This window comes from Stenella coeruleoalba, assembly GCF_951394435.1.
Source record: "Stenella coeruleoalba genome assembly, chromosome: 1".
Classification (NCBI taxonomy): domain Eukaryota; kingdom Metazoa; phylum Chordata; class Mammalia; order Artiodactyla; family Delphinidae; genus Stenella; species Stenella coeruleoalba.
Window position 1 is genome coordinate 86,486,006 of NC_137169.1, and position 288,358 is coordinate 86,774,363.

The window sequence follows — 288,358 nt, forward strand, 5'->3', positions numbered from 1 at the left end:
TTACTTGATAATTTATGCCTGTACTAGATTCAGACACTCTAAGCACTTTTACTATATAAAAAAGTTTATCTATTTTGTTTAAATAACCACAATAATATCAGATTCTTTAAAGAAAATCCTTCTCAAAAATTCATTAATTTAATTTTGTTAATTTAATTTAACCAACTGTAGAACAGAGCTTGAGCAATAGATAAACTGCACAATATGGCATTTTGGCCTTCTCTATTAAAAAAAAAAATTAGTTCAAAATCCAACAATGCCTCCAGCCTATTTGAATTCTATGTTGTGTCAATGAGTATATAATCCATTACACGTAGAAAATATATTTCTAGAGAAAACAGTAACTTTTATTTACCTGACATGGCAACAGTCTGAATTGTCTGAGACATGGTGATAGGCCAAATGACTTGACATGTTTTAGAAGACACCAAGAGATAGTTGATTAACTGTAAATAAATGTTTAGAAATATGTTAATGTATTTTATATTTTAATGGTAGCTCCCACTCTTTCCCCCCCTTCTTTTGGCCACCGAGGGAAATGTAATAACTCTGTGATAATGAAAGTCTTAGCCATGGTGAGAAGTCCAATCTTTACTATACATCAGGGACTAGTTTTTATATGCTTCGATTACTCTAAACCTTTAAACTGCTTTTTCTAGGGCAAATTCTGCCCTCCAAAACTTAATTGGGCAGAATCCTATGTTGACTCAGAGGGAATAAAATGCTCTCAGAGTAAACCACTCACCCATTAATTTTTCCAAGGCATCAAGGTATCATTTAGTACATGGACGGAGGTAATTTACCACATGGTACTTCATAGGAGCTACTGACTGAGCAGTTTATTCCTAAGGAGAATGCAACTCATCCTGGGTCACTATAGAAACAGTATAATAATCAGGATTATTATACTCCGTTTACTCCCTTTTTCTGCCTGAGTCTCTCAGTAACAGCTTGGGGGCCTCATTTATAAACAGCCTGTGCTCTAAGATACCCATGATGCTCACAGTATGAAAACATAGACACACGGTCTATCCTTGGGCATAGTATTATTTTATTATTATTTTATACATATTTGGTACATTTCCTCCAGGGAGCAGAAGGCATTTTATGAACTTTAAATAACCAGTGGGTATAAATCTATGCCACTGTATGTAAGTTATAGATACTTTAATAATAATAAAAACAATATAAGGGTGAAGAATTGGTATTGTTTATTTATAGTTAACACATAAGGAGGAAAAGACATTTCAATAATCATAGAAAATGCAAATGTGAACCTCTTTCCTTGTTTTATTTTTCACTATGGAATTAACTAAGTTTGTGAGTTCGAGACTTTGAGTACAACAGTGTGTTTGGAGTGGCTAGTTAATAAATGTTATTGACCAATCACTGAAATTATATTTTAATTGTATAAAATTGTGTAAAGTGTGTTTAACCTAGATTTCTACAGCCTAGTTATTTCCAGGTTTCCAGGCTTAGGAGAACAATCTTTTCTTGAATATGATGGTAGATTTGCTGGAACCCTTATCTTCCTCGTAGAAACCCATACCCACCCACTGCACCCACAGATAGCTTCTCAGTTCATAAGGGGCTTACATTCTTCAGGTGGCATCTTTCTCTACCGTCTTGCTCCTGGTGAATTTTCCATTTCCACTAGTTTCAGTTCTTAGGCTTCATGAATTATTTTCATACAGCTTTGGCTTCACCTGGCACTGCAGACAGCTCCATGTTTTCATTCCCTCCCTCCCATCCCTCAACACTGTAACCAAAGGACACTCCCGATTTTACAAAGGTTTGGATCCGCTGGGTATAAATACAGCTGGCAGCACAGCAAAGTTCTGTTTAAAATCTAAATCATCTAATTATCCCTCCACTGTAAATTTCTGGCCAACCATGCCACTCTCCCCCCAACCCTAGTTTTTAACGTGCTAAAGTATTGTTAGTTTCTTGCATAACTTTCCATCAAAGGATTCTTCTTACATCCATTTAAAAAAAAATAAATTTATTTATTTATTTTTGGCTGTGTTGGGTCTTCGCTGCTGCATGCGGGCTTTCTTTAGTTGCGGCAAGCGGGGGCTACTCTTTGCTGCAGTGTGCAGGCTTCTCATTGCGGTGGCTTCTCTTGTTGCGGAGCACAGGCTCTAGGCACGCAGGCTTCAGTAGTTGTGGCACATGGGCTCAGTAGTTGTGGCGCATGGGCTTAGTTGCTCCGTGGCATGTGGGATCTTCCCAGACCAGGGTTTGAACCCGTTTCCCCTGCATTGGCAGGAGGATTCTTAACCACTGCGCCACCAGGGAAGTCCTTTATATCCATTTTTTTAGCCAACTTGCATCCACCGAATTTCTGTTTATTTCTTAAATAGTACAATTTAATTCTTATTTGCATAAACTCTCTTAGCCCCAAGGTAATCTCCATTTTTAAACAAATATATACATTAAGGTAAAAGTTTTCTCCCTCATCTCTCCCCATCTCAATCAAAGAAAACTTCTTTTCTTGAACAGAATTCAGCTTCTTCTGTAGAATGTGTCCCAGGTGACATGGGATGGTCCAGGTTTATGCCTTTTTGTGCTGGAGTAATTAATAGTACCCTTTTCACTCTCAAAAGTCCTCCAGTTTTGATGATGGTATTTTACCCACCCACTTGGCAAATATTTTCTTATAGCCTTTTAAGAGTAAAGTCTTAAAACACATGTAACCATGTATAGTCTTAAAACATGTATAGTCTTAAAACATGTATAGTCTTAAAACACATGTAACCATGTATATTAACACACACATGTGTAATGGGATAACAAATTTAAGTGATTCTACAATGCAGAAGGTATGTAGCACCTTAAAATTAGCCTAGTCTTATAATGTAAAATGTTCCTTTGATTACACATTACTTGGTATTAGTTAGCTCTGAAACACTTTACCCCCAACCCAAGAGTTCTTCTTCAAAGTGATATTTGAGTGTTTGCAACATCATGGGAGAGGTGAAGAGATTCTTGCGTAGGATGTTTGCAGGTTTCTTTAGTCCCACACGGGTGTCCCTCTGCGTCTGTGCACTGCCCACCAGCCAGCAGTTGTGTCTGTCATTGTTGCCTGGAGTCATCAAAAGTAGTAGCCTCCCTCAGCTGGGTTGGACCCAGTGATCCTCGCTGGCTGACTTGGCTTGATCTTAGCTCATCTCAGGTACTCTGTGGTCTGGCTGTGCACAGTTCAGCCCCTGCCTAAATTGACTGCCCGGTAGCCTCTCTGAAAAGCCACTTCAGCTCTCTTAGATGTCCCCTCTGGCAAGTACTCCAGCTAGGCTCTCAAACTTCGGAGTTCCTTCGATACACAGAGGAAACAAAGGCATCTCAGATTCCTAAATGGGGAGGCAAGTCAAAATTCCCATTTTCCTCCCCTACTGAGTTATCATCATCTTTTTGTCCCCTTTTGCTCTCCTCCTCCCAACTCCACACACACACACACACACACACACACACACACACACACACACACATATACACACAGGAGTTACTCTGAGCTGAAGTCCTTGCAGGGCATTAGCAGACACACAACTGACCACTCCCTTCTCCTATCCCCATATACTTTTGCCATAAAATAGAAAGTCGCTGGCCTTGCTGTCCTAGGAAGTATTGGTATCTTCCCTACACATTGAGAGAAACCCTCCAGGCTTAAACTGTGATTAAAGATTTAAAGAAATTTAGAAAATATTCCCTCACGGCAGGAGCCCTGCTTGTAAGAAAATGGACTTCTTGTATAATCTCTTTTGAATGTTAGAGGGTGAATTCATTCCTTCTCTTTGCATTCCTTAAATAGCATTTCTAGTTTCCCTACCCTCTACCACACCCCACCTCACCTCCATTTTCACCATAGGCAGACGAGCCTTTGGAAAACAATAGCCTATGTATGGAAACTGAGTGATTAATCAGATAATCCTAATCTTAAATTCTTGAAGGGGAGCAGAATTTGCCATGCTAAAATGTCTCTGGCATATTATTTTAAGCCGGCTATTTTCTAGGAAACAGCATACATGGGGAAAACTCTGAAAACAAAAAGGGAGTTGCCCTTTTGTGAGAAACATTTACATTTGCAAGGGAAATTTCCATTTGTAAGGGCGTCTTCCACCACGTACCTGGAAGAGAAGGATGGCCGAATCTCTAGACACTTATCAATGGAGGAGGCTAGGACTTAAATCTGTATCACAGCCTTACCCTTCTTTACTGTGCTTTTCCTGGTAACCCCATGAATGAGTCTCCCTACCCTCAACATCGTCTTTTGTCTTTGGCTGAGGATAGTATTTAAGGTGAGGGCTTCTGCCATTTGGGTGAGTTACTCGTTTTTCTGGATCTCTCCTATGTATATATGTTATTAAATTTAAAAAAAAAATTTCTTCCTCCCTGACATCCTTATCCATTTTTTCCCTCTAGATTTAAGGAAACGAAAGGCCACAAGATCCTGGCTTGAACTGCCATCAAAGTTTCTTGTGCGTTGCTTCCAAAATTTTAGAAACACTTATGAGCAGACTGCTGAAAATATGTGGCCACTTTGTAGACCCAGCTGCCAATCACAAAATTTTCCATCATTAAGAACAGTATCAGCTCCTAAAACCGTAGCAGTGATGTCTAATTGCCCAGAGAAAGAGTAGAAAAGTGGATAATTTTTTCTTTTTGGCTGGGGCAACAACTATCCATGATATGAAAATGTCATGATTATATTCACGGTACTCATTCTTCTTTAACTGTAGAATTATTATTCTATTACTATTATAGAAATTTCCTATGGACTTTTATATCAAACCTTTGTATATCTACCATTTTTGTTTTTTGCTCTAAAACTGTATTCAAAAAGCATTCTTCGGTTGATCAGAACAAATTCTCATACATCTTCTGATTCTACTTATGACTTTCCCATATGAAAAGGCCAAAAAAGAGGATGTCTGTTCTACTCAGAATTCTCTGGCACATCCTTGCAGTTCACTGAGGAAGAAGGATGGGATTCTTCTGCAGCAGATGATGAACAATAATTATAATCAAATGGTAGTGTATTTCAGAGGACACACATTCAGAAAATAGTTGAAAGAAGCAGTAGAGAAAGGTGGGACTGCTAAACAAATTTTTACAAAAAAGATCTAGAAGGCAAACCTGCAACATAGGATGGTAATTTTCATAAAGGAAAACTGTTATAAATTGGGCCTTCTGGTTTTTTAAAAATACAAGAATGATGCCAAAAACTTGGCCTCTGTGCACCGGTGCTGAATTGAATCATTGAATCTCAGAGACAGAATTTTGGTTGAAGTAAAAAAGAATAGCTTTATTGCTTTGCCAGGCACAGGGGGACACAGCAGGCTCACGCTGTTTGAAAACTGTGTATCGCAACCCCAGAGGCTCTGGTGAGGAGTTGTATAGCAATGGTTCAAGGGCAGGGGTGCTGATACGGATCAGGGTGTGTGCAGGGTCTATATGCCTTTAATCTGGCCTCAGGTGTCTCCTAGTACAGGAATGAACCTAAATTGAGTCCTTAAGCCATGCATACTTACTTAAAATAAGAGAATCTGAAATAAATTTTAAATTACAAATATGGAGGCTGCCTATTTATTTATTTGTTTTTGGACTACTGCTGCTCACTGCAATCAAATGTAAACTCCTTATTAATATGAATAAAACATTGAAGGTGGTTATGCCTTTCTTTTTTCATCCATCCATTCATTTCTTTATTCAAAACCATGTGCCTTTCTCATTTAGAGAAAACAGTAAATGATACTTTTTCACCTGTAATATTCCTGACAGCACCTAAATTCTGAGATTTAGGCATGCATGGGGAAAATTTTTTTCAAAATCCAAGATTAGTCTCTGAATTGAATGCATCTTCACTCATTCACCATATAAAGTACCCACCATAGGTCAGACCTCACACTAGGAAGGGAGATATAATGGCAAGCAGGGAGACGTCAGAGTGCTTGGTCTGAGGCAGGAGATAGATGGGCCCCAGGCTGAGCAGCTGGAACATGTTCCCTGTGGGCAGATACTCCAAGATAAGATAAAGGCAGGGCAGGGAGCAGCTGAGTCCTGCCCAGATAAGAGATAAACAGATCACTTATTTCTCATTCTCGAGTCAAGACATTCCTGACTACACATGCACAGAAAGGCTCCTTGGGGACCAAAAAGGGAGGGGGTACCACCCCATGGTAGGTGGTGTCAATCTTCCCATAGGCCTCTGCACTAGAATACATCTTGGCTAAGAGATGCATGTGCACATGGGGGTGCGGGGGTGCGGGGAAGGGGACCCTGAGTTATACCAAATATGGACTCAGAGCCAGGCAGTGCAAGATAACCAGCCAGAGGAAACCTGGAAGAAATGCCCCAAATAAGTGACTTAAACTACCACGAAGGCACAGCTCTTTCTCTGAGCTCACCCTTGTGTGTCTATTCACACATACTTTCCCCCCCTAATAAACACTTTACTTGTTTCACTACTTTCTGTCTCTTTGCTGAAGTTTATTTCTACAAAGTAGACAAGTCAGGGATCTTGTCACTGGCCTCTGGCCCTCGTGGTCTGGTGGCTAGGATTCATCCCTCTCACTGCCGCCGTCTGACTTCAATCTCTGGCTGGGGAACTGAGATCTTGCTTCAACCCACTGCAGGCCGAGGCCACCCGAGATCAGGTCCAGGAGAGTCAGGGATGATTTCTCAAATGTGGCGACAGCCAAGCTCGCCAATTACAGACAGCATATTATTAAATAGTCCATTTCAACGACATTATGTTTTAGTATTAGAAACATTTTGAAAGATGAAGCCAGGGCCGTGCCAGGGTGGAGTGTGATTTACATTCAGAGCTTAAAAACTCACCCTTCCTTCATCTCATTCTGAAAGGCTATTCAAAGTTTGGGGCAAGGAAGAAAAGTGATCAGAGATGCACTGCCTTTAGGAAAGCAGTTTAATCGAGTGGCGCAACAAAAGACATGACACAGGGGTGAGGAAGTCAAGCCAGTGTGCATAGAACAGTTTGGTAATTTTGGTGTAGGAAAAAATATGGATTTTTTTTTTTTTTTTTTTTTTTTTTTTTGCGGTATGCGGGCCTCTCACTGTTGTGGCCTCTCCCGCCGCGGAGTAACAGGCTCCGGATGCACAGGCTCAGCGCACGGGCACAGCCGTTCCGCGGCATGTGGGATCCTCCCGGACCAGGGCACGAACCCACGTCTCCTGCATTGGCAGACGGACTCCCAACCACTGCGCCACCAGGGAAGTCCCTGGAGTTTTTTTGGACTTGATGGTATAGGGGAGCAGAAGTTGCCACCTCACATATGTCTTTGGCATGCTAATTATTTTAAGCTCATAAAATTCTTCACTGAATGCTCTCCCTGCTTCTGTTCTATGCAGATTTTTTTTCACTACTTAAGTGCACCCAAATACTTTTTACAGGCTAAAATTACAGCCATCATTTGTCTGCTCAACTATTCAAAAATATTTTAAAATTCTTACTATGTAATAGGCACTGTTTTAGTCTGTGGAATCACAAGAATTTATAGGATACACATAGATCTTGCCTTCATTAAGCTTACATTCTGCTGGGGAAGACACACTATAAACAAGAGAGAATGAATAAATAAAAATACTTTCAGTTTTAATAAGTGCTGTGAAGGAAACAAGCAAAGGGAAAAGATAGAAAATAAAAGGGGTCAGGGAGTGAGGAGGTTTCTACTATAGATGGGAAGGTCAGGATGAGGAAGATAGTACCCTTAAGCCAAACTCTAAATGAAGAGAAATAAGTACCATGTGAACAGTTTTGTGAGAAAGCACTGGGTAAACAGAAGGCACTCCAGGCAGCAAAAATAGCATGTGCAAATGTCTTGAAAAGAAACATAATTTGCTATGTGAAAGGAACTAATAGAGCTGATAAAACACCACAGTGGCTAGAGAAGTGCTATCTAATACAGTAGTAATTATATGTGTATTTAAGTTTAAATCTAAATTTAAATTAATATTAAATAAAATTTAAAATTCAGTTTTCAGTGTCACTATCCATGCTTCAAGTGCACTAGAGCTAGGTGAGGCTAGTGGCTACCGTATTGGATGGTGCAAAAACAAAATATTTTCTTCATCTCAGAAAGTTCTGCTGGAGAGTGCATGGATAATACATGGATGAGGGCACAGCAAGTAAAAAGGAGAAAAACAAGAGCAGTGGATGTAGAGAAAAAGACACCAGACAGAACTTGCAGGCCCTTGAACATGCAGTTATCACAGAACATGACCCTTCTCTGAGCCTCTTAATGGCAGGGATAAACCCTGTTGTTCTAGACGAAGGAACATCAAAACATTTTTGATAAATAAGCTAGTAAATGAATGAGTGAAAGCTGAGTTCATTATATCAAATTGATTTAATCTGTTCCAGTCATTTAAAGAGAATGGTTCAAACAAGACTGATGCTAGAATACTGAGGAAATCAAAAAAGAAAGCTATTTGCAAGAGCTCATTTGGATCTTAGCAAGTTAGAAGTTATCTGTTGAAAGTGAGAGTGGCAGGAATGGTTGCTAGGAACAAATGCTATAGGAAATGTAAGGGAGACTTAACAGGTGATTTAAAAAAGCAAACTGAGTTAGATTGCTTAAATTTATAGTACTCTCAATCATCAAGATTTCTCCACTTTCTCTGTGAAAGAAATCTGGAAAGAACATTCATTTGTTCATTCATTCAACAAGCATTTATTGACTACCTGCTTTACGCCAGGAAATATTCTAGATGCTGGCAATCCCATGTCAAAAATGTAAGCAGGGCTTCCCTGGTGGTGCAGTGATTGAGAGTCCGCCTGCCGATGCAGGGGACACGGGTTCGTGCCCCGGTCCGGGAAGATTCCACATGCCACGGAGCGGCTGGGCCCGTGAGCCATGGCCGCTGGTCCTGCGCGTCCGGAGCCTGTGGTCTGCAACGGGAGAGGCCACAACAGTGAGAGGCCCGCGTACCGAAAAAAAAAAAAAAAAAAAAAAGTAAGCAGATGCCCCCAAATAAATAAGTAAATAAATAAATGTAATTTTAGATTTTGACTTACTATAAAGAAATAAGCTGATATAATGAAAGAGTAATTGTGAGCAGGGTGGAAACATTAGATTGGTTATAAAACATGGAGATTGAAAGTAAAATCAACATGTTGGAATATTCTAGTGTGTAACATGACATTGTTGATAATAGAAGCCAATTTTGAGTAGGTAGGCAAGTGGAAGGTATACAAGGAAAAAGCAAAAATGTTTAAAAAGTCTGAAGTTTGAAATAAGAACAAAGATTTGGAAACATAATATACAGCACCATTAGAAGGTAATATGACTGTGGTCAAATAGAAACTCGGAATTGAGATAATGGAATTGGAGCAACTCTAAACAGTAGCAGACATAATTTTTTCTCACTTTTTCTTCAGAATTTAGCTTAATCATGCTTTCACAGGGAAAACCTCCCTTTACCTCTCCAATTAGGTCAACCCTTTAATATTCACAGTCATTGCAGAATACATTTAGCTTTCATAGCATAGTTGTAATTTTAAGTGGCTTTGTTGATGCTTTGACAGGAAGGCTGATGATATGGTCTTTGGAATTGAAGGAAGATGAAAGTAAATAAGTTAAATTGAAGATGATGGAGGTTTGCAAAGAACAGTGGAGTCACGGTATTAGAAGAAATGGTGAGAACATTGATGTGAAAAAAGATGATGCCAGGAGGTGAATTGGACTGGAAAACTGTATCAGGTGCTACAGTCAAGAAAGGTCTAAAGTACGTCAACTAGAACTATCATAATGAAGCCAAGATTACTGAGAAATTTACTCACAATAAAAGAAATCAGTTTTAGGGAATCCTTTCAGGCATAGTGGAATAACACTGAGCCTGGAAAGAGATAATTTGTGATGGGTAGTATTCGGGACATTGCCTGGAGATGTATGGGAAGAGGCATTCTAGTGGGCAGTGTTGTTTCTTTGAAAGGGTGCAGAATTGACTTACCCCAGAATTTCACGGGAGGCAACAGTTACACTGGGGAGGATAGGTCCCAAATTAGGCTGAGCCTCAAGGTTGAGGCATGACTCAGCCTCTCATGGATTGACCTACATTTGTATCATGCTTTAAAATGAGCAAAATAAATTTTAAATGGAGGTACATGGAAATCAAATGTTTTGCCCACTTTTACAGTTGGTAAATGGCCAAGTTTGTTCTCAGACACCAATTCCATTTATTTTATATTATATCGCAAGGTTACAAGTGGACAGATGGTCAGCAGAATGCAGGCCTAAAAGTAGACCATAGCAGATGCAATAACCATAATGATAACAGCTGCAATAGTTACTATTTGTTGAGCATCCATTTTATGATAAGAACTGTATTACGAACTTTTCATGAGGTGTTAGTCATTTGAGCTGGTCACAAATACTTATTTCTCTCTCTCCTTCTGAGTATGTGATAAGATTGTAGTTTCCCACCTTGCTGAACTCGATATGGCCATGTTGCTGTCATTAGCTAATGACTTGTGAAGGGAAATGACATGTGTCACTTTTGTGCTGAGCATTTACTTGTCTGTATGCAATCCTCTGGAGCACTCTTTTCCCTCTGCCACATACCTAGAAATGTTCCAGATGCTGGCTTTTCCAGATAGTGAGGACAATAATGGTGTAGGCAGAACCCCCAGCCACCTCTTGATTAGCCATGTACTGGAATAAAAGACACATCTTTGTTAATAAGCTTCTTGTGAAAATCAAATGAGATGAGATATGTGTAGCATTTAGGAGAGTTTAGACTGTGTTATAGCCAAAAATGACCCAAAATCTTATGGTAGGTGAAAACTACAAAAGCCTTAAAGAGATAGGGAACACTTGAAAGACAAAAAATTGTCATTGGAACCTAAAGAGAGGATCTTTTTTATTCAGTTATAAACATTTCAGAGCCTTGCAAACGCTAAACATATCTAAAAATTGGCGAATTTGGGTAAGGAGACTCTAGGGCATATGCTGAAAGCGCCAACTGGTTTCTTTTAGCTGTATATGATAAGGTATGGCTATAGAAGAGGTGAACTAAAAAGAGTCCTATTCAATTTCTAACAAACCTATAGGAAATATAAAGGACTTAGGAATCACTCAGTTAAAAAAAAAAACAAAAAAAAACACACAACTGTTTCTCATCCTGTCTCTTTGTAACCAGCAAAAGAGTCTCAAAGTAAGAAATGCCTTAAGGCATAAATCCAGGGCATTGCAGTAAACTGTAGCCCCAGAGTAAAGCTGAAATCAAGGGTGTGGCTGGAAGCTCCTTTAGAACACACCAGAAAGATTTACGGCATGCCTAAAAGAACCTGAAGGGCATTGTCCCTCATTACAATGATTCTCAACCAAAGGCAGAAAATAAACTATTTCAAAGAAATTTGTGGGTGAGGAATTTTTTCCTTCTCTTTTTGTCTAGACTGAACCTTAATAAGATTCATTAAAAACTCATGAAGTTTGGGCTTCCCTGGTGGCGCAGTGGTTGAGAGTCCGCCTGCCGATGCAGGGGACACGGGTTCGTGCCCCGGTCCGGAAAGATCCCACATGCCGTGGAGCGGCTGGGCCCGTGAGCCATGGCCGCTGAGCCTGCGCGTCCGGAGCCTGTGCTCTGCAACGGGAGAGGCCACAACAGTGAGAGGCCTGCGTACCACAAAAAAAAAAAAAAGAAAAAAAAAATCATGAAGTTTGAAGAAAATTGTGTTGGCAGAAGCACCACCAGCATGGACTGCTGTTCTAAGGACAGTTCAAAGTGAAAAGAGTCATTAAGGCTCCAGGTAGAGAAGGCTGAGAAAGTTACTCAATGGCAAACATAGGCCATTTACAGTAAAGAGTGAAGGGTAACTCACAGTAAAGAGTGGAGAATCACTCCCAGGGAGCACAACTGCTCTCTAGTCAAGGAATTGATAACTTGTGCTGGCCTGCATTTTGGAATTGCATGGATACTTCTGTCTCTGACCCTCTTTTTGAAGGTGTCTATTGTGGGTATCTCATACTTGTCACCATTTTATGTCAGATGTGTATACTGTACGTATCTTCCCCACACACAGCATACAAAATATGTTAGTACTGTGGGAGACAGATAACTTGTCATTATTTCATAGGCCTTAAGATCAAACAGAATGATGTAACTTGACCCAGTTTAAATAAGTTCCTCAACTTCAAGTTTGAGCCAGTGTGGTAATAGGATGAGATTTCACAGGTCTTGGGTGGGAGATGAGTAAATTTTGCATGTATTAGAGACGTGGCTTACTGGGGACCAAAGGGCAGAGAGTGGTAGTTTACGAAAATAGGCTGAAAATGAGCCACACCTCTCAATATTCATGACCCTATTCAGTCCCCTCCACTTAAATCTGTCTGACTCAGAACTGACCAATAGAATGTATAGGAAATGATTCTGTGTTATTTCCGAAACTATGTCTTAAGAAGTCTCGTAGCTATACCTGGGCTTCTTGGAACACTCACTCTTGGAATTCAGCTGCCATGCTATGAGAGGCTCAAGACACATGGTGAGGCCATGCGTAGGCATTCCTATGGATAGCCCCTGCTGAACTTCCTGCCAACAGCCAGAATCAATTGCTAGCCATGTGAATGATGCATCTTGGAAATTCAGTCCACTGGAACCTTCAGATATCTCCAGCTCAACTCTTAAGAGAGTGTGAACGACATCAGAGATCCCAAGTCAAAACCACCCAGCTGATCCCAGTTCATAAATGTCACTGTCAGAATAATACAATTTTGTTTTAAGTTACTAAAAATCTCTAAGTTGTGGTGTGGTTTGTTACTCATGGAGATACAGTCAGAACAGACACTTAACATTGTCCATATACGTGTTCTAATTTCCATTGTAGATCATAAGCACCTTGAGAATATGATCTGTATCTGATTCATTTTTGAATCAAATATAGTGCACAGTATGTTTTGCATATATATTCAGTAAATATTTATTAAATGAATGAACAGTTTCTTCCTACACTACTAGTATCCTACAGAAACTTTATCTTTAAACAAAGCACAGCAAAATAAATAAAAATAATTAGCAGAAAATATGCTTGTTGTGTTATAATGTCTTTGTTTCTCTGTTTTCTAATATGTGTGATAATAACATTTTTTTTCCCAATTTTAGATGTGGACCACTGCTTCTGAGAAAATAAGCATCATCAAACAGAGAATAAGATTTTTGAATCAGAAAGATTTTGGTTGTATTCTGCTGTGGACTTCTAATTGTTTACTCTTCAGTGAGTCATTTACTGAACTTTAGTAAGGCATTCAATTATTAATTTTCATCACTTGTGAAATAGAGAAGAATCTATCTAGTTCATAACATTGTTCTAAAGATTATACAAAATTATGTTTTAAAGGACAGTGCCTGGCATACAGCAAAGATTAAGTATATAGATATTATTTTTAATTTTGTTTTTTTAATTTGCATATAGTAAAACTGACCTTCTTTTGGTAAATAATTCTATGGATATTAACACATGTATAGTTTTATGTAACCACCACCACAATTTAGATATAGAACAGAGTCATCACTCCCAAAACTCTGTTGCTATTCCTTTATAGTCACACCCTCCCCCCATGCCTACCCCTTGCAACCACTGATCTGTTTTCCATCACTGTAGTTTTGTCTTTTCTAGAATGTCATATAAATGGAATTATACAGCATGTAACCTTTTGAAAATGGCTCCATTCACCCAGCAATCTGTCTTTTTAGTTGGTGTGTTTAAACCATTTACATATAATGTAATTATTGACATGTGCTTCGAATTGTTAGAATTTAGGTAAAGCATTTTAGTATTTGTTTTCTTCTTATTTTTTCTATTTTCCTTCCTCTGTCTCTCTCTCCTTTCCTGGTAGTTTTGGATTGTTTCATCTTTTAATTTCCATTTTTAAACTTATTGATTGAGTTTTCTATTATATCTATTTGTAGACATTTTTTTCCAGTGATTTCCTTAGAGATTACAATATAGATACTTAACTTTTTGCATTCTATTTATAATTAATATTTATCACTTCAAGTGGAATATAGAAACCTTACCACCATATAGGTAGGACCTTTTCACCTTCCTCTTTATGTTGCAGTTTTCATATATATATTACATTTACATATATAGAAAAGCTTATCTGACCATGTTAATTTTTGTTTTCAACCATTATACATATATATATATATATATATATTTTTTTTTTTTTTGCAGTACGCGGGCCTCTCACTGTTGTGACCTCTACAGTTGCGGAGCACAGGCTCCGGACACACAGGCTCAGCAGCCATGGTTCACGGGCCCAGCTGCTCCGTGGCATGTGGGATCTTCCCGGACCGGGACATGAACCCGTGTCCCCTGCATCGGCAGGCGGACTCCCAACCACTGCGCCACCAGGGAAGCCCCATTATACATATTTTAAAGAATTTAAGAAAAAATAGTTTAATATATTTATCCAGATATTTACCATGTCTGTTTCCTTTGTTCCTGGTGTTTCAAGTTTCTCTCTAGTATCATTTTTCTTCTGGCCGGTCTACTGGAAGTAAATTCTTTTTGTTTTCCTTAATCTGAGAACATCTTTATTTCACCTTTACTCTTAAAATATATTTTCAGTGGACACAGAATTCTAGGATGACAGTTCTTTACTTTCAGCACTTTAAAAATGTTCCATTTCCTTCCCATCAACATGGATGCTGATGAGAAATCCATAGTTATTAGAATCATCAGACACCTATATGTTATGCATCATTTCTCTCTGGCTGTTTTTAGCTATGTTTGTTTGGTCTTTAGTTTCATTATCATGTGTCTGGGCATGGATTCTTTTGAGCTTATCCTCTTTAGAACTTGCTGAGTTATTCAAGTTTGTATATTTAGACCTTTCAACAAATGTTGGGAATTTTCAGCCATTCGAATATTTGTTTTCTGCATCACATTCTTTCTCCTCTCCTTCTTTGACTCCATTGACAAATGCTAGATGTTCTGATATTGTCCCACCAGTCCCTGAGGCTCTGTTTATTTATTTTTATCTTTTTACTTTCTGTCATTCAGATTGGATAATTTTTAATGATTTATCTTCAAGGTCACTGACTCTTTCCTGTGTCACTTTTATTTTGGTTATTGTATTTTTCAGTTCTAAAATTTTCTATTAGTCTTTTTTACATCTTATCTTTCTTTGCTGAGAATTTCTATCTTCCCATTTGTTTTAAGTGTTCAGCCTTACTCCTTGGGGGCAGAGTTATAATAGCTGCTTTAAAGACTTTGTCTGATAATTCGAAGATATGTGTCCTCTCAGCATTGACATCTGTTGATTGTTTTTATTGCTTGTGAGCTGATATTTTCCTGGTTCTTCATATGCCTGATTCTTCATTTGGATTGTATCATGGACATTTTGAATATTAGGTTATGAGACTCTGGGTCTTATTTAAATCCTATGATAATAGTCAAATTTTTGTTTAGTTTTGTTTTACTAGGCAATTGACCTACTTAGGTTCAGGCTACAGTTTCCATCCCACCTTCTGTGGGCTGTGGTTCCAGTGAAAATCTCTTGCACAACTAACTCAGTGGCTAGTCTTGGACTTGAGAAGAGGTTTTGACCGTAGTTCTCAAAGCCTTTGGGATGCTGGTTGTGTACCAGATTCACACATGCATAGCATGAGGATGATGCTCATAGCATGAGGTGAGTAGTTCACACACCATTTTATGCAATATCTTGCTAGAGTTCCCTTCTCTCTGTGGTCTCTTCAATACTTTCTGGTCCTCTGGGTCCCCATTTCATGGTCTTCTAATCAGAAAACCAGGCCTTTAGTGCCCCTATTTTTCCACTTTCCACAATTGATACTGTAGCTGAGGCTTAGTAGGAAGAGGACAAAGAAGGAATAAAAAGCAAAGTATCTTCATCTCTAGTTCTTTGAATCACAGCTCCTTTGGTAATAAAGGAACGTCTCTTCCTTCAGTATTTTAGGTGCCTGCTCAGCTTCTGTGCCACTGAGGTCTTGCCTGGAGGCTGGGACAGGAGAGGAAAGAAAAGAAAACAAAGGATTTAATCCTATTCTTTCTGGACCTTAGGAGTCTTCTTTACAACCTCTTGGTACAGAAAATGAGGCTTTCTCTATCCCTGCTGGGTGGCACTGCTAGGTTTCAAGTTGCCTTTGAGTCCATGGCAGGTGATAACAGATGGGGGGAAAAGGGATATTTACCTCTGGTTTGGTGGTACATCAAATTCTGGAATCCTTCCCAAATCTTTCTGCTACCATTTATTTTAAGTGTCAGATAGCTATCTGTCTATCTATCTATCTATCTATCTATATCTCTCTATCTTCTGTTCAGAGTTTAATATTTGCATTCAGTTGGAGAGAGAGGGTAGAGTATGCTTACTTCATCCTCCTCAGAACTGGATTCACTATAGAAATTATTTGAGCAAATATCTACATAATATAGAAATAACTTTTTATGTGCTATAGCCAAGGTCTAAAAATAATTCTTAGTATTAAATGAACATGTGAAATATTTTGAATATATTTGATATAGAATCATTCATAAAAGTACTATGTAATAATGTAGTCATTTGAAATGATAAAAGCTTTATATATTTAAGTAATTATATTTTACATTAAACTAATCATGCTCCTGTGATAGAGTTCAATTTTATAAGTGTTAAGGGTATTTGTTTGTTATATGTCAAATTCATATTCCCCAGGTGACAAGAAAAATATTTGATAAAATTACAAAGAAAAAGAACTGAAAAAAGAAATTAAAAAAAAGAATCACAAGGAAAAAATAGGAAAATAATACTAGTGACTAAAATGTTAAGAAATTTAGCCATTCAACATATTTGGATATGGCATTCTATTAAACATATTGCCATTTGTTTTCCTCAATAACTGGGATTCATGATTGAAAGCTTCATTTTTCACTGTGTTGTGGGCATTGTTCCATTCCTTCAACTAGAAAAACGAACTCATAGATCAGAAAACAAATTAAGATTTAAGGAAAAATGGCCCCAACAGTACACTCTGTTGAAAGCCAAGAAAGAAAAAGAACTATAAGGCAATGTAAATCAGTCTGTCTTGTTAAGAAAATCTAAAGCACTACTTAAAGACATAAGGGAAATACAACTTTCATGCCAACTGTGGTTTCTACCTATTGTTGAGTCTAATGAATGGTTATTTCCCTTCTAATGTTTATTCTAGAATAACAATAAAGGTCATTGATCTCAAATTCTAGGTTGTTTTTGCCAACCATCCACCTACACTTTTATATTGTTTTTTATATAACGTTTTAAAATTTTCTCCAAATCTGCAAACAATTTTTCCTTTTTTAAAGAAAAATTTCTTAGGTTTTACAGTAATCATTTGTCACTCTATAATCAAAGCTAAAAATCCAGGACAGCACATATTCTTAGGTTTTCTTTTGACATTGTGTTAGAGAATTTTTTGTTGTTTTACTTTTAAGTCATGTGCTAACAATCTGTTTTTCTCTGCTAAGTTTCAGGCCATCTCTACAGAGAAATAAACCATGTCTTTGGAAATAACATATTTTGTTAAAAAAATGGAAGAAAGTGTTCTTTGTCAATGACAGGTTGAAACCTAGTTCAGAATGCCCGTAGTAAAGAGCTTATTTTTGTGGCTTTCTATTTTTCAGCTGAATGCAAATGTATGATGTTCCTCATAAGTGATAAAATGCTTTCATTGGATTTCAAGAAAAAAGGAGATGTTAATCTGGGCCCAACATTCTTATCACCATAAGCTTCAATAAAACAGAAGCTTCACATCAGTAATCTAAGGAAAATGTAAGAAGCTTTGGCAAAGGGTCACATTGCTCAACCTGGCTCTGAATAAGAAATTCATATCCACAAACCTATATTCTGTGCTCTGTCAGCAAATATTCCAAAATATCCCTATCTTAAACCTCCCTTTTCATCTTGTTCTTGGTGTTGCCTTATCCTTGGCTCTCCACATCAATAAGAGCATTCTAACATACTGGAACAGAACTTGTAAGACCTTTGAACATTTACATAAAAAATGTTATGTCATCAATGCAGAGATACATGAGTTTTAAAGCAAGCTAGTGAATCAAGGCAATTTGATCCCAATGTGGATGATATCAAACTTGTTTTAAAATTTTACCAATATTTGCTGCCTGAGAAATACATATAATATGCAGATGTAATCATTTTTTATTCATTCAATAAATATGTTTTGAGTACCTACTATACACAGTCAGTATTCTAGGCATTAAGAATGAATAAGTCAAATAAAAATCTCTGTCAGAAGAACTTACATTCTACTTGAAGAAGATAGTGGATTAGCATAATAAATAAATTATAAAGCAATTAAGTACTATAGAAAGAAAACAAATCAAGATAAGAGGACGGGAGAGAGCCAGGGCTGGGGTTGCAGTATCAAGTATTACAAATACGTCACATTTGGGCAAAGACTTGATAGAAGTAAGGAAATGATTCTTTTGGTTAGCTGACGGAAGAACATTCCAGACAGAGGGAACAGCCAAGGCAAAGCCCTGAGACCAGAATGTGCCCAGACTGTTGGAGAAACAGCCAGGATACTAATGTACACTGAGGAAGAAAGCAGCAAGAGATAAAATTAGAGAAGGAAGAAGGGCTTGAAAGCATGTGGCCCTTGTAGGCCATCGAACAGACATTGACTTTGTACTCTGACAGGGGAAGTCATTAGCAGGTTCTGGGAAGAGGAGAAACTTGAGTATGGTTGCTTTCCAAAATATTATGCCTAGCTGCCCTATTGAATATAAATAGAGAAAAGTGATGGAGGAAAGGAATGAAGCAGGGAGGCCAGAGAGAAGACTCTTGCAATAATCTAGGTAAAAGATGATGATGGCTTGGACCAGGATAGTAACAAAGGAAGAAGTGAAAACTGTAGGGTTTTAGATATATTTTAAAAATAGAATCTACAGAGTTTACTGACAAATTGAATGTTATATGTGTAGAGAGGAGTCATGGATGGCTCTAAGTTTTTTTTTCTTTTTTTTTTTTTTTTGCGGTACGCGGGCCTCTCACTGTTGTGGCCTCTCCCATTGCGGAGCACAGGCTCTGGACGTGCAGGCTCAGCGGCCATGGCTCACGGGCCCAGCCGCTCTGCGGCATGTGGGATCTTCCCGGACCGGGGCACGAACCCGTGTCCCCTGCATCGGCAGGCGGACTCTCAACCACTGCACCACCAGGGAAGCCCGGCTCTAAGATTTTTGGACATGAAATCTGAAGGAATGAAATGTCCATTCATTGAGATGTGGAAGACTAAAGGAGAATAAGGTTTTGGGGGAGAAGGTGAGGAGTTCAGAAGTCTGTTTTATATGTTAAATTTACATTATCTATTAGAAATCCAAGTTGAGATGTCAAGAAAGTATTTGGACATACAGTTTTATAGATAAGGTGAGAGGTCTGGGTTGAATATATGCATTTGGGCATTTTCAATATGTAGATGGTATTTAATGCATTTAGACTGGTTGTAGTCACGAAAGGAATGAATGCAGAGAAATTAGAGAGGAAAATGCTTTGGGAGAGTTAGTGAACCTACTTCCAATCTCCTCATTCTCTCCTGAACCCATTCCAGTTTGAATTTTGCCTCAGTACCCCAGGATATAAATTCTTTTCAAGAACACAGTGACCACCATGTTGACAAAGAAAATGATCCAAACTCAGTCTTCGTCTTAACCTCTCAGCAGCATTTGACTGCTCTCCTTCAAATACTTTCTTCTCTTGGATGTCAGGATACCACACATTCTCCTGGTTTTCCTCTTATCTTATCGACTACTTCCTCTTTGTCTCCTTTGCTGTATTTCCTCATCTTCTAAACTTTGAATAATGGAGTGTCCCAACTCTCAGTCTTCATGCAAATTCTTTATCTACATCCCTTCTCTAGGGGTTCTCATCCAGTCTCAGAGCTTTAAATTCCATTAATATGCCAACAACTCCATATTTTCTATTTCTAGACATCTTTTCTAAACTGAAGTCTTTATCCAGTTGCTGACTAGATTTTCCACATGGGTGTTGTCTTAGCTTTAGGCAAGGAGCTTGTGTTCCATTATTTTATTATGGAATACTACCTCAGGGATAAGCAAGAAATTAGGGAGCGTCAAAATAAGGATCCATCATGGAGCTTACTACTTCCAAGTCTGACTAATTATTCCATCCTTTGGGACATACCTATATTTCATGGAGAAAGAGAGAAGAATATATTCGCCAGTTCCTGCCTTTTATTGGTCAAGGATTCAAATCAAGAGCCATCACTCCCCACTCCCTGCTTACAGATATCACGTGTGGGAAATACATGAGATCTTCAGCATCCTACACCATATTGTCTATGGAGAAGTCCCAGGGAAGGAGGCAAAATACTTGAGGCATGAGCAGTAAATGACACTCTGATAGGACATGTCATTCGATAAATTGACAGGCCCTGAATTGCCTGCTGCTAGGATGCTGTGGTCTGCAATGGTGTCAATGGTAATGGTGACCTGTCTCCAAGATTACAGGAATAGTTCAGGTCATTTCTTGGTGTTCTACCATCAGAAAATAGATATGCTGGGCTGTGTTGATCCAAAGGGTGCAGAAGTCAATTAAACAGATATCTTTAAGATATTAAATGTAACATACTCCAAATGAACTTCAAATGGTCTACTTCCAAACCTGCTTTTTTTTCCCGCAGTTAATTTCTGTTCCCTCCCTGTAGATGCTTGAAGTCCAAAACTCGGACCCATCCTTGACTCTTTCTCTCACATCCGCATGTAGTCTGTCAGGAAATCAGTTATAGGCAACTCACTTCTTTCCCTACATCTTCTTTCTTTTAGGTTACTGAAAAGTTCCCCAGGAAGTCTTCCTGCTTTTATCTTTGTCTCCCTATAGTAACTCAGGTCATCTGACAGAGTAATCCTTTCAAGATGTAAGTCAGCTCATGCACCCTTTCTGATGAGCTTTACAATAGCATCCAAATGCACTCACAGTAAAGTCCCCAAAACTTTCATGGTGCTCTGTGATCCACTCCCACCCTGTCAATTTCTCTGACTACTCTCCTCCACATTTCTCTGCATCAGTCACACACCAGTCATACGGATTTCCTTTCTGTTCTTCAAGCAGGCTAAGCATAATTCCCATGGTCTTCGCACTTGCAGTTTCTTCAGTCTGGAATGTTACTGTTTAAGAAAATCTGCCTAAGTGCCCTCCCTCACTGCCTTTAGATCTTAGCTCAAATGCACTACTTGGGAGAGACCTTCTCTGAGGACCCTAGAAACACTCCTTTTCCTCCATTCCCTCTCATGTGCTCATTAACTATATTCTCCCCTGAGATATACATTTGTTTCTTTCCTTTTTGTCTGTATCTTTCACTAGAATGTACATTTCTCAAAAGCAGAGAATTTTCCTGTGCTATTAACTACTGAATCCCTAATATGTTTGCCACATAGAAGGTGCTTAGTGAATATACCTTGAATGAAAATGGCATGGATGGCATTTTGCACTATGTGAATAATGTTTTTTTTCTTTTTTTCTCATTATTTCATTAGCAAAACAGAATATTAGCATCTCTAAGCAGGAAATAGAGCCTGACCACCCATAATCCTCCAAGAGCCCAAAAAAAAAAAAAGGAAATGGAAAAATAAGGCATCAAAATATATCTAATTTTCTGTTAACACCCACTGTCTCATTTACTTTAAATCCTCTGTGACTTCTTTTAAGCTCTTTAATGAGGTGGACAATAATATCAAGTTTTCATTAGTAAGCTGGTAGGTGAAATGTAAAGAAAAATTAAATATACTGAAATAATTTCTCCAACTAATCAGTATCTTGTTATTATGCAAAATGGAAGGCAGTAAGCTATTATTACTGCTTGTAAGACTTTGAATTAGTCTAAAGAGTTCTCTAAGGCAGGTGTCCCCAACCCCTGGTACCAGTCCCCGGCCTTAGGAATGGGGTCGCACAGTAGGAGAGCGAAGCTTCCTCTGCGGCTCCCCATCGCTCCCCATCACTCGCATCACGTCCTGAACCATCCCCAGTTTTTTGTGGAAAAATTGTCTTCCACGAAACGAGTCCCTGGTGCCAAAAAGGTTGGGGACTACTGCTCTAAGGGATACATAAAATAGATATTTTATATTATTCTGTAATTATCCAGAAACAAAACTGTGCTTTGCAGAGTTGTAAGACCAATTTTCACTTTTAGAGATTATTAATCCTTTGCATAGCATAGTCAGTACACAGATTCAGAACAATGAATTATGTCTGGATTTTTATTTTTCACCCATGTCAACTATCTGAACATATCGAATCATGAACATTTTTTTTTTTTTTTTTTTTTTGCGGTGCGCGGGCCTCTCACTGTTGTGGCCTCTCCCGTTGCGGAGCACAGGCTCCCGACGCGCAGGCTCAGTGGCCATGGCTCACGGGCCCAGCCGCTCCGTGGCATGTGGGATCTTCCCAGACCAGGGCACGAACCCGTGTCCCCTGCATCAGCAGGCGGACTCTCAACCACTGCACCACCAGGGAAGCCCCCGAATCATGAACATTCTGTACTCAATTTAATTAGTTAGATAAGTTGTTGAACTCAAAGGGATTTTTGAATAATCTGTATCAGTTATTATCATAATGATACAATAGCTATATTATATTGATCATGCAAAACATAAACCATATATTTCTCTCCTGCTCAAAAAATTCTAAAAGCTTTCCATAACATACATTTTTGGCACCTCCTACCAACACTCCATATGGTCAATCTTTCAAATGTTAACCTTTGTAATGGGTATATAGTAATATCACTTTGTGCTTTAGATTTCATCTCCCTCATGACTAATAATGTCAAGTATTTTTTCATGTGTTTAGTTGTTTTGTGTGAAGTGTCTATTCAAATTATTACCCTTAAATATGCCAATCTTAATAACTGGTGCTTGTGGTCTTAAAAAGAATGTGTATTCTGCTGTTGTAAGATAGATTGTACAATAAATGTCTATATCTAATTGATTTCATGTCTACTTATTCTATCAATTATTGAAATTTTCAGTATTTGTACTTTTACAATACTATATTTTGACAGTATTTGCACAATAGCAACTGTAAAATTTTCTATTTCTTCTTGTATTTTTTAATGTGTTTTGCTTTGTGTATTTTCCTTCACAGATTTTTAAATAAAGCATTTAAGATTTTTATGTCCTGTTGATAAATTGACCCATTTATCATTATGAAATGACCATCTTTATCAGGTAATATTCTTTTCCCTGAAATCAACTTTTTCTGATATTTATATAGCCACTCCAGATTTCTTTTGATTAATGTTAGCTGTCTCCATCCTTTTACTTTCAAAGTACTTCTGTATTTGTACTTAAAGTAGGTTTCTGTTTTGCTACATATAATTAGATTTCACTTTAAAAAAGTCTAATCCATCAGTCTCTGCATTCTAATTGGAATGTCTTCACCTTATCCATTAATGTGCTTTTGGATATGGTAGAGTTTGAGTCTACTATCTTGCTACTTGTTTTCTGGTTGATTAATCTGTTCTTTATTCCTTTTTGTCTCCTTTTCTGCCTTCTTTGGAGAGTTATGTATTTTTCCTGATTTATCTTATCTCATTTGTGTGTTATTAAGCCCTAATTACTTCTTCCAGTAGTTGTTAAAGGTATAAAGTATACATGTTTAACTTATTGCAGTCTTCCTTCAAGTAATATTCTATCATTTCACACATAAGAATATTATGATAGCATTTTCCGTTTCTCCTCCTATCTCAGACTTTGTGCTATTGTCTTTGTGTGTTCTACTTAAATATACATTATAAACCACATAATACATTGTGTTATTTTTGCTTTAAGCAGCCCCCTTTTAAAGATATCTTTAAAAGTAATAAAATACGTATTTTATATTTATCTGTACACTTTCCATTTCCAGTGCTTTTTATTTCTTTTTGTAGATCCCTGTTTCTCTCTGGTCTTATTTCTCTTCTTCCTGAAAGACTTCCTTTAATTTAACATTTCTTTAATTATAATTCATGGTAATGAATTCTCTCAACATTTTTTTTTTTTCTTTGCGGTACGCGGGCCTCTCACTGTTGTGGCCTCTCCGGTTGCTGAGCACAGGCTCTGGACGCGCAGGCCCAGAGGCCATGGCTCACTGGCCCAGCCACTCCGCGGCATGTGGGATCCTCCTAGACCGGGGCACAAACCCACATCCCCTGCATCGGCAGGCGGACTCCCAACCACTGCGCCACCAGGAAGCCCTCAACATTTTATGTCTGATAAGGTCTGTATTTCACCATCGTTGTGAAAGCAACTTTTTTTGCAGAGTGTAGAATTCTAGGTTGACAGTGTTTTCCTATCAGTTCTTTAAAGTTGCTCTATATCCTCTGGCTTGCATTATTTCTGACACAAAGTCTGTTGTCATTCAGCATCTCTGGCCTCTACTCACTCACTCCCTCAGTTTTGACAATGAAAAATGTATCTGGACATTGTTCAATGTCCCCTGGAGAGATTGAAGTAGTCCCCAGTTTAGAACTACTGATTTATATTTATCATATCTTTTGTTCTCTAGTTGTTTTGTGCTTTTTAACTGACTGAAAGTAATTTTATCATGAGGTACCTTGCAGTAGTTTCCTTCATGTTTCTTGTGGTTGGTATCTTTGAGGTTCTTGAAACCCTGGCCTTATAGTTTTCATCAATTCGGAACTTTTCAGTCGTAAGTTAAAAAAAATATTTTTCTATCTTCTTTCCTTTCTTTGCTTCATCAGCAGCTTCAATTACATGGACATAGCCTGCTTGAAGTTGTCCCGCATCTCACTCATGTTCTGTTAATTTTTTCAGTCTTTTTTCTCTCTGTGTTTTATTTTGGATATTTTCTAGTGCTATGTCTACAAGTTCACTAATCTTTCACTCCACAGTTTCTAATCTGCTGTTAATCCTGTGAAAGGGTTAGAGATATGATGAATAACTGCTTTGGTGGTAGGAGAGTGCTACTGATGCACTGAAATCATCCTAACCTCATAGAGTTTTTGGAAGGAAGGAATTCTGTGATCCAGACATGGGTACATAGGAGAGCACCACAGGCTATCATCTTGGTTTATGGTCTCTGCAGAATGAGGTGCTAAGTGGAGCTGTATCATTATTAGTGGATAGGAAAGGAGAACCAGCAACTACAAGGAAAGGATATGCATCTTCTTGGGTAAAGTGTATTCCAGAATGGAATGCAGGCAAAATATCTTTGAATAGCCTCTAAAACACTGTCAACTTTAATCTTCTAAACATCTACTCAAGTACACCAACTCTGCCAAGACCAGAGCATGAACCCAACCAGCCAGATAGGAATTCACCTATCCTCTGTACCTGTTCTCCCTCTCCCAGCTTCAATCAAAGTAGCAGGTAATGAGGAAGTGAGCAAAGAGAGAATAGATAGCAGAAGCACCATGCCTCCCATCTCCACCACTTCCAAGCAACTGCACAAAATAGGAAAGAGGAGATTTAATTGTAAATTAAGCAGAGTTTTTTTTTATTGGAGTATAGTTGCTTTACAATATTGTTTTAGTTTATACTGTACAGCAAAGTGAATCAGCTATACGCATATATATATATCCCCTCTTTTTTGGATTTCCTTCTCATTTAGGTCACCACAGAGCACTGAGTAGACTTCCCTGTGCTATACAGTAGGTTAAGCAAAGAGTTTTGATCATTACATAGCGCAACACATTCTAAGTATTGAATTGTGACTAGGTTGTAACTGAAATTAACCCCAAAGAGGTTAGCTGCCTCTTTAAGACGTACAGCTACTAACTGAAAAAGTTAGAATACATTTCAATTCTAATTCCCATATCATCTAATAACCAAATGATCCAAGTCTCTGTATTTCATATAAAGAGCCACAGCATAAAAAGATTTCTAGGGCAAGGGACATAACCCTCAGCTTTCCAACCTACAAATAGGATTAATAGTAACTGTTGGTTCAATTGTCTTATAATCTCATTCAGTCAAACAAAATTCAGTGCTATGTTTAGAGACCTTATATATTCTCAATATTTTAGGACAATTCTGTGTAACACGTTCTTTTAGTCATCAAATTATTGAATATGAACTAAATGTATATTTTTTTATAATATTTTATGTAAACAAACTTAGAATTATCCTTTCTCAGATGATGCATCACATTTTAAAATTCATTCATTGATACATATAACAAAGAGGTACCTGAGCCCTCCCATGAGCCTGGCAGAAGGCTAAGTGTTAGGAATATAGCAGTGATCAACACAGCCACAGTCCATGCATAATGAATTGTATAATCCTGCAAATAAAATGTACAGGAACAAGAAACTGCAATTGTAAATTTTATTACAAAACATAAGTGCAACATGTTTATAATAGGAAAGCCTAATCTGCTTACAAGTGTTAGGGATGGTTTTCCTAGGGAAGTGATATTTAGGTTGAGTCCAAAGAAGGTGAGTAGGAAAAAACTAAATGAAGATGGGATTGAAGATGGAGTAGGGGACTGCTTAGGTCACTAATATACATTTGTCACATATCAATCAATATAGCCTGGGGCAGGTTGTGTTGTTGGAATTTTAGTTTTTTATAATTATAAAATGATTTGGTTTTTGTTTAAAATGCAAATGGTATGAAAGAGAGATACGAAATATAAATTAAAATCTCCCTACAATTTCTATGACTGCAACTAACAGCTTGGGGTATGTCTTACAAGATTATTTTCAATTTATCAAATATTATGGACACATAAACATCTCAGATAGGATCATACTATAATAAGGTTCTACCTGTACCATAAAACTTCTAATGGACCTCTATTTATGTCAATAAATATAAATGTAAACAAACTTTTTCCTTGTTTATGGAGTGTCAAAATTGATTGTCAACATTGTTTCCATTAAAAAAATATTACCAACTGTGCTGGAATACTATTCTTTGTATACATTTTATGCATTTTCCTGATTATTTCCAGAATAAATTACAAGAGTTGGAATTCTGGGTCAAATTTAAAATTTGATGTTTAGAGAAGGCAGTTTATAAATCATATAAATTCTGTAGGTAATATGTTGACTTTTTAGATAATGGATTCTCATTCATTTCTTACCAAGAAATACATTATAATAAAATATATCTGAAGGCCCTTTGGTTGTACTCCATGTTTATTCAGAATATCAACCCACTAGGATACATAAATATGAGGCCAATTGGCCAAAATGAAACAAAAATGCCCAAATGTAATTAATCAACATTCACTAGCTTCATAGGAATGTTGCAGAGGGAAGTAATGACACTAGATGTGGGCTTTGTTTGAGTGATAATTACTAACCAAAAAATAAAATGTGAATTTACTGTTTCAATTTTAAGATTTGCTTTTCTTGCATTTAGCCTGGTGTCTTTGGCAGTTTGATTCCTGCAGTATAACTTTGGATAATATTGATAAATTTTAACACAATTTGGCATACTAAAATATACTTCTCTTGATTTGAGATAACCTGCCATATTGAAACAAAGATATGGACAATAAGTTTTAAAAATAATTAACTTGCAATTTAGAGAAATATCATCAGGTCACTCAAAAATATACTATTACCCAGCACTGAGCTATATTTTAGATTTGCTAATTGATGGGACTGTTTGTGGATAATGGCGGCAGTCCATTTACAAAAAGAAATGTAGTTCAATTTCCTTTATTATGTTACTATGGTCTGAATATTTGTATACCCCTCAAATTAATATGTTGAAATCCTAAACCCCCAAAGATGATGGTACTAGGAAATGGGGACTTTGGGGGGTATCTTATAAAAGAGGTTCCAGAGAGATCCCTAGCCTCTTCCACCATGTGAGGACACACTGAGAAGGTGCTGGTTATAAACTAGGAAGAGGACTCTCACCAAAGAATGCGACCATGTTGACGCCTTGATTTTGGACTTCTGACATCCAGAGCTGTGAGAAATAAATTTCTGTTGTTTATAAACTACCAGGTCTGTGGCATTTTGTATAGCAGCCCAACAGACTAAGATACATGTAAATCTCAACTTTAAAATCTGATGTTATAATGGAATTTCACTTGTTTTTATTTAAACAAGAAATTTCACCTTGAATCAGAAACTCTGGCCCATAAAATAAGTAGAATTTTTGAAATAAGTACCTGAAAACTATGCTCTCATTTCAATACTGGCCATCTTTTATTTATGAACTGTAATTCATCCTTTGTCTCTGACAACATAGGCAAAGCTAAAGTTATCCTATCAACAAGGATATCAAAATAAACATGATGATTCTGATTGATTCCAGACTCATTGCTCTAGTTATGAGGCAAAACTTGATGCCCAGAGAGCCTTTACTGAATTATGAAGGAAAATCTGCTAATCTACCCCTCACAACTGCCTTTGTAAAGTAGCCCCTGTCACATAGTGATATTCTTTCTTTGGATCCATTAATGGCTTCAGTTAGCTAAGGTGAAGTGATGAGAGTTGCTTATTTCCAATAGGTATTTATCTAATTGATGTAATTTTTTTAAATAAATGTATTTCTTTTATTATTTCTTTATAGTTTTGGCTGCATTGGGTCTTTGTTGCTGTGAGCGGGCTTTTGTGGTTACGGCGAGCGGGGGCTACTCTTCGCAACGGTGCGTGGACTTCTCATTATGGTGGCTTCTCTTGTTGGGAGCACGGGCTCTAGGCACGCAAGCTTCAGTAGTTGTGGCATGTGGGCTCAGTAGTTGTGGCTCACGGGCTCTAGAGCGCAGGCTCAGTAGTTGTGGCGCACGGGCTTAGTTACACCATGGCATGTGGGATCTTCCCGGGCCAGGGCTCAAACCCATGTCCCTTGCATTGGAATGCAGATTCTTAACCACTGCGCCACCAGGGAAGCCCCTAATTTAATTTTCAGAGTAAAATTTTCAGAGTTTATCCTAATATCCTAGTGCTGGACATCTCTTTATACAGCCCTACTCACAGTACTTGCTGTTTTTTTACCATGCATAAACTTTCACAAAATGTTGGGATATGTTCTTGGAAATATGTGATTTTGGCTGTGGCTGTTAGGCTCCCACAGGCTAGAGAGTGCAAAATGGTTTATCATCCTGTTTCAATAAAACATAATAGGTATAAATCAGAAGTACAAAGATTCCACATGGCATGGTGCATTTGATTTCAGAGCTATGTTTTTCTCGTTGGAAAAGTAATATTTAATCATTGTCAAAACTTTGGAATATAAAGAACTGTATAGAGAAATAAATGAAAATCACCCATGCATTTAACTCCTTAAAAAAAACACTCAACAACTTCGTATATTTCCTAATAGTCTTTTTCTGTACATATATTTTTCTAAAGCTGTGTTGATACTGTAATTGTTTTATGTCCTGCCTAAACATTTCCTCTTGTCACTAAAACTTTCTCATGACTATTTTTCTACAGCACTTATGTATTTATTGAGCATGCAGTGGGTGCTCAATGAATGTTCAAAAGATGTCTCCGCCCAGACCTCCTTTAATGGCTAATTATCTGCTGCATCTCTTCCTCTTTAATTGCAAATCCTCATTGCAGCCTTTACTATTGCTATCCACCTCCTTCCCCCCACCAACAGTTTATTTTGAAAAGATTTCAAACCTATTATTTAAAGCAATAATAGTACAGTCAACACCCTTGTACCCTTCACCTATGTTCACTTATTGTCACCTTCTGCCACATTTGCTCTTTCTTTATTTTTTTTGCATCAATATACACTTTTTATTGAGTCATTTGAAAGCAAGTTAGAGACTCCATGACATTTTGCCTTAAATACTTTAGTACATATCTGCTAAGAACAAGAGCATTCTCCTACATAACTACAAACCATTTTACACCTGAGAAATGTAATATGTATGAAAGAATGATATCAAACCTGGATATCCGATTTATATACACATTTTCCCCACTGTGCAAACTATGTCCTTGATAGCTATTTCTGTTATTTTTCTTTCTGTTGTTGCAATATTCAATCACATATCACTCAATGCATTTATTTTTTATTTATTTAATTTTTTTGGGTGTATGGCTTGCAGGATTTTAGCTCCCCGATGAGGGATCGACCCGTGACCCCTGCAGTGGAAGCGTGGAGTCCTAACCACTGGACTGCCAGGGAATTCCCTCAGTACATTTAGTTTCATGCCTTTTCCTGAACATTTTGGTTGCGGTGTAATATATCATGCAGTGTCACAATTTTACCATTTCCTCACTGTTGAATAATTGTACTGTCATAAGTAAAATTTTTAATTCATGAAATTAATATATGTTCATAATATAGAAATAAAAAATACAGATGAAAAACTAAAGAATAGCTTTGCTTAAATGTTGATATATATTCATTCTGCTATGCTATATGCATGGGTAGAGATTTATATAAAAATGTTTACAAGAACATGATCATAAAAATATATGTATTTTATATATGTATATTATACACATGTATGCATGCATATAAATTTTTGGGGGTAACAGTATGTAGGGAAGTATTTCTACATCAAGAAATAGTCCTCGATTATTTCATTCTAATGGCTGCTTAGTAGTTCTTTACTCATTTCATAATAATTTAATCAAGCTCCTATTTTTATACAATTAAGATTTCAGCATTTTTAGAAAGCAATAATTAGCATTATTTTAATTAAGTTATTTTAACATATTAGTCATTATCTCTTTAAGATATATTGCTAACTTTGAGACTGATGAATTAGTCATATTTTTAAGGCTTTTGTTCTGTATTGCCAGATTGCTTCAGAGATTGTTATCTATTTCTACTTCTATCACAAATTTGTAGAGTCTTTGGAAGACTATAATTTTTATTTTTCCAAAATGGTTGAACCATGCGTCCAGTACACTGTTCAATAAAATTTTCTCTGCCATATGATTTGAAATGCTTAATTTAGCACAGTAATTCTCAAACATTTTGGTTTCAGAACCCCTTTATGCTCTTAAGTATTATTGAGGACCTCATAGACCTGCTTATGGAATTTAAACAACAAAAACAGGTTATACCTCTCAATATTTACTATTTTGAAAATGAAAATTCAGAAATTTGTGTAATATTTATTTATTGAAAAATAATAATAGACCCCTTTTATATGTTAATATAAATAACATTTCATTAAAAATAATATTTCCAAAAGAAAAGCATTTTAGTGATCTGAGTGGCTTTGTCTTGTATTTTTGCAAATATCTTTAATGTCTAACTTCAGAGAAGACAGCAGGATTCTCTTATCTGGGTCTGTATTGAATCTGTTGCAATAGCACATGCTACACAGCCTCTGGAAAACTCTATTGTATGTTGTAAGAGAATGACAGTGAAAAGGGCAAATACTATTTTTAGTACATTTAAAAAATACCTTTGATCTTATGGACTTTGGAAGAGTCTCATGGACCTGAGGGGTCTCCAACACACACTTTAAGGACCACTTCTTTAGCTTACAATAAAAGTGGGTTAAAGCAGTGTCTAAGAATGTGGACTCTGGGAGCCAGACTGCCTAGATGCAAATTGAGCTTTCACAAATGAGTTGGGTGGCTTCAGGCAAGTTATTTATGCTCTACCAAGCTTTATCTGTAAAAAGGAGCTAATAACAGTGCCTACCCCACAGGGTAGTGGTGAGAAGGAAAGGAATTAATGTTGTCATAGGTTTAAAAACATACCTGGTACAGGGTTAATGCTGTATGTGTGTGCAAGCTGTATATTTGAGTATGATTCTGTATTTTCCTTTTTTTTCATGGATCTATCTATTTATGTAGCAGTCCCATGCTGTTTTAATAAATATAACATTAAGATATGTTTTTAATATCTGGTAGGGCACAGCCTTCTTCATTAATATTCATTTTCAGAATACCTTGGCTGTTTAGCCAAGCATGTTTACTCTTTCAGATCATTTTACCAAGTTCTCATAATATTGAGAATTGACCAGAATTACATAATAATTAAAATTAATTTGGCTGGGGTTCATATCACTATAATATTAAGCTTTTAAAATCCAAAATAGGGTATTTATTTCCATTTATTTATGTAGACATTTTGAAATCTCAGTAATTTGTAAATAACTCAAGCAGTAAAGTTGCTAGGTAATCATAGAAGAGTCTCTCTCATGAAAAGATTTCCATTTTTAAAACTGAGAAATGAAACTTCAACTTAGAAAAGATTTAATAAAGCCTTTAATAAGAATGGTTTTTATAAATGTTAAAATAAAAATGTTCAATGTCTTTGGTGGGGCTGGATGTTTAGCTGCGTGATCAGCAGTGTTTTAATTTGGGTAGATAACTCCTCTGTGAAATAATCCACATTTCTATGATCAAAATGTTCTTATTATAAGCAATAGGAATAGATTTTCTTTTACACTAATTTTTTAATGTCATCAGATAATCATAATTAACATTACATATCAATCCTGCATATTTATAGTCTTACCTGATTACAAGACCAGCAAAGAATGATATTGTTAATTGCATATGTGGTCAGCAGTAGTTGGAAAATTTTTCATCGATGTAGAAAACAGTCCAGAACCACCTGAATTAGAATAAAAACAAATCAGAATATGTAAGTGACAGTTCTACCATTAGATGTAGAAGTACTATTTTCAATGAATATTTATAAGTAAACAGTGCTTATTTTAAGTACACAATTTATTGAATACCTACTATGTTTCCGTTGAGTTCTGAATGGTTAAGTCATTTGCTGGAGATAAATCATACAGCTATGAAGTAACAGCCCAATTTTGAATCCAAATCTGTTTGACTTCAAAGGCTGTGCATATCATAATTATGTGCCTTCTTTCTCTAGGGGAATTGGAGGCTCTTTGACGCTGCCAAAATCTTCTGAGAATAAGGAGAGGCTGTTCACAAGTGGTTACTCCTGTGTGAGGCTTTAAAAACCCTTTCATTTTTCAGGGTTCCCCCAGTCCTGTAAAGGCCCCTTCATGCCTGCTTTAAAGTACTCCACTTATTGCCAGTAGAGTCACTGTGGCCAGAATGGCGGTCAAAGTTCCCTTCTTATTGCTTCTCTAAACACATTTTCCATCAGTCCTTATGGCTGCTCCCTATCCACACCCCTTCCCTTTTCCTTTTTTCTTCCCACTACTTACTCTTTTTTTTCGGTACGCGGGCCTCTCACTGTTGTGGCCTCTCCCGTTGCGGAGCACAGGCTCCGCACGTGCAAGCTCAGCGGCCATGGCTCACGGGCCCAGCCGCTCTGCAGCATGTGGGATCCTCCCGGACCGGGACACGAACCCGTGTCCCCTGCATCGGCAGGCGGACCCTCAACCACTGCGCCACCAGGGAAGCCCCCCACTACTTATTCTTTACTTCACGTATTTATTCACTCATACACAAGTATCCGTGGAGTGTCTACCATGTGCCTTAGTGCACAGTTAGAAATGCTGTTACCTTTCCACCTTCCCCTCTTCTACCCTTTCTCGGTCTCCTCTTACCAAAGTCACATTGTTTATGCTAAGGCTATGTGGTTTATGGGTGATCTGAATTAATCATCTGCAGGAAGCAAAGGTAAAAATTTTGCCTGACACAATGCCATGAGGACTTAAAATATAGGCTTGCTTCTAATTACTCTGTTTAGTGACCTTGGTAAAAACTTTTTTTACTCTGACTTCAGACCACTATTTTGAATTCCTGTGAATATATTTAACTGTTTGCTAAGGTTGGGTATTGATTAACTTCATCAATATTGGATCACCTCCCAGTCCTGCAGTCTCCACAGGCGCAGGCTCACTTGTATTGTGTTAAATTGCATGCTACCTCAGGGAAACTCCTCTTGTGACATAAATACTAACATTACACAGTTATCCAGAGTGTATCCTTTCACTCTTCTCTATCAGGAAAATTTGAATCATTTGTTCCACTATTAAATGGTACTCATTAAACAGTAACCTCCTTGTGGAAAAAAATAAAAATGTTCTTCACAGAACTTTTCCAGGAAAAAAAAAGGTAACCTTTCACAATTCAAAGCAATGCGGATTAAAAATCTAACCCTTTACATGGATTATAAAAATCCACTCTTTGACAATACCTGCTTCCAATTCACCTATTAATTTATGGATGCCATAAGGCATTAACTAGAAATTATGATATCACATTTACTGCCAAGTTAAAAAATGTCAAAACCATGGTCCTATAGCAGTAGCAATAAAATATTGCATTGAGAAAAATCAATTTTCTACTGAAGGATTGGGTGAATAGGTCAATGTTCCCAGACTGAAAATATACATTTGACTTATGAACACAGTGCATTTATATACACTCAAAACAAAAATGCTAGCATGAGAGGATAAAAGGATTTATTCCTAAGAGTCTGAATTAATCATACATCTAACTTTACTACTTCATTAAACTTGAATAAAGCTCATGGGTTTAATTTTTTAAGGAATATAAATTATTATCATTTTTTTCTGATCACCATGGTAAGGTGATAGTAGACTTGGTAAGAAAATAGTAGAGTTGATTTTTCATGTGTTAACAAAATCTTTTCAAAGGTGCAAAAATGAAGACAGCAAATGACAATATCAAACCAAGTGTTTGTTATGTTATAATATTTAATAGGAAGTTATCTTGGCACTCTGACAAATCCTAACATATTTTGCTGAACATCTAACTATTAAAGTGTAGACCTCTTTGAAGTATGCAACACCAGCTTTTTATCTGTGTTCCTACAAATAGAAATAATATCAAGGCCATAACGACCATATAAACTGAGAAAATTGTCCTCTGGTAGGAGAATTTAGAGACTACTGCACAAATACTGATGATAATAGAGCAATACACCATAAGTATGAGGAAAGCCATCCTACATGAAGCAAGGACTACTTGCTTCAGATGAGATCTCTCATCTGCCCTTTTTCATCCAGGTTAACTCTTCTACTTACTCTCACCACTGGGTTCTAGCCTGTCCAAAGCCTGGGACTGACTGATTTACTGACTAATATTTATTTAAATGTTTTGCTAGTAAGCAGTTTATATGAACTTCCTGTTTGGTGCAGAAAATGGCCTCATCTGCATTTTTTTCTCAACTTTATCTCAAAGCCCCTCATTCTTCTTATGGATATCCCTGCCTGCCAGCTTTGACCTCTGGTCAGTGTTGGTTCTTTCAGTCTTTGTCTTGTCTGCCTCAATTCCTGAACAATGCAAAATTCTAATTCTCAATGTCCATCCACTTGCCACTGATAAAAACTCTTGTTTTGTCCTTTACTACCATTTCAGGTGCTTCTAGATTTCCTCTAACTTTGGTCTCTGGGTCCTCTGAGATGTCTAGTAATATTCCCATCACTATTCTCAGTCTTGGTAGCTCACCTGTTTCTGGCCAAAGCTCACTGGTTCAGCAGGATGATTGGATCAGAGTTTGTTTTTATATTGTACTATCTTTCCCCTGACTACTTGTATTTAAAACTAAAAATTGCACTGGGAACTTAAAATGAATGAAGGAATGAACAGCATACATATAGGTAGAAGTTCCAGAAAGTGGTTGTTGGTTGATGATTTGTTTATAGCAAAAGCCTCCCCCTGACAACTCTCCCCTCCTAAGATTTAGCAATCTGACTTTGTTCTTGTTTTTGAGTAAAGTGCTAAGATCAAAATAAAATTCACTGTCCCCAGGACCAAAGCACTCAATAGTAAGTGTTCGATAAATATTTATTATTATTATTGATTGCCACTTTTGACATTTCTGGAATCAAATGGTCTCATTAAGAGCAAATTCAAGCATATTTAAAACATTAAGAAATACTTAGAAAAAAGAAGTCATCTGATGTTCTAAGTGACTTTGCTGTTTTTCTCATGGAGAAAGAAGAAAGAAATAACAGAATAGCCTTAAATCAATTTTAGGATTTTCATGAACTTTCAATGTAGCAACTCTTTAAAATGGTACCATTATGCTGTACCCTTGGATAAAGCACATGTTTCTAATGCTACCTCTTCATCTGTAAAATATGAGAGATGGACAGCAGAATTAAAAATGACCATTTCCGATCCCAAATCCCATAGATGTATGATTTTAAACACAAAGATATATTGGATATATTGAAAATGTGTTGCAGTGGCAATCATGCCTTATCACATATACTATTCAAAGATTCATTGTTTTTTATGCAACAGTAAGTTATTTTTCAAGAATTAATCAAACTGACATTTATAATTTAAAGAATCCTTAATATTGAATGAAAACAGTTTTTTAAAATAAATTTATTTACTTTTGGCTGCGTTGGGTCTTCATTGCTGCGCGTGGGCTTTCTCTAGTTGCGGTGAGCGGGGCTACTCTTCGTTGCGGTGCGCGGGCTTCTCATTGCGGTGTCTTCTCTTGCTGCGGAGCACGGTCTCTAGAGTGCAGGCTTCAGTAGTTGTGGCTCTCAGGCATAGTTGCTCCGCAGCATGTGGGATTTTCCCGGACCAGGGCTCAAACCCATATCCCCTGCATTGGCAGGCAGATTCTTACACTGCGCCACTAGGGAAGGGTCATGAATACAGTTTTAAAATTGACAGAAATCCAATTGATAAAGTGCCTTTGATGAGGTTTAAAAATTTAGGATGAATTTTGATATTGATAAGGAAGTTAAAATCAAGCATAAGTTACCTATGCTAGGAGAAAATAGTATATTGCCTGAGTTTTGTACAGGCCAAAGGTCATAAATAAATACTTGAACTTTTAAATGCACTCAGGCTGAAAGTTGAAAACCTAATTGATTTGTAAAGTTAAAAACTATTTTTATAAATTTGTAACTTGAATTGCCACTTATCTTTATAAGAATCACTTGAATTTTTTCTTTTAGTTTAGGTACTTGCCTTAATTATATTACTCTTCAAACGTGAAATAATGTTCTAAAAATGAATGTCCCTTGTTATTTTGGCAATTCTTGAATGACAGGAGAAAATTATCCCAGAAATTACCTTAATATATAGGTTCTTTCTGATTAAAGCCTTCCCTTAAAATTTAAACATAATTCAATAGTGCTTTACATCAAAGAGCACAGAACAAGGAGTTCCACTGCAATAACCAGCTCTTCCACTAACTTAATGTGTCTTTTGAATATCAATTCACTTCTGTGGACCTAAATTTTATCCTATTACAATAAAGGTGTTGCCTTAGATAAATATATCTGAAGCTGTGATTCTAGTGATTTCAATTAGTGTAAGATAATAAAAGTATCTATTTCAATTTTTATTTTTAAAAACATCAATACTATAACCATTCAAACTTTTCCTTTTAAAATGGAACTGTATTAGAGCCTGTGTGCTTGCACAATGGCAGAATGTCTCCACATCAATGTTTTGCCAGTAAAAATACTTCTTGATTTCAATACCCAAACTTCCCAGAATGTAAATATCCTTCACTACATTTTTCATCTAATGTTTATATGGAAATTTTATATCAATATCCCCAGAGCTCAATACAACATTAAAAAAAAAGTTTAATGGAAAAAGTCTAGAAATGTAATCTAATTATAATTAGTAGTAAATATCTACTTTCTTGAGGGGGGGAGTAGCTAATAAGCTATTTGGAATTCTTCTATGCAAAAGAGTTGTCTCTTCTCCCCATGTAAGAAAAATTTTAAGTCTTTGTATGTCTGAAAATACCTTTATTCTGCTCTCACGCAATTGATTGTTTTACCTGCTACAGATCCTAAGTTGAAATAACTGTCTCTCAGTTTTGAAAACATCACTTTCAGTAAGAAATCCAATGCCCTTTGTATTTCTATTCCTTGTGTATGTTCACTCTGGAAGCTATTGGGATCTTTTTAACGTTGGTGAGCTGAACTTTTATGATGCTGCACCTTTTTTGGAGGGTGAGGGTAACATTCAATGATATCTTTCAATCTGATGACATTTGATCTTCAACTCTTGATAATTCCCTCCATTATTTTGATAGTTCCCACTGCCACTCCCCATTTTCTCTTCTCTACATTTCAGGAACCCTTCTTGGTCAAGGGTTTAACAGGCTATTTTTTTCCTTCCTTGTTTCATTTCTTCGTCATTTTCTTTTACTTTCTGAGAAATTCATTTAGCTTTATCTTCCACCCTCCTTTTAAAATTTTGGTTTGACTATCACTCTCATGTTTTCAGATTATTTTTTCATGGCATCATGTTCTTTGATGGAAGCAATAATTTCTCTTATCTATCCAATATCATGGTGTACTGTAATGTTTCTTTAAAATTTTTAGCTTTTCCTGTCTCATCTCTATTTTCTCATAATTGCTTTTATTTGTATGTGTTTGTTTGTTTCTTAGGCTCCCTCATTCATTTGAAGGTTTGGAGGTTTTCCTCAAATGTCTCCTCATTCATATATTCAAGTGTAGTTCTTAAAAGCAGCAAATTTTAGTTGCAATCCCACTATCATAATTTGACAGACTTGGGTGATCCTTTCTCTTAGACCTTTTAGTTTCTCCAAAGAAGAGGGTTTTTTTTACTCAGTTCCGGTATACTGTCCCATCCCTCTGGTATGCTTAGATCCAAGCATCTTCTGTTTAAATTATGTTAAGGATATACCTCCAGACCACATCTGTGAGATTTGGAATTTGACTGGCTGCTGGAGGAGAAGAGGGCACCAGATTCTTAAACATCTCTCTATTTTTAGTGAGGTACCCCACTCACATATCTGTTGCAGCAGGTAACTCCAAGCCTCCATCATCTCAGGGGATCTTTGGGCAAGTCATCTTTTTTTTAAAAATTTTTATTTATTTTTGGCTGTGTTGTGTCTTCGTTGCTGCGTGCGGGCTTTCTCTAGTTGCAGAGAGTGGGGACTACTCTTCGTTGCGGTTCATGGGCTTCTCATTGCAGTAGCTTCTTGTTGTGGAGCAGGGCTCTAGGCACGCGGGCTTCAGTAGTTGCAGCATGTGGGCTCAGGAGTTGCAGCATGCGGGCTCAGTAATTGTAGCTCACGGGCTTAGTTGCTCCATGGCATGTGGGATCTTCCCGGACCAGGGCTCGAACCTGTGTCCCCTGCATTGGCAGGCAGATTCTTAACCACTGCGCCACCAGGGAAGTCCACATTCACATATTTCTTAAAGTGCATTCTGAATGTGAGATATTTTTAAATTATTGATTTACCAACGACTTGCTAAACAGTAATTATATGCCATGAACTCTTCTAGGTAATAGGGATATAACAGTGAAGAAAGCAGATAAGGTTTTCCACGAAGCTCACATTCTTGGAGTGGGAGGTGGAGATGACAGTAAATGAGCAAACATAAATAGACAGGGTCATTGTGATACGAACACATGAAGGAAATAAAGATATGATAGACAATATCTGGCTCATGGAGTGGGAAGCATTACTTTTCAGGTAGGTACATTTATCCAGTTGTTCAGGTTTTTTGGAAGGGTGTTGGACCCATTGCTGTTTCATACTTTCTTTCAAATTACTGAAATAACATAGAGAAGGCACAGTGGTTGGAGAGCTCAAGCACACTGGGGACAGTTAGGGTGGTCAGCCCTTGACGGAGCCTAAACACAGGGAGTAGACACCTTTTGGGATGTCTGCTCAGCTCACATAATCTCCCTTACTGCCATTTCTCCCATTCCCAGGATCTGGTACCCATAGTCATCTCTGTAAATCAAGACCTTACTGCTCTGGGCATATTTGATTAGACCAGGTCAGGACCAAGACCAGGTTATTGAGTTATTCCCTCAGTGTGGTTGGAAATGGAATAGGAGCTATGGGCAGCCGACTTTGACCTACCTTGTGGAAACCAATTTAATAAGACAGAAAAATGAAGCAAATGTGCTGAGAAAAGCATCAATACGGGAGAGAGTTCTCAGTTGGTTACTAGGTCCCAATTGCCTTCGGGGGCTCAAATTCAGGCCTTCTCAGGCACCGCTGCTACATTCCAACTCAAATCCTCATCAGAAAAGAACATCCTAAACAATTAAGTCTAGTTTCCACAGATTTCTATTATCAAAAGAGACTATGTTGGAAAAAATCTATCAATGACAATGCATACTTCATCTGAATATTGAATATTGATAAAACGACTAATTTTAATATGGGCATACAACAAGTCATAAATCAGTGACACTTAACTCAGTACCACTGAAGCCTAAAGAAATATTTATACTACTTACAAAATGGCTCTACTGCGTGTGATTAATTTAAACTTGCATTATTTGATTTTATTTGTAGCCCTATAAAAAAGTGCAGTGCATTTTTAGGTTTGACCTGACGCCTGGTGTAATGAACTCCTGGTGAATTCCTAAACTGATCTGTAGTTAGTCCGTCTTTAAAGGGAATGTGTACACAGGGACAATTGTGACCCAATATAATAACATTAAAATCTTAAATTTTTGTTTATCTTCTGTAAAGTGTTTTTTTAAAATTTTGGACAAGTTTACATAATGTAAAATTTACCATTGCACCATTTTTAAGTGTCTAGTTTGGTGCATTAAGTACATTCACATTGTTCTGCTAAAACACACTTACACATGCCACATGCATACAGACTAGAATCATTATTACTAGTTTCACTCATTGTTTAAAAAACTAACAATGTAAGTAACAACATTATTAATCTGCAAGAGATAAGCAAAATTTTAATTCATTCATTCATCAAACATTTGCTTATTTTGTATCTGTCCTTTTGCTAGAAACTAGAGATTTAAAGATGAATAACACCTTATCTCTGCCTACGAAGAGTTTGCAATCAATTGGGGAGTTTGATATTTGTACAAATACTTGTAGTACAGTTTAATGTGACAGTTTATACTGAGTAAACAGGAGAAGATAAGCAAAGGTTTCACACTGGAGGAGATGTAGAAACTAAGTTAGGTGGAAAAGGCTGGGGGAAATATCCAAGCTAAGGTACCTACACAGCAAATGCATAAAAGTCTGATATAGGAAAGTATATTTGCAGAAAGCCAAGTAGTTTGGCTTGGTGGGAATCACAGTTATGTTTCCCAGACTTAGTGATCTGCATCTGAGATTTCGGATTTTTGCTATATCCGTGATACAAATATAATACTCTCATAATTTTTCCGGTATTGGCACACCATCTATATTAATTCTTTAATACTGTCATTAATTTACTCAATTCACTTCTTAACTGAAATAAATGTATTTAAAAAGAAAGTTCTACTTCACTGCCCTAAATAATTTTTTAAAAACACACAACACTATCACTTTTTGAAAACAGAAGGGAATGCAATAAAAACAAAACAAAGAAATTATCTAATTTTAGCTACATAACATTGACTCTTAAAAGGCTCTAGGAGATTGATATTTCATTACAGTCAAAATTGAACCTTCCCTCTTGAATTAACCTGAATATATGAGAGAGAATTGAAAGAGGAATGTTTTCTCAGTATGTGATTCTATCGTGTTTAAGACCATCTTAGCATATCTTCCAAAATCATTTCAAGTACTACCATTGGGACATATCTCATACTTTAGAAAAGCTGGTCTACAGAATGGTGAGAGAGCAAATGGAGCAAAAGGTAGAGAGAGCAAATGGAGAGGAAAGAAGATTTCAAATATTTAAGGCCTATAGGGCCCAGCGGACACAACTGTTAAAATGTAGTATAGATTACTTACACTATATAAGAGTTAGAGAATGAGCTAGGCCTTAAAGGAGAAGTAGGGTTGTTAAGGCAGAGAGGAAAGCAGTTTATGCAAGGGAAACTTCTTTGGCAAAAATATATTGCAGATGCCCCCAAAATGGTTGCTTCCTGGCCCACTGAGACAGGAGTCAAGAAGACCATAGGTGTTGGATAGTAAAGAGAGTATTTGGAAGAAGTAAAATATCCATTTAATTAAAGCGGGTATGAATTAATACTGATTCAACTGAATTCAGCATTATTTCCCTCTAAAATCTGTTCCCCCCCATCCCCCGTTTTTTCTTTCAGGGAATGGTACTACTTCCTGGATGTGAATTTCTCTGCTTGCAGGACTGGAAATGATTATGAGTTTCTGCAGCAGTGAATTTGTTGCTACGTATATCTATATCCCCATATCTAATTAAACAATAAATGTTACCTATTCTATTCTCTCAACATCTTTCCAATCTGTCTTTGTACCCCAATCCATAGTTGCTGCTTTTGTTATGCATTTAGATTTCTTAAATAAGTTGATAAAGAGTTTCCTGGCTGGTCAGATGGACTCCAGTTTCTCCTGCTCTAAGCTTTTCTTCAAAGAGCTTCCAGAGTGAATTTTTGCAAAATAACAAAACAAACAGAAACAATTAATTAATATGTTACTCTCCTACTCACTGTCACTCAATGGCTCTCCTGCTTTCAGAATTCAGTACAAACTCTATACCACAGCATATAAGGCACCCAACAATTTGCCTTCCTCTTCCTTCAAACTTCTCCAGCCTCATCTCTCCTAATGAGCCTCTTGAATGCTATGTTTTAGACCCATTGAGCTATTTGTGCTTTTTCACCATACCATGAACTCTCACCTTTCTCTGGTTGGACTATCTTCCTAAGCTGTACAGAGAGCAAACTGTCCTTGAATTAACAAACTGTCAGATAACTTTTGTTTAATTAATGAATATTGGCTAGTAGCCCAAGTCTATGAGCAAGGCCATCTTAGGAGGCTGGTGTCAAAATGGATGGATGAGCTACACCTTGTCCAGGCAGCTAGAAAGAACCGAGAGAGACCAGACAAGTCTCAACTCCGCCTTGCCTAAGGCAAGAGAGTAACTGCAAATCCATAAAAGAATGCCTTCCTTATCATCATCTACCACCATATATCTTAGGTTATTGGCAGAGGGCCTAGTGGTTATGTGATCAACAATGTAAGTGACTGGAACTTCTGGGCGAGTGGATACCATGACTTCTTCGCTCTCAGGATGCTTTTCATATTTTTCATAAAGGTAGAATAAAAAAATCTTAATCTCTGACAGATTTCAATCCCTAACTTCTTGAGAAAATTTGTACAAAGTGAAAAAAAAAATAGTGGACCTACCTACTCCAATCTGGGAAGATATACCCACCTGATCTCAAAAGATATAAAAGATGTTTATTATGTAGAATAAAGCTCAAAATTCTGTTTTAAAATTCTATATTCTAAAATTCTGTGACATAATTTTTATAACAACTTATCAATTATTAACATTCACTTTCCTCCTTGTTTTCTGGCATGGAAGACCAACTTTAAATTTCCTTGAGAGAAAGAATATATAGATCCTTAAACATAGCATTATCAGTGGCAAAAATAGAGAACAGTAATTACTTGGAAACAAGAAACTGCTCCTTCAACAAGGAGTGGATGTTGGATTTAAGCGATGGACTCCATTTGAGAAAAGTGTACCCATTAAAAAAATCAATACTTCTAGCTCTAAGGGGTCACAGAAAATGTTTTTAGAACCTTAAAAAAAAAAAAAAGAAAAAAGCACTTGGGAGCATTTCACCTAGCAAACGTTTTAAGCTTAAGGTTTGTCAGACTTTCAAACTTAAGAAGATGCAAAAAACTGTCTAAGTATTGACTGACAAAGGAATAACGGAATCAAAATATCATAAAAATGGTAACTATAGAAACAAGCTGCACAATCATATCTATGGTAGGATTGCCTAAGTCAAAAAGGAGGATGCATATTGTTTACTAATGTATTTCTTCTTTATATACCAAAGACGAAGTGAGAAAATAAATGAACTTAGTTTTCTTAATAAAAGTTGAATGAGCTCTTAACACTGATTGGCACTGATATTTATGCTTTTTAGTTTTTCGAGGGGGTTTGGAGAAATTTTAAAGTCTTGCCATTTTTAAGGGTAATATAAACTGCCACAGGTTTATCTATCATCCCAGTGAATATTTGATAATTCAGTTCAAAATCAATGACAGTTCACCATTCCCCACAGGGCTTTAATGTTTCTATTTGAAATCTACAGAAGGCTGAGCCAAGTATAAACAATAAATTTTATTTTGGACCCCCAGCTGGGATAATTCTGTGGTAAACTACAGGAAGAAAAGTCCAATTCTTCTAAGGCTAAATCAAAATATCCCGACTTTATAACCAGAGAATCATCAATGAAAATAACATATTTGGAATCAGTTAAATGTGTTCATTTTTTTTCCTTCAGGTCACTGTATATCAACAGATCTATCCCTCACAATAAAATAGAAGGGAACCTTTCACACTCTCCCATCCCACTGTTATGAGTTGTAGGTATAAAAACCAAGCAGAACACAAATGTGAACTCTGCTTAGAAAGTTGAGTCACAGAGGCAAGATAGTGTGAGGGAATTACATGGAATTTACTCTAGGGTGAGGGATTATTTTATTCTGATTGGACACCTGCACAATTTATTTGTTCGTGAAATATGAAAGGGATGATTAGCAACATTAATGATATCTTTTGCTTGCAAGTTAAAAAAAAAAAACTGAAAGTAACCCTGATGTTTTTATTATATGAAACAATTAGACTGGCTAAGGGGAACAAAGGAGAGCACTGGGTAGGTGTAGCTGTTGCAGTTACATGCAAAAAGCCTCCTTCAAATCTGTGCATTTAATTTCTACTCTAAAATAACCTAAGACATTCAGGGCTTTCAATTTTCTTCTTTTTCTTTTTCCATATCCCTTTCCAAATGCTTATAGACCTCTCACAAATTTGTATCCTTTCAAACATTTTTTTTTTGTCTTGCAGGGGATTTTTTTTTTCTAAGCAGCTAGTAAATATTAGCTTGAATCCTAACATCAATTTGATTCTTGATGTGGGTCAATTTCATGAGTCACCTTTGTATTTCTCCTTGACTTTGCTTATCTTTCCTTGAGCTTTTCTCTCTAAATCACTCTTTCTTGGATTGCTTTCCAAGAAACAGAGCTCTGTATCATTCTGTTGATATAAAGGGCTGCATTCTGAAGACAGCAAAATGGCAGTTAGATATTGATTTGTTGTTGCACTGGAACTTTACTACCACATTTCCCACTAATCTCAGACTTTTGGACCATGATGGATTTCAAATTTGTTGATCCTGTTGTTTGGAGCTATTCAAAAAGTAGTACCAACAAGAGCCAAAGAATCATATAGGGTGAATGCACAGTGGGACCTCAGAAATTATCCACTCCAATCCCTCAGTTCTACAGATGAAGAAATGAAACAAGAGACAGTAAGTTATGTACCTAAGAATGCACATTTACTAAGTAGCAATGACATCACTTGAAACTGGGCCTTATGACTTCATCTGCAGGGAGGAATACCACAGATGGCTTTCCTTAAGCTAAATATGAGCATGTGTGAGTAATCTTGTATGCTTTCTTTATAAGAGTTAATAACTGATTTGTTTTTAATAGTTCACCCTTTATTAAAAGTAAAATCAATATAGGAGAATACATGGACAATTAAATATTTGTATTTCCATTACCATATGGAAACCCTATTGTATTGAAGTCTAAGAACATTTTCAACTTTAAAATAATTATAGTTTTATATTTTGCTCAGTGTTTTATATAGATGCTCTCACTTAGATCTTAAAACTACCCTATGAAGCAGGTTTAACTATTATCCTTATATTACATATGAGCAAACTGAAGTTTAGAAAGGTTAACTAACTTGCCTAAGACCACACAGCTACTAAAACTGTGGAGCCATTTAGAAGAGGGAGATATTACGTTGTCATGAATAATGGTTAGGGTTTTTCCATAGCCCTTAGTTTTGGGACCATTGCTCAGGGTGAAATTATTCAAAGGAATCACAGCAAATTTCTCTCTTAGAGAATGCTTTTCACTAAGCTGCACTCAGTGTTATAGCCTCAGTTTATATATTGCAGGAACTCTGTGTATAGATGGGCAGTGTAAATCCTGTGTAATGTCAGTGAGAGCCACTGGCACAGAAGACATTGCAAATGATGCCTTCTAGAGTCATGAACTACATAGAGGCATGGACATGGGCACTGCTGTGATACCATTACTATGTTTATTATTGAGAAGTTGTTGAGCAGCTCACTTACACAATGAAGTGTCCCTCTTATGAAAAACTTTTTTGAGACAAATGTGTCCTGAATACTAGGGAAAACTGTTTTCTAAAGAATAAGTTCACATTTTCTTTGTGGGAAATTTAAATTAGTGTTCACTATTTGTGTTTTGACTGCTGTGAAGTTCAGCTTCAGGACCACAGCTGAAACAACAGACCAAGTATTTTCTTAATCTTATATTTTATTCCATCTTTGTATTTCCTGGTTTCTCCTATATAAATTTTTATACACCTTCCCATTAACCTGAGTATTAATATTTGGTGTACCTATAGTAGAAGACCAGAAGTACAAGGCCAAGATTTGCTACAAATGGAATATAGTCGTCCCTCAGTATCCATGAGGGATGGGTTCCAGGACCGGCCATGGATATCAAAATTTTGCTGATGCTCGAGCCCCACAGTTGGCCCTCCATATCTGTGGTTCAGCATTTGAAGATTCAATGAACCACAGATCATGTATTACTGTCACATTGATTGAAAAAAATTTGTATATATGTGGACCTGTGTAGTTCAAATCCAAGTTGTTCAAGGGTGAACTATATATAAAACTGGTTATAATTTTCAGAATTGTGCTGTGTAAATCTCATGCCAATTGCTAATAAGGACCTCTTTTTTCCTCTAAGTCTCAATAACATAAAAAAATGATGACAAAAACCCATTTGAAAGTTACAATTATAATATGATAGCTTTAAAATAAAGAAATCATAATGGAAAGGAAGTTTTTAAAATTTATTTATTTATTTGATTTTTCCAGAGTTCAGTAATGGAAAGGAGTTTATAAAAGAAATTATAATGAAAATTAGAAAATATTTAAAATTGAACAATAATGAAAGCATTATATATCAAAACATGGGATGCAGCTAAGCATCACTTAGAAGAAATAGTATGAAATGAAAACATTACAAAAAACCATTTTTTCTTAAAAGAGCTGAGCATTCCATTCAGCAAACTAGGGTGAAAAAAGAGTAAAACTAAAAACAATAGAAATGATAAGATAGTTAATGCAAAATCTCAAAATAACAAAATAGAAACAAAAGAAAGCATTTCTATTTTGTTAAGTAAAAATAATCATGGAACAAAATAACTCAGAAATACCTTGATTAAAATGAAGAACAGAGAAGATCTGATTTTTTTTTAAAAAAAGAAAGTACCAATAAACTGGGGAGCAGAAAACTTTAGGAAAAGTTAGTAGAAATTAATCAACCTGAAAAGAAAAAGAACATGTATGAAAAACAAACAGAAAAAAGTATTCAAGAACTGTGGGATGATATCAAATCGTCCAATATACATGTAACTTGAACCCCAGAAGAAGAGGAAAAATAAGAAATTATTTTATGAAGAAATATGTAAAGAGTTAAAAGCAAAGAATTTTCCAGAAGTAATAAAACATGACAAAAAATATATCCAAGAATCTCAGAGAAACACAAGCAGTAAAAATAATATTTTAAAATCACAAACACAATACACAAATTGTTAAAAAACAAACAAAGATAATGAGAAAATTTGAAGGCTGACACGGAAAAAAAAAGACAAATTATGTATAGAGGAGCAAAAGTTAGAATTACAACAGACCTTATTAGAAACTATACAAGTCACAAGACAATATCATCTTTAAACTACTAAAAGAAAGAAAGAAATGAAGAAAAAAATCTGTCAACCCAGAATTGTATACCCAGTAAAAGTAAAGAACTCTTTATATAAACAAGAGATAATAGAATTCATTACCAGTAGTCACACACTTTAAGAAATGTTAAATGAAGACCTTCAGAGAGAAAATTAGAAATATATATAAAAAAATGAAGAGCCCTGGAAATAATAGAAATTAAGATAGCTATAAAAGAATATTTTTAAATGTTCTATCCCAAAATTATCTAAAGAAAAAAAAATACCAGTAACAATGTTTTTGAATTTATAACACAGGTAAAATAAAAAGTATTGTTTTTAAGCATTCCAATTAAAAGGCAGAGATGGTAAGATTGGATTAAAAAGAAAATCAATATCTAACTGCTGAGCTAACTATAAGAACCCAACTTTAAATATAAAAACATAGATTGGTAAGAATAAAAGTGGAAAAAGGAGACATACCATGTAAAATTTAATCAAAAGAAAAATTGGGAACTTCCCTGGCAGTCCAGTGGTTAAGACTCCCTGCTTCCAATGCAGGGGGCATGGGTTCAATCCCTGGTCAGGGAACTAAGATCCCACATGCTGCACAGAGCAGCCAAAAACTAAAATAAAATAAAATAAAATAATTTAAAAAAATTTGATCAGTTATATTAATGCCAGACAAAGTAGACTTCAAAATAAGGATTACTACCCCCCCAAAAAAGAGAGAGACATTACATAATGTTAATGATTATCATCACTAATATTAAAAGGGTTTATTTATTAAGAAGGTATAATAATACTAAATGTATATACATCTAACAATAGAACTTTAAAATACATGAAGCAAAACTGATAGAACTGACAGTAGAAATCAACAAATCCACAATTACAGCTGGAGACTTCACACATCTCTCTTAGTAACTGATAGAATATATGTACTGGAAATCAGTAAGGATATGGAAGAATTGAACAACACTATCAACCAGCTCGTCCTAATTGACATACATAGAACACTATACTGAATGTTAGCAGGGAAAAATAAGAAAACTTTAAGAAATCGTTATAATTAATACCACCAAAAAAGATTTATTTCATTTCTAACACAAAAGAGATGCTGTGATAAAGGGACAAAAAAGAGTAGGTGGAACTTAAAAATAAGATAACCCAAATTTTAAAATTCCATGGAATGGCAAAAGACACCTTCAAAAAGTGAGACTTAAAAAATATTCTTTTTCATGCACCACTTCTTTGTAGGCTAGTGAAGGATGTCATCTAGAAAACCAAGGCACTAAACCAAGAAAGAAGAAACCATTGGATTCAAGAAACAGGAATCCAATGTAGAAAAGTAGAAAGAGAAGTTCCCAAAAGGACACCTATGCATTAGAAGAAACCTGTCCAGAAAAGAGAGGATAAGTGGAAGGGTCTGGAGGACATTCTCCAGGAAGAAAGAAAAAATAATAAATACAGGTGAGTTGTGTAAGTATTTGGAAAACCATATGAACTTGTTGGTGCTACTGCGAAGAATTAGCAATACATACATAAAGTTCAGTAAATGAAAAAGCAAGCAAATTATTAATTCTGGGGATATGGAGGATAGAGAAGATTGTGCCAGAAGGTAAACAGTCATGATATGCTACTTGGCTCCACAATGAATAATATCCATAGTGACATGAGGTAGACACTGCCTATTGATTCAATCAAACATTGTGATAGAACTATTATTAGAAGGATGGAAAAGGGAGAATTGAGGGGGGTTAGGAGACCTAATATAAAATGAAGTTACTATATTAAAAAGATTAAGTCAAGTAATAGCAACATATATATTATGTTCAAATATCAGGAAAAAACATGAAAAAGTTGAAAAATAATTGTTCGGGGGGAGAAGGACTGAGAGATAAAGCAGAGAGAAGGTCACTGTGTCTCATTATGGCCCTTTTAATACTGACTTTAAAATGTTTTGCCTTAATAAAAATAAAAATTTTTGGACCTAGAGATTGTCATACTGAGTGAAGTAAGTCAGACAGGGAAAGACAAACATCATATGATATCAATTATACGTGGAATTTTAAAAAAGGGTACAAATGAACTTATTTACAAAACAGAAATAGAGTCACAGATGTAGAAAACAAACTTGTGGTTACCAGAGGGGAAAAGGGGAGGATCAATTGGGAGATTGGGAATGACATATACACACTACTATATATAAAATAGATAACTAATAACTAATATACAGATAACTAATATACAGTTTCCTGTATACCACAGGGAACTCTTCTCAATACTCTATAATGACCTATGTGGGAAAAGAATCTAAAAAAACAGTGGATATACATATATATAGATAATTGATTCATTTTTCTGTACAGCAGAAACTAACACATTTTAAATCAACTGGTCTCCAATAAATTTTTTTTTTTTTTTTTTTGCGTTACGCGGGCCTCTCACTGCTGTGGCCTCTCCCGCTGCGGAGCACAGGCTCCGGACGCGCAGGCTCAGAGGCCATGGCTCACGGGCCCAGCTGCTACGCGGCATGTGGGATCCTCCCAGACCGGGGCACGAACCCGTGTCCTCTGCACCGGCAGGCGGACTCCCAACCACTCCAATAAAATTTTTTAAAAACTAAAATAAAATATACATATAAACATTTTTATTGTAAGCCACCTCAAGTTCTTTTGGGAATCTAAGGAGCAGAAATTATAAATAAATAACTAAGGCTCTTTGTGCATTCATTTACCTACCATCAGTCATTGATTTACTAGATAATTGTCCTCAAGCTCAAATGTACAAAAATGCACTTCTATAATGCTTCTTCAGAGTAGTTATCAAAGCTTCTTGTTAATTTGACTCAGTATCAAGAATTTCAAGATGCTGTCTAAACTGTGAAAGTTTCAGACCTGTCTCTGCTCTAGCTTCCCTTTTTAAAAAAAATCAAAATGGTTTTAGTTATCCTTATGAGAGTTGGATATATGCTTTCTTTCCAACAAACAAAAGATAGGCATTGTCCTTTATACTGATGGCACGGACTATTTCTGTTAAATGAAACATTAGAAATTGCTGTAGGTGTTGACTAAGTGTACAGCCCATTCTCTTTTGTACTCACTTACTTCTTCGGCTTTGCAAGAAGTTCTGCTAATTGTGGCAACTGCCTCCCCTGGGGGGCGGTTCCGATTAGCTGGTGTACACTGAGTGTTAGTGCTGTTGAGGATTGTCTCCTCCTGACCAGCTCAGCCCCATTAAAAACAACTTTATACTCCGCGTTTGAGGAGAGCACTAGAAAATGCCTAATTTCTGGAAATATTATGGCACCATGCTGGCATGTAGAACCTTGCTGACCCTAATAAAGGACAAACCCACGGTTGAAAAGAGGTGTGTTTTAAAGGTACTAGGAAGCCAATAGGCCTCTGTTCCAATGCCTGATTACCCTCTGAGGCATTCTGATCTTGAATTCAGCTGTAACATAACTTATAGAACATATGTTTAATCTTCTTTCTATGAATGATTACTGACTTCCGTGTTTCTATTGGCTGTCTAGCCCTGCTCCTGAGCTCTGGAAACTCTATCCAGTGCTTGTCTCCATTTGAATGCACCTAAAATGACTCAACTGCACCTTCTTCAGTTTGAAATGTATCTTCTTCCCCTTCATTCATTCCTAATCTTAGTAAATGTGCCATAATTTACATGGTACTCATTCTATTTCCCAGGGATTCTTTATGCGGCTGACGGATTCATGCATGAAATCTTTACAAAGTGTAGATGCTTAGTTCCCACCCAGGCCTACTGAATCAGAATCTCCAGGAATGATATTTAGCATGTGGAATTTTTTAAAGCACCACAGTAATTATGCTAGGGAATTAAATTTGAGAACCACTGTATGTCTATTATCTCTTCTCCCATTCCCTCAACCACTGTCCGCATTTAGACCCTCATAACCTCTTCCCTAGATCACTGCTCTAGTTTCCAAATACATTTCATGTATCCTGTTTCAACCCCTTTAATACACTCATTGTTTTTAAAAATTTAACAAATATTGATTGCGGGCCTTGATTATCAATGAGTTTTCCTCCACCATGTGGCTAGAATCATTTTTCTAAAACACATGTGTGTTGCTTAAAATCCTGTAATTATTCTTCCTTCACCCTCAGGATAAATTCCAAAGTCACTAATACAGCATTGATCTTGCCCCATTTCTTCCATCAACTCAAATCATTCAATGCCTTGGCCATGGTATTTGCTGTTTTCTAAATAGCTAAACATCTGTTGGCATCGTATAATATAAGGTTTAAGAGCTCATGCATGCATGGAATCACTTAGATCTGGTTTCAAAACACCCCTTTGGTACTTATAATCTGTGTGACCATAGCAAGATGCCTAATTTTTTAAGTCTCAATTTTCTTCTCTGCAAAATAGACATAATAATGACTACTTCATATGGATATTGAGATGAATAAATTAAATAATTTATGTAAAGTGCAGAGTACAAAGTAAGTACTCAGTTTTGGAGGCTATTATTTGCACATGCTATTTTATGCTTTGCATATTATTCCTTCACTCATTTTCACCTGAATTATCTGTACTCTATATTTAAACCTGTTTGTCATACTTCCATCCAGAAAGACCACTCCTCCCAGGAACCCTGATCCTTCTATCTCAGGAGTCAACAAACTACAGACAAAAAAACTATGGCCTAGAGACAAATCTGGCCTCCTACCTATTTCTGTATAGTCTGAAACAAGTGCTTTAGTACTGTCGATTGAAAAAAATGCACAACATGAGAGTTGTGAGTTAAGTTTGCCTCATTTGGGGGCCAAAGGAAGACTATAGCCTGGGAGGCAGCATTTCAGATAGCTCTGAGAAACTGCTCTGAAGACGTAAGGGGGCAGGTCAGTAGATATGTGATTTTGGTGAAGGGGGAGTACATGCAATCAAGCACATATTTTTACACAAGCTTGCTGATAGTCTTGTGAAGGCTACTGCTAGTCCCAAAGAGCAGATGTCACCATTTATGATTTTAGTGCTTTTCTAGATATGAGGAGATCCAAGAGTTGGGCTTATAAAATGTTCTCCTGAAAATATCTGTCTACCTGAAGGCCTGTTCTGCCAGTTTTTCCCAGAGCACAGAGTGCCTCATTCCTGATCTCTACCCCGAACTCCTTTCAGGGGGTGTTGAAGGTCAGCAGTCGCAGCAGCTTGTGATTTAACCCTTGTAGAGGCAGATGGCAAACGCCAATTTTCAGCTGGCAGTACAACAGCAGAACTGAGTACTTGCAACAGAAACTGCATGACCCACAGAGCCAAAAATAATTAACTATCTGACCCTTTTCAGAAAAAGTTTGCTGATCCCTCTTCTATTATATCATAGCAGCCATCATCTTGTTTTGCTGTCTCCTCACTTGTCTCCCTACAACCGGTTACCTCCTTTATGTCAGAAACAGTTTTTATCCTTCCTTCAACACTTAGTACATTGCCTGACAGATTGTAAATTCTCAACATATCTTTACTGAGTGAATGAAAGAATTATCTTCCTAAAAGTTTTTCTTGTCAAAATGACAACTATGTATAACTAAACATTCTGTGTGAGTTCAGAGTAATAAGAAGTTCCTAATGTTAATTAGGTGCTATCTATGTGCCAATTTTATAATCCCTAACATATATTATCTTATAAAGCATAGTCTTATGAAATAAACCGTATCATTATTTCCTTTACATATATATAAGAAACTAGAGGTACAAAGAGCTCAAGTAATTTGACCAAGGTCCCAGAATTAGAAGTGATAAAGCCAGGTAGTCTGACTCAGAACCCTCTCAATTACTAAGTTATGAAGGCTTCTTACAGTAAAATGAAGAGCTCAATTACTTTTTACTAAGTCTCAATTACTCAATTACTAAGCTATGAAGGCTTCTTACAGTAAAATGAAGAGCGGGCTGAAATAAAATAAGGTTTTTGTTTTAATAAGCACTATTTTAAACAACAGTGTTTTAAAATAAGTTCAAAATAAAATGTAAAAATTTAGACTAGCTCCTTCTGGACAATCTTTTGCTGCAAAATGCAGGAGAGTACATGCTAGGTCATAGTGTATGATGTTTTAAGATATAACGTATCTCAAAAGCTAGACTATTGATTATGCTTACAATTAAAAGTGAATAGTAAGAATACAAGATAAATGCAACCCTTTAGAAATATGATTCTGTTAGCCCCCAGAATATATCTCACATCTTAGATGAAATATAAAGAAAGAAACATTACTAAATAGAAACCTTCAAGAGTGGTATAAATTATTAAATAATTGAAGTGCTATAGTAGAAAAAATTCAATTACATTCAAGTACCTTAAAAGCATTTGCTTAGACTGATAAAATATGACAAAAATAAATAAGATATTTAAACACAAACTGAGCTTACATGTTGATATAATCTCAGTTTTTGACAATATGTCTCAAGTTGCTTTAAGTTTATTAGATAATTCCACTGTTAATGTTTTAGTTGTTTAAGCTCATTTCTCATAGCAATCATCATCATCATTATAACTTTTGTGTAGCATAAGTCTATCTACACACAAAGAATGATTATACTATTTTCAACTCTTTACAACCAATGGTGAAGATAAAAAAACTGTAAGGATACATTGAATATCTATAGCAATAGAAAGTTTCCCAGGAGAAATAAGCCTTTCTGTATATTAAGTAGAAATTATTAAATAGAAATGGTAAGTTTAATTTTTCATTAGAAAATAATGGACAAAGATGGTAGATCTTTAGATATGCAGAAAATACAATCATTTCTAAATACTTCAAGAAATATTCAAGTGACTTGTCTCATGCAAGTGGGATGGGAAAATATCAAGGTTGGCCTTTTGGTTCTGTCTGATGGCCACCCTTGATTCTGTACAGATAAAATATCTCTGAATAAAGTTATGTGAATGTAGTAGAGAAATCTCATTCCCTCCTAGAAGAATAGGAGTCAAGAAACAAATGAAAAAAAACTTTTTTCTTTTCAAAGAAATGAAAAGGTAAGCTTTGTATTTATTTAGATGTTCTCTCTCTCTCTCTCTCTCTCTCTCTCTCTCTTTCAAGATCAGAGCTTACAGGTTTAACTATTCTTTTAAAATAGGAACTATTTAAAATAAACAATAAGTTTAACTTTCCATTAGAAAAGAACAGTCAGTTTTATGTACATTCTCATGTCATTAGTGACTGGATACATTTCTCCACATTCCTTTCCAATCTGTATTCCTCTTTTTTGTTTTCTTGTATGTGGCATTGAAGAGGTAAAGTAACAAAGTTATAGAATATTTTAATAACACCATCAACTTTCTGGACTATAAAAATGTAAAATTATATTATTACACAGTATTATAACATATAAATATATAAATTCATAAATATAATTATGTATATAAATATCCATCCCAAAACATTGGATATAAATTATTTTCATGTGTACATGGAATATTAATCAAGATAAGCAATATTCATGCTCATTCATAAGACAAGTCACAGCAATTTTAAAAAGAATGAAATCATAGAGTATTCTTTTACCACAATGAATTCAAATTAAAAATCAGTAACAGAAAGCTTTCTAGAAAACCTAAAATATTTGGAGATTAAACAATACATTTCTAAATAATTTGTTGCTCAAAGAAGAAATCAAAAAGGAAATTAGAATACATTAATAAATAAATAAATTAAATAAATAAATAAATTAACTAAATGAAAATGAAAATACAACATGAATATCTGTGAGATGCAGTTAAAAAAGTGATTAGAGAGCAATGTATAATTATAAATGTTGACATTATAAAAAAGAAAGATCCAAAATGAATTCTCTAAGCTTCTACCTTAAGAATCTAAAAAAAGAAATCTGAAAACAAAATAGAGAAGAGATAAAGAATTTAAAAAAATAGCAAAACCACATGTCAGTTCTTTGAAATTATAACTAAAATTGGTAAGACCTTATTAGACTGATGAAGGAAAAAAAAGAGAAAGCGAACACAAATTACCAGTTGAGGAACATAAGAGGAGTTATCACTACAGATCATACAGAAATCAGAAGGACAATAAGGAAAAATTATGAAAAACTTTATACCAATAAATTCAAGAACTTAGATGAATAAAAAATTTCTTTTGAAGATAAAATTACCAAAACTGTTTCAAAAAGAAATTGAAAATCTGAATAGGTCCATCTCTGTTAAAGAAATAGAGTTGTGATATAAAAGCTTCCTATAAAAAACTTTCAGCCAGATGGCTTCACTGGTGAATAATATCAAATCTTTAAGAAATAAAAATATTAATAGTAACTCTTTGAGAAAATAGAGGATGCATTGCACTGATACCAAAACTAAATAAAACAAGGCAGAGAGAAAGAGAAAAAGACTAGCAGACCAATATATCATATGAAAAACAATAAGAAAAAAGCTTAAAGAAAAATTAGCAATAACATTCAACAATATTTATAAGTATGAGAAATCTTGACCAAGTGGAATTTATCCCAGAAGTGGTGTTTATCCCAAGGTTAGTTTAGCATTTAAACATCAATCATAATCCACCATTTTAACAGAATAAGGAGAAAACACATAGAACTATTTCAATAGATGTAGAAAATCATTTAAAAATTTTGACTTCCATTGATGATGAGCTCTTGAAAAAAATAAAAAGGAACAACAGGGAGCATCTCAAGAGGGAGCATCTTAAGATTAGTTCACGATGGCAGAGTAGAAGGAAGTGTGCTCACTCCCTCTTGTGAGGGTACCAGAATCACAACTAACTGCTGAACAGTTATTGACAAGAAGACATTGCAATTCACCAAAAAAGATATCCCACATCCAAAGACAAAGGAGAAGCTGCACTGAGATGGCAGGAGGGGTGCAATCACAATCAAAATCAAATCCCATAACCCCTGGGTGGATGACTCACAAACCAGAGAACAAATATACCACAGAAGCCCACCCACTGGAGTGAAAGTTCTGAGCCCCACATCAGGCTTCCCAACCTGGGGGTCCAGCAATGGGAGGAGGAATTTCCAGAGAATCATATTTTGAAGGCTAGGGGGATTTGATTGCAGGACTTCGACAGGACGGGGGGAAACAGAGACTCCACTCTTGGAGGGCACACACAAAGTAGTGTGCTCATCAGGACCAGGGGAAGGAGCAGTGACTCCATAGGAGGCTGAACCAGACTTATCTGCTAGTGTTGGAGGGTCTCCTGCAGAGGTGGGCGGTGGCTGTGCCTCACTGAGGGGACAAGGACACCAGCAGCAGAAATTCTGGGAAGTACTGCTTGGCATGAGCCCTCCAGGAGTCTGCCATTAGCCCCACCAAAGAGCCTGTAGGTGCCAGTGTTGGGTCACCTAAGGCCAAACAACCAACAAGAAGGGAACTCAGCCCCACCCATCAGCAGACAAGTGGATTAAAGTATCGCTGAGCTCTGCCAACCAGACCAACACCCAGCTCTACCCACCACCAGTCCCTCTCATCAGGAAGCTTGCACAAACCTCTTAGATAGCCTCATCCACCAGAGGGCAGACAGCAGAAGCAAGAAAACTAGCCTGCAGCCTGTGGAATGAAAACCACATTCAAAGAAAGATAGACTAAATGAAAAGGCAGAGGACTATGTACCAGATGAAGGAACAAGATAAAACCCCAGAAAAACAATTAAATGAAGTGGAGATAGGCAGCCTTCCAGAAAAAGAATTCAGAAAAACGATAGTGAAGATGATCCAGGACCTCGGAAAAAGAATGGAGGCAAAGATCTAGAAGATGCAAGATATGTTTAACAAAGACCTAGAAGAATTAAAGAACAAACAAACAGAGATGAACAAAACAATAACTGAAATGAAAAATACACTAGAAGGAATCAACAGCAGAAGAACAGATAAGTGACCTGGAAGACAGAATGGTGGAATTCACTGCTGCAGAACGGAATAAAGAAAAAAGAATGAAAAGAAATGAAGACAGCCTTAGAGACTTCTGGGACAACAATAAATGCACCAATGTTCGTATTATAGGAGTCCCAGGAGGAGAAGAGAGAGAGAAAGGACCCAAGAAAATATTTGAAGAGATTATAGTCAAAAACTTCCTTAACATGGGAAAGGAAACAGCCACCCAAGTCCAGGAAACACAGAGAGTCCCAGGTGGGATAAACCCAAGGAGAAACATGCCATGACACATAGCAATCAAATGGACAAAAATTAAGGACAAAGAAAAATTATTAAAAGCAATAAGGGAAAAATGACAAATAACATAAAAAGGAATTCTCAAAAGGTTAATAGCTGATTTGTCAGCAGAAACTCTACAAGCCAGAAGGGAGTGGCTCATGATACTTAAAGTGGTGAAAGGGAAGACCTACAACCAAGATTACTCTACCCGGCAAGCATCTCATTCAGATGTTATGGAGAAATCAACAGCTTTACAGACAAGCAAAAGCTAAGAGAATTCAGCACCACCAAACCAGCTTTACAACAAATGCTAAAGGAAGTTCTCTAAGTGGGAAACACAAGAGAAGAAAAGGACCTACAAAAACAAACTCAAAACAATTAAGAAAATGGTAATAGGAACATACATATCAATAATTACCTTAAACATGAATCAATTAAATGCTCGAACCAAAAGACACAGGCTTGCTGAATGGATACAAAAACAAAACCCATATATATGCTGTCTATAAGAGACCCACTTCAGACCTAGGGACTCATACAGATTGAAAATGAGGGGATGGAAAAAGATATTCCATGTAAATGGAAATCAAAAGAAAGATGGAGTAGCAATTCTCATATCAGACAAAATAGACTTTAAAACAAAGACTATTACAAGAGACAAAGAAGCACACTACATAATGATCAAGGGATCAATCCAAGAAGAAGATATAACAATTGTAAATATTTATGCACCCAACATAGGAGCACCTTAATACATAAGGCAAATTCTAACAGCCATAAAAGGGGAAATTGACAGTAACACAATCATAGTAGGGGACTTTAACATTCCACTTTCACCAATGGACAGATCATCCAAAATGAAAATAAAGAAGGAAACACAAGCTTTAAATGATACATTAAACAAGATGGACTTAACTGATATTTATAGGACATTCCATCCAAAAACAAAAGAATACACTTTCTTTTCAAGTGCTCATGGAATATTCTCCAGGATAGATCATATCTTGGGTCACATATCAAGCCTTGGTAAATTTAAGAAAATTGAAATTGCATCAAGTATCTTTTCTGACCACAACGCTATGAGACGAGATATCAATTACAGGAAAAAGCTGTAAAAAATACAAACACATGGAGGCTAAACAATACTAATTAATAACCAGGAGATCACTGTATAAGTCAAAGAGGAAAGCGAAAAATACCTAGAAACAAATGACAATGAAAACACGATGACCCAAAACCTATGGGATGCAGCAAAAGCAGTCCTAACAGGAAAGTTTGGAGCAATACAATCCCACCTCAACAAAAAAGAAACATCTCAAATAAATAAGCTAACCTTATACTTAAAACAATTAGAGAAAGAAGAACAAAAAAAAATCCCCAATGTTAACAGAAGGAAAGAAATCATAAAGATTGGATCAGAAATAAATGAAAAAGAAATGAAGGAAATGAGAGCAAAATCAATAAAACTAAAAACTGATTCTTTGAGAAGATAAACAAAATTGACAAACCGTTAGTGAGACTTATCAAGAAAAAAAGGGAAAAGACTCAAATCAATAGAATTAGAAATGAAAGAGGAGATGTAACAACTGGCACTGCAGAAATACAAAGGATCGTGAGAGATTACTACAAGCAACTTTATGCCAATAAAATGGACAACCTGGAAGAAATGGACAAATTCTTAGAAAAGCACAACCTTCTGAGACTGAACAAGGAAGAAATAGAAAATATAGAGAAAACAATGACAAGCATTGAAATTAAGAATGTGATTAAAAATCTTCCAACAAATAAAAGCCCAGGACCAGATGGCTTCACAGGTGAATTCTATCAGACATTTAGAGAAGAGCTAACACCTATCCTTCTCAAACTCTTCCAAAATATAGCAGAGGGAGGAACACTCCCAAACTCATTCTACGAGGCCACCATTACCCTGATACCAAAACCAGACAAAGATGTTACAAAAAAGGAAAACTACAGGCTAATATCACTGATGAGCATAGATGCAAAAATTCTCAATAAAATACTAGCAAACAGAATCCAACAGCACATTAAAAAGGATCATACACCATGATCAAGTGGGGTTTATCCCAGGAATGCAAGGATTCTTCAATATAGGCAAATCAATCAATGTGATACACCATATTAACCAATTAAAGGAGAAAAACCATAGGATCATCTCAATAGATGCAGAAAAAGCTTTGGACAAAACTCAACACCCATTTATAATAAAAACCCTCCAGAAAGTAGGCATAGAGGGAACTTACCTCAACATAATAAAGACCATATATGCCAAACCCACAGCAAACATCATTCTCAATGGTGAAAAATTGAAACCATTTCCACTAAGATCAGGAACAAGACAAGGTTGCCCTCTCTCACCACTATTATTCAACATAGTTTTGGAAGTTTTAGTCACACCAATCAGAGAAGAAAAAGAAATAAAATGAATCCAAATCATTAAAGAAGAAGTAAAGCTGTCACTGGTTGCAGATGACATGATACTATACACAGAGAATCCTAAAGATGCTACCAAAAAACTAGAGTTAATCAATAAATTTGACAGAGTAGCAGGACACAAAATTAATGCACAGAAATCTCTTGCATTCCTATACACTAATGATGAAAAATCTGAAAGAGAAATTAAGGAAACACTCCCATTTACCACTGCAGCAAAAAGAATAAAATACCTAGGAATAAATCTACCTAAGGAGACAAAAGACCTATATGTAGAAAAGTATAAGACACTGATGAAAGAAATTAAAGATGATACAGACAGATGGAGAGATATACCATGTTCCTGGATTGGAAGAATCAACATTGTAAAAACGACTATATTACCCAAAGCAATCTACAGATTCAATGCAATTCGTATCAAACTACCGATGGCGTTTTTCAGAGAACTAGAACAAAAAGTTTCACAATATGTATGGAAATACAAAAGACCCCTAATAGCCAATGCAATCTTGAGAAAGAAAAACAGCGCTGGAGGAATCATACTCCCTGACTTCAGACTATACTACAAAGCTACAGTAAGTAAGACAATATGGTACTGGCACAAAAACAGAAATATAGAGCAATGGAACAGGATAGAAAGCCCAGAGATAAACCTATGCACATATGGTCACATTATCTTTGACAAAGGGAGCAAGAATATATGATGGAGAAAAGACAGGTTCTTCAATAAGTTGTGCTGGGAAAACTGGACAGCTACATGTAAAAGAATGAAATTAGAACACTCCCTAACACTGTACACAAAAATAAATTCAAAATGGATTAAAGACCTAAATGTAAGGCTAGACACTATAAAACTCTGAGAGGAAAACATAGGCAGAACACTTTATGACATAAATCACAGCAAGATCCTTTTTGACCCACCTCCTAGAGAAATGGAAATAAAAATAAACAAGTGGGACCTAATGAAACTTAAAAGCTTTTGTACAGCAAAGGAAATCATAAACAAGACGAAAAGACAACCCTCAGAATGAGAGTAAATGTTTTCAAATGAAGCAACTGACAAAGGATTAATCGCCAAAATTTATAAGCAGCTCATGCAGCTCAATATCAAAAAAACAAACAACCCAATCCAAAAATGGGCAGAAGACCTAAATAGACATTTCTCCAAGGAAGATATACAGATTGCCAACAAACACATGAAAGAATGCTTAACATCCCTAATCATTAGAGAAATGCAAATCACAACTACAATGAGGTATGACCTCACACCAGTCATAATGGCCTTCATCAAAAAATCTAGAAACAATAAATGGTGGAGAGGGTGTGGAGAAAACGGAACCCTGTTGCAGTTGGTGGGAATGTAAATTGATACAGCCACTATGGAAAACAGTACGGAGGTTCCTTATAAAACTAAAAATAGGGCTTCCCTGGTGGCACAGTGGTTAAGAATCTGCCTGCCAGTGCAGGGGACATGGGTTCGAGTCCTGGTCCAGAAAGATCCCACATGCCACGGACCAACTAAGCCCTTGCGCCACAACTACTGAGCCTGTGCTCTAGAGCCCATGAGCCACAACTACTGTGCTGGCATGCCACAACTACTGAAGCCTGCGCACCTAGTGTCTGTGGTTTGCAACAAGAGAAGCCACCGCAATGAGAAGCCAGTGCACTGCAGCGAAGAGTCGTCCCTCCTCGCCACAACTAGAGAAAGCCTGCACACAGCAACAAAGACACAACACAGCCAAAAATGAAAATAAATAAAATCAATAAATTTATTTAAAAAAAAACCCAAAAACTAAAAATAGAATTACCGTGTGACCTAGCAATCCCACTACTGGGCATATACCCAGAGCAAACCATATTCAGAAAGATACGTGCACCCCAATGTTCATTGCAGCACTATTTACAATAGCCAGGTCATGGAAGCAACCTAAATGCCCATTGACAGATGAATGGATAAAGAAGTTGTGGTACATATATACAATGGAATATTACTCAGCCATAAAAAGAAATGAAATTGGGTCATTTGTAGAGACATGGATGGACCTAGAGTCTGTCATACAGAGTGAAGTATGTCAGAAAGAGAAAAACAAATATCGTATATTAACACATATATGCGGAATCTAGTAAAATGGTACAGAAGAACCGTTTGCAATCCAGAAATAGAGACACACATGTAGAGAACAAACGTATGGACACCAAGGGGGGAGAGCAGGGGGGTGGTGGTGGTGGGATGAACTGGGAGATGGGGGTTGACATATATACATTAATATGTATAAAACAGATAACTAATAAAAACCGGCTGTAAAAAAAAAAAAAGAGGGAGCATCTTCAATTGGATATGAGGTTTTGTGTAAAATCTTTCTCTAACCTCATAATTAATAGTGAAACACTGGATGTTTTCCTCTTAATGTTAGGAACAAAGAAGTCTTATTTAGTGTAAACTGTAAGAATACGAAAAGATGCATACAAATTGGAAAGGAAGGTGTAGAAATCTCTTTATCCTTATAAGGTCACAGGATACTAGGCTTAAGACACAAAATGCATTGCATTTCTGTATTACTAATAAAAAAAGGAAATTGAAATTTAAAGAATACCATTTACAACATCATCAAAAACCATAAATATCTTCTGGGGAACAATATATACAAGATATACACAATAACAACTGTAAAACATGGCAAAGAAGAGGATGAAATAAGTGAAGAGTTATATCCTATTCATAGACTGGATGACTCAGCTTTTTAGTACTTTAAGTCTCCCCAAACTGATCAAGAGATTTAACACAATCTTGATAAAAAATCCCAGCAAGCTTTTTAATAGAAATTGACAAGATGAATTTAAAATCTGTATTGGAATCAAAAGAACCTATATAGGTAAAACAATTTTGAAAAAGCAGAAAATATTTGGAGGAGTCACACCACCTAATTTCAAGATTCACTGTACAACTACACAATCAAGACAGCATGATACTGTTGTGAAGACAGGTATATAATCCAATGGAACTGAATTGAGAGTTCATAAGTATGTCTACAAACGTATGGTCAATTATTTTTTTTAAAGATTAAAAGGTAATTTATGGGTAATAGAGAATGTTTTCAATAAATGGGCCTGGAAAAATTACACATCCACATGTAAGAAAATAAACTTGATTTAGATGAACCTTACCTCCCTCCACATGCAAAAAAATACAAAAAGATTCATAGACATGAACATAAAAGCCAGTAGTATAAGGAACCTAGGAGGAAACATAGGGTAAAACCTTCATTATTTGGGGACATGCAGAGATTTCTCAGCTAAAACAAATAAACACACTTTTACACAGTGATAAATTTGTATTAATCAAAATGAAAAACTTCTGCTCTTCAAAAGACATCGTTTAAAAAATGAAAGGTGATCCACAAACCGGCAAAAAGTTGTACATTATCTGACAAAAAGCTTGTATCCAAACTATATAGATGATTGATAATAGATGATGATAAATGATAGCTAGATAATAGATAAAGATATAGGTATAGTTATAAACTCCTACAACTCTGTAACAAACAAACAACTAAATTTGTTTAAGTGAGCAAAAGATTGAATAGACATTCAGAAAAGAAGATGTAAGAGTGGTTAATGAGTATATGTAAAGATGCTCAACATCCTTCATCATCAGAGAAATGCAAATTAAAACTGTAATAAGATAGCATTATAGACTCATTAAAATGGCAAAAATGTAAATGACTGATGATATCAAGTGTTAGAAAGAATGCAGAGCAAACAGAATTCTCTGTATTAGTGACAGGAATGCAAAATTTTACAACCAGTTTGTTCCAGTTGGCAATCTCTTACAAAGTTTGACCCAGAGATTCCACTTTTAAGTATCTACCCCAAATAATGGAAAACATATGTACACATAAAAATTTGTACATCAATGTTGATAGTAACTTTATTCAAATGTCCAAAACTAAAAATAACTCATATTCATTAATAGGTGTATTGATAAATGAATTGTATTTTTACAATGGAATACTACTCAACAATAAAAAAATAATAGACTACTGATACACACAAAAATGTGACAGAATCTGGGCACACAGGAGTACATACTGTACAATTCCACTCATGTGAAACTTGACAAACAGCATATATAATATATAGCAACACAAAACTGACCAATGACCTCCAGGTACAAAGGATGGGTATGGGAATCACTTGGGTGGGGCTCAAAGGAAAATTTAGGGTGATAGAAATTTTTCTCTTAATTGTGGAGGTAGTTATACAGGTGTATAAATTTGTCAAAGCATATTGAAGTGAACATTTAAAATGGGTGTGTTTTGTCATATGTAAATTATATCTCAATAAGGTTGATTTTAAAATAGCAGATATCACTTTTCATTCGCCATTATAAAATATTTTGATAATAGGCTGTGGAAAAATAGATATTTTCAAACATATTACCACCTGAAATGCGTAATTTTTAAGCCAAGGCAATTCACAATATTTTTCCAAAAATTAAAAATTTGTATATATATACACCTTCTGACTCAGTACTTTCACAACAAAGAATGTATACTAGAGTTACATACCCCCATATTCAACATGATATGTGCACAAGGTTTTCAATCCTTAACTATTTGTAATACTAAAAAAAAAAAAAATAGAAATGTCAATAGAAGATTGGTAAAACAAATGAGGCTATATTCATTCAACAGAATACTACCCAGCTATAAAAATAATGAAAATGTGCATTATATCCTGAAGTGGAATAATCTGTAAGATTCACTATTTTAAAGGTACAGATCAATTTTTATAGTACACTACTTTTTTGGCTTATAATATATTTGCTTGTGTATGCTTAAAGTTCTCAGGGACGATATACAGGAAATCTATCAAACTGGGCGATCTGAATGGGAAACACTGATTGAGAGTCAGGAGTCGGGAAATAAAGAGTCGGGAAATAAAGAAAGAAAGAAGATAAGCATTAGAAGGTAACACATAACATTGCCATAATTTGCAGGTGATGTGAATATCTACTTATGAGAGATTTGGTTCTCTACTACAATAGCCAAATAGAAATTAACTTTAAGAGGATAACTTTCACAATAGTAACAAAGACAGTAAAGTGCCTAGGAATTCCTTTAGAAGAATACAGAAGATCTCTATGGACAAAACTTAGAACTCAAAGTAACATAGAAAATGATCTGAATAAAGAAAGAGGCATTCCATGCTCTTGGATGATATGTCTCAATACTATAAAAAGTCACTACTCTCTAAATTAACATAAATATTCAAGGAAACCACAAACAAAAAGTTTTATATTTTTTTGAGGAATGATTTTGAAAAAAAGAAATGATCCACAAATAGTAAAGTCAACCTTTACAAACAAAAGAGGGGAACCTGTTCTACCAGATATATTAGGATAGTCTACAAAATATAGTACAAATGTAACATGCTATTGGCACAATAACAGATAAATGAGCTAATGACTATTCCAATGAGTCCAGATGGATCCATACATGATGATAACTTCACATACAATGAAGGCAGCACTACAAATCAGTGAAGAAATGTCAAGATCAAATGTTGCAGAGAATTTGGTTCAATGGGAATTCTTATGCCAGAGGGAATGTAAGTTGCTACAACCACTTTGGAATGCAATTTGGAATGAACATTCTCATAAACTATGATACAATAATTTTTGCACAGGTTCCCTGAGAGTCTTGCACTATTCATTATAGAAAGAATATGGAAGCAACCCAAACATCCATCAATGGGAGAATGAATTTTAAAAATTATGTTGATTCAAGTTGTAGTCACAAGACAGTATACATAGTCATAAAATGAATGAACTACAGGTATACACAAAACAGATGAATTTTGGAAACATGATGTTGAATGAGAAAAGCAAGTCTCAGAAAACTATATAATGTGTGATATCACATTTATGATAACACAAGACTGAACAATATATTGCTTAGAGGTGTGTGTGTGTGTGTGTGTGTGTGTGTGTGTGTGTGCATGTGTTAAAACATACTAAAAAAGAACAAAAAGCAAGTTCTCTGGAACTTCTAGCCTACCTTATCCACTCCAGAGAAATCCCCTAGGCAAGAGTTGCAGACACTGGCAGTAAGAATACATCTGCATTTACAAGAATGGTGAGTGCCAAGAGTATGAAGGTGGGGCACGGAGAGTATCTGCTACTTCTAGAGTGGAAACAGGTATACACGATAGGGAGAGCACTTAATAGGAAATATTTGTCACCTCTAGTTCTTAAGATGCAGCTTGGTTTGTGTTGTTACTTTTATTATTATGCTTCATATCCTACATATATTCTTTCAATATTTCATTAAAATGATGAAAGGAAAAATAAAACATTTTTCTTGACATGAAAAAGTAAATTAAAAAAAAAAAAGAGTTCCCAATTAGGAAAAAATTGTTCCCAGCTACAAAAACCTGTTAATTGCACAGTCTGTTTTCTGTAGAATACAAATATGAAAATGTTTTATTTTTTCTTCAAAACCTGCTCTGTTTACTTTTCCTTTGTGGTCTCTTAAGACATATTGGGCAGGATATATAGCTATGTATTCATTTTCAGATATTAAAAATCCAGTTGACTGTATCTCATAGATAATTCGGTGTTCATCTTCTCACTGCCAGTACCTGCAAGGTATCAAGTGAAAAGGAAGTGCCAGGTGGAGGACATTTTCAGTTCTCTTGCCCCACAATACCTCTCCTCCTTCCAGCATCTCCAGGGTCGGGAAAAGACAAGAAGCATAAGTCTTTCTAGCAAAAGTCTTCCTGGGTAGCCATATATTACAGAAAGGGTAAGTCTTACTAAGCTATTATAGTCCACTCTTATTTCATGATGCCCTGGGCACAAGTGGGTGCCCACTTGCTTCTCCCTGAGTCATCTGGGAAGCCCCATGAGAAGAGGCTAATTGCCACTGCTCAATTCCCTCATGTAAAAGATGCATTCATCTCTAGCCCCCTATGTTCCCATAGCCTTTGGTATACTCCATTGCCTCTGGCTGCTGGAGTCTCTCATCTGGCCATCTTCTTGAGAGAGATGCCAGTTTGGGATGCCAGTAAGAACAATGAAAACTCAGATATCTGCCATGTCCGTTTTACTTATGAGATGCCCACATTAGCATACTGAACTGTATTATCTTATTTAATTCTCGCATCAATCCTAGGAAGTAAGTACTATTCTTAGCTTCATTTTACAAATGAGGAAAATGGAGCTCAAAGATATTAAAAAGCCTGCACCTAACTATTGAATACTGGGGCTGAATAGAACCAAAGCACTCTGACTTTAGAACCTGAAACCAAATGATAATCAATAGGATGCTTGGAGGAAATGAAATCAGACAAATAGAGGTTAATTTCATCCAGGCCAAGTTCAGATAGGATGAATCATTCCTGTTTACACCAGAAACCTTATTCATTGTCCTTAAGATTCAGTGTCCATCTTCCCTGAAATGTGCTGATTGCTTAATTGCTAACCTATAAATGTCAAAACTCTGTCTGCTCTCTTGGCTTATTTGTTCTAAATGCCATATCTATTAACATTTTCTTTAGATATGTTTAAAAACATCAGTTAGGCTACAGTTTTATCATGATTAGAATTTTGTATATATTTTACTTTTTTTTTAATAGGGTAATCTCTCTCCAAAATCTAAATTATTTGGAAGACATAGTACTGTTTCTTACTTTTTAGCTACCCAAAGAATTACCATGTTTAAATATATGATTATATATGTAGAAAACCCAAAAGAGTCTATATAACATCTTCTGGAACTAATGAGCATTTTTAAGAATGGTCTTGGGATACAAGAAAAACATACAAAAGTCAATCATATTCTTAATTACCAGCAAAATTGGAATTTAGAATTTTAAAAATACCATTTATAGTAGCACTCTATAATATGAAATCACTGGAACAAAGCTAACAAAATTCATACTAAATCTATACGCTGAAAAGTAAAAAATCATTGATGAAAGAAATCGAAGAAGACCTAAATAAATGGAGAGGCACACTGTGATTATGGATTGAGGATACAGTATTGCTCTTATGTAAATCCTTCTCAATTTAATATATAGATTCAATGTAATTCTAATCAAAACCACAGGTGTGTGGGTTTTTTTTAATATTTACAAGTTGCATATAAAATTTAAACAGAAAGACAAAGGAACAGAATAGTCAAAACAATTCTGAAAAAGATCAAAATAGAAGACTCACACTACCTGATTTCAAGACTACATGTAATCTACAGTAATAAAGAAAAGAACATGCTACTGGTGAAAGAATAGACACACAGATCAATGGAACAGAATCGAAAGCCTAGAAATAGACCCACACAATACAGTCAACTGACTTTTGACATAGGTACAAAGGCAATTCAAAGGAGAAAGCAAAGTCTTTTCAACGAAAGGTTCTGGAGCAATCAGATGACCATATGCAAAAAAAATGAACCTGATCTAATTGTCACATCTAACACAAAAATTAACTAAAATGGAATTATAGATGTAACTGTGAAATGTAAAACTCTAAAATTTCTAGAAAAAGTCTACCTGATCTCGGGTTTTGTAAACAGTTCTTAGATCTGACACTAGAAACACAATCCACAAAACTAATATTTTGGATTTAATCAAAATTAAAAATGATTTGGCAGTTTCTTGTAAAGTTAAACATATACTTACCATACAAACCCACCAATCCTGTTGCTAGATATTTACCCAAGTGAGTTAAAATATTTTGTTCACACAAAATCTGTATGAGAATGTTTATAGCAACTTTATTCATAATCCCCAAAACCTGAAAACATGCAATTGCCCTTTAATGGGTGAGTGGTTCAACAGTTATACCCATATGATAGACTACTACTTAGCAACCAAAATTAATGAACTACTGCTTCAAGTAACAACATGGATAAATCTTAAGTGCATTTTGCTAAATGAAAGAAGCCAGCTAAATAGTCTACGTGTATATATGACATTCTGTGAAAAACAAAACTATAAAGACAGAAAACAGATGCAGGATAGAGGGAAGAGTTGATTATAAAGGAGCACACGAGAAAATTTTGATGGTGATAGAAATATTCCGTACGGTAAATACATGATTATACATTTGTCAAAACCCATAGAACTGTACACCAAAAAAGAGTGATGTTTACTGTATGCGATTGAAAAAATAATCAACCATGATGTTGAAAAGGATCCCAAATGGAATACAGTTGGCTATACATGAATCTAACTGTATTACAAATGTATGACACAACCACACTGAAGAGGATGTGAAAGAAAGGAACTGACCTTTGTAATGCTGTAAAACAGTATTTTAAGTAGATATTGTAATGCTAAAGACAAAAAGAACTACACAAACCCTCTAATTGGTAAAACTGTTTCTCACAGCATATGGGTTAGTAAATCTGAAACTATGCTACATGTATAACAAGGCTGAAGAAATAAGTAAATATATTGTAGATAATGACAGCCAGGTTTCTCACTGTTACAAGAAATAACAAATAATCAAGGTGGCAGGCTATAAGGAACCCCTTAATGTTCCTTATGTATACTAAATATATTACTCTAAGGTAATGTTGCATTAGAGTCTTTGGAGAAAGGAGCATATTAATTTTAAGATTTTGATTTCCAAGTACCATTTTTTAATAAAAAGTATTAGGGATTCTTGTGAAGTGGTTGAATATTGGCCTTGAGCTGGGAAAGAAAAAGGTGAGCCTGGAGCATTGTGTGGTGTCAAAAAGGAAAGAACTCCAAAAATGAAAAAAAATAAGTAAAAACGGAAGTAAGGAAAGAAAGAAGGAAAGAAGGGAGGGAGGGAGGGAGGAGGAAAAAGAAAGAGAAAGGAAAAGAAAGGATGAAGGAGGGAGGGAGGGAGGAATGGAGACACACCAACCAAGAAGAGCCCCTCAGTGTCCAAAGCTGGAACAATTTGAGCAACAACAACAAAAAATAACATAGTATTGGATTACAACCCAAATTATAAAATAAATATTCACGAGTTCATACTAAAATAAATAAACTATTGACTGAATAAATGAGTGAGAAGAGACAACTGTTCTTTTCAGAGAAATTCTAATTAATAAATGTAGAAGATATGAGGGAAATTGAAAATTACTATGGTACAACTAATTTTTATATATTGACCTGGTATCCTGCAATCTTGCTAAACTGATGTATTAGTTCTAGCTAATTTTTTTGTAGATTCCATAGAATCTTCTGCATACGCAATCATGTTGTCTGTGGATAAAGACTGATTTACTTCTTTTGTTACAATCTGGATGCCTTTTATTTCTTTTATTGCCTATTTCATAGGCTAGAACCTCCAGAACAATGCTTAGCAGGGATGATGAGAGCAGAAATTCTTGCTTCATTACATGTCTAAGGGGAAAATAACTCACTCTTTAACCATCAAGTATGATGTTATCTGTAGGTTTTTTGAAGATACCTATCTTAGTCTGCTCAGGCTGCCATAACAAAACACCATAGACTGGGTGGCTCTCCTTTTTCCTTCTTTTGGATTGAGTATTTTTTATTATTTCATCTTCTTTGTTACTTATTAGTTATAACATTGTGTTTTTTTAGTTTAGTGGTTGAGTCAGCATTTATGGAGTACATCTTTAACTGATCTGCTTCTAAGTAACATTCCATTTTACGTTGAGCATATATTCCTTACAATAATATCACTTCATTTTTCCCTTCCAGCCTTTGTGTTGTTGCTCAACATTTCCTTCCACATGTTATAAACTCCAACACACAAAGAAGATGTATTGCTCTCATATGCTGTTGTTTGTCCTGAAGCTGATTTTCATAGTAGAATACTTCACTTCTGGGAAAACTATTCTCTTTCCCTATAGATGAAAAAAGATGGTCTCTCTCTGCCTATAACTGGAGACAGCCAGGTAGAAGAGAACAAACTAAGGTCTCTTAATGCCTTTAGTAAGCTGTCTTCTATTTTGAAATAACTTTTTTCAAATTTAGGTCTGTTTTGCCAATCTTCAGCAGAGGTTTTGATGATGCTAAGCAATAATTGCACTAGCATCTAGTAATCTTGTGGGAAAAAATCACATATAGATGATTTATAGTATATAAATCATTTTATATGCTAATATTCATAACAGGTGATCACTGCTTATGAGCACATATAAATATGATCTTTATGATTCAGTATTCAAATTTCTACATTGTATAATACTTAACATGACAACTATTTTGTATCTTAATATACTGGATAAAATGTTTATAAAAGTTTCAGGCATGGGACTTCCCTGGTGGCACAGTGGTTAAGAATCCACCTGCCAATGCAGGGGACACGGGTTCGATATCTGGTCTGGGAAGATCCCACATGCCACGGAGCAACTAAGCCTGTGCACTACAACTACTGAGCCTGCGCTCTTGAGCCCGCGAGCCACAACTACTAAAGCCAGCGCGCCTATAGCCTGTGTTTTGCAACGAGAAAACACCACAATGAGAAGCTTACGCACCACAACGAGGAGTAGCCCCCACTTGCCTCAATGAGAGAAGGCCTGTGTGCAGCAATGAACACCCAACACAGCCAAAAATAAAAAAGATTAAAAAAAAAAGTTGCAGGCACATAAGAATCTCTTGGTTCAGATGCTTGATAAATTGGCTTATGGCTTCTGAAAAAAATGGATATATTCACAGACAAGTATAAGGCAACTTCTCAAGTAATGAATCATTGGATTCCTTAATTATTATATGAGAAGAGAATGAAATATACGGATAAGTAAATAAGTCATTTCAATATTTTAGTGATTAGTAAGATCTAATTGAATGGAATATGGTGTACCATACACAGGTATTTTAGCAATAAAAATACAAGTTATTGAAGAAAACTAAAATTTTATTGAAAGATATACAATATAATCTGAATAAATGCAGAAACATTCTATGTTCCAGTATTTGATCTAAGAGCCTTAAAATATCAATCCTTTCCAAACTTATGTGTATTTGTCTATATATGTATATTTAATGAAATTAAAGTATATTAGATGTAATGCTTGACAAACTGGAAAAAAATATTCTAAAGTTCATAGGAAAGCATAGATGTGAGAATTTTCAAGGAAATTGCCTTATCAGAGAATAAATCTTATTAAAAAGCAATGATCAAAAAAATATAGTAGTGAACAAATAGTACACAGAAATATCAGTGAAAGAGAAGTCCTGATAATGTTTACATGTTTAAAAAATTCAAGTACAAATTTTAAAAATTCATATGAGAAAGGGCAAAGAAAGTATTTTAAAATTATTTTTGTAGGACAACTGGCTCTCAAATTAGAAAATAAATGTATAATTCTATTTTATTATACACATAAAAATAAATTCCAAATTTAGTAAAGATAAAAAACAAAAAATAAAGTAACTAAGTATGAAAAATAATATAGGTAAGTATAGTTATAACGTGGAGTGAGGAAGATCTTTCTAAGCATTTAGAGGAAATCAGGAGCCATAGAGAAAAACAATACCTGATTTGAATACATAAAAATGAAAATTTCAGTGTGACAAGAAATCGTTACCAAAGTTTAAAAAAAAGCCAAGAAAAAGGAGTAGCACAAAAGGGATGAAACATTACTATTTCTAAAATTAATTTTACAGCACAATAGGATAAAAAATGGGCAATGATTATGAACAGGCATTTGGTGAACAAGTAAATATAAATGGCCAATCAACATGAAAAAGGCTCTATCAGTTCGTGTTCAGAGAAGGAAAACAGAAATCACTGTAAGTATTTCTAACAGGAAGAGATTTATTACAGGAAATTAAGTGCTTACATACTCACTGAAATAGCTGGAGGAAAAAGTCAGGAAAGGCTACTCTGGCTCTGAGGTTCATCACTAGGCTTCAGAAAACTAGGAAGCTGCTACTGTCACCAAGGCCAGGACCCACGGTAACCTATGTCCCTGGTAATCACAGCTGCCACAGGCAGAGGTGGGAGATTTGCACTTTGGTTAAAGCTCCTGCGTTTGCCTACCATTGACAGAAAAAAACTTCTGCATGACAGAATTTTAAATGGATGCCTCTGGCAAGGGATCGTGGAAAAGATAATTCTCAGAATTCCAGCCCAGTCTTATGGGGAGAAAACAGAGATGCTCAACTTTATGAATGCACGATGAATCTGCATGGCTAAATGGGTGAGGTATTTAAACTGTTACTTTGTAAATTCTTTTTAAAAGCTTATTGGGATTGTGGTGATTTGGTCGCACTTTGTGTGTAGTACGCTACTGTTCACATACTCCTGGCCCAGATTGATGGCATAATCAAAGAAACAGCAAGCAAAAAATACTTTCAAAATAACTCTTTACCTTATTTGCCTTTCTTGAAAACTGTGAAGGGTACACATAGATCAAAGTTACACTCCTTAAAATCCCTTATGCTCCATTTCCTCAAATGCAGGTGATTGCATGCTTCTGTCTTTTAAACTCTTCCAAAACAAGCCTATGTGTAAAAATCTTCATTTTTTACTCAAACAGCCACGCCACATCACAGTTCTATATGACCAAACCTCAAAGAACCAATCTTGCAAGTGGTGACTTTAATGAGTATAGTATATTTGATAATATTTCCAAAATATTCATTCTTTACCCCATTCATTACATGGCAAGTGTATATTTCCCCAACATGTTGAAGTTGTGCTTGGCCATGTGACTTGTTTCGGCAAATGGAATAGGTAATATATCTAGGGCTTAAGAGGCATAACCCTTGTGTCTGTGTATGCTGTGGAGTACTTCCATCCTTGACCATAATAAGAACATCACTGTGACCAACTGCTGTCCTCAATCTGGGTGCCAATTGACCCACAGTCCTGCTATGTTGCAGGTATTGTTCTAATTGCTTTACATGAGTTAAGCAAATTTTATCCTCATAACAACACTTTGAGTAGATAAGATTGTTGCCTCTATTTTACAGATTAGGAAGTTGAAGCAAAAAAAAAAAACCAAAAACTTAATTACCCAAGTTTATAGCAGTAGATGAGAATTAAATATAATCTAGCTTTAGAACTGTTCTTTGACTGTATGACATTTATTTTAATACTGCTTTCCTTCTCCAAAACGTTACAAAAAATCTTCTATATTTTATTCTAAAATGTTTTTAAAATTTCAGTTTTTAATTTTTCAGCTAAGAAAAATTTGCTTTTGTGTGGTATGATGTAGAATTCTCTTTTAACATGGAATGCTAAAACTCCCTCAGTACGTAGTATTTACTTTTTCTATAGAAGATAAATACATCTCTGTAGAATTAAAATAATGTTTCTTTTGATGTTTGCATTTTCTTTATTTTAAGGCCATCATTTATAATTTAAATTAAACATATTGGCAGCTGTCCACTCCTGATTGTCTAGGGCATCATTGTCTCAATGTATATTCACATAAGTAAATAAATGGATAATAATATTTATAATATAGAAACAGAAATATATCAATACCTGATGCAGAAAAAATTGTTTCAGTTTTACTGCCTAAAAGCCACACAGTAATCTCCACCCTCAAATTCATCATATAAACCAGACCACAGAAATTTTTTTCCACATGGCTAAAAGAATCCCAATGAGTAAATGCATCCATAAGTTATAATCGAAAATTGTGAAGAACTGGGAATGATGAAGAGGAGGTAAAAGAGAGTAACTGAAATTGCTGACATGACCAGTGTGCTTTATAAAACCCACTTACTAAAAGCTTATACTTGCCTATTTTACTTTTGGATGACAATATAAAAGTATGATATATAATAGATCAGGGTGAGTTCATCTGTCACTAAAATGCATTAAACTAAAACTAGATTATACTATGAGAAAAAATAATTGATCTTTTGCACTTACCATCGCTTTTTGAATAAGAAAAGATAAGCTTAGATATAATTTAGGTAATTAAAAAAAATCTTATTTTAAGAAGTGCTTTATGTGCAACATATCAGTGTTTTTCATTGTGTCTGCCATATATAAAAGATTAATGGAATTCTTCATGGAATATTCAAGCCTTGAGGGAACATAGCTTTATAATGAAAGTATAAAGTCAATACTCTTTATGGATTATTTATTGTTTTGAGCTTCTCATAGCATTTATATAATGTTATATATTTAAGGAACTATGCAATTATTTCTAAATTTTGGCTCATCACTTGCCAATAATCTAGCTCAATATTTTCATCTCCTTTTAATAGGAAGAAAATGTGAGGTTGGAGATTAAATGAAGTACTTCTTACACAAAATTAGAAGATGTGATAAGTTTATTATTTTTAGATTTCTTAGGCTAGGCTAAGAACTTCCTTCATTGAAGTATAACTTACTGAAGTATAATGTGCTCTTTCTACTAAAGTTTGAGTGGTTCCAACACTGGTACAGCATGGTCTCAAGAAAAAAAATGTATTTTAGGAGGAAATGTTAATAAGTGAAGGCCAACTTATGCCTTTAAAGTCTTATATTTGTGCATGTGTGTGTGTTTGTGTATGTGTGTGTTACATCAACCATCCATTCCCAAGGACTCTTCCTCTTATTGCCCCATCAAAGCACTATTCTAATATGACTGCATGTTCCAGAACACAATGCAGAATGTAATGTACAACCCCTCATCTACTATTTTCAGCATTTGCTTCCTGGAAATCATACTCTCCTAATATGTGAACAAATGTAGTGGATGCTAGTGCAGTAAGGGATTAAAGGGAAGATATTAGATGTTGATGTGGCAAAGGAGTAAAGGCTAGGGAAGGACACTGACATTTATGCATGAAGTGTCATCTGATGTTCTGATCAGAATGACCTCTGCAACCAAATGTTAAATGCTGTCTCTAGAAGTCATTCAAAGTCTTTATATCTTCTTTTGGCCACTAATACTTTTCTAGTTCAGAATATAGAGCATATATACTACTAGTTTATTCTTACAAAAACAAAATCCCCAATGAAAATGCTGCTAGTAAAAAAATTTCCCAGGAAGGCCTATTTTTACTCTTTCTTTTCAAGCACACAGGCAGGGTTTCTCTCTCTTTCTGTGTGTGTGTGTGTGTGTGTGTGTGTGTGTGTGTGTATCATTAAGAACATTCCTATGGAAAGTCAAGGAGAGTGTTACAGATCTCCCAGTTTGCTGCTTAAATAGTCCCTGTCCTACATTTTTGGCATTGGAAATTTAGCCAAGGACTGTATATGAATATCCACCTAATTTCTGGAACTAAATCTAAGGTGAAGTGTGAGAGTGAACAAGCAGAATGTAAGGAACTATAAGAAAACTGCATCTACCTTGTCTGACAGCAAATTAAAGACCTGCATAGATCTCTTCTATTTGAAAATGAGTAATGAGGAAACAACAGAAAAACAATAACAATATGGAGTCCTTGAAAAACATTTTGATGCCAAGAGAAAGGAAGAATCACTGAAAACACCCCAACTCTGAAAGTGATTAACATAGGAAACAGAAGAAAATTTTAGAAACATGCTTCATATCTTCTGTAAACTCAAATAGGCATCTCCACAATGTACCACAAGCGAGGGACAGTTGAAGATAATGGCAGAAATGAAAAGGAATATGACTGAATGAGAAAATAATGCAAGGAAATGAGAATGGGTTAATAGAACTAGGTCTGTACTTTAAAAAGGAAAAAAACAAACACACTATAAAAATAAATAATTGATATTGGGGGAGGTGAGAGAGACCCAGGTAATTGAGAAAATGCAAGGAAGTGCCATGTTCACCAGAAACAGGCTAGCAGAATGGGTAGGAGGAGGTGAAATCATGTGTAGCAAGATGGCTCTCAATGCCTACCCTCATCTTCTTAAAAGAAACAAAGGTTCAGGACCAAATTGCCTTACACAAAAACTGTTACACCAGATTTACCTGTGAGCTAGAGCTCCATCAAATAGGAAGGGAAAACACTTCCTTTTGTTACTGTCCAAACCCAGCTTAATACATTAAATTTAAGGACCAACAGTACTGTTGTATATCAATGCAAAAAATTCTAAATAGCATTCAAAGTATGCATTTTCTGTGATAAAAAGTTCTTGCTAGGAGTAGATGATTTAATATAAAGCAATCTATTATTATGATCTACCTTTTGGTATGTCCAAGGGGGAGAGAAATGATTATCTTCATAAGACTAAAAGGTATTAGATAAAATTCAAAACATTTATTTGAAAGATTCCCATAAAAATAGGAACAGAGAGATACCTCCTTATTATGGTGAATAAGTGTACGTAAGTATTTGTATACATAATATAAAGCATTAACATGAATGTGTGTGTATATGCATAAATCCAAAAGCTAACCTCAGACTGAATGTTTCAACAATAGAAACATTCACATTAAAACCAGAAAGAAGAAAAATGTTCATTATTGCTACTATCATTAATTAGTCTGGCAGATCTAGCCAATACAAATAGCAAGAAAAAGAAATATAAGGTATAAACATTAAAAGGAGAATGCAATATTTTCATTAAGGCAGATAACTATTATTATGCACCTAAAATATTCAAGGGAATAATTTGTCCAACTACTAGACACAGAGAGAGAATCCAGTAAGTATGCTGGATTTACATAGAAATTTATTATATCTATATATAAATAGCAGCCTGTTATGAAATACAATGGAAATAAAAGTCAAGTTAAAAAAAAACCTTCTATATGAGACACTAAAGGAAAAACAATGAGAAAAGCAGTACATTTATATAATGAAAAATTTTTAATGTTACTAACAGATACCAAAAGGATTTGAATAAATGCCAAGATTTGTTATATTCTTGGATAAGAGAAGTCAATATTGTAAATATGGCATTTTTTTTAAATTTCAAAATTATGCAAGCTAATTCTAAAGTATATATGGAAAAAACAAATTAGTGAGAATAGTCAGCCAACTTTGAAATATCAGTGTTTTCAAATAACATTGATTTAATAAATCATAAACCCAAAAAAGTTCTAAAACTAAATATAGGAATATTTTTCCTCCATAATCTTAGAATTAGGAATGCTTTAAAGACATAAAACTCAAAAACCATGAGAGAAATTAATAAATTTGACTATTTGAAAATTAAAATATCCACATAAAAGCATAAAGTCAAAAGACAATAAGTTGGAAACAGTGCAACATATTTGACAAATGGCTAATTTCTTTCATCTTTGTAGAGGTATTTCAAATTAATAAGAAAAACACTGGTAATTTTAAAAAAGGCAGATGACAGTTCTCAGCAAATGAAAAATATCTGGTGTTTAAATATTTTTTAAAAGTTGCTTTATCTTGATTATAAAGACATCCTAAATAAAAATGAGGATATCACTTAGCCTATTATTTTAAGAAATGAAAAAATATTTGAAAACTCACACTTTCAGAGAGGGTATGGAAGAAAAGGCATCCTCAGACACTACCAGTGGGAGCATAAATTACATAAACTTTGTAGAGACTGATTTGGCAATGTCTATCAAAATTACAAAGGCACACATTCCTTTATGAGGTAGTTCAACTGAGTGATACCTGCAGGTATACTGGCAAAATCGCCAAATGACATATGTATAAGTTTATTTATTGAAGCATTTTTGGGTTTTTTTTTATCTTTTTTTTTTTTTTTTTTTTTTTTTTTTTGCTTTATACGGGCCTCTCACTGTGTGGCCTCTCCCGTTGCAGAGCACAGGCTCCGGACGCACAGGCTCAGCGGCCGTGGCTCACGGGCCCAGCCGCTCCGCGGCATGTGGGATCTTCCCGGACCGGGGCGCAAACCCGTGTCCCTTGCATCGGCAGGCGGACTCTCAACCACTGTGCCACCAGGGAAGCCCCTGAAGCGTTGTTTTTAATAGCAAAACCGTTCATGATTTCTTAGTTCAGGCTTCTATAACTGGAATGGCATAGATTGGGTGGCTTAAACAACAAACATTTATTTCTCACTGTTCTGGAGGCTGGGAAGTCTGAGATCAGGGTGCCAGCATGGTCGGGTTCTGGGGCTCTCTTCCTGGTTTCCTTGCTTGGCAAAGAGAGCTCCAGAGCGCAGGTCTCTTCATCCCCTTACAAGAGCACCAGTCCCATCATGGGGGCTCTACCTCTACCTTCATGACCTCACCCAAATTTAATTACCTCCCAAAGGCTCTACCTCCAAACACCAGCACACTGGGGATTAAGGTTTCAATCTATGAATTGGTGGAGGGGGCACAAACATTCAATCCATAACAATGGTTAAATAAATTATGGTTCATCCATACGATGACATGGTTTGTAGTAATTCAAAATTTCTTTTGACATTTTTATTCAGCATTTTCCTTGACTTACAGAACTCACTTTAGTATCAGTTTTTAGTCAGTTTATGAGAAACAAATTCTCTCAGTTTTTGTTTGTTCAAAGATATCTTAGGGCTTCCCTGGAGGCACAGTGGTTGAGAGTCCGCCTGCTGATGCAGGGGACACGGGTTCATGCCCCGGTCTGGGAAGATCCCACATGCTGCGGAGCAGCTGGGCCCATGAGCCATGGCCACTGAGCCTGCGCGTTCAGAGCCTGTGCTCTGCAATGGGAGAGGCCACAGCAGTGAGAGGCCCATGTACCGCAAAAAAAAAAAAAAAAAAAAAAAAAATCTTAAATTCACATTCATTTTTTTCTTTTGTTATTGGTTTTTATTTATTAAAAAATTTTTTAACAACTTTATTGGAGTATAATTGCTTTACAATGGTGTGTTAGTTTCTGCTTTATAACAAAGTGAATCAGCTATATGTATACATATATCCCCATATCTCCCCCCTCTTGCGTTTCCCTCCCACCCTCCTTATCCGACCCCTCTAGGTGGTCACAGAGCACCGAGCTGATCTCCCTGTGCTATGTGGTTGCTTCCAACTAGCTATCTATTTTACATTTTCACCTTCATTTTTGAAAAATAATTTCATTGGTTAGCAGTGGGTTTATTTCAGCACTCTAGTACTCTGCTTCTGGTTTTGGCTTATAATGTTTGTTTTTAAAAGAAGCTGAAGCTCTTATTTTTCTATTTTAAAGTAATGTGTCTGTTTCCTTTAAACAGTTTGTGATATACTCTTTGTCTTACGAGCCTTGGTGTAGTTTCCTTTGTATTTGACATACTGGGGTTTGTAGCAATTTGAATCTATCAGTGAGGACTCCAGTTTTCAATTTCTAAAGTTCTTAGCCATAATCTCTTTCAATATTGCTCCTTTCTCATTCTTTCCTCTATCCTGATATTTTAAGTACAAATATTTTAGTTTTTTTTTTTAATCTTTTCCATGTCTTTTAGGCTCTTTTCTGAATTTACCATCTTGTTTGTCCTCTCCATGTTTCAGTCCAGATATTTTTTATTGACCTTTCTCCCAGTTCACTAATGTTATCTTCACCGGTCTTTAATCTACTGTTAAATCAATCTATTGATTTCTTAATTTAATTATTTTATTTGTGCATTCTAGGGTATCCATTTTGCTCTTTTTATGGATTTCAGTTCTACTAAAAGTATCTATTTTGTCATCTATTTAAAAATATATTAATCAAAGTTATTTTAAGTCTAAGTCAAATTACTTCAAACTATGTACCACCTGTGGTTCTTTTTATACTGCCTATTTTCTCTTGCTTTCAATTATTTAATACTGTATCCTATCTTACAGGAATTTTGTTTTGTTTTGTTTTTAATGCCAATGTGTACACACACATTGAAGCTTACATGAGGTTCTGGATGACATCTTCTTTCTTCAGAGAAGATTTACATTTGTTTCTGGCTGTCAGCCTGCTATGGGACTGGATCACCTTAATCCAGTGTGGACTGAACTGTTGAGAAATTGGGTTTCAACCTTTGTGAGGGATAATCAATTTCCTTTTATCCTTATTCCTTGGATGTGACCCTTCAGGAACACCAACTATAACTTCCACAGGCATCACCTTTGGCAGGTGTTGAACTGAATTTTGTCTTCCTCACACCATGAGAGTGTTTGTTGAAAATTCTTCTAGGCTTCTTAGCTTTTTAGTTGCTGCTTTCTGCTTGACTTCTCAGACTCTTAGCTACAATTTACATACAATGAAAACTTCAAGGGGAATAGTGACACCAAATGTTAGACCAAGCTCAATGCATTTTTCTTCTCTCAGGGATCCTGGTCTCTCAGGTTCTGAACTCCTTGGTCATTCTCTAATGTTTATGAACAGTTTAAATTTTTTATCTATAAAGCTTTTTCATTCACTGTGACAATATTAATCTGATACAAGTAGGCTTTTAAAAGCCAAAAGTAGAAGTCTGAATTAGGTATTTCTGAGGTATTAAAATTTTGAGCAACTTTTTATCTCTGTTATAATCACACACACACACACACACACAAACCAATAAATTCAGCTTATTTCATGTATGTCTATTATAGAAAATGCATTTAAAGTTAGATATGGGGGAGATACACTTGCAGGTGACTAAAAAGGAATAGATGGATGGACAGAAGTAAAACCAAGAGAATGTGGAATAATGAAAGTCGAGAAGATTATTCAAAACTGTAGAAAAGACTAACTCATTGGCTGATACTGTGAAGTTAAGATAAAGAAAAAGGGAAATGGATAAGGATAGCAATGTTTATTTCAGGTATTGATATTAACGATTAGGTCACAAATATTACAAGTGTGGTACAGGTGTCAGATATATCAGTTGGGTAAAATAAAAAGCTCATAGACAGATACAAGAACTACATTATCTATGAATGTAATTATTTTGTCATAAATGTAGTGTTTTGAGTCAGTGAAGAAAGGAAGATTGATTAAATAAATAACATTACAACCCCTAAGTACTCTTAGAAAAAAAAAGTTAGATCCTAATTCACACCATATATCAAAAAGAATTGCAGATAGATCAAAGACAGAAACCATATAAAATATCATATGGATACAGAGATAAATAGGCTTCAATTATTTTCTTATTTAACAAAGAAAAAATTCATAAATACATATTTAGGAAAACATTATTTAAAAATGTTTTAAACTTTAGGGAAAATAACTTAAAAAATAAATCATTTATAATATACACATTAGAACTAGAAATCAGGAAAATATTGGAATTACTAATTCTAGAAAACAAGTATATTGAAAAAGACTTAAATAGATGAATCTAATTACAAAAAGTGAGAAAAATTAAAAATAATATGAAAAAATCAAGTAAGTTAACAATAATTGGTTGTTTTAATTTAAAAGAATACTATATACAAATCTCAACTAATACATGTCAATGGAATAGATGTTTTTTGTAGAAATATTAAAAGTGCCATAATTGACACTGGAATATATCTACTAGTTAAACAGACTATTTATATAAGATAATTTTGGGGAAAATATCACATAATTATAATTATCACTGCTCGAAAGATTCTGGGCCACAAAGGTTTGTGGATGTGGGCTTTCAATACTTTAAAGAATAGCTATTTCTGATCCTGGCATAGTTTATTCCAGGCCAAGAAAAATGAAAAAGAGCTGTCCAATTAATTTGATGTGTCTAGGATAATTCTAAACTGAAATCAATAAAGGATGCAGAAAAGAATTATGTAGACAATTTTATTTGCATAAAGATTCAGACATCTTAAATAAATTGTTTTTAAAACAAATTCAGCAATTTATTTTTAAAATAATTTTCTATAATCAATAGCTTTTGCTTAAACAGGTATTCAATACCATTCAAAAGCCATTTCTTATTTTTAAAATGTTTTAAGAAGTACTAAACATTGGGCTTCCCTGGTGGCACAGTGGTTAAGAATCTGCCTGCCAATGCAGGGGAACATGGGTTCAAGCCCTGGTCTGGGAAGATCCCACGTGCCACGGAGCAACTAAGCCCGTGTGCCACAACTACTGAGCCTGTGCTCTAGAGCCTGTGAGCCACAACTACTGAGCCCACGTGCCACAGCTATTGAAGCCCATGCGCCTAGAGCACGTGCTCCGCAACGAGAGAAGCCACCACAATGAGAAGCCCGCGCACCACAATGAAGAGTAGCCCCTGCTCACCACAACTAGAGAAAGCCAGCGTGCAGCAATAGACCCAACACAGCCAAAAATAAATAAAATTTAAAAAAAAGGTACTAAACATAGTCTTAACATAAGGAAAATCTTGCACCAATGGTAAAACTATGTTTAAGAATAATTTTAATAGTTTCTGCCATTTATTGGGCATTTATTTAAATTAATTATTTCAACAATACTAGAAGGTAAGTTACTATCCTGATTTTAAAGAAACTTTTATTTTATACAGATAGTAAGTGGAGAAACTAGGATAGAAAGACTCAACTATTATAGTGAAATAGTAGAGGCATTCCCATTCATTGTGGGTATAAAAGAGATTTGCTTCATAAACAATAAAAATCTCATACCAGAGAATACCAAAAACAAAAGTGAAAGGTCAGTGCATTCTGGGAAAAATACTTGCAACTCATCTGATAGAAAATGGGTTAATATCATTAATATAAAGTCAGAAAGTATTTTTTTAATTTAATATATTTTTTAAAAGAGCCATCAACTCACAATTTTACTTTAGATGTTATAACCATTTTCTCCTTGATAACAATTATAGATTTCTCTCCTTTCTTAAGCTTATTGCCTTTTCTGGAAAGGCAGAAAGAATAAGCATTAGAGAAATTCTTCATAAAAATGACTCCATACATAACTTCTATGAAAATGCATTACCTTTGATAATTCAATCCACTTTGACTTACAACTACTTTAAAAATATTCATGGGATTATAGTAAGACACTATCACATTTGCATGTTTTTGACTCTTCAAAACAAGCAATTAAATTTTCTCACTTTCATATATTGATTTCATTCTTAGCCTGAATATATCCTAATTATGTATTTCAGGAGATTCTGACTTTAGTCACTGAAGAAATTTAATTCTCTTTGATCAGCTAACCAGGTTAAACAGTTTCATCAGGAGACAAAATTTTAATTAACAAGGAAATGCCTTGGAACTAAAAGTAAAAGTTGCTAAAACAAATTGAATTCAAAATGTTATCCATTTTTATTCATTCATGATAAAAATATCAGCTGACTACTTATGCGGTATGAGACATTTACTACCTTCTCATTTTTTTTCAGTCTTTGTCTGCTTCATTTATTTAACTATTACAAACGGTTTGCCAGAGAATTAAAATACACTTAATTTTTGAAAGACACATTCCTAAAATTATTTTCATTCTTATTTTCATGGAAGTTACATATGAAATGGCCAATACAGGTAGGTCTCTCTATCAGGGTTTCATGAGGCAGTAGGCCAACTTAACATCTCTGTTTTCTCATCTCTTTAGATATAACACCCTGTGGTGGGCTGTCAGTCCAAAATCATTGTCTCCTGCCTCTACCTGCAACCTCAAAGAAACTTGGAGCCAATACCAAAAGAACATTTTCTTACATTCTCTCACAGTTTGCTCTCATGTTTATTCTTCCTATCCTGGCACTTCAATTTAATTTCAAATCACCATCCAGAAATGTTAGTTGACTGTCTGTCTAGAAATTGGTCATAGCCATCTCTCATACAATTTCATTATGAGAAGAACACCTGTTATTTGAGATCATAAAGTTTATGTTTGGGGTTCCACTACTACATGTTTATCTGTCTGACATCCTAGGTGTTTAATGGTAAGCTATAATCCTGTAACCTCTCACAGCTTATCACCATCTATATATTATACTATGTCCTGAATTATACCTCATTGATTCCACTGTTCACCAAATATTTATTGTGTGTTCACTGTATGCCTGACATTACACAAATGATTGGAGTTATGTGTAGAAATAAGGCACAATCCCTTGCCTATATCTCTAGTCTCATCTCTTCTCATTCCTTAGGTCATGCTTTATGCTCTAAAAAAAACAAAAACAAAAAAGCAAAAAAATACATTGCCCAGGCTGTTCACCTCTGCACCTTTCCTCATCTTTCAAGGTTAAGCTCAAGTCCCAGTCAAACATCCTTTTCTCATGTCTTTATATTATTCCTTCCTGCCAGAGGCTTGACTAATTGCTCCTCTTCTGGGTCTCTTAGTAGCCAGGTTATCATTGTGTTTGCTTCATTGTATTGAAAATATCAGGTTATAAGCCAAGATTGTAAGAACAAAATTGCATCATTTTCATCTTTATATCATCGTCATCTAACTGGTTAGAAATAACAGCCACTCTATAAGTGTTCACTGAACTCGTCTCAGCTATACTTAACTGGGTCTAGTGGGTGAATGACATCTCCAAAGAGAGATATAATCTGGCAAAGCAGCAAATGTAAACGAGGTAAGAAAAAAGTATTGCAGAACTAGAATGGAAAGAGGAAAAAGTAACTAACTCTGTGTGCAAGTTTTTTAGCTATTATCTCTCAGTTCCAGATTCACTTTTTTTTTTTAACATCTTTATTGGAGTATAATTGCTTTACAATGGTGTGTTAGTTGCTGCTTTATAACAAAGGGAATCAGCTATGCATATACATACATCCCCATATCTCCTCCCTCTTGCATCTCCCTCCCACCCCTCTAGGTGGTCACAAGGAACTGAGCTGATCTCCCTGTGCTTTGAGGCTGCTTCCCACTAGCTATCTATTTTACATTTGGTAGTATATATAAGTCCATGTCACTCTCTCAATTCGTCCCAGCTTACCCTCCCCCTTCCCTGTGTCCTCAAGTCCATTCTCTACGTCTGCGTCTTTATTCCTGTCCTGTCCCTAGGTTCTTCAGAACTTTTTTTTTTTTTTAGATTCTATATGTATGTGTTAGCATACAGTATTTGTTTTTCTCTTTCTGACTTACTTCACTCTGTATGACAGACTCTAGGTCCATCCATGTCTCTACAAATGTCCCAATTTCATTTCTTTTTATGGCTGAGTAATATTCCATTGTATATATGTACCACAATTCTTTATCCATTCATCCGTCGATGGGCATTTAGGTTGCTTCCATGACCTGGCTATTGTAAATAGAGCTGCAATGAACGTTGTGGTACATGACTCTTTTTGAATTATGGTTTTCTCAGGGTATATGCCCAGTAGTGGGATTGCTGCGTCGTAGTTCCATTTATAGTTTTTTAAGGAACCTCTATACTGTTCTCCATAGTGGCTGTATCAATTTACATTCCCACCAACAGTACAAGAGGGTTCCCTTTTCTCCATACTCTCTCCAGCATTAATTGTTTGTAGATTTTTTGATTATGGCCATTCTGAAAGAATGAAATTAGAACACTCTCTAACACCATACACAAAAATAAACTCAAAATGGGTTAAAGACCTAAATGTAAGGCCAGACACTATCAAACTCGTAGAGGAAAACATAGGCAGAACACTCTATGTCATAAATCACAACAAGATCCTTTTTGGCCCATCTCTTAGGGAAATGGAAATAAAAACAAAAATAAACAAATGGAACCTAATGAAACTTAAAAGCTTTTGCACAGCAAAGGAAAACATAAACAAGATGAAAAGACAACCCTCAGAATAGGAGAAAATATTTACAAAGGAAGCAAATGACAAAGGATTAATCTCCAAAATTTACAAGCAGCTCATGCAGCTCAATATCAAAAAAACAAACGACCCAATCCAAAAATGAGCAGAAGACCTAAATAGACATGTCTCCAAAGAAGATATACAGATGGCCAACAAACACATGATAGGATGCTCAACATCACTAATCATTAGAGAAATGCAGATTCACTCTTTTATACTTTGTCTGTGACTCAGCCTGGGACTGTATTTTGTCCAAAGAAGAAAATAAAAGGAGATTGAGAGGCAAGAGGAGGAGACAAGGGGCTTCCTCCTTTTGTGTTCTCCTTGCTGATCTTGACAGTGTTTCTTAGCAATGGAGTGTGTTGAGACAGGGGCAGGAGTTGGTTTCAGCTTCAGCTACTTTCAAGACTCCCGAACCATCTTCATCTTGGTCCTTTATAAAAGCCATCAGCAGTCCAGCGTGGCTCCATCCAGAGGACTGAAACTCAGCTCCATAGGATTCTACCTCTGAGCTTTTAGGTTCTGATAACGCCAACCTTTTTTCTTTGTTTCCCCAGCCTTTGTGTGGTAGCTGCTTCCTGCAAGTATTATTTCTTGGTAACTCATGTTCTGTGTTTTCATTTGTTGGCTTTCTAACACCTATGTAACTAGTTCTTTCTGTTAAATTCCCTTTATGAAATATTTTGGTTGGGTGTCTTTTTGTTTTGTTTTTTGTTTTTATCCACTGGCCTCTGAGACTAATATATTTTGCCTAGATACATTCTTCTTACAGAAAATATGGTATTGGAGCTAAAATGTAAAGGATATGTAAGAAAGCTAGAGAAAACTCTGTGGACCTCAAAAAGCAAAAATGAGCTATATCAGCCCACTTTAATCAAATTACTAAAAACTTAGAGTGATCTAAGTCTAGCTGGAGTTTTATAAGATTTCATTTGAATAGGGAATTCCTCAGCTTAAAAAAAAAACAAAGTTTGAGAAATAATGCCCTAATCCAAAGATAAACCTGACTGCAAACAATTATATTCAAACCTATTGATGATTAAAATCCTATCTGGTTCATGTATATGATCCACTTTGATCTTTCCAATAATACTGTAAAGTAACCTGTTTAGCTATTTTAAATGGTTTTTCCAAAGTCGTATGGTTTGTAAGAGACAGATTCCAATGTAATATAAAATCCAATGTATTGTTCCCTCTACCACATGGTCTTTAATTACAGACAAAAGCTGTTTGGACGCAGAGAGGTTCTGTAGCCCTGTCAGATCATAGCGTGTTCCCAGCGGGGCCCTCTAAACATAGGCATGGCATTCTTTCCATTGTAATAACTAGTGCTCATTTGGTACTTACTATTTGCAAGGCATTTTGCTGAGTGTTTCCCATATTATTTCATTCAATTCTCACAACTATAATTATCTCTACTTTAGAGATGAGAAAACTAGGGCTTGGAGGTGCTAAGGAATTATCACATAGTTGGGAAGGGACAAAGTCAGAATTTTATAGCAGGCATTCTGAATCCAGAGCCCACATGCTTAAACACTACACTCTAATATCCCCTATAAGGAAGTATTTTTAAATATTGTGGGGAAGGGTATTTTCATCCTAAATGTCCAACTGAATAAAAATGTTTTTCATTATAGGTTAAAATGAATTAATATAGTCGTTTGTATGTCACTGTAAGTTTGAAACAAAACAAATTTATTATAATAGAACATTTTAAAGTTGGAAGAAACAATCGAATTCTTACACTAAACTGAAATTGCTTGCTTTTTACTGAAGTGTTACCAAAATTTACTAACGCTGGAAAACTGAAATTACCTATATATTAATTACTGAAGCGAATGCACAAATGTTCATAATTATTCTGAATGATTATTTTTCTTTTGTGAATTTAAAATGTGATACCATGTGAAAAAGTTAATTTTGTTGAAAAGACTGCTATTATTTTTCCAAAAGAATTTGATTTTATTATATATTTATATACTAGAGTTTGTATGACCTTCATATTCTGCTTTTTTCCATTTATAGATACTAATAAAAGGCAAATGCCACTCACTTTCTCTCACATGATCTGTCCATAATATTTCAATTCCTAAAGCAGTAACATCAATTACTTTTTTAAAATCTACTCAATTGTCAACTGAACTGACAAATAAAATCAAGGTAAAATATGAGTCACTGCTTTTGTAGTCTAAATTGATTTTTTAAAACACTAATAAAGAAAACCTTCATAGAAAATTTCTTTTTGAAATATAAATGAATGCCTAGTAATTGCATCCAATAACAATGTAAGTCATGGAAATGTGTTTTTTTTTTTTTTTTTTTTTTCTTTTTTGCGGTACGCGGGCCTCTCACTGTTTTGGCCTCTCCCGTTGCGGAGCACAGGCTCCGGACGCGCAGGCTCAGCGGCCATGGCTCACAGGCCCAGCTGCTCCGCGGCATGTGGGATCTTCCCGGACCCGGGCACGAACCCGTGTCCCCTGCATCGGCAGGCGAACTCTCAACCACTGCGCCACCAGGGAAGCCCCTGGAAATGTTTTTGATAAAAGTTTTTTAATAGTCACAATGGAAATTGTCATATTTGGCCTATGCTGATGTGAAAAACTCTAAAAATTGGTCTTACAGAGCATGAGAATAAAATGTGTTCATTTTATCTGTCCAGTATGCTGACTTTGAGACCAAACCATATTTAGTGCTATCAACTATCTTCTTCTTCTAAGCTCAGTGGCAGTGCAGCTGCTCAGCCTAGTAGGGTTAGCCCCACAAACCAGCAGGTTTTGGAAACTGTCATCACTGCTCCTGAGCTAGAGTCTAAAGCTCAAGCAGCTAAATCAGGCAGTTCCTTCCCAAATTCCTACAGGACAGCTGGGCTGCCGTGGATTCTTCTGCTCAGGGTTCTTAGATGTCTCATTTTGCCAACTTTCCCAGGACTACAGGAGAGGCCCTGCCTCCGCCTTCAGTTCTCTGGCTTCATTTTCTGCATGCTAAGTCTTGCTTCTTCTTTCCTTAGTCTTCTATCAGGACAGAATTTCTAGAATGACATCCCCAGTTCTGTATCTGACACAGTTACAGTCTGTATTCAGCAATTGCAAAGCTGTGTTTTCACCAACTCCCAATCAATTCTCTGCAGATCACTCTGGCCCTTTAGTTCCCCAAATTCAGTTTTTTGTTTTTGTTTTTTGTTTTTTGCTTTTTTTGCAGTACGCGGGCCTCTCACTGCTGTGGCCTCTCCCGCTGCAGAGCACAGGCCCCGGACGGCACAGGCTCAGTGACCATGGCTCACGGGCCCAGCCGCTCCGCGGCATGTGGGATCCTCCCAGACCAGGGCTTGAACCGGCATCCCCTTCATCGGCAGGCGGACTCTCAACCACCGCGCCACCAGGGAAGCCCCAGTTTTGTTTTTTTAAAAAATATTTGTATGTACTCTCTTTCATTGTTGTTGTTGTTATTTTTAATTTATTTAATTTATTTTATTTTTGGCCGCTTTGGGTCTTTGTTGCTGCGCACAGGCTTTCTCTAGTTGTGGTGAGCAGGGGCTACTTTTCATTGGGGTGCTTGGGCTTCTCATTGCGGTGGCTTCTCTTGTTGCAGAGTATGGGCTCTGGGCACGTGGGCTTCAGTAGTTGTGGCTCGTGGGCTCTAGAGTGCAGGCTCAGTAGTTGTGGCTCACGGGCTTAGTTGCTCTGCTGCATGTGGGACCTTCCCGGACCAGGGCTCGAACCCATGTCCCCTGCATTGGCAGGTGATTCTTAACCACTGCACCACCAGGGAAGCCCCCAAATTGAGTTTTAAACATGTCATGATCAGATGATTGTTTTCTAAACATTTACAATATTAAATATAAAGTATATATAAGTATAGGTTTTTATTAACATTGTTATATAAAGTAAATTATATTTTTGTCTATAGGCATATTTTTACCTATAGACATAGAAATACTTTGGAAAACTCAGTCAAGTGAACATGTATGGTTGGAATTCATTACTTGTGTTACCTGCATAATATTCTAGCGCATGAATATTTCATAATTTATTCACCCAATCAACTATAGATAGGCATTCAAAACCTTTCCAGTTTTAGCCACTGTATACTCTGCTATAATTAAAAATTGTTATAGACTGGTTCCCTTACTTTTAAGGAATAGAAGTCAGTTTATAAATTTTAATAAATATTTTAAGATATTCTTTATATTTTAGTATATATCATGTGATTGCTTTCCCAAAGTGGGGTAATAATTTATCTGTCCATTGGTATTTAGGAGAGTAGTTTCTACCTGCTTCTGCAACAGCGGTAGAACTGATTAATTTCCAGCCTTCTTCTGGGTAGAGGAGAGTAGTCCCCAGGTTCCATGGCAAGGAGAGTCATCTGCACATCTAACTATTCCTCAGCCCACACCTTTGTAGCCATTGGTACTTGAAGCCTCCAATTCCTGAATGTTTTTGAAGTGGAAATTAGGTAACTTTTCCCGCTTTCCCCCCAACTCCTGAAGACTTGCTTTCTTTGGTATGTTAAGTCAGGTGCTGCTGGTCCATTTTTTCAGTGCCATCTGGCTTCCTGTTCAATTTTTGATTGTCTGCTCGTCCATTCTCTGTCCTTGCAGGTTTATGCCTTCAAAAAAATTCTTTTATTCTAATTTTCTTGAGGTTTCAGGGATAAGCAGAGTTAAAGAGTGTGTTTTTCCTGTGGGCTTTTTCACTGGTAGCTATTTAGTCAACTTTCAGATTGTATTGACTACTCTAGTTTTTTTAGTCTTTTTGGTTTTCTTTGGCATTCTCTTATAAACATTGATCATTTATATTTTGCCAGGAACTATCTATTTTCTGCAGTTTTTTCAAATGTCTGGCCATAAGTTTATGCAACATTCTTTTATAATTATTTTAATCTCCTTTGTATTTCTGGCTATCACTCTCACTCTTAATCTTGTAGATTTGGTTCTCTCTTCTCTTTTACCATTGCGATGAGGAGTGCATCTACTTTCCTTGGTCTTTTATTACAAAAGTAGCCTTTGTATTTACTTTGACTTTATCCTATTGTTTTGCTTTTATCTACTTCAGATTTTATTATATAATTTCATAATATTATTATCTTTTTATTGTGTACCTAATTTCTTAATATTTGTGTTCAATTATTTTGTTTTGTTCTGTAGTTCATCTCTCTTCTTTAGTGATAAAGGTAAACAAAGCCAAACATTTCCTCATGAATACAGATTTCCCTGGGTCTGTAGACTTTGGTGTGATGTCTTCTTTCATTGTTGTTTTAGTCAGTTTGGGAGGTTATGACAAATATACCATAGAATGGGAGGCTTAAACCACAAACATTTATTCTCACAGCTCTGGATGCTGGGAAGTCGAAGATCAACGTATCTGGTGAGAGTCTTCTTCCTGATTTACAGAGGGCTGCCTATTCATTGTATTCTAACCTGGTGGAGAGCAGACAGAGAGCAAGCAAGCTCTTTCATGTCTCTTCTTATGAAGGCACAAATCGCATTTACGAAGGTTCCACCTCCACGACCTAATCACCTCCCAAAGGCCCCATCTCCTATTACCATCAAATTGAGGGTTAGAATTTCAACATATGAATTTTGGGAGTACACAAACATTCAATTCATAGCAATTGTTTTGTAGATAGTTTCCTGTTTTCTTTTGAATTTCTTTTATCAAAATGTTGTAGAGTGTATTTCTAATTTCTAAGCAATTATGGTTTTTGTATACTTCTTTTGTGTTTATATTTAGTTTTATTCATTCAAGCAAAAATACTTATTGTGTAGCTACTATATGCCCAGAATGAATTGTGACGCCCGAAATTCATCAGTGAACAGATTCACTATGCAATCCCACTATGGTTATATCTTACAATCATTTTGAAATCTCCCATGCTTTGTTTCTACATTGATTCCAAAATTTGAAGAACAATAAATAATATTCACTTACGAGGGCCATGTAACTGTGATTCACCTCAAGGCAAGCTAGCATGCTGAAACCATCAAAATTCCAATAAAAGAAGACACTCCAGACCAAAAGGATTTTCTTTCCTTATATATTGTTAATTTTCAAACAGTTCACCATATTTTACTTTTCTTCTTATCTGTAGCATAAATACCTTATACAATTTTACTTTGGAGATGAAACATATGCCTTACTACTTATAACACCTGTACCTAAAGTTTTACTTATGCTGTATGTTTCTTGTCATCTACTTCATTGTTCTTCCCGATCACACTTTTTTCTTAGAATCCAATGATTTTTTAATCTAATTAGGGTAGGTACTCTTGTAAAACTGCCATCCCTGGGATCCTTTTCACTGGATTCTTGGGTTAGTTTCATCATTTCTGTTGGTAAATATTTTCCTTTTCTTATTTTCTTCCTCCTTTTGTTCAGAGTAATCCCCAAGTAGGTAATTGATCTTGCATTTCAGGAGACACATAATCTGTCCACCTATTTTATTAACAGTTTGGGTATAGAATTCAAGGTTAAAAATAATTTTAATTAAAAGTTTAGAAGATTTGTTTTTTTGCCTTCTAGAATTTAATTTTGCTGATGATGTATCAGATACCAGTCTAAATCACATTCTTGTATAGCTGACTTTTTTTCCCTATCTATGTCAGGTTTTAACACTATTTCTTCATCGTTGACATTTTGAAATTTCATGATGATATGTCTATCTCTGGATCTTTCTTCATTTATTCTGCTCACAGTGAATATTTTAGTTTGAAGATCCATGTCTCTTTTCAACCCTGGCAACTTTACTTCCATTTTCTCTGAAAATTTATTCCTGTATATTTTTCCTCTCTCTCTCATTCTGGAACTTTCAGGATTTAGAACCACCCACATCTATTATCTATACCTGATTACTTCCTCGAACTTTCTTTGTTGTTTTTTCTATTTTAAAGAATAATGCCTTAAAAGCAATTTTAAATGATTCAATTACATGTATAATTTCCAAGAGCTTTTTTCTTTTTCTCTGATTTGCCTATTTTGAATTTTTTTTGATAAAATGTCTTCTCAACTATTTCACAAGTTAATTAATATAGTTGTTTTGTTTTTACTTTTATATTCTTATTTTTCTCTGGATTATCTGGATATTTTTCTTGAGCGATTTGCTTTGTTAGTATGTCTTCTACTTCTCTTTTAAGCTGTTGTATCAATATTACTTCATTCACTTCAAGTGAATGTATTTTTTAAAGTGGAGGACTTGGTTTTTTTTTTGAGGTATAATTGACATATAACATTATATTAGTTTCAGGTGTGTAACATAGTAATTTAGCATTTGTATATATGGCAAAACTCAGTTGGCTTTTCTGCATAGCTGATATGGATTATATTTGTAGGCTTGTTCTTTTCTCTTAGGTCCCTGTGTTGAGGGTCCCTAAAACTACACTCAGGTTTGGTGAGTCAATAGAGTTATTCACAGAATTCAGCATATAGCCATACACACAGGTACAGTTTACTACAGTAAAAGGATACAAAGCAAAATCAGAAAAGGGAAAAGGCACTGGGGAGAAGTCTAGAGGAAACCAGGCACAAACTTCCAAGAGGAGACTCACAGGACACCTTGAATTTTTCCAAAAATGAGTTGGGACAACATTTTCAAAGTCTCCCAGGGAAGCTCAATAGAAACTTAGCACCTAAGATTTTTATTGGAGTCTGGTCACATAGCATACTCTGCCTTGCTTGTGCCACAATTCCAAACTCTCAGAAAAAAATCAGACGTTTAGCATAAACGATATTGTTCATAAAGTCTAGGCACAATGAACCACCCTTATCAGGTAACTATTGACGGAGAACACTCTGAGAGCCAACTTCCCAGATGCCAGCCAAGGGCCACCCCTGCAAACAGGCCTTTCTAATGATAACAGTCCCAGGCCTTCTAAGTGAACTCTTTACTACACATTCTCTCTTGTGAATAGGTTTACTTCGGAGCTCTGTGTTTGTAAGCTGGGCTGTTAACATTCACATTATGATGAGTAGGTTGGGATCTGGCCTTCAGGTCAGGGAAAGTGGATAGACATGCTAGAAAAGGGGGCGGGGTGGTGCAATCCCCTAAAGCACCAGCATTCATCCTAGCCCCCCATTTCTCCCTAGCAGCTCTTTATATCTTTGGAGAAGAACCCTATGTCAGACCCACAGCTCTCAGGAGGGCTCTGCACTTTCAAACCTCTCTATGAACATGTTATCTCTGCTCAGATGCCATAGTCCCCACTTCTCCACTTAGAAAAGTCCTTTAAGTTTAAGAACTAGCTGATACCTCCACTAGAACTTTCTCCATTGCCACCAGGCAATACTTTCTTAAAGCATTCAACAAAAATGTGCTGATTGCCAGGTAGAGCGCGGGAGATGAGAATATCAGCAAAGTTGCTGCACCCATAGAAGTTACAAGTGCTATAATTTTATTACTAATATCACATGTTTACATCATGCTGTAAATCCATATGTCTTTCTCAATAATAGTGATTTCTTTGACATTCCACAATTTATTTATTTTTATGTCTACTCTATTACAGAATGCATTCACACAATAGATAATAAATGAAACACATTTCTGTCAAAGGCAAATACAGGTTTATACAGTTCAATAAGTATCTTGGGACATTTAGAATATTCCAATCTGGTATGTACATATTTGGTTATGTGTACTAACTCTGAAACTGAAAAAAAAAAAAAAAGAGAATGACACATTGAAAGAACATGAATAGAGTGGATGGCAGTGTATTCACATCCGGGTATATATTATATTAACTCTAAAACTTAAGAGAAGATGAGAATTCTGCCCAGCACTCAAAAAACTGTTTCTAGCTCTGACATCAAAACACCCCAATTCTACTTTCATTTTCTGGGATGAAATGTTTCTAATGTTTTATCTTTAAATAAAAGACATATTTGTAAGTGACAATCCAAACCAAATTGGTTTTGTACAAGATTGCAATTATGGTTTCTTTGCTGTGTCCACTATCATTCTGATAATACTTCTAGGTAAAATCAGAATTGAAAAACCTGAGAACCTGGAACTGGTCACATATGTTTCCTCAGTGAATATACTGAGCAGAAAAGTTAGAGAAACTCAAGTTTCCCTCAAGAGACGGAAATGTGGAAGCCCCTGTTAATCTTTATTTTAATACTAGGTTATCTGACTTTTACATTTATTTTATTTTAGACTTCATTTTAGACTTTGAGACTTTTATTTTAAGGTCAGTTTGAAAGACTTATTCAAATTTACCTTAAAACTACTTAGCATATTTAATTAACTTATCCAAAACAATCAGCTTGTTTTTTGCTTTTACAGAAGCAAAGTTACAGATATAGAATAGATTTTTCCTTTTATGAAACTAAAATATTTGTTATTCTACTGATTCTAATATTGAATATTGCATAATTTCAGCACAGAGATTAGTTATCCTTACAGTGCATATCTATGTTTGAAAAAATTGTAAACCTTTTAAAAACTACTATTTTTAGGGCTTCCCAGGTGGCACAGCGGTTGAGCGTCCACCTGTCGATGCAGGGGACGTGGGTTCGTGCCCCGGTCCGGGAAGATCCCACATGCCGCGGAGCAGCTGGGCCCGTGAGCCATGGCCTCTGAGCCTGTGCGTCCGGAGCCTGTGCTCCGCAACGGGAGAGGCCACAACAGTGAGAGGCCCACATACCGCAACAAAACAAAACAAAACAAAACAAAAACAAAAACAAAACCCTACTATTTCTTAAGTCACTGGTCGCTCTTTCTCTTTTTGCTGGTCCCCTTCATCTTCTCAAACTCTAAAGATGGGAGTACCACAGACTCAATCTTCAGATTTCTTCTGTTTTACAACCTTTGGTGCACTCATTAAATCTTAGAGTTTTAAATGCCATCTATATACTCATGACACATTTTTTATTTCCTGACTAGACTTTCCCCGAAACTCCAGTCATAATATCTAACTGCCTACTCAACATTCCCACTGGGATAGCTAATAGTCCTCTCAAATTTAACAAATCCAAATTTGAACTCATGATTTCCACCCTTCCTCGGACCTACTCATTACACAATTTTTCTCTTCTCAGTAAATAGAAATGTCATTCCTTGTATTGCTTATGCCAAAAAGCTTGGAGTCATCCTTGGCCCCTCATCTCCTGGAAACTAAATTAAAGGAGACTGGCTTTTCTTATGGCAATCCTGGTTTTTTTATAGCCACCTTTTTCTTAGGTATGAATTCCTGGCCCAATTGATTGTGGTCTGGGAAGCAGGACCACATGACCCAAGTCCTAACACCTAATTGGATGGGAAATCCAGTTGGTTCAATCTTCAGGATTTATCCAGCAGTCCACCACTTCCTTGTTGTTCTGAGCCAACATCATCTGTTTCCTGGATTGTTGTAGTAGTCTTCTTCCTGGTGTTTCAGCTTCCACCTTTGCCCTCCTAAAGTCTGCTCTTCATACAATAGTCAGAGTGATTCTTCAAAAATGTAAGAGAGATTCTTTCGCTCAAATGAGTTTCTCAATGTTTTCCCATCCTCCCCAGATTAAAAGCCAGAGGTCTAGCTGATCTGATCCCTGGCTACTTCCCTAATCTCATGTTTATCAGTCTTCCCCTTACTTACCTCCATGACCTCCCCTAGAATTAAATTGCCACAGGGTCTTTGTACTTACTGTTCCTTCCACCGGGAATGCTATTCTCCAAGTGTATCATTTCCTCCCTTCTTTTGGGTCTCTGCTAAAATATTACTTTATCAGAAAGGCCTTCCATGACCATCCTATAAAACAATAACTTCCCCCACACTAATTCCCTTACCCAGCTTCATTTTTCTTCTTGTGCATTTAACCATATAATATACTTTGTATTTATTCTTTTTAATTGTCTGATTTCATCTACTGAAATGGAAGTTGCAAAAAGGTAGGGATTTTATGTCTCTACCTTAGACATAAAATTAGTCTGTCAAGTTATAGATGCTCACCAAGTAATGATTTAAAAGTAAGTAATATTGATTTTATTTTTCATATATGTTAATATAACGAATGTTATCAGTGATTAAAACTTCAAAACATACATATGATAATTTTAGTACTAGCAAGAAGTTATTCTTAGGCTTAGTACTAAATATTTCATGAATCATAAGTGTCTGCCATGCCTAGAGTTTTCTTCTGAAGGAAACAACAACAAGCCACTCCTTCCAAACAAAAGTGTCAAGCCTTGGGTCACGTGATTTTCTCTCCCAGGCCACAACTGATTGGGCCAGGGATTCTGCTGAAGGTAAACGGTGAATAAAGGAAAAACAGAGTTGACATTAAGAAGGTCATCCTCCTATGGTTTACTTATCAAGAAACTATGTCTTGATACTAGAAACTGGCAAATCATCCCAAACAGATCTCTTTTGGAAATTCTGAAACTGAGATTCACTTTGAGTGAAAAATAGGTAACAAACATACAACTTCAAAGAGTGTTGAAGAGGTTAGTGGTCAGAGCTATTGAGCTAATAAAACTCCTGTTCTCTCCTGGATGGTTATGGACCCTTGATACAGCTTTCCCTGAGGCTGGCTCTCCTTTCCGTCCTGAAAGCACTGGGACCTGACTGCTGAGATACTTTCCTTTGCTTATTCACCTCTCCAAGTGCATTTATAACAGCAATATTTTCTAAAGTAAGTATGTTAACAAGCATTACAAATAAACTATTTAGTGACCAAATGTGTTGAGGAAAATTCTAGGTTTCATATAATAAAATACATTTCTTTACCATCAAATGAGAAGTATAGCATGTTTGTTAAAAGCAGGGGTTTTAGATACATACTGCCCTGGAATGAATCCTGACTCTGCTGCTTACTGGCTAGGTGATCTTAGGCAGTTATTTAATCTTTATGTTCCTCAACTTCCTCATCTGTAAAATGGAGGCAATAATATTACCTACCTCTTAGGGCTGTTGCTAGAATTAAACAAGTGAATGTGCATGAAGTTCTCAGAGAAGCACCTGGTACAGAGTCTGCATTCCATAAGTACTAGATACTGTGGTATACTATCTCATGTAATACTTATATCTCCACGACATTCATTCTACTTGTGTAGGAGGAAAATGAAGCTTAGAGACGGTGAGCAATATGTCTCTGACTGAGCCAGTGTTCCAAACGAAGCTTTCTGCCTCTGAAGCCCAGGTGGCTAACCACTCCATAATCCCAAGATGTATTTGACTGTGGATTTCTTTTCCTCAAGACCTTGCAAGAAACTAGTGCTCTATGGAACACAGCAGACAGTGCTAACTTAAGGTAAATAGCCATTGTGGCTGCAGATTTTGGGGGCCTTCCTCAGAAATATTTTAATATGATTCATATTTTAGAGTTAACAAATTGGCATATATTTGACTCACTGTATTTCATGGCCATCAAACTAATTAAGCAAGAATTGTTAACTTTCATCTACAGTAAGAACTACTACTCTTTTCAGTTAAGAGAGCTAATAAATCCCCTTTGTTGTTCATCAATATTTGTTGGGTTTTCTCTTATTTTCAACTGAAAACATACCAAGTGCTACCATGGAGATATTTTGAAATGTTCTTTTTCCTTGTTATCACCTTGAACAAAGCCTAAAATAATATTTCCATGTCTTAAATTTGCCTTCTTACCAAGGGAAAAAAATCAATGCTTGAATAACTCTCCAAATTTGAATTTGATAAAATTTTGATATTAGAACATTAGAATTCTATTCAGAATTGTTAATTATAAGTAATTAAATTAAGTAATTCTAAGACTTCTCATAAGTGCACATGAAAACAGATTAAGCACAGGTGAAAATCTGAAACACCTTGGTGATTCAACTCCAGATTTGGAATTCAGAACTTGAATAGAAATTGCTTTTGATTCAATACAATAAACAATATAATTATAGTAAGGAAATTCTTTTAACTATACTCAATCATGTGTTCTTTAGCTATTTTTCCATTTTTTATTCCCTCAACACACACAAGCAAAAATTTTATTGATTCCTGAGAGACAGCCTATCCCTGAGAGATCCCTACAGCCCTTCTTTTTATTTTGCCCTGTCATCCCACCAGACTGCCACTGGAGCCCACTACACACATAATCTCTTTCTCAGTCTGCACTCTTCTGCATGAGTGTTTGTAAAGAAGGAAACAAGGCCGAGAACCATGTCCTTGAGAACTGACACTAACATATTTCACGACCAACTTGAGGAGAAGACTGAGACCGAGAATGAGAAATGAAGAGAGAGATGGATGAGACGGCCAGGCAAGAATGGTGTTGATTCAGTCTGTTGATTCAGTTATGCTTTCAGTTAGAAAGGAAAACTTAGCTCAAACTAACCAACAACGAAGGATTTATTGACCCTCTTGAATTAAAAGTCCAGAAATACAGAAAGCCTCAGGTATGGTTCTATCAGGACTCTGGTTCTGTTTCTCAGAAATTCTCTCATCATTGCCTTCTTCCACGTGGTATTGTTTCCACAGGATTGTGTCACTTCTATGACAAAATGCAGTTAAGCAGAACACAGGCTACATGCTTCTCCATTTACTTCTGAGGGAAAGAGAAGACCACTTACAGGGATCATGGGGAAAAAACTCATCAGTGTGACCATGTGGATGTCATGATGGGCAAGACAAAGGGAGAAGATGACCATCTAAAAAAAAAAAGAGAGGTCTCGGTATGAAGTCAACCCTGCTCACATCCTATCTCAGACATTTAGCCTCCAGAATTGTGAGAAAATAAATTTCTATTCTTTAAGCCACCTAGTCTGTGGTATTTGTTATGGCAGCCCTTGCAAACTAATATAATGATAAATCAAAGCCAGTGAGACCATGAGAAGGCTTGGGGACAGGAGCATGTGAGAAGAACTGGCCTTTCATAAGAGGAAGGCCCCTTCTTCACAAGATATAACATCAACGCATCTGCTAGTGGAAGATGGTTAAGTTCCCATCAGATAGTTTCAATTTTTTTAATGAAATATGATACCAATTACTAGGTACATTTTTTGTTGTTGTTGTTGAGGGAAAGGATGGGCTGTCAGCATCAGAAATTTAAGAAGAAAAGGGAAGGCATGAAATAATTGCTTCGATGAATGGGAAAGCAAGAAGGGTCATTACCTGACACCTAATTTAGCTGAATACTTATTTTTGGAAAATAAAAATGTCTCACTTTAGTTCTTACATAATATATAACTTTTTGAATTTTTAATTTAAAAAATAGGAAAAATGAAAAAACCCAAATCTGTCACAAGTAACCACAGTTTATTAGGTGTTAGTATCTAATAACATAATGTCTGGATTAAAAAGGACCTTTTTAAAATAACTTTTAAAAATGAAAAAACTATAAAATTCTAATCTCTTGGAAATGAGGAAAACAGATTTTTCTTTAGGAATTGAACTGTTCGTTTTGCAATTCATGCTCAATTGAAATCATTATAAACATTCTCCTTGCCAGCAATGCTACATGTTGGTCAGAAGAGATGGGTCAACTATATTAAAAAAAAATCTGAGCGAGAGAATCAAGTATTAGCCATGACTACCCAAGTACTTTCTAGGTAATAGAGAGTCTCAGCCACTGAACTTCAAGTAGGTTAAATTTCAAAGGTGAGCTAACCTTGTTGAGATGAATGTCTGAAATTATAGTCAATGACTGCAAATCTTTCAGTTGCATGGGAAAGATCACCCTATCATTAGCTGGTTACGTGAGAGTGTCTTACTTAGCCTAATGCCATTAAACAAATTATCCCTAACTTCCTTTAATCCAATTTCAACTTCAAAACTCACTTTCTGATACCCGTATTGTTCTACCAACATAGACAGACTGCACACTGAATAGTCTTTCATTGCTGTGAGAGTGATATCTTATGGTAAGTCAAAACAGTTGCATCTTATTATAATTTGGAATCTTCTGTTGCTTCACTGCAGGGAGAGAATTGCTGACCATGCTAAAATGTGTATTTTGGGACAGACTCCAAATATATTTAAGGGTAGAATCAATCGAATCTTTTGATATATCAGATGGTGGGATGGGAGGAAAGAAAAGGCATTACATCTGGATTTCTGACTTGGGTAACTAGTTTGATGGTCATGCCGTTGGCTGTGATAAGGTAACTGGAGAAAAATAGAGCAGGGAAAAATAGTGAACTAAAATTTAAAGTTAACATAAAGCACAGGAAATTATTTTAGTAAGACACAATATTTCTGGGCAGATACTTAGAAGGTAAAGAAAAGACATTTATAACCTCTTATTAAGAGCAGAACAATCATCTAAGAAAATTTTGTCATTTTAACAGAGAGAAAACCAAATCTAGCTTTATATCAGTTTAATAACTGATACTAAAGTTTCTTTTGAAAATCTTATAAATAAGCCCATAAATTTTAGCCAGGTTTTTACCACAAGAAATAAAATTCCTTTCCCATAAACCTTCTACAACTTTCCATATTCATTCAGACTTTGTCCTACACTTTCTTATTTCTCATTCTGAAACAACCAATCATTTTACTTTAGGACAAAATTACTCTTCTTTTTCCTTAACAGAAACACAACCACAATATTTTGCATAATTAATTTAGCATAAATCTAGGGTTTTAAGTTATCAAAAGACGTTAGAAACTACCTTCAAGTTGACACACTACATATAAAAAATAATTACTGTTGAAATAAAGTTTTTTCAGAATAAGTTCAGTTTCATTAATTTCTGGGAAAATCAGGAATATTCAAAGTCTAAGGTGGTAAAAAGGAGGAATGAGGAACAGGGATGATGGCTTAGATAAGCCAGTTTGAGGAGTTGCCAAGTTCCCCCCAAAGGCAATTGAAGTTCTAAATTGCCTTTTGAGAAATGTGGCTACTTCTGAAGATATTAAACTGACTCCGTGCCAGAATGGAAAGCATGGAGTCTCATGTTGTCAACAGAGAATAAGAGGAAAGAATAAGCCTTACAGAATGAGAGTTACACATGGGATTAACAGACAGTTAAGCCAGGACCAGAGTTTGAGGGAACACCTCCCCCCCCAAACACACACACATACACACACACACACACAATCTCCATGGTTCTGAGAACTGAGGGAATTCCCACATCCAATCCCAGTTTAGAGAATCTAAGGGAAAATAGAAGACACCCCCTAAAAGGGGTGAAGAAAAATCTCTTTGCCAGAAAAAATACGTAAAACTAACTCTTTGCTACCATGCTACAGCAGACAAATGTCCTGACAACTGGATTAGATTAGGAGTTGTGATTCATCACCATGAATCCTGATTTTTCCAACTAGAAAAGGACACAGAGGGTCTGAGAAGCCACTATGAATACATCGGCGAAGACAGTGGGGCCCGAGGGGCAGTCAGCACTCCATCCGAAGCACAGCACCATTAATTGTCAAATGAGAAACAAGTCTGGATTTAGTAAAGAGAGATTTTATTCAAAAGGATTATTACAAGGTGGGGGAAATGACTATTACAGTAAAGGGAAGGGGGCTTTTGCAACAATGAGAATGCTTTGACCACAGATCGGCAAGTATCTCTGAATTCAACTTTAGAAATGTTAACTTTGAGGATTCTGAAACAGGACGTGTATTGGAGGAGGTCATCAAGAGGACGTGACTTCCCACTGACACCAGAACTGGACCTGGACAATCAGAGACTCCTCTCCCCTTATCCTGTCCTTGGAATGTACATTCTGCCCACCATTACCACAGTGGGAGCTGTTTGTAAGGATGTAGCCTTGAGAGAGCACCATGTTGTTGAGAACATCTGGACAGTACATGTGACTGAACCCAGTTAAGGCCTCTATATACACTTTTAAGATTGTGGTGGGTGGGTGCAGAGATCTACTCATCTTGCAGCCACCCAAGACAAACCTCCTATATAAGTTCCCTTGCTTATTAAACCTGCCACCTACCAAACTGGCGTGGTCTGCCTCTTTCTTGGGTCTCTCCTTACCCTCTGCATTTGGGGTCCATTTCAGATTTCACCCAGGAAGGTTTCAAGGTTTTAAACCAACAAGGTGTCCTACAGGCAATTAGATTTATTAATCTGAAGCTTAAAAGAAAGAAATCTGAAAGTATAAAGTTTAACAATTCCTGGCATATAGAAGAAGCAACTGAAGCACTTTGAATGCATAATGTGACCTAGGAAGAGTATGTAAAGAGAGAAGAGAGTAAAAGACAAAATTTTGAGGAGCACTGACACTTAAGAATGAGCTGAGGAAGAAGTGCCTTACAATCCAAGCAAAAAGGACCTTTCAAGAAAGAAACAGAGATGGGAACTTGTAGGATAAAAAAGTTGAATAAAATTGCAGTAGAGATCACAGATACTAACAAAATGAACCAAACATTATCTTTTAAAGCAAAACAAACAAAACACTGCAATGGTTAGGAGTACAACCAAAGGGAAGAATGACCATAGAGAATAGTCCATTCCTGCCCGCAGCCATGATCCTGCCTACCAGCCATGATCCCGTCATCCACTTAGTAAATATTTAATGAATTAATGAATGATCTGTCCCCATCCTTATTCCTCGTCACACTAGTATTATTACAGGTTCCCTATGCTACCTGTAAAATGTGGCACATGATGGACCAGACATGCTCTACCAGGAATCTGAAACTTGAGTCAACTAGAAAATCCATCTTTTGGGTTGAATTGCTTTTTATGGGTGATTATTTCTTACCATCCAGTAATACAAGTGATCTTGGGATTAGTTTGTTATGACACCTCATCCCCATAGTCTATGCCAAGGGAGCCCCCAAATACCCAACAGTAACCATGAGTAAGATCTACTCCATCCTTTCTCTGGATATCACATTTCCCATATTTTCCTAAAACTAACATTTTTACAGTGATCTCTGAAGAAATTTTCAATAATCGTTTACTCAAGAGTTCATATGGTGAGTATGGGGAACACCCCTAGTTGTTCATTCACTATCTTGCCAACCAATCCAGATTTTTCCTGATTAAAAACCTCAAATTTCTGGACTATTCTGCAGCTAGGGATGACCCTGTGACACAGATCTAGCCAATGAGATGTAAGTTGATGGCTGCTCATTGGGGCTTCCAAAACACTATGTCTTCTCCTGATTAAAATAAAAAAATATAAACTGACAATATTCACATTTTAACCTTTGTCTTTCCCACTTCTCCCTAACTGGAATGTAGACTCAATACATAGAAATAAAGTTGCCATTATGAAACCATGAAAGCAGAAGCTACATGCTAAGGACTGCCAAGCAGATAGCTAGAAGAATCATCTGACCTTGACCAGCGACCTAAAATTTGGAGTGTTTCTTTGGACTTATTGTCTAAAAATATTATTATTAATAACAGTAACTCCTTACTTGTTAAGGCTACTCTAGACACTATGCAACCACTATAGACAATATGCACCCAAACACAATTTAACAGACTCAGAATATCCAAAGACACACTCACGGAAGTGGCATCTGTTGTCATAATCCCAACTTGACTAACCTGCCTTTTTAGCTTTTTCTCTCATCATCTCTTCCCCCCAGATTCCTGGAGAATGCTGCTCTTTATTTCCATGCCCTTACAAATTCAATCTCCTCTTCCTAGAACTCACTCCTCACCTCTACACTTGACTTACCTCACCTAGATAACATGTCTTCTACATAAGTTTTAGCTTAGACATTACTTTCTCCAAGAAGCCTTCTCAGAACTACCATATGTGAGATGGGCGCCTCCTCTACGTGTTCCCCGAGTACCCTCTACCTATGCTCCGCAATCCTGATCACATTATATTGCCATTGTCTGCTTACTCTTCTGCAACCCTGTCTAGACTGTAAACTCCTCAAGGGCAGGCTTCCTGTCAGTTTTGTTCACCTTTGTATCCCGAAAATCAAGTATATTGTATGGCTCGTAGTATACACTGAACACATGCTTATGGAATGAATGAATGGAAATATATAAGCATACATACATATACACATACACACATGCAAACAAAAAATGGTGCCTTGGGCAGAGTTTCTATCTTTAAAGAACTTACTGTCTTTTTAATTTCAAATACACTGGAAGGTCACGTGAAATAATAAAGGGAAAACATTGTGTAATTATAGCTGGATTCATACTTCAGTTTTACCACTTATAATCCTAAGGCTTGGGGGAACCCCTCTATATTAATTAGTATACTGATTTAAAACTATCTAACTTATGGGTTATTTGTGAGTACAGAAAGGGATGATATATGCAGTGTCTACCATAGTAGACTTTCAATACTGTTAGTCCTCTTCCTCTCTTTACATGCAGCTTCTCTTCCAGTTAACACCCATTTGCTTGTGCATTCATTTAAAGGGCTTAACTTTATAGTGAATTCAAGGTGCTCCTCTGTACACAATCCCTTTTCATTCCCTCACTTAAACAATCACAAAATTACTACAACTTTGTAAAGTACACAGAAGAGGGAAAAAAGAAGTAATTGTTTAAAATTATTCACAAATATAATACATTTAAAGAATATGTAAATATGAAAAATGTATTAAGGTTTTAAGTCAAATTTTGTGAATCCAGGTTTTACATATGACAAATGGCTACCAATGAACTATTTTGACTGATAGAAATACTCTATATCAGAATTTTGGTTGTGGTTACACAATTGTATATACTGTCAAAACTCATCAAATTGTATATTCAAATTTGGTGAAATTTCTTGAATGTAAATTATACCTCAGAAAAGCTGATTCAAGTTTTAAAAGCTATGGTAGCATCTATATGCAGTAAGAGTATATTAGGTATTTAAGATTAACCTCTCTATCAGAAAAAAAATACCGAATTAAGTATTCAAAACATATGAAATGAACTTTTGTCCTGAAGGCATTTAGCAATCCAGAAAAATAGAATTTTAGTCTTTCCAGTCGTATAGGAGTAGATAAGAAATCCCATGCCCTACATAATATGGGGGTCTAACAGGAGCACCCATCCCACCTTCCACAATAAACTGGATTCCCAAAGGGCTGCATATCAGAGTGAAAGGATATACTGAGTAGAATCCCCATGTAGCCATTTTCAAGTCTTCCTGAACTAAGAATTTTTCAGAATATAGAGGGTTTTGAAATGTAAATAACAAGAAAAGAAAAGGATGAATCAAGTAACTTAAATGATGAAGATATTTATCATTTCAATCTGCATGTACAGCCATGGAATCTCTCATAAGGACACTTTGAAATTTGCTTGTAAAATACTTAATACTGTCAATGAGGATTTAAGTGTTTTCCCATTTCTGTTTGTTGACTTCAGAGTGTTGGTTTTGTTTTCAGGATTAATCCTCCTGCATTCCCAAAATAGGCCCAACATTTCCAGTGTTCATATTCAGAATTGACAACTTCCCTGTCTTCAGAAGTGGGATAAGTATTTCGTTACAAATGGAAAGAGAATTGCATGGAGACAGAAGTGTGGGTCTATATATCTGACACCTGGAAGCTTCCATTTGCTTTATAAAATAGGAGATTAAGTCACCTGCTGAACGTGAGGAGGGAGTTTATGCCAGCTAGGTTCAGAGTCTTCTCTGAACTTTTGAGTTACATCTGACTTTTGAAATAGCCATTGCAGTGAGTAGGAATAAAAGCTGAATAAAGAAACACAGTAAAACTGTTCGTGGGCCACTATGGAGAACAGTATGGAGGTTCCTTAAGAAACTAAAAATAGAACTACCATATGATCCAGTAATCCCACTCCCGGGCATATATCTGGATAAAAACGTGGTTCGAAAGGATACATGTACCCCAATGTTCACTGCAGCACTGTAGACTATAGCCTAGACATGAATGCAACCTAAATGTCCATTGACAGAAGAATGGATAAAAAAGATGTGGTACATATATGCAATGGAATATTACTCAGCCGTTAAAAAGAATGAAATACTGCCATTTGCAGCAACGTGGAGAGACCTGGAGATTATCATACTACGTGAAGTAAGTCAGACAGAGAAAGACAAACATCATATGATATAGCTTATATGTGGAATCTAAAAAACTGATACAAACAAACTTATTTACAAAACAGAAACAGACTTACAGACTTAGAGAACAAACTTATAGTTACCAGGAGGGAAGGGTGTGGGGGAGGAATAGATTGGGAGTTTGGGATTGACATGTACAAACTGCTATATCTAAAATACATAACTAACAAGGACCTACTGTATAGCACAGGGAACTCTGCTCAATACCCTGTAATAAAGTAAATGGGAAAAGAATTTGAAAAAGAATAGATACTTGTATATGTATAACTGAATCACTTTGCTGTACACCTGAAACTAACACAACAGTGTTAATCAACTATACTCCAATATAAAATAAAAATTTTAAAAATAAACTAAAAAAATAAAGAAACACAGTAGAATAACTGTGAGGTGAGGACCAAGTTGAGGTGAGTGATTATGAAGTTACTGGGAACAGTTTGTCATGTTCAGTAATTCTGTCTTCCAACAGCAATCAGTACTCAGGTGTGAATACTGAGAAAATAAACAGTTGTAACTGTCCACATTGAGGGCATTAGAGGCACATGCAAAAGAAGAAAAAAGGGGCGAGAGGACTGATTACTAGAATGACTGGAATGAAGGGCCAGGAAATCTAAGCTGAATGGTGCTGTATTAGAGAGAAGTAAAGAGAGCACTAACCTGATGGCTGAGTGAGACACAAGAATGGTCATGGGGCTTCCCTGGTGGCGCAGTGATTGAGAGTCCGCCTGCCGATGCAGGGGACGCAGGTTCGTGCCCCGGTCCTGGAAGATCCCACATGCCGCGGAGCGGCTGGGCCCGTGACCCATGGCCGCTGAGCCTGCATGTCCGGAGCCTGTGCTCCGCAACGGGAGAGGCCACAACAGTGAGAGGCCTGCGTACCGCAAAAACAAAAAAAAAAAAAAGAAAAGAAAAGAATGGCCATGGAAGAGTTGAAAGAATAAGCTAGAATAATAGAAGATTGTGCTCAGGAAGCACAATGTTTTAATTAGTGTTTTGGTGGCAGAGCAGCTTTTTAAAAAATTAATTCTTTAAGGGGAAAGTGGTGGAGTGATAAATTAGGAGTTTGGGATTAACAGATACACGCTACTATATACAAAATAGATAACCAACAAGGACCTACTGTATAGCACAGGGAGCTACAGTCAATATCTTGTAATAACCTATAATGGAAAAGAATCTGTAAAAGAATATGTGTGTGTGTGTATATATATATATAGATACATACACACATATATATGTATGACCAAATCACTTTGCTGTATACCTGAAACTAACACAACATTGTAAATCAAACATACTTCAATAAAATGTTTTGTTTTGAAAACAATTAATTCCTTATAAAGCATGAAAACATGAATGCATTCTCCTTTAAATTTTAGAGAAAAGCCAAAATTCCTAGATGCACTTGAGTAAAAGCTAAAGTTGCTTTGGGCCACCCATATTCTCTCCCTCTCTGCAAAGGTAAACCATGATAATAGTTTGATGTCTATTTCATGTACAAACATACACACCACAGAAAACATATTATTGGTTTGTGTAAGTGTATATAGATATAGGTATACATTTTTTGTTTATCCACAGTCTGCTACTTTCTTTTTTCATTTGTTACTTTATCTAACAATCATATTTGACTTTGTTGATACATGGAGCCGCTGTTCATTCCTTTAACTAGCACACATCATTTCATTTCATGAATATATCATACTTAATTTTGTCATTTCCTTATTCAATGTATGGATTTGGGGGGGGACACAATTCAGCCCATACTAAGTATGTAAAATTTTTATTTACTAATTACTTACGAATTGCTTTTTTCTAATTATTATCAAATTGAACTAAATATATCAAATTCTCTAAGAAACAAAATTTGAAAAATTTTAAAAACTTTGGGATCTTAGACAATTACATAGATAGAAATTAGAACTTAGAATTTTATCTGTATTTATTATTGTATTTGAGTGTTTTTTATATACTTAAAATCCATATATATATATTTTTTTTCTGACAGAAATGAGTGACTGAGTTGAAATGGTCAAGAAAACCTTGTGTTGAAGAAGATAAAGAACTTGGGAGTCATTATGAAGAACAGATTCAATCAGGATGATTATAGGATTTTGAATGTAAGGAAAGACTGTGAACCTAAAGCCAAAAAGGTTATGTATTTAGGGGAGTGATAGAGAAGTAAGCAGATGGCATTACCAAGAATGGGAGGAGTATGCTATTATCCCAGTGCCATATGCCTCAATGGCATTTGATATGCAAGTTCACACAGCTAACAAATACTCTCTAGATTCTTATGAAAGACAATATGCCAAGGTTTCTACCTTCAAAGAGTGCGTGGTCAGATCGTTCATCAGTATTGTCACTATTAAACCACTCTTTTGATCCAACCATTCAAAAGAGAGAGAAACATTTTTATCTGAGATATCTACATATTAACATCTTCTTATCTTTAAAAAAAAATTCTACTGTATAAGATCAAACATTTACATAACATGTTTGGAGCAATATTCAGTCTCATAATAATAACTGCAATTTTTCAAAAGGATAAGGTCAAGGTTAAAATTGCTGTTTAATACTTATAAATATTCAACACTGTTGCCTCTGTTCTCAAAGTATATTAATAATTCACTGCAATTTTTTTCTCTTTTTCCTAAAGATATTAAATGTGGGAGTTTTAATGCACTTATTTATTTATCCCTCTTCTATGTATTTATTTGGCATCATTGTTATTTATAGCCCGGGTATTTTAAAAAGTTAATTTTTTAAACAAGAACTGTTTAATTTCCATAAACTGTATCTAACATAGAAAATTTAAAATTTCTCCAGGCCAAAGTGTTGATACTAAGTTCCAATCCTAAGGAGATTGTGTGACAAGTTTCTTTTTGAAACAAAAATGCAATTTTAATTAAGAAAAATTAAAGAAATAAAAGTTTTCCCTGGGATCACACTGCATTACAAAAATTGTATCTTCCAAATTCTGCATCATAATGAAAAGGAGTAAAAACTACTTTAGCTCTGAGCAATTTTCTAGACGTTTTGTTATTTATAGAAAGTGAGCATTAGAGACAACTTCCAGAATGGTAGTATGAGGAGCTCCATAGAACTGCTTCCTCGTGAAACTATTGAGCCCATGTATTGATTCCATCTCTGCTACCATACCATAGTCACTTAGTTTATGGGCCCAGTAAGCAAGGAATGTGATGGCTAGGAAGAAAGGATGACTGACATCCCCAGAGTTGGTAGTTTTATTCACCTGATCATTAAGAACCTCCTCTGCAGTAATGGCCCTCTGGCAGACATTTAGCATTCACTAATATCTCCACAGTCTGTGCTCATTCTGAAAAGTCCATCCACATACTTCTTCCTTAAGCTCCCTTTTCATCAGTTTTTTTAATATGGTTCCTTTCAAATCCTTCACTATTCCAACCAAACCATTTGCAACTACCCATAAGTTAATATAGACCTATATTTCTGGACATTTCTCACTCCAGAGATAGTAGATGACTAAATGTCACACTTGAAGTTCTGATCACTAGGAGGATTTTCTTTTACCACTGTCCTCAGGTTTACCCTTGAGTGAGGGGGGGCTATAGAGCTGCAGCTGCTACTTTCAAGCAATACTAACATATCATGAAGACCACTCTGTAAACCAGGCTCAGGATTTTTCTTCCTCAGTCAACTGGTTCTAAGGAGAGTTCCAGAATGCCATTTTTGCAGGGTTTTTTCCTGGGACCATTCCTGGTACAAATTCTGTATTGTTTGGGGTCCAGTCAGGAGATAGGACCACATAGTCTTTTGAACAGGGAAAGTTTAATATAAAGCTTTATTAACAGGGGCTTGGAGTAAGGAGGAATTGGCTAGTGAGAGTTAAAAACAATTCTAAAGAATCCAGGAATAGCAGATATAAGATGTGGTCACTACCCCTAGGGCTGAGATAAGTACCCAAGGAAAAGCCTTCCTTCTATGACTGAGATGCAGATGTCATTGGAAAGAATACCACCTTGGCCTCCTGAATGTTAGAGAAGTCAACGAAGTAGCTCAATAGTGGGACCTGCTGGAAATCTACCCTCTGGGAGGTGCTGAGCCTCAGAACTTGTTAGGTACCAGGAGAAGCTACTGGACACTGTTGGAACCAGGAGCTGGAGAGGTCCCCCTCTCCAGGAGGTTAGTGCACTTCCATGAATAGCTCAGATTAGGTCAGCCCTGGGCTGGCTGTTCAGGACAAAGTTTAGGGGATGGCTGACCTCCAGTGCCCCTGGTGTGTGTCCATGTCCTGGACCGAGGAGAGGATATGGGGTGAAGCAACCTGGGCCAGGGACAGGCCCACAATATCTGGGTCTCTAGACTATGCCTCCGTAGCTGCATGAGTTTGCTCAAACATCATAAAAAGTTGTGCCCTGCGGGAACCTTACTCTAGAGAAATTATGCAGGAGCTGAACAAAGAAGACAAAAAGAGCTTTCTGCAGGACACTAGTAAGAGAGCACACTCGAAACAGGAAAACCCTTCCTCCTCCAGTGTTCTTCCAGGCCTTCTACTGACAAGCTTAACATCATGCTGGGTAGCAAAGGAGAAATATTTATAAGACCCAGCACAACTATTACAGAGCAGGCAACAAGATCCAATTTGAAGTGAAAAGGCAAAAAAAATCAACCACCAGCACAATGATTGTGCTTTTTCATTTTTGGATTTTTGGTTCTTTTTTTGGTAGCATCTTGTAGTTATGTTTATTCTTTTCATTTATTAAATAATTTATATTTTTGGCATATTGTTTAAAGTTCTTTGAGGCTCTAATCCTTTGAATAGTTTTGTATAGTAATTCTGGCACGTGGTAGATCATTTCCTTCAATGTTTTTCATTTGGATTGTGATCTAATCTGAAGTATAGCTCTATCCGTAGTGGCTCTGCCAGAAGTGGGTTGAAGAGATTTTGAATTTGCTTGTGCCAGATATCCCAGGGATATATCGTTCAACCAGGGTCACTTGTATATTTTTGAATTGTGACTTCCTGAACCATGGTTAGGATTTTGGGGGGAGAGATCTCTCCCACTTTGAGCCTAGGCTGATCCAGAAGAGTTTTATTATTGACTGAATATTTTACAAATTTCCATTTCCATTATTCTTTCATGATAATTCAAACTCACACTTTTAGATTATTTAGGCCAATCCTACCATCCTACCCTGGGGGCCGGCAGAGTATCAGCTCAAATGTTTAGTCTCATTCTCTCACTTAAGCTTACTTTGTTTCTTGCCCCTGGAAGTCAATTACTTCCTTGAACGCTCATCCATGCATTTAAAAGATTCTGTTATAGTTTGTCAGTATATTTAGTGGAAGGATTGTAGAATTATCTATTCTGCCAAAGTCTAAGAACGAAGAATCCCCAAATATCCTTATAAATCCTCTCTTCTATTTTTTTTTTTTTTTGCGGTACGCGGGCCTCTCACTGCTGTGGCCTCTCCCGTTGCGGAGCACAGGCTCAGCGGCCATGGCTCATGGGCCCAGCCGCTCCGCGGCATGTGGGATCTTCCCGGACCGGGGCACGAACCCGTGTCCCCTGCATCGGCAGGTGGACTCTCAACCACTGCACCACCAGGGAAACCCTCTCCTATTTTTTTAAGGCAACATCTATTAACACTTTCTTTCAGAGAGCCTTAAATTACTTACCCCTTATTACTTTCCTTGGGTAAGTTATTAAACCTCAACTTGCCACAACTACTCCCGGTCCTTCTGCAGCCACATAATCTGGAGGATGTCATGATTTGTCCTTAATGGAAAAGATACACTGGGTTTACTTTTCCTGCTCAACAAGTTTCTGCCAGCACGATCATCCATGAACTTACTGACTGGTTTATTTCCCATCAGATTTCGCACATAACTTTTTTTTTTTCTAATCAGTTAAATCACCTCCAGCAAAGGAAATAAAGCCATTGGGCAATGCCCATGGGGTGACTTGTCTTATCATGAGTCCCATTACCAGAAACAGCTGACTTTATGGATAGTTGACTGGCATATTAAACACCGTTATGGTCTCAGGAGATCCTACCTGGAAAGTGTGGGAGAGAGGGAGCTTTTTGACAAGATGTATATGCTCAGACCCAAAAATTAATATATGATATTAATCAGAATAAGAGTCCAAAAACCAAGGGACAGGACTGGGTAGGGCTTCTCTTAATATTATACCTGTACTTAAAGTTTTGGACTACGACGATTGAGAGAATATAGCACCCAAATAAGAATGCTTCCATTAAAGAAGCCAGTGATGATCCCATTTAATGGGAATCTGGGACTGTAAGAGAGCACTTACAGCATTAAGTGCAGCAGAACTACAGGAGGAATAGACATATTAGACTTGGAGCTGCACCAATAATGAGTATGTTTGGATTTTCTTCCTTTGGGGAGCTGAGGACTATATTCCCAGGTGTTTGAGGCATAGCTGAACTATATTTAGCAGGAATGGGAAAAAAAAAAAGCATGTGAACAAATGTGATTTTAATGTTGGGCGGCCAAAGGAATGAATAATAGTAAGGGTTTTTTTTTTTTCCTTTTTTTTTGGCTGACCGGTATCAATATGGCCTTTCTATGCTTAGAAATCTAATTTGCCTTCGAAATCTCTGTGGGATTTAGCCAGGTGGGTCAAGCAGATCTACCCTTCAGGGTTTTGAAACTAGAATAATTAAAACAGAGAAACAGGACTGTGGGTACGTTTGTGGTAGTAATAGCAAAGGCAGTTCTCAGAGGCAGCTGTGGTACTGATGTTGGTGTCAGCACCTGGAGTCCAGTGACATCACTGTCAATGGCAGTATGTGGAAGGGGTGTGGCATCTGGTGCTCAGTAATGGTGGCAGCAATGTCTGCGTTATTAGTTCTGTGGCGTGGGTGTGGCTGTGATACAAACTCTATAGTCTTGGTTTGTTCTGCCCATTTTCTGAGCCTGTCTCTATGCTTTCTGGCAATTCTGTGTGTCACAGTATCCTTCGGAATTTCCTGGTTCAGACGGCAATTCGAAAAACTTGAATCTTCCTGACTAGCCAGAATGAGCTTAGAGAGAAAAAATAGCCTTTTAATAACTTGTATTTTTTGTATACCCTAGCAGAGAGCCTTTTTAAGTGAGTACTTCTACTACTGTGGTTTATTAATAAATAATGTGATCCGTAAGCTTAAAATGTTATAATTTACTAAGGAATGTAAGGCATTTACATGAAATAAATACAACCTACAGCATGAAATAAAATTAAATGCTAAATTGGGAACAGACTGTGTCAATCAGAAAGTCTTCCTGAAAGACATGGGATTATAGTTAATTCCTGCAGGACAGGCAGGAGATGGCATTTTGGGTACAGGAACTATAAAGCATAGGAAGGAGCCTGGATATTCACCCCTTAGAGAGACCAGCTTGACTGAATAAGTGTGTTCATGAACTGAAACCAGTATGAACGGTTAAGAGGGAACATATTATTAAGGCCTTGTCCTCTAACTGGAAAGAGAAATTCTCTTACATACGTCTTTTTTTCCAAAGTTAATAGTTTTAAACATCAGGCTAAACACTTTGCCAGGAGAGGTTTTGGAAATCAAGTCTGAATTAGCCTCTTCTCTATGTGCAGAGTTCTTAGATGTTCTTTCCTGGCTGATGGGAGAAAAGAGATGGGGCTGAGGCGAGTAAGTAATAAAACCTGAAGATAGTTCCAAATATATCAATTTGCATTCAATTATCCATTATTTTTGGAAGTTAGTTGTTTTTTTTTTTTAATAATAAGCAGTGAACAACTAAATAATTACAGTTTTTCATTGGCAGCATAAAGACTGCTGATTATTTCTTGGTGTCAAGGTCCAGTCCTGCTCGCTGTCCTCGACTCTTAGTAACATTCTTGCTCATTAACTTCAGGATGACCTCCAGGAATAAAGATACATTTGAAAGGGGCTGAAAATCGTTTTTAAATCCAACTTCCCTGGCTTTACAGTGAAATGACCACACAGTCCGGTCACTGGGTCAAAAATCAATTACAAAACAGAGGAGGTTTTGCATTAGCCTTAGTAAAAGACGGACTCGAAATCCACAACCAAGAAAAAAAGGCAACCATTAAAATGCAGGAAATACAGTACTGGCTTTTTCTCTTGGCGAGATAGGTCGGCTGCTTTCCAGCCCCGCTGTGGATGCTCTGAAGTTCACGGTTCGCTCCGTCGCTTCTGCCCAGACCCCCGCCCCCGTGGAAGCTGTCGTAGGGTAGCCCCGCAGCATGGTCCGCACGAGGACGCCCCTTCCTACCTTCAGGGGACAGCGTCCCTGGCCCCACCCTAGCCAGAGTCCGAGAGTCCGAGAGTCCCACCCCTTCGCCTCCTGCAGGCCCCAAGCCAAGTGGGGATGAGCCTGGGCCCCGCGTTCGCCCTGGCAGTTCCGCGTCTGCGCAGCGGACGTGGGGCTGGAGCGGGGCTGGCCGGGGAGGCGCAGGATGCGCGGGAGCCAATGGGCACGCTCGGGGGAGCCTGGCTGGCTGCGGCGGCCGGCGGGGCGCGCACTCTCGGGATGGAGGGCGAGTGCCGGGCACCTCAGGCGCGCTCCTCGGGCCTCCCGGCTGGGGGCGGCGGCGGGGAGAGCCCGGGGGGCGACGCCCCCCTCCCCGGCAGCAGCGGCTCCTCCGCCCTCCTGCAGGCCGAGGTGCTGGATCTGGACGAAGACGAGGACGACCTGGAGGTGTTCAGTAAGGTGAGGGCGGCGCGGCGGCGCGTCCCGGGAAAGTTCCAAGTCAACTCACGGAGTTGGCCCCGCCGTGCGGCCGCCGCCCCAGCGCGCTCGCTCGGCCCCGCTGGAGACTCGGAGCCGGGACAGGGTGGGTCTCCCCCAGCTGCCCGACCCCGTCTGGCGGCTCGCAGGCTCCGGGGCTGCGTCCCGGCGGGTCCCGAATAGCAGCCGCTCCCTCGTTTGCACTTTGACCTTATGTTTGGCAGGGCCTTGGATTCGTGGAGTCTGCAAAGTTGTGCTGTTTCCCCCTTTTCTCCTCTTCCCTTCTTTGACGCGGACATTTCCAGTGACAGTGCCCGAACCCGGGAGGCGGTGGCCCAAAATTGCCCCCGCCCCTGGCAGCTTCTTTTCAGGCGCAGCCAGCCCTGAACTCTGGGAGCGAAATCACCCGAGTCTAGAGAAATTATTCTTGATTTAGTGTTGTTGCTGGTTGTGGATTGGAGACTTGGGTGGCGCCGGAGGTGAGTCTCAAGTCTAGTGGGAAGAGGCGTGAGGGAATCCCTCTTCAGGAGAAAACGGTTCTTGTGTCCAACGGGGAAGCTCCTGCGCTGCGGAGCTCAGGATTTTTCAGATAGTCAGCTCCTGCTACCGAACCCACAGACGGCGCTTTCGTTTTTAAAGGTTACCCGGGGAAATCTAGGACCAAAGGGCTCTCTGAACTTGTAAGATAGTTGGAGAGAAATTGACAAGGGTTACTGGCCGACTTGTGCGTGTAGGCTGGTGGTTGTAATTTTTTTTTTTTTTTGGGAAAAGAAAAATACCATTCTTGCGGGGCCGTTCAATGCCACTGCATCTTCTCTCGTTGCTGTTGGCAGAAGACTTGAGATGGGAACATTGTATTAATTACTAAGAAGCCTGTACAGTAGGTAAATGTTACCTTGAGCTGTTAAGAAAAGCCAACAAACTTCACCGCTGCTTTATTCTGGGAAAGAAGTTAGAAAGTGAACAAGCATACTCTGACCCCAAAGAGGAATATGTAAAACTCCCCTTTTTTTTCCTTCAGGATTAAATGAAATGGTAGGAACAGTTGTATTTGGGAGGTTCAGAGAGAGTATCAGTTTTGTACCCTTGATGAAGTCACTTGACCTTTCAATGTGTTTAAATTCTAAAATAATGGAATTGTGTACACTTTTATGTTCCACACATATTTTATGTTCAGATCAAGGACAATTGGCCAGTTCTTGTTCATATTGCCTTCTAAGATACCATTAGGCTATGGTATTAGTGTATGGGATTCTGCACTGTGAATCTTCGGGGGCAGGGGGTACGGGGAGAATGTAGGGAGTGGCAATTGCATATCAGAATCATCTGGGATGGTTTAAATTTGTCATGTGGTTTCTCTTTCCCCAGATTCTCAGTGTCCCAGCCTCAACTGAGAATCACTGTTTTAATGAGCCTCCGTAGTCAGAGGCGGATTTTAGGTGAAGTTAATGAAATTTAACTTTAATTTAAATTTAACTGTGTTGTTGGCTTAGGCCTCTGTAAAATGTAAGTTACTGGGAGTTGTACAGGTTCTAGGTGGAAAGGGAATGACAGGTTGTAGCCAGAAGCATTTCTAAGTTGGCGTTTCTGGTGAATTGCCTAAAGCTACGTCAGAAGAAAGGAATCTAGAACTCTATGGCTCCAACCAGTTGTTGAGATTTTTTTTCTCATTCTAAATAAAAAAATTGTTTTTCCACCTAATTCTGTGTTTGTAATTTTGTGTCCTGTTTTAAAAGGCTGTAAGCTGCAGCACCATACTAAACCTCTGCTTTATTAAGCAGGGCATATAATAATGTGTAATATTGTATCTTTACCTTAATCTGTATGGCTGCTTTCTATAGATGATCTTAACTTTTTCTAAGTGTCCAACACATGTAGTTATACAGCACTAGCAAGCAGGGTGGATCCAAGTGTATGGGCCTTGCCTGCTTCTGTTTTAGTAAGTTGAATTTTTCAACCATTAACCACAGATAGACAAGCAAATTTAAGAAAGTTGTCTTCATTTGGCCTACTCTCTCTATGACTCCCTTTTTAGCCTGCTCCTCTGTAGAACCCTGCCACTGTCCAGCCTACCCTAAGATGGTATCAACCATTACTACCAAAGTGTACTAACTTTACCCCTTAGTACTTTGAGATTGACCATTTTCATATTCAGTTTGTATTTACAATTGTAGTTTCTTATTTCCTTAGATTATTTATGAATATATATACCATGCCCCTGTCCAGAAGCTCTTTTTTTCTCTTTTTTAATGGAAATATAGTTGATATACTATATTATATTAGTTTCAGGTGTATGACATAGTGATTTGACATTTATATACATTATGAATTGATCACCATGATAAGTCTAGTAACCATCTGTCACCATTATAAAGTTACTGCAATATTATTGACTATATTCTCTACACTGTACATTACATACCTGTGACTTAGTTGTTTTATAACTGGAAGTTTGCACTTCTTAATCCCCCCAACCTATTTCCGCCTCCCTCCGCCAAACTACCAGTTTGTATCTATGAGTTTTGCTTCTGTTTTGTTTGTTCATTTGTTCTGTTTTTTTAGATCCTACAAATAAATGAAATCATAAAGTATTTGTCTTTTTCTGTCTGACTTATTTCACTTAGCATAATATCCTTTGGGTCCATCCATGTGGTTGCAGGTGGCAAGATGTTATTCTTTTTTACAGCTGAGTAATATTCAATTGTATACATATATACAACATCTCTTTGTCTATTCATCTATCAATGGACACTTAGGTTGCTTCCATATCTTGGCTGTTGTAAATAATGCTGCAGTGAACATAGGGTGCATACGTCTTTTCAAATTAGTGTTTTCACTTCTTCAGATAAATACTCAGAAGAGGGATTGCTGGATCATATGGCAGTTCTATTCTTAATTTTTTGAGAAACTTTCATACTGTTTTCCATAGTGACTGCACCAATTTACATTCCCATCAGCAGTGCACAAGGGTTCCCTTTTCTCCGCATTTTCATGAACACTTGTTTTTTGTTGTTCATTTGATAATAGCCATTTGGATAGGTTTGAGGTGATATCGTATTATGGTTTTGATTGCATTTCCATAGTGATTAGTGATGTTGAGCATTCTTTTCATTTGTCTTCTGGCCATCTGTATGTCTTCCTTGGAAAATTATCTATTCAGTTCTTCTACCCATTTTTTAATTGGATTGTTTGTTCTTTTTTGTTTATTTTCTTTTTCATGATTGTTATTTTATTGAGTTGTATGAGTTCTTTATATATTTTGGATATTAACACCCTTATCAGATGTATCACTTGCAAATAACTTGTCCCATTCAGTAGGTTGCCTTTTCATTTTGTTGATGCCTTTCAACTGTGCAGAAGCTTCTTAGTTTGATGTAGTCCCATTTGTTTAGTTTTGCTTTTGTTGCCCTTGCCTGAGGAGACAGATCCCCCAAAATATTGCTAAGACCGATATCAAAGAGCAACTGCTTTTGTTTTCTTTTAGGAGTTTATAGTTTCAGGTCTTACATTTAAGTCTTTAATCCATTTTGAGTTTACTTCTTTTTTTGGTATAACAAAGTTGTCCAGTTTCATTCTTTTGCATGTAGCTGTCCAGTTTTCCCATCACCATCTATTGAACAGACTCTCTTTTCCCCACTATATATTCTTGGCCCCCTTTTCATAAATTAATTGACCATATAAGCATGGGTTTATTCCTGGGCTTTCTGTTCTTTTCCATTGATATATATGTCTGTTTTTGTACCAGTACCATACTATTTTGATTACTGTAGCTTTGTATCATAGTTTGAAACCATGGAGCATGATACTTCCAGCTTTGTTCTTCTTTCTTAAGATTGAATTGCCTATTCAAGGTCTTTTGTGGTTCCATACAAATTTTAGGATTGTTTGTTCCAGTTCTGTGGAGAATGCCATTGGTATTTTGATAGGGCTTGCCCTGAACCTGTAGATTGCTTTGGATAGTATGGAAATTTTAACAATATTAATTCTTCCAACCCATGAGCATGGTATTGTCTTCAGTTTCTTTGATCAGTGTCTTATACTTTTCAAAGTATAGTTCTTTCATTTCTTTGTTTAAATTTATTCCTACGTATTTTTTTGTAGTAATTGTAAGTGAAATTATCTTCTTAATTTCTCTGATAGTTCATTATTAGTGTATAGAAACACAGCAGATTTCTGTATGTTGATTTTTGTATCCTGCAACTTTAATGAGTTCATTTATTAGTTCTAATAGTTTTTTTTTTTTTTGGCATCTTTAGGGTTCTCTATATATAGTATCCTGTCATCTGCAAACAGTGATAGTTTTACTTCTTCCTTTTCAATTTGGAAGACTTTTACCTCTTTTTGTCTGATTGCTATGGCTAAGACTCTCAATACTGTGTTGAATAAGGGCAACCTTGTGTTGTTCTTGATCTTAGAGGAAAAGCTTTCAGTTTTTCACCACTGTATATGTTAGCTATGGCTTTGTTACGGCCTTTATTATGTTGAGGTATGTTCCCTCTATACCCACTTTGTTGAATTTTTATCATAAATGGATGTTAAATTTTATCATGTGCTTTTTCTGTATCTTTTGAGATGATCGTATGATTTTTATCCTTCATTTTGTTAATGTGGTTTATCAGTATACATTTGCAGGTCAGAAGCTTTTTAAAGAGTAGGCTCTTTGGCTTATAATTATTCCTTTTTTTCTCACAGTACGTTACGAGTACCTGGTAAATACATGTTAAGTATTTTTGTGTAAGATTCTGTGCTAAGGATTCTTTGGAAAAAAGAAATGCAAGATTCAGTTCTTGTTATCACAGTCTTGGAGTCCGGTTGGAGGATGTGACAGAAACTCTAAATGACAGTATCAAGAGAGCTGGAAAGTAAAACAAAGTATTGTTCCGAGTTTTCAGATAATCCAGTTAAGAGAAAATGATGCCAACTCTCAATAGAGCACAGGGAATGCAGAGGATATTGACTTAAAAGAACAAGAATAGATGTGGAAGGTAGGAGAACATAACTGATAATTCGAAAAAAGGAAAAGAAAAAGGATAAAAAGTGTAACAATAGTGTAATAATTGTTTTAGAACTGGGCCAAAATGAGATGAGGCTTGCAAAAAATTTACCTAGAGAAAAGGAGCAAACTTGTCTACATTTAAAAGAAAAAGTTCTTCTTTTGGGGGAAAAATAATATATTAAAATAAATTGCCTTTTTTAAAATTAAATACTGTAATGTGTAGAAGAAACAGCAGTTGAAACAGAGCGTAGGTAAACAGGTCACAGTGAAACACTGAGATGCTTATTTGTTACTCAGTAAATTATAGCTCTTATTATTGGTTTTTTAAATGGTATTCAGGACCATAAAGTGAGATCTATATCATTTAGGATGATCAGGGAATTTACAGATGTAATTATCGTCATCACCACTAGTCGACTTCGAGAAGTCATGGTATGCAGGCTTGGTGCTCAAAAGCTAGAAATAGGTAAAAATTCTTTTCAAAAATAAGGGGGAAGAAAGGAAGTTCTGGAAGGTATAGACAAGTAGGCTTAATTTCAAGCTCTGGTAAAGCTATCAAAGCAACAGAACTACTTAGTATATTTAGTGTAAACACTTTGAAAAGAAGGAGGTGATCATTTTTAATAAGAATTGTGGAAAACTAAGATTGTTTTTAGGTAAATCAGAAATATAACAATGTATATGTTTATTTGAACAAGCTTTTGAAAGAATCATTCATATTTTTGTGGAAAAGGATATTTTTGAAAGAATAATGAGCTATGGTTGTGGAGAAAACCAGCTCATATATATATCAATATATGATCATATATATGATCTCTATCAATCTGGCAACTCAGTGTAGTGATGGAGGGACAATTATACTATCCAACAATTCTCTCAAATACTTAGAAGAAGATATTGGAAATCTGGTTATTAATTTTTCACATTTGTTGTCTGAACCATCTTTATTCAGTTCCTGTTGTTTGCATCTATTATTCATGGCCATGACAAGAATCAGAATTCTCTTCCATGATTTAAATGAAGAGAGTTTAATGCAAGGACTATTTATTTATAGCATTTTGGGCAAGTTTCAGGAACAAAGAAAGGATACTGAGGCACTTAGAGACTTGCAGTAGCAAAAAGCCTTTAGCACCCCTAGTTCTAAAGGGAAGAGAGATGGAAATAGTGTTGCTGGAACCCAATGAGAGTTGGAGCTGTGGAGAAGGGGCCATTTCCACATGAGCTGTGTTTACACAGAGATGTAGCTAGAAATATGCCACTGCCTGAAGTGTGGCACCAAAGCAGGGAGGAAATGGGGGTATATTCCCTGAGCTCCTCTTCTCCTGTTCTTGGATCTCTGCTTCTGGCCCCCACTAAGCAAGCTGCTCAGGTGATGGCATCCATAGGGGTCCGTCTCCAAAGGGACAGAGAATAGATGGATGAGAGCTGGAAGGGTGGGGCTGAAAAGAGAGAATAACCAGCATAACACATAATACTACAAAAGTGTGGAGAATAACTGGATGAAGACAGCCACATCACCACCTCCCATCTTGTATGCTCTTCTATAATGTGACCTGCCACCTTCCTATCAAGAGGTGGGATCTATGCCCCACTTATTGAATCTGGCTAGGATTGTGACTGCTTTGACCAGTAGGGTATGGTGGAAATGATGCTGTGCAACTTCCAGGGCCAGATCACAAAAGGAAATGAAGGCTCTGATTTTTTTCAGTGGGACAGTGTGCTTTTTGCCATGTAAGACATGCAACCTAAGGCCTCCATATTGTGAGGAAGCCCAGGCTACACTGAGAGACTACACGTAAATGTTCCAGTCAGCAGCCTCAGCTGAAGTCTCAGGCGCCATCCAGCATTAAATGACTAACTTGTGAGTGAAAATGTCTAACATGATGTCAGCCCCCAGCATTGAGGCCTCAGATCTCAGCTGAGGCCCCACATATAATGGAGGAGAAACAATCCATTTCTGCTGTATCCTGTCAGAATTCTTGACCCAGTAAACCAATGTGCATAATAAAATATAAAAACAAATTGTCTTGGGATGGTTTCTTATACAGCAGTGGAAACTACCAAAAGCTAATAGTCTGTATAACATAATCAGTCTTCCAGATTTTTGATAAATTGGAATACTGGGTTTAAAAGCAGATTATGAAATTTAATTGGGATAAATGTAAAGTCTTGAAGGAGGCTCTACTCATCATTGTAAATTAAAATATAGCAAGACGTAAACTTAGTATTTAGGAGCAGAGACTCTGTAGCTACACTGCCTGTGTGTGAAATCCTGTCTCCACTGCTTACTAGCTTTATTTCCTTTGGCAAGTTAGTTAACCTCTCAAAGCCTCAGACTTTTCATCCGTAAAATGAGGGCAAATAATAAATATGAGAATTAAATGACTTACTAAATGTAAAGAGCTTATAAATAGTACCTGGCCCTTAGTAAACCCTCTTGAATATTGATCAGTTATACACAGCCCGTGTAGGATCCTGCTGTCCAAAAAGAACGACAGTGATGGACATGTTCCAGCTCTGTCTGTTTAATGTGGCAGCCACTGGCCACATGTGCCGTTTGAGCACTTGAATTGTAAACTAGTACATCTGAGGAACTGAACATTTAATTGTGTTTAATTTGAATTAATTTACATTTAAATTTAAATAGCCACCTGTGGCTAGTGGCTACCAGTTTGAGGAGTACAGGTCTAACCAAATTAATATTTTATTACTAGCTTGGATTATGATTACTCAAGAAATATCCTTGAATCAATGAGTGGTTTTCTACCTTGGTAATCTGTACAGAAATATATAAAACACACACACACACACACACACACAGTGTTTACATATGTATGCATGTGTGTAGTGTGGGCATATATGAATGTGTATGTATATATATATATATACACATATATTATGTATGTGTGTGCATGTAGAGTATGTAAGCATAGTGAATGTTTCTATGTATGTATATATGTAGTGTATGTGTGTATGCATTCTCAATTGTCTCACTTAAAACCTAGAATACACGATTAAAGCAGGCAAGTCATGTGTTCCCACTTCTCTGACCTTCATACTGATCCTACGTCAGTGGGTTTTACCATTTCGATGGTTACTCAGCCATAAAAAGAAACGAAATTGAGCTATTTGTGATGAGGTGGATAGACCTAGAGTCTGTCATACAGAGTGAAGTAACTCAGAAAGAGAAAGACAAATACTGTATGCTAACACATATATATGGAATTTAAGAAAAAAAAATTGTCATGAAGAACCTAGGGGTAAGACAGGAATAAAGACACAGACCTACTAGAGAATGGACTTGAGGATATGGGGAGGGGGAAGGGTAAGCTGTGACAAAGCGAGAGAGAGGCATGGACATATATACACTACCAAACGTAAGGTAGATAGGTAGTGGGAAGCAGCCGCATAGCACAGGGAGATCAGCTCGGTGCTTTGTGACCGCCTGGAGGGGTGGGATAGGGAGGGTGGGAGGGAGGGAGACGCAAGAGGGAAGAGATATGGGAACATATGTATATGTATAACTGATTCACTTTGTTAAAAAGCAGAAACTAACACACCATTGTAAAGCAATTATACTCCAATAAAAAAATAAAATTAATAAATAAAAGAGGAGCCAATAAAATAAAGGAAAATAGGGCTGATCCAGGATTCCTCCCACTAGGAGCTCCACTGTCTACCATCACAGTCCTCTTAGATGTTATGTACTCTTATATTCCTCCCAGAGGAGGAAGAGTAGGTGAGTGAAGTAGAAAGAAGATGAAAAATCCTCAGTTCTCCTGATGAATGAGCATATATGGTCAACAATAGAATTAAAACCAACAAGGAACTTGCAGGGTAAGTTTGGAGAGACCTTGTATAAGACCATTTTATGTACAAACATTCCTAGTGATTTTCAGTGACTGAATGATCAATATACCCAAATGACAAGGTACCTATTGAATCTGAACAAACAACATATTTTCAAGGTCATATGGAGTATTAATTGTACTATAATTTGAACTGTTCGTGCAACTTAAGTTCCATTCCACCCTCTGTATTTTAAAGGGGGAGTTGATGTCAGAAAATGGCAAAGGTATATTATGTCATCTATGGATACCAGTGCCCTGATCCTTGGAATGCTGTTTTGAGATAGGATCTTAGATCTAGTCTGGGCTTAGCAGAAAGAGGGCTTGGATCCATCAGCACTGTCTTTCATTGGCACAAGGAGTGGGGAGGGTTGCAGCAGTAACAGTCTCGCCATGCCTTTGCTATCATGAAGGAGAATAAACTAAGGGTTTCACTGATGATATGTTCTGGCAACTGTGAAGAAAGGCTGGGAAGAACAAAATGTAGTTTAGCTTGGAAAAGACTTGGGCTGATTCTTTTAACAACCTTTATGAAGAGTTGTTATGATCTAGGTGGATTAAATGTTTATAGTTTTGAAGGGCAAAAGTAGAACCACTAGGTCAAGAGTATGTGGAGGTCAGCTTTAGGTCAGTTTATGGAATAGTTTTCTAATTGAAGGTTCCAAAATGAAAGGGATTACTCAGCTAGGCCATAAATTTTGTCACTAAAAATGCTCTGGCACAAGCTGGATGACTGTCCCAGAGGAGAAGAGGGTGTGACAGTTGCACTGTCCCTTCCCGCTATTAGGAGGGAAATGAGGGCTTCCTGGTGGCGCAGTGGTTGAGAGTCTGCCTGCCGATGCGGGGGACATGGGTTCATGCCCCAGTCTGGGAAGATCCCACATGCCGCGGAGCGGCTGGGCCCGTGAGCCATGGCCGCTGAGCCTGCACATCCGGAGCCTGTGCTCCACAACAGGAGACGCCGCAGCAGTGGGAGGCCTGCGTACTGCAAAAAAAAAAAAAAAAAAAAAAAAAAAGGGAAATGAAGTTTTAGCATGCTAAACTTAACCACAGGAGCAATGGAAAGCCTTAATTAGGTGGTCCTACTCATCCCCTCAACTCATCCCTACAGTTTCATTCCCAAACTGAACTATGTTTCTCCATTCCCTAATTCTTATATTTCTCTTCCCACACCTGTTATCTTTTCCATCTGATTCTCTGCTAATGATATGATGATTTCTTAGATATCTAGGATAAAATACTAGGTCTTACCTTCTGTTTATCCCTTTCACTCACTTTCCCTGTCCTCTACATATCTGAAATGTCCCAGTTGGTTTTATCTTCTTGGTATCTCTAGAATTAGTGCCTTCTTCTCGTTCCCACTGCTCCAACCCCAAGTAGTATTGTGTTTACATTTGAGAACCATTAAAATAGTTCACAAGAAGACACAAGGTCTTCTTTCTTCTCTGTTTTGCCTGTAGTCTGTCCTGTGTACTCACAGAAAACTGTTTCCAGAGCACCCAGCTCTGAACATAAAGAACATATTGTCACATTGTGTCATTCAAGGCTCTTGGTGATTAGGCTACACTGTGGCTCCCCTCACCTCTCTCTCTCTCTCTCTCTCGCTCTCTTTTGCATGTGCGCATGCGCACGCGCCTTAGTACTCAAAGTATGTTCCGTGAATCTATTGGATCACCTGGGAGCTTGTTAGAAATGCAGTTTCAGAATCCACTCCAGAACCAATGAATCAGAATCTGTATTTTAACAGGATTCCTCAATGATTTATTTGCACCTTACAATATACTGTTGGGTCAACAAAACAAAATCCTTTCTGTTATTTACGGCCCGTTGTAAAGCGACTTCTTCGTTAAGAGCTTCTTCATTCTCCAGCTAGAATTAATTTCTTCTCTGTGCTCCCCATAATAGTGTTTTGAATCTCATAATACTTAATACATTTTGCCTTATAAAGAGGTATTTGTTTCTCGTCTCTAAAATCTTAATTGCTTGTCTATCTCCAATAAATTAAATTCCTTGAAGGTAGAAGAGTAGGAACTCTAAATGTTAATGGAATAAATACATTAATGAATGATATGGCCTGTGCCTTTTTTCGTATATATGGACACAGTTATTGCAGTAATTTTCCAATCATCTGTTTTCAGTAAATTCAGTTTGTATTGTATTGGTCTTTCCAATCAGGTTACTAGACCAAATAGAATTTAAAACAAATTTGTCTTGACAAATGGTGAGTAAATATTATTGATGGATGACACAGAGCTATGTTAAGCGTCAATTCTGGACAAAAGCTCCTATTTAGATTTCATTAGAAGAAATAAACACAAAGCATAATAAAACCCAAGGGAATCATTTAGAAACCTTCTTACTTGGGAAAAATAAATCCTTTGAAGCCAATAGCACCTGTCTCAATCGGGGGCTTGGTTGCAAGCAATGGAAATCAACTCTGGCAGGAAAGGAATGAAACAGTAGCTCACAAAGTAGATTTGAAGGCTGGAAATGCAGATGCAGAAAGGGACAGGCACTAGCAGAAACTATACCCAGTGTTATGGTTGGAAACAAGATTGGATGTTGTATAGCCAAAAGAAGAAAAAATCCATGAGAACATATAGGAAGAAGAACTATAGAGCTCTTTTGTGCAGATAGCAGTATTTTATTTATTTATTGGTCAGTGGCAATGGGGAAAATCATTACAAGTATTTTGGGAAAATAATGTTAAAAGACTTCAGATTTGAACTTAATAAAATATATTCTATTGGGTTTTGAAGGTGGAGTTTTATTTTTGCATTTTGGGGGTTCTGATAGGATGCTCTAGTATAACTCTGAGAGCCTGCTAGTTTTGCAAGTGACTAGTGTGATCAAAAGGAAACACAGATTCAACAGTTATGCAGTTGTAGTGTTCAAATTTATTTTATTCATGTATTTTTTAATTGTATCCCACACTTTTCAAAGAGGATATTAGACTAAAAGTTAAACATTTTTAGTCACTTTAAGAATATACTTTAAAGTTGTCTCAGTAAACAAATAGAGAGTTATGTGCTTAAAAGTTTTGTCTATTTTAAACAGAATATTTGAATAACTCTGACACTTCATATATCCAATCACGCTGGATAATGCAGTGCTACTTATAGTATTAATAAAAAAGGGTGTAGTTAGACAATCAAAATTATTAGCAAATACTGATATAAAAATCAGTAAAACACATCTGTGATAAAACAGAAGGTTAAATCAGTAGTTTCTAAAATTGAAACAAATAATTTTTTTTGACCTTGAGAAATGCTTTGGTATAACATACCCCTTTTTAATTGTGTTTAACTAACTTTATTGAGGTGTAATTATATACCACAAAATTCACCCATTTTGGGTAGATGATTTTTTGTAAGTAAATTTACTTAGTTGTACAACCATCACTGTTAACCAGTTTTAGAACATTTTCATCTTCCACCTCAAATCCATCATGCCATTTCCAGTTAATATCCATTTTTACTCCCAGTCTTAGACAACTACTAATTGATTTTCTGTCTTTATAAATTTGCCTTTTTAGGACACTTCGTATAAATGGAATTGCACTTTTTGTGTGTCTAGCTTCTTTCATTTAGCATATTTTATTTTTTTAAATATTGTTTAAAAATTTTTGATATAAGAAATAAAAATTTCATTTTAAAATGAAAAACAGAGATTACTGATTTACAATGAAACATTAGGAAAAGAAATTCTGTTTACAGTTAAAATGGAAACCTTATTATATGTGACCAAAAACTAAAGGCAAACTCTTGGTATGTGAGTTTTCAGAACTGGGGGGAAAAAAATTCCTATTTTGTTCTTTTGTATTAACTCTGAGAAGGTTAAGTGTGTGTATCCGTGTGCATACATACATAATACATATGTACATATATATTTATGTATATTTAACCTGGTTGAAAGTTGAATGGTATTTTTTTGTTAGGTTTCACTAGATAATGCGGTAGTACAAACAGCCTCAAGATCTTAGTGGCTTACCTGCAATAAAGACTTCTTTCTCAGGTATGTACCTGTCAACTGTGACTGAACTGAGAGTCTGGTCCAGGCTTTGAGTCTGCTTCTTGTGTTTTCTTCATTTTGGGATCAAGATTAAAGGAGTGATGCTAATTGGGACATGTCATTCCTGCGGCAAGGGGAAAAGAATATGAGCACCGGTGGAAACAGGCAATGTCTTCCAAATCTTCTGCCCAGACACATGACACCATCCAAAGCAAGTCACTGGTCAAATTAACTGGGGTGGGAAACTTATTTTCCTTCCATAAGGAGGCACTGAAAGTTACCTGGTAACTGACCAGGAGGTGTATTCCTTTCATAGAAAGACAAGGGGTTATTGGGAACAATCATAGCGGCTCCCACAGTGGTTTTGTGGCAAAATCATATGCAAATGGCATGTTGAACCTTTCTGAGTAAGGAAAACTAATTTTTTTTCTATGGAGTGTTAAATACAAAAAAGAAAAATTTCCACTAGATAAGAAATTACCGAAGCATAATTGAGATAAATGGAAAGGCATTAGTCATGATTAATAACCTCTTACTGGTTAATGCTCATGAATAGTCTGATTAGGATCATACAGACACTTAAAAACCTCTAGCTGTGCAACAGATATCTTACTTTGGATTGCAGGTGCAATGTTCATTTATCGTGGAGCTCTCCCTTCCCTTTTTTCAAGACCTATAAGATAAAAATGTGAATACTTAAAATTCTGCCACCGTAAACGTCAAAATGAGTTTCATTGGTTATACCTTCATCAAAGCCTGTGTTCTTCCCATTTGCCTCCTTTCTGGTCTCCCAACATCCTAAGTCCTTTCCTGCCTTAGGCATTTTTGGTTCCCCTGACTGGAATGCTCTTCTGTCAGTGTTTTTCATGGCTGGCTTCTTCTCACATCACCTCCTTAAAGACACCTTCCCTGACAGCTCTCTCAAAAGCATTCCTCTCACTTCCTGCCTTAACCACCTACTCCAGCAATTCATTCCACTTTATCTGGAATTTACTGCCCTGTTTATCAACACTTATTTATATCTGGACTTATCTTGTTTCTCTATATTTTTATTTGGTTATCATCTGTTACCCTCTTCCCTAACTATCGTGTAAGCTTCATGAGAGAAGGCACCATGCCAGCCAGTCTTGGCCACTGTTGTATCCCAGCCTAGTGCTTGATACATAGTTGACATTCAATGAACTTTTGTCAAGTGAAATAAAGGTGCTATACTAGGTGCTTTTGGTGTGTGTGCATGGGTGGTGGTGATGGTAGTGGTGACTGAGTCTTGGCTCTTCCAATTAAGAAATAAGTGATTTGGGGAGAATTATTATTATCCCTATGGTACAAGCTTATTTATCTGTAAAATTCAGGTGATGATAATTGAGCTTTCTTTCATCAGATTGTTGAGAGGATTAAATGAAATAATGCAAGTGTATGGTGCTAAGATGCATCCCTGGCACTTAGAAATGTTGGTGGCTGCTAACTGATCAGGGAGTTGGTTGCCGAAGGTTGGAGCGGCTGTGGCAGTTTCTTAAAATAAGGCAACAAAATGAGATTTTCAGCATCAGTTGACTCTTCCTTTTACAGATGATTTCTCTGTAGCGTATAATGCTGTTTGATAGCATTTTACCAACAGTAGAACTTCTTTCAAAGTTGGAGTGAGTCCTCAAACCCTCCCTCTGGTTCATCAACTAAGTGTATCAGTTTATGTAATATTCTAAATCCTTTGTTGTCATTTCAACAATCTTCACAGCATTTTCACCAGGAGTAGATTCCATCTCAGGAAACCACTTGTTTGCTTCTCATCCATTCAAGTTTTATCATGAGATTGCAGCAGCTCACTTCATCTTCACACTTCTAATTCCAATTTTCTTGCTATTTCCACCACATTTGCATTTACTTCCTCCACTGAAGTCTTGAACCCCTCAAAGTCATCCATGAGGGTTGGAATCAGCTTCTTCCAAATTCCTGTGAATGTTGATATTTTCACCTCTTCCCATGAATCACAAATGTTCTTAGTGACATCTAGACTGGTGAAATCCTTCCAGAAGATTTTCAATTTCCTTTGCCCGGATCCATCAGAGAAATCACTGTCCATGGCAGTCATAGCCTTGTGAAATGTATTTCTTCAATAATAAGTCTTGAAAGTCTTGAAAGTCCTTAATCCATGGGCTGCAGAATGGATGTTGTATTAGTAAGCATGAAAACATCAATCTCACTGTATATCTCCATCAGAGCTCTTGGGTGACCAGGTGCATTGTCAAAGAGCAGTAGTATTTTGAAAGGAATTTTTTTTTTTTTTTTTTTTCTGAGCAGTAGGTCTCAACAGTGGGCTTAAAATATTCAGTAAACCATGTTGTAGACAGATGTGCTGTCATCCAGGCTTTGTGGTTCCATTTATAGAGCACAGGCAGAGTCAATTTAGCATAATTCTTAAGGGCCCTAAGATTTTCAGAATAGTAAATGAGCATTGACCTCAAAGTCACCAGCAGCATTAGCCACTAAGAAGAGCTTTGAAGCCAGATATTGACTTCTCCTCTCTAGCTATGAAAGTCTTAGATGGCATCTTCTTCCAATATAAGGCTATTTCATCTTCATTGAAAATCTGTTGTTTAGTGTAGCAGCCTTCATTAATGATCTTAGCTGGAGCTTCTGGATAGTTTGCTGCAGCTTCTACATTAGCAGTTGCTGCTTCACCTTGTACTTTATGTTATAGAGATGGCTTTTTTCCTTAAATCTCATAAACCAGCCTCTGCAAACTTCAGACTTTTCTTCTGCAGCTTCCTCACATCTCTCAGACTTCATAGAATTGAAGAGAGTTAGAGCCTTGCTCTGCATTAGTTTTTGGCTTAAGGGAATGTTGTGACTGGTTTGGTCTTCTATCCAGACCACTAACACTTTCTCCATATCAGCAATAAGGCTGTTTCACCTTCTTATCATTTGTGTGTTCACTGGAATAGCACTTTAAATTTCCTTCAAGAGCTTTTTGTTTGCATTCACAGCTTGGCTAACTGTTTGGCACAAAAGACCTAGCTTTCAGCCTATCTTGACTTTTAGCATGCCTTCCTCATTAAGCTTAATCATTCCTAGCTTTTGATTTAAAGTGAGAGTCTTGAGACTCTTCCTTTCACTTGAACACTTAGTGGCCATGGTAGGGTTATTACTTGGCCTAATTTCAGTATTGTTGTATCTCAGCGAATAGCAAGGCTCAAGAAGAGGGAGAGAGATGGGGGAACAACCAGTGGGTGGAGCAGTCAGAATACAAACATCAAGTTCACCATCTTATATGGGCGTGGTTCGTGATGTCCCAAAACAATCACAGTGTAACATCAAAGATCACTGATCACAGATCACCATAACTAATATAGTAATAATGAAAAAGTTTGAAGTCGTATTGCAAAAATTACCAGAATGTGACACAGAGACATGAAGTGAGCAAATGCTGTTGGAAAAATGGCACCTATAGACTTGTTCGATGCCGAGTTGCCACAAACCTTGTAAAAAACATGGTATCTGTGAAGTGCAATAAAGTGAGGTATGCCTGCATTCCCTGTGTGGCCCTCTCCAAGATTCTTTCTCTCTCTCATGCTTAAAAGAAAATAATAATTTGAATTTTGTTTTTATCATTCATTTGGTTTTCATAAAAGTGATGGTCCTGAACTTAAAATGGTTTGACTAATGATATTTAGACTTTATGGTGCAAAAGCGATACACATTCAGTAGAAACGATACTTTGAATTGTGAATTTTGATCTGTTCTTGAGCAGTGGTAGATAAGCTTTCCTGGTGCTGGGCAGCAGCAGTGAGCCACAGCTCCATGTCAGCCACACGATCACGAGGGGAAGCAACCGATACACTTGACGCCGTTCTGTACCCATAAAACCATTTGTTTCTCACTTTCAGACAACAGTCAATAAAGTACATGAGATATTCAACACTATATTGTAAAACTGGCTTTGTGTTAGATAATTTTGTCCAACTGTAGGCTAATGTAAGTGTTCTGATCACATTTAAGATAGTCTAGACTAAGCTATGATGTTTGGTAGGTTAGGTGTATTAAATAAATTTTTGATTTATGATATTTTCAATTAACAATGGGTTTATTGGGATGTAAACCCATTGTAAGTCAAGGGAGATCTGTATATGTATCTTGAAGCACTATTTGTTAAGGATTTATGTGAATTTGGACCTCGTATGTTTTAGGACTTTAAAAAATGATGTTGTCCTGTGTGAATTCTTCTCTGATTTGATCTTTTTTCTTCTAATATTTAGTTTGTGATATTTATCAATGGCCTTACATGAAGTTGTAATTGATTTTCATTGCTGTGTTTTATATATATATATATATATAAAGCCTTGTATGCGTATACCACAATTTATCTATCCATTCTTAACGGGCTGCCTTGAATGTTTTTGTACTTCCTTAGGTTTTGTCCACTACATGACTATATTTTAACCATAGAGATTGATTTATTCTTGCTTTAGATTTCTGTTTAATTTTATGGGAAACGGAAAATTGAATTCAGTGACAACTCCCAGTACGTTTGACTTACTGGCAGTTAAGTGGTGGTCACATGCTGGTTCCTCTACTTAATAGCAGTTAAGAGTTTGAACAAGTGATTTAACCTATTTCCTCATTGGAAAACAAGAGGTAAAAGAGTACCTACTCAATAGTATTGCTAGCTGGTTTAAAAAAGGGAAAGAAATAGAACATACTCTGTGGGGTCATGGTAAGGTTTATATAATTCACATGAAGGTTTCAAGGAGACAATGTATACCCCACATTTATTCATCTCTTTTTATCCTCTGTGATCCAAGGTGAGATATGACCTCTCTGATGTTACTGAATCTCAGAAAAGTAACGTGACTTGACCAGGTTCACACAGCTGTATATATATGTAAACTTGAATTAAGTTTAGTTCTGCCTAACTACAGAGACTTTTTCTTTTAATATACCAGTTTTTTTTTTTTTGCCAGAGTGGAAAATTATGTCAAACAAAATTATGTGAAACATTTCTGTGGTCAGTATATAACTTCATAGTGCACAAAACCTGAAAAAATCCAAGTATATTCAAAGCAACACTGTTAGAAAATAGAAACAGAAAAATGAATAAATAGATTATGATATATGCATACAAGGGTATATATACTACATAGCACTGGAAATTATGTCAAACAAGATTATTGAGTGTTGTATGCCCCTTTATAGAACACGACATAGGCTGGCTTTTCCCCCAATCACATTTCCAACAGTGTTCCACAGAAGGCCTTTCTAATTTTTTATTATTATTATAAGCAGGCAGATTGGAAAGAGTTGTAAACCAAAACACAGCTGGTAAGTCTAAATTTAGGCCCATCAAGATGAGTGTCCCTCATAACAACATGGTTTCTCAAACTCCTTCCACTTTAAGTTGCTTTTTACCAGATGTCTCTTGGTGTACGTGTTTCTTGTACATCAGCAATTTTATTTGCATGGCCTTTTCATGCCAGTATTCTGATTTATCACACTTCTCACATTGATTTTTTTCCCTCTACTTGTAAAAAGAAAATAGTTGTTTGTGCACAGATGGTGGTTGCAATTTAGTATTATCAGAGTAATTCATGTTATATTTATGAGATGTTCCCGAGTAGCATCTTAGTGAAGGATATTAAGGAAGGACACCTCTTAGAGAGATCATATCTCACCTTTTAACCTGTTTCTTTTGGAGTTTATTTCCTGAGCACTCAAATATTGGCAAGTCATTGTTTGTTTTAAATTTCAGCTCTGTATTTTATTTATTTCAATAGTAGAACGTTGGAACCATCTAATAGCATTAAAAGTGGGAGGCAAAAAACATTTCTCAGAAATTACTGAAGTTGATTGTTAACCTGTAAAAAAAATTAATGGAGCAAGGATGAAATATTTTAATTATAATTCCTTCCTTCCTTTCTATCCTTGTTTCCTTCCTTAAATATTTATTATGTACCACTCTATATACAGAAATGCTGTTCATTTGCTAGGGCTACCGTAACAAAGTACCACAGACTAGGTGTCTTAAACAGCCGGAAATTTATTTTCTCACAGTTCTGGAAGCTAGAATCTGAAATTAAGGTGTCAGCAGGATTGGTTCCTTCTGAGGGCAGTGAGGGAAGGATCTGTTCCCAGTCTCTCCACTTGGCTTGTAGATGGCTGTCTTCTCCCTATGTCTCATGTTTTCCCTCTATGAATGTCTATGTCCAAATTTCCCCTTTTTTATACAGATACCAGTCATATTGCATCAGGACCCACTCCAGTGACCTCATTTTAACTTGATTGCCTCTGTAAAGACCCTGTCACCAAATAAGGTCGCATTCTGAGGTACTGGGGGACCTCAACATATGAATTTTGGGAGGACATGGTTCAACCCACAACAAATGCTTATAATAAACCAAAAATAAGAACAAAGAGAACTTACCCTTAATTTGTAAGTGACTTTGTCAACAAATTTCAGTATTATGCTAGCACAGTGCTAATGTCCATTCATTTCAGCAAAGTCACTTAAATGGTTTCTCTTACAGTGAATGTGTTGATTTGCAGTAAGGATAAAAGACAATGACTTCCTGTGACAATTTGGCTTACTTCTCTATTATACATATTCAAATCTCAGCCTGAAACCATCCCAAGATTTTTTGGTGTGTGCCTGTGTGAGTGTGTTTTCACTATGCTAGCTATAAGAAAGGTATTCAATGTTATTTAAGAAGTAGAGATTTACCATGCAAATAATTTCCCTTGTGCTTTAATCTCTTGAAGAAAAAAAATGAAAAGATGTATTTTCATTGTGTGAAATATCATAGGATAATGGTTGTATATCCAAATGCTAAGAATGAACGAATGTATAAATGAGATTGAGGACGGGGAGAAAGACAGAGAGAACTAGCAGGAGAAAGAGGCATGCGTTATTGTGGAAGTAAGAACTTTGTTTGGAAAGAACAAATATTAACCATCCATTTCTCCTGAAAAGCATCAACCACAAAAAGTTAAATGAAGTTCTTTTTGGTCAGTTACTTCTTTGGATCTTCTCAAACACTTATTGTCTTTACTTATTCGTGTCCAAATGTAAATCTTTTAAGTATTGTCAGTACATTTTCTTTCCTTTTTTTGAAGCGAATATAAAACTCTTTGGATAGTCACTTTTATTGAGGTTTTAAGAATGTTTTTGAGTGATTCATAGTAATTTACATCCTTCTACTGAAATCTTGGATGTTGCTAAATTTCAGCCTGTAATTTTCTTCCTTTGCTAGATATTGAAGCATATTTTTATGACACCACACTACACTCATTGGAATTGTGAGCCTTTATAAATTCAGGCAGATCTTTTCCACTCTACGAAAGGATGCATTTTAAGCAGAAGAAATAGAATGCTAAATTATGTAGTAGGTAAAAGAAGTGGGTTGTGGTGAGTTAAGAGGGTGACTACAAAGAACGCCAAAGCACATGGTTGTATGCACTGTCAGTGAAATTTAAAGCACATTTGCCCATGAACTTAAAAAACTACTGTTTATATGAAATGATAATTGAGAGAGATTTTTGTACATGCTGATTGCACATTTATTTGAAACCTCTAAATTCTGGTTTTAATGGCTGCTTAGTATTCCATCGTGTTAGCATCCCATAATTTATTTTGACAATCCCATTTTCATGTGATTCCGGACATATTTTTAAATTTCATATTTAACTATACAACTTTGAATTAAGAAAAAATAACAGATAATCAAATATGTAATCCAAGGTCTTCTGCCAAAATGGCCCTAGACAGCTCTCTTAACTTACTGTTTTTTTTTCACAGTAGTTTTTTCAGTAGTTTTTACTGTTTTTTTTTTTTTACAGTAGTTCTTACTGTTTCTGAACACGTTAGATACAGTGTTGACTCTAAACAATTAAAAACCTTTTTTCAAAATGATGCACGTTTATTTTAGAATATTTGGAAATACAGCAACTCAGACAGGAAAATATTAAACTCAACAGCAATCCCAACACCTGGAATAACTTCTGTTAACTTTCTTGTATAGCTTCTAAGTTCATGAGTGCATGCATATCGTGAGTGCGCTATTTCTCACTTTTTCTCTCCTACCCTCTGATCCCCCTCTGTCATACACACACATAAATACACATACATGCATTAGAATCTAGTTGAATACAAATTTTATGAGCTAATATTTTCTCTTAATACCATACTGGGAATCTTTTTCCAAGTTACTATATATTCTTCTAATATATTAATCACTTTATTGTATTCTAATATATGGATAGACTTTATTGTATCCTATTGTAGGTATATACCATAATTTGTTTCACTAAACTTTTGTTGCAAGACATTTATTGTCTCCATGTTTTTGTGTGTCTGATCAACTCAACTGTAATTTGTCCTCTATTCCTTGGTCTAAATCATGCCTAATATACATATATTTTCTAGCATTTATATCTTGTTTTCTAAATACCAGTCTCCTCTAAAAGAAACCAGAGCTCCTTGGAGAAATGTCTGATTCCATGACTGGGGCAGGGAAAATATAACATAAATCTGAAACATCTTGCTATGCCAGAAAATAAAGTGCTCAAGGAATAATGAAGACATATCAAAAACACACAGATGCCAGCTTTAAGGAGCTCCTACTAGGCAAATTTTGGGCACTTAGAACATCAAAATAAATTATATTAATGGATTATAACCTATTGAGTAAAATAGGATTCTGAGTCTATACTCATATAATTAATTGGCTTAAATAAATACTCTTCATCCTCCTTAGTAGGAAACCTACTGATAATATGAAAATTGAAAAATTAAAAAAAAAAGAAAATATATGTTATTTTGAAATAAGGAAGGTAACAAGAACAAAAATAGCTAATAGAGTTCTGAATTTGCTTCTGAGGAGCATGAACTGGTAATAGCAATAGTGGAGCATGTGATGCTGCTTTTTTAATTTGTTTCATTTTATTTTAAGCCTTGTCAGATGATTTGACTTTTGAAAACTATAAATATACTTTTTATTTTGAAATAATTGCAAACTTGGAGAAGTGTTGCAAGAATACCACAAAGAATCTAGATTTCCCAGTTATTACCATTTCACAACATTTGTTTTCTCTGTGTGTGTGCAAGTTGAGTAAATTAGAGACATGTTTTATTACTCCTAATTAAATCTGTGTATATATTTTGAAAACAAGGACACTGTCCTGCGTAATCACAGTATAAGTATGCAAATCAGGAAATTAATATTGACATAATACTATATTCTAATCCACAGACCCTTTCAAAATTTTCAGTTGTCCCAATAATATCATTTAGAGAGAAAAAACAAAGGCTCTTCTCCTTTGGAACAGAATCCAATCCAAGATCATATGTTGCTTTGGCTCTTGTGTCTCTTTGGTCTGCATCAGTCTGGAACAGTTCCTCATCTTCCTTTTCCTTCATGGTATTGGCATGTTTGAAACTGTTTTATAGGCAATGTCTCCTTCCTTCTAACATATACATATGTTTTTCCCCCCATTATCTTAATATAACTGTATCACCATGTTTAGTTAAATTCAGTATTAAGAACAATTTATTTTTATTTACAGTTAAGCCATGTAATGAACTATGATTACATTTTTCATACTTGTACCTTTTGTTTTCTTTAGAGTTCATCATTCATTCATTCCTTTATTTTAGGCCCTCCCTTTCTCCCTCTCTTGTTTTCTCTGCCTCTTGGCTTTTTTGCACCAATTCATCTATAAAATCTAATATAGCATGCTTCCTTTCATTATGCTTAAATGTATCAGGTATTCTGTCAGCCTCCCTCCCTCCCCACTTCCCTCCTCCCTTCCTTCCTTTCTCCCTCCCTCCCTCCTTCCCTCCTTCTCTTTCCCTTTTTCCTTTGCTCTTTCTCTTTCCTTCCTCCCTCTCTTCCTTTATTCTTTCCCTCTTCATCTCCTTGCCCCCCGGAGTCTTTCTGCTGTAGTCTGTATAGGTTGTTCTCTAAGTCTGTTCTTTCACTGTCATCCAAGGAATTTCCTTTAGTTCTCTTCTATGTTGAATCTCTTACTTTCAGATATATTTCTTCTTTCTTGGTATATGCCCTTATTTTGGAAAAGTGAAGAGTTTTCCAAAGAATGTGTAAGAATGGGTACATGGAAAGTCAGTTTTTGAAATCTTTCCTATCTGAAATGGCTTCATTCTACCTGTATACTTGAATGACAGTTTGGCTATGTATATAATTCCAGGTAGGAAATATTTTCCTCTAAAAATTTTAAAGATACTATTTTATTATCATTTAGTTTCCAGTGTTACCACTGAGAAATCTGAAGCCATTCCTATTGTATTTTACCTGTTTATAGTCTCTCTGGAAGCTTTTAGGAATTGAAAATCCCCACTGTTATGAAATGGCATGGTGATAGATGCTTGTAGGGATACTACCCACCCCACTACTGTCCTCTTCATTTTGAGGAGGCCTGCTAGGCCCTGTCAACCTGGAAATACTTCAATTCAGAGGCCATTTTCCTTCTTCATTTTCTGGAATTCTGTTCATTCAGGTACTATCTACCTGGATCCTCTAATTTTTAAAAATACTTCTCTCTCCTTTTCCATCCCATGTTCTTTTGGTTCAGCTTAGTTCTCAAGTTAAATCTTTTGAACTTCCGCTTGAGTTTTTATCCTTCCATCATATTTCAACTTTCACGAGTCTCCTTTTTTATTGGTTTTCCTGTTGTTCTCTGAATTTTTTTGAAAAATAACACCTGTTTTATTCATGAATTTGATATCATTCTTATCGCTAATGAGTTCATCTATTTTTAAAGCATTATATTCTCTATTCTGTCTGCTTCCTGTATTCTCTTTGTTTCTTTATTTGTGAATCTTTCACATCAGAGGCTTTCCACATGTTGAGATGTTCGGTAGTTCCCGCACCAGGTACTGACAAGCTGAGTAGACATTCAACATCTTGCTGCCCACGTTCTTGGGGCCAAATGAGGGGAAAGGGCTGGATATCGTTTCCTCTAGTATGTAGGACTTTCCCGTGATATCTGTATTTTCATAGGGCCTCTCTCTCCCTCCATCCTGCCTGGTGCTCTTGAGTTCAGAGACACTCCAGAAAGCAAATTTCCAGGTTTTTTGCAAAACTGGGGAAGAAAAGTCACCTGATTGCATGGGGTAGGTGAGGGAATCTGAGGTACTAACTCCTTTTTTGTTTTATGAGCTTTTCAACCAATCCTCTGGTTTAACTCTTCCAGCATTCTATGTCCACAGGTTCCTGGCACCTCTAATTCTTGAGTGTCGCTGTGATCCTGTGTCATAAATGTGCCTTCTTTTTCCTGGTCTACCATTCTCTCCTACATTTACTCTAGCTGTTTCTGCACTGCTTTTCAATTACCACTCAACCATCAGTTTCCAAAACAGTAGTTAACTTTGTTTGCTTAGTCTCTTCTTTTTACCTTGAGGGTTTATGCCTTTTTATGACTTTTTGTCTTGTTCTGTCTTTGTTTCTTTACTGTCATTTTTAAAGTGGGATTTTGAGAAGAAGCAGAGATAAAAATACATATTCCATATACCTTATTTAAGCAGGAGTCCAGTTATCCTTTTTGTTCTTGACATATTTGATTAGTATTTGTCGTGCCTAAGAAAAAGAGGATTTTAACTTTTTATTCCTTATAGATATTAATTTTTGATTGTTTTATTCCTAGGATGCCTCATTGATGGACATGAATTCCTTCAGCCCTGTGATGCCAACATCCCCTTTATCAATGATAAACCAAGTCAAGTTTGAAGATGAGCCAGATTTGAAAGATCTTTTCATTACAGTTGATGAACCTGAAAGCCATGTTACTACAATTGAAACATTCATTACTTATAGGATTATTACTAAGGTAAGTATTTAATGAACATTTTCTTGAATATAGTTGCTTTTTTGAACTTTTGGAACTGCTTCTTGTTCACTTTGACACTCAACTTAGAGAATCTTAACTGAATTGACTTCTAGTTTTTCAGCCATTTTGAGTAAGACATTGCATCTTATCTGTCCTTCACTTGTTCTATATGAATTCAAATTAACCTGAGTACCAGTCACTTGTATTTTAGCAGTTGTGCTTATTAAAATAGGAACATTTTAGGTTTTTAGTTTAAAAATTATAAAGAAATATATTTGGAAAAGAAGAGCCTCAGTTTGCTAATAAAGAAAACAACTAGTTAAAAACATGATACAATATTGTGTGTTCACATTTCTTCTGAAGATTCCAAACAAATAATTTCATTTGTTTTCCAAATAAGAGCAAATGGCCACTTTATCTTATATCAATATATGAAACACTGTTAGTTGTTTAATGATGCAAGGACAGATCTAGAATCTGAGTCTCCTGACTCCTAGGACAAGGCTCTGCAAAAAGACAGTTTACTCTGAAAAAGTAAAGAAAAACAAATAGTATAATCTTTTTTTAAAGTCCTTTGTGTAATAGCAGCCTTCAAGAATTCTATTTATAAGTTATAATATTTTGCTGATGAAGCCTCACTCTACATCTCTTGTAGTGCATCCCTTTTGTAGCTGCAAAGCTTTTGGACCCTGTTCATATAATCACTTCTTCCAGTGCAGCCTCCACACTGCTGCTAATTATGTTGCATAAAGATGTATATATCTGATCTCTTTACTCAGATTCTTAAGATCCTTCCCTGGCTCCTCACTTCCTACAGAACAAAGTGCAGACTCCTTTGTATGATATATAGAGAACTTCTCAGTCTGGGGCCAGCGTACCATATATGACTCACCTCTTACTCCCGACTTGTAATACCCCTGCTCTCCACTTGCATAGAACTACCTCTTTTTTTTTTTTTTTTTTTTTTTTTTTTTTTTTTTTTGCGTTATGTGGGCCTCTCACTGTCGTGGCCTCTCTCGTTGCGGAGCACAGGCTCCGGACATGCTGGCTCAGCGGCCATGGCTTATGGGCCTAGCCGCTCTGCGGCATGTGGGATCTTCCTGGACCAGGGCACGAACCCGTGTCCCCTGCATCGGCAGGTGGACTCTCAACCACTGCGCCACCAGGGAAGCCCAGAACTACCTCTTTTATCTGAATATTCTAGGCTATTTCTTCCTCTCATGATTTTGCATATGCTTTTTCTTCTGTCTGGTATGCCCTTCCCACTTTCAGACAGAAGAGTTACTGTTTGTTTTTCAAGATATAATTCAAAATGATGCCCACCACCTCTGCCCCATGTGCTGAGTCCTCTTTCTTCTGTTTGCTCACAGTGTTCTAACTGAACTCTTAAAGAATGTAAGATACCACAGTCAGTGTAGCAAAGAAATCAAAAGCCTATATTTAGTCCTTCTAAGCCTCAGGGTTTTTTGTTTTTTAATTTATAAGACTGAAATGATAATAGAACCTGGTTCTGTAGAGTTGCTGTAAAAATTAAGTTAGGATAACTAATCAATGTAAAACACTTAGCAAAGTGCCTAACATATAATAAGTATTCAGTAATTGACACCTACCTGTGTGTAGGTCACTAACTGTGTGTTTATTTGTATTTATTCCCAATGAGTCTGTGAGCTTCTCAAGGAAGGTAATTGTATCTTAAGTTATCCATAATTCTAAACACAAGCCTTGGGATATAGCAAGTTAGCAATTTAACCTTTCGGTGAGTGAGTGAGTGAAGAAATTTATAGTATCATAGTCATATCAAGATGCTGTAGAGCAAGACAGCATGGAGTTGAATCTTGATCGCCCCCCTTCCTTGCTATTTAATTAACCTCTCTATGCTTAGTTTCCTCATTTGTAAATTAGATAACAGTACTAACCTCGTATGGTCTTTGTGAATATTTAGTGTGTTAATACAGACACACTGCTAAGAATAGAGCCAGATTTCTCCTGTTACTACTGTTATAATCATCCATTTTCATTACCCTTTCTAGCAAAGATTTTGTGAAACTGAATTATTTTCCCCTCATTTGTTTCTTTCAGAAAGACACTTTATAAAACACCCTATGGATTTCATTCTAATCATAGACATACAGTTCTTATGAGTTATCCATATTACATCATATTTTAAATGTACTGCTCTTGTAGTAGTAGTAGTAATAGTGATAGTGATAACATTATAGTGTGTTAAACTAACTTTTATTGTGGGACTAATTTGTGCCAGGCAATGTTCTAACCACTTTATATGTTTTAACTCATCTGAAGCTCACAACAATCTGGATCTTATGATTTACCCTCATTTTGTGAATGAGCCCACTGAAACTCAAAACTTGCCAAAGGTTATACAACACAGTCATTGGCACACAGTACCCGTGTGCCACGAGTACTGAAGCCCGTGTGCCTAGAGGCCATGCTCCACAAGAGAAGCCATTGCAATGAGAAGCCTGCACACCGCAGCAAAGAGTAGACCCCGCTCGCCGCAACTAGAGAAAGCACGCGCGCAGCAACGAAGACCCAATGCAGCCAAATATAAATAAATAAATAAATAAATATTAAAAAATTTTACATTCATGGACACCAAGATTATGAGGATAAATGCAGGAGGAGCTTCCAGATGGCAGAGGAGTAAGACGTGCAGATCACCTTCCTCCCCAGAAATACATCTACATGTGGAACAACTCCTACAGAACACCTACTGAATGCTGGCAGAAGACCTCAGAACTCCCAAAAGGCAAGAAACTCCCCACGTACCTGGGTAGGGCAAAATTAAAAAGAAAAAACAGAGACAAAAGAATAGGGATGGGACCTGCACCAGTGGGAGGGAGCTGTGAAGGAGGAAAAGTTTCCACTTTCCAAACTAGGGAGGCCCTTTGCGGGCGGAGACTGCCGGTGGCGGAGGGGGGAAGCTTTGGAGCCACGGAGGAGAGTGCAGCCACAGGGGTGCGGAGGGCAAAGCGGAGAGATTCCCACACAGAGGATCGGTGCTGACCAGCACTCACCAGCCCGAGAGGCTTGTCTGTTCACCCGCCGGGGTGGGCAGGCACTGGGAGCTGAGGCTCGGGCTTCGAAGGTCAGATCCCAGGGAGAGGACTGGGGTTGGCTGCGTGAACACAGCCTGAAGGGGGCCAGTGCACCCCAGCTAGCCCGGAGGGAGTCCGGGAAAAGGTCTGGAGCTGTCGAAGAGGCAGGAGACTTTTTCTTGCCTCTTTGTTTCCTGGTGCATGAGGAGAGGGGATTAAGAGCACTGCCTAAACGAGCTCCAGAGATGGGCGCAAGCCACAGCTAACAACGCGGACCCCAGAGACCGGCATGAATGCTAAGTCTGCTGCTGCAGCCACCAAGAAGCTTGTGTGAAAGCACAGGTCACTATCCACACCTCCCCTCCCGGGAGCCTGTGCAGCCCGCCACTGGCAGGGTCCCGTGACCCAGGGACAACTTCCCTGGGAGAACACACGGCACCTCAGGCTGTTGTAATGTTACACTGGCCTCTGCCGCCACAGGCTTACCCCACACTCTGTACCCCTCCCTCCCCCTGTCCTGAGTGAGCCAGAGTCCATGAATCAGCTGCTCCTTTAACTCTGTCCTGTCTGAGCGAAGAACAGACACCCTCAGGTGACCTACACGCAGAGACGGGGCCAAATCCAAAACTGAACCCCAGGAGCTGTGAGAACAAAGAAGAGAAAGGGAAATCTCTCCCAGCAGCCTCAGGAGCAGCAGACTAAATCTCCACAATCAACTGGATGTACCCTGCGTCTGTGGAATACCTGAGTAGACAACAAATTATCCCAAATTGAGGACGTGGACTTTGGGAGCAACGATATATATATATTTTTTTTTTTCCATTTTTCTCTTTTTGTGAGTGTGTATGTGTATGTTTCTGTATGTGATTTTGTCTGTATAGCTTTGCTTTTACCATTTGTCCTAGGATTCTGTCTGTCCGTTTTTTGTTTGTTTGGTTTTTTTAGTATCGTTTTTAGCTCCTGTTATCATTGGTAGATTTGTTTTTTGCTTTGGTTCCTCTCCTCTTTCTTCTTTTTTTATTACTTTAAAAAAATTTTTAATTATTTTTTATTTTAATAACTTTCTTATTTTATTTTATTTCATTTTATCTTCTTTCTTTCTTTCTTTCTTTTCTCCCTTTTATTCTGAGCCATGTGGATGACAGGCTTTTGATGCTCCAGCCAGGCATCAGGGCTCTGCCTCTGAGGTGGAAGAGACAAGTTCAGGACACTGGTCCACAAGAGACCTCCCAGCTCCACGTAATATCAAACGGTGAAAATCTCCCAGAGATCTCCATCTCAACACCAAGACCCAGCTCCACTCAACGACCAGCAAGCTACAGTGCTGGACACCCTATGCCAAACAACTAGCAAGACAGGAACACAACCCCACCCATTAGCAGAGAGGCTGCCTAAAATATTAAGGCCACAGACAGCCCAAAACACACCACCAGACGTGGACCTGTCCACCAGAACGACAAGATCCAGCCTCATCCACCAGAACACAGGCACTAGTCCCCTCGACCAGGAAGCCTACACAACCCACTGAACCAACCTTAGCCACTAGGGGTAAAACCCCAAAACAACAGGAACTACAAACCTACAGCCTGTGAAAAGGAGACCCCAAACATAGTAAGTTAAGCAAAATGAGAAGACAGAGAAACACACAGCAGATGAAGGAGCAAGGCAAAAACCCACCAGACCAAACAAATGAAGAGGAAATAGGCAGTCTACCTGAAAAAGAATTCAAAATAATGATCATAAAGATGAACCAAAATCTTGGAAATAGAATGGAGAAAATACAAGAAACGTTTAACAAAGACCTAGAAGAACTAAAGAACAAACAAACAGTATGAACAACACAATAAATGAAATTAAAAGTTCACTGAAGGGATCAATAGCAGAATAACTGAGGCAGAGGAACAGATAAATGACCTGGAAGATAAAATAGTGGAAATAACTACTGCAGAGCAGAATAAAGAAAAAAGAATGAAAAGAATTGAGGAAAGTCTCAGAGACCTCTGGGACAACATTAAGCACACCAACATTTGAATTATAGGGGTCCCAGAAGAAAAAGAGAAAAAGAAAGGGACTGAGAAAATATTTGAAGAGATTATAGTTGAAAACTTCCCTAATATGGTAAAGGAAATAGTTAATCAAGTCCAGGAAGCACAGAGAATCCCATACAGGATAAATCCAAGGAGAAACATGCCAAGACACATATTAAGCAAACTATCAAAAATTAAATACAGCAAGGGAAAACCAACAAATAACTCAGAAGGGAATCCCCATAAGGTTAACAGCTGATCTTTCAGCAGAAACTCTGCAAGCCAGAAGGGCGTGGAAGGACATATTTAAAGTGATGAAGGGGAAAAACCTACAACCAAGATTACTCTACCCAGCAAGGATCTCATTCAGATTTAATGGAGAAATTAAAACCTTTACAGAGAAGCAAAACTTAAGAGGGTTCAGCACCACCAAACCAGCTTTACAACAAATGCTAAAGGAACTTCTGTAGGCAGGAAACACGAGAGAAGGAAAAGACCTACCATAACAAACCCAAAACAATTAAGAAAATGGTAATAGGAACATACATATCGATAACCACCTTAAATGTAAATGGATTAAATGCTCCAACCAAAAGACATAGACTGGCTGAATGGATAAAAAAACAAGACACGTATATACGCTGTCCACAAGAGACCCACTTCAGACCTAGGGACACATACAGACTGAGGGTGAGGGGATGGAAAAAGATATTCCATGTAAATGGAAATCAAAAGAAAGCTGGAGTAGCAATTCTCATATCAGACAATATAGACTTTAAAAAAAAGACTATTACAATAGATAGGAAGCATACTACATAATGATCAAGCGATCAATCCAAGAAGAAGATAAAACAATTGTAAATATTTATGCACCCAACATAGGAGCACCTCAATACATAAGGAAAATACTAACAGCCATAAAAGGGGAAATTGACAGTAACACAATCATAGTAGGAGACGTTAACATCCCTGTTTCACCAATGGACAGATCATCCAAAATGAAAATAAATGAGGAAACACAAGCTTTAAATGATACATTAGACAAGATGGTCTTAATTGATATTTATAGGACATTCTATCCAAACACAGCAGAATATTTCTTCTCAAGTGCTCATGGAACATTCTCCAGGATAGATCATATCTTGGGTCACAAATCAAGCCTTGGTAAATTTAAGAAAATTTAAATTGTATCAAGTATCTTTTCCGACTGCAACACTATCAGACTAGATATCAGTTACAGGAAAAAATCTGTAAAAAAATACAAACACATTGAGGCTAAACAGTACACTACTTAATAACCATGAGATCACTGAAGAAATCAAAAAATACCTAGAAACAAATGACAATGAAAACACGACAACCCAAAACCTATGGGATGCAGCAAAAGCAGCTCTAAGAGGGAAGTTTATAGCAATACAATCCTACCTTAAGAAACAAGAAACGTCTCAAATAAAGAAGCTAATCTTACACCTAAAGCAATTAGAGAAAGAAGAACAAAAAATCCCTAAAGTTAGCAGAAGGAAAGAAATCATAAAGATCAGATGAGAAATAATTGAAAAAGAAATGAAGGAAATGATAGCAAAGATCAATAAAACTATAAGCTGGTTCTTTGAGAAGATAAACAAAATTGATAAATCATTAGCCAGACTCATTAAGAAAAAAAGGGAGAAGACTCAGATCAATAGAATTGGAAATGAAAATGGAGATGTAACAACTGACACTGCAGAAATACAAAGGATCATGAGAGATTACTACAAGCAACTATATGCCAATAAAATGGACAACCTGGAAGAAATGGAAATTTCTTAGAAACGCACAACCTTCTGAGACTGAACCAGGAAGAAATAGAAAATATGAACAGACCAATCACAAGCACTGAAGTTGAAACTGTGATTTAAAATCTTCCAACAAATAAAAGCCCAGGACCAAATGGCTTCACAGGTGAATTCTATCAAACATTTAGAGAAGAGTTAACACCTATCCTTCTCAAACTCTTCCAAAATATAGCAGAGGGAGGAACACTCCCAAACTCATTCTACGAGGCCACCATCACTCTGATACCAAAAACAGACAAAGATGTCACAAAGAAAGAAAACTGTAGGCTAATATCACTGATGAACATAGATGCAAAAATCCTCAACAGAATACTGGCAAACAGAATCCAAGAGCACATTAAAAGGATCATACACCATGATGAAGTGGGTTTTCTCCCAGCAATGCACGGATTCTTCAGTATACGTAAATCAATCAATGTGATACACCATATTAACAAATTGAAGGAGAAAAACCATATGATCATCTCAGTAAATGCAGAGAAAGCTTTTGACAAAATTCAATACCCATTTATGATAAAAATCCTCCAGAAAGTAGTCATAGAGGGAACTTACCTCACCATAATAAAGGCCATATATGACAAACCTACGGCCAGCATCATTCTCAATGGTGAAAAACTGAAACCATTTTCACTAAGATCAGGAGCAAGACAAGGTTGCCCACTCTCACCACTATTATTCAAAATAGTTTTGGAAGTCTTAGCCATAACAATCAGAGAAGAAAAAGAAATAAAAGGAATCCAAATTGGAAAAGAAGTAAAGCTGTCTCTGTTTTCAGATGACATGATAGTACACATAGAGACTCCTAAAGATGCTGCCAGAAAACTACTAGAGCTAGTCAATGAATTTGGTAAAGTAGCAGGATACAAAATTAACGCACAGAAATCTCTTCCATTCCTATACACTAATGATGAAAAATCTGAGGGTAAAATTAAGAAAACACTCCCGGGCTTCCCTGGTGGCGCTGTGGTTGAGAGTCCGCCTGCCGATGCAGGGGACACGGGTGTATGCCCCGGTCCGGAAGGATCCCACATGCCGTGGAGTGGCTAGGCCCGTAAGCTATGGCCGCTGAGCTTGTGGGTCTTGAGCCTGTGCTCCGCAATGGGAGAGGCCACAACAGTGAGAGGCCTGCGTACCGCAAAAAGAAGAAAAAAAAAAAAAGAAAACACTCCCATTTACCACTGCAGCAAAAAGAATAAAATACCTAGGAAGAAACGTACCTTAGGAGAGAAAAGACCTATATGTAGAAAAGTATAAGACACTGATGAAAGAAATTAAAGATGATACAAACAGATGGAGAGATATACCATCTGTTTGATATACCATGTTCTTGGATTGGAAGAATCAACATTGTGAAAATGACTCTACTACCCAAAGCAATGTAAAGATTCAATGCAATCCCTATCAAACTACCACTGGCATTTTTCACAGAACTAGAACAAAAAATTTCACAATTTGTATGGAAACACAAAAGACCCCAAATAGCCAAAGCAATCTTGAGAAAGAAAAATGAAGCTGCAGGAATCAGGCTCTCTGACTTCAGACTATACTACAAAGCTACAGTAATCTAGACAGTGTGGTACTGGCACAAAAACAGAAATATAGGTCAGTGGAACAGGATAGGAAGCCCAGAGATAAACCCACACACATGTGGTCACCTTATCTTTGATAAAGGAGGCAAGAATATGCAGTGGAGAAAAGACAGCCTCTTCAATAAGTGTTGCTGGGAAAACTGGACAGGTACATGTAAAAGAATGAAATTAGAACACGCCCTAACACCATACACAAAAATAAACTCAAAATGGATTAAAGACCTAAATGTAAGGCTAGACACTATAAAACTCGTAGAGGAAAACATAGGCAGAACACTCTATGACATAAATCACAGCAAGATCCTTTTTGACCCACCTCCTAGAGAAATGGAAATAAAAACAAAAATAAATAAATGGGACCTAATGAAACTTAAAAGCTTTTGCACAGCAAAGGAAACCATAAATAAGATGAAAAGACAACCCTCAGAATGGGAGAAAATATTTGCAAATGAAGCGACTGACAAAGGATCAATTTCCAAAATTTACAAGCAGCTCATGCAGCTCAATGTCAAAAAAACAAACAACCCAATCCAAAAATGGGCAGAAGACCTAAATAGATATTTCTCCAAAGAACGTATCCAGATTGCCAACAAACACGTGAAAGAATGCTCAACATCATTAATCAGTATAGAAATGCAAATCAAAACTACAATGAGATATCATCTCCCACCGGTCAGAATGGCCATCATCAAAAAATCTACAAACAATAAATGCTGGAGAGGGTGTGGAGAAAAGGAAACCCTCTTGAACTGTTGGTGGGAATGTAAATTGATACAGGCACTGTGGAGAACAGTATGGAGGTTCCTTAGAAAACTAAAAATAGAATTACTGTATGACCCAGAAATCCCACTATTGGGCATATACCCTGAGAAAACCATAATTCAAAGAGAGTCGTGTACCACAATGTTCATTGCAGCTCTATTTACAATAGCCAGGACATGGAAGCATCCATTGACAGATGAATGGATAAAGAAGATGTGGCACATATATACAATGGAATATTACTCAGCCATAAAAGGAACGAATTTGAGTTATTTGTAGTGAGGTGGATGGACATAGAGTCTGTCATACAGAGTGAAATACGTCAGAAAGAGAAAAACAAATAGCATATGCTAACACATATCTATGGAATCTAAAAAACAAACAAAAAACAATGGTCATGAAGAACCTAGGGGCAAGACTGGAATAAAGATGCAGACCTACTAGAGAGTGAACTTGAGGATATGGGGAGGGGGAAGGGTAAGCTGCCACAAAGTGAGAGAGTGGCGTGGACATATATACACTACCAAATGTAAAATAGATAGCTAGTGGGAAGCAGCCACATAGCACAGGGAGATCAGCTCAGTGCTTTGTGACCACCTAGAGGGGTGGGATAGGGAGGGTGGGAGGGAGGGAGATGCAAGAGGGAAGAGGTATGGGGATATATGTATATTTATAACTGATACACTTTGTTATAAAGTAGAAACTAACACACCATTGTAAAGCAATTATACTCCAATAAAGATGTTAAAAGTAATAATAAAATAAAAAATAAAGATACATATTCATAAAAAAGAAGGATAAATGCACATGCTCATATACCTACATGTACACTGGCAATCTCCTACTTAGAAATACTTAAGGGTGACCCGATTGTAAATAATTATATCAGGAAGCCCACATTCCTGGCATCTGTTCCCCTTATGGGAAATGATCCTTTATTCTCCAGGTTAGAATATCTGAGGTGAGTGCTCTAAAGAAGTACTTTCTGTTTCAGAGATTAGAGATTTGCCTTGACCTAGGACATGTAGGAGTAAGAACTCAGAGGTTTAATAAGGGTCTGTCCTCTCACATCCTCATCATGAAGACAAACTCATCAATGCCTGCCAGTATGTAATTGTGGGTTAAAGTGTATTCTTGATTCTGAGATTCATTTTCCCTCAAAAACAATTTTCTAAATCCTCCAATTTAGAGTAACTGTTTGCCCTTGACCAAAGGTCAGTATTTGTTAAATAAATGCATTTTGAGGTATAGATCACATGAGTCCATTAGTCCTAAACTTCAAGTATGCAAGCTCTTATGGTCAGACATGAAACACCATTTACAATTTACTTTCCATGGGAAACTGTATTCTAGATTAGAAGATAGAGATAAAACTTCCAAACAGTAGGAATAACAGCGTTTGATGATAAATTTCCAACTTAGAAAGAACTTGTGTTCTAAAAAGTTATTTTGGAGCAGAAATAATATATAACTTATAACTCTTTAGAAGCCCAATGAAGTCTTAGAGTAGGAAGAAAGAATGCACTGTCCTTAAGATTTGTACTTATCCTCTGTTTTCTTCTGTTATTGTAGTATGTTAGGGAACTCCTCTTTTAAGTCAGTGGCAGGGTGATGAGGACAGAATCAACCAATTATTTGACTTGATTTTATATCTTTCTGTTCCTGGAATTTATACAAGTTTCTTTTGTGTTTACTTGAAGTTTTGGGAATTCTTGAAGACATGTAAAGCTCTATCTTACTTTAACTTCCCAGTGTTTGAGTGTTTTTATTGTTAGTTATGCCATTTTATTTTCTTGGAAATGGGTAGTGAACCTATACGTATGTGCCAGGTATGAGGAGGTATCAGTAAGTGTTGTTTAATGAGTGACTCTAAACATGTTTTGTGTGCATATGTATGTATGCATGTTTATGTATTTGCATATATATATACACATACCAACTTGTATATATATTTGTTAAACTGTGTTTCTACTAGATTTAGTTTGCCTATTTTTACCATTTCCACAACTTGTACCATTTGGCATAATAGTTAGATTTTGTAGTGTTTTTTGAACATGTAGTTCCTTAGACTTCCGCATCTCATTTACCTCCACTTTTTCCCGCTAAAAAGGGAATGTTTTGCTAAGATATATTTTATGATATTCTAAACATTCATTTTAAAAGAATAAACTTTGTCAAGTATAGCTTTTGTGAGCCTTATTTTATAACAATTAAGATTGCATCTTATTTTGACTTGAACTGCTTAATTTTACAATTGTGTTCGTCTGTGTGGGTGATTGATATTTCTGGTGAATGTGAAATATGTAATGTGTTATTTATTCCATGTTTACTTCTCCAGGAAAATCTCAAACTTAATATTACTGTGTATAATTTTTTAAAAAATTATATAAATGACTTTTTTTCTTATGATAGGTGAGGGCGCATTATCTAAGCTATTTTTGTATCTGGCTTGGAATTCAGGTAATAGAAGTGAGGTTGGTATTTTACCCATGTTCTTCTTGTCATGTGTGTTGGAATAGATTTTTAGTTTGTTAAGAACAGATATTTTAATGTATTTGCTTAGTTTTTAGGAGTTTAGGCATATAGCTCAGAATTCCTTGAGAAATGATAGGAAGATTTTCTTTTCACGTTAAATTTCCATTAATGACATTTTTAAAAAGCAGTAAAATCACTCTGTATAATGTTAGAATTTTCAAATACTAAAAGCAAATTTTATCAAAGCAATTCATTTGAGCAAATTCCAGGAAAACATTTTTTTCTCAGTTATGTTCAGGTTATTTTCCAAGTTGCAAAAATAGGACTTTCCTCAAATTCTGAATTCTGATCATCTTGAAAAATGAAATATATTTGAAACCTAAATTCAGAACACACTTTCTTGTTAGCAAGAAAGTCATGCCAAAGATAATAGTAGTTAAAATCTTGTGGAAGACAGATGGTTGCTCTAAGACAGATTTTTTTCAGTTTGGATTTTAAATTTGAGCATGATGTTTGCTTTCTTTCTGGGAATACTGGAAAGTTTGCTTTGTTTCATCTGCTACATGAATTGATGTCTGCAAAAAAAAAAAAAAAAGACAGGCTGACAAACACTGAATAATTAGAATTTGTTAGTTTTTCTTAGAGACCCATTTATTTCAGAATGTCTAAAATAACATTAGGCAAATGTCTTCTGTCTTATATTGCATGTGCTGTTATTTTCTCCTACTTTCTTCAGACGTCTCGTGGGGAATTTGACTCCAGTGAATTTGAAGTTAGGAGACGTTATCAAGATTTCCTTTGGTTGAAAGAAAGACTTGAAGAAGCACACCCCACTCTGATTATTCCAGTAAGTTTACATTTTTTTTTTCACAGAATAACTGCCATTTTGTCTTGTGAATCGTTAGAATGCCTAACACCCAATTTCAGACCTTTTAATTCAGTATAATTCATTTATCTTAGGAACATTTGTTTTTAAACTTTTCAATCTATGTACAGATTTGTTTTTTTAAAGTATTGTAATGTGTTAAGATTTTAGTGTTTGGCTCTAGCGTTGTGAATTTTGAAAAATTATTTTTATAAGAAATGATCACACGTTCAAATAATCTTCCAAAAAGAAAAAGTGTAGAATTCCTTATAATCCTGTGCCACATAATGTTCAGATACCTTTTTAAATTTTTTTGCCCTAGCCATTGCCAGAAAAGTTTATAGTGAAAGGAATGGTGGAACGCTTTAACGATGACTTCATTGAGACACGCAGGAAGGCATTGCATAAATTTTTGAACCGAATTGCTGATCATCCAACTCTAACATTTAATGAAGACTTTAAAGTTTTTCTTACTGCACAAGCTTGGGTAAAGGATTTTAATTTATACTCATATAATCCTTTAGTATCTATACGTGTAGTAGGTTGTATGCTTTCTCTTATTTACCTTTATAAATCAGGTAAGAGTGGCCTCGAATTAAGATGTGTTTTTAAACATTGGAGAGAGATCCTTTAGATACAACCCTGTGTCAGGTCTACGTATAAACATTATGAAAATCTTGTACCTTTCTCACATATACATCCTCATATTTCTCTTGGTAGCTGAATTTTTTTTTTAATGCCTGGGTACTCCTTGCATATATTGCCAATACTGAAAATATATAAACATTTAAAAATTGACACTGTTTTGAGTAGTAATTGGTCAGGGCTTTTCAAGTTAGGATAAAAGATTTTATTAAATAGATGGATGGAGAGATAGGTAAATAATATAATTTCCTTACTTTCCCTTCAATTACCTAATTGAAGGGGGTCTAATTTCTAATACAGAAACCTTATATATTCCTTTTCTTTTATTCTATGAAGATGTAACTCACCAAGAAAGATGACAGGTAGAACAACGGTCAGTATTAAATACTTACTGACCAGTGTTGAGTTTTCTATCTCTCGGTTGTTGCCAAAGTGATCGAAGCTAAAAAGTGATTCATCTCAATCTTGACGGTACTTGCTGTCTGGAAGCCCTATGTGACTTATGTGAGATGAATTTGTGGCCTGACTCCAGACCCTTAGAAGCTGTTAGAAACATTATCTGCAGTCAGCAGTTGCAGTAACAGCTTGCCCGTTGTGACTTGTGCCGTTTCTGATAATGTTTACTCTATCGAATGATGTGGTAGCACTCCTCGATAGACGTGTTGCCTGGTCAAGAATAGCATCTGTTATTATTTGCACACAAAATCATATTGACATGGAAATAAACAAGTTTATATATTATTTTGTGTAAGACCTTTAGGAAAGAAGATCTGGAGAAAGATAATATGTTATTTAATATTTGGGTAAATAATACATAATATTTTTATCTGTGGATTTGGTAGTCAGCATTATTATAGATTTTTTGTGTGTGTGTATGTTACTCTTCATCTTTTATTTGATCTCAAACCTGTGTTTCAGTAAGTGCTACAACCATCCTCAGAATCCCTTGTCCTCCTTCTTGGTGTTCTTTTTTAGTATGCCATACTTCTGAAGGAATACTGTAGTGTATCCTTTTATAGCATTTCTACTTTGCAAGTCTGTAGCTGACCCTCCTAAGTTAACTAGAATTAGAAACAGCTAGTTATATATTTTATTAAAAATCTTTCTCCAAAGACAGTCAGCCAGTGGAGATAGTGTCACAGTTTATCCAGTTAAGTTAGTTGCAGAGCTATGGTCAGGGAGTATCTGTTTACCAACTATTCTAGTGACTTTAAGTAGACAAAGCAGGTTAGTGCTTAGCAGTGAAGCCCCTAGGGTCAGACTGCTAGGGCTCCAATCCTTATCGAGTAATTCATTGCTCTTGGAACTTGAGCAAACCTTCCTTTGCTTCTATTTTCTTCTGTACAATGAGGATAATAATAGAACCTACTTCATAGTGTTATTGTGAGTTATGTATATAAGAATGCAGGTATAGTGCCTGCAACATTAAGCTCTTAATAAATGCTAGCTATTATTATAACTAAAGAATTAATGAAGTTTTCCAATTTTTTTCCAGGGAGTAGTTATAGTTAGACCCTAAGAAATCTTTTTCTCAATCATTTTTCTATTAAATTCCTGTTATAAAATATGGATTTCATCTCATATCATCCTTCTTATCTTCTCCAGTAATCTCCTTAAGTGCGATTCCTTCTGTTAAACCTTGTTCTTTGAAAGATCCATGCTCTGAGGAAACATATTTTACATGAGCTCTTTGAAAAGGAATGTTATCAAGGAGACTGAGATTTAGAGAAAGAACTGTACCCTAAACTCATCTGCTTCAAATTAACGTGAAAAAAAAAAAAAAAGACGTATATGAAACATTTTTATTATCTTTATTTTATTCTTCTAATTAGATTTCTTTTTTGTTGTTGGGACTTGGAATATCATTGTCTGCTTCATCACGCATATTTTATTTTTTTGTCTAGGAACTCTCTTCTCACAAGAAGCAAGGGCCTGGATTACTCAGCAGGATGGGGCAGACGGTCAGAGCGGTTGCATTATCAATGAGAGGAGTTAAAAGCCGCCCCGAGGAGTTCATGGAAATGAATAACTTTATTGAAATATTTAGCCAGAAAATAAATTTGATAGATAAAATATCTCAGAGAATTTACAAGGAAGAAAGGGGTATGTAGAATCACTGAAATGTGATTTCAAAGTTGTTTGATTTCTGATGGATCTTTACATTTGCTGGTGTGGTAAGGCAACATCAACTTAGCATTTCTTTTTGGTCATTATTAGGATTTCTGTCTCTGCTGACAGTGCCTGTCTGTTATTGCATGCTGTTTACTTTATCTATTAGAGCCCTTAACATATTAATGAGTTGTTTTAAAATCCTGGTCTGATAATTCCAACATCTCTACCACATCTGGTTCTGATGCTTGCCCTCTCTTCAAATTGTGTTTTTTGCCTTTTAGTATGTCTTGTAATTTTTTTATTGGTAGCCGGACATGATGTACTCATAAAAGTAAACAGGCCTTTAGTAATGTGGTAGTGAGGTGTCGGGGAGAGGAAGTATTCTAGAGGCCTGTGATCAGGTCTCAGTCCTTTAGTGAGTCTGTGCCTCTGGACCGTGAGCTTCACAAAAGTTCAGGTTTTTTTCCTCCCCCCTCTTAGTTGGATCAGGATGACCAGAGTGGGCTCAAGTTGGGTATTTCCCTTCCAGGTCATTTAGGTTCTGATAATACCCCATCAGGTTATGCTCTGGTTAACTAGTTTCCCATGAGGGCAGGCCTTGTTAAGAAGGCTATTTCAAAATGGTTCATTTTGCCACCCCCTGCAGGAAGCAGAAGTAGTTTTTATCTGATATTTACTGTGTAAGCTTTTGGGGGTAAATCTCACAACATTGTGGGGTCCCCTTGTGACTGGGTTCCTCTGGAGTTTTTATTAACTCTTTGAATTGTCCACACTGAGCCTCCAGCAATTCATCATTGACAGTTTCAGTCTCCCTACCCCCCGGCACTGGTTGCAGAAGTGATTTCCCCTCTTGAGTCTCTGCTCCAGGAAGACAAGATTCCTTGTATCCATGTGTCTGTCTTTTCAGTCTTGCAGGCAGTGGTTTGTCCTGTGTCCTCCCCTCTCTCACAGATCCAAAAAAAAGTTGGCTTTTCAGTCTGCTCGGCAGTTTTCTTGTTAAGACCAGTGGCGACTTCCAAGCTCCTTACAGAGGAATCACACAACATTAAGTTAGAATTTCACCTTCAAAGTGTGGTTTATTCCCAGATCTATTGTGAAAATTTCTGATTCCTAAATGATTTTGAATGTAGTCCTGGCCGGTTTCCATTTGCTTTAATTAATCACTAGCTGTCTTGTTCTCATTTATAGATAATACTGATAAAGAGCTTAATATTTTGGATGTAGTTGGTCTCAAATGTTCAACATGGGCTATAGTTTTAATCAAAGAAGGGATGTGTCAGGAAATAGGGTTTTCACAGTTTCTAGTGATTTTTGTATGGGGGGACAAGTACTCATTAGGCCTGTCCAACCAATGGCAGAGATTTATATATGGGAAAATAGGTCCTGTTTCCTATTTTCAAGTTAGAATTTATTCCATGATGGAACTTCCCTGGTGGTCTAGTGGCTAACACTCCACGCTCCCAATGCAGGGGTCCTGGGTTCAATCCCTGGTCAGGGAATCAGATCCCACATGCCGCAACTCAAGATTCCGCAACTAAAGATCCTGCATGCCGCAACTAAGACCCAATGCAGCCAAACAAATAAATAAATACTAAAAAATAATAATTTATTCCATTATGATTTTTTCTAATTCTATGAGTTTTTGCTAATTTTCTGATTGTATTTACCTACATTAAAAATAGATGACTAATTCAGAAAATATATTTCCTAATATAAATGGGTTTTAGAGATGAACTACTTGAAGTCCCTGCATTGATGGTTTATTTCTTTTTTTTTTTTTTTGATGGTTTATTTCTTTATTGTCCATGTCCCACATTAAACTGTAAGTTCCATCAGGACAAAAAGGGAAAAGGATTGATTTATTTCTGGTATCTAGATAGCGCCTAACACATTGTAGATGCTCAATTAAAATCTATTCAGTGATTGAAAAAATAAATGAATAAACATAAGATTTGGTGGTATGAAAATCTGCTTTATCAAGAATTGATTGGTTATTAAAAGAGATATAGAAAAAATTGTTATATCTGAGTGTGTATTGCCTTTTCTCTAACTTCCTTTCCTATGTATTGACTTGGTGAGGTCATTGTGGTGACTAAATATAGTTTAATAATTTGTTTTATGCCTCTTGGTCTGCCTTTGTATTTACCATTTGTCATTTTTTTTTAATGTCAAGAAGCCAGTTGTTTTAACTAGGTTCTGTGATTCCAATTCTATTAAGTAGATTCTTGATGCATAGTTAAGTTGTATAGCAATTCAAAGAGGCCCTTGGAAACTCTTGACACTTAAGATTTCTGTAGAATATCAATATGCTTTATATTTGCCAGCACAAGGGACTAGTTTTAAAATCTTTGATATACTCTAATATTTGTGAAACGCTCAAAACGAAAAGTGGGTTTTGTGGTAGACTTTATAAATCTGAGCTCTCATTTTCAAGGAGTGAATGCACACTGGCCCAAACTTGAGGGATTTCTTGGTCTTTCGAATGTGAAGCCCACTTGTCAAGATTTCATTCAAAATGATAGATTTTTTTTTTTTTTGTAGTCCTGGGAGTCTAAGCTATATAGGGTGTTTCATTCATATTTAAATCATAAAGAATTTGATGATCACAACGAGTCATTTCTCTTATGATTTACTTTTATTCATTTTTTTTCTGTGATTTTGTTTTGTGTTCCCCAATTTATTAGGCAAATTTGTATTGACCACATGTTGTGCTGCTGCTTTGTGCTGAAGATTGAAGGAGGGTTAAGATAGTACCTGTCCTTGAGCTCACAGTTTAGTTGGGGAAACAGATATATTAATGGACAAATTACAGTGCAGCTCATTAAGTGTTTGCCTACAGATGCGATTTGAGTGCTGTATAAGCACAGTTTTAGAATTTCAGGGAAGCTCTCTATATAAAAATAAATACTACACAGGGTTAATGACACACTTTGATATATACACAAATTGAGAAAAGAAATAAAGTAGAATATTTTCTAGAAATATTAGTTTAGTTTGGTGATTATTTAAAATAAAAGATAGGCCTAGATCAAGAGGATGCAATTTGGAAGGGCTCTAGTGGTCATTTAAACCGAATATCTTCCTTAGGTGACAACTAATATTTCTGTTTTTTTTAATTTTTAAAGTCTTTTTTAGTTTACTTGATCATATAAACTTTTGAAATTTTAATAGTTTAGTAAAAAGTTTAATTTAGAGCAATATGACATATTTCAACTAACCCCAGTGACTAGTAAGATGATTAAATATAGAGAATTTAATTGTATTTATATGGATATTAAACCGAAAACACTCACTACTCATGCATTCTCTACCATAAAAAGCCGTCTGTCATAAAAAGTTGATAGTGTGAAAGCAAACATATAAAAGCATTCAGATTTTAAAATGAAATCCAAATTTTTGGATAAATTTTTGGCTTATCAAGCATTGAATAGGCTTTTGTTATTCATTCTTTCATTGATATGAAAATATATATTGAATATATTATGTATTAGGCTTTGAGATTAAAAAAATAATAAGACCCTGCCCAGTTGAGTCTTGGAGCATGTGGCCTAGGCGTGTGTGAGTTATGCAAGCAGTTATAATAAAGTGGGATAATAGAAGTATTAAATTATGATAGGCTTTAATAGAAGTATAAAATTATAATAGACTCATTGAGGACAAAGCATCTAAGAAGGCTTTGGAACAGAAACAGAAGAGATTTGTTTGTGTTAGGACTTAAAGGATTAGAAGTAGTTTGTTAGATGATAGAAATGGTAGAGGGCAAGACTAAAAGATACATGCATTGTTTAAGTTAGGAGAAGTCATGAGATATTCATGAATGAGCGGTTATTTTGGCTTGAATTAAAATATCTTTGGGGGAGAATCTGAGGAGTTAGACCTGGAGAGGCAAGGTAGGGACTGATCATAAAGGACTTTCTAATTCAGCTAAGAAACTTCACTGTTCATATACTGTGACAAAAATTGAAAGAGGGAGAATTGTTAGAAGTTCCTTGCAGTAGTGCAGGTTAGAGATGCTGATGACAGTGGAAGTGCGGAGAGGTGGGTGGGTGGGTAGGTAAGTGGGTGGGTAAATGGATGGATGGTTAGATAGATAGAGATTTAGAAATATTGGAATTGCTGACTGGCTCTGTGCAGGTGTGAGTCTAGGGTCTAGGATGACCCCACATTTTTTGCTTAGATCTCTGGAAGCAATTACCATTAAGAGGATATGTAAACAGGATAAGAGGAAAAAGAAGACATGTTTTGTTTAGGTCACGTTGCCTATGAGGTATTCAGGTATAGTTTGTTTGGTAGGCAGAAGTCTGTGATAGATACAGTGATCGTATAATTTATCTCCCAAGCCAGGACACTTTTGAGAATGAAAAAGCATGTTACTGATTACACTTGGAAAGTTTTCATTCAAGGACCAGTTGAGCAGATTGGGATGACAGGTCAATTTAATGAAAGATGATATCCATATTCTTATGTTCATGTACAAGAACATGTGCACGATGAGAAAATAAGGTCCTTTCTTATTGTCTGTAATACAGGGATTTTGAAAACTCCTGTAAATTGAAGAACTTATTATTTTTTTAGAATATTTTGATGAAATGAAAGAATATGGCCCAATTCATATTCTGTGGTCAGCATCAGAAGAAGATCTGGCTGATACTCTAAAAGGTGTTGCCAGCTGCATTGACAGATGCTGTAAGGCCACTGAAAAACGGATGTCTGGACTCTCAGAGGCCCTGCTTCCTGTCGTACATGAGTATGTGCTTTATAGTGAAATGTTAATGGTAAGAACACCTAATTCTACTTCTGCCTTGGTTCCTGACCTGATTATATGCTTTATAAAGGCAGTTTCTATTTCTTTTTGTTCACCACTATCTTCCCATCCTAGAAGGATGCTTTGCGTGTAGATACTCGTAAATATTTGTTCACTGCATGAATGAATTGATGAGTGGAAGAATGTGTTAATAAAAGACAGGAATTTTCAACAGTAGCAACAACAGTTTATAAGATAGATTTGAAGCATCCTCAGTCAAGATTTACATAGGGAGTATGATTAGTTTTTCCAGCCTTTTAAAATTTTACTTTAAAATTTTTCAGCACTTGAGAAATTTCTTTTCATGAAAGAGTTGCTTTCTTGCTTCTAGGTACATTTGATTTAGCAATATATTTAGTATCATTATGTAGAAAGTACTTGAGTAGGATCTTGATATTTGTTCTGTCTTCTGGGTGCCTCTGAAAAGAGATCCTTCAAATTAACATGTTTCTTTCACTATTTGAAAAGGCTTTTATTCCTCTTATATCAGAGTTTTGCATTTAACCTCCTCAGTTCAAGTTAAGGTTTCCAGATATTTTGGATTTAGCAATGCTGTCTGCAAAGCTAATGTTTTTCATCCAGTATTATTCTCTGCTCACAATACCTTGCACAGTTGAACTGATACCCTCAGCTTTCTGGTGTTGTAGGGTGACAGTGGGGGAAGGAGTCAGCTTGCATTCAGTTATAGTCCATTTTTTCTGCCATTTAGACTTGAATCCATGTCTGGTTTCTGTATTCATGTACTCTTGATTTGGGAGGATTAAAAAATTTTTCTTACTTTGTCTTGTTAAGAAAAGTTCTCTTAGCCTTTCAGCATGATATCTGCCTCTTTCGTATTTATCATGTTTAGGTTTTCCTTTCACAGAATCATTAAATATTTTGTAGGTATTTCGGATTTCTGCTGTTACTTGACTTTGTTGTGATCCTCCCATAAACACACCCTCCCTGCTTCCCAAAGTCCTCTAATGTTTCACTGCTGAGGTGCTTCCTCCTTGCCTCCATCAATTTCCTTGGCTACATTCCATTGGTTTACTTCATTATTGATCTCTCTTGTGTGGCTGTTCAAAGAGATCTGATTTTTATCATTAAAAATATTATATTCTTTTCCCTTAATTAGATGTTTTGCTCTTTATGTCAGGATGGAAATTATGCAATTTAAATCCTGTATTATTAAAGGTGTGGAAAAATTATAATAGCAACCAGAATTGAATTATTTTATAGGTCCTCATTTGATTGCATTATTTTGTAGGTTCCTAGGGTATAATCAATAGCACTTATATTGAAGTTGTGCTTCTGTTTTATATTGGAATATTTTCTTCAATGTGAGCTAAAATAATGAAAAATACATGCCTTGACTAAATTTGTGCAGTTTTTACTAGTTGTCTTCTGAAGTCACCTCTTACTTAAAATATTTCTATCTATATGAAGCACAATATTTCATATTTATGGAAACATACATAAAATTAATGGGACTAAATTATAGTATGTGTCATTTGGGTTAGAGAAAGGAAGGGGTTCCTGACATTAATGGCCATTAAACATTGAAGTAAATATAAAAGAATTTGTGATAATTAGTTGAATTTTCTATTCATTTCTTTGAAAACAAGACAAATGTTAATCTCTTTTGAACGTTTTAAGATTGATTCCACCAGGCTCAAAACCAGGGTGAGTCATTTTCAGGATGATTTTTATCCTTAATGCCTCTCAATATTCTCTCAAATACTATAGAGCCAGCTTATCTGGTTCCATTTAACTGATTTGTGGTTAAGGTTCTTCCCTTCCTCTGAAAATACCCAAAAGACCTGTACTTCACTAAGGCCCTTCTCTTGTATGTCCTGCAACTCTGCTCTCCCTGGCTGAACTGTTTGCTTACCCAGAGTTAGTTTTATTTTTGCCTTGAACTGTTTAGGACATTTGTGTTCATTTTTACAGTTTCATTATTTAATTAATACTATGGAAACCAGTGAAAGATGAGTACAAATAAAAAGAATCTGGGTGTCTACAAAGACTGTCTTGGAAGAAAAGTTAGTCACCAAGGGAAAGACATTGAAAAAGACTAGAAAACATTATAAAAGATGTAGATGAATTCTGCACTCAAATTCCTTCACCAGGGTGTATTGACTGAAACGTGAAATCATGGTTATTCAAGAAAACAAGATGGAACTCCTCTCAGTCAGAGCAGACGCCATGCTTTCTCCTCAGTCTTGGCTAATCGGTTAATACTTACATATTTTAAGCTAAAATAAAATCTTAAGATGTGAATGCACACTTCAATTTTGATTCCCCACTGTAATTGACTTTGATTAACTATGCCTTTAGAGTCCAATAAGAGGGCTGATTGTAGATACTTTCAGATGTGTAGCCCATGTGCCCTCCCAACTGCAACCAGTTTACACCATAGCACGTATTTTCAGTGCTCCTATTGACTTTTTTAGTTCTTTGCTCTTTTTGAAGAACTGTACCTGCCTAGAGTGCACCATCAAAACATGTCTTTTGTACATAAAGTACTTAAACCAGTAAGGTGTACATTGGGAAAACTAATAAAAGATTATGAAAAAGTTTCCTTTAAATACTTGCTATCAGTTTAGCTTTTAGAGATTAATTTTTTTTTTAAGTCATTACACCCCTAGATGACTGATGGCCTGGGGAAGAGATGGTATTTGTATTCTCAAATGTATATTTTTGTTATACAAAGATTATTAAAACTAAGTACAACCTGTTTCATTCCTGTGTTTTAATATGAAGGGTGTCATGAAAAGAAGAGATCAAATACAGGCAGAACTGGATTCCAAAGTTGAAGCTTTGACCTCTAAAAAGGCAGATACTGATCTGGTAAGTTTTTAAATTTCTTGTTATAATCACGTAGAATTGATTGTCTAAAATTTGTATTAGCTCCATTACATGCTTTTTTTTAAGCATTCAGTAAATGATACTAAAATTTCTTCCAAAAATCGATTATACATTGAGTACCAGGTGAGTCTGTAAGCTTACGATGCTTTTCTGCCTTTCTGTCTTATATTTTTTCTTACAATGAGTAAAGTATGAAGTTAATTTTTTTTAAATTAGAGTGCTTGAATTCAGAAAGTATGGAAAAAAGTACCTAACATTGTTCCAGAAGGTTAGTAAGTACTCAGTAAATAAATCTACTTTTTACTAGTTTTATAAGAAATTTGTACAAGGTAAGTTGGTGTTCCTATACATATTTTTCTGGTTATTGTAAAAATCTTTACAAAGGAGGTATCTTCGTTTTCAAGTTTAATCCTTTTCTTAAAATACTTTTTTCATGGAAATTTTCAAACATAAAAAGTGATCTAATAATATAATGAACTCATTTACCCACCACTGGGCTTCATTAATTCCCAACATTTTGCCCAGTTTTTTTCACCTGGCTATTTCTCACTTTTTTTTTTTTTCTGAAGTACTCTAAAGCAAATTTCAGACATTATATTTTCACGCACAATAGTTTAGCATTTATATTTTCTTGTCTTTGCATGTTGTCATGATACTATCAGATCAGAATTGTTATCATTTTAAAACAGAGGAAGAGACTTGAAACGTAGAGTAACTTGCCCAAATTTATATAGTTCTTGAAACAGAAGGAGGACTGGAGGTAAGAGTATCACTTGCCTCCCTCAGACCATGCTGCCTCTCAGAGAGCAAGTATAAAAGTTGGAGAAATCACTCATTACTTTGTTAACTTTTATTACATTTTCTATGAAAGAGACTTTCCTAATTTTATTTTTAATTTAAGGGTTTAGAGTACACTTACGTCAGGTGAATGGGGGAGTCCTTGAAACACCCCCCCAGCCCCCAACCCCCCCGCCCCCCATTAATCCATAGTATTATTGCTGCCCATCCCAACTTGGCTTGGGAGCTAACCTCCCTCCTCCCTTCTTTAATTTTCTCTCTAGCTTTAATAATTTTCTAACACAAAAGATGAAATTTTTACTGGTTTTCTTTGTATTATCTTTCTCTTTCTCTCCCTGTCCATAATCTAAATACCTTGAGGGTAGGAATTTTTTAATTGTTTCCTGAAGTATTCTCAGCCCAGAGAACAGTGCCTGGTACATGGTGGTCACTCAATAAATATTGTGAATGAATGAAACTTGCAGTGATTGCTTGGCTTCATAAAAACATATTGAACATTTGAAGCAATAAGTCTCTACAAAATCAGACTTTGTGTAAAATGTTGAGATTTCACTAAAACGTGATTATGAATTATCCTCACCTTTCTTAACTATGCTTATTTTTCAAACTCAAATTTATTCTCCTGCATGGAGTGTGAGCGGGGAGTGGTGGGCTGCTGTGGACAGAGTAGGAGAATGGAATCTGTGAGAGAGACTAACAGAAAATGTAGAACAAGTGGAACTAGTGGTCGAGGGGGAGCTCTTGCTTTTACCTCAAGATGAGGAGAAAAAAGAGGAAATCCAAGATTAACCTTCTCAATACAGTAAGGGATAAATATATATACACATTTATATATATTATATTTATATAATATATATACACACATATATGTACATATATATTTTTTAATTTAAAAAGTCAACTGGAATGAACAGAGATGGGTGAGCACATGTACAACAATTATAATTGTATCATTGTAACTGTAGAATGTTTTTATTTGTTAAATAATTTCTAAAGATATTTAAATTTGTGGGATATTGAAATTTGTGATTAGATAAAATATTGCCCTTGACTAAATACTAGGAAAAGTACAGTATTTTAAAGTTTCAGGAGAATAGTAAAATGGCTTGAAAACCAAGCATCTGTTCAGAATGGCTTATATTCATATTTTAAATTGAAAGGAAGAGTAGTTGGGATTGTTCCAACCACAAAAACACAGGAAAAAATAGTTTAGGCCCAAATATGGCTAGGCTTTCCCAACTCAACTAAAAAACACATTTTTTCTTTTCATTTGACTTGCAAATATTTTGTCTTTTGCTCTATAAAAATTTCCTTGATATCTCATTATAACCTGATGATCCATCTGTATTTTGGATTTCATTTTGTGTGTGTGTGTGTGTGTGTGTGTGTGTGTGTGTGTGAGTGTGAGACATGTCCACTATAAAGTATTTTTTACCTAGTTAGCTGCTATGTTGTAAGATTGGAGAAATTTGAAACTTTAATTATCTGCATTATATTCTGTAAGATAATTTTTATTAAGGTTTGAAACAGAGAAAGTATTTTTTTGTTACCCATCAAAAACAGATCCTAAAATGCATAGGAACTAATTTAATGATTTGTGAATGGTACCATTTACATTTTCAAGCAGTTTATTTGATTACAGACCTCACTTCCAAATACCTGTGTGTTACGATGATATCTTTGGGAGCAACCTTCCAGGGTTACTCTCAAAATGAACCTGCTCTGATTGGTTGCAGAACAACTGAAGGGAAGTTGCTTAGAAATATGCAGGATAGGGTCACCATGGAAACGTGCCCTTGTGAGGTCCTTAAAAGGAGCCCTCCTTTGCAGTCACCATGGAGACCCTGGCAGAGAACTGAATAGAGCAATCTAGCCTGGTTGTTTACCATGGCAACTCAAGCAGGGCACTTTGGAGACAACCCTGGGGCCATTTCTATGGAGACCTGCTGGGGCTACCTTCAGAAGCTCCATCAAAGTCACCTTTGGGTGGGAAGTTATATGCAAACTGGGCAAAGCAACTCATAATGCAAAGGTCAGTGAAATGAAGCCCTACCAAGAAGGGCAAACACTAGTGTAGTTATAATTATTGGGTAGAAGTAGAGCACTGATGTAACATTCCGGAGGTCATGTTAGACATATCAGGTGATCTTTATCAGGTGGGGTACGTGGCATGCAAATACAAGGCTCTTGTCTTTTACCGTGCCTGTAACTTTGTATATGCTGTAAATTGGCAATTATGACATTATTATTACTTTTTTCTTATCACACAAATATGCCCACAAAAATTATGTGTTTTCCTGCAAAGGAAAATAATGTTTTATAGCAAATTCCTTGATTTATTATCTGGGTAGCTGTAAAGTGGCTGCTTCTTAGAGTTTGTGGTTTGTACTTCTTATCTCACAACAATAAAATCAATTGTTTCGAAGTGACCTAAACTCAGTAAAGACTTGTAGAATACTCATTTGAAGGTCAGTTCAGCTGTTGATTTAGAGTTTTGTCATTTAGGCTTTGGAATTAGATAGACCTGGGATCAAATCTTAGCTTATCTGTTTATTAAGTCTTAAGGCACATTTCCTAACATTTTTTTTTTTTATTGCGGTACGCGGACCCCTTACTGTTGTGGCCTCTCCCATTGCGGAGCACAGGCTCCGGACGCGCAGGCTCAGTGGCCATGGCCCACGGGCCCAGCCTCTCCGCGGCATGTGGGATCCTCCCGGACCGGGGCACGAACCCGTGTCCCCTGCATCGGCAGGCGGACCCTCAACCACTGCGCCACCAGGGAAGCCCTTCCTAACATTTTTAAGCCTCATTTTATCATGTATAAAGGGGGACATTGTTAGTACCTTTCTAATAGGCTTGTTTAAGGATCAAATGATACAATGCAAGTCAATTATTTGTATCATAGAAAGCACTCAGTGGTTGTTAGCTGTTGTTATTTTGATGGCTTTACAGAAGTAATACTTGAGATGGGTCCTGTAGAATGAGTAAGTAATTGTTCCTTGAAGACTAGTGAGTGGATATTATGAAAAGTAGTAAAGGCTCAAAAAAGTGTGCTAAACTGAGAAACCCTGTTTGATGTGTAGAGAGCAGGGTACAGGAGAATTGAGGGATGTGGCTCTAAAGATGGGCCACAGTCAGATGGGAAAGGAGTCTTAATTGTCAGGATGAGGAATATGGGCTTTTTTCTTTGGACTGTGTGGATTCAGCGAGAGCCTGAACTGAAGAGGTGGTAGTGGAGTTGCAGAGAAGAGAAATTTGAGAGAGACGTAGGTGGAAGATAGAATCTGAAGCACTTAAAGAATGAGGGTGGCCCTTGTTTCAAGTTCTTAGTGACCCTTGACATTTCTAGATTGTAAGGAAAGCAGATTGTGGCTTTACAAATTGAACTATAGCATATAAGAGGAAGAAGAAAATTGGAGATGTGCAACTTTATGTCATGATGAGATGGCATTTAAGGTAGAAGTATTCAACGAAAACCTTTTAACAAATGTTTTTAGGTACCTAACATATAAAAGACGCTATTCTAAGCACTAAGGAGACAGTGGTCAAGAAAGGCCCTCATGAGTCTTATATTCTAGTGATAGAGACTGTAAGCAACAACTGAAATTTATAGTGTATTGTCATATAGTGATAAGTGTGGAGAAGAGGTAGTGTTGGGGAGCAATGCAATTTAAAATTAGGGGTTAGGAAAGGTCTTACCGAGAAGGTGATTATGTAAAACCCAAAAAAGGTGAGGTCTTGAACTACATGAATACCCGGCAGAAGAAATTTCAGGCAGTGGGGACAGTAAGTGCAAAGTGGAAGTATGCCTGCATGTTTCACGAAAAGCAAGGAGACCAGTGTTGCTGGAATGGAATGAGGAAGCAGAAGAGTTGTGGGAAATGAGGTCGGAGAGGTCGCCAGGGGTCAGATCACGTAGAGCCTTATAAGATTTGGTCTCAGCGAGATAGGAAGACGACAGTTGAACAGAGGAGTGACATGTTCAGAATTGTTCTAAATCAATTACTCTGCTTGGGAAGGACAAAATATAATGTCTATGTGGAGTGTGTATGGACTGGGAGAAGGCCAGAGCTGGAGACTAGCTCTTCCAACCCCAGTGAGACATCATAGTTTGGACCAGGGCAGAAGTGGTGTGGAGTGGTCAGATTCTGAGGATATTTTGAAGACAGAGAGCTGTTTGCTATTTGGTGGACTATGAATTGTGAGTGAACAAGGATTATACCAAGGTTTTTGAACTGAGCAACTGGAAGTTAAGTGTTGGCATTGAGATGGCAAAGACTTTGGGAAGAACAGGTTTGGGAAGAACATGGAGAAGGTGAAGAAATCAGATTTGAATGTATAATGTTGATGTGCCCATCAGATACCCAAGTGAGGTGTTGAGTAGGGAGTCACATATGAAAATGAACATAAAAATCCAGAGGTCAGGGAAGGGATCCAGCCGGAGATATATATGTGGGAGTTGTTAGCAGATAGGTTGTATTTAAAGCCATGACATTTGTTGAGGTCACTAAAGGATGAAAAAAAGAGGTCCCAGGACAATAGGACTGAGCCTTGGCATATTCCACCAATAAAAATCTAAGAAGGGATGGCTAGTGAGGAGAAGGAAAGAGTATTTATATAGCTTCGGCTGGTGGTAAATAATTGGACCAATAAGATGAACTAAACTGATTTATTTAGGGTCATTCAAATTTTTTAACCACCTCTCCATTTATGAGGTATTTATAAAAACAGCTTGATACAGAATAATTAAGGCAACTGTAGATAATAAAACATTTTAAGAGAGATTGAGCATTAGATGCTCTGATAAAGAAGAGATTCAATAAAGTAGATATTCAAAGTAAGGAATTTTCTGTCTGTGGAGATGAAGGTATAACAATAACAGATTTTGAGGAAAACTCAGATACTTGGAGGAACTTGTAGTTTTTGCAGTTTAGTTATAAGTTTTCAGAGTCAGAGCTTCTGTTTGAAAATGCTTATTCACTTCACTGTTTAACTGTAAGATAAATAAAGTTCATCTGTGGTGCTAAATAATGCTGCATATCCATTTTATTTGTATTTTTATTTTTGAATGGATGATTTATAGTTTGCCACTCAAAGCAGCATTCAAATATAAATGAATATGAATACATTTGACATTTAGCAATATGTGCATGGAATCTGAGAGCTGGATCTAGATATAATGCCATAGCTGTTCAACAGTATATTTATGGGAACAAAAATAAAAAATGCATTTTCATAAGATCATTATAGTCTGGATTTGCATATAGCCACATTCAGAAGATACAAACAGATACCAAATTTATTTAATCTGGTCCTTGCTCTGTGTGAGTTGCTATTTTTGAACCAGTTTTTTACTCCCATCCTCAAATTGTGGTTATTAATCTTCAAATGTTCTTGATAGTGTACTAAATGATGTATAGAGCAAGAGTGCCTTCTCTTTAAGCTTTAAAGAAATGATAATATTGACATAGCTTTTTTGTGTGTGGTGGCAGCAGAGGTTGGCTCTGCGTTTTCTCAGATATTTGTTGTCTCACCTCTCCCCTTTTAAACAAATTTATTCCTTTCTATGTGCCTCATTTTCTAGTATCTGTTTTTATTTCTCTGCTTCTTTTTTGCCTGTTTGCATCTATATGTATTTCTCACACACACAGATACACACATGTACATATACACACACTCACACAGCAGTGAAGGACATGCTGCTATCCAGTGGAAGGAGAAAGGACTTTCTTCTTGTATGTTTCCTTTTATCAGTTTATCTTAGAAGGTATCAGCAGACTTCTCCTCACATCTCATTGGCCAGAGTCCTGAAAAGTTCATGGATCAAGCCAGTTGCTTGGAGTGGGAATGGGACCATCAGAATGGACTTGGATCAGCTACAAACTGCCTTCTGATGCAAATACCTAAAAAAACTGGAGTTCTTTCATGTAGTAAGAAGGAGAGCGGGGAATGGATTTTGGGTAAACAGCTAATAAATATGTGCCTCACATACACAGTGTACCTGTGTATTGGAGCTGTAGACACAACACTGGGTGGGGATCTGGGTGAATGAGTGACGCTTAATCAACAAAGCCCTCAGCAGCCTCTCGTCCCAGAACAAAGATCCAGGCGGTGCCTAGCATTCCTCTCCCTCCGTACCGTCACAGTCAGACCTCTCATTCAGGGCATCATTCATTCAGGTGGTTGGAAAAAAGATCCATGTGCTGCTATTTATATAAACTTGTAAAGGATGATATTTGATTAAATAGCAAAAAATCGTGTCTACCTTATGAATAAGTCTGTTGAGCCTGGGGTGTTTATTTTTATTTTTTTTTGTGGGGAGAGGTCTTTATTTGGGATTTTACCAGGCTACTTTTTCCCTCTGTTATTTGTCTCATGGCATTGCAAGTAGAGCAGTATCTGAAAAGTATTTAATATAAGGTCTTAAACCCAATTGCAGAGTTGCATGTAATTTCAGCTACAGTATTGTGTGCCTTTGTAGTTTGGGACAAGTTACTTACATTCTCCTTGCTTTAGTTTCCTCAACTATAAAAGGTGTGGGTAATATCTTCCTTAGAGTGTTGTTAAATCAGCCTATGAAAACTCTTAGCGCAGTACCTAACCAGTGTTAGATTGTAAATATTTTGTATTTGAAGTATATGTTGGATGTCTCATTTTTCTAGATTAAGGTTTGGAAATGATAACTGTAATCCTGCTTGTTAGACTTTCACATTGTTAAAAAAAAAAAAAAGAGGCATCAATTATCTTGAGTTGACTAGTGACCACTCCCACTTGCCCCACCTGGTCACTTTAGGCAATTGAATAGATAATTTAAAATGTATATGAATTTATACTGACTCTTAAAAAGTTATGTTTTGGGGCTTCCCTGGTGGCGCAGTGGTTGAGAGTCCGCCTGCTGATGCAGGGGACACGGGTTCGTGCCCTGGGCTGGGAAGATCCCACATGCCGCGGAGCGGCTGGGCCCGTGAGCCATGGCCGCTGAGCCTGCGCTCCGCAACGGGAGAGGCCACAACAGTGAGAGGCCCACGTACCGAAAAAAAAAAAAAAAAAAAAAGTTATGTTTTGGACTCTAAACAATTATTTTAACTAAACAATGCTTGGTATTGTACCATTGATTTTGTTATAAGGGACATTTTAAGGAAGAGAACCATAAATCCCTTATGATAAGCATCAACAGCACAGACTACATTCTGGTTTTCCTTTATGAGGACCCCTGAGAAAAGTTTCATTTATGTCTCAGCACCAACAATGGGATTTAATTTCTCCTGAGCCGTTAGCTTGTTTCCAGCGTGTACACATCTTGGGTTTTATACCTGTTCCTATCCCACTCTTTATACCACTCTTTACATTAGTTTCTAGACTGTTGAGAACCCCAATTCTGATCCACTTCTATCTGGCAAATGTCTTTTATGTGTCAAACTCACCCCTGGCTTTACCTTGTTATTCCCCTATTCTTATTTTCCTTTGTGCTAATGTCTTTATCCACTTAATACCTTTAAACTAGTTGTAGAGTATAATTTTGGAAGCCATCTTAAATCTAATATGGAACAAGGAACAAATTAATAAATGACTAGAGGTAAAATATTCCAAAAATTTCAAAGTTCAACACATTTTTTTATAATGTATTTTTAACACAAAAAACGTGTTTTTTAGTTATTTCTTTCGGAATCCTCCAAGGCCAGCATATCTGATGTGAGCACAAACTTGAACACCAAATTACTCGTGTTAACTGTTACCCAGAAAATTAGTCAGGAGATGTTTGCGGGTGAGGTGAAAAAAATTGTACTACTTCCAAAATTTTTACCCGTGAAATTTGCTTGGGGAAGTTACTGCATATTAAGGCTTACTGATTTGAAAAAGGAACACATAAACTTACAGTCCTGATGAATAAGGGCTGTGTACGTTTGTGGTGGATGAGGGTGGACAGGGGCAGGGGGGAGACAATGAAATACTGAAGAAAAGAGGCAGTGTAACATCGGTGTAGGTGATTTTCTAAGGGAAGATTGTAAGCTCTGTGTCTTTCTCTAGGAACATTTTTTCCCCACTGTCTTGACTGCAACAGAAAAAGTAACAGATGGTTAAGTAAAAGGGGTAGTTTAAAATTCCAGTCATTTCTTCTCAGGATTTAAGAAATTCTACTTATAGTGTCCTCGTGGATTTGTGGTTTGGTTTGTGGAGCTCTGCCTACCATAGATATAATAGTTTAAACAGCTTTCCCGTATAGAAACTCAAAATAGATTCAATTTCCTTTTAATTTAGACTTTTCGTTAATAAGAAATGTGTCCTAAGGGTCTGTCTTACATATCTCTTTCACTCCTGGCCCTGCCTGGGCACTCAATAAATATATGATTATGCTTAGAGCAGGAACACGCTGGGAGTCTGAAGCCTGGAGAGGGCTTTGATTCACTTTTACTTAACTTGTGACCTTAATCAGACATATTAAGTATTCTTTATCCACGAACAGGCAGAAATAATGCTTACTCTGAAGAAACTTTTTTTGAAGATGAATTAATGTTTATAAATCTAGAGCTTGTGTCAGTAAAAATTTTGGTAAGTTAGAAGAAGAAAGTATAAAAGGCTAATATATTGGAAAACATGTAATGGTATCATAAAACATTATTTAAAGTATGAATCGTTTTTAAATAGTACTTCTAAAAATAAAAAAATTATATTTCTACAAAGAACAGAACCAGTAGTTTTTCTTCTAGTACAGTGCCATATCACCAAATTAATTGCATTTTGATTTATTATATTTCTGGGTTTTGGAGAGTAAACTTTTTCTCTCTACTAAAGCTTAGTCAATAGCGGAGCAGACTTAAGGGGAAATGCCCCAATCAAAGCTCCGTTCAACTTTCAAAGAGGTTCTAGACCCAAACTAGTGCTTTCCTTTCTGAAGCACAGTTGGCATCTGTATAGTACCTGTTGTATGCCAGGCACTGTTTTAATAATTTACGTTTACTATCCAATGAATAATACTACACGTTAGGCATACTTTATTCCCACTTTTGTAGATAAGAAAATTGAGGCCTAGCTTGTCAGTCAGCCAAGAGTTATGAGTTCCCTCCCCATCTAAGCACTTCATGGTGGGGACACTGCAGTGACCAAGACTGACATAGCCCCTGTCCCCAAGGAAATTATGGTCTAGTGTGTGTGTGTGGTGGGGGGGGGATACTGAAAATAAAGGAAAAAAATAATAAATGACTCTGATAATTTTAGATAGTGCTTAGTGCTATGAAGAAAATAAAACAGGGTGATGTGATGGAGAACACCGGGAGGGGAAGAGAAGGCCTTTCTGAGGAGGTGACATTGAGAGGAGAGCTGAGTGCTGATAGGCAGCAGTCATTCCCAAATCTGGCACAAGTGTTCTAAGAAGAATCCGTGCAAAACTCTGAAATGGGAATTAGCTTCCTGTGTTCCAGGAGCTTTAGTTATATCTGGTGTAGCTAGAGTATAGGGAATGAAGTACCCCTTTATTAGCAGCTGGGGCGTGAGGACTGAGCAAGCAGATGAGAACATGTAGGCCATGGGTTCCATCCTAGTTGCTGTGGGGAGCTACTGAAGAGTTCAAGCACGGAAGAATTCTGATTTGGTATATTATAGGCTTAAAAAATTTTTTTTTTAATCTTGAAGTGACAAATCTATAGAAAAGTTGCAAGTACAACTTAAAAATCTTTTTTTTTCCTTGAACCATTGGAAAGTAAACTGCAAACCTTATGCTCATGACCCCTTAAAGGTGTATGTTTCCTACAAACAAGGACATTCTCCTATATAACCATAATACAACTATCAGTATCAATCAGTTATCATTGAAACAATACTATTATCTAACACACAGACCCCTGAATGATTTTGCCAGTGTTCTGTAATGTTCTTGACAATGGTTAGATGTCTCCTTCAGTCTAGAATAGTTTTTCATCTTTCCTTGACTTTTATGACCATTACACTGAAGATTGCAGGCCAAATATTGTGTAGAATACCTCCAATATTAACTTGTTTGATACTTCCTTATGATTAGATTTAAACTGTCAATCTTTGACAGGAATATTACTCAAGTGATGCTGCAATCTACCTGTTAGATAGCACATGATTTTTATTTGTCCCATTAACAATATACCCTTTGATCTCACTCGATTAAGGTGATGTCTGCCAAGCTTCTCCACTGTAAAATCACTCCTTTCCCTTTGTAATTAAAAAACATTTTGTGGGGAGCTACTCTGAGACTATAATTATATCATTCCTTACCTTACTTTAAACTTTATTTATTTATTTATTTATTTGCGGTACGCGGGCCTCTCACTGTTGTAGCCTCCCCTGTTGCAGAGCACAGGCTCCGGACGCGCAGGCTCTGCGGCATGTGGGATCTTCCCGGACCGGGCCACAAACCCGTGTCCCCTGCATCGGCAGGCGGACTCTCAACCACTGCGCCACCAGGGAAGCCCTAAACTTTAAATTGATTTGTGTATGTGTGTGTGTGTGTGTGTGTGTGTGCGTGTGTGTGTGCGCGTGCGTGCGCGCGTGCGCTTTTCTATTTTAGTCAGTGTGTTTTAGTCCATTACTATCACTATGTATTTTGATACACAAATTGCCTCCAATTTGGCTAGTAGGACCATCTTCAAGCTGTCTTTTTTTCCCTCCTTTTAACATGTTCCCATCATTCTTTACTTCTTTCTGGTACAACAAGACTTTCTAGGCTCTTCTTGTACTTTTCTTGCTCCAGCCCCAGAATCAGCCATTTTCCTAACAAGCCCTGGTTAGTTTTAGTGGAAAAAATTATGTTTAGAATATAGTATCTTGGCATTAGATATGTTCATTGCTATTTAGGTAACATTATTCCAAGATCTGAGTGGACATAGATAGGAAACATATCTATGGATATATAGATAGGAATATAATGTATAATCACACATTTTTATATCTATATTGATTTGTCTGTTTATAAATATTAAAAATAACAATTTCATACCAATGCCTACAACTTAAATCCAATATCATGAGGGTTCATTCTAGTTTTCTTTCTTTCAATATTTGTGGTTCTCTTTCTGACAGTGAGAAACAGGCTCCCATTATCCCTTACATATCTATTTATTTGATTGATTCCCTGTTTGCAAACAATCTTGCATAGCTCAAGAGCTCATAGCTCTTTCCTAAGTGGAGGTACTCCTCACCCCACTCAAGTTTCCACACCCTGCACTGGACCACACCCATGCAAGAGTATCCTCTTTACCACTCTAGGAGTCAGTTTTCCGTGCTAGCCTCAGCTCCCCCATGCTGCCCACACGCAATACACACCCTTCTCACCCTGCTTGTGCTGTTACTTCCCATTCTGGACCACTCTTTGCAGGGAAGACCTCATCATCTTGCTAATGCCTTCATATCCTGCTCTGGGCCACCATGACTTTGCCTTCCTTCCTCCACCAGAATGGACACCAGCCTTGCTCTGCATTACCAAATAAGCTTTAGGACTGAATTGTTCAAGAAGAGAAAGGGAAAAGGAAGAATTGACAGTTGTTTTCATGTGCTCACTCTGTTTCCTGCATGAGAAACAAAAAGACTGTTGAGTCCAGTGCAGTAGGAAGGAGATGATGATGGCATAAACTAAGGTGGTAGTAGTGGAGATTTTGATAAGAAAGATTAAGTGATTTGTCCACAGTTATTATACAGTTAGTTAAATAGTAGAACCAGAACTATAACCTGGCACTATACTCCCTGGTCTCTTACCCTTTTTTTCTTTTCCTGATAGGTGGGTTTGAAGTCTAGAAGGGTGTGAGACTTCGAAGATAAATAACAATTATATTCTACTAAGATCAAAACAAAAAAGGAATTTTAAGAATTCAGTGTTTTTTTTTCAATCGCTTCCAAATATATATATATTTAGAACTCACAGTAAATTGGGAATTGCAACTTGGAAACACTTTAGAACATGTAGAGTTGTGATCTGGGAAAGTTGAAATTCTTTTTGCCTTCTTTCAAGGAATTCCTATATAGAATTTTATTTTAACCAGATCAGTATGTTATGCTAAAACTGATGATGATGATAATAATGACAGCTAACATTCTTTAAGCACTTACCATGTGCCAGGCAGAGTTCTAAATGCTCTACGTGTATTGTCTCATTTAAGTCCCACACAATACAGTGAGGTAGGTACTATAATTTTCTTCATTTTACGAATGTGAAAACTGAGGTACAGAGAAATAAAAGTTACTGGCTCAATATTGCACATGTAGAGGTTGTCGAAGCAGGACTCCAGAAATTGTGCCAGTAACTTAAAAACTGTATTCTAGGGTGACATCTGAAAAGATACATATCAACGTGCTTCATATGACTGATACCGATCAGTTAGAGTTGGCACGCATGATAAATTCTTTTTGCCATTCCTGCCACAGAACATTATTGGTGATTTGAAATATTCTGTGACAGTGAACTGGCAGTTTTAATAGTATGAATTTTAGAGTAAATTGACCTGCCTTGCTTATCTCTCAGTAAAAAAGAAAATGTGAAATGAATTAAGGAGGCATGATGTGTGTCAGTAGTTCTCAGTAGCTGTGTGGCTGGGGAAGAGGGGAAGAATTTTTTGAAAATGCACCTGGTGATCACCAGGTGCATTTTCAAAATAAGCTACAAACTTGCAGAGGTTCTGTGCTTCCCAGGAGGCAGGTTCTGTTGCTGCTGGCACCCTCTGATGTAGAAGCTTTTAATCTAAAATGAGTAAGAGAAAGGACAAAGAAATGCATTCAGAACAAATCTTTAATGCATTAAAAGATCTGTCACAGACCCTCACACCAGGAAAATGCTGGACACATCCTGCATATTCCATTAATGAGGATATGAAAGGCGCATGCACATATGCCAGGTGTGGTCATCACTGTCACATGTAGAAATGCAAATGTAAGGACACCCTGACACAAGTTTCCCAAAGAAGATTCCACACCAAAAAACAAGGTTTTTGTCCAGCGTCAAATTTTTAGTTATGATATTTAGATTAACTTACTCATGCACATTTAAGATCATACACATATATGAACATGTGGTTCTTTAATATACACATTAAATAATATATTAATGTAGAAATATCACCTTTTGCACTCGCACATGCATCTTCAACACTTCTTTTGAGTCATCTGACTCTCTTTTCATTGGAAGAGGTTATATACTCATACAGTTCAACAACCAGGAAAAAGGAGCTCAGAGTCTCTGTGTCTGTGCCTCATTTTTAGTCCCTATGTGATATGTCCCTTCAAATGTTATCTCCAGCCACCAGTGCTCATTTATAGAACATTAGGAATGTCAACATTTTATTTGTCCCCAAAAATATATTTCTTGATCTCTAATGTAAGCAATGAGCATGTTGCCTTAAAAAAAAAATCAAAATGATTTATTCAAATATGTAATGTATTCACATGATTCAAAATTCATAAATTTTAAAACACACATTTAATGAAAAGTCTCCTTCCCATCCCCATATCCTATCTTCCCAATTCCCACCACCCACTTTACAAGTACATACTGTTGTTAGTTACTTTTGTAGCCTTCCAGGTTTCTTTATGGATGTACCACAAATTCAGATATACATTCTGATTTTACTTTTTAGTGAATGTAGTAATATGCTGTAAAGTTTTCTATAGTTTGCTTTATTAATATAATAACATATCTTGGTGATCCTTCCAGTTGTTGGTCTTTTACAGCTACATGGTCTTCTGATGTATGGATGTACCAGAATTTATTTAATCTGACTCCAACTGTGAACATTTATTTCTAACCTTTTGCTACTATAAACAATGCTTCAGTGAATAACCTTGTATGTGTATTATTTTGTGAATGTACCAGTAGATCTGTAGAATAAATACCTAGAATTGAAATTGCTAAACCAGAGACTGTTCAGTTTTGATAGCTCATTATTAATTGTGCAACCTTGGTCAAGTTTCACAGTTTGTAGAATAGAAGAAATAATAGTACCTAGCTCATAGGGCTAAATGTGTAACACATAAGTGCTTAGAATAGTGCCTGGTACAAAGGAAAAGCTAAAAGAATTAGCTGATGTTATTGTTGATGTTATTAGAACTACCACCAAATTACTTTCCGCTGGGAGAGCTATTTACAGTCTCACCAACATGTTTGATTGCTTGTTTACTCCTGTACCCTCCACCCCAGCCTTGTCAGTGTTATCAAACTGTAGAATCGTTGCCATCCGTTAAGTGAAGATAGTATCCCTTCGTAGTTTTAATTTTTATTTTTCTTATGATGAACAAGGTTAAGCATTTTTTATGTTTAAGTAAAATTTGTCTTTCTTTTTTTGTAATTGTCTGGTTTTTGCTCATTAGATTTTACCTATTCTTGATCTTTCCTGATTTTTAAGAAATTCTTGTTTGAGAAATTAGTCCTTTTTGTCATTTGTACTGTATTTTAGTTTTCTTTATAGTGATCTTTCTGTACAGAAAAGTTTAGTTTTTATAAAGTCAGATTTATCTATCTTTTTCTAAAGGATTTTACTTTCAAGTACAAGTTAGGATGACAAAAGAATTGTATCACACTTCTTTTATTAACTTTTGGGGTTTTCTTTTTTACATTTGAATCTTTGAGCCATTTGGAATTAATTCTGTTTATAAATGTAAGGTGTGGGTTCAACTATATATTTTTTCAGATAACTATCCTGCTGTGCCCAAGCTATCTATTGAGTAGTCATGTTTTCCCCAATACTTTGCAACGCTACCTTTGAAGTATACTCAGTTTTTGTTGTCACATGCAACTGTTTTAAGGCTTTCTGTATGTTCCCTTGATTGGCCTGTTAATTAAGCAGCAGAACTGTACTGTTTCAGTAATGGATGTTTTAAAATATGTTTTATATGTGGTGGAACTTGTCTACCCCCACTTATCCTTCTTATTTGTTGATTTGCAGTGCTTTTAAAAGTAAATTTTAAAATACTTATTTGTAATGATAATAAACATTTGAATTATGAAGTTATTTCCTAAAAATAATTAGTGTGTTGTCTCCCTTAAAAAAATACTAAACTAAACGAATTCTATTAGTAAACTACTATATATATCCAAAAGTACCAAATATTGAATTTGTTTCAAGGTAATATTCTAAAATACCGTCATGTCTTTAGAATGAAGTAATTGAAAAAATATTCATTAATATTAGAGGATTTCTGGGAAACCATGTAAAAGCAGGTTTACTAAAGGATATTTTTTTGGGGGGGAAGCCCTAAAATTTATATACTTGAGTACATATGCTATTCCAGTTATATTGATCACAGCTCTCTAGAGCTTTGCTATTCAGTATTGTACCCACTAACCACATGTGGCTAGTTACATTTAAATATGAATTAATTTAAATTAAATACAAGGAAAACTTCAGTTCTTCAGTTGGTCCAGCACATTTCAAAGGCACATGCGGCTATTGCTACTATTTTGGGCACTCCAAAGTTGAACATTTCTCTCATTCCAGAAAGTTCTTTTGGCTAGCTCTGTTTTAGAATATGCTGCAACTTTAAGAGCTGTATTTTTTATGTATGGTAGTTTGGTTGATTGAGTCAAAGAGGAAAGACCATATCTATTGAAGGTTTTAGCTTTGGTAGGGATTCAGATAGAAAAGAGATGAATGTCTGAAAAAACATCAAGCAAAATCACTTGATTAAAAGTCTGATGTACACAGTACTTCAGCAAAGATAACATTTCAGTCACCAGACTTTTTGATAACGTACTCTATCACCTAAATATTTTTGAGCACACCTCCCAGTACGTGTACATTTTAAATTTACAAATTATCTACTTGCACTACTTTACTCATATATTTTATCTGTATTATAAACTATGCATATAAGTTAAAAACATTATATGAGAATTACATATAAGGTGATCAAAGGGTACAAACTCTCAGTTATAAAATAAGTGATGGGATTGTAATGTATAGGGTGGTGACTGTAGTTCATAACACTGTATTGTATATTTGAGAGTTGCTAAGAGAGTAGATCTGAAAAGTTCAATAGTTCTCATCACAAGAAAAAAAAATTTGTAACTGTGTGGTGATGGATGTTAACTAGACATATTGTGGTGATCATTTCTCCATATATACTATATCAAATAACTTTGTTGTAAACTTGAAACTAGTATAATGTTTTATGTCAATTAAAAAGAGTTAAATATAAATGGGAGTTCCTTCATGCAGCCTGTGAGCTGTCTTATATATGTCTTGAGGTTCATGGGCCGCATTATGGAATTGTGTAATATGGTGGGGTTGGATCACAAATTAGAGAATCTGGATTCTGGAAAAAAGTTACAAAAAAGTAACTTAAACCTCAGTAAGCATTCCTTTTTCTTGTTAGTAAAACAATATTTACGTTATAGGTGTATAGTGAGAATTAAATGAGATAATACTAAAGGTATTGTTTGGTTAAATAGTGAATAAAAATATTTAATGGCAGAAAATTGTATGGCCTGCGAAGGTCTATAAAATAAATGTTTAGATTTGGCTTTGAAATAATTTCTATAACTTTATTAAAACCTAATGATAGTATAGCATATAGCTTTTCTAGGCTTGGATTATGTTCTTCAGAAACAAATATAGGAAATTATATCGAAAGAGTTAAAAGACCTTGATTAAAAAATTTTTTTTCTTAGGAGCCACATCATTCCTTTTAAAAGGTTTATATTAATCGGACTCATGGAAGCACCTGGAAAAAATGAATCCTCTTCTATCCTATATATTTTTACTGTGCCTCTGTTGTACAAAGGATGCAAAAGGGATCACTACATTTCCTAAAATGGGGCTGTTTAAATAATTGGCTTTCTGTTGCTTCCAGTGTCAAAGAAAATTATGATTATTCCTTATTCGAAGGACGTTAATGGTGTTGGAGGTACTGACTTGAAAGGTGATGTATCAACTATATTTGTGGGTGTTTTATGACTTAATTTGTCATTTTTAGAAAATACATTGTGCTTTACTGAACAAGCTACATTTGGATAACAAAATTTGCAGTGAATTTCAGGAAGAGAGGTTTCTACTTTTTAAGAAAAGTATGTATTGTAAAGTATATAAAAAAGGCATTCACATGTAGTAATCACATGGATGCCTGAGCAGCATTGTATAATCAAGCAGCTAATTTTTCAGACACATCTTACCCCTCTCACAAATCAGAAAATAATGTAATTTTATTGTTAAGAGCCCTCTTCTCTCTCCCCTGCAATTTAATTAATACTTGTTAAGAAGAAGTAGCTGTCAGATTAGAATTGAATTTTTGAATTTTCTATTGTCTTATGATGGAGTGGCAATCTAAATCTTTTTATTTAGGTATATTATTTTCAAGAACTTTTAAAATGATAATTTCTCAGCTTTTCTGATTATGAAGAGAAAGTTTTAGCACTTGAATAAATAGATTGAATGGTTAATTATTTCCATAAAAGGCAATAATAGAGAAGCCATTTTAAAAAGAAAACAATGAAGATATTTTTAAGTAAGAATAGCTGTTATCCTCAAATTGTATTGTTTTGCTCAAAAATTTTGGTGATATATACCTTTAGGTTTAGGTACAGGCAGCTTGTAAGTTTCTGTGGTATTTCAAAGTGTGGTAAAACAATCCTTGGAAAGGCAGTAGTAAAACAAGCCTAGATTCATTACTAATATTTTACTTTTCTGAAATCATTCATTTATTCTACAAATATTTATCACATTTCAACATAGTAAGTACTGAGGATATAGTGGCCAAAAGGTAGACACATGGCCCATGTTAGAACTTATATTCTAACAGGAAAGTACATAAACATACAAAAAATAATTGTTCTAATGAATATTAAGGAGATGAACAGTGGACTGAGATGGAGAGAGTAGTGAAAAAGTACCTACTTTGAACATAAATGCTGTCTGAAAAGGACTATCTGAGGAACTGATACTTAAACTGAAATTAAAAGAAAGAGAACTAGCTACAAGATTTAAAACGGAATAATTTTTAGAAACCTCACCATTTATTTGTCTTCTTTGATATCTCTCAATAAGTTTTAAAATGTTATTTTCCAAAACGGTCTTCTATATCTTTCCATAAATTTATTCCTAAGTACCTTATGTTTTGTTTGTATTTATCATAAATTATATATTTAAAATGTTTTATTTTCTAACTTTTTTTGAGCCAGAGTATAGAAATATAATTCACTTTAGCATATGTATCTTATATCCAGCAATCTTCTAAATTATTTTTAGTTTTAATAATTTCTTTGTACATTCTTTGGGATTTTCTATGTAGAAAACCTTATGGGTATATATTGATAGTTTTGTCTCATTTATTCAATCTTTATACCTTGTATTTATTTTTTCATTTCTTATTGAGCTGGCTAAAAAATGCATTGTAAAGTTATCAGTGATGGGACATCCTTGTATTATCCCTGATGCTAAAGTAAATGCTTTCAGGATTTTTTCCATTAGTATTGATATTTGCTAAACGTTTTAAAGTATATATTTTTTAATCAGGTTAAGGCAGTTTTTATTTACTCCTATGTGATGAGAAGTTGATTCATAAGTGGGTGTTCAAATTTATTGTGTGGATTCCTGTACCGACTCATTGTAAGTGTATGATTTTTCTTCATCATTCACGTAATGTGGTGATTTACACTGAGAGATTTTCTCATTTTAGCCATCCTTGGATCCCTGGGATAAATTCAACTTGGCCCTTGCTGGATTTGGCTACCTCAACTTTTAGGACTTTTGTGTTTATATTTCTGAATAAGAATGATTTGTCATCATGTTGTATATTTCAAACATATACATTTTTTTTTCTTTGTCAATTATACCTCAATAAAGCTGGGGGCAGGGGGAGAGTGATTTGTAATTACCATTGCTTGTACCAGAAATGTCAGTTTTTGTATCCAGGTCATGCTATCCTTATAAATTCTACATACTAGACTAATTTGTGTGAGATTGCTATCATTCATTAGGAAGATAACTCTTCCAATAGTGCATTAGGAGCAGACCCTTGTAAGTTCTTCAGATGTTAGGAGCTCAGTCATGATATTGGAGAGACTCTAAATTTTAATCATGCTGCCCACATGAACTTACTGCTGTACTTGTAAATAGAGACAGTCATAGGGTGAGGAAAAGGGGTGCTTACTTGCCACTAGTTGTAGATTATAATGTCAGGGATAAGTGATGAAGGATGGGGATGATTAAATAGTCAGAGACGGTGGTTCTTTCTTAGAGAGGTAAGTGAAATTTTCCCTAGACTGCTGTTCAGCAGTGATAGATCAAAGTCGTTGAAAAAAGTTTGACTTTCCTTCTATCATCCTGGCAGCTGTTCCTGGAGAAATAGACTATGGGGAAGCTGCTTTCTCAGTCTGTAATTTTTATAAATGATACTTTGATAAAACTTGGTAATCATGGCAATTAACTCACCTAGAATTATCATGCCAAAGTGTATTAATCTTTATTAAATATGTAGTTCAGCAGTCAAGCAGATTTCCTTCTAACACATTGTAATGCAGTGTGTAGTTCAAACATTTTTATGAAAAGAGTTTCCTTTCTTTGGTATAGGAAAGTTGGAATGTATACCTCAGTAGTCAGAGACCCATTCGTGGCGAGTGCAAGATCAAAATTTCATTAAGGTGTCCTGTTTTAAAGTTTCATATGAATATCACTACTCCATAATATATTTATGTTTATGTTAATTTAAAAATATTTTTCTCTGATCTCCATAAAATATCTATGACAAGATTATGCCACATTTATTTATGTCATTGGCAATCCCTTATGTTATCACTGAGTATTGATGTGGATATAGAAATCCCAATTTAAGAAACACACATTAAGTCATTCTGTACTGGTCTCATCATGAAACTATCAGAATTAGGAGGACTTTCTGATTTAAGTAAAGATGTACCTCTATGACATCAGTGTGCCAAAAACTGAGTGAGAAAAGAAGGAAAATATTTCACATAGGGGCACTGTGTCTAGCGTGGTACTCTTGGCACATAGTACGTGCTCAACAAATAGTTCTTGAAGGAACTAATATGTTTTCTAAAAACTGATCTCTGGTAAATAAGAAAAACTAAAGGCATAAGAGAATGTTTGGAAGTATAGGGGGTCTTCTTAAGTTGCTGGACAGGTTTTTTTGGTTACTAGGAAGTATATTTTAAGGAACTTTCAGAATCAGTGTGGGAAGAGCCATCTGCATTGTTTGTCTTAGGGTTTTATCATTCCATAAATTAGCAAGATACTAATATTTCTTGTATTAGAGTGGAATAATTTATTGACGTAATGTGGTAACCTAGTTCCTCAAAATGGAGGTAATTTCTGGACTTCTTGGCCTTGCCCATCTGATTTGGAGGAGAGCCTGATTGGAATGGCCTTACATAGACTTTTTGGCATGGCCACATTGTCCATTCAGCCACCAATACTCTCAGGCATATTGGAGCATTTGGGGAGCTTTCTGAGCTATTAATGTCTCTTTGTTTCCCCTATGGCTGTTCCTTTTATATGCATGTCCTCAGTAAGTATTCCCTAACATAGTAGAAGTGAGTGAGCTGGCAGATTCAGTCAGGACATTTCCGAGACCCTAACAATTGTCCTTCCATAATCACTCTGGAGTGCCACTCTAACCCTAACATGTATTAAATGCTTAAGTCCCAGGCACTTTGCTAACATGTTGTTCAAAAACAATCCTGTGAAGTAGGTACTTTCTTTTTCCTCATTCTACAGATGAGGAAACGGCAGCCTATCACAGAACTGAATTTAGTTAGCTAAGGTCAACACGGTCAAGATTATCACCCATGGATTTCAGAGCGCAGGCTCTAGATCACTGTCCTATAAATGTGTGTGATTATGAAATTTTTAAAATTCATGGAAAAAAGAGAAGAGGAGGTAAATACAACTTATTAATACCATAAGGCAACTGAGAAAGATGCAGTAAGGATATTTATTAGATATAAAGATACATTTCCTTTTCTGGGGAAATTTTTGAATCTAGATGTTCTGGATTTCTTAAAATTTACATTGGGAGGTACTTCCTTTTTTTTATGCAAAAAGAACAAGCTCATTGATAGACTCTAAGGTAGTTGGTAAGGTGACAAAGAGGGAATGCCCAATGCAGTGTGGGTCTGAAACCCCTACTATGTTGTAAGCTCCCAGCAACAGGGACCTTCCCTCTCGTATTCACCCCTGTGGTCTTGGTCATGTTCCTGGGCTAATGCCTGGGACACAGTAAGCACTTAAAGATTTGTTGAATGAATGTTTACTTTTATTCTCAATTTATGTGTTCTTTCATCTTATTGAAGGTAATAAGAAACTGTATTTTGGAGGAGAATAGAGGTTTAAGGAGCACAAATAAATAAAATTAAAGTGGGGGGGCAGGAAATATTTTTTTTAAAAAATCAACTTAGATTGAGTTTGCCAAATAATTCAAGAGAGGAAAAGCATAATTGAGAGCTGGTGGAAGGATGTTGAAAGTGCACTGTTACATGGACCCACGTTCATCACGTGCAAAGTCTACTTTGTAAGACTTGGACCAGCTAGATGCGGGGGAAGAAATCTACCTCTAAGAGTTACGGAGAAAGTTAAATGAGATGCCATGTGTGACATGCAGCTCAGGACCTGATCATAGTAGGGACTCAGCATTGCTGGTGAGCAGGCAGATGTTAAGAATGTGCAACATACATGCACAAACACAGCTCCTTTTCCTAACTCTATCCCTCACCATAGCTTCGAGACACCTCTTGTAAATTCCTCTTTTTCTTACTATCAGACCATTCTTGATAACGTTAGAGACAAAGAAATCAAAGATAATCAGAAGGCTATCCAGCAAGAATGTAAAGGAAATCGGGCTGTTTGTCATCTCCTCCTTAGTAGTAAAGGTGATTTCACTCATCTGACTGGCTAGGTAGTTACCCATATCTTGTGCCATCCCTCCAAAAGTTAATTGCTGTCTTTCATAGTCCTTGCCAAATCTAAAGCTATTCTAAAGTAATTCCTAAATACCTGCACTTCTCTGCCAGAAAGTCCAGATAAGCGCTCAGAGTCCATTTGCAGGAGGACATAGTATAGCCAAGCAAATCCAGTGGAATAATTCTTGTCTCTATTAGTAAATGTAAAAGTTCTTGCCTCTGTATTGAAAATATATTGAGAGAAATAGCATCAAAAGATCAACCTTAAATCTTAAGAGCAAAAGGCCTACCTAATCATCTTTAAGCACACTTTAATCTCTAAGAAAAGCCCGATTATTTTTTAATGTTTAGTGTTAGATCAAATATACGTACTCTAGATACATTGTATTTACCTCTTAAATAGTTTATGAGTATACAGGTAATCCCATTTTTGTCTCCAAACTTTATTTATTATAAAATATTTTTGGAGATGTATATTTGTGGAGTATGTTCTTTTTAAAAATATTTTAAAATATTTTTCATATTTTATTCGCTACCCTATTTTATTTGCTACCCTAACTTTGTGATTATACAGTTCACATCTGTAATATTTTATTTATAAATAAATAGATGTTTCTGATATAATTTCCAAGACAACATTTTGTCACAAAGGAAAAACCTTGTCTTTATTATGGGATTCTAAAATGTTCTATCACTTATATCTTTTTTATTGTTAATAAAATATGAATTATCTGTGAAAAAAATTTTATATTTTAATCATTTGCTTAAAGAAAGGTAATAAATAAACTGTATTTGCATGGATTTATCTAACTTTTCTATAAAAATCCATCTATTTCTGATGGTTGTACTTATGGGAAAATATGTTCTTGCAAATTTAAATGTATAAAAGTCATAGAAAATTAAAATCTATAAAAGGCCTATTTTAATAAAAATTATTAAAATGTTATAGGGTTTCTGGATTGGTTTCGCTTTGTAAAGTCAGCTTTGAGGGAATAAGGAGGAAAACCTCCAAGGTGGTTAAATGGGTTTGAGCGATTCAGTGCACCTGTGGTTGTCTTAGCAGACATGTGCTTCAAAAATTGAGTAACTGTTAAAAATAGTGTAATGGTCTATAATCGTAGAAATGGTCCACAGGGCTATTTCATTAGAATGTAGGCTTTATTTCCTAGCAGTAATGAATGATCTGCGTGGATTCATCCAAATTATTTTACCCACTTTCCCACATGACCTGTGACAAACATTCATGACATGATATAACCAGGGTTCAGAGCTGTAACTGACGTGGACAGAACCAGTATGTCAGTTCTTGGCCCTTTAGCCGTCAGACCATTCTCTAGATAATCTTGAACTGAATCAAAGAAACAAAACAAGCTCAATCTAACAAGTAAAGGAAGGGGCACCCTTCAGCTGAATCTAGGATATATCCAAGTTGATGGGTTATGACATGAACCTCATGCATCTTTTATTCTTTGATCTGACACCCACCTCCTAGACTGTACTTTTCATGGATGAGAAATAATGAAGCATAGTAATTAAATATTACTTTAACATTTAATATGTTGATGTTAATGGTGGACTATTTTTAGCATGATCATATTTTTCTCTTTTTTTCATTGTTATTTCCTTTATTTTTTTTCTCCATGACCCTGTTCCTTCTCAGGGATGAGTACTTTTTTTTTCACTTTGTAAGAGTTATAGTAAGAATTTTTAGTGAAACATGTCACAAGGCTGACCTCCAAAAGTTGTTTGATGTATACCTCACCCTGCAAGACTATTACTGTTGGCTTTAGGCCTTCATTTCCTATCTCACCCTATCCCACCTGTTCTTCCAGTGAATGCTATCCAGTTAAAAATATCAGATAATCTTATCTTTTCTTCCAGTGCCCACCCATACTTAGTCAGTTGCCAGCCCCTACTGATTCTGTGTCTCAGGATCTCCTCCTCTCAGTATCCCCTGTATCAGGAATCTCATTGTTACTGCTGCTTTCCTGGTCCTGGTTTGAAAATCCAAACACCCCCCAGGGAAATCCCTTTAGTACCTGGCAGCTGCCTCTCTTTCCTCTTTTGCTATTCCCCTACTCACACTCTAGGTACCAACCTTGACAGACCACCTTCGATTTTTAGAAACTTCAAAGTAAACATGCTTCTAGGACTGTACACCCTATTTGCTTCACATGAACTGCATTTCACATTTTCTGTATCCAGTTGGTTTTTTTTTTATTTCTCCCCTTAGGCATGAGTCCTTGAGGGCAAGGTCTGTTTTTTCACCCTTCATCTTAGTTCCTAACAGAGACTAGATGGATGCTGAGTGAATGCTGCAGGATGAGTGAGTGGGAATGAACCAAATCCTCATCATTTTTATTGCTGTCTCCATAGTCCCAGTGCAGGTTAATTGGTTTCCTTTCTTCCCCTCCTCCTCCCTTTCTCTTTTAAGCATCCTTGCATATCTCTGACTCAGGAATCTATCTGAAGTATACTTCAGCCCTGGTCAAAAACTTTCGGTAGCTTACCTTTTCCTACAGAATCCATTTCATGCTCAATAGCATTTACACCCTCTAGTGGTCAATCTTCAATCAGCCTGTCCAGCTGCATTTCCCATGTTTCTTCTTGCCCACCTCCAGCCTCCAAACCTATCTCTTATCCATTGTTTTGTCACACTCTATAGCATAACATCCCTGTGGTTTTATTTATGCCATACCCTCATCCAGGTGTCTTCTTCCCCACTCACTGCCTAGCAAATTAACACTTGGAATGTCCCCTACCAAAGTTGGAATTAATCCTCCATGCTGTATCTTTCTATATACTACTTTAATTTTTTTCCTCCATTATGATATATATCACATTCTGCTTTGTATTATAGCCTTTGGTTTTTGTTTTATTTTTGCATATCTGCATTCTAAAAGATAACAAACTCCTTAAGGTAAGAGCTGAATCAGTTTAACCTTGAAAGCCACAGGCAAGCTAGCTTGGGGCTATTCACTCACTATGGAAAGAGCATGTATTTTCACTTGCATCTCCATGATGCCACAAAAAGCTGTGTGATCTCTTTTATTTCTTTCTCCCAGTTTCCCAGCTTGTAAAAGGAAGATAATATTACCAAATTTGCAATATTATTATGCAGATTAAATGAAATAATATATGTAAAGTATATAGCTTAATACAGTGGCCCATGGCAGAAATACAATAAGTGGTCATTATTATTGCTGCTTTTTCTGGTGCTATAGTAGGTACTCGCTATTGAAGAAGGATATTTTTTTGTTTGCCTGAGCTCTTAGTATTAATGGTTTTCACTTAATTGTATGGCTCATTTCTAGCTGAATATAACTGAAGCTAGAGATTACCCATTAGCCTTGCAGTTAAATCTAAATCTTTATTTTTCACTATATTATAATCTTTTATTACTTATTCTGATATTACAACATTTTCCTGGCAAAAAGGATTGCTTCCTTCTTCAGTTTTTCCACCAACAGAGGGCCAAGTCGTTTCCAGTATTTGTGAAATGAATGATTCAATCTTTAATCCTTTTAAACTCAGTCTTTTCTATGCTGCTTTCCGGTAGAAACTATAATTCCCTACTTTTAGAGTTATTGAAACCTGCTCTGTGGTTAGAGGGGTGCTGAAGCACTAGAGGGGCTTCTTTGGCCCGCCAGGTGCCTAACACGTTACTCTCCCACTTCAGTGAAATTTTGTTCATTGTTTATGTTGAGAGCCTGGATCGCACCATCTAAATGCACAGTTCCTTGTACCAAAGAACTTGCTAAAAGTGCAGTCAACTAAGGGAAGGGAAATCTAATAATATGCCTTTGTAAATTGGTAGGAAAGAGAATAGTCCAGATCATTCCTAATTTGAATTAAGTGTTTTGTGCTTATTATCAATTAGAGTTTCTTCAAGTCAAAATTAGGGGAAGATGACTCAGTGTGAGGAAATACCTAATGTCTCTTTTTTCCTTTTCTAACTAAAATAATGATGGAATCATCAAAGAAATAAAAAGTGGTCAGTATATATATATATAGCCTCCAAAAAGTGACAGGAATTGATCATGTATATTTAGAACATATGTATCTTCTTCTACACTGATGAGAATAAATCAAGAAATAGCACTAGAAATTAAGACCTAGACCCTGGCAAAGAAATGGTATATTTCCAGAGACCAAAATACTGGAAGAGGAGAGGGAATCCATTTCCATTTCACCAACTGATGATGATGGTGGTAATGGTGGTGGTACGGGTGGTAATGGTGGTAATGATGATAGTAATAGATACAGTTTAGTAGAAAAATTGTCAGGCACTGTGCACATCAATGAATGTGTTCATTATCTCAGGCAACTTTTAATAAAAATCCCTTCGAGATAGGTAGTGTCATTTTTATATTCATTTTACAGATGAAGAAACTAGGGCTTCAAAAAGTACTCTTACCCAGTGTCACACAGCTTGTGAAAGACAGACGTGAGGTCTGCGATCAGTCTAACCTATCATTAGTGATCTTAATCCCAGTGCCGTGCTGATCAGGCTACAAAGCTTCTTTCTGTAGGTGGGAGTGAAGTCAAAGAACAGGACAGGACTTCTTTAGGAATGCAGTAGCTCTGGGCCAGAGCAGAAGCACCAACCAGCCTGACTACCACTAACAAGGGCTTTTAGGAGAGGGAGTTGCAGATTGAAAAGGGGAGGACTTTGTTTAAATCCCTTACGGCAGTAACACCATTTTAAGCTCCATCAGGAGGGGAAGGAAGATAGAATATATGATTTAGATACTGTGTTTCCTGAAGCCACTTTCAGTAAAGAACTTTGCCAGTAATCCCACTCCACTCCAGTGCATGGCACTTTTAGACTGCAAAACCTAAGCAGAGGAGAAAAACAGTGCAGTTACAGTTGGTGTAGGTACCTCTTGATCCTAGCTATAAAAAAAGACACTTTTCTAATCATCTCCATCTGGCTGTGAAAATGGCAAGATTCCATCCAACAACCCAGAGGAGTGAGGTTTTGTAACCGGCCCCTGAGCTTTCTCCGGATCCTGTTTGAGTTTGGCCTGTCAGTAAAATTTTACCTTAGCTTATTCTCCAGCATCCGCAGTCCACCATGAGAAATCCCATTAACATCCTTTTAGACAAATTCTCTGTGATTAAGCAAAATAATTACCCCCAAAGAGTCATACATACCCATAAAGTAATAAATGGCCTCACTGAGATAGTTTACAAACAAAATAAGAAAGTGAAAAAAAACACATCTTCCCGCCACACACAAAACATGAAAACCAACCTTACTACTGAAATAGATCTCCCATAGGTAATAAAAGATTTATATAATACCAAATGTCTATTCTTAGGGAAACAAAAGCAAATATGGCTGCAATGAAATAAAGTCAGCAGTGAAATTGCACAGCAAAATAATAGACACAGACAAATGAATAAAAAGAATATTTCAAACAAGCATTGGAAGTAAAATAACATTTTTTTGATTCTAAGACATACATTTTCACATTTTAGCATGTCTGTAATGGGGACCTTCTTAAATGATAGCCTCTTTCAAATACTCGGAGCCAAGGAATAGTGGTAACGTATAATATGCCCCTTTTAAAACATGGGAGAGGTGGTGTCATTTCTGCTTGAATCTCTCTGGCTTTGGGTCTCACTCAATAAAACCTAAGATCCTTACCATGGACTGCATGGCTCAGTAAGATCTGGTCACCCACTGCTTCTCTGACCTCATCTCCTAAGAGCTTCCCTCTTTTTTAACTCTGCCACCTGCTACAGCCATGCTGGTCTCCTTATTCTTCTTGGACCATCCAGGCATGCTTCCACCTCTAGGCCATTGTCCTGTTTCTTCCTCAGCCAGGAATGCTTTTCTGATTAAGAACCCCATGGTTCACTCTCACATCAACTTCAGATATTTATTCAAATGACAGTTTCTTATTTAGGCTTTCCCCAGCCATCTTATCTAAAATTGCATCATTCTTATACTCCCTATCTACCTTTCTGCTTTGTTTTTCTTTTTGACACTTATTATCAAATGGTAGTTCATATTTCATTTATCTTGCTTATGGTTTGTCTCTCCCCAGTTGAATATCAGCTCCGGTAAAAACAAGGATTTTTGTCTATTGTCTTCACTGTTGAATCTCCAAGTCCTAGAATAATGCCTGGTATGGAGAAGGAACTTAATAAATAAATATATGCTGACTATATGAATAAATATATGTGTATAAAATATGCATAAATATATAAAAATTTATATAAATATAAATGTGCTAAATATAAAGCAATAAATTGATGGGTTCCATGCTCAAAGGTTGGTGGGTAAGTTGGGGAGGAGGTATGACTGTCACACTCAGCCTGTCTAATGGAGCGTGGACTAGGTGTCAGGTGTCTTGTGATATAAACCTGCCTCTGTTACCAGCTGAGTGGAATGTGACAAGTTAATCCCCTGGGCCTCCAGGTTGGACTACATAATCTATACGGATGTTATAACATGTCAGTTAACTGAGCATTCGGCTAAAAACAGCTGAAAAATGAGGAGTAGGAAGGGGAAGCTGAACATGTGAAACCATATCTTTTTTTTTATATAAGCAGATATTCATTTTTAATTATTATTTATTTATTTATTTTTGGCTGTATTGGGTCTTCGTTTCTGTGCGAGGGCTTTCTCCAGTTGTGGCAAGCGGGGGCCACTCTTCATCGCGGTGCGTGGGCTGCTCATTATCGTGGCCTCTCTTGTTGCGGAGCACAGGCTCCAGACGTGCAGGCTCAGTAGTTGTGGCTCATGGGCCTAGTTGCTCCGCGGCATGTGGGATCTTCCCAGACCAGGGCTCAAACCCGTGTCCCCTGCATCGGCAGGCAGACTCTCAACCACTGCGCCACCAGGGAAGCCCCCAACCATACCTTTTAACATAAATATTTCATCACAATCAGTGGTAATTAGAGAGTTATTGCAAAAAAATTTTGGAATAACTTGTAGTCCAATTTCCTTTGCTTTATAAATAGTGTAACTGAAGCCCAAGATTAGAGAGATTTAGGTAAAGTCAAGTGCTAATTGGTGGCAGACCTTAGAACTCTACTTGACATCTCTGAATCCAGTGTTCTCTTTACTTTAACTAGTTAGTATACAGGGTAAATACTGGTGACTTTTCAAAAAAAGTATTTTTCTTAAACTGTTTTTTATAATATTCAGCTTAGACTTTAAGAATTCACTTAGTGGCAGGAATACATAGATCAGTTGATCTCTTTGTGATCTAATTCAGCTTACGGAAGAGATTGGAAAACTGGAAGATAAAGTGGAGTGCGCTAATAATGCCTTGAAAGCAGATTGGGAAAGATGGAAACAAAACATGCAAAATGATATCAAGTCAGCATTTACAGATATGGCTGAGGAGAATATCCACTCTTATGAACAGGTAATTAGTGATATGTGGTATTGCTTCATTTTTAAAATGTTATCCTCTCTCTTACTTTCTATATGTCTTGTGTTGAAAGAGTCTGTTCAGGAACCAAGTGTCACATTCAGAAGCCTCTTCGGTGGCTCATTGCCAGTGGAGTTGCCAGTTAATATAGTAACGCTGAACCCACCCACTGACACAAATGTGTATATGTGGAGGGAGGGTGATAAGTTTTCCTTCCTACACAGCATGCCCAAGTACCTAATTTGAGCTCAGCTTGATGTGAGAAAGAATTATACTACCATTTTATTGTGTCTGTTTTCCCCTCAGTTTCTTGTTTTGGAAGGATTTGAATTCTTCAAAAGCACTTGCACATGCTTCCTAATGATTCTCCTATCTTATTTCCTTTTCCTCTCTTTTTCTTGTATTAAAAAGGGTTTGCAAAATGAGGAAAGGACCAAAGGTTTGAAAATTAGTTCAGGGCTTATACGTTATGTCCCTGCCATCCCTACCATGCCTTCTGTAGCTATCCAAAAAATCAAAAAAGGAGCATTAGTTCAGTTTAGTTTATAGTTCAGTTGTGTTTTTTTGTTTGTTTTTTAATTCAGGAAAGAGCCTAGTCAACATTTTTCTTTTCAAATGATTACCTTTTTTGAACAACTAACAATTCCGCAAAGTAGTTATTATTTTAAATGAATTTTATGCTATCACTTTCTTCATCTAGCATATTCTGAGAGTTTTATAGTTTTAATTCTTACATTGAGGTATTTGACCCATTTTGAGTTAATTTTTTTTTTAGGTAGTATGAGGTAGGGGTACAACTTCATTCTTTTTCTTTTCTTTTTTTTAATATTTACTTATTTATTTTGGCTGCGCTGGGTCTTGGTTGTGGCATGCGGACTCTCAGTTGCAGGATACACGCGGAATCTAGTTCCCCGACCAGGGGTCGATGACGGGGCCCCTGCACTGAGAGTGTGGAGTCTTACCCACTGGACCACCAGGGAAGTTCCCATTCATCTAGCGTATTCTGAACATACTTTTCCTGGAACGTATATTTAAACATACATCTTTAACCTTATCTCTGACTGAATTAATGACTATACAAAATTGATACATTAAGAGAATTATTTTATCCTTTGTAGTCTATAGTGCTTGCTAGTTTAAAGGTACTTTAAACTAAAATATTTTATATTTTGCAAGATTATCTAACTGATACTGATATTTTCATTCAACAAGAATTACTTGAGCCCCTACTACCACCAGACACTGTGCTGGGCCCTGGAGAGACCACAGTATGCAGGACAAACACGGTCCCTTTCTCATGTAGTTACAGTCAATAAGAGAAACAGTCAATTAAAATAAAACGTTATGATAATAAAGTATAATAAGTTCCAGGATAGAAAGACATTGCAGGGAAAGAGGAAGATTCCTCAGAGGATGTGTTTAAGCTGAGACCTTAATGAATGATGAATGAGAGGTAGTCAGATAAAGATGTGAGTAAGAGAGTTCCAGGCAGAGAAAAGACGAGAAGTGAGAGAGTACATGTTCAAATTACTGAGGTTCTCTTTGAAGGATGGTGGAGTGGAGGTAATGTTGAGTTGAAAAAGGAGGCTTGTAGAGGAGGAAAAATTTTCCTCAATCCTCTTAGGATTCCTGGCTGGGTCTGAAAATGAAACTGACAAAGATAAATTAACAGGAAAAATGTATATATGTTGATTTATTGTAAGTTCTTTGTGGTACAGGAGCCTTCATGAGCAAATCTAGACCAGAAGAAACAGATCTGAGTATTTCTACGCTAAGTTTGGTGAAGAGTGGGCTGTCATGTAGAAATAGGGTAGGTTAAGGAGTATGAGTTAAGTGAAATAAACTGGAGGGAATTTAGCAAGTCCTTTTTGTTAGGAGTCTTCTAAGTGTCCCTTTGTCTTTGGAGGTAAAGATGCTTCTTTTTCCCTCTGGGCATAAGGAGGCCACCTCTTGTATGAGGGTTTTATGACCTGCTTTGTGAGATAAGGGTTGGAAGAAGGTCAAAGTGACCTTTCTGCTTCTGCCATATTCTCAAACTCATTCATCTTAATATGCCAACATGTCATATTTTACATTAGTATGTCCTGAACGCTATTAGGCTGAAGAGGGCCTTATAAGCTTTGTCTTTTATTTTTCATTCTAAGGGAAATGGGGAATGCCATTGAAGACTTTTCAGCAGGGAAGAGACAATATCTATTGTGCTTGCCTTTTAGAAAGATCACACTGGCTATATGGGTCAGAGTGGAACAAAACTAAACATGTTGAGCCTAGTTAGAAAACATAGCAACAAAGACAGAGATGTGAACTGACATAGAGGTCTCATGGCAGTGGGCTAGAGATTAGTGGACAGATTCAAGTGATTTTCTTTATAGCAGGTGGGATTGGAAAGATCATTTTCTACCTCTCCTATTTTTTTATTCTACATTAACAACCTTAAGTAAATTCAAGTCTCTAAAAGGAATTTCTCATAAATCTCAGATTTTGAAATGATTTAAAATATTTCTGTTGGATAAAGCGCATTTATCAACATAGGCTTTTTTTACCACTTAACTCTTTAAATCCACAGAAATAACTTTATCTCTCCTTTACAATAGAACCTGTCCACACTGACCTTATAGTAGTGTTATGACAATTAATTGAAATAATTTTTAAGAAAATGCCTTGAAAATTAAGATATACAATATACTATAAGTGATTGTGATTATAAAACATAAGTATATTAGGTTATAAAAGTCATGTGACAAGTGCACCTACTATGTTTTCCTTTCAGTGATAAAGTCTGCAAAACTTTTCTAAGTTTGCTTTTTTATTTTTTTAAGAGAAAATGTTCATGGCAATTCCATTGAACTCCAAATGAAATGTTTGAGTTTTGACTATACCTGTCACATAAATACATATTTTTGTCACGCTCATAGGTTGCACTCAGTTTATACAAAATACGGTTTTATTAGAAATAGTTAAATTAGCATCACTGTGCCATATTGCCATATTGCAAACTTTGTTCTTCACAGCAGTTTATATCAGTATGTTTTTCACCCTTTCCTCCAAATGAATTATATTTCTACATGTTGCTAAAATTATATCAAGTGTACTGCATCTTAGATGTATATATTTGGATGAATCTCTGGTTTTCTTTATTATAACTTCACAAGATCCCTACAGCTCCAGTTATTTATTGTTTTTTTTCCTAAGTGAATAACTCTTAACTGATTTGACACATCAGTCCAAGCATAATCAGGAAATCGGGGCCCTTATATAATCACGGCTTCCTAACTAACACACAAACTGTGTGGCCTGAAACAGCAACAGTCTGCTGTTATCTGTTAACTTCAGAATATCTCAGATATACAAGGAAGTGAAATATTGCAGAATCTTTCCAGTCCCTTTTTAATTTAATCATATTATTATGGAAATACTTCTGTTTTCATCCACATTTGTAAAAATAAATCACCAAAGGGGCTTGTTCCTAGTGTGATAGAAGAAATGGGGTATAAACATTTGCCTTTGGACTTTTATGAAGTAAAATGGTCACAGTTTGTTTACAACAAAAATTTAAATATTAAAATGAAAGAGGAAAATCAGTTTGTAAATATGAGATATAGGTCTGTATCAGAAACCAATTATTGTCATATTGAAATATTATACTTAGATGTGTGAATTTACTTGAAGACAGTTGACACCGAATATAAGACAGGTATCTCCAAATAAACTCTGAGTAGGTGAAATGAAGCTATTCCCAATTTTGTTCTATATGACCAATAACTAAGAATAAATTTGAGTCTTTTTATAAAAACAAGAATAATGAAACAATAAAACAAAAATCCAGTTGAACATAGGTGAATAATTTCAAAGTATCTTGGTATCCAGGTAACCAAAGAAAATTATTTCTTGCTAAAATGTGAAGGGATGCTGAAACCATAAAATATGACATGCTGGATAAAGTACGTGGACATTTTCTAATTGTTCTTTAGTAGGTACAAAAGAGTGTAAGTTTCAATTGTTGATGATACTGATGCTGATGATTATGATGATGGTGAAGAGATTTGAAAGGAAGTAATCCTTGGTAGGTATTATAAACTGAAAGAATATACCCTTTGAAAGTTTAATTTTAATATCATAATCATGGAAAGATCGCATAATGTTAATTTTTGCCAAGTAAAACTGTTTGTAGTTAAGTGAATATAATACTTGAAGTAATAAAATTTGTTTCTTTGCACAGTTTATTTTAGAATTATTAGTTAATGTATGGAAGTCGTTTCAGAGCCTCATTTTCTGGTTTGAAAATTAATACATGCACATGAAAAACAAAAAAATGACAAGAGCTAAGTACACAAATGTATAAAGAGGAAATAAAGAATGCCCATAACCTTATCTCCTAGAGAAGGCTACACTTAAATGCAATTATAGAAAAATAATTTGCTATATGCAGATAAAAATATTTTAAAATTTCTGCAGGGTTCTTTTCAAATGTGTCAACATAAAAACATATGTTACTTATTTGTGTCATGATGATTATAGTGGATATGTATTATTTTGAGTTCTGTATTTTTTATTTGTTTAAACACTTCTCTGTATAACGACATAATCTTCTAGTACATCATGTTAACATACCTTTATTAGTGAAGAGAACTACTAATAATTAAGCACTTATGTAAATTTTTTGCTCTCATAAATAATACTATTAAAAATAATTATGAACACTAGACTTAAAATCTTTTTTGATAAGAATTTCAAGAAATAACCAGGTTAGAGGTCGCTTCATTTCAAATGCTATCAGTCTTATTTAAGAATGTCAATTGCCTCATGTAAAATCATTCATTTAAGATTCAATTAACATCAAAACCCTATGCTAAGCAACATTCAAATTCAAAATTAAATCTTGCCCTTAGGGAAGAATAATAAGTATATGTATTTTTCACTTGATTTATACAGCTTTACAATGTATTACTTTTTTTAATGGAAGAATATTTAAATTAGTTTTTTTTACTTGAATGGTAATGAGCTGGCTTAATAGAAGGGTTCTATCATTACTGAATAATAAAAATATATGTATCTACATGGACATCTAGGAAGCAGAAAAGCAATTATAGTATAGGACGTTTTCTCTAAGATAAATGAAGAAAAAATATCATTACAAGCGTTCACCATCAAGCCAAATCAATAGTACAACTAATGCTTTCCTAAATTCCAAGTCCAGCTATATATGGACCATTTAAAAAGTAGAGAAAATTTAAAAAATACGTATAGCAGTTCTTCTACAAAGTAAGTAGTAGATAAGCATTGAATGTCCTAGAAGTTCTTCAAGTATAGTTGTTCTTATTTAGAAATGTATTCCTTGTTACATTGGGGAATGGTAAAATAAACTCTAGCAAAAGAGTTGCTTGTTTTAAATTAAGTGGTGCACTACATGCTTTGGAACATTTTTAAAATTTTTGTGAATATTTAAAACACCCTGGTCCAAGTAAAGATAGCTCCCAAGCATTGTGACTTTAAGAGGTTAATCTATATTGGTAATGATTATAAAACTGCCAGCTAAGCAAGATTTTGATGAGTGGCATTTAGATTTCTGTCTGAAATTTCATTCTTTTTTAAAAAATTGGGACCCAGATAAATTATGGACTTTCTGTTCATCTACATGAATTAAAAGGAACAGTTAGAGGGAAGAGCTTCTCTAGATCTAATTCCATCCAACAAAGAGGAACGGTTATGTAACATGACAGAAACTTGGGGAGAAAGTACCATTTTCAAAATCTGGGAGGTCAAAGGAAAGCAAAGGAAGGAAACCCTGGCCATTTTCAGTCATATTGCGTAGAATTTAGTAAAGTGATTTGAAAAAATTACAGAAAAGTATAATTTCAACATCACAGACTCAAAAAGAGAATATGACATAAGAGGAATGGACAATTGTAAAAACTAATAAAAAGAGTGAAGCAGTTAAAGAATCAGATACGATTACATCTGTGGACCATGGACTATGAAAGACAAAGATGTAAAGAGAGAGATATAGTCAGAGATGAATACAGAGAAACAGTATCAGGAAGGGCACATTTCAGGAAGAAGTGAGGTTTTGGAAAAAAATGGAATGACTTCCAAATAGTACCAAAGTCAAATGGAAGTAGGTGTGAGGAGCCTCTTTTGGAAGCAAGAAAATTAGGAATTAATAAACTCTAATAAAATTAGTAAAGTGAATCTCTAATGGAAACCATGTTATGGAAACTGAGGAAACAGAACTACTTCATTTCTATTTCACTCCTGTTCTCTCCATCAAGGAGAATGAAAATGTAAGTTGCAAGATTTAGGCAAATACAAATAAAAGGTAACTAAAATTCAGTATATTTGAAGAGATAATAAAACATTAGCTATCCATTGCCACAAAGAGAGAAGGCTGACGTGTTCTTTTTACAATGACCCTTGCAAAGCCTCTCCTTTATCAGCCCAAAAGCAGTGCTTACAAAGCCCTATATGAAGCCTTTAATTCTAAACTGATTTACGTAGAGAAAGATCGACAGACTTCTGCTCACCCAGGAGAAATGCAGGCTACTTTTCTTTCCTAGGTGAATACTCAGATTAGCTCCAGAGAAGGTTTTGGGAGATACTGAAACAATGACACCTGTTTCCAAAATAGTTAACCTCTGTAATTTCTACGCACCATACACAATCACCTCATACTGCTCAACTCTTTGTAACAGCCTTTCTTGTAAAGAGAAGGATGGAAGTGATTAAGGATTTAACCAGTTGTAGTTGTTTAGTATCATTTTGGTCCTAAGGAATGACCTGTAGTTTTTGAGTTTTCCTTTTAAATATTGGGAGAGAGGCATAAAAGTTGGTCTATGTTGAACCATTTAAATTATATTTTTATATTGACAGTCTCTTAGGATGAAACAGAGTAAACAGATACTTTCTTTAAGGTTAATGTGTCTCAACTCCCTTTCCAAATCATAAGAATAAAGAATTTAGCTAGAGCTGGAATAATTCAAAGTTATCTAGGACAGGGATTTTTGAATCCATATCAGGGTACTTTTCTTTTTACAGTCATGCCTCATAACATTTACTAAAGCCGGTACCTGACCTAATCCCTAGGACCGAGGAAGACAGATCTGATGGTGCTAAAGGAGCCCTTCAGAAAATAGCAGTCTATCTTTGGAACTATTTGAAGACTGTTTCAGAACTACATTATATACCCTAGGGGATTCAGTAGATTTCCATTAATGGGTAGGATAGATTTCCTGGAAAGTAAACACACCACCAGCTTGAGAGGCTAAGATGCTTAGATATTTACTCAACCTGACCATTTTTATGCCAGCTAAATTTTCCAATTCATTACGTTCTTGTGTCCACATTATTTACTTTTTTACTCAATGGGAGGCACTCATTAGAAGCCTGAATGTCTGGATTAGCAAATTCAGGCAGCATTACACTACTCTTCTATGCAGCATCCAATTCATTTAGGGATGGTCATCTTCATCAAAAGAAAAACACCAAGTTTTCATCTTCTTAATGCTGTTAAATGACAATCCATTGAATACCTAGGAGTTTTTCCCTTTGTATTTTGAGTAAAGAGACCAACACTATTGATTGTTTAATGATTAATCTTGTCCTCTTTACCATTTATCCTATGGAGATCATTTTTGGGGGGAGCAATCAATTCCTATTTCAAATAGAATTTAAAGGTACACGGTAATAATGACTAGAACAATGGAAACAGATGGAATAACCTTGTGTCATCCTAAGGCTAAAACCTTTTATTCTCACTGTCTGATGAGAAGCTTCACCATCGATTATGGAAACAAACTCATCAATAAAACACTTGCTTGGATTGTTCATGGGAGGCTATTATGGTCCTCTATTATGGTCGATTGGTTGCGGAGGAGGCATCTATGGAGAATAGCTATCACAGAGGCTGCAGAGCTGCCTTCTCAGTTTGATAGATTGTACCAGGAATCCTGGATGAGTGAAGAGGTGAGAATTATAAATTGAGCTGAGGGAACTCTACATTAAAGACATTTTATAAATTTTTTAAATCAACTATTACAAATGGCAGAGGAAGTCCCAGGGCATAGTTCTTTGGGTCTCTAATTGTTGTATATTTAAGGACATACTTGATCACACAATCATTTGCTTCTATTGATTTTACTTTGACTGTCATTGGATATGACAACTTCATAGCCAAGTGTCTTCCTTTTAGGTTGTACTGTTTCACTTTGTGGAGAAGTTTGGCAATGCATCTTAGCACATTAAAGTTTCTAAGAAACTCCCTAGGAAAAACATCTGTTCACCTTTGTTTAAGATCTCAGATTTATTTGTTCACCGAAGTCATTTATGAAATTAATGTCTGAAATAGTCTCTAGAAAACACTTAGGAAACTGGTAAAAATGTTCATTAGAGCTTTTATTGTAAAACCATCTGAAGAAGTTTAGGTAAATATGAGCTCTTGACAGTACATTTCAGTTCCACTTGGCTTAAAATACTGTTCTGTTGTAGCCAACTGACCTTTTAACCTTACACCTCAATAATTTGATACAGCTTTTCAGTGATACAAATGAATTCTCCTCTGTCATAGCAGATAAGGTTCATTGTTATCCTCTACATTGATGACAAGGTCGTATTCCAAGTAGTAAATCTACTTCTAACTACTTCTACCACCACCCACCACAAGGAATCCTTATACTCAAGCCAAAATTACTTTGCAATAAGATTATCTTCAGCATGTAGAATGATAGTATACTTTGCAGACGTTAAGTCATTTAATTTACTGGGTCTTTATCTTGGTGACCACACTGAAATTTGCTTTTTTCAAAACTTAACTTTCATAAGAGGCATATTGAGGTCTTTTTATATTAGAAGACACTTTTGACTTAAAAAAAATTAGAACAAAATAATGATCTCCATTATTTAGTAGCTATTCAAAATGCTGAATTCAGACTTGATGATGCATTTTGATAGTAATATTAGCAAACTAAGATGTAGTCAGAATAAGGTTATCATGGTGATAGTGGTCTAAGAAATGCATCTTCATTCAAGGAATTGGAAAAGAAGAAAGGTATTTGGAGGGCAGTCATGGAAGGAGTACATGTTTTATTGTTGCTTCAGAAAACATATCTAGCACCAACTTTTGGAAATTGTATAATTTGAATTCACAGACGGAGTTATTTCCTATGTATTAAAATTCTCTAAATTACATTAAATTGCAATGCAAAGAAATAAGTTCTCTGCCACTGGGAGTTTTTAAGCAATTGTTGAATAATGTACATCAGAAATTCTGTCTGTACTAGAATTTCTCAATGCATTTTATAGGAAATTAGTTTTTGTAATGTTAATGGGTGTTAATCGTGAAAGAAAAGATAGGTTCTGTAGTCAAATAAGTTTGAGTTAAAGTTAAACAGGCGTTTTTACTAAAGTTCTCAGAGTCTTTTATGTGCTTATATGGTTTATGAATCTGAAGACATAATTTCTTTGACTAGGTCAGCATTTCTTCTTATAGGATTAGCCTGTCATGGAACACAATTTAGGAAACTTCAGGTAATTATGTTGATCTCTAAAGTGATGCTACTTAAACTGTGGACTAATGTCCAATTCATAAATTGTTAATTACAGATTTATAACATGATAGATTCAGAAACTAAATGTAATCAGTTGAAATCTTCTATAGCAATTAGACATTGTCATGACATCCAAGTGGGTGATTATTAGACTTTTGTTAAATAAGGTATAGGCCAATTCGAGTATTATCCAGCTTTTGTGGTGATTTCTTGTGGCATGAAGTGCAAACTGGTCAGCTCAGTAGGTTCACTTAATGGTCCTCAGCAGACTGAAAGAAAAAGACTTATTCATCATCGCAGATAGTTTGAGAAGCACTGCTCTAAAGTTCCTTCTGTTTTCTAAAAGTCTGTTCATCTCTTACACTTAACATAGGTAGTGTCTTTTCTCATTTAAACATTTATAATCTGATTAATATTCAAGTATTATAATGTATATAAAGCACAGTTAATTATAGAATTCAGTTTAAATGCACCAGGGTCTGACTTTTATTTACTTCTAAGGAAATCTTAAAAATCGAGTGTTTATCATTTTTAGAATTCTGAAGTATTATGTAATTAACTATTTTGTTGTTTTATTAAGTGATGATTTCTGTTCTGAATTGCATATTCCAAAGCCATAGCTATAGCTCATGTTTCCACATAACTGTGTACATCTTTTATTATAGTTCATGTAATTTTAAAGCTTTTGTTGTTTTGCAGGTTTCTGCTTTCTTAAAAACTTGTATTAAAAATATTTTCACCAGTCTCATTCTGTGAGATAGTTATTTCTCAATTATCTGTACAAGCGAATTTGAGCTTAGATGTAAAAGGGACATAGCATAGACAGTCTGTGCCTCTTGCCACCCTTTGGATTGGATAACTTTTTCTGTAGTTAAGTTTATCAAATACTTGAATAGGCGATTATATATGATAATTAAATAATTTCTAAAATTATCTAGATTCTGAATCAAGAATTTTCTTCTTATTGTTCTTCATAAATGGCAGACTATACACTATGGACCAATAAATAGTTCCTGCAAAGAAAAGGAAGAAATGATTTAAAACACACATGCACACACTGCATGATGTAACATCTTGAAAAAAGAAGGTGGGTTTACTAATGAAAAAAATTAAAATTGGATATCAGAGTGCCTGCCACTAATTGTAAAATCTTCATCATATTTTCTCTATACCCAGTTTTCTAATCTGTCAAAAAGTGGTACCGGGCTTCCCTGGTGGCGCAGTGGTTGAGAGTCCGCCTGCCGATGCAGGGGACACGGGTTCGTGCCCCGGTCTGGGAAGATCCCACATGCCGCAGAGCGGCTGGGCCCGTGAGCCTGCCCGTCCAGAGCCTGTGCTCCACAGTGGGAGAGGCCACAACAGTGAGAGGTCCGCGTACAGCAAAAAAAAAAAAAAGTGGTACTGATGGTCCTCCTCTTCCTCCACACCCTATCCACACACATCCCTCACAGGTCTTTAGGAGAATAAAATTAGAAGACATGTGTGAAATGCTTTAAAATAATGTAGTTAAGCATCATAGCTGTGCCTTGATAGTTTTCCAGTAATCCGAAAGTAAATGTGCTTTTTTTTAGTTTGTTGTATTTCCATGTTTGATAAGCAAACACAGATAAGCTTGGTGTTTGAAGTGTCTGGGGTACTAAACTGGACAAACTTCATGTAATTGGTTTGTTATTGCTAAAAAACAATGATGATATGGTATAGAAAAGTATGAGTTGAAAAGATATGAAAATTTGGCTCTCATATTCTTTCTATAAAGATTTCCAATGTATTAGATCTTTTGGAGCCCCAATTTTTCCACATGTAACAATGACAGAAGTGGAGTTATTCGTATCTAAGGCTTTTTCTATCTTTAGCAGATCTTGAGTTAGAGATCTACAGACTAATACTACAAAATTAGTTTTTAAATGGACCACAAGATGGCGTTTGTAGCTAATGAGTTTTTTGTGTTAACTCTGTTGCAGTCATTGAAGTATTTGCAGTATTTACAAATCCAAACTTATTACTTATGTTCTTGAGAGATATGTAAAAGTAATTTTAGAAAAAAGTATGCAAGTCTTGTTATTTTGAAGTTATTGACATTTCTCAAATTATAAGTTGGCAGGTTATTCTGAATTTAGACTTTTTCAAAAATGAAATTTAATGAATAATTTTGAGCCATTGCAAAATAATAGAAGTTGCTTTCCATTTGTAACATAATCTCTAATTTCTTTCTGGATTGATTACATTTCAGAAAAATGTTTAAATATGCAGCTCCTGAAAGTTTTCATTACTGTTTGGATCTTAGGTTTAGATGATAAAAAAAAAATTACTAAAATGTTACACACTCCATTGCCCTCATTTTAGGCATGGCCTACAATTTTTATAATGTAATTTATTTTGCAGTGATATTGGCCTAGTATGGAGATGTTTACATATTTGAGCTTCAGTGTTTCCTCAAATGTAGGTGATGTCGTCTGTGCCCAAGATCATTTGAGACAGCATTAAAGTACGTAAAGGACACTCAGTCATATTTCTCAGTTTTCATTTATTAAGAGAGATGCAATTATTATGGCACTGTCTAAAAGATACTTTTAGATTAGTAGGAAAACTAGAAGCACAACAACTTTGACTTAATATGGAAATTTCTGGTTTAAAAAGGGGTACATGGTAAGGTTTGGCTTTTATTACATTTTACAATAATAGATATCATTGTTATTGTTTTAGGCAAATATATGGTTATTTTACTTTATTAGCAGAGGTATATAGATAATATTTTATTAATTTGACTTATGTGATAATTTGGATGAGACTAGGTTTTCTATTAGCTGTTCCATGAACAGTGTGGTAGCATTACCTATGGAGATATCAAACTTTATGTTGGCATTATCATCTGGTGGCTAAGAGCATGGGCTTTGGACAGGCATAACTTGTGACTTTTAAGCTCAGAGACCTTGAAGACTTTTTTTTATTTCAGTGGACCTCAGCATCCTTATCTATAAAGTACTAAAAATAATAGTATATACATCAGCTTTATTTGGTATTAAAATATATATGTACACATATATGTGTACATGCAACCAGAAACACCATTTTTGTTATCATTCATTCTTTAGAACACTTGATCATATCTGCTTGTGTGATCACTACCTACTTATGAGAACTAAAGAGACATTTACCTTATCTAATGGCAAAATGTCATCACTACTTTACTGGGGTAGCAAGAGATTTACTTTCAAGAAGAGTTTTGGAATTAAAACTTATTTTCTATTCTGTCTGTGTATTTGAGAAGTATTTAAGAATGTGTTTTGGGACAAAAGGGCTTTTGTTTACCTGTCAGACCTGTTTACCCTAGTTCTGGCTCACTTTTCTAACGATACAGCCTCTTTCCCAGTCCTGCCCTTTATAGAGAAGCTACAGTTTTTGGTCTTTGTCTAAAAACTGGAGCCACCTGGAAAAAAGTGTGCACTGCATTCTCAGTTAACGAGGATTTGTGATCAACTTGCTTTCTGGTCACCCAACATCCTGCCAATAAATATGTTCAACATGTTTATGGACTTACTTTTACTGCAGTGGAAGCGTGGGGCACTAGAAAAGAGTGCTGGACTCAGTGGATCACAGTTCCCTTAACTATAAGATGCAATTACTTGAGTTTGTCAAAGTATTGTTGTATCAAATAAAATAATGTGTATGGAAAATCATAATACATTATTCAACTAGAAGGGGAATTGTTGATTCTCTTATGACAATATGAGAATCTAAAACTAGAATGAGCTGATGGGTATGATTGAAGGTCAGGCCACCCGTGACACTGTGTATTTTTGATTGTTACTCTAATTTTGATATTAGTTTGCTTTACTAATTATAATGATTTAAAAGTGGGGAAAAAATCAGTTTCTTGATAGAAAACAGTGAGAAGCCAAATAACAGAAATATATTTTTTTCAAATAATTGTTTTAACATCTTTTTCTTTTTTTTAAATAAATTTATTCATTTTATTTATTTATTTTTGGCTGCATTGGGTCGTCATTGCTGCACATGGGCTTTCTCTAGTTGCAGTGAGCCGGGGCTACTCTTTGTTGCAGTGTGTGGGCTTCTCATTGCGGTGGCTTCTCTTGTTGCAGAGCATGGGCTGTAGGCACACGGGCTTCAGTAGCTGTGGCAAGTGGGCTCAGTAGTTATGGCTCGCAGGCTCTAGAGCGCAGGCTCAGCAGTTGTGGCATACAGACTTAGTTGCTCCATGGCACGAGGGATCTTCCCAGACCAGGGATTGAACCCATGTCCCCTGCATTGGCAGGCAGATTCTTAACCACTGCACCACCAGGGAAATACATTTTTAAAAAATATAGTTTACGGGCTTCCCTGCTGGCACAGTGGTTGAGAGTCTGCCTGCCGATGCAGGGGACACAGGTTTGTGCCCCAGTCCGGGAAGATCCCACATGCCGCGGAGCGGCTGGGCCCGTGAGCCATGGTCGCTGAGCCTGTGCGTCTGGAGCCTGTGCTTCGCAACGGGAGAGGGCACAGCAGTGAGAGGCCCGCGTTCTGCAAAAAATTTAAAATATATATATATATAATTTACAATTATAAGGAAGTTTCACACTAGATTTTGAGATTTTTTGTTGTTGTCATTTTGATGATTCTTTATATCCTCCAATTATCACAGTCCTGGATGCAGTGAATACTGAACTAAACTATTTATGTGGTATAAATAATCCATTTCTTGAGTTTTTACTTAGTTTTTCATACTCAGAAATCCAAGAAAAACAAGAAAGACTAAAAAGATTTAAGGAGTTGTAGAGATTATCATTCATTATTTTAAAATAGATTTATGTACATTAACTGGGTAAATGAGCAACATATCAGGTAATAGGTTAATATTAAACATTGGCAGGAGGAGGCAGTTAACATATTTAGTTAGTAAAAAAAATCTGCTATCAAAATTCCAAAAGAAGATTGGTAGCTTCAGGAGCTACACAGTTCAGAGCATGTCCTCAGTTTTGTAGATCCAGAAATCTGATGGTCAGCAACATGAGTGGGGATCAGGCTTTTATAGCAAAACCTAACATTAACAAATTTAGGGATCAATAGAAGCCAGGATGTCAGTTGATGAATATTCAGATTGAAAAATGCAGTGTTTATGATGAGCAGCATATTTGCATCAGTAGTAAAGTACATTTCTTCTCTATGGTCTTTGCATTTACTGAGCACTTACTATATTCCTGGCATGTATTAACTCAGTCATCTTCAAAGGGTATACATACTCCTGGAAATACATAAAAATTTCCAAGAGGTATGTAAGGAATCAATTTCTACACACTCAACCTGCATATATACTCTTTCCTAAAAGTTGATCCCCTTGGGACTTCCCTGGTGGCACAGTGAATAAGAATCTGCCTGCCAGTGCAGGGGACACGGGTTCGATCCCTGATCTGGGAAGATCCCACATTCAGCGGAGCAACTAAGCCCGTGTGCTACAACCAGTGTGCTCGCACGCCACAACTACTGAAGCCCATGCACCTAGAGCCTGTGCCTTGCAACAAGAGAAGCCACCGCAATGAGAAGCCCGCACACCTCAACAAAGAGTAGCCCCTGCTCGCCACAACTAGAGAAAGCCCGCGCGCAGCACCAAAGACCCAATGCAACCAAAATAAACAAATAAATTTATTTTTAAAAAAAAGTTGATCCCCCTGCAATTATGCATTTTTTTTAACTCACCTGCCCTCCAAAATGGTCCTTCTTCCACTATGTAAAAGAAAGGTGTCTCAAAAAAAAAAAAAAAAAAGGTGTCTCATCTTGATGGGCCAGTGACTTATTAAATGTATCCATGTATCCTGGTGGTCATTCAAGAGATTGGTTATTTTCCATTTGCTAATGAATGGCTATACCTCTTACCAGGTTTGTAATATCACAGACATACTTAACCGTTTGATCCTCAGCTTTCTCATCTATAAAATAAGATTCATAGTAGTCACTGTGAGGTTTAAAGAAGGTAATATGTGATAAAACAACCATTACAACGCCTGACCAAGTATTCATATAGATATTCAGCCGTTGTCATGATACTTCTCTTGATTTTCTGTGCTAGTGTTCTATAATCTGTATTTCAAAATACGTAAATTGTTTTTCTGCCTTTCATATGGTGGATGGTAGGGAGATAGTTAAGTAGCTAACTTGTTTCTTTTACCATATCTCACTGTCATTTTTAGGATTTGCTTTAGAAATGAAAATGTTAATTCACAACACTAATCAGCATGGAGGGCTGATCTTCCTTAGACATTTACTAAACTAGGAGAGTTGAAGAATATGACAGTGATAGAAGTTTCATCACATTAGGATTAATACCATCTTTCGTGCAATTTGGATCCCTTATTTGACAGGAATTCTAAATAGAGCAGACTGCTCAGATTTTTATTTTGAATTTTACCTTGCATATGTTCAAAGATTTTTTAAATGATAGTTTGGCAGAGTTATCAAAAAGATATGATATCTCCTGAAAGCAGTAATTGCTTTGGCCTGCCCTGCAGTGTTACCACATAGTAGATAACATATGGATTTGCAGAAGAGGCCAGAAATCAGGTTCGCAAGGGAAACAGGACTCTTTCCAAAGGTGAACCATGGTTCTCTATGGGCCCTTCAATCCCAGTTCATAGTTTTCATTGTTTTGTAAATGTTGTGGATAGATTTTTAAACATTATCTGTATTTAGGTATTTTTGTGTTTCCTTCTTTTTTATACTCAAAATTTGGTGAAGGAGATTTTTGAGTATCTATAAAGCGGAATTAAAAATTGTTTTCCTGGCATTGAAAAGAAATAAAATACTAATAACTGCTAATATTTAATGCATTTCTCCATATGATGTTAATTGTAGGTATTTTGTAGATGTTCTTCCTCAAGTTGTAGAAATTCCCATCTGTTCCTAATTTGTTGAGAATTTTTTTTTTAAAGTAAGAAATGAACATTGTAATTTGACAAATGTCTTTCCATGTCTATTGAGATGATAATAAATTACATTTAATACAGTCAGTTACATTGATTGATAGTTGAACATTAATCCAATCTTACACTCCTGGGATAAACTCCATTTGGTCATGAAATATAATTCTTTCTATAGATTGCTGGATTTGATTTGCTAAAATTTTGTTTATAATTTTTGCATCTATGTTTATGAGGGATAGTGGTCTGTAGTTTTGTTCTTTTGTAATGTCTTTGGTAAGTTGGAAAGCATTCCCTTCTCTTCAGTTCTCTGGAAGAGTTTGTGTTAGAATTAATATGATTCTTCCTTAAGTTTTTGGTAGAATTCACTGGTGAAGCCATTTGGGCCTGAAGTGTTCTTTGTGGAAAGTTATTTAACAACAAATTCAAATTCATTTGAATTATCTGTTTTTTCTAGAGTGAGTTTTGGTAGTTTGTATCTTTTCATTGGTTTCATTTAAGTTCTCAATTGTATAGGTATAAAGTTTTCAATAATATTTTCTTTTTTTCCTTCAGTAGAATTTAAAGGGATGTCACCTCTCTCATTCCTAACAGTTGGTAATTTGTGTCATCTTTCTTCTTTTATGAACAGTCTGGCTAAAAGTTTATCAATTTTATTAATCTTCTCAAAGATTCAATGTTTGGTTTCATTGTTTTTCTCTTTCATTGAGTCAAACTTCTATCTTTTCTGGTTTTTTTCTTCTGCTGCTTACTTTGGTTATAATTTGTTGTTTTTTAGTTTTTAAGGTGGAAACTGAAGTCATTTAAGACCCTTTCTTCTTTTCTGATGAAGGTGTTTAGTGATATAAATTTCTCTTTATGTACTACTTCAGTGGCATTCCAAAATTTTTTATACATTGTATTTTCATTTTCATTCAGTTTAAAATAAAATACTTTCTAGATTACCTTTTGATTTCTTCTTTGACACAGGGCTTATTTATAAGTGTCCTGTTTAGATCTCAAATATTTGGGGATTTTTTAGATATCTTTCAATTGCTGATTTCTAAGTTAATTTCATTATGTTCAGAGAACAAACCTCATATAACTTGATTCTTTTTAAATTTATTGAGATGTCTTGTATAACCTGGAATATGGTGTGTTTTGGTAAATGTTTTATATGCACATGGAAAAAAATACATATTCTCTTTTGTTCTGTAGATATCAGTTAGGTCACCTTGATTCATTTCCTGGGCACATTAATGACTATCTCACCACCTAGTCCCAGCAGACCATCATAATATAATCATTGCTAATTTTTTGAATACTTACTTTGAGCGAGGCATTCTGCATAGAAATTTATACAGGTTATGTAAATTTAATTTTCACGATTGCTTTACTGGTAAGTATTGTCATTAACCTAATTTATAGCTGAAGAAACTATAATAGAGATTAATCAATTTGCACAAACTCACACTTGATATAGTAGGATTCAAATCTGATTAAGCCATGCTTGTATCACTACTCCTCTGTCTAGATACTTAATGCCTGCCCCCTCAGATCCAAATGGCCCATCTTTCCCTCTACAGTTTATTATAGATCTGTTTTCTATCCTGACAATGGGGGAATAGTGGATTATTTCAGCAAACTAATCCATGCTAATTTTTTAACGTCTTATGGTTTCCTCTTATTTAGCAACAGTTTCCCTCATTAAGAATTAAAATATGTAGAAAATGACAGGGATCCTGGCAAGCCTGTGGGAGAGAGGAGTAGGGCAGCTTGCTATAGGAACAGATACGTAAGGATTTATTAATCCTTCTAACAGTGAAAGTGAACTACTGTTGACCTCCTCATGGTGTGTTTCCATTATTTAGTGCCTTGCTACATGGGAATCCTTCCTTACATCACAGACAGATCTCCACTTGGAAGAAGCCTCTGAAGATAAATCGTAATCGCATTGAAGACTTCTCTGTGATCTTTGGGAGATATCCAAGGTTAACCAAAGTTATTCTTTCTGGATGGGCTGGGTCCTTTCTAAAGTGAACGAAAAGTGTTTCACACTATCTGGAAAACCAACAACTTAAAACTCAGGTGTTCCAGAGCATTCATATGAATTTGGATATATATATACATATAAATATTTAGCTTAGTTTTAACTATGTTCTTAAATTTGTATACTAATAATTATACATTAAAAAGTTTTTTTCTTAAATATTTGTCTGTGGAACATGTCATTTTAAATATATTGTAAAGACTCAGTTTTAATAAAAAGTTTAATATGAAATGACTTGTGTGTGTTCTTTTTCTACTAGTAGCTCAAGCCTCTGAAGCAGATTCTAATGTGAATCCAATGTATGTTAACAACTATCCTATGTATTCACCATTATTTCATCATAATTTTCTCTGAAATGCTATTTACTTTGATATTAGGAATTCAAAGTAAATATGCAAAAATGATTAAATATTATTAAACATTAATGATAACTTCAAAAGTTGGTTTATTAAAAGTTAAGTAACTGTTTAAAGATTACCAAGATAAATTTAAATTATTTTTTGAGTTACTATTTAGAATTCCTTATACAGTCATTTTCCCACTAGTAAATTTATTCTTTTTTTTGGTATTTTTTTTTTTACATACTCTTCACAATTCACATCTAGATTTATTTTTTAATGTACACAGTGTTTATCAAATTTGTTCTCCCGTTTATTTGTTAAGGGTCTACTCTTTGTAAGGCACAATTGCAGGTGCTTATGATGATAATGATAAAGACACATTACACTCACTTCATTCTCCAGGCTTACATTCTAGTAATATTTATCATCAGAGTAATTTTATATTCATTTTATGGCTGCATTTAAAAATTGAATGTATTGGTTATCCTAATATTTGGCAATTTTTGGAAATATATATTTCTCAAGACTTTGAGTAAAGTTTGAGGTATTTAGTCATGCCTGTTACATGTATGACTTTAAGTACCATTTGGTTACTAGCTCTTAAGTATCTCACACACACAAACTAGACATTTAGATTATCTTAACTAAAACAAGAGATACACAAACACCATATAAATATAAAACTAAACATTTTTCTTAAATAGTGGCATGTACAATTTTTAAACCATTTGTGATAAAGAATCTGGCTTTTCTGTGGTACGTGGGCCTCTCACTGCTGCGGCCTCTCCCGTTGCGGAGCACAGGCTCCGGACACGTAGGCTCAGCTGCCATGGCTCACACGCCCAGCAGCTCCGCGGCATGTGGGATCCTCCCGGACCAGGGCACGAACCCGTGCGACAGGGACTCGCAACCACTGCGCCACCAGGGAAGCCCTGGCTTCATTTTTTGATGTTTGACTGCTGAGAGCTTTTTTTTTGTTTTTTGTTTTCTTTTTTTGCGGTACGCGGGCCTCTCATTGCTGTGGCCTCTCTCGTTGCGGAGCACAGGCTCCGGACGCGCAGGCTCAGCGGCCATGGCTCACGGGCCCAGCTGCTCCGCGGCATGTGGGATCTTCCCGGACCGGGGCACGAACCCGTGTCCCCTGCATCGGCAGGCGGACTCTCAACCACTGCGCCACCACCCTGCTGACAGTTTTTAAGCCTCACCTCCCTTTTCCTCTCCTGCCCCGTGTCTGGACAAGCTGCTACGGCCAAAAGAGTGCTCCCTCTTTCGGCACTCACAGGAAGTTCAAACCATACAGCCTCCTCCCAGCATGCAGGGGCTCACCCTCTAACCATCATAAAAACCCCAAGCCAGTCTCCTTTCCCAGGTCTCAAGACATTTTCAAACAGCCTGAGAGGCCAGCCCTGCTCTCCCCAGGAAGCCTCATTATATGAGTGATAAACCTTTTCATACCCTGTTGGTGTGTTCATGGCGTCGCCGGTCTCGACATACAAAACAAATTTTGGGTGAGAGTCCTTCCTATCAGGATGGCCCCAACCGTATTGTTTTCCAAGCCATTTAACCACTCCAAATTCCATTTCCCCATCTGGAGATAATAATCTTGAACTCAAATGGAGATAATAAGTAGAGATAATAATTTCCAACTCACAGGGTGTTAAATGATACAGAAACTTAGAACACCTGCCAGAGGGAAGTGGTGGTGGGAGTAGAGGAATTAGGTGAAGGTGGTCAAAAGGTACAAACTTCCAGTTATAAGATAAATAAGGCCTGGGGATGTAATGTGCAACATGATGAAGACAGTTAATACTGTTGCGTGTTTGAAGTTGACAAGAGAATAGATCTTAAAAGTTCTTATCAAGGTTTTGGTTGTATCTGTGAGGTGATGAATGTTAACTAATCTTATTATGGTAATCATTTTGCGATATATAAACCAGATCGTTATGTTGTACACCTTAAACATTTAAATGTTATATATCAATTATATCTCAACAAAACTTTAGCTTTGTATGCCTTTCCTCGCTTCTCTCCCCCTTTCTATCCACGACTGCTATCCCACGTATACACCACACACACACACAGGCTACACACGTTAACTAATATGTATCCTTTCTTACATTGCTCTATGCTCATAGTATCCTATACAGACTTACACACACATACACACTCCCTCACACACAGTTTTTAGCTTTGTTTTATAAAAATGAAGTCATATTATACATACTATTTTGCCTTTTGTTTCCTCACTTCACAATATCTTGTGGAAATCCTTCAAAGTCAAGAATAGCTCTTATACATTTTTAAACGGCTGCACAGTACTTCCTAGTCTGAATCTGTAGTGATTTGTGCAGCCATTTTCTTGTTTATAGTTACTTACTTTGCTTCTGGTTTTTCATCATCTCACCTCATAAAGAAACCCCATACCTTTTGGTTAACACTCCATATCCATAACCCCTTCCCCCATGTCCCCAGGCCTGAGGAACCACTAATCAGCTTTCTGTCTCTATAGATTTGCCTATTCTAGATAGTAGTTCATGTTAATGGAATCATATATGTGATTTTTTGTGACTGTCTTCTATCACTTAACATAATGTTTTCAAGGTTCATTCCTGTTGTAGCATTTGTCAGTACTTTATTCTTTTTTATGGCCAAAAATATTCTGGGGTGTGTGTGTGTGTGTGTGTGTGTGTGTGTGTGTGTGTGTGTATGTGTCCATTTATCTGTTTATTCTTTCACTGATAGACATTTGGGTTTTTTCAGCTTTGGCTATTATAAATAATGCTGCTATAAAACTTGGTATGTAAATTTTTGTGTGAACATATGTTTTAATTTCTCTTGGGCCTATACCTAGGAGTGGAATTGTTGAGTCATATCACCACTGTATTTGACCATTTAAGGAGCTGCCAGACTGTTTTCCAAAGTGACTGCACCGTTTTACATTCCTACCAGCAGTGTATGAGAGTTCTAATTTCTTCACAGCCTCACCAGCACTTATTATTTTTTAAATTAAATTAAATTTTATTTTATTTTATTGTAGTCATCCTAATGGATGAAGAGGTGTCTTGTTTTGATTTGCATTTCCTGTTGCATCTTTTGTTTTGGGTGTGTTGGCCATTTATATATATCCTTTGGAGAAATGTCTGTTCAGATCCTTTGCCCATTTTTAATAATTGAGTTGTAAAAGTTATTTATGTGTTCTACATACAAATCCCTTATCAGATTATGATTTGCAAATATTTCTTTTTACTTTCTTGATAATGCACTTTGAAGCATAGAAGTTTTAAATTTTGGTGAAGTTTAGTGTATTTTTCTTTTGTTGCTTATCCTTTTGGTATCATATCCAAGAAGCCATTGCCAAATCAGAGGTTATGCAGATCTATGTTTTCTTCTAAAGAGAGTTTTAACTTTTAGATGTAGGTCTTTGATGCCAATTTCAGTCAATTACTGCATATGATGTGTGGAAAGGGCCCAATTTCATTCTTTTACATGAGGATATACGGTTGTCTTAGTACTATTTGCTGAAGAGACTATGTCTTATAATTTTCACTGCTTGGGAATGGGTCCTCGGAGCTCCTTGTATTGTCATCCTGGAAGTGGAACTCCTGGTGTAGCTTTCTTGAACTGGTTGTTGTGATGTGTGCTGAGGTGGTGGTTGGGTTGTTAGTGATATGAAAATATGATTACTGGATACCTTAGCATAAAAAAAGATTTAACAACAACAAAATAACACATTTGACTTTTACTTAAAGGAAAGATCTACCCTAAAGTTGATAGGTACTTTTCATTCCACACGTGCCTTCTTTCAATAACTGCTTCCCAAAAAACCAGATTTCCTGCTGTTCAGTTACCTTCCCCCCTGGTACATAGCCTTTACAAAAAGACAAGGATTTCAAGTGAGACAGGCCAGTAGCTGCTATATGGAATTGGTGATAGACTTGGCACATTTTGAAAATGGTTCAAGTCCATCTTGTACAATTGCTTCTAACCAGGTAATACTGTTTCTTTCTTTCTAAGGATTCCACTCCCTCCTTTCATTCCAGTTACCTGGAGGGGAATTTGAAATCTTTTTGCCTCAAGTGGCTATTCAAAGGGGAAACATTAATGATGAATTTCTCTGTTGTTTTGACCTAAAGTCCTAGGAAGAAAGAAACTTATTTCCTGTGTTGTACTTGGGTGAAAGTCATCATCATAGAGGTTGACTCATGTGAATTTTAGAGTCAGTGGGTTCAGGTTTAAGATATTTTGGGGGATGTTACTTAACGTGTCTGGTTCACAGTTTGTACTTTCCCTTCTCTGTTTTTATTATTGGCAGTTGATTGACTAGAAAACAGTATGTGCTCCTTTTTTAGAGAACCACACACAGACACACACTTTAAATAGGAAATTATCACTGGACATGTGTATAATCTGAAGAAGATGCAAATAAATGTGTTTTCCCCGTTTCTTATGCCTCATCCCAAGACTACTACCTTGAAGATAATTTTATATTACTCTGGAACTCTTAGGATTCTACTCGTGCTGTTGACCGTCTGTTTCATAATCAATTTCTTTGCTTTAAACAGGTTTATAAGTTCTTTTTTTTCAAAACTCACAGTTAAATCTATGCCTTGATCAAACCCTATTATTGATTGATTATTTTTATTGCCTTTGGCCCAGTTTTCCCGTCTCTTTTTCTGATATTGTTTCAGAATTCTTATTCCACCTGACAAAAGAAAGAAACTACTTTAGAAAAATGGGAAATGATGGACTTACATAACCAAAAAGGAAAAGGGTACACTTGGGCATACCTGGTTCTGAACAGGTTTATTTCTGCTTCTGTCTTTATCTCCTACTTTGCTCGAATAGGTTGACCTCACTTCCACCTAGTCCTGCTCATACATGAGACTCATTCTGTAGTTCTCAGATGGGGGCCATTTAATAGAGTCTGGAGATATTTTTTGAAACCACATTATGGGTAAAGGTACCACTGGCATCTAGTTGATAAAGGTCAGGGATGCTGCTAAATATCTTAAAATAAACAGGACAGCCCCCCACGACAAAGGACTGTCTGACCCAAAATGCAAGGTCGCTGAAGTTGGGGAATTATGGGCTAGATTAATGTCTCCTAGTAACTCCTGGCTCACGAGTCCCCAGCTCTGCTGCTAGGAAGGAAAAAGCTCTTCCCTTCCAGCTTCAATTCATTAGAAAAATCCCAGGAAAGTGGTTTGGGATACAGCCAACTCCCTCTTCCCCACATCCCTGCCCCAGGCCAATCTTTGCAGCTGGGAGCCAGGGTGCTATCATCAGTATATGGAGCCAGGGTGCTATTATCAGTATATTCTAGGTCAGGTTCTCACTTTTATACAAATTACAGCAGGCAGGGAGGTTACTGCCAAAGGAAGATGGCAGCTTTCATTCAGACCCCATGTTAGATGTTCATCCTCCAAACAAAGAGGGCTGCTTTATGGAAAAGAAAGAAGAGGTTGGGGGAAGACAGAGTAATTATGTCCACAGTATAATTTTAAAATGAGCTTACATTTTTATTCATTTAGATGGTATAAGTTCTATACACTTGTATAATTAACAGTATTCTGTTCTTATGCCTAGAATTCTTCAACAAGAAAGGACCAACGTAAAAATAGCTCTTGAAGGAACGTGGATTAGAGATTACAAGTATAAATAAACCATTAGTCCAGCACATATAATTACATAGGAAGTCAATCATAATTTTATTGGCTAAGAAATAGCACAAGACTGTGAAATTAGAGTTGACAGTGCACACATCTGTACTGAAAATACAACCTTTACATTAGATTTGACTGAGCCCAGTGTATAAAATATATTCCTGTATTGAAATACTACATTGAGATTCCATCAAAGCACACTGATGTGAAGGATATATTGAATGACAAAGCTGTGATCCTTTCTTTTACAAATATGTTTAACCAACTATATGAATACTGTAACGTGAATGGAGTAATGAGGGACTGCTGCACCCAGTTTCATTAAAGATCAAGTTCAGTATTCTCACTGTTTCATGAAGATTTGAAAGTTAAGAATAATGAACTTAATCTATGATGTGGAGATTTCCAGGTCTCTTAAGCCAGGTTAGCATGTGAAAAATGGCATTTAAACACCTTTAATTTAAATTGAAGTGCCCATGCCCGTAATTTTTTTTTGACATTTCAATAAAAATTTATTGAAATTTCAATGATATTTTAAAGAGAGAGGGCAAAAATACAGAAAACCAAAGAACTCATCAAAAATTATAACACAAAATATACCTTCATGAATTTTTGTCTTTAAACCAGCTGTCAGCACCTGACTTTTGAACTCTGAATATACATCTCTATAGGCACCAATTCAAAACACCATCAATACTGAAGACAGTAAGTAGTCAATCCCACTTGGTTTTGAAGAAATCAGAGACTAGCAAATACAAATACAAAAGAAAAATTAGAAAGTCCTACCACAGCCTCTGCACTCCCCACCCTCTGCCCCCAAGCAATCTCAGAACCACTCTTAGAAATTTGAACCTTCCCAAGTTTTGGTAAAATAGGCAATAGCACTTTTCCCCACTTTTGGACATTAAAAAAGAAAAAAAAATTTCTTTGCAGACAACTGTTTTGGAAAGTGTGTTGATGTCGGTACAGAAAGTGTGTTTTCTACTTTCAAAAGCGATCCTGTGACCCTGAAATAAAACTGACTATAGGAAAACAAACCCACAAAACCTGACAGCGGCAATCCTATTTACACAGAGTGATGTACAATGTCAATAAATTAAAGTTTAATATTCCGAGCATTCATATTCCACCTATTTACAAGAGTTATCAAATAATTACATAAATACTTTGTCTAAGAGTCTCGCTTCTTTATCATTTTTTTTTAAAACCTTGTTATTGCATATACAGGAAAGAGAAAGAACTGCCAGAGGGACAACATGAATCCTGCTACAGAGCTTAGATAAAATAAATTCATTTTTGGTGTTTCCCCACCCCTTCCCTTTAAATCATCCCCCTTGGGGTTGTCGAGAATCGAGGAAAAGGGTAAGGGGTAATGTCCTTTTCTCTCTAAAAGCAAGCATTCAAAAGTAAAACCCACAAACACATTACTGTGGAACATGCAAGAAGAGACCTATAGCTCTTAAAACCTCACAAGAATATTAAAAAGACACAGATTTCCTTAATAGAGACTAAACAAGGATGGCAGGGACTTCCCTCCCCAAACAATGCTACCCAGTAATTTATTTAGAACTGATACACAGGTCACTAGAAAGTTTTTAATCTTCACAAACAGAATCATATTAATGTATCCATTTGTCCCCGGTATTTTCTTTTCAATTTTATTTGTGTTTCCACCTGACACAGTGAAGGAAAAAAATATATATATAAATCTGCACTGGGGGAGAAGCTTTTCAACCCCTGCCTCCTGGGGCCTGGCTACCTTGATCTTCCCACAGCTCCCAGACCAGCCTTGAAGGAGGTGCTCTGGACGCCAACATGCCCTTAATTCATCTTGTAGTTGATCAGTCTGTTCCTGGACTCCTCTACCATGTTATATGCTGACTCACTTTAGCAGTGCACCTCTTAATTCTGACACCTGTGACAGAGAATGTTCATTTGAAAGGCAGCTACTTTTTTCATAACATCTCAAGTGAAACTTTCACATACAAACAGTACCGAAAAAGCATTCACAGTTAAAGCAGTAGAATTAGGCCCATTTGTTCCTTTCTCCACAGGTATTTTACAAAGGATTTAATTTGCTGTTTTATTTTATGTTACTTTGTTTTTAAATAGGATTAGTCCTTTTTTTCTTCTGGAAATGAAAGGAGCAAATCATGAAATTCATACAACTGTAGAATGACTAGAGCCACCTGGTAAGCACAGTATGACTTCCAAATTTTCTGTCCACAGCACCACATTGCATCAGATCTCTGAGGTTTAAGCTTTTGACAAATTGTTTTATTTCTGTCATTTCACAGATCTACTTAGGTTGAACATCTAGAATCAGGGCATTTGACAACCAGTTCTTAACAGTATCTCAGTCAGCCTTTGTCATGTGAGAAAAGAAAAGTTCAAAGGGGCCTAATGACTCTTAGCTGGTTGCCCTCTCCATTTCATCACTCCTTTTGTACTCTCAACTGCAGAAAAGCAGGTCTTTGTCACAGCAGCCCTGGATTTCAGTGGACATCCCCCTCAATATTTCACTCCCTTGCATACTCCCTGTAGCCTCCAAATCTCGATTTTCTGACTCATTTCATCTTGGCAGTTTTATTTGGTCCACATTAAAATGAGAAAATGAAAGATAATTACTGTAGTTTTTATATAGCCAAACTTAATTCTCTTCATGAATTGTTTTGAAATTGTGTCCTATTTAAAGTCATTTTTAAAGTCATGAATATGCTTCCTTTATGAGGTAATGATAATTGAAATGTCCGTACTTATTAAAATAAAATTTAATTGTATTTTATGTGTCAACTTGACTGGGCCACAGGGTGGCCAGATAGATATTTGGTCAAACATTATTCTGGGTGTTTTCATGAGGGTGTTTCAGATGAGATTAGCGTTTAAATCCATACACTGAGTAAAGCAGATTGCCCTTCCTAATGTGGGTGACCTCATGCAATCAGCTGAATGCCTGGATAGAACTAAAAAGTGGAAACTCCTGCTGCCTCATTGCCTTTGAACTAGGACACTGGCTATTTTTCTGGCTTTGGACTTGGACTGAAACACTAACTCTTCCTTGGTCTATAGCTTTCCCAGATTTGGGGACTGGTGAAGTTGAGCCCGCTGGCCTTCGAACTGGAACTACACCATCAGTTCTCCTGGGTCTCCAGGTTGCTGACTGAAGATATTGGGACTTGTCAGCCTCCATAATTGTGTGAGCCAATTCCTTATAATAATTGTATATTTATTATATATAATATTTATGATATAATATAAATTTTATGATACCTTTATTATATATAATAAATTATACACACACACATCCTATTGGTTATGTTTCTCTGGAGAGCCCTGACTAATACACCATCATTTCATCTCCCTGTAGTTCTTTTGAAATTGCACTGGTTGGTGAAAACCAGAAGTCCAGAATCTGTGCTCTGATCCACCCTGCTTTACCTGTTCTATAAAAAGACTAATAATAGTACTTTACTAACATAGTACTGCATAAAATAATTTATGTAAAGGTCTGTATATATTAAGTGCACACGTTAAACATAAAAGATAGAAACCGGATCTTAGGACTTTTCCCAGAGAGACCTACCTTACAGCATAGGCTTCTTTCCTAAACGGAAGAATCAATTTGATCGCTACATAATGTGAAATAGAAACATGCAACAATTAGGTACTGATCAACTCATAGATAATATAACGATCAAGAAAAGTTTCCTAATTTCTAGCTTTTACACATCAGATGTAGGGGTATAGCAACGTGAACCATGAACAGCCTAACTTCAGAGAGAAATAGAAGTTGTCTGGAAACAGATTTTTTTCTGGCAACCCAATTCTGACGTCTAGCTTACAAATGTAGAAATAATGTTCTTCTGTGTTAATAACGGCTTTGGATAAACTCTTAGAGTTGTTAGAGGTAGAATTAAGTACTGAGCATACTGTAAAAAAGAAAAAGAAGAAGAAGAAGCATTTTAGCATTTAAAATTCTGAACTTGTTAGTTAAGTATTCTAGGCCCCAGTTTCCCATCTGTGGAAAGGGGGAATTAACGTGCCAGATCTACATTGCTGGGAAGTACTAGAATAAATCATACACAGCTGACTTTGACTACTTACTTTAAAAAAATACTAAATTCTACATCAGCTTTCCTTTGTTACTTGCCCAAATACTTGAAACTTTCAGTCCATCCATGAACTCAGGATATCCTGAGATAAAGCATGCTAATGGTCATAGTTACTAAGGTGTATTAAGAAAGGTTCAGAATATGATGTATGCGTGTGAATATAGATAGATATGGATACACATTTAAGGTCGTACTTATGTACACGGATGTGTGTGTGTGTGGATGTGTGCGTACACATGTGTAGTGTGTGAATGTATATGGTAATTAGTGGAAAGACATATGAATTAAAAATCATTGGAGCAGAAGCCAACTGCATGCATACTATTGCTTATCTTCCTCCCTTCTTTTCGTGTATTACACTTTCCCCAGGTTTGAAAATGTATTTATGTTCATGTTCAAAAGGTTCTTGAGCGATGAGATCCTTTAAAATAGGACAGGTATTTGTGTGTGTTTACCACCACTTTGGCTAGTGCAGTTCTTTAAGGCTATAATTACATATGTTCAAAACAGAAAAATTGAATGTCCACAGTTCCTGTTTATATTTCTCTTAATGTAAGTCATGGAGATCGGAGACATTGTTTGTATTTTTTATTCTAAACGTGACAGTTAGGGTAATGTTTCGGTAAGATCAGAAGAACAATGCTTTCTCATTTTAAGGCAAATCATCCCAGAACATGCAATTAAAGAGCTAATCAGAGCTGGTTAAATTAGGCATTTGTTAATTATGCAAAAACAATTTTCTCTTCCTACTTGAAGTATTATGATTACTGATTTTAAGGTTAAATTATTATTGCTTCTAAGTGGTTTATTTAAGCAATCTGAAATTCTCAAATCTTTTGAAACACTTTGCATTCAAATATCCATCATCCGTGCATCCAGTCATAACAGTAATTCACTAATTCCACAAATATTCCACTGTTCATAGGTGCCAGATACCATCATCTGTGCTGTTGTAAATGGTAATGCTAAATAAAATAAACATAACCTGCCTTCAGTAAGCTAAAAGTCTAATGAGGAGGTAGACATCATACATAAATAAAAATTAAATCTCCATTTAATGCGTGTGTTAGGCTCTAGGGCTGCCATAATAAAGTATCAAAAACTAGGTGGCTTAAAACAATAGAAATTGTTAGTCTTTCAGTTCTGGAGGGTGGAGGTCTGCAATCAAGGTGTCACCAGGGCTGTCCTCTCCCTGATGGCTCTAGGGGAGAATCCTTCCTTGCCTCTTCTAGCTTCTGCTGTTTGCTGGGCATCCTTGGTGTTCCTTGGATTGTAGATGTGCCACTGCAGTCACTGGGCTATCTTCTTTCTGTGTGTCTTCATATAGTTTTCCCTCATTAGTGCCTCTGAGTCCAAATTTCCTCTTTTCACAAGTACACTAGTCATAATGGATTAGGGCCCACCCTAATGACTTCATTTTAATTTGATTACCTCTATAATGACCCTATTTTAAAATAAGAGCACAGTCTGAGGTAGTGGGTGTTAGGACTTCAACATACCTTCTTTGGTGGAGGACAAAATTCAACCCATAACAATGCACAATTACAAACAATGACAAGTGCTATGATGTAGCATAACCACCAATAGAGAGAATAACGTGGAGCCTCTATTTTAAGTTGAGTAAACAGGGAAGGACTACTGAGGACCCAGAAAATAAGAATTAGCCAAGCAGGCAAAGGGGAGTAGATGCAGCTGAGTGAAGCAGCACATGCAAAGGTCCTGAGGTGGGAAAAAGCTTGATGCACAAAAAGAAGTTAAAGACAGCCAGGGTGTCTGGAGTACAGTGAATGAGAGAAAAGATCTCAAGATAAGTAGTTTAACTTTATCCAAATTTTTGTTTTTTAGGAACTGTGAGCAATTACCAGAACAGACTGAGGTTAGATAGCATGAACTTATTAAGGATGTAATCAGTACGGTTTTATGACTTCCTTGATAGTAAGTGAAAAAGGTGAGGACACTGGAGGATATTTGCAAGCTAGGAACAGCAGAAGAACAGGGAGAAGGAAAAGGCTGGAGTATAAATAACAACATCAGTGGAATTGTTCACAACTTGAAGAAAAGCCTGCAAATTGTCATAACCAGAGTTGATATTCAGGATGATTTGAACTAATCCAGCCATACTGGCCATTATAATATTTGATTACTTTGATAACAATTGGTAATAGCCCCTGCCATAGGCCTCCAATCACCTTGCTGGCCTCTCTCCTGGAACCTTTCCTAGACTGCCCCCAAATTTCAGAAGTGAAAGTGTTAGCTCAAGAGATAGTTGGGGCCTGGAAGTTACCTGCATTCACTCTGTTGCTTACTGTTCTCCATTCTGATTGGTCTACCCATAATGTACTGGGCATATCCTAGTAAGAAAGGTTCACATATGATAAATATAGAGAGATACATATTTATGTGCATATAGAGAGAGGTTGCATAATATGTGTTTGTACACAACTATATATTTGTGAAAATTACCTAGGAGAATAAGCTTGAAAGTTACTTATTTTATATTCCTGTTGGAGCCATAATCTCTGAAATCTTAGCCATCCACTGAAACTCAAGTTGTTGGCTGATATGGAAGTTGTAGAGGCTAGAGACAGGTGTAGCTGGGGAAATGAACTCTGCAGCAGAAAATGCAGCAAACAGTCACGAAGTTGGCTTTGATTCAGGCTGGTATCCACATCCAAACTGGTCTCATTCTAGAAAAAGATTAGAAGTGGGAGGCTTCAGACAGAGGCAGTGCCCAAAGGCTAGAAAAATAACTGCATGCCATTTTCAGGAGAGCAGCCCAAGGAACTGGGGATGCAGAACAGGATCCACTCCACGTGGGAGGGGACTGGCCCACATTGGATTCAGGACAGGTTCCGATGTTAAGTAGAGGAATGGGAGGCTAACATTGACAAAGGAAGTAGGACACATTGATGATAATACATAGGAAAATTGACCCTAAGAGGTTTAATCAGAGAGGAAATATATCCTCCCTTAATTAGGAGGTCCAGAAGAAGGGGTGGGCTTTAGGATCAACTTACTTATTCAGATCACCCCACCTCTGCCCCCCTGCAGTTCCCTTGTTCGTTGAGCACTTCACTTGCTGGCCTTTCCTCTGCTTGCTTTCCTCACCGAGTGAAAATGATGATTTTTGGTTTCATATCCACATACAGAGCATCCGGAGGATACTAGGAACTGTCTTCCAGTAGTTACCTATTTTTAAGAACAGGAAAACTCTTTCCCAGACTACCCAACAAACTTCTCCTTGTGTATCATTTCTCCAGATTGGAATGTATGCCCATCTTGAACCAATCCCTGTGTCTATTTAATTATGCAACAATTGACCTTGGTCTGAATTCCTGAATTCATCCCAAACAGGGTATGAGATTACTCTTAACGCCGATTAGCCCAATCCCAGATTTATTAACAAAATTTATTTTTCACTTATTGGGGAGTGGACAATTTGATTAGGTTCTCTCTCAAATTTTTTTGAAAGCAAAGAATCTGAAAAGGATTTGATGCCCTAGCATTAGAGTTGGTCAGATAAGGACACAGACACCAAGACAACATTAGAAACGTCAAAGATTTATATAGGATATACCTACAAGAGATAGAGGAGCGAGGAACAGAGAAAGGCTTCAGACTACAATGCAAATCTAAACCTAAGAGGTGGGAGGAAAGGAAACTGGGTTTGAAGGACCTCAGGATACAGAACAGCCCTGAAAAAGTCTTAGGTCAGAAGGCAGCCCCAGAGCAAAGATGACTGTTGGGAGAGTCTGGTGTTGGCAGAAATGGCCCAGCTCTAGTCACTCTGCCAGGCTCAGTCACTGGCTGTGAGCAGCCTAGGGAAAGCATGACCTCTTGTGAACATCACAGTAGAAATGGAGATGTGGCAGCTGGAGGCATCTGCTAACTACACTGCTCACAGCAGGTCTGCTCTTGGAAGGAGATCTACACGGCACAACTAGCTGCTGTTTACATGGCTATCACACAGAGTCCTTCTTCACTTTTCAGTTTCTGGAACATATGAAAAATAGATTTTACCCAAACTTATTCAGTGACAATTACTAATTCTCTTACTCTTTCACTTAGAGGCACTTAGTTAAACAGAAAGGTTTGGGGAAATTTAGCTATCGCTAATTTTAATAAAACTTGGCCCTTACAATAAATTTTGATAAAGTAAAGTGCTTTAATCTGATGTATCTTAAATATGTCTTTGTCAGAACTTTGGAGTTACAGACTTAGCTCATTCAGTTTATGGTAAATGTCTACCATATGACCTAATTAGCAAAGCCAGCCCTCATTGTCAAATCAGACTTTCTGTAAGAAATCCTGCCTTTATTTTTCAATTCAAATAAACATATAAATTCGTATTTTTACCGTAATCATCTCCCTTCTGAATTCTAAGATAGTTGCATGAGAGATAAGTGATAAACGGAAGGATAAGTGGACAGATAGATAAATAGATCAGTCTTGCTACCAGTGTGTCATTTGGATAAAATAAAGCATCACAACCTTCAGCATTTCTTATAATAAAATCTTTGCTTTACTCTCATGAGACACAGTCTCTGGAGCCATGCTTTCTTTCATAATCATCCAGAGACGGATAAGATAAAGTCATTAAATAAAAATTAAGTAATGCTGCCTCACCCAAAACACTGAACATCTCAGTATTGACAAGAATACAGCATTTTTATTTACACACACACATCATATATATATATAGTCTCTTTGTTCAGTGACCAGTGGATTTGTACCCCTGGGAAGTTAGCCACAGTAAAATTCAGTTTACTGTGTAAACTGAAGTAAACTGTGTAAACTGTGTAAGAGATATGCCTCTCCTTTGTAAAGTGGGAGAAGGTCTATTGTAAAAGGAAGATGAGAAAGAAAATTAGGCATGACTTCTAAAAAACAGAGACATTCTGAAGGAGTTTTAGAAGAGTATGTTTAGGAGTTAAGTAAAGTATCTAGAAATTGGGACTTCCTTGGAGGTCCAATGGTTAAGACTCTGCATTCCCACTGCAGGGGGTGTGAGTTCGATCCCTGGTCGGGGAACTAGGATCCTATATGCCACGTCACTTGGCCAAAAAAGAAAAAAAAAATACTTAGACTAAAACGGCAAGTAATTAAAAACACGTTAGCAAAAAAGTATCTAAAAATTGATTACCAAAAAGGTCACCCATGCCAGTTCACCTTTGGGAAATTTTCTTCTGTAGCCACAGGCTAGTTTGAAGACTGTGGCCTATATGACCTTCCGTGCTTTTCTCCCTACCCACTGAAAATTCCAATCGCATGGACTTGTTTGGCATTCTCCAAATACTGGTACACGTTAATGCCTCTGCAATTTTGCTCGTTTTTCTTTCTACTGATGAGTTCTTCCCTTCTGCCTTTCAAACTCATACGCATCCTTTAAGACTGACCTTAACGTTATCCAATCTTTGATGAATTTTCCTATCATCTCCAAGAGTCACTCTTCCCTCTATCCTCCCATGGCACATTATAGCTAGGTTTATTTATTTATTCATTTAAATTTTTTCAGCTTTATTAAGATATAATTTACACATAATATTTGTAAGTTATTTAAAGTGTACATGATGATTTGACATATGTGTACCTTTGAAAGGATTCCCTCCGTCAAGTTAATTAACACATTCATCATCTCACATGTTTACCTTTTTTTTTTTTTTTGGTGAGAACATGTAAGTTCTACTCTCTTAACAAATTTCAGTTATACAATATAATGTTATCACTATAGTCACCACACTTTACATTATATCCTCAAACCTTATTCATCTTATAACTGAAAGTTTGTACCCTTTCATTAACCTCTCTCTATTTCCCCCACTCTTCAGGCTCAGCAACAACTTTCTACTCTCTGTTTCTATGAGCTCAGCTTTTTTAGATTCCACATATAAATGATACCATGCAGTATTTGTCTTTCTTTATCTGGCTTACTTCACTTAGCATACTGCCCTCAAGATTCATCCTTGTCTTCACAAATGGCAGGATTTCCTTTTTTGTTTTTAAGGCTGAGTAATATTCTATTGTATATCTATTCAGCTGTTGATGGATACTTAGTTTGTTTCCATATATTGGCTATTGTGAGTAATGCTGCAATGAACATAGGGGTACACATATCTCTTCCAGATAGTGATTTTGCTTTTTATGGATATATACCCAGAAGTGGAATTGCTGGATCATATGACAGTTATATTTTTAATTTTTTGAGGAACTTCCATACTGTTTTCCATAGCGGCTGTACCAGTTTATGTTCCCACCAACAGTACAGACATTTACTTTTCTCCTTGCCAGCAGTAGTTATTGCTTGTCTTTTTGATTTGACATCCTAACGGGTGTGAAGTGATATCTCATTGTGGTTTTTTTGTTGTTTGTTTTTGGGTTTTTTTTTTTGCGGTATGCGGGCCTCTCACTGCTGTGGCCTCTCCCGTTGCGGAGCACAGGCTCCGGACGCGCAGGCCCAGCGGCCATGGCTCACGGGCCCAGCTGCTCCGCGGCATGTGGGATCTTCCCAGACCGGGGCACGAACCCTTGTCCCCTGCATCGGCAGGCAGACTCTCAACCACTGCGCCACCAGGGAAGCCCCTCATAGTGGTTTTGATTTCCATTTCCCTGATGATTAGTGAGATTGAGCATCTTTTCATATACCTGTTGGCCATCTGTATATCTTCTTTAGAAAAATTTCTATTCAGGTCCTTTGCCCATTTTTTAATCAGATTGTTTGGATTTTGGCTATTGTGTTGTATGAGTTTCTATTTTGGGATATTAACAATTTATCAGATATGTGGCTTGCAAATATTTTCTCTTATTCTGTAGGTTGTCATTTTGTGTTTTCTTTTGCTGTGCAGAAGCTTTTTAGTTTGATGTAATCCCGTTTGATTATTTTTGCTTTTGTTGTCTTTGCTTTTGATGTCGGATCCAAAAAAATCATTGCCAAGACCAATGGCAAGGAACTTACGCCTCATATTTTCTTCTAGGAGTTTTACTGTCTCAGGTCTTATGTTCAATTCTTTAATCTATTTTCAGTTGATTTTTGTGTATGGTATAAGATAGGGGTCCAGTGTCATTCTTTTGCATGTGGCTCTCCAGTTTTCCCAACACAGTATATTGGAGAGACTATTTGACTTCAAATTAATTGACCACATATGCATGAGTTTAAATGTTTATTTCTTGTCATGTCCCACTGTTCCTGAAATCTACTTGTCTATGTCATCCTGAGAATACAGTCACAGTAATAATAATTATTCTCTAACTCTCTGCCTCATAGTATCAGCCTCAAACTGTACTAATTTAAAGTGATTAGAGAAAATAAGGTGATTCTGTGCATAACAAACCGAAGTTACATTTGAATTGGAGGCTGCAAGATTAATTAAGAATTTGTTGCTATAGCACAGATTAGCGATTACTCAGATCTTAACTAAAGTAGTGGCAGTAGAAGTTGAAAGGAGTTGCTGAAATGTTAGGGAAGAAAATACAGAATTTTGTTTTGAAAGCAAAGGAAGGACAGAGTTTCAGGATAAATAAAAAACAAAATAAGGTGAATCGCTTCAGAGCCAACATATAGGAAATGGACCTACTGAACTTGGCAGTTAGGAAATTAATGCTAACAAACAGGTCTGCTTATAACTCAATGGCCGGAATTTACCACAATTCAGTGGCTGGTCAAGTACCACACTTAGCTTCAAGGAAGATTGGAGAATTTACTATTTATTTGTATATGCAACTTCCATAGAATAAAATCAAAGTTTCATTACTAAGAAAAAGAGAAGGCTAGATACGGGGTGAATAACTAGCTGTATCTGAAGTAAGTCAGAACCCTGGGTGAACAGTATAGAAATTCCATTTCCCATCACCACAAGTCTGCTGCAATGGATAACAGATGGAAGACTGAGGGTTCTGAGATGTCTTCAAGCTTGATGCCAGACTTAGTAACCTTGCCCAGAGCCGCTCTTGAAGGCCATATCGTTTCTTTCCCCATTATTTGTTTCCTCTAAATTATCATTGCAGTCAATTTTGCTTTTGAAATTATTATAAAATATAAATATTTCTTAGAGTAACAGCATAGTAACTCACCTTTTCCCCTTTCCTTCTTCCTTTTTCCCTTAATTATCATCCTTTCTTACACTCATTATTTTTTTGAAGTTTCATGTTCATATATTTCTGTCATATTGGAATACATTCTGACCTAAGGAATTCAGATTCTAACATTTGAAGGAAGGGAGAATTATGCCACAATCAATATGTTTTTGGAGAGAAACGTTTTTTGTTTAATTATTTTATCACAAAGCCCTAAAGAGCACAAGATGGCTTGATGGCATAATTTGCATCCTCCAGTAAACTTTAAAGAGCTAAAATGGAAATGCAAGCCAAAGAACTATCATTACCCACTTCTAAACATTAAGGTTGAAAATATATAATAGCTGCATTTTCTTCTTTTTTTTTTTTTTTTTTTTTCTGAAGGTCTTATACTGATCCTTTCTCTGTAACAGGTTAGATTAGTTGAATGTTCCATTAATAATGTGATGAAAATCATTGAGAATCCCATTTAGGAAGTCAATATTTTTCTCCTCTTAAGGCTAGGCTGCAAATACTTGAAGATTTGGGGGTAATTCCTTTTAAAGAAAAAAGATCCCAAAATTCTTTTATAACAAGTAAACATTATAATCTTTTTAATCTAAGAAGCATGAAGTATAACACAGTCATGATATAGGACCCTAAAAGCTGTAAGTTACAATGGGGATAATTTAACTTAGTCTCTGAGTTTATGAAGAAATTGTGAAGCAGGGTCTCAGTCAGGACCAACCTTACAGGAGGCTGTATATGCACTGAATTAGTATCCAGTACAGGGTGCTATTTCACTCATAGCCAGGATTCACAGGTCCAAAAATCAAGTGACAGAAATGGGAATGGCACCACTCACTATTACTCCTAGTGAAACACAAGCAAAATTTTTGCTTTCTGGTCTCATGACTTTATGCTTTACTGGCTTAGAGGGATTAGTTCCTAAGGGAGGCATATTTCCATAAGGAGACACAACGATTCCATTGAACTGCAAGTTTAGACTGTTGCCTGACCACTTTGGGCTCCTCATACCTTTGAATCAATAGGCAAAGAAGGGAGTTACTGTGCTGGCTGATCCTGACTATGAAGGGGAAAGTGGACTGCTATTCCACAATGTAGGTAAGTAAGAGTACGTCTGGAATTAGGGCATCTTAATATTGCCATGCCCTGTGACTAAGGTCAATGGAAAACTATGACAACCCGATTCAGGGAGGGATTCCAATGGCCTTGACCCTTTAAGAATGAAGGTTTTGGTCACCCACCAGGTAAAGAACCACAAGCAGCTAAGGTGCTTGCTGAAGGCAAAGGGAATACAGAGTGGGTAATGGAAGAAGGTAGTTGTAAGTACCAGCTACAACCACAGCCATGTAACCAGTTACCAAAATGAGGACTGTCATTGTCATGAGTAATATTTCCTTATTTTGTTATCAATATTTTGTGTGTATAGGTTTAATGCAAATATTGTTGTTTTCTTCACTCTTTTAACCCTTATGTCACATCAGATGTATTGAATTTATATCATAGTATTTAAGTATTGTTAGCTTTACATTATGTTTGTTACAAGATATCAAGGAGAAGAGTAAACATTATCCAATGACTTTGCATCTTCTTCTGGGGAAAAGATAAATGCGCTTTTTGTTGTACATGGGATAGTTGTATCATGATAGGCAAAAGTAGGACCTAGTTATTGACTTTATTGGGAGATTAAATGTTGTTTAAGGAGATGCATGAGGGTGTCAAGATGATAAGGAGTGGACTTGTGATGGTTAATTTTGAGTCAACTTGGTTGGACCACAGAAACACAAAAGATTATAAGAGAATATTATGACCAGCTATACAACAAATTGGACAACCTAGAAGAAATAGACAAATCTTAGAATCATACAACTTTTCAAGACTGGAGAAATAGAAAATCTAAATTAAACACTAGTACAGTGGTTGAAACAGTAATCAAAAAGCTCCCCCAAACCAAAAATTCAGGACCAGATGGCTTTACCATTGAATTCTACCAAACATTCAAAGAAGACTTAATACCTATACTCCTCAAGCCATTCCAAAAAATTGAAGAGGAGGGAGTACTTCCTAACTCATTTTATGAGGGCAACATCACCCTCATGCCAAAACCAGATAAGGACAACACAAACACACACAAATTACAGGCCAATGTCTCTGATGAACACAGATACAAAAATCCTCAACAAAATATTAGCAAACCAAATTCAGCAATACACCAACAGGATCATACACCATGATCAAGGGGGATTTATTCCAGGGATGCAAAGATTGTTCAATGTCTACAATTCAATCAACATGAAACACTACATTAAAAAAATAAATGATAAAAAACATACCATAATCTCAAAAGATACAGAAAAAAACATTTGACAAGATTCATTATCCATTTATGATAAAAACTTTCAATAAAGAGAGAATAGAAGGAACATACCTCAACATAATAAAGGCCATGTGTGAAAACCAATAGCTAACATCACACTCAATGGTGAAAAATTGAAAGCTATTTCTTTAAGATCAGGAAAAAGACAAGGATGCCCACTCTTGCTGCTCCTATTCAACATAGTATTGGAAGTCCTAGTCAGAGCAATTAAGCAAGAAAAATAAATAAAAGTCATCCATACTGAAAAAGAAAATGTAAAACTGTCACTGTTTGCAGATAAGATTTTATAAATAGAAAATCCTAAAGTCTCCACCAAAAAAACTATTAGAAATAAAAAACAAATACAGTAAAGTTGTAGGATATAAAATCAATATACAAAAATCTGTAGCATTTTTATATGCTGACAATGAGCTATCAGAGAAATTAAGAAAACCATCCCATTTACAACTGCAACAAAGAGAATAAAATATCTAGAATTAAATATAACCAAGGAGGTGAAAGACCTGTACACTGAAAATTATGAGACATTGTTGAAAGAAATTGAAGAAGGCACAAATAAATGGAAAGATATTCTGTGCTCATGGATTGGAAGAATTAACATTGTCAAATGTCCATATTACCTAAAACAGTCTACTGATTCAATGAAATCCTTATCAAAATACCAAGGACATTTTTCACAGAAATAGAACCCAAAATCCTAAAATGTATATGGAACCACAGCAGATCCTGAATAGCCAAAGCAACTTTGAGAAAAAAGAACAAAGCTGCAGGTATCACACTTCCTGACTTCAAACTACATCACAAAGCCATAGTAATCAAAACAGCACAGTATTGACAGAAAAACAGATACATACATCAGTGGAACTGAATTGACAGCCCAGAAATAAACCCACACTTATATGGACAATTAATTTATAATAAAGGAGCAAAGGCCATACAATGGAGAAAGGATATTCTCTTCAATAAATGGCACTGGAAACACTGGACAACTGCATGCAAAAAAATGAAACTGGGCCACTATCTCACATCATACACAAAAATTCACTCCAAATGAGTTAAAGACTTGAATGTAAGACCAGAAACCATAAATTTCTTAGAAGAAAACATTGGCAGTACACTCTGACATTGGTCTTAGCAATAGCTTTCTAGAAATGTCTCCTCAGGCAAGGGAAACAAAAGCAAAAATAAACAAATGGGGGCTTCCCTGGTGGCACAGTGGTTGAGAATCTGCCTGCTAATGCAGGGGACACGGGTTCAAGCTCTGGTCTGGGAGGATCCCACATGCCACGGAACAACTAGGCCCATGAGCCACAACTACTGAGCCTGCGCGTCTGGAGCCTGCGCTCCACCACAAGAGAGGCCGCGATAGTGAGAGGCTCACGCACCACGATGAAGAGTGGCCCCCGCTTGCCACAACTAGAGAAAGCCCTCACACAGAAACAACGATGCAACACAGCAAAAATAAATAAATAAATTTAAGTCTTAAAAAAAATTTTTTTTAAATAAAAAATAAACAAATGGGATTACATCAAAATAAAATCTTCTTCCCAGCAAAGGAAATCACAAACAAAATGAAAAGACAACCTACTGAATGGCAGAAGATATTTTCAAATAATATATCTGATAAGGGGTTAATATCCAAAATATCTAAAGAACTCATATAACCCCATAATAAAACCACAAACAACCCAATTAGAAAATGGGCAGAGGAGCTGGATAGATATTTTTCCAAAGAAGACATACAGATGGCTAACAGGCACATGAAAAGATGTTCAATGTTACTAATTATTAGAGAGATAAAAATCAAAACTAAAATGAGATATCACCTCACACCTCTCAGAATGGCTATTATCAAAACTCTCATGCACTGTTGCTAGGGATGTAAATTTGTCCAGCCACTATGGAAGACAGTATGGAGATGACTCCCCAAATTAACAACAGAACTACCATATGACCCTGCTATCCCACTTCTGGGTACTTATCCAAAGAATATGAAAACACTAATCCAAAAAGATATCTGCACCCCCATGTTCATTGAGGCAGTACTTATAATAGCCAAGATATAAAAACAACCTAAGTGCCATTATGGGATGAAAGGATATATATATATATATCTCCATAAAAAAAGATGAAATCTTGCCATTTGTCACAACATGGATGGACCTTGAGGGTATTATACTATGTGAAATAAGTCAGATGGAGAAAGACAATTACTGTATGATTTCACTCATATGTGGAATACAAAAACTAATAAACAAAGAAACAAAACAAAATAAATGAACAAACCAAACCAAATAAAAACAAACAAGTAGATACAGAGAACAGAGTAGTGGCAGAGAGTAACCACTAGTAAATGAGTAAAGGAATTCAACTGTATGGTGACAGATAGAAACTAAATTTTGGGTGGTAAGCATGTTATAAGGTATACAGAAGTAGAAATATAATGTTGTATACATTATATATATAATATAGTTTATATAATGTTATAAGTCAATGTTACCTCAATAAAAATTAATTAATTAAAAAATAAAATATACATTATTATACATGTTCCACAGTTTTTGATATGTACTGTTTATTTAATAATAAATAGGTATCTTTTGAGTATCTTTGTGTCAGCCATTTTCCTCAGTGGTGAAGTTAATGGTGAAAAAGACAGACAACATCTCTACTCCCAAACATTCACCAGCCTATACATTTCTACAAAGTATGGACACAGAAGTGTTAACACTAAAATACCACTCAGAGGAAAACAGGCATCAGATTGTTAAAATCTGAGAATTTTAAAAAAACTTCTATACCTGGTTTTGCATTGTTGGTTTGTGTTTACATTGCATTCAAAAAGATTTACTCTAATAGTTATTTTACAGCTTGCTATTAGATACTACCACAATATTTAGTCTACAGCAAATATGACTATATAGCACCAAGAATCAAATGTATGTTATATAACTATCAGTGTCCGCCTTTTAAGATACTGTAAGTGGTCTTTTCCTTGATGGGTATTAACTGTACAGTCATGGAAATATTATTAACAATCAGAGCAAGAAACTTTATCACAGATTTGGCAGAGTTAATTTATTCCTTTTAGCTTTCAGAAATCTTTCATAAAAATAGATAGCACAGAGTCTAATGTATAATCTTGTTGTGAGTGGTTGGTTATACATTGAGATATCTGACACCCAGTTGTTAGAAGATCAGAAAAATGCAGAGCCCAACTGAAAGGCTAATTGTGTTTTGTGTCACATGTGGCATCACAGCAAAAGAGAGGCACACCGTGGGGGAAGAACACACTTTCTGAAGGCTGAGAGCCATTCATTTTGCAGCATGTCCAAACACATCTTATAGAGAAGAATAAATTTGTTCCATCTTCCTTACCTTCATTCAGGAATTTAATAATTCATTCATCAAAATATCTTTAAAACATATAGCTGATTCATTTTGTTATACAGTAGAAACTAACACAATATTGTAAAGCAATTATACTCCAATAAAGATGTTAAAAAGAGATCTTTAAAAATACATGAAGGAAAATAATTTATTTATATAATATTCCAACATAACATTTCTCTGGTTTCAGTACAGGAAGCAAAGATACTTGACATTGATTGATTCAGTGATTATCAGACTTTTCTCTCTTACCACATCACTTTTCCTGATTCAGCTGTTACATTGAGTCTTCAAGAGCCGTTATCAATGAGACATATGGCTCTCAGTCCTTTGAATCCAGCTTGCTTGAAAAAACAAACAAACAAGCCATCAAAACGGTGTACAGAAGGGGAAAGAGGTGGAAAAAGCCATCTCACTAACTCCAAATACTTATGGGTCACTGCCATCACCAGCATACAGGCTATGTAGCTCCATTGCTGTTATTTTTCAAGCCCATAATTCTTTGAAAAGCCTGTGGCCCCATATAAATATGACACAGAACTTGAATAACAATATGGTATTGATTCTGAAATGATGTTTTTTAAATACTTTATATTTGATACACGAAAACCTGGTTGCCTCAACAAATTTGTTAGCTGTACAAATATCCTTTTTTTTTTTTTTTTTCATTGTGAATCAGTAAAATGAAAGGCTATCAGATCACAGTTAGGTTTGGTAAAGAAAAGAAACATTGAGGTGGGGTAATCCTATTTGATTATATAGTAACAATGGATAATATTTTTTAACAGATACTACATCAAGTAATTTACACACAGAAAAGTCTTTACTTGATATTATGAGACCAAACCAATTATTACTTTAAAAATAGCTTGAACAATCTCACACAACAATCCATGTGATTCACACCAAAGTCTGTGCTCTTAACCCCTCCCTAAACTGCCTTCCCTATCTGAGAACTCCAGGTCTTTGTTTTTGATAAACACAAGTTACTCTGTGTTTCCCTGAAGCACTGGCTCTACACTGGTGGGGAGCCGTGGAATTCTCCCAGCAAAATCCCTTGGAAAAGGAAGACAGTGTCATGCAGAGGGACGAAGAGACACTGCTGCCAGCCACAGCCAGTATCTTTCCCCTTTAGAAAGCCTGCTGAGTGGCAGAGAGGAGGAAATATCAGTGTCAACCAGTCTGGTGATCTACCAGGTAAGACTGAGAAATAACTAACAGTAGACCTGTTGGATAGGCTTTTATCTTGTCTCTGTGCGGAGTGACTTCACTTCCTAGAATATCTGTAAAATTAGGAAATGTATTAGCTGACTGTTAAACTATTTTCTAACTCAAATTATGTGAGCCTAAGAAACATGGCATTAGATCGTAGTTTCCTCTTACTTTTATCCCAGCCCCTGTCTTAGAACATGTTACTTCCTTTCTAATGCTCACTTCAGCCAGTATTGTTTCTTTCTTAACAAGAACATGCAGAGTTAGGAGAGAAAGTGGAATAGTGAAGGTGCAATTGTCAATGCCACTTTAAACTACAAGATTTCAAAGAAATTGTGCTGTGCTTCCAAGTTAGTTTGTCAAAGCCTCAAACCACAAAATAACATTCTAAGCAAAAACCTCAATTCTAGCTATTGGGAAGAAGTTTGAAGCAGGCCTATTGGTACTGTAGTGCTTACTGACATTTCAATGACAAGGAGTGCCAAGATATACTTTGTAAATCCAGCACAAACATACTAATCCATTTATTGAATGTCATTCGGAATTTCTACTCCAGCTTTGCAGTGGTCTTTTGGTAAATATTAGCCCAGTTTCTTACTAGTGTGTTTAACTTAGTTAATATCAGTGCCCTGTTTATGATGCCAAGACAGGGTTATTCTAAGTTCTAGGTGTGATTTCCTCACTTGGTACCATGATGCAAAATGCATGTTGTATCATTCTCAATGGAGAAAAACTGAAAGCATTTCCTCTAAGATCAGGAACAAGACAAGGTTGCCCTCTCTCACCACTATTATTCAACATAGTTTTGGAAGTCCTAGCCATGGCAATCAGAGAAGAAAAAGAAATAAAAGGAATCCAAACTGGAAAACAATAAGTAAAACTGTCACTGTTTGCAGATGACATGATGCTATACATAGAAAATCCTAAAGATGCCACCAGAAAACTACTAGAGCTAATCAATGAATTTGGTAAAGTAGCATGATATAAAACTAACACACAGAAATCTCTTGCTTTCCTATATACTAACAACAAAAAATTTGAAAAAGAAATTAAGGAAACACTCCCATTTACCATTGCAATGAAAAGAATAAAATACCTAGGAATAAACCTACCTAAGGAGGCACAAGAACTGTATGCAGAAAATTATAAGACACTGATGAAAGAAATCAAAGATAATACAAACAGATGGAAAGATAAACCATGCTCTTAGATTGGAAAGATCAACATTGTGAAAATGATTATTGTAGACTCAGTGTAATCCCTATCAAGCTACCAATGGCATTTTTCACAGAACTAGAACAAAAAATTTTACAATTTGTATGGAAACACAAAAGACCCCAAATAGCCAAAGCAATCTTGAGAAAGAAAAATGGAGCTGGAAGAATCAAGCTCCCAGACTTCAGACTATACTACAAAGCTACAGTCATCAAGACTGTATGGTACTGGCACAAAAACAGAAATATAGATCAATGGAACAGGATTGAAAGCCCAGAGATAAACCCATGCACCCATGGTCACCTTATCTCTGATAAAGGAGGCAAGAATATACAACTGAGAAAAGACAGCCTCTTCAATAAGTGGTGCTGTGAAAACTGGACAGCCACATGTACAAGAATGAAATTAGAGCACTTCCTAACACCATACACAAAAATAAACCCAAAATGGATTAATGACCTAAGTGTAAGGCCAGACACTATCAAACTCTTAGAAGAAAACAAAGGCAGAACACTATGACATAAATCACAGCAAGATCTTTTTGGACCCACCTGCTAGAGAAATGGAAATAAAACCAAAAATAAACAAATGGGGCCTAATGAAACTTAAAAGCTTTGGCACAGCAAAGGAAACCATAAACAACATGAAAAGACACACTCAGAATGGTAGAAAATACTTGCAAATGAAGCAACTGACAAAGGATTCATCTCCAAAATATACAAGCAGCTCATGCAGCTCAATATCAAAAAAACAAACAGCCCAATCCAAAAATGGGCAGAAGACCTAAACAGACATTTCTCCAAAGAAGACATACAAATGGCAAGAGGCACATGAAAAGTTGCTCAACATCACTAATTATTAGAGAAATGCAGATCAAAACTACAAAATTACCTCACACCAGTCAGCATGGCCATCATCAAAAAATCTACAAACAACAAATGCTGGAGAAGGTGTAGAGAAAAGGGAACCCTCTTGCACTGTTGGTGAGAATGTAAATTGATACAGCCACTATGGAGAACAATACGGAGGCTCCTTAAAAAAGTAAAAATAGAACTACCATACGACCCAGCAATCCCACTACTCGGCATATACCCTGAGAAAACCATAATTCAAAAAGATATATGTGCCACAATGTTCACTGCAGCACTATTTACAAGAGCCAGGACATGGAAGCAACCAAAATGTCCATCAACAGATGAATGGATAAAGATGTGGCACATATATACAATGGAATATTAGTCAGCCATAAAAAGGAAAGAAATTGAGTTATTTGTAATGAGGTGGGTGGACCTAGAGTCTATCATACAGAGTGAAGTCAGTCAGAAAGAGAAAAACAAATACTGTATGCTAATGCACATATATGGAATCTAAAAAAAACAGTACTAATGAACCTAGTGTCAGGACAGGAATAAAGATGCAGGTATAGAGAATGGACTTGAAAACACAATGGGGGAAGGGCAAGTTGGGAAAAAGTTAGAGTGTAGCATTGACATATATACACTACCAAATGTAAAATGGATACCTAGTGGGAAGCTACTGTATAGCACAGGGAGATCAGCTCGATGCTTTGTGATGACCTAGAAGGGTAGGATAGGGAAGGTGGGAGGGGGGCTCAAGAGGGAGGGCATATGGGGATACATGTATACATATAGCTGATTCACTTTGTTGTACAACAGAAACTAACACAACATTATCTCCAATAAAGATATTTTTAAAATGCATGTTATAGACTATTTGCAATCATGACTATATTTCTTCAGATAACAAAGACACCTTAGCTCTAAGGAGCTTTAATACTGTTGTATCTCCAAATCCTTTGGTAAAAACATCACAGGAAAAGAAAGGATTCACAATTTTTTTTTTAGTGCTCTCCAAGCCCCACAGCACCCAATATGAGACTATTCCCAGATTGTCTTATGGCTCCATATGCAACAAGTTCAACTTTTGGTTGGCTCGGTGAGTCAGTTCAGTGAAGCAACTTGTCAGTTTCATATTATGTAATGGTCTAACCAATTTAACTGAATTGCCAGGGAGTTTGAAACAGCAAGCAATCAACTCAGGCAAAGCAGTTAAAGTGATTTTTACCTGTAGGTATAGTCTAACCGTCTGATATGAAGTTCTATAAGTTAGTATGTTTTATCTACACAAAATTATGTTTTCTTTATTATAAAATATTCCTATTGTTTTGGCCTGTTCCTTCTTCTTTTTCTATTATTTAAAAAAATTTACATGTATTTATTGAGTGTCTATAAAAAGTAAAATCTGTTCAGGGAAGAATAAAACCCAGAATGGTCTGAAATTCATAGAAAAGGTTAAAGGAAAAAATGCATTATCTCTATTAGCTATCTCTATTTCAGAGAACTAGACCCCAGAAAGGGTAATGCTGGGAAAATGTTGGAGTTATTGCGAGTGGGGCTGTGGGACTCCTTGACCCCCATGACATGATTGGAAAGAACAGAGAAACAATCACATGTGAAAATATAGTAGGATAAAATCTGAACGTTTATAATGAAGACCATTTGCCAGACCTGGGTGAACTCCATTCAAGAGAATGACAGAATCTGCTCCACGAAATCATGAAGATCAGAGTTGCCTCAAGCCTAGAATATAGCAGTTGTCAAATTTTCAAAATGGTAGAAATAATATATTTTAATATATATAGAAGAGTAAATTTTATTTTGATTTTTTCAAACTAAGAATGGACTGGTATTGATTAGATGACATGTAAGCACATAGAAAAGATGGGCACTGATAAGCGGAATGAGTTCACCAAGAGCAAGTTAAGCCATATTAATAACTTAGCAGATCAGCGGAATGCCCAGAGAGCTGAGTCAAGGATAAAATTTAGGTTCATGTGCTCTATGTTTGTCATGGCATAACTCTTTTTTTTTCTTAACATCTTTATTGGAGTATAATTGTATAATTGCTTTACAATGTTGTGTTAGTTTCTGCTGTATAACTAAGTGAATCAGCTATATGTATACATCTATCCCTATATCCTCTCCCTCTTTAGCCTCCCTCCCACCCTCCATATGCCACCCCTCTAGGTGGTCACAAAGCACAGAGATGACCTCCCTGTGCTATGCAACTGCCTCCCACTAGCTTTTTATTTTACATTTGGTAGTGTATATATGTCCATGCGATTTTCTCACTTCGTCCCAGCTTGCCGTTCCCCCTCCCCAGGTCTTCAAGTCCATCCTCTACATCTGAGTCTTTATTCCTGTCCTGCCCTTAGGTTCATCAGAACCTCCTTTTTTTTTTTAGATTCCATATATATGTGTTAGAATATGGTATTTGTTTTTCTCTTTCTGACTTACTTCACTTTGTATGACAGACTCTAGTTCCATCCATCTCTACAAATAACTCAATTTCATTTCTTTTTATGGCTGAGTAATATTTTATTGTATATATGTGCCACATCTTCTTTATCCATTCATCTGTCGATGGACACTTAGGTTGCTTCCATGTCCTGGCTCTTGTAAATAGTGCTGCAGTGAACATTGTGGTACATGTATCTTTTTGAATTATGGTTTTCTCAGGGTATATGCCCAGTAGTGGGCTGCTGGGTCATATGGCAGTTCTATTTTTACTTTTTAAGGAACCTCCATATTGTTCTCCATAGTGGCTGTATCAATTTACATTCCCACCAACAGTGCAAGAGGGTTCCCTTTTCTCCACACCCTCTCCAGAATTTATTGTTCCTAGATTTCTTAATGATGGCCATTCTGACCGGTGTGAGGTGATACCTCATTTTAGTTTTGATTTGCATTTCTCTAATGATTAGTGATGTTGAGCATCTTTTCATGTGTTTGTGAGAAATCTGTATGTCTACTTTGGAGAAATGTTTATTTAGGTCTTCTGCCATTTTTGGATTGGGTAGTTTGTATTTTTTGACATTGAGCTGCATGGGCTGCTTGTATATTTTGGAGATTAATCCTTTGTCAGTTGCTTCATTTGAAAATATTTCCTCCCATTCTGTGGGTTGTCTTTTCATCTTGTTTATGGTTTCCTTTACTGTGCTAAAGCTTTTAAGTTTCATTAGGCCCCATTTGTTTATTTTTGTTTTTATTTCCATTTCTCTAGCAGGTAGGTCAAAAAGGAACTTGCTGTGATTTATGTCATAGAGTGTTCTGCCTATGTGTTCCTCTAAGAGTTTTATAGTGTCTGGCCTTACATTTAGGTCTTTAATCCATTTTGAGTTTGTTTTTGTGTATGGTGTTAGGAAGTGTTCTAGTTTCATTCTTTTACATGTAGCTGTCCAGTTTTCCCAGCAACACTTTGAAGAGGCTGTCTTCTCTCTATTGTATATTCTTGCTTCCTTTGTCAAAGATAAGGTGACCAAGGTGCATGGGTTTATCTCTGGGCTTTCAATCCTGTTCCATTGATCTATATTTCTGGTTTTGTGCCAGTGCCATACTGTCTTGATTACAGTAGATTTGTAGTATGGTCTGAAGTCAGGGAGCCTGATTCCTCCAGCTCTATTTTTCTCTATCAAGATTGTGTTGGCTATTCAGGGTCTTTTTGTTTCCATACAAATTGTAAAATTTTTGTTCTAGTTCTGTGAAAAATGTCATTGGTAACTTGACAGGGATTGCATTGAATCTGTAGATTGCTTTCAGTATTATAGTCATTTTCACAGCAGTGTTTTTTCCAATCCAAGAACATGGTCTATCTTTCCACCTGTTTGTATCGTATTTAATTTCTTCCATCATTGTCTTATAGCTTTCTGCATAGAGGCCTTTTTTCTCCTTAGGAAGGTTTATTCCTAGGTATTTTATTCTTTTCATTGCAATGGTGAATGGGAGTGTTTCCTTAATTTCTCTTTCAGATTTTTCATTGTTAATGTATAGGAATGCAAGCGATTTCTGTGAATTAATTTCACATCCTGCTACTTTACCAAATTCATTGATTAGCTCTAGTAGTTTTCTGGTAGCATCTTTCGGATTCTCTATGTATAGTATCATGTTATCTGCAAACAGTGACACTTTTAATTCTTCTTTCCTGATCTGGATTCCTCTTATCTCTTTTTCTTCTCTGATTGCCATGGCTAAAACTTCCAAAATGATGTTGAATGATAGTGCTGAGAGTGGCTATCTTTGTCTTCTTCCTGATCTTAGAGGAAATGGTTTCAGTTTTTCACCATTGAGTATGATGTTGGCTGTGGGTTTGTCATAAATGTCCTTTATTATATTGAGGTAGGTTCCCTTTATGCCCACTTTCTGGAGAGTTTTTTCATAAATGGGTGTTAAATTTTGTCAAAATCTTTTTTCTGCATCTATTGAGATGATCAGATGGTTTTTCTCCTTCAATTTGTTAATATGGTGTATCACATTGATTGATTTGTGTATATTGAAGAAACCCTGCATTTACTGGGAAAAACCCCACTTGATCGTGGTGTATGATCCTTTAAATGTGCTGTTGGATTCTGTTTGCTAGTATTTTGTTGAGGATTTTTGCATCTATGTTCATCAGTGATATTGGCCTATAGTTTCCTTTTTTGTGACATCTTTGTCTGGTTTTGGTGTCAGGGTGAGGATGGCCTTGTAGAATGAGTTTGGGAGTGTTCCTCTCTCTGATATATTTTGGAAGACATTGAGGAGGATAGGTGTTAGCTCTTCTCTAACTGTTTGATAGAATTCACCTGTGAAGCCATCTGGTCCTGAGCTTTTCTTTGTTGGAAGATTTTTGATCACAGTTTCCATTTCAGTGCTTGTGATTGTTCTCTTCATATTTTTTATTTCTTCCTGGTTCAGTCTTGGAAGGTTGTACTTTTCTAAGAATTTGTCCATTTCTTCCAGGTTGTCCATTTTATTGGCATATAGTTGCTTGTAGTAGTCTCTCATGATCCTATGTATTTCTGCAGTGTCAGTTGTTTCTTCTTTTCCATTTCTATTAATTTGAGTCTTTTCCCTTTTTTTCTTGATGAGTCGGGCTAGTGGTTTAATCAATTTTGTTTATCTTCTCAAAGAAACAGCTTTTCATTTTACTGATATTTGTTACTATTTCCTTCATTTCTTTTTCCTTTATTTCAGATCTGATCTTTATGATTTCTTTCCTTCTGCTAAGTTTGGGGACTTTTTTGTTCTTCTTTCTCTAATTGCTTTAAGTGTAAGGTTACGTCGTTTATTTGAGCTGTTTCTTGTTTCTTGAGGTAGGATTGTATTGTTATAAACTTCCCTCTTAGAACTGCTTTTGCTTCCTCCCGTAGGTTTTGGGTCATCGTGTTTTCATTGTCATTTGTTTCTAGGTATTTTTTGACTTTCTCTTTGATTTCTTCAGTGTTCTCTTGGTTATTTAGTAACATATTGTTTAGCCTCCATGTGTTTGTATTTTTTACAATCTTTTTCCTGTAATTGATATCTAGTCTCATAACATTGCTGTCAGAAAAGATACTTGATATGATTTCAATGATCTTAAATTTACCAAGGCTTGATTTGTGACCCAAGATATGATCTATCCTGGAGAACGTTCCATGAGCACTTGAGAAGAAAGTGTATTCTGTTGTTTCTGGATGGAAACTCCTATAAATATCAATTAAGTCTATCTGGTCTAATGTGTCTATTAAAGCTTGTGTTTCCTTCTTTATTTTCATTTTGGATGAGCTGTCATTGGGGAAAGTGGGATATTAAAGTCCCATACTATTATTGTTACTGTTGATTCCCCCTTTATTGCTGTTAGCATTTGCCTTATGTATTGAGGTGCTCCTATGTTGAGTGTGTAAATATTTACAATTGTTATGTCTTCTTCTTGGATTGATCCCTTGATCATTATGTAGTATCTTTCTTTGTCTCTTGTAATAGCCTTTATTTTAAAGTCTATTTTGTCTGATATGAGTATTGTTACTCCAGCTTTCTTTTGATTTCCATTTGCATGGAATGTCTTTTTTTATCCCTTCACTTTCAGTCTGTATGTTTCCCTAGGTCTGAAGTGGGTCTCTTGTAGACAGCATATATACAGGTCTTGTTTTTGTATCCATTCAGCCAGTCTGTGTCTTTTGGTTGGAGCCTTTAATCCATTTACATTCGAAGTAATTATCGATATGTATGTTCCTATTAGCATTTTCTTAATTGTTTGGGGTTTGTTATTATAGGTCTTTTCCTTCTCTTGTGTTTGCTGCCAAGAGAAGTTCCTTTAGTATTTGTTGTAAAGCTGGTTTGATGGTGCTGAATTCTCTTAGCTTTTGCTTGTCTGTAAAGCTTTTAATTTCTCCATTGAATCTGAATGAGATCCTTGCTGGGTAGAGTAATCCTGGTTGTAGGTTTTTCCTTTTCATCACTTTAAATATGTCCTGCCACTCCCTTCTGGCTTGCAGAGTTTCTGCTGAAAGATCAGCTGTTAACCATATGGGGTTTCCCTTGTATGTTATTCGTTGCTTAGTGTTTAGACAAAGATGTCCAGAGAGCTTTCACTGATTGATATTACATGGGGCTGGAAGGTCTCTGGTTGTCCAGTGTCCTGTAGTTGGCCCTCCCTCCTCAGAGGCTCAGTCCCAACACCTGGCTGGATCAACAAGACCCTGCCACAGGGCTCAGAAGAAAAGGAAGAGAGAAAACAAACAAACAGACCCTAGGACAAATGGGAAAAGCAAACCTAAACAGACAAAATCACACAAAGAAGCATACACATAGACACTCACAAAAAGGGAAAAAGGAAAAAAAAAAAGGAAAGAGAGCAACCAAACCAATAAACAAATCCACCAATGATAATAAGCACTAAAAACTAAACTAAGATAAACATGAGACCAGAAACAAATTAGATGCAGAAAGCAAATTCGAAATCTACAGTTGGTTCCAAAGTCCACCCCCTCAATTTTGGGAACATTCATTGTCTATTCAGGTACTCATCTGATACGGGGTTTATCAAGTTGACTGTGGGGATTTAATCTGCTGCTCCTGAGGCTACACAGAGAAATTTCCCTGTCTCTTCATTTTCTCACAGCTCCTGGGGTTTAGCTTTGGTTTTGGTCCTGCCTCTGTGTGTAGGCTGCCCTCAGGGGTCTTTTCCCTGCCCAGACAGGAGTAGGTTAAAGAAGAAGCTGATTAGGGCTCACTTGCTCACTCAGGCCAGGGAGAGGGAGGGGTACTGTAGTCATAATTGGAATGTGGGGTGAGCTTGCGGCAGCAGAGACCTGTATGACATTGCAACAGCCTGAGGCACACCGTGTGTTCTCCCGGGGAAGTTGTCCCTGGATCACGGGACCCTGGCAGTGGTGTGCTGCACAGGCTCTTGGGGGGAGTCTGGGTAGTGACCTGTACTTGCACACAGGATTCTTGGTGGCTGCAGCAGCAGCTTTAGTGGTTCATGCCTGTCTCTGGTGTCAGAGCTGATAGCTTCAGCTTATGCCCTTCTCTGGATCTCATTTTGGTGGTGCTCTGCCTTCTGTGGGCAGACAGAGAAGGAATCCCCTCTCCTCGTGCACCCTGAAACAATGGTCTCTTGCCTCTTAGGCAGGTCCAGACTTTTTCCTGGACTCCCTCCCAGCTAGCTGTTGCGCAGTAGCCCCCTTCAGGCTGTCTTCACACAGCCAACCCCAGTCCTCTCCCTGGGGTCTGACCTCCGAAGCCCAACCTCAGCTCCCAGCCCCCACCCGCCTCAGCAGGTGAGCCGACAAGCATCTCAGGTTGGTGAGTGCTTATTGGCAATGATCCTCTGTGGAGGAATCTCTCTGCTTTGCCCTCTACATCCCTGTTGCTGTGCTCTCCTCCATGGCTCTGAAGCTCCCCCCACCCGCCCACTGCCCGTCCCCACAAGTGAAGGGGCTCCCTAGTGTGTGGAAACTTTTCCTCCTTCACAGCTCCCTCCCAAAGGTACAGGTCCCGTCCCTATTCTTTTGTCTCTGTTTTTTTTCTTTTGCCCTATCCAGGTACATGGGGATTTTCTTGCCTTTTGGGAAGTCTGAGGTCTTTTGCCAGCGTTCAGTAGGTGTTCTGTAGGATTTGCTCCACATGTAGAGGTATTTTTGATGTATTTGCGGAGAGGTAGGTGATCTCCACGTCTTACTCCTCCGCCATCTTTTTACATGGACACATCCTGAATTTTATTTATTTATTTATTGGTCAGCATAAATTTCCTTTAATAATTTCTCCATTTCCAGTAGGATTTCATTTTGAGGTTTAACATATGAATCCAGTGTAAAGTTCTACAGTTTTAGTAAATCTGGATTTCAAGTCATTTAAGATGAAAATGGAAATGAAAAGTTTACTTAAGAAGTTTAATTTTCTTCTTCTATAACGTCTAAGTCTTCATCTTCTTCATCGTCCTCTTCTGCTTGTTGATCCTTTCTTAATCAACAAATAGTTACCTGTCCTGCTCCAGATAAACACTTAGCTGACAGTGATCTCTGAAGAGGTGACTTTGAATTTGCTCTGACGATATCTAAATGACATAAATAATCTGGTGGATACAGAGAATTTTGGAAAACCTCTAAATCTTCTTCATCAATCTGTTGTATATTTTGGTAGGAAGCAGTGTAGAACTCTAAAGCTTTGCTGTGAAATAACATTTCGATAATGATAAATTCTGAAAATATAGTCTTTATATCCATTATTTTCTGCTTTTCAAAATTGTCAATGGTTTCCTCCAAATGACGAGTTATTCAGGTAGCATCCCTTGTAGCTCTTTGTAATTCAGTTTCTGCCTGTGAAATAACATATCAGTCAGACGGGTTTCTCTGACATATTCTTTCTGAGTTAACAGTTGAACAGCTTCTTGATTCCTTGCTGTTAATGTTACTTTGAGGTCATCTCGTTTCATTTCTACAATGGTTCCATAAGCTTTCAAATGTTCAACTACTTTGGCTTCAAGTCTTTCAACGTCTGCTTGTCAATAATCCTGAAGTTTGGCAAACTCGTCAGCAAAGTTTTTCAGGCCCTGATTTAAATTTGGGGTCTCTGTAGAGACATACACATTGATTTCATTCACCAGGAGTTCTGCTTTGTATCTCAGTCTGGCAGTTTTCTGCACATAAGCAGCAAAGATTTAGCACAGCTCTCCAAAATACTTCTCCACATTTGTGACAGCAGCTTACAATTGAGCATCCTGGTTCTGCAAGCTGCATTTCAACATCTTGCCTCACACACAGCCAGAGACTGCAGGCTGGGGCCCAAAGACAGGGGCTCCGAGGCACCCAGGCCCATCCTGGATTTAAAAAAGAAATAAATGTAAAATAAGTAATTTCTAGATTTATCTTTATAGTCTATTGAAAAGGGCTTTAACTTGGCAGTGCAAAACAAATTTAATGCACAGCACTTTAACGAATATCACTACTCAAGAACAGTATGAAAAATATTAATTTTAAAAAGCAAATTTTAAAAAGATAAAGTGTAAAATATTTACTGAAAGCAATACCCATTAAACAACAACAGTTAAGGTCAAAGACATCTTTTTTTTTCTTTATGTGTGGGTTATTTCACAGAGGAATAGTTGAGACTCCATGATTGTATGTGATTGTATGAACACTGTGGTTGCTTATTCAGTACTCAGAATGCTGAGACTTACTGGTTGTCGTTTAGGATCAGAATGAATACACTTAGGAATATCCATTTCCAACTAAGATGGAGTAGCTGGGAACAGAATTATCACTGAACCTGAAAAATAAAAAATGCAGATGGACAAAATATATGGAATAAAGCTTATCAAGGCACTAGCATCAGTGAATGTAGGACAGTGATGCCTGAAAGATGAGGAGAAATGTTGTGTGCCTTATGAATTTCCCTAGATATCTGTGTTGAGAGGATTTCCAGGCCGTAGAGTATGGAGGCAGAACTGAGGCAGAGTCTGGACAACACACTGAGTTGAAGAGACAAAGCTGAGAGTTTGAGGACAAAAAGCTGCCTGGAGTTTACCTCCCTAAAGTGCTGCAGAGGAGAGAGCTGCACAGAAAGAGAACACAAAGATCTGAGCCAGTCCCTTTATTTCTTTAGCAGAGTGCTAATGAGTGAACGGGAGTGAGGAAACTACCCAAGGCCAGGGAAAGAACCCCCTGAACAGGTTAAGGTGACAGTGCATGCCAGCCTCTCTTCTCTCCAGCCAGACTCAAAAACTTCATGATTCGTAGGGCATCAGGTGGAGCTCACTGAAGCGTCTTCATCAATCATAGGAAATAATTGGTCTAAAACACTTCTCCAGTCTTGCCTAATAAATCTTAAAAGCAAAAACAAACAGTATCCAAGTAAATTAACTGTGACCCAGAACAACGCTCAAGAATATTTATGACAATACAAAAATATCCAGCATCTAGCAAAGTGAAGTTCACAATGCTGAATTCAATAAAAAATGATTAAACAGACAAAGTAATAGAAAAATATGACTCATAATGAAGGAAAAAATCAATCAAAAGCCAAAGCTGAAATAGATGTTAGAATTAGCAAATAAAAACATTAAATAGTTATCATAACCCTATTCTTTATGTTCAAAATTTAAGTATAGACATGGAAGACATAAAAAGAGACAAAATTGCATTTCTATAAATGTAAACTAAAATGTTTGACTTGAGTAATACACTAGATGGGATTTGTGAAAATTTAACACTCCAGATGTAAAAATTAGCAAGCATGAAGACTTGGGAATAGACATTATTAAGATGATACACAGAAATACAGGAGAATTTTTTTTAAATGAATAGAGAATCAGTGAGATATGGAACAATTTCAAGTGTCTAATATGCTTGTAATCAGAGTGCTCAAAGACAGAGGATAGGGACTGGAAAAAATATTTGAAAAAGTAAAGACTGAAAAAATTCCAAGTTTGATGAAATCTATGAATCCACATATCAACAATATCAATGAATCCCAAGTACAAGAAACAAGAAGAAAACTACATTTCACATAATAATCTATTACCATAATTATGGTAATGGTAATGGTATTATGGTAAAGAGAAAAAATTTTAAATCATGTATATGATGAAGAACTTATATCCAGAATATATAAAAACCTCCCAAAACTCAATAAAAAGAGAACAACTCATTTTTTTAAAAAAGTGGGCAAAAGATTTGAATAGATCCAAACAGGTATGCTATTGTGGCAAATAAGCAAATGAAACAATACACAGCATGACTTTTCATTAAAGAAATGCAAATTAAAACTGTAATGAGGTACCACCACGCATCTATTAGGATGGCTAAATTTAAAAAGACAGAGCATCCCAAGTGCTGACAATTCCCGGGATGTAGAGTAACTGGAGCCCTCATATAATACTGAAGAGAATAGTACAGCTATCAACACTCTGGGAAAGAGTTTGGCAGTTTCTTAAAAAGTTACACACACCCATACCATGTGATCTAGACAGTCCACTCTAGGTGGAGGGAAATAAAAGTCTATGTCCATGCAAAGACTTGTAGAGGACTCTTCAAAAAAACTTCATGTTTAATTGCCAAAATCTCTAAACAAATAAAAAAAGTGAATTGATAAACTTGTATCTTATACATGTTTCTAATATAATTTTACATACATAGTATTTTTATATAATAAATATTTATACAATAAAATTAACATAATTTTATACATGTATGCAATATAATTATTCTATACAAAAATTTATATAATGGAATTCTGTTCGGCAACAAAAATGAATGAACTGTTGATATATTCTACATCATGAGTTAATCTCCAACTAATTATGCTGAGTGAATGAAGCAAGTAAAAATAGAGTACTCAATATAATTCTATTTATATCAAATTCTAGGAAGTGCAAACAAATCCAGAGTGACAGATTAGTCTATAATCTATAGTGACAAACTAATCTGGGGACAGGGTATGTGGGTGGAGTGAGGAGAGGTAGGAGAGTGGATTTATAAAAAGATAAGGAAATCTTTGGGAATGATGGACATGTTCATTACTTTGATTGTATTAATGGTTTCATGGGTGTATACATATGTCAAAACTCATCAAATTGTGTATTTAAATTAGGTGGTGTTTGTCGTTTACTAATATTACATCAATAAAGAAGTTAAAAAATAAGTACACTTAGGAATGCATAGCTTTTTCTATCCCTGTTAACACTCTTAACTTGGAGTGTGCTGTCTTGGAAGGTAAACTGTGCAGTATAACAGTGGCAAAATAAAAGATGTATTTTCTTTTGACATTACTATTATCTTATTCTATGATACAAATTATTGACCAAATATCTTTCTGTATACATTTTAGTCATTTTGGAAACCCTCTTCCGTGGAATGTTTCTATTGGGGCTGCTGTTTTGCCAATAACTAGATACATTACTGGCATAACATATCTGGCCCCTCCTGGTCTCAGCCCTGGAAGCCAAAGGAAGAAAACCTCCTCTGTGATGACTCACCAATCAGATTTCATTGTGCAACTAACTGTTCAGTACTGGAATCATTTATTTCATGCTACTCACCAGAGAAATTATTCTTTGGGAAGTTTAAAACTTTTTGTGGAAACATTTTCCTCATTAAAAAAGCAATTTATGGGCTTCCCTGGTGGTGCAGTGGTTGAGAGTCCGCTTGCCGATGCAGGGGACGCAGGTTCGTGTCCCGGTCCGAGAAGATCCCACATGCCACGGAGTGGCTGGGCCCGTGAGCCATGGCCGCCGGGCCTGCGCGTCTGGAGGAGCCTGTGCTCCGCAGTGGGAGAGGCTACAACAGTGAGAGGCCAGCGTACAGAAAAAAAAAAAAAAATTTGTATTTCTTATAGAAAATTTTACAAAATACCCCCCAAAATTTTAAGTATACTATATAGTTGCAACTGCTATTAATATTTGGCATAATTTACCTGTATATTTTATTAAAAATCATATTTATATGTTAACACTACATAAAGTCATGTATCTTGGTTTTTTCACTTGATATTAAATGACAGTTTTTATCCTAAACATTTTAACGGCTGTCATAAATTCAATCATTTAGACATCCCATGATTTATCACCCATCTCCTGTGTTTAGACTTTCATGTAGTCTTAAATCGTTTACTACTATAAATAACATTGCAGCATTCACATTTTGCATAAAACTGTTTTCTTGAAGAATCTTCTCTGAAATGGAATTCTCTTCTTAAGCATACCCATAACCTAAAAATTCCTCTTTCGGGTTCAAGAATCCATTATCATCTACTGAGCACTTACTATGCAAGAGACTGTGTAGTAGAGGATAAGAAACTGAATGCAGCCTTAAGTCCTACAGAAGCTAAAAGAAGAAGAAATGACCATAGGAGTTTCAGAGTCATAGGTTCAAATTTGAATTTGAAAGCTCTTAAACAGTATTTTAAAAATACCGAATATGGTATTGGGAGAAGAATGGGTGGAGTGGAGTGTGCTGTATGTATTCTTCTGCAGGAATTCTTCCGTCCTCTGGATTTGGGTGTTTCTCCAGCAGTCCTCCATAACATCAGTGTAACTTGAACCACATGTTCATATGCTAAATAAGAACCATCTCTTGGTATGGCTGAGGTAGAAATGGCTAAATGTCTTCCTTGTTGATTTTAATGTTCATAGAGATGAAACCAAGATGACAATTTGAGTTCCTTAATGTTAGTATGCAAAGAAAGTCTCCACATATATTTTTAAAAATTAGAGAATGTCATAAAATAAAAATGGTGTATTTTTCTTTCTACAATGTGTATAGAAATTTTCTTCCACAGAGTTCAGATTTTCTTATAAAAACATTTTATGGGAAAAACGTGCTGTTGGAAATATTTGTGAAATCATTAGTGGCATTGGGTAGGCAAGTATGAACCATATAGTAAGAGATAATAAAAGAGAGCAAAAGAGTGGTCAGAGACAAATTAAAACCCTGGTTGAACAAACACAGTATTGGTAAAAATGTTATATTGATATCAATGAAAAGACAAAATGTACATTGAGGGCAATTTGGTTCACTATGGTGAAACATTTGAAAATGCTTAAAAATGGATTATTTACTTTGTAAAACTCAGAGAATTTGGATAACAATGGCCTTTGTGAATAAAGTACGATTATTCCGAGAAGGGAATTATGGAGCTAAAAAGAAACACCGGAAGTCATTCCGGACTGGAGTGAAGGCCTGGAATTATCTGGATGGAGAGACATAAGACCACTTCGTCTTCAGTATTCAGAATGCAGCAGGAAACTGCTAAGGGGTCGTTGCTACCATTAGTCTTTTAAAAGCAGCTGTGAATAGGATAGAAAATGATTCATAAATACAGACACTGGTTATGCCACTCCCTCCCCTACAACTCTAACAGACATTCTCAATCAACTGCGGACTTTTTCACATTAGACTTAACAGGAGTTCGGAATCCTTCTTAGTGTAATACCATGGGTGTGCACTACCCACAGATGGACTTTAAAGATATTTAACATGACTTCCAAATCGGAGATTTATTGATGTTTCAGTTTTCTCATCACCTGCTTATTTGATAGAACTCTTGTGTAGGGTACATAAGATAGTTCATGTTAAAGTACATTGTTAATAAAATGCTGGAAATTGTTAATGCAGAGATGACAGATAGGATGATTATTTGTTTATGTTTATAAAAATGTGGCTAATGCACTAACAAGCTAAATTCCTTTACCTACAGCCTAGAAGTCCTTACTGTATGCAGACTTTTGTTAGAGTCATGTTAACGCTATCGCATGTGTGTTTTCCCTTAGACTGTGTGCTTCCCGAGGGCAGAGCATGTGTCTTTCATCTTTGTATTTCTGGGACTTGTAATATCAAGAACATAGAATATACTCAATACTTGTTGAACTGAAATTAGAATAAAAAGCTGGATAATTCAATATTTTTAAACTCACAATTCACTTTTATTACAATCCTAGATGAGGCCAGCAGTTCAGAATTTTACCTTCCATCTACATTAGGCATTTTCCAGCCCCTGCGAATTTGGATTTCATGTAGTTTAGTCTGGATGTTTCCGTCCAATTCTGTCGTGATATTTATAAACCAACACATATGATATTCTTCTACATTGTGTAATAATGTGCCTTCCTTTTGCTGGAAATGGTTCCCAAAAGGAAAGTATTAATCCAACCACAAATATGTTTACTTTTTGAGATTCAAGTACCTGAAATAGTGATAGAATCTTTGATTTTATCTCTGTTCGGTCTTGCTACCATCCGCCAACTGATTTTGAGATTCCAAAGGAAAATCTTTTCATATGTGCCCTCTTGAGCATCGTATACTTTAATCCCTAAGAATTTAGGATTCAACTTGCTCTGCTCCGAGGGTGGTGTGTTTTAGTTCATAGAAATATTGAGACAGGAATGCCTTGGCAAATTTGTTTTGGAAGGAGAGATGAATATTTCAAGCTCATATTCATACTGCCTGGGGAGAAATTTGTAATCTGGATCCCACAGCTGTTGCTGGGTGAACCTGTGGGGTCGTTTTCCTCTGGCTAAACCAGTAGGGGGTTCCCAATGCCTGTCTCTACAGCTAGATGCTCTCTGCATTTTTATTACTTGCTGTAACCTTAACAACTATGTTTGGAAATGCATGGTTTTTAAAAAAATCCCCTGATAACTTATGTATTTTGTATTGACTTGAAATCATGCTCATTCACGGGTTCTGCATTTGAGAGGAAACAAAAAAGATTTGGATAGATACTTAAAATATTTTTCAAGAGTGGGAGCTAAAAGGAGAAGCTTTTTTTTTTTTTTTACTGTCCTAAGAGATGACTTTTGGGTTGATGCCATAAAATCTAGTGTGTGTGTGTGTGTGTGTGTGTGTGTGTGTGTGTGTGTGTGTGTATGAGCACAAGCGACATGTCCCTGTGTGCTAGCATAAGATCCATCCATTTTACCTTCCTTTCCCTCATAGCATTGTGGTACTTCAACACTTGACTCTAAATCTCAAGGCTGTGAGGCCCTGTGATAGCGTAAAGCTATCAGCTAGGGGAAAGCAGAGACGTGACATTTTAAGGGAGAGAATTTTCTAAAAGTAGACAAACAGGGAGGGGCAGATGGTTGGTGGCAAATTTTCTGCACCCCTATGCACCTCAGAGCAAAACAGTGTTTTGCGGATAGTAGGTTCTAGCAAATATTTATCAGTCTGATATTATATTCTATATTCTTTGAGGAATTCTTTGGGTCTGTTTAATAATTATTTTGGGGAAAACATGAAACCATGTTAGCAATATGTGATTTGCATATTATAAATATACCAGCCTCTGAAAACACTTGCTGCTTTTGTTTTCATAAAACTTGCTTTAGGAAGAAAAAAAAAAAAACCTGTTTTCAAGGTTTGCCCCTAATACTGATATTCTCATTTTTAGAGTTTCTGACTTCAATCTGAGAAGAGGTGTTGAGACCTTTGGGCCACACTGTTCTTATCCTTGACTCACTTGATCCTCAAAGTTGATTTCTCATTTTTAAAATGCATATTACATCATCTGTCTGTGTGAATAATGGCACAAGAATGAACTCATGGTTAAAAATTACTTGCAATTTGGAAAGGTTGGTTTCTATAGCTTTTAAGTGCACAATATTGAGTTGATGTACATAATGAGTCTTTTTTTTTTTTTTTTTTTCATTCAACGGCAAGGTGTTTCCTTCACTGAGCTTTGAATGGGTCTTATGAAGAGGATTTTCAAGTGACACCTGGGAGAGCAAGGCAGTCATTACTGACTTTACAAGAGCTTCTTTGGATATATGTTACCCTATCACCAACTTTGCTGGTGATTTAAATTCAGCACTATATTGGCTCTGATAATGTTACCCAACAAATTGGATAGCACATATTCTGACATCTTATCTAGGGGATCTCAGCTGTTCCCTTGCAGAAATAAGTTTGGAGCAGGGCTGCAATGCAACCTTAATTACAGGGCAGATGGACCAGCTACAGATGGATGTTTTGCTGCTAGATGTTCTGTTCCAGAGAAGGATGCAATCAGTTCAAGCTGTTTTTAACTGATGTTTCAGATTGTGGTCTTGTAAACAGGTCTGAAAATAGCCACCTTTTAAAGACTGTAAATTCCTGTATTTAGGGTTATGCCTTAAAAATGAACCCTAAAAAGAATAAGGGTCAGAGGATGGAGTAGCTTTCAGTTTTGAATTGCTAGCTGGATGGCTGTAGCACTGTTCTTAAAAGAGGAGGAAGCAGGTCATTAGAGGGGATGCATCTAAATGCTGTGTGTCAGAAATGAAAGGAAAATGGAGTTTCCTTGATGCTGGGGAACTGTATAACTAGCTGGGATAACAAGCATTGATATTTATTGTAGTGGAATGCAAGGGAGAAGCTGAAAAACAAAACTCCTGATGTCTCTGCTCCACATCTGCTGAACTAATTTGGGGGTAATTTTATCATTTTAATGTGCGTGATGCTCTTCCCCAGTTGCTAAAGTACCCTGTTGTATACCAGATGTCAGACATTTAATGAGGCCTCTGAGGCTCAGGATGGGTTGCATTGCAGGTGTTTAATGCTTGCCAGGTCTTTAGATAAACCCACAAGCTGGTGTTTCCTGGTTAGCATTGATTCACAATACTTAGATCCTTTCGTAAATGTTAATGGCCATTCTAGCCACGAGGAGGGGCTTGAGGCTACTCCATCCACTCTTGTCAGTATCACCCAAGATGGGTGCAAATGTAAAAGGCTCCAGGTTCTAGGGCACTAAGGGGTTAGTATTATGAAAGATGGAATTAAAACTCCCAGCCTATAGAGGTATGGCTTGAAGTACAGTAAACTGACCAAGAGGGTACAGTTCCTAGAGCCTAGGATTTAAGTCCTGGCAAAACACTGAATTTCTCTGTCTCAACTTTCCTCAACTTTAGTATAAGGATAATATTAATATCTATCTCTTAGATTTGTTGTGAGCAAAAAATAAAATAATCCAGATAAAGCATTTAGCTTAATGTCTGGTACAGCCTTAATGCTGCTCTATAAATGTTATTTAGTTTTGATATTATTATCTGATCTCTTGGGTATTCACTTTATCTTGGGAATCCTCTTCTGTGGAGCTTGGCTTCCAGCTAAGGTAGATGATGACTTAGGTCACCTATGCTACAGTCATTAGTTCCCCTTTTAGAAGTGGTTTATCTGGATGTTTGGAGCACTAGGTCTAGAGTCATACAGACTTGGGTCAGAGTCCTGGTTCTGACACTTAAAACATCTGTGACAGTGGGAAGTTTATTTAACTTTGTTAAACCTCAGTGTAATAACCTTTATTTTTTCCAGCTTTAATGAGATACAGTTGACATATAAAACTGCGTAAATTTAAGGTGTACAACATGAAAATTCGATACACAAATATATTGTGACATGATGACTACAACAGGGTTAGTTAACCCTTTCATCACCTCAGATAATTACCTTTTTCCTTTTGTGGTGAGAACACAAGATTTACTGTCTTAGCAATTTTCAAGTATATAATACAGAGTTGTTAACTGTAGTTACCATGCTGTACATTAGTTCCCCAAAACTTATTCATCTTATACATGAAAGTTTGTACCCTTTGACCAACATCTCCCTCATTTCCCCCACTTGCCAGCCCCTGGCAACCACTATTCAGCATCTCACTGGTCATAGATTTTTTTTAACTGGACAAGTGAGTCTTCTCATTCCCACTGAACTCACATTGCACCTACTTTTGACTTTGATTCTGATGATAAGTTTACCTCAGTCATTTTAAGATTATAGACTTTGGGTTCAAAGTGTGTGGTCTTCAATCTCTTAGTCTTAGATGGCTCATTCTTTTAGGTAGATATTCCTGGATTTGAAGACCAGCTGGATGTGATATTTTGAGAAAGAATCTCTTTTAGCATTAGTTTCCTCAACCTTAAAATGGGAATAAAATTATCTAATTTTTGACATTACATTTTAAAATGAGCTTATGCAAATAAAGCACAGTGCCTTGCCTGGCCCATGTTATAGGCTGTCAGTAAACAAGTCAGACTGCTGCAGGAGGTGAGGGAGTGTTGAGGCAGAAGGAGTCATACAGTCCAACTGTAGCTTGGATCCATGACCTAGAGCTTACTTTATCAGAGGATAGGTTCCAAACTTTCACTCATATTTAACCCTTTCTCTTCCTTCTTTTGGCTTAGACTCTTTTTTCTTTGTCCACTCTTATTTCTCCCGTTCTATGCCCCTAGACCCAACGCCCAATCAACCAGGCATTAAGTATGCAAATATAAGTTGGTGCCTTTTGTATTGTCCACTGATGCTTTGGTATTTTTTACTGCTGATGGGGAAGAGTCAACAATGGCTAAATTCATTGCTCAGATTCTGGAGAAAGTCAAGCATGAGGGTACTGTCAGGCTAGGAAGGTAAGCTGTGGACCCAAGTTCTGATGGTCAAGGCCGAGCAGAAAGCAGAAAGATGTATAGGGACTCTAAAACAACTATAGTACATTGAAGATGCAGTGCCATTTAATTCAGTTTTCTGCACACAACCCCTTTCATAGCTGGCTTCTTTCATAGTTTGACTTCTGCCAAATTGCACCTTGGAGTAAAAATTAAAACAAAACAAAACTTTCCTTGCCACCACTGATGGATCTCTGTTGCAGATTTTTTCAACAGGTGACAGCCACTCTGAGAACAGAGAATTGACAGCTGCCTGAAGTCAGCAGTTAGAGCTGAAATTGAGAAATGCGTGTTATAGTGCTGCTTAGTGAGAATTTGAAAATTTCCCCCTGAACTTTAAACCCTTTAACATACCTGCCATAGTGTTTTCTGAATTAGAAAATTGCAAGAGAAACTAAACGTGAGAAAGAACTACTGAGAAGGTGAAAATATTTTTGCTGACATAAAAGACAGGAAAAAACCCCAGAACTTTCAATGATATTTGGAACAGGACTTTGTAACATATCCTTATAAGTTATTTTTATATTGGTGCATGTAAACTATGAGGGAGGAAAAACTACAGAAGAAAAGGCGATTCCAAATTAAGTTAGAATATTACATTACTTTGAGTACATGTGATTGAATTACCTTAAATATAATTAAAGAGGTATAAAAAGGTACTTTTCTCTTTCTTCAATAAGTAATTACTGGGCAGATATTTTTGAATTACTGGTTTAGATGTATATGAAACTGTTAGCTAGTCTAACTTATCCATACGTCTAGGTGTGGCCCTGGCAGAGAGTTCAAATTATTCTATTATGGAGTTGGATAAACTGCCTTTTCTTTTAATTTTAAGTTTGATATGAAATAAATTATTTAAGGTGTCTAGTAACATAGATGCTGATAGTCAATCCTGGATAAAAGGAAAGGGGAAACTAAATGAAAACATTAGCAACACTGTACTCCACAAAGTTTGTTTTGCTTACCTCATATTCCATAAGTGTTGACTCATCACCTCTAACATAGCCTCTAAATTTGGTGAAAATCCTTGTGACTGTTTTTGAAGGATGTGATCACAGACAGAAATTTTATTTTATTTACTTGGTTTAAAGAATCAAGCAAATGTGTTTGAGGACCTACACTGCATGCTTCTATGGATTCATAGAGTGACTGGAGTGGAGAACTCAATTCATTCAGAGTTGCCTCTCTGAGGAGGTGACATTTGAGCTAAGAAGTGAAGGATAAAAAAGACCAAACATAAACATCTAGAGCAGAGGAAATGACTGGTTCAAAGTCTTGAGGGCAGGAGTGAACGTGTTATCTGGGTGCACTGGAAAAGAAGTTTCCCTTAAGAATTCTGAACCACACACCTGGATTCAGTGTGTGGAACTCTCTTTTATGACTCCCAAATACTAAAGCCAAGAATTATTTTAAAGTAGTCATGGTTGGCATCGCCCCTAGAAGAGGTAAATGAATTTTCTCTGCACAGAAAGACTTCATGGTAAAGTTTCCCTAAACACACAAGAAATCAGGTCACCATAACTGGGAGACAGCAGAAACTATAGTCTACATAATCAAAAGCCCAAAGATGACAAATGCTAGAATGATCAGAACAGAATTTTAAATGAGCATGTTTAATACGTTGAGAAAAATGAAAGAATATTAAATATGTTTTGAAAAATGAAAGAGTATTTAAGGTCTCTCTTTACCAGAGGACATGTATTGAACACATTTTATGTGGCAGGCAGTGTCCTGAGTGCATATCTTATAAGGTCTCCATTCCAGTTTATTAATTATCCCAATTGTTCAACTCTGGCTCTAGAACACCTATGTATCTGCTTCTTCTCCTAGATACTCTTCTGGGTTCCATTCAAGGTCAATTTGCCTTATTTTTCAAAATGTATGCAATCTACCTCTTGGTCCAATGTTGTAGAATGTACGGTGGGCTACCTTTCAAGGGCACACCTGTTTTCCACTCTGCTTGTGACCTAAAATGAAAGAATGCTCTGTCCTTGAGCCTGACACAAGTGGGCAGATTTGGGAAATAATGATTGGTTCAATGGTACAATTCATAAAAATGGACATAGAATTGGCAAATGAGAATTATAAAGGATTTGAATTATTTGGACCATTGGAATGAAGGGTGAAGGGCTTTAACACACACACACACACACACACACACACACACACACAGAGATAAAAGAAAAAGAGCAGGAGAGAAAGAAAGAAGAACATTTTTACGTTGACATTTGAATTCAAATTTCATGGTTACCATAACTGATTTATGCTCAGTGTATTCTAGAAATGACAGAAAACGTAGGCATGAACTGATGGCATTGATTACAATAAAATAAGTGTTTTAAACATGGATGAGAGACAGTACAGTATAAGAACCTTAAAAATCTTAATTAAGAAATAATTATGGCCTCATCTTCTCTGGAGAGACTTAGAAATTATGGGATTCTTATATTCTTGAAACTGTAAAGCTTTCTTTTTTGGCTAAGTGAAGCTTTGTTTAAAAAAAGAGAGAAACATATGAATAACCTATTAAATGTGGTTTCAGTATTCTGGTTGTATGATATTGTCTCATTTAAGAGGCCCTTTCTTGGGTACTCCAGCCACGAACTGGATTAAACTAAAGAGTGTGTTTGTGTGTATATGTGTGTTTGTATTTATATATTGTCACACACATTTTTTTAAAGAGAGAGTGTCATTTAAAACATATGCACCCTCCTCTTTTTGATAGGACCAGCTAATTATATAGGAACAATAACAGTAGAAATCCACCATTTTACTTTTTAAAAAAGAGGTGACAGTGAGCATGAAACTCTACTATAATAATAGTAGTAATAAAAATGTTTAATAACATTTTCAGTAGTGCTTTAGCTTTTACCAAGCATTATTTCCTTTGAGTCTCATAACTGTGTGTTTAGCAGATACTTTTTATCCTGCTCTAATTAGGGACTCTTTGGTAGCAAGAGACCTGATGTACTCAAGGTAGATTAAGTAAAGGGAGATTTGTAACAAGGAGAAAGGAGTTATCTCAATGTATTGAAACACAGCAGGAAAGCCCTTGGTAACCCATGAACCTCTCCACTGCTCTCTTGGTCTGCATGTGTTTCGTAGCTTTTAGTGTCTGTCTGTCTGTCTCTCTCCCAACTCCCTCTTCTTTACTTGCTGAGAGGTGGGGGGCAGTTTAGAGGAGATGGAGTAGGCTAGACACACAACCTCAAGTGTGTCAAAATACATTCCCTTTACAGATGAGGAAACTAGGCTCTGTTTCCTTCGCTACCCAGGGCCCTACTGAGATCTCAAAGCCCTTAGCATGGTAATTCAAAGTAAAAACAACAACAATCATTAAAATATATGTGGCCGGACTTCCCTGGTGGTCCAGTGGTAAAGAATCCGCCTTCCAATGCAGAGGACGGGGGTTCAATCCCTGGTCGAGGAAATAAGATCCCACGTGCTGCGGGGCAACCAAGCCCGAGTGCCACAAACTACAGAACCCATAGGTTCCGGAGCCCGTGCGCCACAACTAGAGAGAAACCCACGGGCCGCACAGGCCTGCAACAAAGATCCTGCACGCCGCAACAAAGACCCCACGTGGCCAAATAAATAAATATTTAAATAAATAAATAAAATGCATGTGGCAAAGTCCATCAATGTGCTGATGACAACTTTGATGCTTTCAGAAACATTAAGTTCTTTCAAAAGTTTTTATTTTTTATTTCTTGTGTGTATCTGCTTTCTTGTTCTCTAAACACATAAACTAGGAAACAAGCAAGGCCTTTACCACTCAGAAGAAAATTCCATGCCAGACTGAAAGTTGAAAAATAAAGGGACGGACTTTTAAGTCCTTCGCAGTTTCATGAGCATAGACTTGGTCTTAGAAGAGCTTTTGTGAGTTAGGGGACATTCTTTCTTAGTGGCGTATGATAATCTGGGGTTTTTGCTCTCTTATGTAATGCCCAGAACTGTATTTGATGAGAAAATGCAGTGTGATTTGTAATCCATTCTAAGACATTCAAGCACAGATTTGGTTTTTGTTTTATTTGAAACAATGTTTATTTGTTTATTTGAAAGTTGTAGAGTTTTTGTTGTAGAGTTCTTTTTTGTTCTTTCGAATAAACTGCAATTTGACATCTTGAATGACAATAGCGTGAGTGTTACCTTTGTTTGATGACCCCAAGCCTTCTGGCAGGTTCCTGTCTAACAAACCCATAAGTCTTCAACAATGGGGCTCTTGGGGCTAAGTGGTCAGGGAGTATGAGATGTGGGCTCTTTGCACTTTCCTAATATGTTCATTAAGCAAACAATTCTAGGCCACACCTAAGAGTGAGAGGGGACTGGAACTCATTTTCTTTATCATATCCCAGTTTCTACTACAGTGCCTCCTACATAGTAGGTGTTTATTCTTTATTAAATAAATAATTTTTTTCACCTTAAGGTTTTACCTGAAACGAGACATTCAGTTGGAAATTCCCACCACTGGAAGGTGTTCAGATTAGGCGTCATCAGTAGTTCAGACTGAAAACAACTATAAACTAATCCAGAGTGAGCACAATTCCGAGTGACCCAGAAATCATCCGGTACTTACCATGGCTGTTTCTCTGGGATATTCTGGAAACTGACATAGTATTCCATATTCATGCAAAGCTGAAGTAATTTTAAGCCATCACTGCTTATTTTGGGCTAGAATATGGTGTATAGCCTATAGAAAAAGTAATTAGTTCCACTCTGTCTTTATGTTCTTATTTTCCCTTCTCTCATTTCCATATTCAACAATATCAAATATCTTGCAGGCCATGGAAAACAGAGATGAATAAGACAGGGCCCCTACCTTCAAGAACTTTTCAGTTTGCAAAAGACAAAGGGAATTAATAAACAGTATTGAAATATTATGGATGTTCTGATAAGAGATTAAGGGCATTATGATTATACATAAAAAAGGAATTATTTTTATCTTGAGATTTGGGGAGTGGCGTTGTGATGTTTTCATAAAGTTTAAATGTGAATGGCAATTCTTCAGATATTTCTTGAAGTGTATTGTTTCACTTTGGTAGATAAAGAAAAGAAAGTCAGGTATTAACCTGTAAATGGAACTTTCCACAAAATATTTTTAAGGTGATCTCCTTTTGGAGGAATAAGTATTAGGCAGACTATGAGGTACCAGGGTTTTCCCAGGCACAGAGAGGAAAGAGAGCTTGGCGGGCCTGGTGAATGCAGTTGGCCACTATGGGGCATGGGGTGGGGACACAGGTGATGCCAGAGATGTAGCCTTCCTTACCTGATATGCAAATTTGTGGCTTTCTTCTGTCAAGTATTCTTACTGCATATCTGGGGTTTGAATTGGAAATTTTTTGAAGACATTTAATGACCATTTACTAAGGTATGGCTATGTAAAATTCTAAGGAGGACAGATAAGGCAAAGAGGAAAGAGTTGGATCACAAAATGATAAAAGAAAAATTACAGGGATATATGTATTAGATTTAGGTACTATTTTTTGAATCCTAAAATTTTTCATGAGGTTTCAGACCATATGTGTTTAATTAACTTTTTTTCCTAGCAGATGTTCAAAGACAATTTTCACATGCCAAAGACTATAAGAAATGTCCAACCAAAAGGATACTGGAATGATAAATCTGACAGGTTTTTGGTGATGAATATAACAAATACAATTTACATACTTAGATGCTTATTTTTGTTGCAAAAACCTTTGGAGAAAATATTTAAACCACTATTGAAGGTCTCTAATACCATGAATGCCTATTAGTTGGCTTGTATCTACCACTGCCTGTCATCTCAACTCAGCCTGTTCTATTCTAAAACCATTTTATGAAGTCTAAACACTGAATAATGTTTAAATGAAAAGATGGAAAGGGAAGAAAGAAAGCTTTCATTTTGGGTTTCCCAAGACCTTTTTCCCCCGCATTCTAATATTTTCCTTACCTTTGTAGGTCTAGGAACTCAATGACATAATTATAGTTTCATTGGTCATAAAGACTAACTCACACTAACCAATAATTTAAGTAAACTGAATGGCTAATTCATTACTTGAGACTGAGGGAATTTTCATTTCCAGCAACCAAAATAACCTTCTTCTACCCAAGTCAATGCCTCTGCAGTAACAGAGTCCAGAGTTATTAAACTGGCAATTGGAATGTTCCTTGGCAGGCACAGGATCAGAGAAAAGAGAAGTAGAACATTTTGAAGACGGTTTTACTGATTCATGATGAGGTCCCACGAACCTTCCCTGCTTCACAACAGATTCCCCCTCTCCAATGAGTAAGAAATGTGTTTGTAAGATTTAATGTCACTTTTCTTTAGAAAGTGGTGGAGTAATACTACCAAACTCATTTCTGATTTGCATTTTTTTGTGACCCTTGAGGATATCTCCACTTCTTTTGACACATATTTTCTTTAGAATGATTTTTATCACCTAGACTTGGAAGTTACACAGTGTTACTCCCACAGTATTCCATGGGTTGAGACAATCACAAAGGTCTGCCCATGTTCACTGGGAGGAGACATAGATCTCACAACTCAATGAGAGGAGCATCAAGATGACATTGTAAGAAGACCATGTGGGACAAGAGATACTGACGATGGTCATCTTTGCAAAATACAATCTGCCACAGTCTATTCTCTGGCCACAAGAATTCACATTGCTTCTGCAGGCAAAATATGTCTACCCCTGCCTCAAGATTTCCAAAGTTTCATCTCATTATAGCATTTGCTCAAAGTTCAGTATTTTGTCATTTAAATTCGGTTTGGTCTCCTCATGAGCATTTTCTCAAATACATCAACTTTAGTACAGTTCCTCTCGATCTAAAGACATGTAAACTAAAAGAGATAAATTATCTGTCCTTTAGCTCTCTGACCCCCAAACATAAAAGTCTGGCATACTAATAAGATAACTGCTTGAAAATGGTGGGATATGAAAAATGCACATTCAGGGGCTCATAACAGTTCTGAAATCCAGTAGAACACATTTCACCAGTTCTTTGATTAGGACTCAATCTTACTCTATGGGAGTTCTCAGTATCGCTTGGTTCTGTCCTGTGAGTTCTTCCTTTTCCCCAAGAAAAAGCCTGTGGTTTCAGTTGAGAAGTCTTCCCAGTCTGCTTCCTGCCTGTAAATGTTGTAGGTGCAGTTTTCTTTTCATTTTGTACTGTCTCTGTCCCTTTCAGTCTATGATGGCAATGCTTGTGCCAAAACAGTTTTCTTAAAAATGTTGTGACTTTTCTATGAATCTTATTGGGGTTCACTCCCATAGACAAAAGCCACAAGTACAAGTATCTTTAAGACTGGTCCTTTTCTATCTTGGGCTTCCTGAAGGAAGCTAAATGACAAAATGCTTAATATTCATATAAACCCCAGTTTTTGGTGGAATCTGCAAGGCATTCTCTAAGATCTTTAAAGTGCTTTTATTTGTCTGGAAGTTTTTATAAGCCACTGTATTAGAACTTTATAAAGTCAAAAAAAGAGCTTATAACCCCATCCAGGATTTGATCTTTGGTATGACACTTAATTTGAGAATCATTTGCCATCTGGAGAGACTAGCAATGAGAAATAGTTTTATTTTTGAGCCCAGCAAGTTCCGACTCTTTGATATTTAACAGTTTTCTCTTTAGCTCAACTTGTTCCTTTCACATTTTATCAAAGTCTAGTAAAAGAAGCCAGGTGGCAATTTTAATATTTTGCCTGGAAATCTCCTTAGTTATATCATTATTTTCATGATATACATTTTCTGTTTTTTCACATTACAGCAGTCAATAGATTTGCCAAGCTTTCTGCCTTTACATAACGAGAAACCCATTTCTGTAGCTTCCAATAACATTTTTCTTATTTTTCTTTAAGCTGTCACTGATAGCCTTTGAGCTCTGCGATCTTTTACATATCTGTAACACTACCCGTAAGTCCCTTCCAGATTTCACTAACAGTCTTCTCAAGCTCCTTCCAGCTTCTACTCAGTACCATATCCCTAAACCAATACCTCATATTTAGGTTTTTGTTATGACATCACTCATTTTCGGGTATCAAATTATGTATCAGGTGTCTATCATTATATAACAAATCACTCCAAATCATAGTGGCTTAAAACAATAACAATCATTTATTTTGTTCACAACCCTGTTATTTGGGCAGGATTCTGTGGGGAGAGCTCATTTTGTCTCCATCCAGTGTCAAACAAGACAGCATGCTTGTGGCCTGGATGACCCATCTTCAGGATGGTTCACTCACTGGAATCTGTTGACTGGAGCTCAACCAAGACTTTTGGCCAGGGACCTTGATTCCTTTTCATGTGGTCTCTCCATGGGTTTCTTGGACTTCCTCACATCATGGTGGCTGAGTTCCAGGGTTGAGCATTCCAAGAAAACAAGATGGAAATGCATGACATTCTTATGACCTAGCCTCAAAAGTCACATAGTGTCACTTCAGCTGAAGTCTACTGGTTGAGGAGTCTCAAGGTCATATTGCTTGAAGAGCATATGAGAAGGGAAATCTTGTTACAGTTAATCTCGGAAAAAACAGCCGGCTACAACTAGTATTGTTGAAAGAAGTGTTCCTATTTATGGGCCATTTGTGAGTTATTTTTCGCCTAGTTTTCAATCTTTATATTTGACTTATTGATTTATATATGTTCATTGTACATTGAGAATATTAGTGTCTATAATATCCATTGCCAGTATTTTTTCTCCAGAACATTCCTTTTTACGTTCCAATGGCTTTTTTAAATGGACTACACATGTGTCGCCATCCCCAGCACCCATGCCAGAAGTGAGCTATGGCCGAGGTACATAGACATACCCAAGTCCTCTGGGCTCTCATTTGGTACACGTATGAAAATAAACAATAAAAGAAAGCAAAGAAGGCTTCCCTGGTGGTGCAGTGGTTGAGAATCCGCCTTCCGATGCAGGGGACACAGGTTCGTGCCCCGGTCTGGGAAGACCCCACATGCCGCGGAGCAGCTGGGCCAGTGAGCCATGGCCGCTGAGCCTGTGCGTCCGGAGCCTGTGCTCTGCAACAGGAGAGGCCACAACAGTGAGAGGCGTGCGTACCGCAAAAAGAAAAAAAAAAAGAAAGCAAAAAATTTATAAAGTAAAAATAAGAACATTAAATTTGCCCTAAGAGTGTGCGGAACAATCTTATGCTAGTGAGATATTTTAAGGGAAGAACTTCCAAGAGTAAGAAATTAAAATATATTTCTTATGTGCAAACATTGGACAGTGCCTGGCACATAGTAAGTGCTTGTTTAATGCTTGCTTAATGACTAGCTTGTTTTCATCAATGACAGACTTAGTTTGCATTCTCCCAAAAGCAATCCCTGAGAGAAGGATGTGGACATGTGTATTTTATTTGGGAAAAGATTTCAGCAACCAAAGAAAGGATGGTGCTATGATTAGTTTACCAGTGTGGACAAATGGAACTCAATCCATCTGGGACTCTTTAACAGGCTATAAGAAACACACCTCAGAATAATCCCACCAAGAGGCAAGGATGCTGCAGCATCAGGCTATCAACTGTAGCTCCTGCGGGTTGAGTGTTAATCCTCGGAGCATTTACCTGTGACAGTTCCAGCCTTCCCTGAATGCAGGTGCTTGAGATAAGAAGCCATTGACACATATGGTAACTTCATGTCAAGGCACAGGTACCCTCTGTGGTAGGTGCAGGTATCCAGGTGGGGCTCTGGCAACATTTACTACAGTGATATATTGGATAAAGGGAAAAAGAAAATAAAAACTATAAAGATGGACTAACAGAAATGGAGCAAGGAAGAAAGGAAATCCATTTGTGGAGGAAAAAATTAATCCTCCTACACCTCCTAAGAATGTTGTGAAACCAGTTACTAAAACCAGTTACTTTGGGGGTCAAATAATATAATTGAGAACTTTAAATCAGTTTCATAATTTGTTATCTGAGATGAATGTGTTGAAGTGATATATTTCTGAGTCAAAAGTAACAGACTTTGGCTGAGAGCTATTTGCTTAAAAGCTGCCTCTTTAAATGTATTAGAAAAGAGAATGCTGGTTTAATACAGAAAGAGAGGTATGAGAGTTCTAAAAAAAATGAAAACCCAAAATCTAGCAGAAATTTTCTCTCTCTCCCTCTTCTTCTCACTCCCCTTCCTTCCTTCCTTCCTTCTTTAGAATGTACAACTCAAAGAGAATATTGCTGAAAAATACGTATGACCAAACATAGACTTCTCTTCTATACCTTTGCCTTTACATCATCCTGGAACCTCCAAAGGTAATGACATACTTGTGATTAATTGTTGCTTATCATTTAGTATCTATTTGGCCCTTAGAAACTATTCTCTCTTTACATTAACTGCAAGCTGCCACAGTCTGATTACCATTCAGTACTGATCTCCCAGTGTATGATAATAGAATTAACTTAACAAACATAAAGAGTAAAAATGAAATGTCAACTTTTATTACATACTTTTCTCCCATCTGCCAGAGTGATTTAAATGCCAGTTTTAAAAAGTAAAGAGACAACCAGCCAGCCTTTCAGTGGGCCTTGCATATGGCTGCCCATGGCGTATAGCGCTTGGTGTTCTGCACGCCAGCCCAGGGCACTGCTGAGTCCGGCCTGGTGGTGACATTGGACGGCACATGGCAGTAATCCTTTGTCCATCTGTGTCCTTTCTCTGCCTGGGATAAGACATTATGGTTGAACAGCTCTGTTTTGTCCTTCCTTTTCTGAAAGCTTCTCGAATTTTGAATCTTGGCCGTTGCATTGGCAAAAGTTCTGCTTTCCTCTTTCAAGAGAGATGCTGCATCTTTTCTTGCATTCCAGACTGCTGTCCTTTTTGATTGTGAGCCAACAATATGCATGACAATGTTTGGGGTTTTGGTGGTAACTGATGAAATATGGTAGCTTGTGAGATAGATTCTGGATGATATGAAGAGTTTAATCTTTAATCTTTCTGGATAAATCAAACAGCCTAATCCAGGATATTAGTAAGTCACTCAGAATAAATTAGGTGCTTTATCTGTTCCACATTGCTTATCTATACTTACTTATTATATTTTCCCTACTGGCTTATTTTCTATAGTCCCATTAAAATGCAAGTTCTAAGAAAGAGAGAACTCTGTATTCTGTGCAGGCATACTTTCAGCCTACCTGGTACATAACAGTTGCTCAATAAATACATTTTGAATAGTTGAGTGAATGTCATCTTGCTGTCTATTGAGTCCATCCATTTTAAAGTGTATTGAGTTACAGATGTAGAAAATAAACGTATGGTTACCAGGGGGTAAGTGGGGGAGGCATAACTTGGAAGATTGGGATTGACATATACACACTACTATATATAAAATAGATAGCTAATAAGGACCTACTGTATAGCACAGGGAACTCTACTCAATACACTGTAATGGCCTATATGGGAAAAGAATCTAAAAAAGAGTGGATATATGTATATGTATAACAGATTTACTTTGTTGGACACCTGAAACTAACACAACATTGTAAATCAACTACACCCCCAATACAAATTTTAAAAAAAATCAAGTGTACTGAGTTAAGAATCAATAAAATTGGTGAGAACTGAGCCTGCCTTCTCAAGAGGATGTTACCTGGAACGGTAGCTACAAATTTACCTCAGAACAGTCCCTCCCTTGTCACTGTAGAACACAGTGAGTTAAAATAAACGTCAGAAGCACTAAATTATCTCATTTGCTGCTTCTGTCAGGTAGTGCCCAAGTTAACCTGAGTTTGAGGCTGTGAACTACAAGGTCACATTGCTTAAGGTCCAAAATAAAAAAGGGAAAGTGGTCCAGCAATGGCAGAAATGTAGAAAGAGAAAAGATGCTGATTAGAAGAGCCAAAGTCAGGAGCCACAGACACTGGTGTGCTTTGGATGATTGGAGGGGTATTTGGGACACTGAAGAAATTTACCAGTTCATCAAAGGAAGCGATGAGATGCGAGTTTAACTGCTTGGTTGCAGCAGCTTCCAAGAGAGGTGGCCAATATGTACCTCCTCACTGCCATTAGAAAGCAGTAACACAGGCCTTCCCAGGCAGCCTTGCTAGGGATCATTCCTCTTCTTAAAATTCCTGCTTCTTCCAGAGCTATGCAGCTCTCTGTTGGAGTCCTGGTCCAGTCATCTGTGAAATGCTCCAATCCCTTCTACAATGTTCCCAGTGTCCAAACACCAGCAGTGCTTCTTTAAGAAAGCCAAATTCATCTTTGTATAGTTCTGATTGTTAAAAAGTGTTCCTTTGTTTTAATATTTGTTTCTGTATGTTCTATATTTGGTTTTAATTCTATTCCTTAGGAACTTGTTACTGCTTTACATGACTGGGTTCTCAAAATATTTACAAGCAGTCATTATTTCCCGGACTAATCAGGGTAATTAGCGGTCATTTCAGATAAATGAAATCTCAGTGGCTTAACACTGAGGCTTATTTCTTTCTCATGTGGGTCAACATGCCTTTCTGAACCTAGTAATTATGCTTTCTGGAACATGGGGCCTTCTGCATCACTTTGCCAGAGGAAAAGAGATTTGGAAGCAGTAAAGAAACCAAAGTGACACACATCATCCAATCCACTGACCTGAATTAGTTGTGACCATAACCTAACTGCAAGGGATGCTGGGAAATTTAGGAGAGCACAAGGATATTTGGTCAACTCTGTGTTATCTGCTACATGCTACTCCTAGTTTTTTTAACTTTTCAACTAGCTAAATTTCCCAGAGCCTTTAATTCTTTTCTTTTCTTTTTTTTTTTTTTTTCCTTTCAATTATTTCTTATAGGACAGATTTCGAAGTAACCTAATCACCCACAACCTCTAAGGTCAACCATATCATTCACCAGCTGTGCTACACTCTGTGTGGTAATTTTTTTCTGTCCACCATTGTATCCAGACACCTTTCCCGCAGATATCTTCCACCTGCCCCATCTAGAACTCATCTCTACTAGGGTTTCTAACTCAGACAAAGGAATCACAACCAACTAGGTGATTTCAACCTACGAATGTTGCAAATAACTAAGCTTCCAATTTGGGTTTAAACAGGACACCTGGATAGATGTGTATTCATCTTTCTCTCAGCTAAAATGTGACCTTATTTTATACTTCATTTTATTTCTATCTGGAGTTCTAGGTATACAATAAACATTAATTTTTAAAAAGCAGGTACAGTGTAACATATAAATAAAACAAAATTTGAAATCATCAGAATTACCAAGCACATCTACTGTCTCTCAGATGATCTATCCAGTAATTCCCCAATCTTACAACACTGCTTTGGAATATATTTACAGTTGACTGTCTTTACTTACCAGCAAGAGAAAAATAACAATAATATGGATTAAGTGAATGAAGGGGCCCCCAACAGTGATTTTGCTTGGAGGAAAATTTTCATGTGATTGTCTCTTTAAGCTCTAATCTGGCAAGAAAAAATATTCAAAATAATGAATTATTTTCATCCTGGGAAGATAGACTAAAAGTGTACATATTTGAAAGTAAGTGAAGCACATTTGTTATAAGAAACACCGCAAATAACACAGGTGTCTTTTTGACATGAATAGGGAAAGAAAACAAAGGTTAATTCTGATCCCCAGAGCTCAAGGTGGAAAGTGTCAACAGCTAACGAGAAGATTGTTGACTCCACATTTACTACAAATATGGAGCTTTCCTGCTCATAGCTGGAGTGCCAATGTTGATATATTTGTAGGAGAATACCTGCTAAAATTGCAAAGCATAAATATGGCATGCAAACGAAGCAGCCTTTTTACACACATACCTGCAGATGAGGTACATTCACCATCTGCCCGAAGTGAAGCCACGTCCTGCTTGCATAGTTAGAGCTGATCTCTCTGGCACAGAAATGAATATCTCAGTGGGAGCCAAGTACCACCACAGAGTTGAAATTCTTGTTAAATTAAGATTATCCAACCCCACTGAGGAGGATAATCCATTTACATATTTACACTCCAAGCTCTTAATTTTCCAGACAGACCTTAGTAAGAAGGACAGAGTTTTGTACAAGAAAACAAGGAAATTAAACATTTACTGTATTCCTTTCTTTTTTCCACCTAAATTGTGTAATAAATAACAGAACGAAATGGTTACTAATAATCCTAACAGATTTCAATTTCCAAAGAATTTCAATTTGAAAATTTAAGCTTCATGAGGGCAAGCATCTGGACAGCTTTGGTCTTTGTTAGAGTCTTACCACATACAAAGAAAGTGTTCAGTAAATATTCACAGAGTGAATATATGAATGAATGGTTTATGTTGATTCCACTTTACTTTTTGTCTCCTACAGACCTCTAGCACTCAATCACTAATTTTATGATACTTATATTCTAGTTAAGACTAGGTTTATAAGGCCAACATTATGTTTCATAATCAGTAGAATACTAGAAATTATTTTAATTTTGAAATATCTATAAGGTCAGTTACAAAAGCCTACACATTTTTGTTTAGATAAATTTTTGATAATACTAAAACTTTTCAAAGTGCCTCTGCATTTGATGTCTTAAGAAAACATGTTCAAGGAAAATGTTACTATTCTTTTGTTACTGATTCATATTTTGGCCGTTGACAAAATAATAATACAACATCATAATTCAAAACATGTATTCAAAACATTTCCATAGATTTTTAAAGATTATAAAGAGAATTTAGCTAATAGGATCTCCTTTGATGTTCACAGGGCTCTGGCTTTCATTGCAATATTTACTTTTAGGGACTTGAGAAGACAGGAATGTGGCATCGGTAGTTATAGGTACTGACTGAAGAAAAGTTCCAATTCTGCACATACAACTTAGCATTTTGAATTCTGTCTGCCTAAATGTTTATCATACTGACAGGTCTGCATCAGTGATTTGGTAGCTAATTGACATGAACTTTGTACCTTTCTTTAAGTATTAGAAAAGGAGATACAAATCTCTTAGCTATGAAAATAAAGAGTAGTCTTCTTTGAAAAGTTATACTTAACTGAAAATGGTAATCTAGGAGATTATTCAAGAACATGTAGAAGTGTATAGGATATAATGTTAAGGGGAATATATGTTATATAACAATATAGATGCAAATAGATAAGGATTGGAAGCTAATGTGCAAGAATTAAAATAGCTAGTTAGGGCTCAGGGCTATAGGTAACTATTTTTCCTTTTACACAGTTATATTCAAAAGTGTTGCTGCATTATCATTTTTCCTTTTAAAAGGTAAGACAATACATTCTGGTATCATAATAGGACAAAAAGATTACTCTGGAAATGTGAACACACAGCCTGGGATTACTTTATAGGGATAGGTATGATGTCTTTGGAATTGCTACAGTATTCTGTGTTCTTAGTATAGGCCTTCAGTTCATACTACATTTATCTTCTTATTAAAAAACAAATATTCTTCATTCATGTTATGATAAACTATTAAATCCAGGAGTGTCTAATTTTTAACAGTTCTAAACAAAAATAAGCTATGGATTATAGATATTCAGACACACTACAAGCCTAGAAAGCAATAGAGAGAAATAATTATTAACAAAAAGGAAAAAGAAATAGTCACACTCATATTTATTAGCCCAAGTAAATACTAAACGATGTTTGAAATTATGTTAAGAATTCTTCCCTAAGTAATATTTTTCATTTTAAAACCTTACATTTTAAAATGTTTATACTCATGATATACTTATTAATTAGTTTCACAGACACAAATTATAATGTTTTGTGGTTATAAACCTTAAATTCATGTGATATAGTGTTCAATGCGTACCTACTGCTTATTTGCAAACAAGAAAAAAATTAATAATGGACACATGATTTATCCCATAAGTGGAATAAAACTGTTTTTCCTGAAATTGCATTCTTCTAAAACAGCATGAAATAGCTATAATGGGAAGTAAGTAAAAACTTTACATGTAAAGTGACATTGTTATTTTTTCTGCTTTCTTATCCAGATGCAGATTTTTACCTTTAGGCAATAGTGTAGTCCTGCCATCATCCAGACTATGAGATTGCCCTGAATCTTCATTCTCAAGAAAATTTGCAAATTACCTTTATACCAAAATGATAAATTGTTCCCTCCATCCCAAATCACCAAAGAACATCATACATTAAAATTTCTATGTCAATTATCAAATGAGGTGTATTATAACCTAATGGCTACACAAGGAATAGTGAGAAAGGACAATTGACTTTGATGTAAGACTGCTTAACCTGGAGAAACTAGGTCCTACAAAGGAGAGCTCTTTTGTGAGAAACACACACATACATACACAGCCAGTAAGAAGGAAATGTTATTATTAAATACACAAGGGTGCCAAATCTGCTCATGTATACTAAGCATCAAAATAACATTCTGAGCATAAAAGATTTAGAAAGAAAAAATATTGTGGCTCTAGAATGAGCAGTCAATAATATGACAACTGTAAAAGGCTTACTTTGGAATTCAGAGATCAAAAAGGAGCTGTAGTCTTTGCAGCTCCATTAGGAATTAGACCCAAACTACTTCCTTTTTTATGACAGTATTCAACTGTGCACTTTAGATCTTCCCAACAGAAAGCCTAATGAGCCCTGTGGAGGCCACACTACCTGCCAAGAAAATAATCCATCCTCCAAAAGCCCCGGCAACAATATTCTTCAATGTTCAGAAAAAGTGCTGAAATGTCATTCAAAAGGCTTTCTACAATCCTCCCTGGCAATCCTGGAGAATCTAATGAGTGAAAAGCCAAAGTACACCAAAGAATCATCATCTCCAAATTTAGAAGAAAAAAAACCAAGTTACGTAAGTCAGAAAATTAATGACTGACTGTCAAAAATGACCTTCTTGGAGTATCCAGTGATGACTGTCACGGCTTCTCAAATTACCCGGTAGAAAGGCCCAGGAACTGAGGAGAAACCACAGAGCAGAGATTCACTGCCCTGCTAATGTGCAACCTGTCCCTAACATTTTTATTTCCATTTCATTTTGTAGATATATTTTAAGACTAAATAATTCTTAGGCCAGTGAGTGAGAAAATCTGGTAATGAATGTTACAAAGGAAAGAATTGTCTTTCTTCTTTATTTTTCCTACCTTTCTCTTCCGTCTTTTTATATCTCTCATTGGTTGTTTTTTATTTTTCCCTCTCTCATAAAACATCAACATAACTTTTATTTTTATATTAAAAATAAATAGAATGCTCTCTGGGGCATTTATAAATCAATATTTCTGGAGCTTCCTCCTCTGTGTGGGACCTGCAAAGCATGGGATGGACCTAGAGTCACTTCAGTTTCTCCTCCAGTCTCTGCTCAACTTCCCCCCCTTTAAATTAAAGTCTGCTCTTTGCTTAAAAAAAAAAAAAAGGAAATCAATTATTTTTGAACCTGAGGTAGGTATTTTCCTGTAGATTGCTAGAAAAAAAATGGGCATGCCACCATGAGTAAGGCACCATATCTGCCCTCAAAGAGCATGTATTATAGTACAGTAATGTACTATACAGATGAATACAACTACAAATACATGCTAAGGATGCTAAATACAACAGCAAAGACCTAAATAACACCTAAAGTATATACCAAATTTAGTCTTGGAGAATTGAGGAATCTTTCTGGAGAAAATTAAACTGAGATCTGAAAGAGGAGCAGGAGTTGACCGCTGAATGTGCACTCTTTGATTCTACAGTGAAGAATTTAGAAGATCAAAGTTGTGGTTTCAAATGACAATTCACTTAAGCTCCTTGTGTCTTGATTTTTCTCTTCTCTGAAACTAGTTTTGCCATCCTAATAGGATTATTGTGAGGATAAGGATGACTGAGACCAACAAACTAAAAATGGGTACTCAGTGACAAAATGTTACTATATATTTTACTAATTATAAAAGCTTATATGGTGTAGTAGGCAACCATTAAGATGGCCCCAAAAATTCCCACTTCCTGGTATTTACTCCCTCTTATCCTGAAGTATGGCCTGGATTAATTGACTCATTTGTAAAGATAGAATATGGCAGAAATGATGGGATGTCATTTCCAAAATCAAGTGATAAAAAGACTGGGACTTCTGTATTGGGGCTTGGCTCTCTCTCAGACCCCCACTTGAGTCCCTGACCTTGGGGGAAGCCAGCTGCCATGTGGTGAGGCAGCTCAATGAAGAGGCCCATGTGACAGGGAACGAAGCTCTGAAAATACCATGTAAGTGAGTTTGGAAAGGGGTGTCCCCACCCATTTGAACCCACCCAGCTGAATCTTCAGAAGACACCTCAGCTCTGGCCAACAGCTATCTCCTCAGAGACCTTGAGCCAGATTCAACCTGCTAAACTGTGCCTGGTTTCCTGACATTCTTGTAAAACACCTTGGGATTTCCAGCGAAATGCTGGAGAGGTCATGGGCTAGAAGCAAAGAACATGACCAGAATTAAGGGATTCATCATAGGATTAAAGGCAAAACTAAAATAGTTCCTCCCTAATAAAGTATAAAGTGAGTCTCCATTTGATCAAGGTAATCTGGCAATAATTTAACTGCATTCTCAGACAAATCTCAAAACTATTTGTTTAACAAATAGTTGTATAACCGAACTCACAATCTTCACAAGTATCATCATCTACAGTGTCCAATCTAAAATTTTAGAAAATGTAAACATGGGGCTTCCCTGGTGGCGCAGTGGTTGAGATTCTGCCTGCTGATGCAGGGGATATGGGTTCGTGCCCCAGTCTGGGAAGATCCCACATGCCGCAGAGCAGCTGGGCCTGTGAGCCATGGCCGCTGAGCCTGCGTGTCCGGAGCCTGTGCTTCGCAATGGGAGAGGCCACAGCAGTGAGAAGCCCGTGTACCGCAAAAAAAAAAAAACAAAACGAAGGCAAATAACAAAAGTTATAAGAATTTGTCACTAGCAGACCCACAATACAACAAATGCCAAAGGAAATTCTTTAGACTGAAGCAAATGACACCAGGTGGAAATCGGGAGCCACAGGAATGAGTGGAGAGTACCAGAAGGGGTAAATTTGAAAGACTAATATTCTTTAGTTTTGTACATCTTTTAAAAGCACTTAAATGCAAAAATAATAATACATTATGGGTTTATAACATATACAGACGTAAAATATGTGGTGAGAGTAGCACTAAAACGAGAGAGGTTAAAAGAAATTATACTCTTAAAGTTCTTACATTGTAAATGAACTGCTACAATATTAGATTATAGTATGTTAAGGATATCTACTGAAATCCTTAGAACAACCACTGAAAAAAATGTGTACGGTTAAAAAGCCAATAGAGTGAAGAGAATAAAATGAAATTTAAAAAGTCTATTTACAATAACAAAAAAGTCAGGAAAATAGGAAGAAAAAGAGAAGTGAGGGGACAAATAGAAAACAAATATCAGCAGTTTCTAAATATAAAGTCACATTGTATGGAAATGGAGCAAACACTTCACTTAATAAGCACAGATAATTAGACTGGATATAAAAGCAAGATCCAATTGTATAAAGTATTTACAGAAAAATAAGTGAATTTAACAAGGTCAGTATAAAATCAGTTAGATTCTTGTACTTAGTACAAATGAATTATAAAATAAAATCAAGCAATGCATTTTCAACGCTACCAAAAAGTATAACTTATTAGGAATAAATTTAATTTAAAAATCTTCAAGATCTCTACAATGAAAACTACAAAACATTGCCAAGAGACATTAAAGAAAATTTAAATGAATGGAATAATACATTTATCATAACCATGGATTAGAAGACTTAATATGGTTAAGTTGTCAGTTATTCTTAAGTTGATCTACAGATTCAATGCCAAACACTTAAAAATCAAAGCAGGATTTTTTAAAGAACAAACAGAGTATGGGCTCCTAAAATTTGTATGAAAATGCACAGACCCTAAACCAAAACAATCTTAAAAATCAAAAATGAAGTTGAAGGACATATGCTCTTTGATTTCAAGACTTCCCATAAAAAGATAGTAATAAAATCATTGTAGTATTAGTTTAATGATAAAATAAAACAAATAAGTATATAAGTAAATAAACAATTAATTTAATGAATGTGACAGCAAAGAGATTTCAGAAACAGACCCGCTCATATAGGTTATTTACAAAGGTGCCAAGGTAATTCATTGGGGAAGGATAGTCTTTACAACAAATATTGTTGGAACAACTAGATATAAATAAGGAAAAAATTGACCTTGACCCATATTTCACACCATCCACAAAAATTAATTCAGAATGTATCATATACCTAAACATAAAAGCAAAATCTATACAACTTCAAGAAGAGTATATTAGATAATTTGTTCGTGACTTTGATGCAAAGATTTTTTATGCTCCAAAAATCACTAATTTGCTTTTATAAAATTAAAGACTTCTGCTCTATACAGTCACTATTTAGAAAATGAAAGATAGCCTTGAGATTGAGAGGAAATATTCTATCTGACATAATGTCAGTATCCAGCATATATAAAGAACTTTTACAATTCAATAATAAAAAGACTAAGAAATCAACAGAGTGAATGAAAAACTTGAACAGAGCCTTTACAAAAATAAGTTACGTGAATGACAAATATGCACGTGAAAACATGCTAAATATCATTACCCCTAAGGTAATGTAAATTAAAATGAAAATCAAATACCATACACACACATTAGAATGTCTAAAATAAAAATGATTGACAATAACAGATGTTGGCAAATATGTGGAACAACTGAAACTCCTCACACATCACTGGTGGTAGATAAAATAACACTACCACTTGAGAAAAAGTTTGGCCATTTCTTATAAAATTAAACAAACACCTACTTTATGAACTAGAAATTTCATTTCTAGATATTTTTCCAAGAGAAATCAAAACATGTCTACAAAAAAACAAGTATACAAATACTCATGGCAGTGCTATTCATAATATTAAAGAAACTAGAAACAATCCAAATAGCAATTTATAGAAAAATGGATAAACTGTGGTATATTCAAAAGGTGTAATACAGCACACCAATAAAAAGGAATGAACTACTGGTACTCTCCACATTTTGGGTGAATGAATCTCAAAATATTGTGTTGATTGAATGAAGTCAGACACAAAAGGATTCTACAGGTGTGTGTCAGAAAATTCTATATGAGGTCTTACCAATCAAATGGAGACAAGTAAGAATATAATGCTGAAATATTCAAGTGGTGTATTATAGATACATGGTCTTTAAACTGGGAGAGACCTTATCTTCAAGTCCTTTTTTCTTCTTCTCCTCCCCCTTCCCCTCTCCTTCCTCCTTCTTCTTCTTTTTATAATGAATGAAGACATTTAGAAAAGTAAAGTTTTGATGACTTGGCCAAAGTCACTTAGCCCACACTAAATAACTAAAAAAATTAGACACGTACTAAGTACTAAGCTCTGGTGATAAAAATTATGGGACTTCCCTGGTGGTCCAGTGGTTAAGACTCTGTGCTCCCACTGCAGCGGGCACAGGTTCAATCCCTGGTCAAGGAACTCAGATCCCACATGCCATGCAGAGTGGCCAGAAAAAAAAAGCAGCGGTTACATTTGAGGATGGGAGTGGCTTTACTGGAAAAGGGTAGGAAGGTATTATCTAGGGTGATGGAAATATTCTGCATCATGCTTGGGGGTAGTGATTACAAGCATATAATACATTTATTAAAACTCAACAGAAAAAAAAAAAACTCAACAGACTGCAGACTTAAAATTGTGTATTTCATTGTATGTAAATTATACCTCAATTTAAAAAAAAAGGAATCAAAACTATGAACTTGTTGAAAATAAACATTTGTTTTTGTGTTAAAGAAAAGGTTGACCTATGAGGAGCTATTTACAATAAAATATTTCACTTGAAAAAAAAAAGGTTGAAATTTGCAACATAATACTGTTAATCTCTGTGGAATTGTTTTATGCAATTTTTGTTCACTTTTTTCTGTATATCTTCTGTGTTCTCAATTCTTTTTTTAAAACAAAAGTGCATTTATTTTTATTATCAGCCAAAAATCATTAAATATTGTGAAAAACTTAGGAGTATTTATTAAAATTGTTTCTCTTGTGCAAAAGCTTGATTGGAATATCATAAATGCTAATGCTTATGAGTGTGAAAGAGTTAAGACTAGAAAAGACTAGAAATAAATCAAAAGATTAAAAAATACAAGTGTGCATTAATATATTTAGAAGGTACGTATATGATCAGCTGGGACCTTGAATTTGCCAACGTGGAGACTAAAACCCACAGCTATAAAAAGCTATCATTAAATTATCTTCCAAGATCAAATGAGAGAATGAGTTGCAAAGTAAAAATCTGGATCAAAATTCAGTGTTATTTTTTAACTGAGAATCATGAATCATGGCAGTTTATAAAAGATGTGTCCTGATTCTAGGTGAGAAGTGTATTAGCCAGACACTATTGACATTTTCCCTCAGAGAATGAGGACATGGCAAGGGATATGTTCTGTTGACAACAACGAGTATTCAAAAATTCTGACCTTTGCTAATCAAAATTGAGTTCCACCTGAATTTGTGGACCTGGAAATCAATGAGAGCAAATGTTTCTCAGCTTCTAATTGGATCTCCTTGTAAGGAAATACCATCGGGCAAAACAAATATTTGGTGTAATTTATGTACAGGAGCAGTATATTTTTACATGACTTGAGAAAAGCACATTATACTGAAAAGCACTTAGACATTTAAAAATACATAGGATTTTAGTAACACCATGCATACCAACTTGACAGTTTGTAACTGGGCTTTGTTCCCCTTTATAGCCACCTTTTTTCTTGTTGCTGTTGTTTGGTTTTGCTCAATGTGGTATGCTCTCTGAGCCAGTATGGACTTCATAGACATGTGTCAGAAAATTCTAAATGAAATCTTGTCAACAAAACTGAGAGAAGTAAGAATAGAATGCTGAAATATTCAACTGATATATTATAGAATCATAAAGTATCCAAATCAGAGGGACATTGTAGGTCTGTCTTCAAATCCAATCTTCTTACTTTTTCCAGTGAAGAGAAGTGAATGGTTTGTCCAAAATCACATAGCCAGAGAAGCAAGAGTAGAATCTTGGTCTCTTTGACACCCAGTTCATATTCATTCAAGAAATAAAATAACAGTTAATTTAAAAACCTTGCCTTTTGGGAATGCCTTACAGTTTAAAAAGCATTTTTTAAATTTATGTAACCCTTTCAGGTAGAAGGGATATAATGATCTTATTTTATAGAGAAATTGAGGCTCAGATTCTTTCTAAATAAGTTCACTGGGAGATCCAGTGCATAGACTCAGGTTAATATTTAATTTGTCCACTTAATAATTAACATGGATGAGGCATCATGTTAGGTAAGTAGTTTCACCCCTTGCTACATATCAGAATCACCTGAGAATGTTTTAAATCTTACCCATACCCTGGCCACACCCTCAAGAGTCAGATTTAGGATGGTAAACAATATTATTACAAAGATCCCCAAATGATTCTATGTGGAACCAGATTGAGAGCCACCGTGCTATAAGAAAAAAGTATGTTTGTTTATTTGATAGATTTTTATTGAATGCTTGTTATGTGTGAAGCATTGTTTTAATTGCTAAACATGCAATAGTGAATACCACAAAAATATCTGTCCTCATTGTATTTACATTCTAGTGATAGAGACAAATAAAAAACAAATAGAATATTGAAGATGGTGATAAATGAAATGGAAAACAAGCAAAAAAACAAAAGCAAAGGAGAGGAATAGAAAAGGAGATAGATATTGCTATTTTAAATAGAATAGAATTTAAGCAAAGACCTGAAGGAGATGAGTTTGAGGAGAGAGGTGGGGAGGGAGATGCTATTTTTGAATGGAGCTTTCTGGAGAGAAAGAAAAGCAAATGCAAAAGCTTTGAGGCAGGAGTGTGCCTGCTGCACTCTAGGAACAGTAAGATGGCTGTGAAAGCTGATTTAGCGAGGGCAAAGGTGATAGGAGATGAGGTAGGAAGAGGGAACAGATCATGTAGGACTTGTAGGTCATTGTACAGAATTTGGATTTCATATGAGAAAGATGGAAATCCAATGGAGTATTTTGAGCAGGAGTGTGACAAGGTCTGATTTTCATTTTAAAAGGATTACTGTGTATAGAAAAGATGGTAAGGTGGCCAAGACAGAAATTGAAGGTCCAACAGAAAGCTTTACAGTGATCCAAGTGAGATATATTGTGATTAAACCACAATTATAACAGTGAAGGCATTGAGAAATAATCGGATTCTGGATATATTTTGAAGTTAGAACAAACAGAATTGACACTTTGGATGTGTGGAATTAGATAATGTTATTAGCCCAGATGACTGCAAGTTTTTGGTCTGAAGGACTGGGATTTCAGAGCACCTAATAAGACTTCAAAACACATGAAACAAAATCTGATGAAACTGAAATGAGAAATAGACAAATCCACAGTTACAGACGGAGACTTCTTAACAATAACTGATGAGCAAGTAGACTAAAAAAAATCAGTGAGGATATAGAAGACTTGAGCAACAGGGCCCAATTAATATTTATAGAACATTATAGCAACAACTGCAGGAGACCAACTCTTTTCTAATGCACATAGACTGTTCACCAAAATAGACCATAAAATAAGTATAAATAAGTTTCAATAGAACACTGCATGACCCAGCAATCCCACTACTGGGCATATACCCTGAGAAAACCATAATTCAAAAAGAGTCATGTACCACAATGTTCATTGCAGCTCTATTTACAGTAGCCAGGACATGGAAGCAACCTAGGTGTCTGACAGATGAATGGAAAAAGAAGATGTGGCACATATGTACAATGGAATATTAGCCATAAAAAGAAATGAAACTGAGTTATTTGTAGTGAGGTGGATGGATCTAGAGTCTGTCATACAGAGTGAAGTAAATCAGAAAGAGAAAAACAAATATCGTATGCTAACACATACATATGGAATCTAAAAAAAAAAAAAAAAAAAAAAGTGGTTCTGATGAACCTAAGGGCAGGATAGGAACAAAGACGCAGACGTAGAGAATGGACTTGAGGACACGGGGAAGGGGAAGGGGAAGCAGGGACAAAGTGAGAGTAACATTGACATATATACACTACCAAATGTAAAACAGATAGCTAGTGGGAAGCAGCCTCATAGCACAGGGAGATCAGCTCTGTGCTTTGTGACCACCTAGAGGGGTGGGATAGGGAGGGTGGGAGGGAGATGCAAGAGGGAGGAGATATGGCGATATAGGTATATGTATAGCTGATTCACTTTGTTATAAAGCAGAAACTAACACACCATTGTAAAGCAATTATACTCCAATAAAATGTTAAAAAAAATTCAAGTGATTTAAATCTTAAACAGGCTGTGTTTTTTTTGACTTCTATAGAATTAAATTAAAATCAGTAATGGTAAGGCATCTAGAAAATCCCCTAAATATTTGGAAATTAAAGAACTAACATAAATAATTTATGGTTAACTACTATAACTTTCTCCATTAGAAATATGTACAAAATTTCTTATCAATATTAGAAATTAAATCCAACAATATTTATAAGAGGTAATACATTACAAAAAAGTGAACTTTATTCCAGGAATGCAAGGTTAGATTACATTTAAAAACTTATTAGTGTATTTTACCATATTAACAGAACAAATGGGAGATACCTTATAATCATTTCAATAGATACAGAATAATAATTTTGAAAAATTCAACACCTATTCATGATTTTTAAAACATTCCCTGCAAGTTAGGCATAGAAAGAAATTTTCTTAATCTGGTAAAGGACATCTATGGAAACTCTACAACTAATATTATACTTAATGGAGAACTAGAAAATTATTTCCCCTCAAAATCAGGAAAATGCACTTTCATATACTGGGGATCCTTAGCCAACAAAAAGCCTCAAAAAAGAAATACAACCGTAAAGATTAAAAAGGAATCAGTAGTGCTATCTTTATTCACAGGCAGTATGATTGATTATATAGACAATCCTAAACTGTATTTTAGACACACACACATGCACATGTGCATACACATACCCAAATACACACACTGACTAGAACAAAAAGTGGGGTCAGTTTACAAAAATACATTTTATTTCTATATACTAGCAGTAATTAATTAGAAAATGAAATGTAAAAACACCATCTGCAATAGTATCTAACAACAAAGAATACATAGGAATAATCTTAATGAAAGTAATGCAAATTTTATACACTGGAAACTACAAAACATTGCTGTGAGAAATTAAAGACTTAGATGGAAAGATATTTTGTTCATGGAATAAAAGACTTGATACCGTTTAGAAGGTCTCCCAACTGATCCACTGATTCACTATAACTCCAAACAAAATCCCCAAATTATTCTTTATAGAATTTGAGATATTCTAAACTTTATATGAAAATAAATAGGACTTAGAGTAGCCAAAAGAATCTTGGAAAAGAATAAATTTGGAAGACTCAGGCTGTATGACTTTAAAAAGTTTACTGTAGATCTTAAGTAATTTTAAGTGATAAAACCTTGTCAGGTAAAACTTTTCTGGAGTGCCACACACTACTGTAATAACCAAGGTATCAACTCTACTGAGAACACATACTATCTAGCTACAGTAAAACAGACGGTATGATTCCACTTACAGAAGCTCTTGAACAGGCAAAATTAATCTATATGATAACAGAAATCAAAATAGTGTTTACCTATGGTGGGTAGGCTGTGACCAGAAGTGGGCAAAGGTAACTTCCTGGAGTGATAGAAATATTTCATATCATCATTGGCCTCTTGTTATATGGATGTCTCATTTGTCATATCCTCATCAAATTTTATATATAAATCACTGTATATAAATTTTAACCCAGTTAAAATAAAAGATTAATATGAAGATCATAATTTTAAAGAATATATCTTTACATTTGTTGTCCAAAAAATATGCAGACAAATTTGGCAATAAATACATTTTGGTAAGTTATATATTATATATGTAATATATATTATATATTACTTTATTGATATTCGTGACAAGCAAAATCTTTTCATTCAAATTTCCAAAAGTTATATGAAGATTAAATCCAAGAAAGAAAAGCAGGGCATGATGAAAAAAATGTTAATATATCCCACCTATTGTCTTTATATCTTTGTAAATTGCCTTAAATCTTTTCAGGAAAAGATGTCTCTGGTTACAAATGCTACATAAAAAATTACCCTAAAAATTTCTGTATTAAAACAACCATTTTCTTTTTGGTCATAATTTTGTGGGTCATGAATTTGAGGACGACTCATCTGGGCAATCCTTGCTTGGGGTGTCTGATGTGGTTGCAGTCAGTTGTGGGCTGGGATTGCAATCACCTGAGGGATTGCCTGGGCTTGATGTCCAATACAGCTCACTCATATGAAAGTGAATTGCTGGCTATTTGCTGGGACCCCACCGGGCTGCCAGCCAGCGAGTCTACAGTGGCCTCTCCAGCATGGTGGTCTAAAGGTAATAGGACTTTTTATATGGCTGCTCAAATCTCCAAGCACGAGTGTACCAGTGAACATGACAGAAGCTGTGTTACCTTTTCTGATTCAGCCTTGGATGTCATGCAGAGTCACTTTTGCATTCTACTAGTTACAAATGAGGCACAATCTTACCCAGATTCAAGAAGAGATGACACAGAGCACGATCCTCCACAGGACCTGTGTCAAGGAATTTCCATTCACTTTTTAAAAACAGCCACAGATGAAAAGAAAATAAATTAATAAAACAAATTTATTGTTTTGTTTTGACATAAAGAGTTGAGATCTATTGAGATTCAGCACATTCTAACCTGAGTGGACAGTACTTTTGAGAGATTTAAATTTTATGTAGAACTTGAGATCAATGTTGTTTGTATTCATATAATCTCTCTTAATAGTTTTACCTAATCAATATCCCTATCAATTCAGTAGTAGGAGATGTGTGGTCAGGATTTGGAAGGAATGAACACAAATACGTCCTTTTTGATTCAACAACTTCTTAGGGATGGAGGTATAAATTACTTTTTAGTTCATTTATATAGGAGCAGGATTAAGTAAAAAACATAGAATTATTAAGCATTCTTAAGTTCAGAGGACTTGAGGGAGATTCTTTTTTATTCATTCATATATACACTCATGATGAATTCATTCATCAGTCACCTTTACTTCCTTTTTCTAGGGAGCAAGCAGTTGCCTAAACTGGAATGGCAAGACTCTAGTTCCATGAACTAGAAAGGGATATCAAGGCTCTTTTGCAGGAAAGAATCTAGCTCTGAGGCAGGGCTGGTGATCACTAAGGATGCCTATGATGGGACAAAGGGCCCAATCATTTAGTGCCTACAAGTCAAGCTTAAGAGAAAAAGCTGAGCAAATTTTTTTTTGGCTCTGCAAAAATCCATTTCATCTCATAACTGGACATGGGCTGAGTGCCAGTAGAGACGATGAATGCTACAGATGTGTAGTTTTCATTCAATTTATTTGCTTCAGCCTCTTAAAACATGTTGAATTGGGAAAGGGGGTGGGATCTATAAGCTTAGTCTTTATCTTGAAATTCACCACTGATTTAGGAATGAGGCCTGGGAAAATGCTTATTTAAGAGCATTTGGATTCCTTCATTCATGCTGAATTGTGTAATAGAATAACTATTTGTTCAGTTCTCTTGGTTCTGACATAATGCATTGGGTAAATATAAAACCATATTACTCGAGTGTGCAAAAAAAATTGATATCACCTCAGTTATTCTCAGAATAATTTTTTAAACAGGTCTCCTGATATAGTTGTAAACTAATGGCTTATACACTGGAAATATGTAGGAAAATTGTTACTTTATGCTTGTGTGCAAAAATAAATGAGACGTCATATGAGCCAATCAATCAGCTCTGTAAAGCATCATCTGTTCTCAGTAATAAGTGGTTTCCTCTCAACATTAGGTTAATTTTACTTGCTCTGATCTAAAAAGTCTCTCTTGAATCCAAACCACAGAATGATATATGGGACTAGAGGCTATGTACAATAATATCATCTTGCTGCTCTGCCCACTTTTTAAGTTGTATTTCAGGTACCATATGCTTTCATTTATTTTTTTCTTTTTCTTTTTAAGTTTTTTTTAAAGGAAAATAATAATTTTTTATTAACTGACCCTGAAGAAATGGATATTTATGAATTGCCTGACAAAGAATTCAAATTGTTTTTTTTTAACATCTTTATTGGAGTATAATTGCTTTACAATGGTGTGTTAGTTTCTGCTTTATACCAAAGTGAATCAGTTATACATATACATACGTTCCCGTATCTCTTCCCTCTTGCGTCTTCCTCCCTCCCACCCTCCCTATCCCACCCCTCTAGGTGGTCACAAAGCACCGAGCTAATCTCCTTCTGCTCTGTGGCTGCTTCCCACTAGCTATCTATATTATGTTTGGTAGTGTATATATGGCCATGACACTCTCTCACTTTGTCACAGCTTACCCTCCCCCCCCCACTTTCTCACAGCTTACCCTTCCCCCTCCCCATATCCTCAAGTCCATTCTCTAGTAGGTCTGTGCCTTTATTCCCGTCTTG

The 288,358-nt window shown here is 36.3% G+C and overlaps 1 protein-coding gene, 1 long non-coding RNA gene and 1 pseudogene across 5 annotated transcripts; 1 reads left to right on the forward strand and 2 right to left on the reverse strand.

Moving 5' to 3' along the window:
• Positions 1-15,911: 15,911 nt before the first annotated feature.
• LOC307191039 lies at positions 15,912-108,320 on the reverse strand. Its single transcript, XR_013829585.1, has 3 exons — positions 108,032-108,320; positions 32,372-32,470; positions 15,912-15,977 (listed from the first exon to the last, which is right to left on the reverse strand). It is a non-coding gene; the product is annotated as an uncharacterized lncRNA (long non-coding RNA).
• Positions 108,321-115,312: 6,992 nt separating this feature from the next.
• SNX7 (sorting nexin 7) lies at positions 115,313-212,549 on the forward strand. Of its 3 annotated transcripts, XM_079923808.1 has the most exons (10): positions 115,313-116,075; positions 140,598-140,780; positions 152,462-152,509; positions 153,261-153,371; positions 153,712-153,876; positions 155,939-156,137; positions 160,722-160,921; positions 163,696-163,782; positions 193,690-193,842; positions 212,146-212,549. In XM_079923808.1, the coding sequence occupies exons 1-10, from the start codon at positions 115,734-115,736 to the stop codon at positions 212,221-212,223; spliced, it is 1,566 nt and encodes a 521-aa protein (XP_079779934.1). In that variant the 5' UTR covers positions 115,313-115,733; the 3' UTR covers positions 212,224-212,549. The 3 variants fall into 3 exon arrangements, with proteins under 3 accessions (XP_079779934.1, XP_079779935.1, XP_079779936.1); XM_079923809.1 differs by lacking the exon at positions 152,462-152,509; XM_079923810.1 differs by lacking the exons at positions 152,462-152,509; positions 212,146-212,549 and adding an exon at positions 193,922-195,609.
• A 35,369-nt stretch (positions 212,550-247,918) lies between these two features.
• On the reverse strand, positions 247,919-248,772 carry LOC307192681 (CBY1-interacting BAR domain-containing protein 1-like; annotated as a pseudogene). The gene has a single exon. The product of its transcript is annotated as a CBY1-interacting BAR domain-containing protein 1-like (transcript).
• Between the last annotated feature and the right edge of the window lie 39,586 nt (positions 248,773-288,358).

Excerpts from the sequence above, each read along its gene's own strand:
- SNX7 (XM_079923808.1), top strand. The coding sequence starts at position 115,734 with ATGAGCCTGGGCCCCGCGTTCGCCCTGGCAGTTCCGCGTCTGCGCAGC. Across the intron at positions 140,781-152,461 it reads CTTATAGGATTATTACTAAG|GTGAGGGCGCATTATCTAAG; the intron begins GTAAGTATTTAA and ends TTCTTATGATAG. Across the intron at positions 163,783-193,689 it reads AAAAGGCAGATACTGATCTG|CTTACGGAAGAGATTGGAAA; the intron begins GTAAGTTTTTAA and ends GATCTAATTCAG.